The sequence below is a fragment of the Caloenas nicobarica genome, chromosome 22 (genome assembly GCF_036013445.1).
Source record: "Caloenas nicobarica isolate bCalNic1 chromosome 22, bCalNic1.hap1, whole genome shotgun sequence".
Lineage (NCBI taxonomy): Eukaryota > Metazoa > Chordata > Aves > Columbiformes > Columbidae > Caloenas > Caloenas nicobarica.
This window is the reverse complement of record NC_088266.1, coordinates 4,726,328-4,935,334: the sequence shown is the minus strand read 5'-3', so window position 1 is coordinate 4,935,334 and position 209,007 is coordinate 4,726,328. Positions and strand designations below refer to the sequence as shown.

The 209,007-nt window shown below is 43.4% G+C and overlaps 1 protein-coding gene across 4 annotated transcripts; it reads right to left on the bottom strand.

Annotated features, from left to right (window-relative positions):
* Positions 1–39,150: 39,150 nt before the first annotated feature.
* RERE (arginine-glutamic acid dipeptide repeats) lies at positions 39,151–208,511 on the bottom strand. Of its 4 annotated transcripts, none has more exons than XM_065649830.1 (22): positions 208,189–208,511; positions 156,410–156,880; positions 145,064–145,134; positions 123,992–124,097; positions 122,450–122,546; positions 120,019–120,123; positions 107,906–107,954; positions 105,283–105,407; positions 104,426–104,525; positions 98,347–98,445; positions 80,824–80,904; positions 53,255–53,417; positions 51,073–51,165; positions 50,401–50,600; positions 49,547–49,708; positions 48,268–48,381; positions 46,191–47,557; positions 45,574–45,796; positions 43,819–44,542; positions 41,584–41,730; positions 40,775–40,955; positions 39,151–40,028 (listed from the first exon to the last, which is right to left on the bottom strand). In XM_065649830.1, the coding sequence occupies exons 2-22, from the start codon at positions 156,732–156,734 to the stop codon at positions 39,995–39,997; spliced, it is 4,566 nt and encodes a 1,521-aa protein (XP_065505902.1). In that variant the 5' UTR covers positions 156,735–156,880; positions 208,189–208,511; the 3' UTR covers positions 39,151–39,994. The 4 variants fall into 4 exon arrangements, with proteins under 4 accessions (XP_065505902.1, XP_065505904.1, XP_065505903.1 ...); XM_065649832.1 differs by having other exon boundaries at positions 48,268–48,378; XM_065649831.1 differs by having other exon boundaries at positions 43,819–44,539; positions 208,189–208,510.
* Positions 208,512–209,007: the final 496 nt, after the last annotated feature.

Genomic DNA, 209,007 nt, shown 5'->3' with positions numbered 1-209,007 from the left:
CCGGTCGCCGGCGGAGCTGGAGCCCGGTCGGGTCGGACACAAGGCGCGCAGGAGAGGCTGCGCTTCAGCAGCGCTGCGAGGGGAACTGGGCTCTTCTCTCAGCAAAATCCCGCCAGACGACGGTGCTGTGCACCATGAGGATGCTGCTCTGGCCTTTTACAGGCCCTTGTAACAGACTGGGGTGGACAGGGCAGCTCTGAGCAGAGACACCTGCACTGCTCAGGTGCACGCACCCAAAATGAGACCAGGGCAACACGCCAGGCGCTGGAGAGTCCTACCTGTAGCACAGCCACGCTGAATGCAAGGCTGCCCAGGGAGGTTGTGGAGTCTCCTTCTCATCAGACATTCAAACCCGCCTGGACACCTTCCTGTGTAACCTCATCTGGGTGTTCCTGCTCCGGCGGGGGGGTTGGACTGGATGATCTCTCGAGGTCCCTTCCAATCCGTGACATTCTGGGATTCTGTGAATGTGCAGAGCCACTTCCACTTGTGCTTCCCTGCCACTGAAGAGCTTTTTGCTGAGTCCATTGCAGGTTTGGGTTTGCGGCGCTATGAGCAGTCCACAGTTCAAGTCACTGGAGTAAGAAAGAAACATCTGAGTCATGCATTTGGCTCCTGGAATGCACTTTGGGTTCCCTGTGGCACATGGAAAAGGCCAGAGCATTTTGGTACAGCAGCAAAACTGAACTAAGGTATCTGGAGCAAAACTTCTCCAAAGGGTGCCGACACTGATCGAGACACAGACTGCAAATAACTCAATATGGAAATATATTTAGGGAGCTGGAGCTTCCCCAATGGCTGCGTTCTCCTCCCTCCCGTTTTTTCTTTTTAGCAAGCCAGCACAGTCACCCGTTCGCAATAAGAGAATTGTGGAAGGTGTTAAGGGATATTAATTCCTCTCTGATATTTAAGGAGATAAGGTTGTTTTCGTGATATCTTTTTGGGTTTATTATTCCTCCAAAACTGTCTAAGATGTTTAACAATCTAGCTTGGAAATAATGAGGAAGAGGACTTGTACTGTGTTGGTAATGGTTAAAGAATTGTTAAGTGTCTCAAGGGAATTGTGTGTGCTCCACTAAGTTACATTTAAAGTGACAATTACTCTGTATTTTCAATACTGAAAATTGAGCTGGTAGTTTCAATGTTACCTGAAGACAGTACATGCAAAAGCAATCTGTGCTACGGCATGTGTGTGAGACTCCGCGACTTTGCATCCTGTAGCAAAATGTTGCTATTCTGCACTGTGAAACATTTATGTTCATCTTACCCTGCCCTTTCAACTCTCCAGGCCCTTTGGTACAGGCTGTTTTCACAAATTCATTCCCAGACATAACCAACCTCATTTGTTCTCAAACACTAGTGAACAGCATTGAGTTATGTGGAAGGTTATTTATCATATGAAATCTCTTGCCACCAGCACCTGACCTGAGCAATTATATTGTTAATAATAACTTACACTTAATAGCTCAATATGCAGAATTGAGCACTGATGTTTTTTCATCCCAACCTGCAAATTACTGTATTATGCCTCTTGCATGGCGGCTCTGCAATTTTTTATGATCAGACTTTTTCCCTTCTTTGCTACACGTTTGCTCTGCTGCCACTGATTTAGACAAGGATTCACGAGGTATGATTCTGATCCTTCAGCTTTTAAACATGCCATTGAACAAAAATATTTTTGATTGCGTATGAACAGAAACTCTCTGCTGCCTCCTTTTCAAATGCTGGCTACTGCTGGTAATAGCACAACAACACTCCAAGCTCAGTGATTACTTGAAAATTAGAGGTTTGGATGATAACTCCATTTCACTCAGGGATGTTATGTACTGTAATCATCTAAAAATAGATTACTTTTGTGAATGGATCAGTGTTCTTCATTTTTCTACTTACTTTGCATCTGCCTCTTTAAAAAAATTGGGGTTTGCAACATAAATGACACACAGAGATGTGACAGCATCCTCTGTCTAACACCAAGGATTCACCTTTGGGGGACCAGCACTGTTTAACTGACCACAGGAACAGTCCAGCACTGTTACAATTTACAAATGCATCTGTGGTAAGTGAAGACTAAATCAAACAGAAAGAGAGCATGAGGGAGAAAGAGAGAGAAAAAGGAAGAATGAAAGAAAAGGAAAAAAAACCCCAGACATTAACTTAGCTGTAAAGTTTGGTCCCCATCAAGCCAGCAGCTTTAGGAACACTTGACTTCCATCTGTGCCAGAAATGTGCTGCACCTTCCGCCTCACTGTTAGTATTTTTCATTCTAGAAAAATTAACAACAACAGCAAAACCCAAAAAAGCTGTCTCAGCTCAGCTTCAACGAATGGGATCCAGACAAACCGCTGGAGGGAAGGAAGGCTTTTGGATTCTGCATTTTATTTTATTAGGTGTGAGTGAGTTATTTTGATTATGTTGGCAAGAAGTGCAAAAAAAAAGCCTTATGGCAGCAGCTCTGTCCCCTCTCTACCCACTTCTCCTCGCACATGTGCACTCCCAGCACACACTGCCACATAGTTTGGCCAAGGGCTCACAGAGGCAAGCTTTTACATATATATGTGTGTATATATATATATTTTTTTTTTTTTTTTTTTAATCAGAGCATTAAGGTACGGAAAGGAAGGGGAGGAGCAACAAAATGTGCAAATCCCCCAGTTGTTGGGTTTTTTTTTCTCCCCAGCTTTGAGCTGCCTTGGAGCTCCATGTGCGTGGTGACAACATGGCTGTGCTGTAGTGACAATGATGGGCAGGAGCCGCCAGCTGCGGGGCCCCAGGGAAATCACTGCTCCTTCCTGACAGCTCCTACCTGCCACTGGGCAGGCAACGGGGAGCTGGGAATCCTGGGGTTTGTTCTTCCAGCTGTCATCTTTGTGTGAACCATGAGCCACTTCTCTGCTTATCAGTTTCCTGATGACTCTTCACCTACCAGAGAAAACAGCAAAATCTGAGATCTGCCATCCTTACACTGCCAGGAAGGACCCATACAACAGAGTTCCAAGTAATTTAAAGTCTAATTTTTGCAAAGATCGGCCTCATTGCTTGCATGGAAGGGTGATCTTGTATGTGAATGCTTGTATGCATGCACATATATATCTCAAAGAATCTGAATGGGAAGTTATTAAAATGAATGTAAAAGCCAAGATCAGAGGTAAATATCTGCGGATCCCTCCTTGCTAAGCTGAATGCCAGAAACGATATAAGATTTCTGAAAAATGGGGCGGGGGGGCGGGTAGGGAATCTCATGAAAGGGAACCCTCCCATGCTTGAAGAAGTGGGAAGCAGTAAGGGGGGGAAGTGTTGCCTTTCTGAGATGCAAGGGAGAGAGCAAGTGGTCTGCGAGTGAAGCGTGGATGTGAAAAATGGCCCTAAACCAGCTGTTTCGCACATTAGCCCGTTGGTGTGCAGGCTCTTGTCCAAGAGCTTTCAGTCAGAATCCCAGTCCAGAGAGAGCAGCGAGACAAATGCAGCAGGACGGGAGTCAGCCCTTGCACGCTGTAAACAGAGATGCTGCTGTCTTTACTGGGGCCAGCCTGGATGCGGTTGTGATGGAGAAAGGAAAGGCAGCAGGTTCTCAGCTCCCCTTGCTGGATGCTAGAAAGGGCTGCAAGAGGAAGAATAGTAATAGCTGGGATGCCTTAGGCTTCATCCAAGCCTGCCTGCCCATAAAAGGAGGTTTTACGCATTAAGATATTCTTGGCAGGTGGTCAGGCAGTACTTCTTTCTTTTCACTCAGCTCTCTTAATGGTGAAGAGGTTTCCAAGGATGATGGCAAGCGATGCTACAGAGGACACCTCCACTGACTGGCTCTGATATAACAGCATCTCCTCCATAACAGAGCAGATGGAGGGCATCAGCTTCGGTGAAGACAACCAACCCTTCCAACCCATTCCCACAAGACAAATACCCACTTAGCTCTATAAGCTCGTGTGCTGTTGTGCATGTACTGCAGGAGCAACCAGCCAGCAAAACTGTCCCTTGCTATTCAAAGGCCCTAGGATTGATTCTGCTCAAAATGCTGCTTGAGCTGAAACACTTTTGTCAATAAGGGTTGCAAATTCCAGGAAGAGACAAGCATTCAGCAACTCCTGACAAAACCAGCAGGCCCATCAGAGTACATGGCCCAAGGAAACAAACACCTTACAGCTAAAATGCAACGCTGGAGTGATACAGGGTCTAAACTTTCCCTGAGCTGAAAGAATGGAGTGATAAACCAGGCAGTTCGCATCTTCAATCCATTTACAAAATAAGCCTTTCTGCTTTCAGAGCTGAGATCAGGTCAAATTTGAAGAAAACAGCTAAACCTTTCCCCACAGTCCCTTTAGTCTCTGGCAAACAGAGCTCTGTAATCCAGGAAACACCCCGACTCCAAAGCCTGAAGCACAGATCTCAATGCTGGCAGCAGAAGCGCCTCAGAGTGATCTCATCTGCCCGGACAAGGATCAAAGTGCTCGCTTGCTGCGTGACCTATGGGAGCAAGTCACTTGACCTCCAGATGCAAGTCAGCCAACTTGAGCTTGAAAAGCACTTGGAAAAAACTTAACATTGCAGAGCCATTTGGAAAACCAGATGTTGAGTTGGAGCAGAGTTTTCCAAGGGACAGAAATTACCAGCAATGGCAGGGTGCAGTTACCTGACTGAAGAGCACAATAATGACATCAGCGCTCTGCGTGCCCGCTTGTCCCCATCCTCATTCCACACTGGAAAAATACTTTTTTTTTCCTAATAGGTTCAGTAAGAGTTCAGACATATGTGGCTGAAGCCACATTCAGCAGCCTTACAGTAGGCAAGGGTCAAAACTTACACCGGGCAAACCTGAGCCGGTACTGAACACAGCGCTCCTGCCTGCTGTCAGTGACAGATAATTCCTCTGCTGCAGACCAAGCCCAAGGGATTTATTTTCTTGAGGTTTCTCTGTATTATGGAAATTAGCTACCTACTCACTAGGTATTTTACTGGAACCACTTTAACCACCAGACATTTCTTTTCAAGAGCAAGCACTTCTGCGAATGAGATGTAGGAGATTACCAAGGGTTGCCTGCCCAGTAAGCATGTGCGTGGGAAGGGGAGCACCCCTTCAGCATGCTTTGTCTTTCAGATCCTCCTCACGGTGCATTGTATGTCAAAAACCAGACTCAACCGGGGAGAGGGAGTTTGAAAGGGCAAGGGAGGAGGCAGCGATGTGAAGGCTTTTCTCACCACTGTGGCAGGAAATGGAAACAGCACTTCGGTGGCAGGAAGAGTGAGAGTGATGGAGCTCCTGGCTGCACCCACCCTGCAGCAGCGGCAGAGTCAAGTGTGAAAAACCTCACACCACCTCCTTCGGAGTACTTGTGTTGCTACAGCAAGGACTGGTTTTGTGGCTCTGACATTTGGCCCGACTATAAATGAGTCCGCTAATTCTTTAATGCTGCTGCTGCAAGTGGTGCTAATTATACACCTCTACAGTAGGGTACAGTTTGGTCCCATACTATAATAACTGGTAGCAATTCCCTTTAGCAAACCATGTACGGGTGGCCTGGACCCACTTCAGTCTCCTCCAAAGCCACCACCATTCACACACAGAACAGGAAAAGGTCTACAAACTCAGATGATACTTTTCCAACTTACCTTCTAAACAATTCCTGAAGGGCAAGGCGCATTTCACCTCAGGTTCACTGGATTTCAGCTTGGTGTTTGTGCTGTGGGTCCGGCGAGTCTCGCTGTTTTGAAGAGCCATCCCAGTCTTCTGTCTCAACAGAAACAGAAATTGCGACAACATGCAAGGCTGCACAGTTGTACCTGTGGGCACAACAAGAACATCCATTTGCAGAGGAAATAAGGGCACAAGCCTAAAGCAGGAGAGAAATACTGTGTTTCGTCAGCATTGTCACATGAGGGAGAATCGTTGCAACAGCAAATGATCAGCTGGTTTGAATTATACTTGAGGCATCACCACAGGTGAGAAAAGCAGGGTAACAGCACAAAAATCAGAAGAACTAAGGCCTAACAGTGTTGTATTTGCATCTTCTCTTGCTAAAGGACATGTGAGAAAGTCTCTTCGCTTCATTCTACAAAGGCCACCTCCTTCCCTCCAAGACTGCTGCTAAGGAGATGGGTTAAGGTGCAGATATTTATGAGCAGCCCTTTGCTGGGATGTTTAATTTATGGGCAAGGCATATCTACAGGTGGACTCGTAAACCTGAAGGGATATAGAAATAAATAATAGATGCACACCGCCTTCCCAGTTCTATTTAAGTTGTGTCCGACCTGTTAATGAATAGACTGTCCAAGCATTTAATAAGCCTGTATTCCCACTGACATCACTGATGCTCAGAAAGTTGAAACATGACTGTACACCCTGAACTAGACAAAAGGATTGTATATCTCCTTTTTTTTTTTTTTTAATGTCCATACTCTCATCTTATTACTCACAGCCACGCTTGGGTACATTTTAATTAGCTTATTACTTTTTATCTCATAAGACATGACTGAAAGAGTAAAAATGTCTCAAAACATACACAAGCTCTTCAAAATCTCCAATGATTAAACTCCATGCTGCTCCAGCATCAGGAATTTTATCATGGTTATATTTCCTTTAGATTCACAGTTGCTTGCTGACCTGATTAATTCTCTATCCTTCTTCCTGTATATTCAGTGAACTGTTGCATGTCCAAGTGCTTTCAATTCTTCCAGACATACACTTGATTTATTTTGATCCTTGCAATTTATTACTTCAGAAACCAGAAAGAAAAAACTAAGAGAAGTGAGAGGGCTAGTCAGCTGTCTATATTGGTCTCCTTTCAAAATCAGGACTACAAGGGGGAAAAAAAAAAAAACCACAAGTGATGAAAAAATTAAAGTTGGGAAAAGGTATGAAAGAATGAGACCTGGAAACAAATTCTTAATGTCAAACTAATTCATTCTGAAACAGCCAGTACCAGCGGCCTCTCAATTCCTGCTCCTCTGTTGCATGTTTTCCTTGAGTGTGTACACATACTGTTAGGAATCTTCTCAAGGCAAGCTCAGTGGCTGGTCTTTCCCTTTGTAGCTCTTCACAATGTTCTCAAACAATGAAAGTTTATTTACTCCCCTGCAACCTGTACCACAGCGGACACACATCGCACCTCACACACACGCTTTTCTCTGAGACCTGGATGAAACCTGATTTGTGATCTAACATGAGAAAGAGTAGCAGAAAATGTCAGCGGCCACCAAATTACTGGTTTTTAATCTCTTCAAGTCTGCGCGATAATTTAGCCCAAAAGGCCATTTCGTGCCCAGGCTTTTTTTGTGTGAGCAGTTTGCCAGACACTGTCGAGGCAGATGAATCCAGCAGGCTCGGGATGCCGGGCAGATGGGTCTGGATGCTTCCCAGGCTGCGGCCTTTTTCCACTTCATCTGAGGGACCAATGGCTAATGTAGAGCAGGATATCTGAGGAATCAACAAGGCTTGAAATACGATCAGTGAGCCACTGGGATGTTGAGAAATCCACGTGGCACTGCAGTGGAGAACAGCCACTGCTTCCAGCTATGCAGTTCATACAATATGCGGCCTAGAAAATATAATGTTGAGATTTCCGCCCATCCTCTGTACTTGTGGCCTGAGAGGACAGCCTGATTTGTGAAACATGCACTCTAGCTTTCTCTTTACCAAAACAGAAGTCTCAGCAAGGGCTAAAACTTACAGACTTACTCATAGGGTGGCATCACTACAGCAAGAGAGCTTGTGCTGCAGGCACAGCAGAGATAGAGTAGCAGCTGTGCCAGAGGAGCAAGGCGGATGCTGGAAGACGTAAATACAGAGGCTGTGTTGCCAACAGAGGAGGGAGAAGCGTGGAGAGAGCAGGAGAGCCCGTCTCCCCGGGTACAGCGCACAGAGCAGGGTTGGAGGCCACGATGTGAACCTTGTCGCTGTTTGTACAAGTCGGGTGTCGGGCTGTGATCCACAGGGCTTGGCTGGGGTCCCACAGTGCCCATTATTCAAAACTTCCTCTGAAACTCAGATGAGCGTTAATGCTGGAGGGAGGTGAAAGAACATCGGAGGTAGGAGAGGGAGGGGCAGAGAGATACAGAGATATACCTGGAAAATACCCTTCCAGATGTGATCTCAAAACAGGCGCTCTCTATCCTTCAGCAAAGCCGTCCAAGTCAGACTGATTGTTTTTCCATCAGTCTTTCTTTAGGCCCCCAAGAAGGCCTAAAGACAGAAAACAAACCATGCAAAAACAAAATGAAAAGAAACAAAACAAGAAAGGCATCAGCAACAAGAAAAAAAAAAAGGAAAAGGAGGGTGGGAGAGTCTACGCGGCGTTGACAGCAGATATTCAGTGGCGTTTGAACTTCACTGGTGGTACGGTCTCGCATTTCTAAGGCTCTTGACATAGGCATTGGCTCCAGGGGTGAGACCATCTGCAGCTCTGTTTTGCTGGGATTGCTTCCACGCAGAGGGCCAGGAAAGGGAGACGGATTTCATCAGAACTGCCTTCTAGAATTCCCATCCTCCCTCCTGCCCCACTCCTTGCCAAGAGGGAAGGACAGGAGGCCTGATGTGATTTCTAATTCTAGCCTCTTTTTGGTGCACTCTAGTACCAGCCAGCAGATGTATCGCAGCAGCATTGAGACATAAACACCCTCCTCATTGAACAAGACACAGCACTTCATTTGGCAGCCAATGGTCACTGTACCTTTCAGGGACAGTGTAAAGGTGGGGAAATCTAGGATGAGGAATACTTAACCTAACAATACCAAACATTCAAATGAAGGAAAATCCAATTTATCCATTAATGACATGAAAGAACTCACTGAGGTAATGACTATGGAACAACTTGAAGTGAACACCATGTCACATCAATGCTTTTTGCTAACAATGGCCAGCAATGAGCCTAAACCATACAGTCTGGATGTGATACTCCCTAAGGATACGTATTTCTGAGGGATCAGAGACCAGGGACCACATTCTTCCTCAGTATCAACTCCACGAGTAGTTCATGGTGATTGGCACCATTTTAGAGATTAAGCAACACAAGTAGAATTAAGAGAAGCAAGAGAAAAAGTTTGCAATAGCAATGGGGTCCAAAGTCCTAGCAAATTGTGGCATTCGTTTCATAGCAATTGCCACCAAGAGAGGCAGATTTCTTGTCTGTAAAAGCAACATCTGCAGAGATCAGGAGCCTACTGTATTAAGTGTTGTACTATAATCCTAAAATGAGCAGTGCAGCACCCTGCTTGCTATGCAAGAGCGGTTGTCCACAGACACAGACACATTAAATCCATTGGATGTGTCTATCACTGGAGAGTTACCTGCTTGTAAAACTCAGAAATAACGTGGTCACCTGTGGAGCAGCACATTGTGAACTCCTCGTATTTAGTCATAGTTCAGTTCTGACCTGCCAGGGGAACAATGTATTTTGCATACAAGCTTGATACCCCAATCTACAGGAGTTGCCCTGGGAAGCTCAGTTTTGGGTTCTGTTACTATTTCCCCTCATGAACCCGTGTCATTTCTATTTCTCCATATCTCACTTTCCCTGGAAGACTTAATTTCCTTCACCTTTGAGGACTCTCTCTGCTCCAGTAACATTGCTTTTAGATCCTGATGGTGCTGCTGGGGTTTATTTCCTCCTGTGCTCCCTCCATTCACAGCTCTTGGCATTCCCCCCAGCTGCTCCACAGTGCAGAACTGGCGTGCAGCAGCAATAATTGAACATTCAGGGGATGGGAGCTGCCTGTGTATTGTTGGGGTGGCAACTGGAAAGGGAGGCAGAAGCTAACACAAGCATTTACTGGCAAAAATCTGCATTTTATTTTGTTGAAAAAAATATTCTTGCATGCCTAGAGCCAGAAGCTCTGCTCTATAGACATGCTAATTATCTGGGAGTCACTGGGGGGGGGGGGGGGGGGGGGGCGTTGCTAACACCCACCTCTCCTTTGGGGGAACAAACAGACGGCTTTTTATTTATGTGTCGGGTTTTTTTTCCTCTACCCTTCCCTTGTCATTCTGGCCGGTGAAGCAGATCTGCCCAAAGCTCCCTCTTGCCAGCAGAGCTGCAGCAGCCCCTGCCTGAAACACTCCGGGGGTGGCAAATGCAGAATTTCACTCTGCCCACGGGGCAAACCCCCCCACTCACAACCTGAAATCTGGAGCCACATCAGTCATGCCGACAGGACAGTGCTGCGGGCTCCCTGCATTGCTAATGCACTGCACAAACCAAACCCTCCAAGCACTAACCCATCCAAATCCCGCACACATCCCCTTTCCCTCTCCAATCCTCAATAAAACCTTCCTCCCCCATTGCACGTGCTCACTCCATCTCCATCTTCATCCTCAAGTCTGTGACTTTCCAAACACAGCTCCATTCACCTTTACGTCTTGCTTCTAGCGGATCCCACTCTGCAACCTCACCACCACAACTCTTTTCTTCACCTTGTACTTCCACATCCAAAACCCCACAAACCTCTTCTTTACACCTTTCCACACACAGTGCTTTTCATTCCACACATTTTTCAAGCACCCCTCTCCTCTTCAGGTTCCTATCAATCAATCCTGCCATACCTTATTTACAAGCCTCCCTACCTATGCTCACTCAGTTGCCCTAATTATCTATTCTCTCATACGTTTTTCCCCCACTAGCTGATTACCTTCCCGTGTGCTGACCGACACAGGGATGGAGGCCGACAGAAAACATTTCCCTTTGTCCTCCTTATTTGTAAGGATACTTTTTTCCCCTCTCCCAAACTACTCGTCAGCCCCTCTACTCACACACAGGTTAATACCCCAAGACCCTCCCAACACCTTTTAACTCTGGCTTAATTGTATCAAAACCAAACAAGCCTTTATTTTTATTATTTTGGGTTGTGGTTGGTTTTTTTTTTTCAAATTCACCAAAGCCTATCACTATCGCAGCAAGCTTCAGTCCAGATGTCTGAGGTCAGTGGGGGTGGGAAAAGGAAAGGGAGGGAAGGAAGGGAGAGCAATGTTGGAAAGACAGGAAAACAGAAAATTGTCTTGAGGCCCAAGTCCCAGACTGGAAATCAGACCCCCCCAAACTTCTTCCAGCACTGGCAGCAATTCACTGCAAGGCCTCAGACAATTCTCTTCACTTCTTTGTGCCCCACTTTCCGCATCTAAAATGACAATGATCATCACTCCTGCCTAAGGCAGAATGAAGGTTAATATTTGAAGAGTGCTCTAAGACATTTTTCAAAACATTATTAGCAGTTTCTGTCCCTGATGCCTTTTGGGAAAACTGTGACCAAGTGATATATGGAAACTCAACATTCTCCAGCAGTCTTAAGGCACACTTGACTTACATACTGTTCGCTAACAGTCCAAGAGTGTGTGCACACGCATGCCCAAAATAGCTGAGCCAATCCAGGTTTCTAATTGTCCATTGTGTCTTTCATGTTTGTCTTTTTGCTTGATCCCTTATGCCAAAAAATCACCTGCAACACATTGACAAGACTAAGCCAAACTCCAGGAACAGGAGGACGAGACCTTTGTCCCACACATGCCCACCCTGGCAGGCAGACTGACAGACACGGGGAAAGGGGCAGGAGGAAGAGAAGGGCCAGAAATTTCTGGGGAACTCAGAAAAGAAGCGGCAAGTGAGAGAGAAGAGAAAGCAGCACCTGACAGAGTCCAATAGCATGTGGCAGTGAAACAGAAAAAGAAAGGAGCTGAGCGAGATGTTTTGCAGGCTGCTGCTGATTCCGGGGAGTCCTGCCCTGTTTTATTTTCCACTCGCAGCCCCCAGCAATCTCAGTTTCAGTCACGGACTTTCCCCCTTTGCCCCAACGCACCCCCAGGGAGGGCTCTCAGCCATGGCTCGGGGGCACCCCAAACCTTCATGCAAACAGGAGGTCTCTGATAACTGCCTTTCTCTGTAGGAACAGGAGGTCTCTCTGATAACTGCCTTTCTCTGTAGTTTTCCTCTTTGACATGCATATTCCGTTCGGAGAAACCCCCTCTCCCCTCCCACGCTCTCACCCTCGCCATCTGGTTACGGTTTGCACCATGACGTGCTTCCTCTGTGGTTTATTTGCTTTTTTTAGCCAAACCCAAGAGAGGGAGAGAAATACCCTGTTTGCTTTGGGGATGAACTACCCACCCCCCACACACATTTACTTTATTTATTATAGAGGTTTTGTGTGGTTGGTTAGGGGAAGGTTGGGGTTTTGGTTTGGTTTTGGTTTTTTTCCCCCCATGAAGCTAATAAACAGGCTCCTCACAGCATCTGCTGTAGATTATGAAAAGCTTGATGAGGCTGTTGATTTTCAAAAACATTGTCAGGTGATAAGACAATGTGATTTGGCGGTTTGAGTGGGAGGGAGGCCATGGAAGGGCATACTCAGGGCACCTGGCATCCACAGTCACTCTTCCATGGTTTACCCTGTCTACACAGGGCCCTTATCACAGGAGAGACACTTCTCCCCTTTGGAGAAATTCTTACCTAGCACAGACGACTCCACCAGGAGCCATCTCCACTTTCAGTAAGTGGAAGCTGGTCCCACAGCCCAAAGAGATGCAGGATTCTTGCAGCCCTCCCGAGCCCACCTTGGGATTGGCTTCATCATTTCCAGTGAGCACGTCAAACTTTGCCTGGGTCACAGCCACTTTGCCAAACGCGTGCATGTGCGCACACAGCCCATTAATCCTCTTTGCTCCAGACTTGATTTAATTTAACATTAGGTCTGGATGAGTAATTTTATCCTGCAACACAATTCAAGGTGATAGATGAGACCACAAGCAGGTGATAGCTCAGGCTTGACTCTCCCCCTTGCTCTGCCTCCTGAGAAAGCGCAGTCGGCCAGGTTGTGTGAAGAGATTTACTGCTGCTCCGAAGCAGAGCTTCCATCGGGTAGAGCCAGGGAACAGAGACTGCATCGCTCAGGAAATGCTGGAAAGGTGGAAGGGGCAGTGGGGCAGACTGGAAGACTTGCTGAGCCAAAGCCCAAGCAGAATGGCCAGGACCCAGGGAAGAGCAGCTCAGAGCACCCCCTTTCTCTCCTCAGGTCTCCCCTCTTGCACAGATTAACTCTTTGGAGGCCAGTGTTGCAATACATGCCTCTTAGAAGCAAAGTCAGACACTCAAACCTCTACCCAAAAAATATGTGCACCTGTGCACACACCCCACCCTGGACTGTTTCATCAGCTCGGTCCTACAGTTACAAGGTTTCATCCTCTACGTAGGTGTCCAGCAGCACCCACACAACAATCTCCCTTAGCAGTCAAACTTTAAGACTCCACAGACATAGCTGGGAGCACCATTCCTGTTCCTACCACACTGTGTAAACTGTTAGTGCAGACAGCCCTTCAGTATTACTGGGGATTACTGCCACTTCGGGACCAGTGTGGTTGTCCCCATTCCTTACCCTGCAGTGCCCCTTATGGCCACCTTGGGAAGGAGTCACACAAGTCGTGGTTGCACGAGCAATCCTGGGCTAGTTTCTGTGTTTGAAGCACCTTCCAAAATGCGAATCCTTTCACCACAAATAAGAACTACAAGATCCATGTAATACAGAAGAATCTCTCTCCCTTTACATTTAAACAAAATCCCGGTATCAGCAGGTTTCCTGCCTCCCCTTTCCTGGGTGATGTGATTCCTTCTGCTTCAGTGAACATAGGACTGGCCTACACCATTACTCGGGAGTATTTCAGAGCTTATTCACTCATCGTTTACATGAAGATCAAATGGAAGATTTACCCAAAACCTACTGAGAGGCAGAGAAAAGCATTACCAAAAACCTGACAAGACCGCACAGCATGGCAGGCACTACTATGGAGCAGCCCTGAGAAAGAAGAGTTGGTGAGCAGTGGTGAGACACCAAACCTTGAAACCTCAAGAAGCCACTTTCAAAGTTTCACCTTGGCACACTTTGCAAGAGACAGGTAGGAAGATAAAACTCATCTTGTCAAAACACACAGCAAGATCTATTGGGCTAGTATACGGGTCTGCCAGCTCCTGGCTTCATTCCTACAACCATCTTTAAAGTTGGGTGTTGAGAAGTTATAGTAGGGAAGATTAATATTTTATGTTAGCAAGGGCAGAGGTGGCATAGACTTGGACATCATGGGGGAGAAAGGAAAGCCATAAAATAGTTAAAATGTAAAGAACAAAGTGGGGAAGACTAGAGGAGAGCCTGGAGAGAAGAGCAGGAAATCCACACTTTGGGGATTCCTGTTCAGAGAGGCAGAATGATTCTCTCAGCAGCCGTGCCAGCTGCAGGGCAGAGCTCTGCACAGTCTGCAGGACTCACACAGGAGAAGGGGTTAATGAGAAAGGACGAGACAACAGCACAGATAAAATCAGAAATGACATTCTGGCCAAGGGAGCATCTCCGGGCAGAGGAAAAACCCAGAGAACTCACTTGGTTCTATTTTCTGTCCTGCCCGAGGATGAGCTCTGGGCTGAAACTTCACCTTTCATCTCATCCCTGCATCTGAACAGAGCTGCGGTGCCACAGAGAGGGTTTATCTACAGGCCTCTGAATGAACCCACAGTTCTTGAGAGTTCATCATCCCACACTCCCCGCACCAACAACTTGCAGCCAGTCATCCTTGGGATACAGCTTTCAAGCCCATGCACCTCTCGGTAACTCTTCAAAAGAGAAAAAAAGGAAGCACTGTGGTTAAATCACTGATAGGAAATGCTGGCTTCAATCTCCAGCCTTTCCAGAGAACTCCTGGGTGACCTTGAGAGAGTCCCTAATTGCTGTCGCTCAGTTCTGCACCCATGACAAAGAGATCATTAAATAGCCATGAAATCACAGTGAAAGTTAATTAATTCAGCATTCATGAGGTCCTGATACATTAAGGGGATCGCAGAGAATATTTGAATAGAAATATCACAGCTTGTCCATCCACACATCACAAAGAGACCAGCTCTGTTCACAGAAGCAGCAGTCATGACTGTGGCCATCCGCCCAGGTTAATTAACCCTACTTCTTACATAATTAGGTAATTATCTTGGGTGGAGTATCTAACAGGCTCTCTCTCTTTCCCAGGTCACGATTAGCTCATTCAGAAGTAGGCAGAAGTTCTCTGCCTGGCAATGCAGACTAGACATACCCAGAGCACACCCAGACCTGGCTCCTTTGAAATAACCCCGCTGGAGTTGGCAAGAACATGCTTGGTTGCTCTTCACAAAGAGAAATCAGTCACCTGCTACAGAGAAGGGAATGAAGGAATAGGGGGAAAAAGAAAAAATCCCAAGCCATCCCATTAACTGAGCCACTTTGGACACTGCAAGAGGAGCTTCTGTGTATGGGATTCAAGGGAGGCAGAATGAAATCAGGACAGTTCAGAGAACAGGTACAAAATTTTCTCAGCACCCTTGAGAAAGACAATGGCCCCTTTAATATATGGCCATTTAGAATGTAATCTATGTCATAAGAGTTTCAAGTAGGAAATTAGAGTAGATGAAGTACAGTAGAAAACATAAGAGATACATTTCACAATAAAGACTCTCTTAAGCCAGAAGGAGACATAAGTAAGAAGCAGGAACAATGTATGCATGATTATAAGCACTCGGTGCCTTTAAAAGAAAGTAATCGGAAAGTCAATTGTGTTATCTTGTCCCTTCCTTTGAGGACAATGCAGAGATTCCTATTCTGTAAGCCCTTTTCATGGGAAATCAGAGTGTGGCCTCGGCAGACACCAAAATCTCCAAGGAGGAAGTTATGGAGGAGCAGAGGAACTCACGGGCAGTAAATCACCAGGGCCAGATGGTGTTCAACTGCAAGTTCAGAGAGGATTAAAGTCTCCAGCGACAGACCAGCCAACACGGCTTCACAGTAACTGCTTCTGAAGAGTATCAAGTCAGTAAGATGTTGCTGGTCTTTACAATCCCCCTGCATAGCCCCCAAATACCAGCCATTAAAGCTTCACAAGGTTGACTTTGGTCAACTTATTGAAAGTCTGCTTAAGGGTAAAACACCACAACAGTTGGATAATCCAGTGCTGCTAATTCAGCAAAACTGCTTTAAGGTAAAGAGTTCACTGTTAAACAACAAACTGTGTAAAATTCTATATAAACCATATAAGTGCAAGAAATTCACTTTGGCCCTTTACAAAACAGTGAATTCAACTCTTGCACACATAACCAAAATAAAAGCGAGGCGCCTAATTTGTGTTTTCAGTTCACTTACTGGTGGGAGTCAGGATGAATCCTTTATATACTTTCTCATTGTCTTTCAATGGACAGAATTGTCCAGATGGAAAGGAAAACAACGGTGTGAACTTCGCCTTCCCCAACAGCACTACCGGAGCCCCAGGGAAAATACACCTGAGCTGCTGACAACACTTGTGATTTAATCACAAGTGTCTTCTGATATTTAGTGGTTTTCCCAAAGTCAGGTGCTTATGTCTGAGACCCCTCTCCTTCTCACTTTAAAAGAGAATTCCTAGCCTTTGTGAGTTTCTTGAAAAATTTGGAAGTGTAACTGTTAGAATGTCAAAATAAAAAAAGTAAAACAACGGAACAAAATAAGCAAACTAAAAAGAAACAGTCCTCCTAATGCCTGTATTTAATTTTCCTGACCTTTGTGCCAATCTCCAGGTTTTGGGTGCCTGACTCCTGCAAACTGGAGCGCTTCCAGCTGACAGCACAACAGCCTGGCTGAGATGCCGCTAGAACCAAGGCCAGAAGCTGCCAAAAATGACAGTGAATATTCACACTCCCTTTCTTTGCTAAAGAGGAGAAGGAAAAGACAACAAAAAATGGGCTGCAGGAAATGCGTGGGTTGAACTGGGAACATTTTCTCCAGGTACAGGCTTCCAGCCTGCATGTTCCATAATTTAACTCTGAAAAGCAAAGCATATTGTAAAGTAACACTTTAGAGGCTGGGGGGGGGGCGGTGTTTGTTTTATGGTGGTGGGGGTTTTGTTTGGTTGGTTTTTGGTTGTGTTTTATTTTTTTTCCCCCCAGAAGGAAATATTGACACCACCTGTTGGCAACTTCCCAGCGGGGTGCAGTGTCAAAGCACATCAGCCTATCGCACATGAAAAAACAGATGCAAGGTCTGTGGCCTGAAAGCAGCAAAACTTCAACAGCAGCCTAAGGTTTATGCATGCTAATTCAGTTTAAAGGGACACTCCTGTGCTCTTTGCTTTTCAGCAAACAGCTGTGGTTTGGGTTTTTATCCTTTTAGCTCTTTGTAAGAACAATTTAGAAATAAACCCCTCCCCATGTACAGATTTTTGGGCCAGTTTTACAAAGTCATTTAGATGACAAAGGACTGAGCAACATGCTTTGCGGGATTTAGAACATCTAAATGAATGAAGTGGCTAACTCCTTTTGGCTTTATGGGATGGTCAGGCATACAGAAATATTTCCACATACCTGGCTCGTTTGTCAGACATTCTTTCTCCTTGCACGAAAAATACAATTTTTTAAGCCTACATTAAAAGAATGCAGTCTCCGTAGGTCATTTCCTTAGGCCTGCTCTTCCAGTATTGCTCTGAGAATGGACTAAATCTTTCCCTTTCATTGCAGGCCATCAGAGGGCACTGATTAGTACATTTTTTTTTCTGCCCAAGAACACAGGTCCGAGTGGACAGAATGCTGCCTTTATCTCGCGCTTACCTCTCAAACTGCACTGAAGGAGCCAAAAGGCGTAACAGGGAGCTCTAACTGTAAAACTTGATCTCTGCAATTCAAAAAGAGACAGAAGGAGCAAAAATCTCTTGGACACAGGGTGCTCTGGCTCTGCTGCTCGTGCAGAGGACTTGGAAAGCCTTTCGCAGAGCCTTGACCCAGCTGCAACACAGCAGTGACCTCCCCTTCCATCTGCTAGGAACTATAATTCCAACAGACAGGCCAAAAATACCAGCCGTTCCAGGAGCCTTTCCCCCATGACTGGATAATTCAATGCAATATGATATACTATGGTAATAAAAATCCCAAGAAAAGTCTCCCAAGTAGAGCTCTCTCCCATCTGAAGATGGCTTTCCCTACAAGTGCATGGACCTCGGCTCCCATCCCCAGCCTCAGATATTCCATATTCCAGCATTCCCATCCTCAGTATCTGGGCGTAGAAGACCCATTTCCCCATGACCCAGCAGCGACAAGGAAGGGGGGCAGAGGAACATTTTGCCGGGGCTCACTTTGTCCCCCTCTCTGCCTCCCTCCTCCTCCTGTCTGTCCTCCCAGTGATGGATGGCTATTGGTTCTGGCTTCATCCGACAGAGAAATCTGTCACCTCATGCCAGGGAGAGGTGACAGCAAATCCATCAGCATGGAGACAGCAGTCGCTTGCCGACTGCTTTCAAGGCCACTGGGGGCTGGATTCTTCTTTGTCTCCCACCTCTCCAATTTCTCTCTCCTCCTCTTTTACACAAGACTCAGTAAATCATCATTTGAACAAACCCATTTGGCCCCTATTGCATATCCAAATTCGAACAGCTTTGAATTTGTGCACTATTGTCCTGCTTAAAAAAAAAAAAGGTGGGGGGCGTTTTCCCCCAGGAGTAGCTCATTATTAGATATTCATATTTGGCCCTTTTGTTACTTCCAAAGCTTGGATTGAAATTCTACTTGTGTCCCCATGGGTTTACCAAGCATGATAGCATTGTTTGACCCGGAGGGGAACACTGGTCCAAATGGCACCTTCTAATCGGGCTAGTCTCAAGAATGGAAATGCAGAAGACGCAATAAGGCAGGACACTGGTAAATGAAACTACAGCCCATAGAAATAGAGCAGAATGTTTCTCCATTCCGTACTGACTCCACAGCAACCATCTTGCTCAGCCCTCTGAAATATTAGAGTCCTTCTAGGTGAAAGACGGCAGCACTCTAGAGGTGACATCTGGGCAGAGGATGCCAGAAATTCTGGATGCTGTCCCCAACTGTGCCAAGGCCTGGGCCTCTGCTAGGCCGTTCACTTGACCTCTTTCTGCCTCAGGCTTCCCTTCGGACAATAATATTTATCTTCCTGGAAGAGCAAAGTAAGGCTTTATCAATGGATATGTACAGAGCTGTTTTAGATCTTTGGGCAAAAGACACTGACAAAGAACCATGATTACAGATATTCATTTCCTTCTTTTCCCAACACTGTAAGGTATGATTACTGCCTATGTGACAGTATGACTTAGAGGCAGAGGCAGCCCCATCTTACAGGGCTTGCCTGGCTCTCCAAGCACCTCATACTTGGGGGAAAAGGTTGTTGAGCATTCCCCATCCCTGAGGGCAGCCAGGAGCATCAGCTGAATGAAGAACATTTCTACTTTTGCTCCGCCTGCTCACAAAGACTCAAGGGGACGTCCTGGTGATTTTGAATTGCTTCTGACATGTACGTTATACACAGAATGTGAAAACGGTGGCAGTTTGTTGCTGGCTATGACCGATTTCCCCTGAACCCCAACAACACGCCACTGCATCCGATTGCGTCAGAGAGGACAGGTTTGGGCAGTGGGGACAATCCACCCATTCTGTCACCATTCACCATAACGTGAGCAGAATTTGAGTATTCAAAGTGAGGGAGCACCAGTGCAATCTGCACAGCCCATCCACCACTGCAGAGCAGCAGAGGCAAGGCTTCCGAGCTGACTGCAAGTTTCCTGGCCATGGTTCCCACCGCCACGCGGGATGCGGCTGGGGAGAAACACCCAGACTGCAGCCAAAAGGACGCCTGGCTGGGACCCTCCGCCTGCAGAAAACACCCTGCAGGTTCCAGGTGAGGGCCGGGACACATGGAGACCCTGCTGGACTCCAGGCTGCTGAGTGCAGGATGATTTATGGATCTTTGCAGATGGCATGTTCCAGCCAGAGGGCTCCAGACCAGAAAACCTTCTGCTTCCTTAAAGGCGCAGCTCCACTTCAGCACTCCAAACTTACTGTAAAGTTAACTGCTTTGGCGTTCTCGTATTTTAAGTGCTGACCCTTCATTGATTCTGTTCAGCCTTTTAAATCTTTAATTTACTTACTTATTTGGGTTTTAAACCTTGCCTGCAATTGCAGGTAATTAAAAAGCTCATTAGTTGACATCCCGAGCTGATTCCCCAGGTTTATGTACTGTACAGTAGGCCTCCTGTGAGTTTAAACCATGGCTGGGATTGCTTGACTTGTTTCCTACCTCCCCAGCTTTATGAGGTGTTCCATATTTTGGAAGACTATTACCCCTTCCCCTGATTTTTTTTAACTACCACTTGCTGCAGTCTTCAGGAAACTTAGTAGCCGTTCTGGCCATATACAGTAGCTGTGTCATAAATTCATTTATAGCTGATCTTCCCCACCTTCAGAGCTAAGACGTCTCCATACTTGCAACTCCATTTTAAAAGGGGCATTACATGCAGACAACAAAAATCCAAACCAGACTAATCTCCAGCATCACACGCAAGGCTTGATTTGCCCACTCCACTCCATTTGTCCCTCCCCACTTCTTTCCGCAGCTCTGGGCCTCTGCAGCTTGCCACAGGCAGCCTCCATCAGGGCATTCTCATGGTAGCAGAGTCCCAAATGGAAACTGGAATATGGAGCCACTCACAAACTCTCTTTCTCCTCCTCTCCCCTTTTCTGTCACCATCTGGCTGCTCTGCCTTCCAACAAATCCAGCAGCGCTACTCACCGCCTGGGGAAGCTCCTGTTTTTAACTCCACCAAAACGTGGTTCCAGAGACTATTCCAATGTAGGTCTGCACAATAAAGTTACAAAGGAAGCTGTGATTACAGAGTGGAGGTTTAAGTTCCCCCTGTAGCTGGCTGGCTGCTGCAGGCAAGTGTTAAAGCCCATCTGGGAAGAACCCGGCCTCCCGCATCCTGCTGCCGCTGCCTGCCAGGACAGCCGGGGAGGGATGGCAGCGCCACGGACCAGAGCTGGGCTGGAGCACAGCCGGCTGTGGATTGGCTTTGGCAATAGCTCAGTCATCATGTTTTCATTTTACAAGGTCAAAACCAAAACCACCTCTGGTTTGGGTGTTGCATTCATGCCTACAGAAACACGAGAGGATTTCAGGGTTAGTAAACCCCCGTTTCCCTACACGCTCACCCCCTACATCCCCTGCCGTCCTAGCTTGCTGGCTTGGGACCAGCAACATCTAAAAAAAACATCTCCTCCTTCCCTAATTCCTGTCTTTATTCTTTTTACAGTCCTAGAAGCAAGTAAAAACAGATAGACCATTCTCAGTGCAGCCCAGCCACTGCTGGGTGCAGTCTGAGCGTAGTCTAGCCAAGGAATATTGCAATGAGAAAGGCAAACACTGTTCAGTCCAGCTCAACCCAGACAGACCAGAGCAACAGGGAGCAAATGTGCAGTTAAGACAACAGCCAGAAAACACAAAACTGCACTCCAAAGTATAGCAGAATGAAAGTGGTCAGGCAGCAAGCAAGAGTACCTGGATCACAATGGAAATATCAGGACATTTCAGAGCAGGGTTTGGTTCTAGAAAGGATCATGACCTGTGCAAGAACTCCTAAATCCTAGAACATTCCTCATCTTGCATGTCTTCCTTGCTAACCCTACGATCCCAAAAAAAACACATCCAGCGTCCTGCATCTTTCATCCTATACACACACAAACCCCTCTGTGTTGGGCAGCAGATTTTCAGCAGCTGTTTTTGAGGGGACATGACTCCGTACACATGCATCTCATCCTTGTGTGTTTTATTATTGTGTCAACTGTAGGTTACGCTTTGCTGCAGGCATCACTAAGCCTGCTTAAGGCCAAAAGGGCCTTGGGTCCCCTCCCCTTCTTCCCCACTGCTTTTCTTTTCTTTGCGGGAATAAGCTATTATTGTCCGTCTGGCCTGGTACCGTTCCTTTTGGCAGTCACAGGCCTTGGACCTCAGCCAAGGTCTATCCCAGGGGACGCTGGGAGCACTTTGAAAATTAAATCTCTGAAGAACTCACAAGGCTGCAAATGCCATGATGTTGCTTGACCTTGGGTTAAACTCAGCGGAAGAAGAGCAGAAGCGGTGGCGGCAGCAGCCGCTGCCACATTACTGGCCTCAGATAACTCCCAGGAAGAAGAGCCCTGCAGGGAGTCGGGGTAAGGGGAGGTTGGGGGAAAGAGGTGGCGCACAAGTGGGAAGCCAAGCAGGGGAACTGCCATTCTGCATTAGCCCCTAGAGGACTGATCAGTCCCTGCCACACATTCCTTTTTTGCTCCAGATCCTTTGATGCCTTGTGAGAGTTGCATGTATTATTCTTGCACAGGTTTTAAATGAACCATGCCTCTTAATATCAAGAAAACAGCATCACATGGGTAGATGCCAAAGTATCCCTCCCACTATTGTTCCCAGTGTACACGGCAATTAAATATGAGCTTGTGGGGAGCAATGGTCCACTTCACCAACACGGCATGGACTGGAACACAAAACTACACCTCCTCTCTTTGTTCCAACCCTTAGGGTATATCTCCCCAGTCTATTCTCAGCTGGCTTCTTCCCCTGTCCACATTTAACTCTTGATCCGGGTGAAATACCAGGAGGTCCAATCCTTTGCCACTCCAAATTCCTCTAGGACAAGAGGTCTTTTCTCTCAGGGATGGCAAGTTCTAAAACAAGCCTTATCATTTAACAATAATGCACTTGGGAGGCAGCTTCTTTCACATGCTTTCTTTTCTGAGCAGCGCCATTATAGTCCAGACAGCTCCAGTCACTGGGGAAGGCAAAGAGCACCTTTGTGTGTTCTGGGAGCTTCCCGTTCCGTCCCTTGGGGAGTCGGCTGGCTGGGGAGAGGCAGCCAGGGACGCCTCACTGCAGATGCCTTTGTGCACGGTCAGTGCTCTGTCATGGAGATTCAGCAGGTCTTGCAAAGTCTCCACTGGAGATGCTACAGCTAACGAAACCTCTTTAGCATCCCCCCTCACTGTAGGAAGTCGAGGGGGAGCTCAAGCGGGACTGATGGATGGACCCCTGGAGATACTTCGGGATCAAGTCCATCTGCCCTTTCCAACTCAGTGTGTGCAGGGTTGTGCTAGGCTGGGTGAGGTAGGAACATCTCATTATGTTCCACTGCAGAGCCTCCGCTCCAGCAAACCTCCCTGTGCCCCCTGGAGCTGGCTGATTATTTTTGGCTCAGGCAGGAGGGCCCGGACGTTTCTGAGTATCACGACATTTGTGTAGCATTTCTCCTACACTCCCTCCCCTTTCAGTCCCCCCCACTGCAGTCCCACAGAGACAATCCAGATGGAACTGCCCAGCTGCCCTCTGATCAAGCTGGGGAGATTTGTAATTAGGACTCGACAGCTATTATCCCATGACAGCTGAGTGTGGTATCCAGGCAGCCCCGAGGCCACAAAAGGAATGTGAGGGTTTTAAGGAAGGAAGAAAGATGCAAGCGCTTTTCAGCCATGCCATATTGCACCAACCCCAGTGACAACATCCCACCTGCCAGTCCCGATTCCAAGGGCAGCGTCAGTGCAAAAGGGCAAGGGCAATGGAAAAGGGGAGGAGGATGGGTGGCAGCTACAGGGGTGCAGGGGGTGGGGGAAGAGACCTCCATGACCAGCCCAGCGACTGTGCCTGGGGCGCAGCCAGCACAGTCTGCTGGAGCAAGGGAGCAGAGGGTCCGATTTCAGAGTTTGTCCCCAGAATGGGGCTGCAAAGGCGCCATCCAGGCTTCACATCCCGCAGTTCAGATTCCTCTGGGTGACACATGGCTCTGGAGCGCAGCCCAAGAGGGGAGCAGGTGTCACCGTCCTCCCCCACCCTCCCTTGGTTTTCTGCATATACAGCCAGGCTTCCTAAAACAGAGCTCTCCTGCTTTAAAAAGAGACAGTGCCTGGATCTAGGGGTCTTTCCAAATATTTGTTTTATTGCCAAGCCTTCCGAGAGGTCAAGGAGCAACATGCCCTCTCACTCCTAAGCTCCTTGCTTGCTTGCTCTGCTTGCTATTGCCAGAGCTGTGGCACCTCCGCCTGTCTTTTCTGCTCCAGTAATTACCAGCCTGCTGGCACACAGAGACAGAACGGCAGCAGCAGCAGAGGGCTGGCTGGGTCACAGACCAGCAAGCAGATCTGTAAGTGCAGGGTACAGGCAGCTTGCATCACACACAAACCAAACCCTGGGAATTTGGGATCTAGTGCATCAGGACAGAAAAAGAATCAGGTTTCCCTTTGTAGAAAGCCAGGACTCTTCAATGCCCTGACACGCTCCAGCCTTGCCATTCTAAACTTTACTGCTTCAAAGCACATCAGACTTTGAAACAAGCACTAAATCTGTTAGAAAGCAGCAAGAAAAACTAAAGCCCAACCCAAGCCATCTCCCAAATAGCATTTACCATCCGAGGACTGTGCATCGGTCCTAGAAGGCAACAGGAAATTACCAGGGGCCAAGAAGGGATGTGAACAAACAGTAAATAAAGCCCAGAAACAGGGATATATGATCAGCAGCCATCTCCCTACCAGCCCTTTAGCTCCACACAAACACCAGTACACATACTCCGGTTTTTCCAATGCAGTTCAGATTGTTGCTGGCTTGAATGCATTACAACATGCTGTTTACTTGGCTGGAGACCTTTGTGCAGCTTTCCCTCGTGGCCCCACATATCAAACATGGATGGACTCTGCCCTCAGAGTAGAACAAGCCAGATTCAGAAGGGGCAGGGGAAAGAAGAGGTCTAGGAGGCTTAATGCTCCAAAGCATCTAAGTCAGCCCTCCCGCGCAGAGCTGCTGCCAAGGCCGGGGAAGTGAGTCACTGCTGGGGCTGGAGGGGGCTCCGGAGCTCAGTCACCCCCTGGAAAGGGCTGGAGCGGCGGACAGGCTCTGCCCAGGGATCAGCCAGCATTCGATTCCTGTTTGTGTCCCGAATGAATCATTCCCAACAGCAGTTGCCGTGCCTGACCGTGCTCCTCATGTGCTTTCTATTAGCTGAGAAAACAAGCCAGGCTGCTCCTGAGCATCGGGAGTTTGCCTTGTAGCAGCGGGGAGGGGCGGAGAACCTGGGAAATCCAACTGTGCTTTAACCCTGCACACAAGGCACCAGTTTCTGAGAGGGAGTAGACACTACTCACAGGCTCTTTGGGATGTCCTTCACCACACCTCTGCACAACTTCTCCGCTCAGCTTTCTAAATGCAACGTCCGTGGATGTTCTGTAGTCAAATTGACTCCCGCATACATGCCACTATTCCTCAAAAGCTACAACCCTATGCTTGGCAGAGCCAGCTGTTTAAGAAGTATTTTAAGAGATCACTGAAGGGACAACCCAGAGAAACCTTCCCATTCGAAAACTGTGACAGCGTCCTGCAGGCATTACAGACAGCACCATGCAGCCTGGAGGAAATCACAGCACAACATTCAGAGCAGGGAGGAAGGATCTTAAAGAGCATGAGAAGAGCCTGAGGAAAAGAGCCTCAGAGTGGATGGAAAGTCACAGCCTCCCTGTGTGACTTCCAGTAAGTCCCTGTGCCCCAGTTTCACCCCTTCTGCTAAGCGGAGGTAAAGGTGACCAGAGTGGCCTGGGAGGACCTAATAGCTTCTAAAACTCTTTGGTGTACACAGAGGAAAGCAGCTATAGACATGCAAAAGCGTGGCTATTAGTTGAAAGAGCTAAGAGAACAAACAGCCCAGGCTTCACTCCCCTCTTGCTTGGGTCACTCCCCTATGGGAAAAATGCTAGGGCTGTGCTTTCCACCTCAGCCAAAAATAATCAGCAAGCTGCAGGGGGTAGAGGGCCTGGAGAGAGAGAAATTTCTCTTCTTGGGCCGCCAGAGCAGAGAGGCTGCAGCACATAATGAGAAATGCATTCCTTCCCTCCCCGTTCCCTCTCCTGCAGCCACCTCTTCACAGAAAAAGCGTATGGGCCTGCTCCAAAAGACACGGGGGTGTAAAGCGCAAGCCAGTGGTTCTCTGCTTCCCTTTGAGACAAAGAGTCTGCAAACTAAAATAGGATGTTTTTGCATTAATCCCATTGCTGCTCTCAGATGGCCTCCAGCGCCCAACAAGTAGAGCTTGGGGCAAATGGAAAATACAGAGTTATGCTGAGTGGACAAAAGGTATATAATGCCACACAAAAAGGCTGGGCGCCCATCCCCTCCTGATGCCTGAGCAGCACTGTTGGCTCCTCAGCCCAATTACTGCACTTGGGGTTTGCAAAAACTACTCCAGAGACTTTCCAGTTCACTCACCTAATAGACCTAAAGTAATAATTCAACAGAAGCAAAGCATTTGTGAGACTGAAATACCATTTCTCAGAGAAACATCGCACTTGAGGGGCTGAAGAGCACTGACTTTTGATGATTTTTAAGAAAAATCTTCCAAAAGTGGAATTTAGCCACCTGAAAAATCACTCCGTCTCATTTCTGCTCGTTCATTCACAATCAGGGTCGCACACAACTATCATGTATATAGGAGCTTCCTACCCTGCAGCTCTGAACAGTGGGAAAAAGAATAAAGGGAAAGGAAGTAGCAATCGCATAACTAAACCCAACGCAGACCTCCCTCTCAGGATGTCAGGGCACAAACAGAAAACTCCTCAGTGTTAATAAAAGTTCTTTCTCCAGTGTCAGGTAGGAAATCCTCACCTCACATGCCTCTGCCCACCATGCGGGCAACGGACTGTCATACTGTCTGGGTTGTATATAACCTTTGGGCATATGGAAAAGTTCATTCTCAATGCAGTCCCTGTGCTTTCACTGCTAAATAAAACAAGTTTGTGTCAAAAGACAGCTGATGTGTGTGGTGTTAAGCGCATTATTGCTTCCAGCTTTTGCAAAAGATGTTGCTGGGGCTGCTGCTGTGGCCTATATCCTGGAGAGACAGACTTGAGCAGACTATTGCAATTTGCTTTCTCCAGCATCCCATTGCTGACCCTTCTGTACAACTGTTGTGTTTCAAATCTCCACGCTTCCTCCCCTTAGTCAGAAACTTGGTTTCTCTCCAGAGGATGCTCAGGAGAGAAACATAGGTCAGAACAACCCTCCACCTTAAACTCCCCAGCATCTTTGCCTCAGCCGCCCCTTTTCCAAGTCATTAGCATCGGGGCTGTGGGATGCCAGGAAGAGGAAGGTTTGGTGGGAGCTCGGGGCTAATTGCCATCCATGCCTTTCAGGCAGCAGTGGTGCCAAGAATCCAACTACTGTCCCCAGGGAGTGGTGGCAGAGGCAGCAAAAACCCTCCTCGGTGGCAGACGAGTTTTTCTATTTCCTTGGTTTCAAATCTTGCTTCTGTTCTCCCCGGTCTCCGCTGCGGCTCCAGCCGTGAATTCTAGGGAAGCCCAGCTGCCTCAGCAGGTACGGTCTCATTAATGAGCAATTAGCTCCTAGCCTAATTGGGCAGCAGAATGGCTAATGAGCCTAGCTGTGGTTGTCTGTGCCCTCATTATCCTGTGCTCAGCCAGTGGTAATGCTGAACTTCTGTCCCATTTCCATCATGCCATGATCAGAGCACTGGCTGAAAGCTTAGATGTGCCAGTGCTTGCTGCCTTCTCGTGCTCTGAAGCTGATGGTTTCTCTTATCTGTTTCCCCAGGCAGGCCTGGAAAAGCTTCTCTCACCTCTGCACTACACAACCAGATCCTCACTCCCTTGTCCAAGTCCTACTTTTTCTCTCTTCTATATATTTATATTTGTGAACACTGATAAATACAAATATTTGAGTATTTGTCTATGCATACGTACATTTGTATATACATATATACACAATCCTTGACACAAGCTTCATAGCACTCCTATGTGTACAGAAGAGGAAGCTGGAGCACTAAGACTGAGCCAGCAATGGCAGATAAACCTTCTCATAAAAAACATGCTGTGCATTGAACAATTAACAACCTACACTAGTATCTTTAAAGGGCTAATTTAATGAATGGAACAAATGCTGAAACACAAGCCAGTTGGAGAAGCTTCTCACGTCTTTTCCCTAGCATGTGCTGAAATCCTTCCTTGCTTTCGGGAAAAGAGAAGCACGGTCATGTGCATGGGATTGATTTCCCAGAAGTCCAAGGCTGCATAATAGCAGGATTCCCCCCAGGGGCACGCAGCAAACAGAATATTGTATGCATTTCTGACAGTCTTTCCATTTACTGTGGGCTCCCCACAGTGTTTCTTTTTAAAAAAGCTCTTGCACAGCCCTGCTTATATCTCCTGGCTCACCCACCTCCTCTTGCTAATATTTTATTTATTGCATCCTGATCCTAACAAGTGAGCTTCTTCCCCAATCACTGCTAGTTAGACTGGGTGTCTCTCCAGAGCACACGGATCTAGACAAAGCAGAGGCTGTGCTTTGCAATTCACACAAGTATTCAGTGTCCATATAGATTGTCCAAAGACCACAGCACTCAGATATATTTTACTCACAAGTCCAGATATCAGCAAGCAGAATTAATATTGCATTTCACTGCAAGCAGAATATAACAAAAAATTGGCCAAGCCTATATATTGATGTGGCAAAAGCAATCCAAAGGAAGACCCCTAAGGGGAATTATTTCTCTTGCCCTCTCCCTGGTCTCTTTCAAAAAGCTGGTTATTGACTCAGGGTTGAACCCTGTTGATCTCAAAGTCATCTCTCTGCCTTTGATACTGTCAAGAAGTTTTCCCACCCAAAATTGCAGACTTTAAATTTCCTTTTCAGGGCAAATCCATGGTTGGTACTTTTTTTTTTTTTAAAAATCTTCAGGACAGAAGTGGAGAAGATGAGGTGAAGCTGTGAATGTAGAATGGGGGGGAACTTGCCAGGAGCTAGATAGTGGCTGGGGGCCTTGCAGTACAAGCAAAGTGAAATGGCACTTTGGGAAGCTAGAAAGATGCTGCTGCAGTCCAAGCAAGCGCCTCAAGAAAACACACAGTAAATCTTGCTCCCTGTATATAAGAAATCAATATTGGTATTGGACCAGGGACATCAGAAATGGCAGAAGGGACTTTCATACTGAAATAAGTATTTAAAATACAGCAGCTCTTAGGTGAATAGAGAGCTGTATTTCACCTAGTGAATTCAGTCACTAAACAGAACAGCAGCCATTTCTCATCCAGTGCCCAAGCACAGTCCCTGTGCACCAGTTTTGGACACAGTCCACAAGCCCTTTAGTGTTCTGGCACCAGTAGCTGGACACCCACTCTGGGACAGGGAAACTTTCAGGAAGCAAAACTCCTTGTAAAAACATCTTGAGATGGGTCCCCTCTAGATACACAGGTGTCATGTGCAGAGAAGAGATGACTAATCAATAAGGTCAGAAGCATTTTATGTAGGGCATCCCCTACCAATACAACAGAGACCAGTCCTTACCAGACCAATGCTGTTTGACAGCAGCCATTGATCACCACAGTACATCTGCTTGATAAATGACATTTATCTTCAGCAGTGCCTGACAGGCACTCTGGCATGCCCTCGAGACAAATGCTTGCTCTCAAGAGGCTGCGACAGTCAAACCAAGCAAACCAAAAAGTCTAGAATAAAACCTCTTGTGCCATCATCCAACTGCTGAATGGTGTGGAAGAAGAGGGCTGTTGTTAGCTAGGGTTGATATCTTAAATACTATCGCACAGCTTGTATATTTTTCAAGTTCAAAAGTAAGCCTGGAGTTGAGGCCATCTAAAAGAAACAAATATTCTCAGGGCAGCTGCCTTCTGTTTATATCCCTGCTTCCATACAAGGGCATCAAAAGCATTACATGCAGGGACAAAAACCAAGGCACCAGGACACAGTGCAACTCAGACAGGGCCACACAGCTGGTCAAGAGTCCAGACAAGAACTCTTAGGCTGCATTCCCCCAGGATATAAATGGGCACACACAGAGCAACTCACTTAAAGGGTCTGTACCTCCCAGCCCCTCATGTGGAACAAGCAAAGCAAAAGAGAATTGCAACCACTCTGCAGCGCCAGATAAAGCCAAAAGGCGCACAACGCACAGCCGTGAGGGTAAAAGAAGAGGAAGCAGCTGGGAAGTTTTGGCAACAGAAACTTGTTTGTGCAAAACAAATGAAACCCAAGGAAAGCCACAGACTTGCAGTGTTGTGTGGGAGCAGGTGGTCCCAGATCTCCCAGCCCTCTCCTCCCCTACTATGAGGAAGCCCACGATGCGATGTTCGTGGAACTCTTGCTTTTTGACCTTCAGTACAGTAATTACTGCGAGTTCCTCAAGTTTTCCAGGAAACAGATGCTCAAGGGTGAGGGTTGAATTCCTTTTTTTCCCGAGCATCTGCTGCCATCCGGTGGCAAATGCTGCAATGGCAGCCAGGGCCTCTCAGGCCACCCTTGGTAGGGGAACAGCCTGAGCCCTGGTGACAAGCTGCAGCCTGGCCAGAGTCACCAGGGAGCCCAGTCGATCCTGCAAGGAGAGAGGGAGCTGTCTCACACTTATCTGGACGGGGAAAGAACTGGGTGAATCACAGACAGAAATCAACTGCTGCAGGAAAATACCAAATCACACTGAGGGCTGAAGTTGGGACAATCGTTTAGTGCAAACCTACTCCCTCATACTCACTGGACATCGTCCCCTCTCAGGTCACTGTCCTTTCTATCCCACACCCCGCTCCAAGGTGGAAGAGGGAGTTTCCCTGCCGCAGGGCCAGCACTCCAGTAGCCAAGAGGCATCCTGACGGCGGCTTTGCCAAGTCCCCTGCAGTCCAGCTGGGCACAGGAACGCATGCCAGGGACATCAGCCAACTGTTCGTGTTTTCTTATTTGCAATCTTGTAAATAAAAATCAGTCAGACAAGAGCCCTGGGGGCTCAGCCAGAAACAGTCCAGTCCCCCACCATCTGAGAGCGTCTGCTCTACGTGACTCAGAACTCAGTCTGGCACATGCAAACACACACAGGGCATTGCAGCTTGCAGAACACTGGCAGTACGTTCAGCTGGTGATTAAAAAAGCAGCAGTCACATACCTAGACACTCCAAGGGGACAGAGCTGTCATGCCTGAAAGTTAGTATTCCTTGGCCAATAAGAAAAAGCCAGCCATCTTCTTAAGAGAGAGACCTTATCCATGAGAAAGGCTTGGACACAACCAGTAACAACATAAACCGCTAAGTTTTCTTCCATTTATATTGCACAAATACAAATAGTACAAATCTATCTGTTCAAAGCTCTATTGAAAGAACAAAACCAGAATTTAGAGCAAGTCGGTACCTTTACCTCTCTCTTATACACAGGGAAATGAAGGCACAGCATACCAGCAAAGGGACGTGTTGCAGAACCAAACAGCACCTGTATAGATTGGCAAAACCATCAGCCCAGGCCCTGTGGGATGGATGTATCTTCCAATGGGTCATTGAGTAATTTGTCCTGAATGCCAAAACGCCGTTTGAGAGAAATAAAAGCCTGGAGTTGCAGGGAGGATCACAGCAACTGAGATCCCTTGGTGGAGTAAGTTAAATCGCCATCAACACCTGCCTGTGCGTATTAGCCTCTCGCTGTCAGAACAGTACCGTGAGGTTACCTCAAACTGGAGCCAAAGTCTAAAGAAAATTAAATACCACACATACAAGGAACCAACTCATAGGTGGTGCTGGCAGGAGACACACATACAGAATTCACACTTTGGTGTGGAATATGAAATACATAAACAAAGAGTTACATTTTGCATCTTGTGGCATCTCTTTACCAGCTTTCCCTTTTAACCAGACAGGATGGGGAACGATAAAAAAATTTCAAGCTGACTTTGCCCAAGATGGTCATCTACGAACAGGTGTTACTTCACCAAAGTGACTCAGAGAATCTTTCCCTCTATCTTTGTCAGGGACTCTGTACTGAACTCCTTTAATCAACCCCCAACCCAAGTCAGAAGGGATTGTCCAAGTGCACAGAGCGGAGCCCCAGGGCAGTTCTGTCCCAGTTCCAGCCAGCACACACTGTCTTGTGTCCCACTATTAAGGCACTTTAGTTCTTTTCCACCCTTTACACTCAAGAGCCCAAGTTGTACCTCCACCAACCGCAACAAGCCTTACACAATTTCTTTTCCTTCTCCTTTATGCTCCCTGTTTCTCACATTCCATCTGAGGCACATCTGGTCTGATCACCCCAGAACAATACATTTCAAATAAGCATATAAAAGACCTTTTATTGACATGAATAAATTGATTGGGACCATTACTTTGTAGCTACTTCCCACAGAAAAAGTCTCTTGAAGACAGCCTGAGGCTGGGAAGCAACATTTACATTTAGATGAAGGTGTTTCTGTCATAGTACCTCGCAACAGTTTCTGGCCCCAGGTATTGTCTCCAGAAGAAATTAGTAAAATCAAGGAGCTTTCCTTTAAATAACACCGAAGGAAAAAGGGAAAAAAATACTTCTGTAGTCCCACTGCAAGATTATTGTGGTCTGGAATCACATAATCTGTAGCAAAGAAATGTCAACAGGTGAAAAGAGAGTAGTATCATCACATCGGGAAGAAATAGCAAAGAGCTTATGTCTGGAAGCTGATTTTTCCAGCACAAACTTTCTTAACATGCCCTGCTTTGCATATAGGGAACAGTTACAGAGGTTTCTATCACCAAGCTACGAAGAGTTCCCTTACACAGTGACAACAGACTAGATTCACTGCTGCTGTGAAACACTGTAGTACCACCACAAATTTACACTGCGTAGGCTTTACCTCCAGCCTTTACTCAGTTCATTACACTCTAAGTCTTCAAGACACCTGAGAAATGAAATGCATGGTACATTGCTTCAGTACTGATAGACTGCAAGTGCTTTGCAAAGGTACCTATTTTAATGTTTTTTTCCCCAGTGAGCACAGATCTGACAAGGATTTTCAGGGCCCTTGGCATCCGTGTCCCCAACCAGCACTGAAATGTCAGTGAACAATAACTGACCTGTGTTTCTTGCTGCCGTCGTTGAAAGACTTGTCTGTGCTAGAAATGTGTCCTGTTTCAGCACTACACAACAAGAGTAAAAGCAACAGATTCAAGTATAACAAATAAAATTATGTTTTACTGTCTTATCTTTTGTAAAAGAATAAATATCTTGCAATCAGTCAGCTGGGGAAGAAAAGTAAGTACTTCAACCTCCCTAATCAATACCACCTGCAATAGAACTCAGCACAGACCAGGCTCTAATGCAGCAGCTTCATGGATGAAGGACAGATTACAAACCCTCTAGGTCCAGCGCATTGCACCTGTTGAGCCAAAAAAGCAGATCAAAAGGTGTCAGGACACCAAAACCACCTCATTAATAGTTTCAAAGCAAAGAAAAGATGTGCCACAGATTCTGAGACAGGATATAGTCAGGGAATTATTTAAGTATTGTTGTCTGAATTAATTAGTACTTGCAGCTCGGTGCAGCCCTAGGGGCTGAAGTCTCTGCTCATATTCCAAGTCCAAGGTCAACTCGGAACAAGTTACAACCTACATAAACGCACACAGAGCCTCCCCATATGCTGAGGCAGCTGCAGAAAACATCCCGGCTGCTCTCCTGACAGTCTGCCTTCAGCTGGAGGGTCCCTGTATGTCAGCAGAGTGTGCACATGATGGAATGTTTCATTAAACACTGTTTCATTACAAGCAGTCAGACACTTCACAGTAGCCCTATGTCAACTCTAGCATTTTGCAAACCATTTCAGTTCTGCATCACAAGACACTTGTACACCGTGCAACTGTGGCAATGGTTGCAAACATGCATCTGTTCACTCTGCGGAATCAGCATCATACTTGTTTCTCTGTTCTTGAGAAGTAACATGGTGGTACCAGGAGTCCAGTGAAAAATGCACTGCCACAAGGGATTTGCATATATACAGAAGATAAACTCTTCAAAATTCCCAAAAATATAGCTCCAGAAACTGTTGAAAACACTTGACACTCTCCAGCCTTCCTTCTGACATGTTCCTCAAGCTCATCAACCTTCCTGCCACACCAGCTAGAAGTGCATTAATTCCCTATCTCCTGTTATAGATCTTTAGTGGCCAGGTATCTATTCAGTGTTAGTTAAGTCCCAACTATAATCCTCATTCACCTTCATGCTTCCCTGCCTCAAAAAATGGCTAGAGGAACATCTGCAACACAAAAAGGCCTCGCTGGCAGATACACCAGACATCATGCAATTTTGTCCACTAGAAGATTTAGGGTTGAGCGGACCCTTCCACTGAAAAAAGTAAGAGCATGCAGAGGATTAATATATTTCAAACTGGATGCTGAGTGTTGAATAATTCCCTGTTAATCCTCTCCCCCTACTTCCAGTAAATTGTCACAAACACTCAGTGACATAAAAAGATGCAATACAAACACCAGCAAGGCTTTCTCAAGCTTACCTGTCTCACAGGAGAGCAAGGGAGTAAAAACCTCTGGGCCTGTCACTGCAGGACATGGAAGAGCACCTGTGACAACAACACGGATTGCACTGAGCAAATGGAACAAAGCCCTGGGCTGTGAGGGTCTCAGCTGCCTCAGGAACTAAAGGATAATTGCCATGAGGAGCACAGAGAGACCTGGGGACAGTACTGGGGAGGCAGAGAGGGAGATGGCTCCCTTTGGGATCAAGGAACGCTGCCAGCAAGGGCAGGGGGAGAGAACACCCCACGGCCTGGGCTTCCAGCCCCAGGCACCGCTGTTCACCTGTCACCCTTTTCCCTGCCCCAGAATCCCAGAATGTCACGGATTGGAAGGGACCTCGAAAGCTCATCCAGTCCAGTCCCCCCGCCGGAGCAGGAACACCCACATCAGGTTACACAGAAGGTGTCCAGGCGGGTTGGAATGTCTGCAGAGGAGGAGACTCCACAAACCTCCCTGGGCAGCCTAGGCCAGGCTCTGGCACCCTCACTGGGAAGAAGCTTCTTCTCATCTTTAAGTGGAACCTCCTGTGTTCCAATTTGCACCCATTGCCCCTTATCCTATCATGGTTGTCACCCAGAAGAGCCTGGCTCCATCCTCCTGACACTCCCCCTTTCCATATTGATCCCCATGAACGAGTCAGCCCTCAGTCTCCTCTTCTCCAGCTCCAGAGCCCCAGCTCCTCAGCCTTTCCTCACACGGGAGATGCTCCACTCCCTTCAGCACCTTCGTGGCTGCGCTGGACTCTCTCCAGCAGTTCCCTGTCCTTCTGGACCTGAGGGGCCAGAACTGGACACAATATTCCAGATGCAGCCTCACCAGGGCAGAGTAGAGGGGCAGAAGAACCTCTCTGACCTACTGACCACCCCCCTTCTAATACACAGCAGGGGAAAGGCTCTTACCTGCACATCACCATGGCCCCCAGCCTGAGAGATGCGCTCACAGAACCTTCTGGAACCTTCGCGGCCTGTGAGGCACCGCCCCTAATGGGCGGGGCCAGTGCTCCCGCCCAGGCTCTGTAGCCCCGCCCATGGCCCCTCAGCCCCGCCCCCGGCAGCCATCACCTCAGCCCCTCCTCACCTCAGCCCCCTGTCACCTCAGCCCCTCGTCACCTCGGCCTCCCAAACCCCCTTGCCCCTGCACGGGAGCTTCCCACAACACAACTTCCACAACAAGCAACACAAGAGCTCCCTCTTTTTCATGGTCAAAGAACAGAAAAATCAAATTCCTGAAGAAAACACCAGGCGTCAGCTTTGCTCCTTGTACCTAAATGTACGTACGTTGTAAAAAACCTCCCCAGGATTGAAACCTGCCGCCTGTGTTACTTTGTACAGCTGACATGACATTAAAATGCAGTCTGGTAATGTCCATAAAACAACGCCATTTTCAGCCTTTACCCTCGCAACGGCAAAGCATCATTAACACAAGACCAGTACTGCAATAGGAACTATATTGTTCAATTCACGCAGTAATAAACATCCTCTTTGGCCTTGTCCCTGTAGGGTTCAGCATTTTAAGTGTGGAAATTTAGAACCTGTAGCAAGAAAGGGAGGGCAGCCCATTCAAGTTCTACGTTAAGTACAAGGAATTAAAAAGCCAAAAGAAGTGTCAGAATAAATACCACAGCACATGTTCAAGCCAGCCCCAGTAAAAAGCACTTTCAGAAGTTATTTCCAGTAGACAAGAACTGACCTTACGAAATGTCACAGGGTATAAATAGAGCAGCCTCTTCAAATATGCAGCTCCGAACTCCCGTGCAATTTGTCATCAATGCTTCTCTGTCTGCTTCGAGCACAAACAACAGAGCTCCCTTTTCTCACTGTACTCAGAGCACTAATTAGCTGGAACTGCAGTCAGAATTCCTCGCTATTTCTGAAAAATCATAGATGAAGAAACCAAAGCAGAACCGGACCAAGAATGCAGCCTTCCCATCTCCCTTTTGACCAAACATTTCTTCTGTAAAATACTCGCCACCTCTCGCTGTGACATCGCAGCATTTCCCTAAGTTTTGGAGAGGCTGATTATAACAAACTGCAAATATGGAACGCTCAAACCGCCAGCTCACACAAATACATTAGAATCCCTCATAGATGGAAGACAGGGAGCCACTACAAATGTACACAAACAGCAAATTTTAGCTTTTCGGCAGGCAATGAACAGACAATGAGTTATTTTGTGTTTTCCACTCTGCAATTACCACCCCTTTGGAATGCATCTCTTGCCAGCTCTGTATCAGTTGTGAGTAAGACGACTCTACTGGCACAAAAGTAACATCTTTTAGAAAATAAGATGCGTGAAACACTCAGCTGCTGGTGTATATATAACGTACTACATCTAATTTCAAGATTACACTTCGTGAGTCGTCATCTTTCTGCTCTTCTTTGGCTGATGCAAGGAGAGCATATGCATACACTTCATTTTAACTGCTGGTTTGTGCTCAGGCAGATCAGTGGCTACAATACAGTACCACTGTACACAGAAGTCCCCTGAAGTCAGGACGGCCAAAACATCCTTACACATTCATTCTTACCAATTTGATTGCTTAACTTACGGAAATACACGCCAAAGTTATACAGTATAGCCCTAGAGCATAAGTGTGCCTCCAGGACGCGGAATATACTCTGGAACTGCACGTGATGTTGGTGTTTTGTGTACTGTAAATTAAAAAAGAAATGACCTCAAAGAAGGAAAAAATAAAGACAGACAAGACAGCTTTGAGACAGACAAGATGGCCATGTCGGCATCCCATATTATCCCAGATAAAAAGAACTCTTTTCCCACTAACGACAATCAACAGACACATTTCGCTTGCAGGCAAGACCTGGCTGCTGTAGTGTAGCTTGGTTTTATTTATGTCCACAAATATTTCAAAAAAATTACAAAATACTCAAATGGAGAGAACACAGAAGTCACGATTTTCTGGGTTTCTACTCTGTTTACACTGTGTTATCCCATGGCAAACTACTCATATATACATTAAGCTTCAAGATATATATAAATGTAGCAGTCAGAATGTACACTCTGCTTTAACGGTGCAGTGAAACAAGCTCAACCATGACAACATAGAACAAGAGAGACGTTTCAAAAACACTAAAGTAAAATTTAAAAATAAACTTTTAAAACAGAGGAAAAATAAGAGAGATTTCTTAAAGAAAACCAACAGGTCTGGGTTGTTTTAACAGGGCATCAAACACTAAGATGGCTTCAAAAACCACTGCATGTAAAGTTGTAGTTAATCATTGCTCTAAAATGGAAGAAATTCAGTGCTTATTTGCTGAATAACGTGAACGAAAAACTCCCACAAATTATCAGAATGCTTTTCTAAAATCAAAAAAAAAGAAAGAAAAAGATAAATGAGCTGCTTTTGAACAGACCGCAAACTTCAGCTGAAAAAAAAAAAGAGGACCATCAGAGGCAATTAGCTCTTTTTTTGTTTTTTTTGTTTTTAATAAGAACTATAGCTAAAAATAACAGCAAAAGAGAAAGATCAGAAGAAATGGCTGAAGTGGCTGAACTCCCCCAAGCTCCCAAATTCCACATGGTAAAAACAAGGAGGGGAAGCTTAACTGAAATGTGCCTGATTAGACCTTTAAAGTACAGCGAGGCACTCTCTCTGCTGAGCAGACTGGTCTCACTACCTACCCCACCGTTAGCAAAAGTAAAAACCACTTATTACTCAGAACAAAACCATTTCACCTGATCACTGCAGACAGCAACGGAAGGCATTGACTGAAGACTTTACCATCCTCGATTCTAGATTGACCTCATGGTTTCCAAATCTCAGAAATACTCACTAGCTGCTCCTCCTAACACCTCCACAGAGTTCAAATAGAGCGGATGGAACTGATTAAACGCTACTGCAGATCTTTTGCACTGAGAAATCTGGAATGGAGGACAGAAAAAAAGGCAGATCAACATCAGGTGAAATAGGTCTCCTCTCTCTCCTACACACTCTTGCCTTAAGCAGAACTAGAGTACCCCGATGCATATTTTTAAATGGTAAATTCATGTTACTGACCGTCCGCCAGCGATCTTTGGGCACTGACAGTGGTTTGAGACCGTGAGGTGGATAAAGCGCTGTGCGTGCCCTGCCTTCCATCAGATTATGATTAACTACAAGCTTATCACACGTGGCTCGGTACAGTCCTATGACACAACCATCACACGGAACAGTCTACAACAGCAGAGAGAGCACTCGTGAGTTGAGAGAGAGAATGGGGGGTACTTATGCACCAGCAGAAAAAAAAAAAAAAACGGCCAACAGATCAGATGTCCATCGGTTGCATCGCCCGCTGCTCTGGCAAAGAAAACCCATGGCAAAACAGCGATAAAAAATTTAAAAGTCTGCCTAGACAGTAAGCGGAGTTGTCTCCAAAATAATGCTCACTGGCCTTCTGTGTATTCCTCTCCTTTTACCATCCACATGAGAATCAGCCAACAGGAGTCATTCCGCAAGGACCTGGTGTGTTGGGAGTCAGTAAATGTTACTGTCCATATATCTGGTTAATTCCAAAGCGTTAAGTTCCTGAGATACAGAACACTGGTGGCAGTTAAAAAGTTTTTGCTTACAAAACCAAAACTAAAACAGTCAAAGAGAAAATACAGACTGGTCTCTGCAAAAGAACTTCAAGAATACTCAGCTGCCTATCCACGTTTCTTAAGAACATATCAAACGTAAGAGGCCAGAAAGAGCACGTCCTCCAAAAATATCCACATGCATACAAAATTCTGGCTGTGCTAGTTTGAGCCATGGAAAATTTTAAAAAAGAGATTTTAGAACAAATTATTTCTTTGAACTTTTGCCTAAAGTCTAAAACCAATGTAGTTAGATTAAGTTTCAAAAGGTAATAGGAAAGAGGTGTATTATGGCCACATTGACAATGAACCCTTGACGTAGGCATCGAAAGGGGAAGCTGGTTCCAAGGGACACCTGGACTGCTGAGAAACCCAACTCCACAGAAATCATCTGCAGAACAGAGAGATGTAACACTAACGAAAAAACCCAACAAACCCAAACGAACCAAAAAAACAGGAACAGAAACAGTCATTTGCAACATTATCCCTGCAACTCCCTTTAATGCTTATTGTTGATAACAAACCAAATTTCAAGCTTTTATCCATTTGAAATTATTGATACCCATCGTCCCCTTTAATTAAAGGGATAATTATATATATATTTTTTATTAAAAAATCAACTCTGTATTCTGTCAATACCAGGTAGGAATTCACAATTTGTGATGTTACTGAAAATCAAGATAAACATCTCTGGAGTTTTGTTTTGTTTTGTTTCTCCCCTCTACCCAAAAAAGTTATTTACAGACTTAAAAAGCCATGCTGCAGAACTGAGCTCTCTTTAAAATTATGAAGATTTCCTACAATGTATTAAAATAAAAGTAGATTTTAATTATTATAGCACTTGCATTCAGAGCTTGTTATGTCACCTACTTGCAATCCTTGTTTTTTTTTTAATAGCTATAGATGCATTGAGTGTCTCTTTACGCACAGTGACTTGTGTTGTGAACCTGATTCTAGCACCTACTCAAAACAAACTAGTAAGAAAAAGAAAAAAAAAAAAAGGAAAACAAAAAAGAAAAAAAGAAAAAAAACCCAAGATTGCAGGAAGTTCTCTGAATATTCCACACAGTCCAGTATTTTCAATAGGCTTCTGAATACGTTGTCATGCAGGGAGACCCACACCAGTCTTGAGAAATCTTCTCTACAAATGAACACTATGCTGATAAGTCTCTACTTGTTGGGTGGTTGTTTTAAATATATAAAGAAATCTTTATAAGATATTCTTTTCCTTTTGTAGCTCTTCTTGTATGTAAAAATGTTCCGCTCTTTCCCAAGGACTGGGGTTTCCACAGCCAGCATTACAAATAAATAATTTATTACAACTGTTTGTCGCCTTCTTTCTTCAGTCGACTGAAAGAGAAAGAAAAACTCGTTTTAGCAAAGCGAAGGAGGCGTCGTGACGCTTCAGAGAGAACTCGCCTTCCTGCCAATCTCATGGGTGTTTAATGTGCTGCTTCCTAAATATCCTCGCTACCCGCAGACAGGCGGAAAGGCCCTTGCTGGGCGCTGGTGGCTTTTGGTTTTTCTTCTTAGTTGACATATTGCCAGTGGTCATTGCAAACAGGAGGTGAGGTGGTGGCCGAGCAGAGAACCACCCTACTATCCACACCATATACTGGGGAGAAAGAACTTGCATGATTCATCCAGGCATTCTCAGCTGGGAATGCAGGATCTGTATTATTCATACATTTCATCTTCCTACTGCCTTTAGTAATTTCTTAAGATTTAGTGAATTCTTCCCCTCTTCTCATTCATAAAGCTTTTATCCACCTTCCTCCACTGTTCTCAAGAGAGATGTGGAAGCAGCAATTGTAGTATCATACTAAAAACACCAACCAGAGGTAATTCTGCAATGTAAGACTCAACTAGTCTACATCCTGTGCCAGTAATTTGGATGTAGGTTCCAATCTGCCCTACCACCTATGCTCAAATTAGGTCTTAGTAGAGCTTCACCATCCTCCATAACTGCGTCAGGCCAGTAACCCAGCCCCCAGTAAGAAAGGCAGTAGTTCAGAAGAAAAAAGACAGAACGTGGAGAAAGACAAAGCAAGTTGTAGCACCCCCGAGCCTCCAAACGCCTTCACCGCGCCTCTCACCTGTAATAATCTTCCTGACTCGGTAGATGCCCGCCGTGCATGTGAGGATGGCCGTGCAACCACTGCTGCTCCATGGCCAGTCTCTGCAGCTCTGCTGACTGGGCGTGCATGGCCTGCAGCTGGTGGGCGGCTGACATGGGCGGTGGAATGGCACCGGGCAGGTCTCGCGGATAAGGAGTACCTAAGAGAGAGTTGCCCATTTTTAAACACTTATGAGGCCTGCAGAGAGTTCACAGAATCCCAGAATGTCACAGATTGGAAGGGACCTCGAAAGCTCATCCAGTCCAATCCCCCCGCCGGAGCAGGAACACCCAGATGAGGTTACACAGAAGGTGTCCAGGCGGGTTGGAATGTCTGCAGAGAAGGAGACTCCACAGCCTCCCTGGGCAGCCTGGGCTAGGCTCTGGCACTCTCACTGGCAAGAAGTTTCTTCTCATATTTAAGTGGAACCTCCTGAGTTCCAGTTTGTACCCATTGCCCCTTATCCTATCATTGGTTGTCACCGAGAAGAGCCTGGCTCCATCCTCCTGACAGTCACCATTTATATATTTGTAAACATTAATAAGGTCACTCCTCAGTCTCCTCTTCTCCAAACTAAAGAGACCCAGCTCCCTCAGCGTGTCCTCATAAGGGAGTTGTCCCATGAAGCTTTTTTTTTCCTAAACCAACCAACCTCTGGCTGTAACCTAAGGTACAGCTCAACTCCACCAACTCCTCTCCCAAGAAACGCTAAGACCCAGAAGAAAAGAGAAAAGACGACAGTTGAGATCAAGAGCCAACCTTCGTAAAGGACCATAAAATGCTCTCACCAAAGACTGGATGTCGGAGCATTTCATGCTCGTGAGGTGGCTGCCCTAGCAATGGGTTGGGGATGGTCCCAGGTGGGTAGGGAAAACGTGCCAAATGGGGTCCAGCTGCTAAAGGATCCACCAGCGGGTGAACAGGTCCTGCTGAACCTTTAAAAGAAGGAAAGAAAGCAAGCAATCAACTGCTTTGGGAAGCACCGCTCACTGTTCGGGAGATCAAAAGCCCTGTTAGTCTTGAGCTGGATCAGCATTGGCCTAACTGGTATGTAATTACCAGGAGCTTAGCTCCGCCCAATCTGAAACCCACTTTTCTGTCTTCAAGTGCCATCTGCTTACCAGTCTTAATTGTTAAAGCAACAATCCAGGGGCTTTCCATTTCTACAGAAAAAAGAAATTCACCAAGCAATATGGAAAAACAGCAAAGATGGTCAACATTTAGAAAAAGTTTGCCAAAACTCTCTCCTATTTCCCCTTCACACATATAAAATTGAAGGATCACTAGTGGCATTTAGTACGAAAGCATTTAAGCATCCTCTTGACTTTACTAATACTACTTGATGGCCAAAAGCTGGCAAACCCCTTTGTTTGCAAAAGATGACATTGCCACCACCCTGCAGACAGCCTCTCTGATGCCACTTTACCAATATGATGAAAAAAGACACAGGCAAATCTGAAAAATACTTATGTATCAGCTCCTCTGCAATCTCAGAATGATAAGCTGTTAGCAGACTGCAGAAGAACCACAAATGAGAGGGATACAGCACCGGCAACACAACTCTCCCTCAGCTGTTATCTGAGACGTGTGGTCACGTTACACGCTGTTCAGAACCACCTGAAACATTCAGGAGCCCCTCACTGTATCGTAACCTGGCAGCCAAGATTAAAGCCAAATTACTTTTCAAATACAGTTAAGAGCCTTGACAATGAATTGACTTGGCTTTGTCTCTTGCTAGACTGAGTGTGAGAATGTACTTGCCAGATTTTTGTCCAGAACGAATAATCGGGGAGTACCTGGACTTACCTGCACAGAGGTGCTGACTTACCTGACAACAGAGTCCTTGTATAGACATGATCTATGACAAATTTCTTCTGCTATCAATGGGGTATGCAAACCTGCCTCAAACTGTGATTTGTGCAGTCTCAGGTGGCAGGTTGAAGAATGCTGATGCTCAGCGCTATCATCTCCTCCCTGTAACCCCCACATAACAGTCTCACAAGACCCTGCTCGTTCCTTGCTATACCATCTGGCTTCTGCAGCAGCACTCAAATTCCTTCCAAACTCCAAAACGCGGACATCCCAGCTCCGTTCAATGCATACTGCTCCAAGGTGAAGTATGCTATATTTGCTCACACAAACACTACATTTGCAGCCAGCTGCACCAGAAGCTGCACTTCCAAGTACTTGGACTTTCTTTCCTTACTTAGCAGCTACTGCACCTGCTGCCTTGCTTGCTGTGCTCTCTCCAGTCTGCCACCAGAAAATCAGAACAATTCTGCTTAGTGCCTCATCTTCCAGATGAGTAACCACTTCCAGAAGAGTAACCATGTAGCTTGCTTTAGAAATGAGCAAGGCATCAAGTCATTTTTGAGACTATTAAATAGTTTGGGAGAAAGATTTCCACACGTAGAAATACACTGTAGCTAAAACGATGACAAACCCTAAATTTACATGGTTCTTGTGAGAATTCCGATAGAGAATTTCAGCTCAACTAAGGCCAGATGGTTGGCATGTCAAACGGCTAAAGAGATGAAGTCTTTCTCTCCTATTTTTTTCCAGCTCCTATATGGAAACACCAGTTTCAGCTCCTTTCCAGCTATAACTCATACTGTAAGAGCCATTAGCAGTGTTCGCAGTTCCGTGACATCTCTCCTGACAAATTCCCTTCACCCTTCGTCCGCCAGACACTGCTGTAAGCTGGTGCTCTTGGACACCAGTACTGAAAAAAAACCCAAACCACCAGAAAACAGCAAACCTCTTACGGTGACAGCGTGCAGTGTCCACGAAGATCGCTGTACTGTTACCATCATTTGTCACTGCTATTGGTCCACTCTCCCCCCAAAATAGTTTGCATTTCAGTTATCACAACCTTATACAGTACAGAAGTCACATCACATAAAAGGAAACAGGGATTTTGCTACTTGAATTCCAGAGTCACAGGCTGCCCGTTTTGGATAGATTTCTGCTAACAGCTCACGAGAGAGGACCCCTGGGATCCTGGCCCCTTTCCCTGGGCTCACCTTGATGTAAGGGATCCTGCTGGTGTAGGTGTAAATGCGAGTGTATGTGTGAGTGTTGGTGATGGTGAGGTGTCACGTTGAACATCTGGAGCCGCGCCAAGGGGTCGTTTGTCAGCGATGCCATCCGCTCGGCGTGTATTCTCTCTGCCGCCAGTCTGTCAGGGTAGCTCATTTCAGGCCGTAACTGGGGGCCTGCCAGTGCAAGTCTCTCTCTTTCCAGGGGGTTCAAACCCGGGTGGAAGGAAGCGAATGGGTGAGGTCCTGCTGTTGGGGGAATAGTCAGTGCACCGTGCCTGGCAAAATGCTCCATGGGGTTCGTAGCTGGGTGCAGTGCATCGAGCTCTGGGGGCTTCACCTCAAAGCCAGGTTTCATCCTCTCTCTCAACTCCCTTTCCCGGATTTCTCGCTCCCGGATTTCCCGTTCTCGCAGCTCTCGTTCCCGAATGGTGGGATCCACGTTGTAGAGGCCAGGCATGTGGTAGGCCAGAAGTGGATCGGTGGGGTTCAGGGGGACAAAGAAGGGATGATTGCGGTTTGTTGGTGACATGACATGAGGACGGGCGTATTCACTCAGTGTTCGTAAAGCGGGTGTATCCGGGCCGATGTAAGGTGGTACAGCAGCAATGGTCGTCGGGGGAGGTTCAAATGAAGGTCTCATATGCGCTGGCCCGCTGAGCTGGGACTCTCCGAGACGACCTTCATGGGAGGAGCTGGATACCTTCTGCTGCACAGAACGGGGGAAGAGAGGTTAGTTCAACTAGTCGGTACACGTCACAGCTACGGGCAGCAGCTGCCACATGTCACTGCGGGCTAACAGTCTTGTTTGCAGTGTGTTCTTCCTCTCTACACTCACTTGTATCCTAAAACTTACTAAGCCCAAGGAAACTCTCATCTCCATGACGTGCAACACAACAAATCCCACTCCTGTCACATCAGGACGTTGCATGCTGCTCTCCCCCTCTGTACTAGAGCAGCACAGCACTTCTGGGGAGGGCAACAAGCACAGCTCACCCAGGCAATTGCCCAAGGATCCCTGTCCCCAAAACAAAGTCAAGTTCCCACACATGACACATCTGTTAGTGGACAGATGCCATAACCTGATTTTTATAATCCCACAGAAACACGTAGCTATGATCCAGATCGCTGAAATGCACCCCACACTAGGAAGACTTCAGCACCTTCTTTTTCAGCATCAATAATGTTACTACCAACCTACCAATTCTGTGGGCCCAAGAGCAATCATTCCTTTCTGACAGGCCACAGAAAAAGGGATTAGTTGTACTGGCTCTTTATACCAAGACTGGAGTTTGGGTCTCCCCATAAAAATAAAGTTACGTGCCTTTAACTAAGTTTACTTTGAATTTACAAAGTCTTCAGATCCCCCTTTTCCAGCAGACAGCACGCTTGTGCCTGCACAGTAGTACAAGATACACAAGGGCATTAACTAAATCTGCACAGAGTGTTTTTCTACTGCAAGGAAACATAAATACTTGGCTTAGTTATCCCCAGCTGTGTTGGCTTCCCGCACATCAGAAACAAACCAGGAGTAGGAACTTTCCATTTCCTTCAGAGAGGAGAAAGTCACAGGCAGGCTGGTCGGCTTTGACTTCATACACAAGCTCCCAGACCCACCAATACTCATTGCACCTGCATTAAAGCGCTTCTGGGGATTTGCATTCCACCGTCACCACCCAGGTCAGATCCCACCATGACTTAAAACCCCCTTAAACAGCTCTTAGCTACAAATAAACATACCGCAGCTCTTTCTGCTTCTCTTTCACGCTCCCGCTCCCTCTCTCTTTCCTTCTCTTTTTCTTTTTCTCTTTCCCTCTCTTCTCTGGCTTTCTGCTCTGCTTCCCTTTTGGCCTTTTCAATGGCCTCTTCTCTCTTCTTGGCCAGTTTTGATCCTGCCAAAGGCATGAAGTATAAGTCTGCTCTTGAACATGAATTATAGCCACGGTCCAGGTGCTTATAGAACCTGAAAGAAACAAAACACAAAGAGCTTAGCCCCGGGAACGATGCAAGAATCTGGGATTCAAGAACCGTATGTCAAAAAAATAAAGTGTCACTCTACACTTACACAACAGCACCACCAGCTTCCCCGAAAGCCATGAGAAAATTAATTGTACTGTATTACTCCACAGACAAGCAGAGTATAAAACCCCTCTTAAAATCACAAACTGTAATGCCCTGGCTGAAACAGCCCCATTCCAGCAAAAAACAGAGCAAAATCATCCTAGAAAGAAAGGCTGCCACGATGCACATGTAAAATACACTCAGCTCGCACAGGAGCTCATTTCTCAGCCTTTGGGAACGTCCTGCTACACAGAAAAACTCAGCACATTAAAGAAGTTCTGCTGAGCACCTCGTACCTGGCTGACTGACTGGCATGACTCGGTGTATCCACCACGGTAGGTTCTGGTGAAGGACTTCTGGGCGGAGGGGGAGGGCTCTCTGGTTCCTCAGCTTCATCTGGGACTTCTTCTTTGATTTGAATAGGCGGTAGCGTGCAGGCCGTCACCACCGGCACGGTTCCACCAGAAGCCGCTGACGTGGAGACCGGAGTCTGCAGCGGGATGCCAGGCACGGCGGGCGGCGTGGACGTGGAGGGGCAGGACGGAGGGGTGATGGAAGGTGGCCCTCCTGGGACAAAGGGATGCTGAGAAAACGGGGGCTGGGAGGATACCTGATGGAGTCCAGACGGGGGGTGATTAGCGGGCGGGGGAAGGCTCTGACTCTGCGTCAGTACGGGAGGCTGGGCTGTCGAAGACTGCAGCGGTTGGCTTTGGGGCATCAGCTGCAGAGGAGGAGGGTGCGCAGATGGAGGGTGATGAGTCGAGAGGGAGCTCAGAGGTTTTAAAGCGGGTGGCGGAGGCAAGTTGGAGTTCATCGAGAACGGAGAAGGGCCGGAGAGATGAGGAGGGTGCTTGTGGGAGGGAGCAGTGGGGAGCTGCGGGATCGGGGTGGTAGGGGGAGGTTTGATATGCGGCATGGCCATGGGTGCGGGCGGCAGGGGCTGCTCCCGCGGCGGCTGCGCCTGCTGCAGGGAGGCGGCGGTCGGCAGGACGGGCTGCGCGACCTGGAGAGCCGAGTGAGGATGAGACGGGGCTTGTGTCTGAAGGGGAACCTGAGACTGAGATGACTGAGTGGGGAGGGAAAACGGCTGGGAAGGTACAGGATGAGGCAGGAGGGGCTGAGCCTGCAGGCCGTGAGGGGCCGGCTGGGCCTGGCCGTGCGAGTGCGGCTGCGAGGAGGCCGGGGCGGGCTGGCTCTGCGGGACACTCAGGGGCTGCAGCGGCGGGTGGGGCGAGGGGAGTCTCTGGGGGTGCAGGGCAGGGCCCTGCTGGATGTGGGAGTGCGGAGGCGGCGGCGCAGGGGCCTGGGGCTGCCCGGGGGGCTGGGATGCTGACGGCGAGACCTGCAGCGGGGCTGAAGTCGCGCTCGACGCCGCCGGCAGCGATGCTGGTAACTGGGCTGATACGGGTGGCGTGGGAGGGGGAGCCTGGCCAGAAGCGCTCTGTGCCTGGAGCACTTGGGGCTGTGCCTGCAGCACTTGCTGTTGAGCGGATGAATCCGAGTCGCTCTCATTGTCCTGGGGGCTGGGGATGCTGGGGGACGTGCTCCGGTTATCCTGGTCGATGTCCTTGGGATCGCTGCTCCCTTCGTCGTTGACACTGCGGCTGTCGGAGCTCTCGCCTTCGCCCTCGCCCTCCGAGGGAGAGTTTGGCCGGCTGATCTCCTGCAGGGAGAGGGGGAACAATAACCAGCATGCATGAGAAAACTGCACAGGGAACACCACAGCATGCCAAAGGATGGAATCTATCACACGTGCTGTGCACACACAAGAGCAACTATCACCTTTTGAACTTAAAACTGCACAGGCAACATCAATATCCAAAGGGAGGGAGCAAAGACAACGGGTGGCCCTGCCTGAGCAGGGGGGGTGGGCTAGATGACATCCATGTCCCTTCCAACCTCAACCATTCTGTGCTTCTGCCATACAGAAAGCTCAGTGCCAGAATTCCCAAACCCTGTGCACAGAGTGAACCTGGTCAGTCACACAGAGCTGAAAAGACATCCTAAAAGTACTTCACATGAGCTTTGGGATCACTACACTAAGACAACTCTAGTCGTGGTCTTCCAACTTGCCACAGAAGAAGGAAATTTCCATTAAAAAAAATAGGGAGGCAGCAGAAAAGAATCCAAATACACTCCTGTATAGTTGACATTGAAATTAAAACTAAAAGGACTTCTGGACTTATCCTGCATCATTCCACTGTTTTGCAACAGAAGGAACACATTATAATACGGGTCGCTTTCCAGCCACAGATTAAGTCACAATTTGCTGTGACTTAAATTGATTTCATGTTTTTGGTTTGTTAGCGGGTTTGCACCCCTCCCACTCTCAAACCAACCTCCTAAGTGAAAACATTCCTCTGTGGGACTCACTTGAGTTTTGGATTTTTTGGCATTGGCCCTGTCAGGCTCCTCGGTGTCAGACGCCGCCTTTTCCCGCTGCCTCTTGGAGTTCTTGAGAGGAGAAGAAACCTCTTCTTTTATCTTCTGCCACAAAGGAAGCAGAACGCAACAGTTACCAGCGATGTAAATGCAAAAGTAAATTGAGCACATGCCAGTGCCACCATATTTAATACAAATAAACACGAAGAGTTCCTATGGAGCGATTTGACTTCTGCGGACAGAAACCCAAGGGGCCGTTTGCACATCCATCCTGTACACATTTCTGACACAAGCTGGCAGGAAAAAGGGACATCGAGTGCAGCCTTCCTCGTCACGCAGATCTGGTCGTGAGGTTTGAGAGCAAAGGAATATTTTAAACAAAGCAGTTGTGTCCAGCTGTGCAGAATCAAGCCCACCAAGAACTCATCCCACATCGACTGGTCCAGTGGGCTCTTCTAACCGAGACCAACACCAGCTGGGAACAGCGGATAGAGCGAGAATTTCTCCTGGAACAGGATAAACCTCTTTCTACTACATGAAAGTCTTGCTTTACTCCTGATATTTTGAGGGGAATATTTTTATATACCTAACTTAGCTTCAAATTTTGCTAAGTTCTCAGTTTTATCATGTGAAAACTCACTCCATACTCCAGTTTTGGCTTTTTTTTTTTTTTTCTTCAAATATTTATTTTTAATTGGCTACTTTTCAATTTACAGTGCCTTCTGCTTCATCTGGCTTTGTTTCTTCAGTACGCCCTTGGAAAGGCACTTACTCATTTAAACAGACTAAACTGTCAGCTTGCTCTGAAAAATCAAACAAATATACATACAGAAAGCCAGTAAGAGAATAGGCTCAATTACTACATATTCATATTCCTTTGTAAACAAAGATTAAGTACTGCTTAACAAAAAAAAAAAAATCCCCTAAACTGTCTACTTGTCTGAAATACAGCATTTCTGAGCTGCATTACTTCCATGAGCCTAATGCTTGCGTTTGCATCCAAAAAAAAAAAAAAAAATCGAAGGATTACTGTATTGTGAGAGCAGTAAGGTTATGTGGGGATGCTTTAATGGTTTTTATCACTACGCATCCTTATGTACAGGAACGAAGCATCAGTCAGATCCACCATTAAATTTTTTTTTGCTTATCCACACAAGTAGGAATTTCGAGGTCACCGAGAGACTCCCTGACCTCCCAGAACCTCATTTGGGTGACTGAAGAAGCTTCAGGTGCCCAGTCCTAACACAAAAGAAGAATGGGACAATTTTACCTTGGTGGATTTCTTCACCGAATCCGCTTTACTGTCATTACTGGAGGTGCTGGCAGCGCTGGGAGAGTTGCGGCCGCTGGAACGGATATCTTCGTTAATAGGTGAGGTTCTACCATCAGGGCTGGCTGGCTGCTTTTTACGACCACTACGTAGTGTAGACATCTGTTTGTTCAACAGAAATAAAAGGGGATCAGTTTGGCCAGCCTCTTGATTTTTTCTGTCTTACAGCAGGGGCATGGATGGAGCACTCCCGCTGAAAGCTTGAAAAATGGAAAACCAAGAGCATTCAACATCGTTACAATTTTTCCTTGTCTACTCAAAAACATTAAGCGCCAACTATTTTATTTAGTAGTGTCTGCTAGAAATGACATTAAAAAGATGTTCCAAGGCTGCTGCTGTTTGCATGCTAAATTTTCTTCGTAAAACGCACGCATGCACGCTTGTAAGGAGATTTTAACTCCTGTAATATGAGGAGAGCACATGAATAGCATTTAATTTTTTAAAAGTCTTCCTTTAAAATAAGCCAAAGGGCTTGTCTCTGACAGGATCCACCTGGAACGATACATACTAGTACAAAACCTGGAACGACACACTGGTCAAGTGCCCCGTTACGATGACAGTCCACTGCCCGTCATCAAAAACATGGAAAGAAGTTTGACTTGCAGAAGAGACATTTCGGCTCCTTTTTCAGAAGCAAGCTCAACCTCTGCAAATCTCACGCGCACAAAAGCAGCAGCAGGCACATAGCACGGCAAACAAGCAAGATGGAGAAAGCGTCATTTTAGAATTTTGACTTTGTTTTTCCAGACAACACTTCTTTACAGAAGCAGCTGCATTGCAAGTGTTACACCTACCGAGCCTCGACTCCGCCTTGTCCTCATGCTATGCTTTCCACTGAGTCCATCATCTTCCTCTTTGACGGGCTTAAACATAAAGGGTGGAGGGTCTACAGGCTTCTCGATGGGTGGCAGCTCTCCGTACTTTTTGAAGTGAATGCGACAATCGGTGCACAACAAAATGTTTTCTCGCCCGCCGTGGTGCCAGTCCTTGGAGGCTTGGGGCAGAAAAAGCAACAGCTATTAATCTCCAGAGCTGTGGTTTCTTAAGTGAAGCGAGCTATAAACTTCTCATTTCCTTCCCTGTTTTTGGGCTCACACTTCCAGGCATTGCCCAACTCTCAGCCAACCTCCAGGAATGAGGCTGCTGCAGAAGAGATTTGGTGCAGTGTAAACGAGTTTTACGTGTGACAGTCACAGTCCAATACTGATTTGATATATCACAAATGGATTACATAGATTACGTAGACTTTTTTCCCCCGTATAAATGTCTAACCTCTCATGATTCTCCTTTGTCACTGCAACATTAATTTGCAATGGCAAAGCATGATGAACTCTGCTGGGAACGCTGCATTTTAGCTGATTCAACCCCACATATTTTTGAACGGCTGTGCGTGTACACGAACTGCTCTTGCTTGGACGAACCGGCATTAAACAGGAGAGAAATACAGGAATGGAAGGGGCACATACTGGTTGTGAAGCAGTGACGACAGGCGTAGCCCTTCAGCTCCTGTTCGCTGTCCTCGCTGTCAAAGTCATCTTCGCTGGCCGAGCTCAGGTCCACTGAACACGTAAAGAACAAGGGAACAAGACGAAAATGAGAAATAAAACGCAGCAGGATTTTCTCTTTCCTCTTACTTCGCTAAAATAATCATTAATAACAACAGTTCTTCCATAAATTTTGTGACTTCCTACAACCGCCTTCCCTTAGCTGGCCGTTATTTCCCATTCTGCAGACTAAGCGAGGCCAGGCCTGGTCCATCTTCTGACTAAAGGAGGATTCCAGGAATGCACTGATACAATTAGCAGAACTTCTCATTCACTACACGGTACTTTTCCAATTAAGTTGTCGTTCAAACACCGTCCATGCACAATTTTCAAGAGAAATGAGGTCTCTCTCTAGAACCTGGTGAAGCTTAAATACTTTACACCTAAATTCCACTTTACTGGATTCCACAGGCAGATACTGTGGTGGCTTTTCTGGTTTTTGTTTCTAGACTTCGGTCTCCTAAAGCAGATGGCGTCTGCTGCTATGCTCCGTTAGACAGTAGCTTTATTTAGCCCAGGAGCTCCATGCGTTCTGTGGGTGGAAGAAACGATGCTTGCACATAACATACGTCTTTGAAAAACATGTTGTGATTCTTTTGGATGAGAGACACTACAAGGATACTACCAGCTTTCCATTCCTTACTGCAAGCCTCTGTAAGAGTTTTAACCTGTGGCAAACTTACAATTCACGAATGTCGTGTTTCAAAGAAGCAGAGAATATGGAAAGGGTCACTTTTCCTTTGGGGCAAGCAGTATAGAGCAAATTCACCGATTACAAGGCTGTGAGCTAAAAAGCACCATCTGAACCACTGAAAATCTGCAGACATTGCAAAAACTGTGTCTTATCTCCTAAAAACCACTCAGGAGTAAATCCTTTCTTGTTGTGAGCACTGCATTCTTCCAGCACCACCACTATAAATTCACAACATAACAGGTCTATAAATTGCCACAAGCAGAAAGCTCTGTGGCTTCTTTTGTTCACATCTTCAATTAGAAAAGAAGTCCTTGATGCAAGAATACTGTTTTTTCTAAAGGTTCCAAGAGGCTATTTTGTAATACATGCAGGGTTTTAGAGAGGGAGGGACTCCACTGTACTTGCCATTAGTGTCTGTCATCAACTCATTACCCCTCAAATTAACACAGGCTCCCATTTAATAACAGTAGCTGCTAGCACTACCATAATTTCTACATTAATTCTTGCAGGTGTTTAAAACCTGACTGCAAAACTGACACCAGGCTAGAACTTGCTTTCTTTCACTAAGCTGATTTTTATTCTCATCCTGATGTCGGATCCAGACAGATGGGTCCTTCCAGCCACACGCTCTCTGAAGTGCTGAGTGTCTTGGATTGAGCTGAGCTCTGTACTTCTTGTGCACGCAGAAACCGGCAATAAATCCTACCAATTTCAGCAAGGAAAAGCTCATAGTCCTTTCTTACTACCTCACTAACACCCTCTCCAGAATTCTGTCCTGCCTGCCCACCACATTAATAAGATTCTGCCAGCGTCTGCCTTCCACACAGGCCCTTTGCTTCCGAAGGCAGGTGAAACGTGCTGGGTTTACTGTGTCCGTATGGACGCTACTGGTCATACCCATTGCACTGCAGCACATTTCACTGGTTTGGGTAATTATTCTTTGTTTAGATGCCTCTGCTTCAGTCAAGGCCAAAGTTCTTCCAAGCAGCATTAAGATCCGAGCGCTGGCCGCAGCTCAGCCTGAGATCAGGCAGAAGGTGCAGGTCACCAAGGATGGAAAGACCTTCCCCGCAGAGGGATGAGGGGCTTGTTCTTTTTCCATTTTCTAATTCCCATTACTGTAATAAGCCTGGCAAAAATACAACACAAACCCAAGAAAAGAGTAGGGAGATTCCGTGCCAGGGCCGTGTTTCCACCCTGACAGGACGCTTTTATGTTTAAGAACTGCAGAAAGCGCTTGGTGATCAAAGACGTCTACCACATTCCAGCATAACGGTGCAGGAACACGAGAGGGCAACGGCCTGAACTCCATTTCCTCGCTCCGTTCACGTGGAGGTCCAGCCGCCTTACGTTACTGTTGCTCCCTGCACCTAAACAAAGATAAACGCCTTGCGTTCAGCTCCCACTTACAGAATTCACTGGAGGGGGGCCTGGAGGGAGTGTTGACTGGAGTGGAAGCCGTTCGAGTTTTAATTCTCCGAAACACAGCCTGTCTTCGATGCCTACGGTGGGCTCGAGAACTTGCTGCTTCAGGGGTTTTCTTCCAATAGTAGTAGAAGGTGATTAGTTCTCCCTGCAAATACAGAAGGAGTATGTTAGAGGCTTGTGCAAATCTGACTCGTCAGCTTTTTTCCTCCCTTTCGCTCTCTGTCCATGCGCACATGTATTCTTGCAGGAAGCTTCATGATGTATTTCAGGCAGACAAAAGAATTCTTTAGATAAGGCAGGAAAAAAAAAAAAAACCCTCATTATTTTTTGTTTGCTTTTGCAGGGGAGGAACAGAAGTAAATAAATGCCTTGTCACTCCTCCCATGGAAAAGACCAGAGGTTGGGTAGGACTGCTAAGGATTCTCGGGTGTTTACAGAAAGAATAAGGATCAATTCAAACAGATACTGCCATTTCGACGACCTACATTCCACAGACATATTTTTTAGTACTCCTGTTTAAGCAGCCGAAAGTCAGAATAAAAACATGTTCAACAAGAAGTCTATAACCATAACTCAACCCTACTACGGCGAATTGTGCTTTAATTTGAATATATATGCCCACATCTAAATTAATTAAGCAGTTAAAAGAGTACACCTAGAGAAATGAGTGATAATTTCACAGCATAATGAATCTGGCTTACATTCAAAAACTGGAGCAGCTGCCATTGGAACTAGCGGATGTAACGCCGAACTGAAGAACAGCATGTGGTTTTAATCTCTTTTCTCTTACTTTGAAACCCCATCATTTCCTGGCGACTTGTCTGCCTCTAAGGTAAAAGGTGTTGTTGCTTTCAAGTCGCAGGAGAAAAAAATGGAGAAGTTCTAACCAGCCCCTTGAAAAAAATCAACATCAGAACAAACATACCTGAATTACCCACAAAAAGGCTTTCTTTGAACTGCATTTTATGTGATCAAACAGCACAACCTCAGCCCGCTCCCTCCGCGGGGAAATCCTGCAGCCTGTGCTCGGGGCACATCACTCAAGTCAAGTCTAATAAAGACACACCCTTAATCCAAACTCTCCCAAGGGCCTCGAACAAGCAATTACAGCCCTGACTAACATCTGTACCACTGCAACACTTGAAAGACAAAAGGAGGATGTTGTTCTAGACATTAACTGCTGACATTTAAGACATGAATTTTTACCAATGCCTGATTTAAAAATAGAAACACCAGAAAGAGAACATAACCGCAACTTTGATTCCTGGCGATAGGCAGAATAAATGCATTTTTAATCGGCGCTGCTATAGACTGGGTTTGATAGGAGTGATCTCCAGCACAGACCCGAACAACGTTCACACCAAACTGTATTGGGACTGATACTTGAGGAGGAGGAGGAGAAGTGGGCAAAATTAATCGTTACCTACAACTGTTGATTCTGAAGGACAAAAGCCCTACTAAAGGAAAAAAAAAGTATACCTATATCTATTAAAAACTCTTTCCTGAAGATAATCTAAAGCTAAAACGGGTGCAGGCTGGCGATGAGCATTCGAGCCATGTCAGATCTGGGAAGAACACCGAGTTCTGACACCCAGCACCCTGCTCCGCTACCGCCTGTTCCACCGGACGTGTTTGCTTTAGAAATAACATTTACTTGGAGTCCATTAAGTGGGTTCAAAGTCCATCCAGCGCAACTGTTTGTCAAACTGAGGATCCGGCCTGTGCCAAGAGGCACACAAAGCTCTGCGGAAAGCTTGGGCAAAGCTTTTCAGAGCTGCAAAGTGCCCTGCAAACGAAACTACCACCACGTTTTACTTATAAATTCACTTCTATCAAATCTGAGGCGTCAGTACCAAGGAGCAAGTCAATCCCACGTGTCTATGGCAGTGAATTGATGTGTCCTCTGACACATGGCAACGGCAGAGTGCAAACCCATCTGTTCTCCTCCCGGCATAAAACAGGAACCGGGAACATCTCTGAGCTCTATTTACACATCGCAAACCCATCAGGTCCCAAGGGAAGTTTAACAACTTATACGTGCACTACATCATAAGCCAAACTTTTAAAAAATAAATGGTGTATATTTATAAATAATAACCTCGTGATCATAATGCTTTTTTTTCCCCTGAGACCCTCCCGAAGCTGCAGTCTCAACTGCACACAGGTCAAGATGAAACAGAAGTTTAACAACTAGTCTTACCCCACCTATCAAATCTGGATATATTAAAGGATTAGAGAATATTCTGTGAAATACAGAAAATAAATTCATCGTCAGACTGCACAGGTTTGTGACTTGGTACATGACGTAACTTTCTGATAAAAATCGAGAAGTAAAACTCAGAGAGGAGCATCCAGAGAGAACGTTAATGTTTTGTACATGCACGCAGGTTAGACACGTACTACACTGAAAAAATTCCACGCCAGATCTTGTTAGCTGCCTGGCTATCTAATATTATATCGTCTACCTAAGGGATTAAATGCTGGAGTGGGGTGAGTGGAAGGATTAGAAGCAGCACGGTGGTGCCTGCACGGGGGGCAGGAGCTGGAGCACAAAGGAATAAGTCAGAAAAGCTTTGGTTCTACAAACAGGGAGGAAAACCAGCTTCCAGCCTCACTGCAAGCAAAGTCAAATGAACTTTAATCAAACATGCATAGTGTGCGCTGCCAAAACCCATCGCACATAAATTCAGGGAACAAAAGCCGCTGCAGAAATCAATAGCCTACTGAAACATTAACACAGGCACGCATTGATCAAAAGGCCCTTTTACAAAAGGCAGCCTTGCAAATTAGCCGCTGTTTCTGCTTGCAAGCAAACAGAAAAGCATGAACGCTGCTGACATGAATGGCCTGTAATGATCATTTTGTTCCTGGTGATCTCAGCTCACCGCAAGGTCTCTCAGTCAACGCATCCCACGTCTCTGCACCGTGACTGCGAGTCGGGTGCTGAGAGCAGCTGCTCTCAATCTGATTTTCTGGGCAGCAGGTCTGCACCCAGGGGAGCAGCCCTGACCTCACAACCTGAAATATATTGTGTCTCCGGTGAAGTTTTTGGTGCCAGAAACTGGGTATTGCTAGCGGCGTACGCACTAAAATCACACCAGATAAAGCAGACTGAACCATCCCTCATTGCATCATTATACTCACTCAACTTAAGAGTGACATCCCCCTCGTTTCCAGTCTTCAGAGATAAATCAAGGAAAGGGTGAGAGCGCTGGGGTACCCGCGGTGAGGGCTCTGGCTGATGGAAATGAAACTCAGGGCTCGCAAGCCGAGTTCAGGGAGGGCTGACCCTGCTGCTCGAACAGTGACCTTGTTGGTCCCTCTCTAACCCAGCGCCACCTTTCCTCGAGAACTTCTGCTCTACCATGGCTGAAGTTTTTGCGAGACGGAGGGGATACGTTCTTCGCTAAAAACCGTGGTTCAGCTTTCATCGATTCTACTATACATCCGGAGCTCACAACTCCTCAAATCTCTCGCCTTCTCCTGCCAAGGCCATTTCGCCCCGCGTCGTAGGTACACAGAAATGAGTCACGCTTCATCTCCTTTGAGCTCTGTTCCAGGGATTATTTGTACAGAGAAGGAAATGGTTCAGATCCCGTCCTGCAGGAGGACGCAGCCCTGAGACTTTCTCCGCAATTCAGTTCAGAGTCTCCAAGTGCCCACCAGCCCCATCCTCCCTTACCCAGCACAGCCACCTGCACTTATTAGATTATTTCCTCAGCATATGGCACCTTTCTCTTCTCTCTCCCACCATTTTCACCCACTGCTCTCACCCATATTTTTTCCCAGAACACCAGGACAAGCCTCACTAACTCCTCCATACCCTTAGCAAACTAACTCCAGCGGCAGCAAGTGCTGCGTGCCCTGGTTTCTCGCTTCTTATCAGCAGTTTTCAAATGTAAAATACACAATACAAGCTGTGCCCCATGTTTGTGCTTAGTCTTGCCTTAGGTAAACAAAGGATTAACGCTGCGTTTCTGGATTTGAGAGGTTCTGACAGCCCTGCCGCTCCTGTGGAAGCCAATCACACAAACACATCAACTCACCCTCAAGTATCTGTTATGGTATAACAGAGTGAGCAAACATAATAATTGCCGTTTAATTTCCCCAGAGCCTCGCTCTGCCAGGGAAAAAAAAAAAAAAAATCATGGGGGAGGAGGAATAGCTTTACAGTAATTAAACAGAAAAGGTAAATGACAACTCTCTTCAATGGCTATAAAGCAGCCGTGGCAGACTGGAGGAGAACAGATTGTCCAGCCGTGGTCTTAATGAATTCACAATCTCTCTGGAATGCATCAAGATTTTATTAAGTCAACCCAATTTAGCTGAAGTCCTGTGGTAAAAACACTGTGTCCAGCACCCCCCTCCCTCTCCGAGTCCTCTGGCTTCAACAGGCTTGGTTACACCACCTGCCCAAATGCCGAGGGGCTTATCAAGAAAATGGACTACGCAGGCAGTTTTGTTTAACAGGGGTTTACGGTACGCACCTCCAGTACAGACCAGCGGATCGCTGGCTGTCGCCGCCAGGTTGCCACCTCGAACGCTGCGGAACAACCCAGAACGTTGGCATACGCTGCTAAGACTGGGAGACAAAATGCAGGTTTTGGTCCTGCCCGTCACGAACACCTCCAAACCCAGGAGCTGCCAACACCAGAGGTGCAAATGTGTGCAAACCAGGCAGCAAACCCGCTGCCCTCCCGAATCGCACGGGGAGCGGCGAGCAATGCGTGGGTGTTGCTTATTATGAGCCTATATCCGGAGACAGAAAACGCAGAACTCTTGTCTTGGTCTAAACAAGGTAAAGCATTGAAAAAATGCAGCAGGGAAGAGAAAGAACAGCTGTGAGCAGCTCCGAAGAGTTGAGCTCAGGCATTTTTACAATTTTAAGCTTGGTCTACATGCCTCTGCCAACTCTGACAAATAGGTTTGCATATGCTCTAATTAAGCAATAAGTCTCAGCAGCTCGTTCAGTAGCTCTGATTAACGTCCACCTTGGGTGCGCGGGAGCACTGCATAACCTAAAACATTACTGAAATTTTAAGAGAGGCTTTTAAAAACCAAGCAATATTTTACTAACACTACAAAAACACCACATTAAAAACTGTGGGATGCTCTCTAAGGAACATCCTGCAGGTCTCTCAGCTCTCTAGCAGACTTTAAAAGTATCGGCATTTTATCTCGCAGTTCCTCTAGCCATTTATCACCGTTTGGATGGCAATACAGCCTTCTCTCCCTGATCTCTGCTAAGAACTCTACCTGCAATTTTAGGAGAAGATTGGCTGTCCTAATATTCCTTCCTTGTTCTGCAAACAGCACGGTCAAGTGGTCGGTATTTTATTTGAAACTCCTGGCAAAACAGGCTGGCCGAGTGGGGAGCAAAAGAGGAGACTGGTATATAAGAAACCCAGACTAACTCCTTGGGTTTTTATGCTGTCACTTCACCCCACACACAGGAACAGGCACCGAATTTCCTGGGAACCCAGCTGAGGCTCCATCTGTATCTTCTGCAGTTCATTTTGTTGCGGAAAAAACCTGCAATTGGCTACAACTTGATGTTTTCTGATTGTTTCTGCTAAACGAGCACTGCTGCCCTGCTCGGTCCCCTACAGACCAGGGGGAGACTCAGCTTCTACCTCCTACAAATTACGCTTTTGTTTAGACAGACGACACACGCCCACGATCCAACGGGTCAGCAGGGAATTCTGTCACCCCCACAGTGCTGAAGCAAGTCTGGAACCCAAAGATTTCACTGCAAAGTTCCTCAAGCTGTGAAGTGACTAAAATACTTTCATTTTTCATGTTACCCAAACACATAGATCACTTCTGTAAAGAAAGAAAGATACCAGACAGGATGTAAATAATCCCCCATTTGAAACAAACGTTTATCTGCAGGAACACGGTAACATTCAACCATCCTTCAGCATCTTCCATTTGATGACAAAAATCAATAAAGTATTTACCAATTAAGTCTCAGCACATCCTTTTAAAGTTTCATAGGTTGTAGAAACAAAGAGACAGAAGATTTATAAATCGGCCAAGATCGATCCTGTGCGAGAAGTACAATTGTACTGATTAACCTCAAACTATGTGAACAGTGACGGTTGGGCTCTAGAATCCCTTCATAATTCAAAGCCAGGCCTACGGGACAGGCTGATCCAGCCTTGTTAAGCACACGCTGGCTGGCTGTTCCTCAACGATTCCGCTTTTCTTCTGCCCTCGAGAAAAACCGCTTTTTCTTTCAGCTGGATATTCTTGTTTCACTCCTACCACTTGATTCTATGTTTTTAGCAAACCACAGGGAAATCTAAATGTTATTGTCCGTAGCCAGAAAACAACGCCAATAACATGTCTCTGTGTCACGTCTAACTCACTATTTTCATGTAGTTTGTTTGCTAACTTTTCCCAGTGCTTGTAATTAAGGCTGCATATACTGGTAGGAAATAAGATAAATATTCTAGAACTTACCCTTGCTATCTGCTCTATGAGAACAATTTTTTTTCCATTTTTAGGGATGCAAGCACCAGCTTTAACAGCTCTGCAAACCCAAACACACGGTAAGCCAGCGCATCGTTTTAAGCCTCAGCCACCACTAAAAGCTGCTGACCCTCTCTCCAGCTGCACATCATGCCAGAGTGAAAAGAAAACTTTTGTAATTAAGGCTTCCTCCTCCAGAGACTCCTCTTTGTTAATCAACAGAGTTCTTAATCCCCAGAGGAGCTCCCAGACTGCTGGCTGCATCCGTTATTAATTACGAGAGCCGATCTTTAATAGTGCCAGTTCCAGTTCCCCAGGACTGCGGAGCCACCCCCAGTGCCACCGGGTACAACCCACAGGGATTGATCCATTCACAGGTTATCAAAATAGCGGAAGAGTTAAGAACCTGCTTGCCTTAGATGCATTTGTCAAGCGTTTATTTTCCCCTTTGCGACTTACAACATCACCATTTCTGGGGTTAGAAATCCTCTCTCCCCGTTGAGGCCCCGGCACAGATGGCAGGTTCCATCCAACCCACTGCTCCACATCCATTTGTTCTCCCTGGCAAACGCAAATATTCCGCCTTTTCCCCTTTTCCCTTACACCTCGATGCCCACAGCGCTACCCCAACAAAACGCACGTGGGCCGGGCGAATTACACCCGGGGCAGTTCTGACGAGCAGAGATGAAATGCTTTTGTGCAGATGCAAGAAGTTCCCATTTTCTTGAGCCACTGACGCCTTCATTCCACTTTCCAACCCACATCAAAGTCCTCGGCTTCACAGCTGTTCCGTGCAACATCTTTCCCTGCCAGCCTCTTGGTAACGAGTTCTAATATTGGAGTTCATCCATCAGGACCAAAAGGAGAGGGGGATAAATACCCAGATAAATTAAATGCGTGGTATTCAGAAAAGCTTTCAGAGCAGACCCGCCGTGTCCTGCACTGGATCATGCCTTTTCCCCTTCACATACGCTTTTCCATCAATTCTGCTGACATCCAAAATCTAGCAGCACAATACAAGGAATAGGATTTTCTCAACGAAGGTGCCGAGCACTGATACATCACCCCTTTAACTGCACTTTCGTTTTGTACCAGCTCAATAATGACATTTCTCGGTGGCGTATTGCTGGAGTTCAGGTGTGGGACAAAACCCCATTTCACTGGCTACATCACAATATGATACATCACATTTTCACTATTTAAAGCAAAGGTATCGGTGGCGGTTCACGTGGGTGTGTATTTGAGCGAGGAGCCATAAAGCGGTTAAAACTACCACACTCCATCCCGTAAACATTTTTCTATTTATCTGCCCTTCATTACATGCACAATCTTATTATCTCTGCACGTCCTCAAAGCGACAGCCGTCAGGGTCACCCTATAAAATATACATCGGCAATGTTACATTTAATGACTGGAGCGAGAAGAAAAATGAAAGATGGGAGGAGTGGAATACCGCAGGATGTTTTAGAGGGATCATCAGTTATATCTGTGCATTTCCTGAGGTGATAATTGAATGACAGTGGCTGGGGGAAAATCCATTTTTGAGCTTGGAAAGGGACTGTTAAGAAAAAAATGTTTTTGTACTGGCAGCATGTAATGGCTGCCAGAAAATGAAAAAGGTTCTTTCAACCCCACCAGTTCCTCTATTTTATGGGTTTTATACAGGGGCTGAAAATTATATCGAGTACAATCAGCTATTCAAACCAAGCAAAAAAAAAAATTGACAGACTTTGGTAATTTCATCTCCAACTAAACTACTTTCTGTTGTGGTTTGCATGTCAACTTTAATTAATTATAATGAAAGGCTAATTTGTGTATGTGCATGTGTGCGTAGAAAGTGACATTCCAAACACAAGGACAGCAGCATTTTCTACTTCCATATTTTTCATTTAAGCCAAGTATTAAAAATTTAATTCTACTATTCAGCAGGAAACTTAATCCTGCATTCCAGTAAGGTATACATGTGCTAATTTGTCCAATTCTGCACAAGTGAAATTAGGCTTGCAATTATTAAAAATGTTGTACTCCCTTAGAAATATTTTTATCATTGCATAATGAAAATTTTACAAATATAATCAAACTGTAATTACCATTTCCCATGTTAGAATTGTGAGCTTTATTTGTTCTGTTAGCTGACTGGCTCCCGGCAATAATGCAGGCTGGTATTTAACACAAACACCTTCCGGTTCATTGTCACTTGGAATCGATCCCCTGCATCGCTGCACTGGAGTCACACCGACCCAGAACCGAAGGGATGATCCAAAATGCTGAATTTAAGCTCACCGTGAGCAGAAAGGTTTGTTCTCACTAGCATATTGTATGAAACTGTCTCGTGCTTTCCCTCGGTTAAGTTAGAATATATTACGTTTCCAGGTTCCAAACCAAATGTGATTCTTGCCATATTCTGTTATTGGCATCTGACATCATTCTCAGTAGGAGTTCGTTCCCATGATGTCAGGTAAGGTTTTTTCCTCCCTTATCCCTTTGGTGAGAGGGTTTTTGCCTCTAGATCACTCGCTCTGTGCTCTGCAATCCCAGCCCCGCTTCTGAGACACACCACAAAAACAAGGAAATAAACCACTCGAATAAATAAGTCAGTGGAAATTCTGAAAGTTTGATGAGATTTTCCTGTTTTAACAGCGAAAGAGCAGCTGAAAGCTAAGCAAGCCATTTGTTTCTCCAATGTCAGACCCCGCAACTTCTTTATTTAAATATAGAAATAAGAACTGAAGGTCCACTTAGTCCTGAGACAATCACAGCAACGCAGCCTCGGCGCTGGCAGCAGCGTCTGAGCTGTCTGCACGCTGACCTGCATTCCACACCGCAACCCAACAGATGTTTTCGGTTTTCCAAACACATCTGGGATGGATCACGCAAAGCCTGGCTTGTCAAATGTCTGTATTATCTTCCCTGACACGCAGCTTCCTCCCTCTGCAGCTCACGACCTATAGGGGAGCTGTCGAGTTTTAAGAGTTTATAATAAAAGTAATGTGAAAACCGGCAGCATTCAGAAAATATTAAAAACTGCACAAGGAGGCAAACTTCATAAAATAATTCTGCCTGCTAATGAGGGAAGATGCAATCACCTGGAAACAAAAACTTTCCATGCCTTCTTTTATTGCAGCTATTCTCAAAGTCCTCACAACCGATTATTATTTCATGATGAAAACTATCAAAGCCCTGGTTCCGTGCTGAAGACAGCTACGGTTTGACCTCTTAATAAAAATCTCTGATGTCCAATAGCTGAACAAGGCAGACGGAGGAAGAAAGCCATCCATTTTACACCTGGAAAGGATCAACTGAACCCACACAAACCACCAGGACTATCACGGAAAACTTTATTCGCAGGCTGCACAGACAGGGGTTCAGGGAGGACGGGCTCCCGCCCCGCTGTTCGCGCTGAGTTATGGACAAAGCAACCAACTCGCAAACACAAAAATCTCCGACATCCCCGTCGCTAAGCCTGGATTTTAAACACCCTTTCCTCTCAGATCTGATCCCCGAACAGCTGTTTTCCTTTTACTGCTCTCCAAGAACATTTCTCTAAACCAGTAGATTTTCTAGATGAAGTGTGGAGGGTTGAGGGGCACTGAAGTGTTTTCCTGTTTATCAGAGCAATACATGAAAGGGGAATATTGGAGCAGGACATCAAGCAACGTCCCCACCCCCTGAAACCACAAAGGAACTGCCACGTAAGCTGCTTATCCCTCAGTTATTGTTGCTTCCCTCCAGACTCAAATTCTTTCTGACAGGAAAAAATCCTGAGCAAGCAAAATTCAACTAAAAGACAATGGTAAGAGTTGTAAAGCAGTATTAGAAAGACCAATTCATTGTAGCTTACTATAATACCTACACAGTGAACTCAAAAATGGAAAAAAAAAAATTTGCTAATTCTTTACAGTTGTGTTTGCCCTGCTGCCTCCAGCAAGCACTAACGCCAGCTACTCCCCCTTGGGAAGTGAATTTGATCCCCACTTCGCAATCAGGGATAAGAAAATAAAAGGGCCAGTAATTTGGGGCACAACTTAGGGCTCTGACTCACGAGGACTTGCAAACGGTCCTGTGATGCTTTCGGAGATGAGACGCGCCTGCTGCCATCACTCCTGCCCCCGTGCAGGGCCAGGCGCTCGGCGGGGGGCGGGACGGGCGCCGCGGCCGCCGCAGCTCGTTCTGCCAAGCGCGCGAACTCGCAGCGGCACCGATTCCAGCGGACGCCGCCAACTGCGACGAACCAGCAGGCCCGTTTTTAACCTGCTGCCACATCCACTGCAGGGGTGATAATCTCTGATAGAAGAACCACGTAAGCAGGAGGGAAAAGAAGTAGGATGGAAGAAGGGAGTTAAGGCAACAGTATTTTTGTCAACCCAAGAATCAACTGCCAGTCGGAACCAGAGGTCTCGGAGAAAGGTATAAAATGTGAGAGCGTCAATTCCCACTACCACCCAAGAAAAGCTCGATTCCCTCATGGAAATGAAGTCAGGCTTGTCTCCCCTTCCATAGGTATTAGGCTTGTCTTGGCTTTACCTGCCTCAGTTCTTCTACAAGTGCAGATTGAGACACTGTCTGATAATGCCATTTTCACCTGGTCAGCAACCTTCTGAAGATTGACACCTGCTTCACTGTACTGCTTTATTAGATATGCAAAACTGTATAATTGACTCCTCCAAAGGATGCTTGACCGCTCCTGGCACACCACACTTGGCCCAGACTCACATTCTCACCCCCAACCCTCCATCGCACAGACCTGCTTCTCGTCACCAGCTTAGAAACGCTGAAGAGTCTCGTCCCAGTTGCATCAGTAAGAGCTCGGAAATCCTTTACTATTAATATTACAGTTTGACTACGCCAACAGGCCTTGGAATCACAAAGACGGACTGATCAAGTATTCCAAACGCACTGTTACACCTTTTATTCCCTCGCACCACGTCTAACAGTCCCAGCAGGTTGATGCTTACCACCAGGCAGCGTGAGTGATCATTTTAATTAGTGGTTTGTATTCAGCACAGCGCCAAAGTGTCAGAAACTAAAAGAGAACCACTTATAATCGAGAACTTCAAAACAACAAGAAAAAAGAGGTTATATCAATGCTCGTTGGCCTCCTTCGAGAGAAAGCGAAGCCTACTAGTGTACATTTAAACTTGCGTGCCTCTTAAAAGGATACTCCATTTTTAACTGATAAATTGCAGCCACAGTTTCTGAGATTTCTGGAATACGAATCTTGGCAAGTTTACCAGACAGTAACCTGCACACTGCGCTATTTGCAAATGAAACTACTCACAGCAGCGTCCTGCGGATTCCCCGCCGCATCCAAAGGTTTATCCACCCGTATCCCCAAGCCCTTCTCTGCAGGGCTGCTCTCCATCCATTTATCTCCCATTGTACCCATCTCTGGGACCGCCCCGACCCAGTGCAGGACCTTGTACTTGGCCTTGACCTTCATGATGTTACTTCCATGCCTTGTACGAGCAGCGACTTAGTCCAGTCAGGGTCAGGATGGATTTGATTCGGTCTCGTCCAACAGGCAAGAAAGAGAAGTTCCTTCTAAACCTACATGCTAGAAGAAGGTTCTTTGGGGTTGACATCTTTGCAGCCTCTCTAAACGCAGAATCCCTGTGTTTTCCATATGAAATATTCAATAACCTAAGAATGCTCTCAGCTTTATGTGCCGTTCTCCATCAATTAGGAGTAAAACACAGCGGTGACAGCCACCTCGGCTCTTACAGGCATCTGCTGCTTCAAACAATTCATCACCTCAAGTTATTCAACAGCAATGTTATTACCTCCCAGCCACCTTTCTGCTCTGCTTAACTCTTCCCTATCCGTTTGTCCCGTTTTGGAGCTGGCGTGTCCTGTTCCACCCACCCCAAACCCCGTATCCTGCAGGCTTAGGAAAATTCCAAGGACCAAAAAGCCACGGGCTCCTTTCTGGTTACAAATACGCTCAGTTACCCAACCAGCTGACACAACTAAGGCAGAAATCTTGCAATAACAGGGATCTGAGACATTACACAACTCTGGAAAAGAAACCCTGTGACATATGAAAGACAGACCACAAACACTCCCCTCCAGTAGCTTTAATTACCACCTGAAACAAAATGTTTATAAAGTGCATCAGCTAAGGAGGCCACTGTAGAAGGATGAGGTGGCAGAAATGAATTATGTCCAACATCTGCTGCCAGGCTGTGCTGGTGAAAATGGTTCCATCAACTCAGGCATCTTGTCTGGAAAATTATAAACCCTGGAGGGATGTTTGCTGTTAAAGCCTCAACCATCCACAAAGCAGCTTTCTGACTAATGCAAGTGACACAGAATAATGCTGCTGTTATGACTATAACGTAACATTTTAACAGTTGTTCTCAAGGATTTCTATTTCACAAGGACCCACACAACAATTTCCAACTGGCGTGGTACGAAAGTACGCATTATACAAGGTTCGATGCATTTTGAAGCACACACAATGTAAAATAAAAAAGCAACGTCAACCTGTGAATAAAAGAACTACGTAATTTCTCCGTGTCAAGTGGGGATCGCTTGGTAGGTCTCACTTTTTTGTTAAATACAGGATAATTACACAAAAAGAGCGCATGTATTTTTATGATACTAAGCGTTTCTCCTCTGGTTGGCACTGCTGGTTAAACACATCACCATCGTGCTCTACATTCCGAGGAAGCTTTCAAGATGTTGCCCCAGTCTGACCATGTCTGTCCACGCACACCATTAATCAATCCTTTTCCCCCCTCCTCATGAAAGGCTGGGTTTTTTTTTAATAGAACGCCAAGCTTATTTCACTAGGCAATATTTTTTCTTAAAGACATTGTTATCTTCAATAGCAACACCCCAAGTAAGTATCTGAAACAAGGTGGAATTGCTTAAAAGCAAAGGATGAGACAAACATGGCATAAGACTCATGGAACACGCCAGAGGAAAAAAAACCAACTGCCACGTAACCCTGGAATAATTGGCTCCATACTTTTAACATTAAAAACGGCCCCTTTCAAGATAAAAGGCACCAGGCTGCCCACGGTATGTTGCTGGATAGTCTCCAAAGGGCTGACGTGAACCGCACGGTTGAAAATGGACCTTCGGGAGCCGTCGCGCTGTCACGAGGCTGTTGCGCCCTTTGCGCCTGAAAACCCGAACGTGAGCCCGTGGTTTTAATCGATTTAGGGTTTGTGTGGGTGTTTGGCTGTTGTAGTTGGGTTTGGAGTTTTGTTTGTTTTGGTTTGGGGCTTTTCTTGGTTGTTTGTATTTTTTTTTTTAGTTAGTCTGGGTTTTTAAACAAAAACAAGACACCAAAACCAAACTACGCTCTCCTAGCGTTCTTGTTGCTTCCAATCACCACCCAAGGAAAGGGAACCAAAGAATGACAGGGAACAATAATATAATGGATCATGCCAAAGTATAGACATGTTACCCTAGAAATGGCTTCACCTTTTCCAATAAAATCGCACTGTTTCTGTACACACACGGTACTCAAGTTTTTGGGATGATGTTGATCAGTAACAAGTCTGTTACTCAGTCATTTGGTCTGCTGCACATGCTGCATTCCTTAGAATAAATTCAAATAAAAGTTTAACAAGCCCAGATAAGATTGCAAGTTAAAAATCATTGTGTTCAGTTTCCAACCCCATGATAATTCTCCATAGAGGAAGAGTTCAAAAGACAGTCAACCAGAAAGAATAATTAACCACAAACTGTAGTAAAGAAGGTAACAGGTCAGCGGAGCACAGTGTCACTTGCACGGCATGGAAAATCTATACGGTTTGACTCCCAAACTTCCTACTTTCCTACTAAATTGTCTTGTGAAGAAAAATCAAGCCAAGACGAATTGAGCTGTGCAGGGAATAACAAACAGGTTCTTCCCAAATGAGGATATTCTGCAGGTACTGCCATCATGGATGTGTCCAGATTTTAATTTACTCTGAAGGAAAGTATGTTTAACACCTCAAAGGATTACATCCAACTACGTAGGAAAACTTAAATTTCCTTTGCTGCTTTAGACAGAGGTACTAACTTCAGGAACAGAAGAGTTATTTACTGAACAGATATACAGACTTCTAAGAACATTTGAATTTTTGAGAAGGTTTAACATGTGGGACAAGGTGACAGCATCACGAGACACAGCCATTTACCTGTGTCCTTTGTTGGTCCCTATGCCAGAAATGTACCTGTTCTATACCCACTGCTCTGGCAATTCAAAACAAAAAAACCCAACAACAAAACCCTAACAAACCCGTCACGGATACAAACGATTTCCTTACAGTCAATCCCAGCAGACAATTACCTTGAGCAGAGCAACATCCAACAATGAGAGCTCAACTAGGCACAAATTCCATCTACTTATTTTTTATACTTAAACCCACAGAAACCTCCTTAATTTGCACTTCCCCGCTCAGAAGCTGTTGCCAACCCAAACAGCACCCACGCCTGGTCCCTGCAGAAAGCAGCAGGGCGGGTTTGCCGCTCCTCACGTCCCTCGCCCATCACACACACGCTACCGCGGAGCAGCCTCGTAATTGAAACCATTCTAATCGTCCACTACACGAACAAAGCCGCTTCTGTGGTTCACCAGCCACTTTTCGCTAAGCTTAGAGAAAAGCGTGACAACGTGACGCAGACACCCAGGAGGGCCCCGAGCAGGTGTAGGGCTGCAACCCCTAGTACTGATGGGCACAAAGCTCTTGGGGTTCAGATGGAAGTTTCACACAACTCCTCAGACATTTTTCAAAGCTAGCAGAGGAAGCACAAGCACTCCTCCAAACCAGCTTTTAACCTATTAAAGGATGTAATTAATGGGCATGCATTGTTTCTGTTCAGAAAAGATGCGGGTATCTGCAACTTTTTTCGGCGTCTGTATCCCAGGGCATGTCTCCCATGGCCAGCAGATCCCCGGGAGCAGGAAAGCGGAGCTGCCAGGCCCAGCGGCCCGCCAGCAAGCAACCGAAACTTTCATTATTACGGAGACAAGGCAAAATAACACAGAGGCAACAAAGGTTTGGCAGCATCCGACTTACTCTCCTGCTGCCCTGCAAGAACACTCGTAATGAAATAAAGTGGAAATCCCCACTATATACTGCAGATGAAGGTGACCTTGGGAAGTGGGGGAGAAGGGGAATAGAGCAGATGGATGACTTTAGGAAATTGGTGTGCATCCCGTGTCTGTCCCCTGTTTCTCAGCCTGCAGAGACTTCAACTCCAGGCATTAACCCCGCTAAAGAAACTCTCTCTTCTTATTAACCTTCCTTGTGCCAACAGAGAGTCTTATGGCTACAACGAAGCTGCAAAAGCTGGAGGCTGATGAATGGAGTATCTGGGAAGTAAGTTACACCATGGACTCTTCATCATCTAGAGAGATGATATATTCCTGGAGAGAGACTGAAGCAAGAATGTCTGAAGAACACAGTAGCCCAAAGAATCTTATTTCTAAGATAAAAAGTCCCTGCTAGTCTGGGGTTTTTTTTGGTTTTTGGGTTTTTTTCCTCATTTTAACATGACCTTTATGGAACGACACACCAAGGCTGAACAGTCACCAGAAAGGCTGTTTATCTGCAGCCTGAAGGATCCATCCACATTTTCAGCTCTGAGATGACAACTAAAACAATCAACCGCAATGTGAAACTCAGTTTTAAAAATTTCACGTATCTTTTCTACGTTAAGTCCACTTGAAAAGGCCAAAGCGAAACTTCAGCAATTCAAAAAAGATGGGGAGGACAGCTTTGTGCCCACAGCGAGCAGACAAATTCTTTTTAGAAACTCTTACGCTCACACCACAGAATGTTCTAAAGCTGGGCAACAACAACAAAAATCCATCACATCGAACGGCACAGAGTAAGAACAGGAGCTGGAATTGTTAAATCAATACACCTTTAACCCAGCACTGAAGGTGGAAGGCCCTTTGTCCACGCCACTTCATCGGAGCAAGGGGAAAGTCCAGTCATACAGCCCACAGAGGTATTCTAAATACCATTTAACGGTGGAAACGAGGATAAATGCATTTTTCCACGCGCAGAGTGCGCAAGGTTTGTGGCACGTGTTTTTAATCACACCTGAACCTGCAAGGTAGGGAATGCTGCAGAACAAAACCAGGCTCCACACCAAGAAATCACCTCTTCCTGTAAATCGTCGTCTTCCAGAATCGAAACCATTATACGCCGCAACTGTATTACCTGAATACAACGAAAGGAAACCTCTGCAGAGGGTGTAGTCTGTGCAACAACAGAATTGCAGAGGAGTCAGTCGAGCCTTAGGGAAGCACAACCACCAAATGAAGAACACGGCCCAGGCAAATAAAAATTTTTTTTAAAAAATTCCCGTACAAACTAGGAAATACACACTCTGTCTTACGTCACCCACCCGCTCCTACACAGACACGCAATAAACGTGTATTTTGGGCTCCTAGGAATAAGCAAGTGTTTAAAATGGCAAAATCCCTCTTATCTTGTGCTACTAACTAGAAAAGACAAATCCCAGTAACGCAGCTAGCGCTGCACACTTGTCTAAATTCACTCCCAAGCTTAAAATGAACTTCAGGGAGGGGCAAGTAATGGATGGACAGTAACAGCGGGAGGGCTGCAGGACCAGGGAAAGGAGGGAGGAAAGGGTTGTTTTTATAGTTTAATAGGGTTTCTTTTGTGTTTGTTTGCTGGGGAGATGGCATGATTTATTTCTCCAGTTCCCTCCCACTGCAATTCAGGTAATGAAAAGCTCGAGCTTTGGCAAAGATCCCGTCCCTAGGCATGGAAAAAAAAATAATAATAAAAAATTAGAAGAACCATAATTAAGCTTACCGGAAACAAATCTAATCAAATCTGAACAGGAACAAAGGGCAACAGAACGTGTTCACTGTATCACATCTTCCCTGCTGGCCAAGAGCCCAGAGTTTTCATTACGTTTTTCTCTCTTCCCCCCTCTATTTCACAACAGCGTTACCAAGGCCTGGTCCAGCATCCCCGACTTACAAACTCTATTTGTAGGAGGTCGGCTCTTCACGAGGCCCAAAATCCCGGCATGTGGAAAGTGTTAAGACTTTCATGTAGCAAAGGAGGTTCTTAAAACTACTACTGTTCGACTCCAAAAAATCTCGGAGCTTCGCGGATCATTAGAGGTTTGTGAACCGCAGAGAAGGGCAGAGTTAGCAAAATAAATCAAGAGTTCCTGGGGGATGTCCTGGTGCTTTACACAACGAGAGGCACCGGGCACAAAGCGGGCTCGCAATTAAACACCAGGGAGAGCTTCTCAAATTGCACGAGCAAAGAGCTGCTTTATAACCTGGAATGTACTCTCCTTCTTTAAAGCTTGGGGTCTGGAGGCATTGTACAAAATAATTCAGTTTGTGTCAGGGACGTTCGGAGGACGGGAAAAGGGAGCAGAGAAAACATGTTTGGGGGGGGGAATAAAAGTGTGTATCAGCACCTCTTTAATGCCAGATTTCTTAGTGCTCTACAGGAGTTTGGTAGCATAAAAAGAAACAACATTCCCTGCCAATTTTTTATATCCTGGATGACCAGAACCAATAAGGATTTCCCAACCATCAGTACTGTCAGCGTATTTGATTTTGTCATTAACCTCATAACACTTTGTCTATTTCCTAAAACTCCAGGTTCTTAAATACAGCGATTGCTCAGGAAAGCATCTCTTGCATTCGCAGCTCCCCAAAAAAGAAAGTTTCTAAGTTCACATTTACAAAGAAAAGGGGAATTGAAAACTTAAATCTTGAAAGACATAAATCAGAAGGAAACACACCCATCAACATTCGAAATTTTTTTAAAAAGAAGGGATGTAAAAAGCAAAAGGTTTTCCATGTAACTTGGCGCTCGATGGGACACCACCTCTGCCTTTTTAGCGGAACTGGAGGCAACAAGTGGAGCAGCACGTTCCGTTTCTTTACTGCAGAACGTGAGCTGCTGCGGCGTTAACGTGGTTTCCACCTGGACACCCCGCACAGCGGACCCTTCTCCTCCGAGCAAAATGCACAAACACGCACCCCAGCCTTGCAAGACACGATCACGGCAGGAATGGGAAACCACCCAAAGCCCAAGCATTTCACACAGCTTCACTACCTTTGTTTTCCACACACCAGATGGTATTAAGGTGCCTGAAAATGCATTCTGCTTCTTGGCAGGGAAAGGAATCCCCCACTATAAATTCACCATCATACACACGCACACAAAGGGCTACGGTTGGGATGTGCAGCCTTTCTGCTCCCAACCGCACACCCTGCAGAACCGGCCTCCTCTTCCCTTGGGTGCGGCTGCAATAAAAGCAGATATTTACCCAAAATAACACCATCACCGCCTGTAAGAAATCATGACCGTTTTTACCTCCTGAGAGTTTGCATTCTATCGTACTGCTCCTAAGCATTTTTCTTTCGGATACAGGACAGAACGGGGAAACTAAACAAAAGCAAACATGGCAGATTTCAGCTTGTGATGTTAAATGTTTCTTAGAGCCACAGCGCCTGCAACACCCACAAGCTGCCTCGATTTCCCCCATGGCACAGTCCCGTTAAACAAAAGCCACAACTCTTAACTCCCCATTCTCAGTTTATTCCACAATCTGTGTGATTCCCAGGAGTTTTCCTTGGCAGGAATAAATAACTAAATAAACCGAACCACACCAGTGATCAGGCACTGCTTCTTTTTTACAGCCGGTTCGAAACAAAAATGACAAAATGAGCGCATCTGTCTCCTGAAGTCGTTATTGTCTTGTTCTCGCAGTACAGTTATAGCAGCACATTACAGGATATTTAGGACTGAATAATGTATTTGGGGGCTGACTCTGTGCCAAAGGAAGGTGTAGATCCCGTCCTCGCGGTGCCATCTGGGGCGGGAAGCCGCCATTGAGGCCAACGATCTGTTGTATAAGAAGAAAGTTAATTTCATGCTCAGCGTGGCAAGGAAGATGCATTAAAAGTATAGTTACTCTGCCAATAGACAATTTATTTTTTTTTTTCCTGAGCTGCAATACCTTTTGCCCCTAAATTGTTTGCTCTATTAAACCTCACACAACCCAGACAACAATTTTATCAATGTCTGTGTTCAGGAACTGAAAAGCGTTTTGTGCTACTGAGCACCCCGGATCGCCCCGACCCTCCCGTAACGTGACCCTCACCGGGCCCAAGCTGTTCATATTTATTTCTTGAACTCAAAAACCCAAAGAAAACTGCTGCAACACCTTTTGAAACTGCAATCGCTCCCACACTGTAAATACACACATGAAACGGCACCACTTGGGACAACACTGAGATAACGTCCCCAATTATATTTGCTATAATCTAGCTGCCTCTCTTCTGTTTTTTTCCCCTTAATGGTACATTTGTAATTAATCTCCATTATCTCTAACTAGGATAAGAAAATGATGTGGGTGCTGAGGAGGAGAAAATAGTAGCAAGACAGAATACTTGTTACCCAAATGTCAGCAAGCCACCAGTCTGGCAAAAACTGTCTGTGAGCAGGAACACAGAGAGGATTACGTGCAGAATACGCCTCTATTAAGCCATTCCAAAAATCGGACACCAGGCAGGATTATACAGATTAATTTATTCAAGGAGTTACCCAAATTGTAGAACATTAGCACTGCTCTAGGACAGATGTGCCACAAACATCACTGTGGCTTATATGACTTTTATATTTTGCCTTTCTGAAAGCTGCCTTCAAGTTTCAAAGCATCTTCGGTCGGTAACTGGATGGGAAACAAACAAGACAACGGGTTTGGTGCACGGCAGTCATGGAAAAGCAGCCTCCCAGGATAAGAGACTCAACCATGGAAATCAACTGCACAAATTCTCAAATAGATACCTATTTTATGTATCTGAGATTCACAGGACCTTAGGATTGATGGCTGAGTATTCAATACAATCTGACAACTGCTACAAAAGAAGGGACAGTAATATCTTTTCTCATAGGGAAAGAAAAATAACAGAATAAAAAGTATATAGCTGTTGATGAACAAAAACATTTTAACTGGAGTCACACAAACCCTTTCAGAATTCACAATAAGAAAATAAACACAACAAGATGCCTTATGATGGCGAATTATAAAAAGAAGGTAAGGAAACGCCGTGGAACAGAACTATGAGGAGTCCCAGCATTGTTCTCTCTGGCTTTGAGGAAGACTCAGACAATACTGTGTCCATTTCCCAAATAATCTTGGCTTAGATCCTCAGCTGCGTACCTTCCACTACAAAGCAGAAATTGTCCTTTTTGGCTCCCTGACAGAAATCAAAGCAATTCCCTAATGGCCCTCTCTCGTTTGCAGCAATATTTTACCCCTACCTACCTCTAGACCTTAAAAAAAAACACCAAACAATTAGTTTCAATCTTGTAATGTAAAATAATCATTAAAAAACCCCACTAGAGCGCAGAGTTGATTTATTACCCATGCTAAACGCAATTCTAGAGTCCAGTTGGCACAGTGAATATACCTTCTGGTTTTATGCTCTTCATCTATGAAGGTTTCTTAGTAAGAAATTCAAATAAGCAGCCCAGTTTTTGAGCTGATGACATCGCAAATTACCTTTAGGAAACAGAAGGTAATACAACTGAAAATAATCTTATTCTCTTAAGAGAAAGCTTAAAGAGATGGAAAGTAAATAAAACCAAAGCACTTTAACTACCTTTTCTCTTTAGTTTTACTTGCATCAGCTGAAATGGAGATGTAGAGATACGTGAAAGGGTATTTTGGTCTTTGGAAGGTGTCACCATGGCCGTTAATCAGGCGACCCCACACTGGCGGCACCGGGGCCCGAAAGCAAATGGTCCACGTGAAAAGGCCGCTCCCCGAGCAAGGATCGAAGAGAAAAGCCGCGTGTAGCTTCGGGGTAAAGCGCAACAAAAGGACCACGCGTGGTACGTGAACCATGAAGCTGGACTGTGGGCCGAACTTGTCCAAAACCACGTCCAGTGAGCAGCTCTGCCCACCTGGGAGGGCTGAACCCAGCTTGAGAGACGAAGACAACACGGGGTCCACCGGAGTTCAACCTTGGGGTCTCTTTAAAGGCCTTTCCAAACCTCCTCTTCCGTTATTATGCAATACAGTGATGACATTTGCGATGGGTTTAACAGCGACCCTTGTTAAAAACAAGCCAAATCACAGTGAACACACATACCGAGCGCCCCTTACAGATGATCCGGTCTTTGTAAACAGCTTTCAGCTCAGGGCCACTTAAATTTAGGAATATCTCCATCTGAGCTCAGCTCCGATGAGCTCAGCATTTCATTAAATTCCTCGGCTTAGTTATTCTGCTCCCGGTGAGAAGCATGAACTGCATTACTGTATGCTTTAAATTAAAGCCAAACGTATTAATTTAGTGTTCTCCCTCAATCAGCTAAGACAGTCACACTCAAAAAAAAAAAAAAAATAGAAAAAAAGAAAAAAAAAAATAAGGCAACATGTTCCCTGCAGAAGTTTGTTATGCAAATGAATCGATGGTTTCATTTGCAGAGGAAAAGCAACCAACTGATGCCTCTGCCCATTTTTCAAAATAGACTGGAGCCCGGTAGGATATCTGCTGTCTCTTTTAACAAGAACAAAACCCTGCGACTGTAATATCCATGCAATGGAAGCACGAGCAGCGGCGAGCAGAGATGAAATGAAAAGCAGCAGTGGCTGTTTGTGTTGGCAGTCGCTTCAAACTCTAATGGAAAATTTCAGCTCTGGCTGCATCTAGGCTAGAACAAGTTATTAAGGAAAAAGGTTCAGCTTTCAAACAGAAAAGGCTTTACAGAGCTTGTCCCTCTCTGAACAGTCAGGAAATAATATGCCTTGAATATGTAACGTATTAATAGCTTATCATTAGGGGAATATACCATCAAATAAAATATATTTCCTTTGGGAAAAGGGAACGGCGATAATGCCCATGCCGCAAACTCAGCCATTGGTACAAACAAGTTATACCACTAAATGCAAATATTAAAAAGCCAGTGTAGGGCTAACTAATCACTTTATACTAACAGACCAAAATGTATTTGCCTAATTATCCCTCTCTTTTAATCAAAGGAAAACTGCTATTTGAACAATTATGTCGAGGGAGAATCTTTACCTTTCACATGCTCATGAGAATTTTGCACAAACATTCCTTAGGCTGTTTGTTGCCATGATCAGTCCACAGTCTGTCCTCACAGGGCACAAACACCTTGCCAGCCGCACATATGGGAACCGCAGTGACCTTTCAGCTACTACACATTTGCACTCTGCTTAAGAGCTACTCAGGAAGCCAATATTGTATATTATGTAACACAAGATTAAGCATTAATGAGGCAAGAATAAAATTGTTTATCTAAACCCCAATCTAAAATTAAACAGAAGTTTATGCTGAGAGCTCACACTGCACTCATTTTGTCTCCTAACATTAACAGAGCGCAGCTTATTTAGTCTCCGAGAGAAGTCCCAACGGCATTTAATTTGCAGAGAGAGATTTTACTATCAGAAGAAAGACTATTTTTCCTAAAGAAAGTGATGCATATTTAGCTCTCATGCGCATAAATACAGCACGTTGCAGGTATTTTGATCTAAGGAAAACAGCTGATATCCATTACTTCTATTTACACTGTGTTTTAAAGCTAAATACAGAAGCATCCACCCAGAGGCAAGACCTTTCGATTGCACTGACGTCTCTTGCTAAGCAGCCAAACCAAGAAAAATAATCACACACCCCAAAGATACCTGTGTGCTCAACAGGGAAATTCAAAACAAAATTAGACCGGAGTCTGCATTCCTCCACAAAGATTCACTGTCCTCTTTTTAGACTCGGCACCAAGTGAGCAGCTCTACAAAGCTCACTGAGGAGCTTCAGAAAAAGGACAAGCGGACAATAAGACCTCGGTCAGAACTGCTGTACCACAAACCTGCCCTGAAGAACACAGCAGGAGTCACTGGAGAACCTCGGAACATTCCCAGAGGTGTCACCCCAGGTTTAAGAACAGGTAGAAGAGGTCGAAAGTACTTGGGCCTGTTCCCACGAAAGGCGCGGTGTTTCCAAAACCTCAATTCAATGGCAGCCCATGCCATGGCTACCTAATGATACATCAGGATATTATTTTCTTAAACCCATGTACGGCTGCCAAAGGGACGATCACGCACGTTGTCCTCAACTCGAGTGGCGATGGTCTGAGTTCTGCTGGTCAGGTAACAGATCGGACAGAAAGCAGGTTGCAGGAGCTCCAGCTAGAGGAAAACAAATCCATTTCTTCTGGGACCACCGCCTGAAATAGTTCAGGCAAAAGGCACCTGCGCCCAAGCCAAGTTTGCACAAGAGCTGCTGAGCCACCAGCACGAGGACCCAGCTCTAAACCTGAGCAAACGGACAGCGCGACTCGGCCGCCTCCTGCTCTGCCTGGACACTATTGCTCTGCACAAGCTCATTCCACGTTTCTATTTACCTTCTGCACGTCACCAACGCAGAGTTAAGCTATTGAACAGAACACAGTAAGGCAATCCCCAGCCTCGGGGGCATTTTGGCACATTTATCCCAGGCCTGTTGCAGTGCTTTGAAAACTCTCAAATTCAAGTAGCTCAGTGTAATCACCTAAAGAATTCAGAGCAGGAGAACTTTAAAAACTTTGAAAATGCCGTGTTGTCACAAAGTTTTAGCGAACTAAACTGAAACAGGGGAAAAAAAAAAAAACACCACACATTTGATCACATTTAAAGCCAAACCAGATACTTAAGAAAACTTATTGCCAGCTGTGTTCCTTCACTACACACACGTTGATATGAAAGCTATTAATGAAAACTGTTCACATCATGTAGGTGCCTTCAAAATTTATTTCTCGGCTTACCATGGAGAAGAATCAAAAGTGCTGCTAAGCATGAACCGAATGGGAGCGAGAGAAATCACCGACTGTGCCGCCCAACGACAGCTCCAACTGACTACGGGAAAACTACTCCGGGGGAAGACTGAGGGAAAAAAGATACACGGGAACAGAGGAGATGATGTATTTAAGACGGAGTTCAACCAAAACCCAAGGAAAGTTTTATTTAAGCTCATCTCCACGGAGGTGCTTTTTCTCCAGAGTATCACAGGTGGACGCTCACTGATCCAGCCTTAGGACTATTGGCTCCTTGACCCCTCTCAGCGTTGTCGTTTCAGAGAACTCGCTCAGATAAGAGGTGATTTTAGTTCCTGTGTCACTTGCTTACAAAAGCTGGAAGCAAATGCTACAGCTATTGACACTCATGCCCACTGGGAAGACCTTTTGGACACTAACTTTGAAACAAACTGGAAGAGCGAAGACTTAAAACATACAGCTTTGATATACAGTAAACATTTTCTTTCATAAATATTTTTTCTTATTATTTTCTTGTTCGAAGAAACGAAACAAAATGTTGAAAAACTATGTTAAACTAGTTAAAACACACGAGGACAAATACAGGGTTTTCTGAAAAGATATGGTAAGTTAACTGTGGGGAGAAAAAAAAGCAACTCAAATAGGACATCCCTTAGAGTGCTTGTGCAAACTTGGTACAGAACGGCCTAATTCTCATCTCTCACCACGGCCAACAAACCTTCCAATATTATAAAAGAAACACAATGTCATATTCACCTCTGTGTTCTTACTGTACGGTAGCCTCAGCTTGATGTAATGTAAAACAGGCCCAGTCTCCGCAATAATTCTGTATTTCTGTTGTATTACTTATCTTCCACTATTGCAACACTCCAATCGCTTAAGGCGACATTAGGAAGAGTTTTCCCCCAGTGAAAGCTGCGTAAATATAAACATCTAGAAAAGGCACATATTATACAAGCAGCATTATAATAAGGAGATTTAACTTTAAGTGGGTTTTGCTCCCCTCCCCGCAGGCTTCAGGGACTGGCGAGGTAAACGCTAATAAATTAAAAACGCGCAGGATATATTGACCTGTAGCCTGGTTTCTATTCAGAGCAAGTCACTTTAAGAATGCCCCTGACTCCTTTTCAAGTAGTTTTTGCAGAATTCCTGCGTCGCTGCAGTGCATTTGCGCCCATATAATAATTTTTAAAGTTTCACCTCGTGTTAGTATTGTGGCTAAACAGGAAAATAAGGCCTTTTTCTAGCATTTCTGGAATTGCTGGAGGGCTACTTCACCCTGCAATACAAAAACGGCAGGCAAAGTATCCGAAATTATTCTGCTGATGAAAAAAATACAGACAAATTAATTCCACGGCCTTATAATTTACATTCATTATTCCACTTTAAGGAGGAAAAGCAAAACTGGATAGTCAAATATCATTTACTGCAACCTTTATTCTGCATGTCTCATACAGCAAAATTGCTGTAAATTTTGCCTGAAAAAGATGGGGACTGAAAAGAAAGCAGAAGTCAGACCTGCGGGCAAAAATAGGAAAGAGAGATTAAACAATCTGCTGTAGGTCAGAGGTTATTTGTAGCTAAACCCAAAGCTCCAAGGCATCAACACACCACAACCCGCTTGCTCAAACTTCCTATTTAGTCCTTTCTACACTATAAATCTAAAACTAATGAAATGAAAGTGTAACACTTGAAAGATGAGAGCTTATACAAAGTTTCACACCACTTGCAAAACTTTTACAAAAAGCCTTAGGCCTGATATCCAGGTTCAAATGGAGCAGTCAGGTCACGCAAACAGGGTCAGACAGCCGCCCCCAACCCCCGGTTCTTTAGTTTTTCTTTTCCTTTCTCCTGCAAACTACTTTTCTCTATAAAAGAGACACTTTATATTTAAAAGCGTATTTCATAGTTGCTGTAATTCAAACTTTAAATTAGTACTTTTGCCTCTCGGTAACTTTACTGCCAGCAGAAATAATTTCTACAGTAAATACCAATTTGCTCTAAATATATTGCTAGGAGATATTCTAAAGAAACGAGGAAAGGACTGCTTCAGCTGCCCGCGTGCTGGCTTTGTTAGATGTTGCATTCCTTCCAGGCTGTCATCTTTCCAGCACTGGGCCTTCACGTCTCAAAATCCAACAGAACGCTAAAGCAAAGTCTACCTGCACTTGATTGGTAATTAAGTTTTCCCATCATACTCCACAGAAGCGGTGAACACACACACTGAGGCACTCCAGGAATCATTTCATCCTCCCCTTTCTGTCTGACTTATGTAGCGTTACTATTCACCAACGAAACATTGCGATATCGCAGCATTATCTCACAAGAGCGTCTCAGAAGAAAATGGAAACATCCTACAGTAAAGTGACAGGTTTTAAAATGTTTTTACAGTAACGTTCTTCCCCACTCAATATCCAAATTCCACAGACACAAAAAGCTAAACCACCAGTGAGGCTTTAAATAAATATCTTCTGGATAACTACCACACTGCTAGAAAATAGTCTAACTCGATTTTCACTGAGTTACCTCTCTTCTAAATTCAGAACAAATATGAAAACCGCTTTCCAAAACCGCCCTCCCAGCAGTTAAATGACACCTGCAGAATAGGAACCGAAGCTTCTAGAGCAGCCTGGCAATTAGGACTAATGGCAAAGTAACTAGATTCCCAAGGCTTCCCAAAGCCTCCTTCCTTTGAAGAACTCAACCACTCCTCCCCATCCATCTTCCCTCTAAGCACTTGCCAGGATTTTCGATGGAATGACAGCTACGTCAGCTTTATGAAGTTCAGTAGAGTAATAAGCCACAAATCAATTCAGACGCTGAAGTTAGGCGTTTGCTGTCCATAGATCTCAGGAACGCAAAGAGTTAAATACAACAACCGAATTCTGCAGGTCGCAGAAGCAGCGGGCACATACCTCAGCCTTCCAGATTCTATTAGATTGTGTTTTGGTTTAGGCTTTCTTTAATCACCCACTGCCATTTGAGCCCAACTGGGTGACATAAATGTATTATCCCACCATAATGTCAGAATTTAAAATTAGATTCAGTCTCCATAAATACACTTCGTGCAACCTTAGTGACTCCGTCCAGCCATGACGACTATTTTATGTAACATCTTTCACACGGTGAGACCTAAAAACTGCACTAAAAAAATTACAGCTACCTTTTCTGGCTGTGGATTTCTCTTCCTGAAGAGAATTTAGTTCAGGGTGAAAGGGAAGTAGTTTCATAAGATCAAACACTGAAGCAGCACGAGAAAAAGCAAATTACATAAAGTCCAAATGTACTCACAGTCTCCTTATTCGGAAGTAACTCCTTTCGGATCCTGAAGAAGTTCTTGCCGTACTGCCTCAACCCCTTAATAAACCGTTTCTGCGATAAAAGATAACAAAAATAGCATGTCAGCAGAAGGAAAAAAAAATCTTGTTCAGCAGCACAACAGCCAAACAGTGTTCTCAGCTTCAGGACTGCCGATAGAAGAAAACGTATACCTACACAGCAACGGAAAACAGACAGGGAAAAAAGGCTTTGAAAAGATATCGAAAAATCCAAACCACATTCCCCTTCTATGTCAAACTTCCAACATTCGAAGCTTAAAAAAAAAAAAAAAAGAGTCAGTACCACCGTCAGCTCTTTTCCAAAACGACCCAAGTATTCTGCTGCACGTCTCTTCCCAAGTCTATTTTTCGACTAAGAAGCAGGAGAAGGAAAAAAAAAATAGGCAACGCTGATTTTCAGGGCAGAAAAGTGGCTCTCCGGAGAAGGCGCCGCAGGGGTTAACGAGTCCTCGCCGACGCAAACCCTCCGGATTCACCCTTCCTGATTTTCGGAGAAATCCCAGCGAACGGCTGCCCGAGCCGGCGCTCTCGGCCGGAGCCCCCGGAGCCGCCGACCCCTCGATCCCCGGCGGGACGCGACGGGAGGAGCGAGCGGGGCCGCCCGGCGGCGACGGCGGGGCCGGGGCTGCGGAGGAGCCGAGCGGAGCGGGCGGGAGGCGGCGGCCGCCCAGCATGTGATCGCGGCGGGGCTGGGCGGGCGGCACCCGCGGGGCGCGTCGCAAAAGGCGGCCTGGATCCGCGGCCGCCCCCCCCGCTCCCCTCCCCGCCCGGGGCCCCAGCGGCGGGGCCCTCGGCCCCGGGAAAGCCCCGCGGAAGCAGCCGCCGGATTAACGCCCGCCGGTCCCCGAGGGCTCTGCAACGGGGCGGCGACTTTTTCCATCTCCCCCCCCCGGCCCGGCAGTTGCTGTGGCTCATGTGCCGCACCCCGCACTGCCCTGCGGGGCTCGCCGGGCCCCCCGCAGCTGCCCCTTGCGCTCCTTTTCCCCTCGGTAACACCTCCCTCCTCTCGCTGCGGGGCCGGCGCCTTCGGCTGGTCAGTCTGAGCCTCCAGCCTCACCCGCACCCCAGCATTTCACCGCCACCAAGCAGTACAGAATCGGAACACTAAACACACCAAGTGCCTCTTTTTAGAAAGGCCAGTCCTCATTCTTCTCATGGAATAATCATGCAGGTATTAACACTAGCAAATACCAAATTCTGCCGGCAAAAAAACGAGGAGGGATGTAGAGCATATGGGCCCTAACATTTTGGGGGAGATGAGAATTAATAAAATAATTCCCTCAAAAGAAACCTACCTCGGGTTGGCTTAATGCATTTTGGACCACATCTTGCAAACATCTCCTTGAAAGAGGTGGGCTGGTGATTAAAGGCTTCCATATTGTTTAGTGGATAAGGAATCCCACAAAGGGTAATTTGCTACCGAAACAGTGCTCTGTGAGCCTCAAACTGCCACCACACTGCTGAATACGAGTGAGCAGTCTCTTTGGAACCTCATGCATGTTATTTTGCAGATACGCTCCCACAAGGATCTGTCCTTACCTAACCCTGACCCTCAAAACCAGCACGACTGCTCCGGTTCGCCAGGAACGCGCCTCGGGGCGCGGAGGCAAGAATTAACCACCAGTTGTATCTGCTTGGAGATTACAGTCCCTTCTAGTATATGATCCCACCTGCTCCTTTTAAACTGGCGGACAGAGCACTCGGGAGTTCGAGTTCTGTGACTCGGGTTCCTGAACACGATAAATGTTCCCACTAACCAGGTACCAGCCTCCCATCCACCGGCAGAAACCACAGACATCTACACAGCGAGATACATGGATGGGATCAGAGGTACGATGATGCTTGTGCAGCACCAGTTAACAGAGCATAGACAGGAAAATGCGACATAAAAAGCTGCAGGGGAATAAGAAGAAACCAGGGCTGGAACACTCCAACCATAGATGAAAAACACACAGGGAAATACAAGAGAGCAACCTGGTCCACTGCATAAAATGAAAAGCCCCGATTCCCTATTCCTCATTTTGCCAAAGACTTATGGTGTATCTCAATTCTCAGGGGACCGTTTTATTTATTTTTTTAAGATTCCTTTTAACCAACTATTTTACATTTGTTTTGTGTTGCGATCCAACTCTGTATTAAAAAATCCTATGATGAGCTGGTTTGCTTTGAACTCTGAGATGTCAGAAATCCCTGCTGGGAATGGAAGCCTAGCATGTAGCCCTGCTGAGGAACAGGAGCTTGAAATGCTGTTCCAAATTTCCAAATACGAATTAAATCAATCCTTCTGGCATTCTGAAATTTTGGCTAATTACGCTGTCACCTATATCGGTGTCATACAGAATTATCGCTAGGCCATTACGGCAGTGCAAGATACCAACCTATAAAATAGTTGTGTGGCTCTACTGAAAGGCAAGAGAAAAGCCGCTTAATGCACAAAGAACAAAGCAGCACACAAAAATCACCTTCAGAAACTCAGATGGAAATTCTAAAGCAAAACAACCAAGGTTTTTCAAAAAACATTTTCTTTTTCAGATTTTCCTTCTTATTCTAGTCTTCCATTAATTCATGTTGAGCTTGCCCTTAGCCTGCAGCAAGAACAGCTACTTCTTTGCTCCAAGTCAAGCACAAAAGAGACCTCTAAGTGTTTCTAAATATAAAAGAACTAAATATCTGCACACCAAATCAGAAGTGACCTGTTGCTCTCCGGCATCTCATACAACAGACTGTGTAACACCGTTTAAATTTTCTCTCCTCTGCACAAATGACATGCAACAGATTTTCTGTCTGCATTTGAATGGTGCCGGAGATGCTGCACTACTCACAGAAGGCATCTGAAAATGACAGCGGCTGAACTGAAATAGTCCGACAATACAGGGCTAGAAGAACCACGAGGATTAAACCTATGGATGCACAAGAAAGAAGTTTTGATAAAAAGTGGAAGCAGCTCTAGAGCACAACGGTTTAAAGATGCATTTTTCGATACTTTGAAAAATTAAGACAAACATTTCAATTTTACTACTTATGTTAACTTTAAAACATTATTTATGGCAGAATTCTGTCAGCATTGTTTGTACTGTTCACTGAAGACAAATTGTAACACAATTTAAAAAAATGTTACGGATAATTCTTGCTGTGAGGTCGCATTAGGAACTCCCACGGCTTGCAAGGTCAGTCAATGTTGTCAGACACGAGTTATATTTTATGAAGTGGTTACCATGGCTATTGACCAGCCACAACATAAGATCTCCTAATGCCATTTTATCATTTGGGCTTCCCCAATGAAATGGGTTCCATTCTGCAGCGTCCTCCCACACCGCGTAAACACGGAGCTATAAATAACCCAGGAAGAACACGGAACAAGCATGTTAATGTTTGCATATGTGTTACTTGCAGGTCCCATATTTTATCCCAAGAAACAAATACCGTGACAAGATACACAAAGCCATTATGTTCTAGCAGCGCTCAGATGGCGTGTTTACCAACGCGGTGATAACGCCGTCGCAAAGCCGTAGTTGAGGTTATACGTCAGGGTTTCTATTAGCAAGAGATTACAGCTTGGCAGGAAGAATTTGCTGCTGCGTGCTGAAATTCAGCACCCCAGGTTTTCACTGGGAACTCAGGCTCCCAGTTCTGTTTTCTTCCTCACTGCAGAAATCTAAAACAAATCCGTTTCTAAAAGCACGCAAGAATAACATCTAGGACAAATTAACCTGTTTGATCCATTTAAGAATGTCAAACTGAAACCACATAGGCTTCAGAAAGGCAGGACGACTCCAGTAACACTGTAAATTCATAACTGTGACTAATACGTCTTTTCTGAGGTGTTGCTTCAATCAGGTTTAGATCAAATGCATTTTCTCTAAGAAAATCCATGTGCTATTTCATTCCCTTCCCATGACTTCCACCTGGTTAATTAGTGAAGAGCATGTTGTAATGCAATATATTTACAAACACAGAGCCTTCTCTGTTCCTTCTTAATCCAGGAAATAAGGACTTTTTTCCCCTCAGTCTTGCTCGAAAGAAAAAAAATCCTCTTTAGACTATGTCCAAGAACAGCAAGTTCTTCTCTCAACCTTTTCCTCAATTATGAGCATATAAAAATGGAAGATTTTGCTGTCATTAAAGCAATAGGTTCCTTTAACACGTCCTGCTGCTGGGAGAACACAATATGCTTCAACCTCATCTGAACCTCATTTTATTGTTTCCTGTCACTACCGTAACTCTGCTCAACGTTTTTTAATTTAATTTTGAAGCAGCAAGCAATTTTACCCTTGGCATTAGACACTTGCGCTGTTGTGTGTTACATCGCCTAACAGCAAGCTTGCAAAAATCACCAAGCTGCAAACCTGTCTAATGGAAAGACACCACAAACCTGCCCCAAAAATCACTGCGTGTTGTTCCAAGGACCTTGGTGCTGTATCAGAGATGTGCGCAGATCTCTGGTGCGCAAGCAGAAGCAGCAGATCTCTGCAGAAATCTCTCTGTTCTGCCTTTAGCCTCAAACACCTCCGATGCTCCCAGGTTAAGTTTGCTGCTCTGTCCCATCTCTAACCACACACTTGTCTCCTCCTGCGCCCAGCCAGGCTGTCACCAGCTCGCAATTCAAGAGTCTCCTGAAGAGATTTAGTGGAATAACAGCAAGAAAAGATCCTTGGCTGTACTTGGAGCACTGTGGACCAGCTCGCTGCGACGGTGAAACACCAACAAGCGCCAGGCAGCCCCTGCAGGGCCAGCTCTGGCTGCTTCATTGCGAACTACGCAATTTGAAGGAACCGGTTTTGAGGCATTAGTTTCCTCTTTTTTTTTTTGTGCCACAGAAATGTTTCCGGATTTCCAGTCCAAGAGATGACACACATCACGCAGGCAGGTGACCATTTTGTAGAGCAAGACTGGAAGAGAATAACCATAGACATGTATGCACATAGATCCTTTTTTTGGTTGAAAGCATCCCTTAGCTCTGCAGGACACTCGCTCAATTTGCTTCTTCATTCAGCAAGACCGTGACTTTAGTTCAAAATACGTAACAAAATGGAAATTCAGCTTTCTTTGAAAAGATACTTGTATATTTTTCTCATCAATTCATTTTAATGAAATAATTCTATTGTGTCGAGACAAAACTGTCCTCTAATCTTTGCGGTATTTTGAAAATCCAATTCTTTTTCACCAAGTCCTCTCACTCAAAGATATTATGGAAAAACAAAAATATTTTGTTGGTATTCATTAGATACCAATCCATATTAAAGGGCATTAATGTTCTCATTGGCTATTCAAAGCACCTCTTCAGAGTGCATTGCTGGTCATCTACATGTGATTAAAATCCTGTATTCCTTGGGCCATACGCCTGTAGGATCAAGTATCCTCCATCAAACTACAAAATACATCAGCAGAAAGGCTTAAAGGTGCTGAACAATTACCCTTCCCTCCCAATTGCTTTGCCTTCCTGAAAAATTATAGTGAAAAATTAAAGCAACTGTAAGGGATTTGACACCAAAGCACCGCAGAGACGGAGGGACACGCCGTCCACCCGGCTCTGTGTTTGTCTGTCCGAACGCAGACAGAAAGTCATTAAGCAGCGTCCCCCAAGGGAATGCCAAAAGATCCTGAAATGATAATGATCTCCCTTCCATGGTGCTGCACCGTGAGCTTTTGTTTTCAACAATAGATCTCCCATGATACCTCTCACTTGCTGAAAATATTGGTATTAAGTGAGCATGAGCACAGCTGTGTGTAAATTACATATATAAACAGATTAGATTTGTATATTTATACTGGGTGCAAACACATTAATAGCACATTTGCATACACAGTTGGCTAAATGAGATTGCATGCAGAGCAGGATTACTAGTTACAAACACATTTATTTAGAATTTTCAGTAAATTATTTATGCTGCCACTGGAGAGGTCAAAGTGGATTCATCATCCTTTCTCCCCTCTTCGCCTTCTCAGACGGCAGCAAAAATGCTCTTGTCAACATGCTTTCCCCATATTGCCCGTACCCCATCGCAACTATTCTGGAAAAAGGACTCGCAAGCTAGCAGGAAAAACCGAACCGGGGTGATTACCCAAAGGTTATCCACATTTCCTCCAGTTTAGTTTATTGAGGGTGACATTTTAAGGGGAGGGTACGAATTCTACGTTTGACCACAGCATGAACTACCACCTAAATGCCAGTTTGTAAAACTCTTTATTCCCCTCTCTGTTTAACGCCAGGGATGAATGCAAAGTCCGTATGAAAGGCAACGTGATATCGAAGGTGACACAACAGCTCTCAGACACTTCCAAAGCTGGGGGAGAATTCAGCTATTCCTTCACCCCAGGCTGTGAGCTGTCAGGGTGCTGCTAACCTTCTGTGCTAACCTCAGCTTTATTTTGCCATCAGTATTTTAACAGAGCTATTTTTATAAAGAGACAGATTTCAGGTTCACCCAAAGCAGTTACGCGAAGCTTTGATTCCCTTTCTGCATTCTACCTGTTTCTGCACGAGAAGGAGAAAATAAAACAGAAAAAAAAAAAAAAATTAATCGATTATGTCGAAATAAGGAGCCTTGATTTTTGCTCTAATTGTGCCCCTCTGATTATTGGCTCTGAGTGCTTTCACTGCACATCCCCGGCTAAAGCTCCCAAAGCAGCCGGTCTCTCTCTCCTTCATGTTCCCCATCGGTTCCTGTCCAAAGGTCCAGTCCTGCCTGTTGGGTTCACCGCGCTCGCAGCCCCACCGATAAATCATCTCCCAACCTGCTCTTGGCAACGCGCTGGCCGCCGAGCGATGGCTCCATCCCGGGTTGCCAGGCAACCCGCGCGAGAGGGATGTCTGAGAACCGCTGACAAATGGCCAAGTGGCTGCAACAACAGACTCCTCTCTGTCAAAAACGTGTTGGGGAGAAGCGCCTCCCCCGCCTCCGCGCCGAACACTGCACGATTGTAAAATCAAAATCAAAAGGCTATTGTAATGAACACACACTTCCTGCTCAATTACTAATTGTTAAGAAGCTGCGGGGAGGCTGCGATCACACAGCGTATGGCAACAGAAATGTGATCCAGTAAACGAGATAAAGTCAACAGCACGCCAAGAAACTTGATCTAAGAACAGCCTGCAGTGGCACATCAGAAGCTGATGCACAGATCAAAAAAAACGCTGGATATTAAAGCAGCAGCAGGAAGAAAAAAGAAAACCTGACTCTGCTTTTCCTGAGCTCCAGAAGGGGTGTTTTGATAAACAACCTTGGTTCTTTGGAAAAACAATTCGTGGATTATTACAAATCCATTCTAACACTGCTGCAGCTGCCTGGCCCCACATTTCAACAGGAAGACAAACAGGCAGGGACAGACGAGCACTCCTGTTCGAGGACTGCTCAGTTTGGGCTTTACTTTAATAAAAGAAGGGTGGGAAGAGGAGACATTCGTTTTTCCAGAGCAGGCCTGGAGAAGGCAGCCCTGCTGGCCCCACAGCAGAGGGTCGAGGGGCAGGAAGACATTCCAAGCTCATGGAGACGCAGAACCCCCAGGGCTGCACACACCGCTCCTCAACAGCGTGCAGAAGGGCAGGGATATTAAACACACACAGGCAAGCAGCTCCTTATGCCACTAAACTTATATCACTTCCACCAGCAATAAAACTGGGGTGGCCAACTTGCCCAGATTTATATTTAAATGCCCACGACGGAGTTTCTGCCGCCAGCCAGGAGGGTTCACCCCTGCAGGACAGATCCGTGCAACGTTCCCGGTGCTCATGAAACCTCCACGAGACCTTTGCTTTTTCCTGATCTTCAGAAAACAATCACGTTGCACATGTCCACAAACCTTAAAAACCGAACTGGAGACTGTCTTCACTGGCAAAAAAAAGCTTTCTATTCATGAAACATTATCTGAAGGTGGTTGTCTCCAGTAATCAACAGTTACTCAGTGCTGCAAACCAGGCTAAAATGATTTGAGTGTCTTTTTACCTAAAATGCATCTTTAAAAAAAATCATTTAAGCATTAAAGGGAACAAAGGTCTGGCACATTTGTGACCCAGAGAGGCAAAACAATATGCTGTTGCCAAGAGACAACAGAAAGCTTTCGATTATGCTTCAGATTGCTTGTTTTCTGTACACGAAGAGATTCATTTCTGATTGTTACTTTAAACTGCTGTTAAAATGTTAATATACAAAAAGCTTTCTTATATACCAAAACTAAAGAGCAAGCAAAAAGAAAAAGTTGGACAATGTGTTCCTTTTCACAGACATACTTCCTTTCCCATATGACATCTGAAATATAAACCCTTTAATACAGGTAAGCAGCAGAAATTCAGCACTTAAACTGCAAACTTCAAACTAAGAAAAAGAAAGCTATTTGCTTTTCATTTCTCAAACTCATGCTCACCCAAGCTTGGTAAAAATGCATTTTCTAAAAAAACAGTGCCAAATCTGAAAAAGTGCCCCACAAATGAGAAAGGAAAGAAAAAAAGACCTGAAAATGAAGGACCAGAAATGCATCTAAAACAAAGGCAAAACACAACCGGTAGGTATTTGGGGGAGGGAGGCGAGGGGGAAGCGGGGCTGAGACTATGGAATTGCCTCCCCAGACGCGGAGAGCTGGACAATATCTTCCATATCAGATAAATGAAATATGTGCCCTAATAAAACAGAGGTGCCCTCTTTTGCCTTCCCCAATTTGTACCAAATTGAATGTTTGATTGGAGTGTTTGAAGCCACTCCAATGCGGTGGAGGGTAATACGCTGTGATGCTTATTTATTAGCTCCTCTGAACGCCTAAGCCCATGTCTGATCAGTCTCCCCATGTAGCCTAAAAGCTGTATAAATCTGAGCAGATACTGTGAAAGGGGGTGGGGAGGAAAGGAACAAAAGGGTAAGAAAAAACATGGTGGATGGTGCACAAGTGGATAAGGGAGCGAGCGAGAGATCAAGAGGCCAGTAAGGGCAAACCCACAAAGCCAGAAGCTCCGTGCACCTTGAGCCTTCACCGCAATATATTCAAAACCACAGACGCATCAAAGCACAAAAACACTGGCCAAGGAGCACTAAGTAGTAGGTTTTAAATGCACCCTCACGAGCGCTAATCAACACAACGCATCTTTTACACAACACTTAAAGAGGAAGGAAGAGAAAACCCAACCACGCGTTAGTTGTCGGAACCTCTGCACAAGCACCAGCTCCATTGGGCCTCATCTGCATCGGCTGCGTCAACTTTGAAAGAGGTTCCAAGTGAAGTTACTCAGCTCCTACGACGTGGAAAACGTTATTTTTCTAAGGTGGCACCCCCGCACTCCAATCTAAGTTTCCTTCCTGCCCATTTGAAGCCCCTCACATGCAGCCAGACTCAGAAATTAAAGCTTCTCGGCTCTTCCAGCCTCCAGCAGGTACTCACTGTCTCCCTGGATCAAGTCCTTATTTGCTGTCAAATTCTTTGTACGGCAGTATAATCATTAGCTTTACTGGCACTATTATCCTCGTAACTAATTAGGACTCTTGGATGGATGCAGCAAATGATTAATATTTAGTCACTATGCGTCGACTGCAGAAAAAGCCTATTATCAAACAAGTGACACCTCCACAAACTTAAATTAAATAATGGCTCCCAGAGAGGATTCGGAGCCACTGACAGAATGGCAAGTGATTTAAGTAACATAAAGCTGAGCAACTGGTGATGGATCACAGGTTTTTCACTTGCTCTGTTACAGCCTGGAATAGAACAAATGATCATTTTTCAGTCTAATTGAATATGGCCGCCCCGCTTATACACAAAAGGAGACAAAGCTATATGATTTGCTTCATCAAAATGCATTTTTATGTCATCTGAATGATTAATTAAAAAAAAGGTGCTGTTGATAGGGAAGATTATAAAAATAAAATTTATCATGCAAACAGAACTTGCAAGTGGGGTGTATTTTGGCATTCATGCCGCTTACGCTTGTGTAAGGCAGAGAAGTCCTGCGCACTAAAGCACACAGAGCATCCATATTGCGACAGTAATCAAAGTTTCTTAGATAAGAATTATGTCACTATACCGATTCGAAGAAGCATTTTGTCATTTTCTGCTGCAACAGCCACCGGGCAGCGCTAAATCATTCTCGGGTAAGCGGATCCCTGCGCTGCCCAGATGCTCGGACTGTTCTCACGTCATGACTCAGTTTCCTTTTGGAGAAGAACAGGACATCGCATGATGTTATATTTAAACCAGATTCCGGATCTCTTGGCAGATAAAATCTGAATAAAAGGTCAGGGTATTGAAGACAGTAACTGTGTTACTGACCAGAATATCCTCTGATGGGGAGAAGGGAGAAAACCAGGCGCGTCCGTGCGGCGGATTTGCACGCCTGGTTTATTTTCTTCCCTGCACGAGGGTGAACGGTCTTTGTTTCAGTTGCGATACTGCTGAGCTGCACAGCTCCTGCTTCTATACATAGAACTTGTAAGACACACACGAACATTAAAAGCGACTCCAGCTCTGTTGCTAAGAAACTAGGCAGGAGCGCTTTTTTGGCCCTCTTCATTTATAAAATAACCACTCTGCCCTATGGGAGAACGAAGGCAATCTCTCCAGTCCCTCAGTGCCTTGTTCTCATTTTCAAATGAACACAGAAAGATGATCGGGAACGCTAGGAAGTGTAAGCGATCTCCATTTTTAAGATGCCCTTGAAAACGAGATGAAAAACATGGTTTTAACAATCAGCTGCTGTCATATTTATTAATCTTTCAAGCAGCAGATTCTTTCCCTTGGCAACAGTGAACTACGTGTGTGCGCGTCTGTCTCGCTATTACAAACCTTCTTCTAGAAAACAAAACACAACACCAGCTTCTGAAAGCACCTACAAATTACTTACTTAGTTCATGCCAGAGTTAAACTTGGAGTTTCGAGTTCAGCTTCCGTCCCCACACAGAAACAGCCGCCCGAGCCGTGGCAACCGGCCAGTGTAAATACTTGTATTATTTTGGGGGATCAGCAACATGGTAAGTGCTTAACAGATAAAAATATTCCACACGAAGGCAGAAAGATGATGAATCAAGAAACATACGGCGGTTAAACAAAGCAAATTAAAAAAAAATTGATATTGTTAAGAAAAGACTAACTTATCTGGCAGCTGTGGAAGGATCAAGATTAGCGAAAGCAGTGAAATCACCCATTTTGAAGCCAAGGTCACTGACAGGATTTATAGATTTATCCCTCAAGGCAGCCTTTGCTGAACATGAAATGCCAAAATAATTTCTTTTTTTTTTTTTTTTTTAAATCTATTTCCCCCACCCCATTTGGGCTCATTTGCTGGAGGCTTTTAAAATTCATTCCTTTTTACAGCTGGTTAAACAATGGAATCTTTCTGCAAACTAAAAGGACAAAATTGATTGCCCTGCACAAACTTTTCTGCACGTATAATTGATTTTTAATTCATTGTCTTATTTCCGAAAGGACTTGACAATAAACTCTGTACTGTATGTGCAATATTGATCCCTTTAAACAAGAGCTTGGATCAAAGACTGATGCAAGTTAATCGCAACCAAAAAGATCATTATCTTTTGTCTGGAAACCTGCATTTAAACTAAATCCACATTTTCGAGCCATATTACACTTTATATGTTTCAGCCGTACTGCATCCTTTAATTTTGTAAAGCTGTCAAATGCTAAATAAGTGTAATTTTATGCAACCTCTAAATAATAACTTTTTTCCCCAAGCAGAATAATTTCATCCTGCATCAGCTACTTTTTACTGTGAGGAATGATGGTTCTAAGCTACAGACAACACTCTATATTCCCACTTTTCCTTAAACTAAAATCTTATTTATTCTTCTTCAAATAAAGGTCCTAGTAGACCACAGCAATTTGCGTTTGGTGGGGGTTTTTATCTTCATGGTCAGTTCATTTTCAAACTGTTACTGATGAACGCAAATGGCATCAAATGGCTTGATTCCTGAAGTCCACAAAACGTTCATTTAGTAGGAACTGACACTCTCCTATGAAGCTGTAATATTTACTTTTTGTGGATAAAAAATTAAAACTAAGCACCTTAACCTTCCAAGCCTGTTCAATGACCGGATCGCAGCCCTGCAGTTCCAGCCTCCCCTTCGATATCCCTTGATTTTTTTCCCCTGACTATTCCAGAGGGTCCACTTCAATTTTGCCACGAATTACATTTTCTACAGCTGCCATATAAACAGTAAATAAAATTCACAGTGTTTTTGCCCCAGTAAGCAGCTCTGTCTCCCAGCCTATCTGAAGCGCCTGGATTCAGAGAACCACGCAATGAAAACAATGTTTTCATGAGCAGATACTCCAAAGAGGGCAGACGAGAGACATTTGAAGATGATTCTGGGCAAAGAAGCCAAGCAAATAAGTCTGTGTGTTTTGCATAAGTAATTTCTTGACTGGCTACACTGGCTTACAAATACTTGCGAGCACGTTAGGAAATTGCTTTGCTGTATCTTGTCATTTTTGGCAGCAGGATCTCCATTTGTATTTTATGATAAATAAGCTTAAAGCTGAAGCCAGGTGTGGATATTTTAAAATTTATGAACATGTAACCCATGTACCTGGCCAATTAAGGTTTATCGCCAGCAAGGATTAACTATCCCTGCACATAAATTCGAGGGATTGTTGGAATCTAGGTTGTTTACCTCAACTACTCCACATCAAAAGCAATGTAAAATATTTCAAGGGCAGCATATTTCATGATAAAAGCTACTTATCAAGGTCGTCACGGCATGTCACCGACAGTTCTGCATGGAGATGTACAAGTGAAAAAAACAAACCCGCCTATTCCTAAGGAACATTTTGCATTTTCTTTATGAGAATTTAACATCTCTGAAAAGATGGGACCAAGCGTAGGAGAAAAAGGACGCGGTGTCCAAGAAATAATGCAAAACTACTGATTTGCCCAGATTCTCTTTAAGTTTGGAAGACCCAGCCCTGAATTTCAGAGGTGGTTTAATGAGCCTCGCCAGTGTTCTTCACAATCAACATCTGAATGCTAATTAGGAGCACAATTCCATGCAGCAAACGCATCCCTGTGCAATAAACTGCACCGCAGCAAACTCTGCCCTTAGCGAGCATGCATAAGTAAACAGAATTAATAACCACCCAAGTGTGGACGGGTGACTTAATCTGTTTCGATTAGATGCAGCTCAGCCTGAGGCCTTTGTGTTATTTAAAATGTGTTCATCATGTTTAATTAAAAACCTAATAAACTAGAGGTTCTTTTAGTTCTGATTTGTATTTCTCTCTTCTGTCCGCCGTATTGATTTTGGTAGTGCTTTTGAGAAAAAGGCAGGAAAATGCACATTTTGAATAAAGAGACAAAAGTGTAAGATCACATCATCGGGACTGTTCTGTGAGGAACAGTCAGAACTAGTCTAGTGCCTTCAACATCGCCAACACACGAGGAATACCAGAATTGAAAACCATCTCATTAAATTAACAAAACTTAAATGAACATTGTATCCTTTGTAAATGACAGCATTTGATAGGGTATTTATCTGAAACGGAAGAGGGTACAAGCAGCTCATTTTTGGATGCGGAACAAGCGTAGGGTCAGAATGTACTGAACATCACAAAGGAGAAAAGCCACTTTGCACAGAAGATTTTTGTCCCAGAATGGCTAGAAATTCTGTAAGGACAGTTTTTCTTGCGAAATATTTCCACTGAAACCATGCCAGGAAATATGGGTGTTCGATTTAACCTCAACTGAAAGCAGCTAAGGATCATAGTTCCAGATTTGGAATCTGTCAAAGGTAAAGCAGCGTTACCATCAGGGCAAGCATCAGGGTTCACGTACAGGGACTCGGTTGCAGGTTTGTTGTACTTACTCCCCACAGACAAACCCTCAGCCTGCGTGTTTCAAAATACAACTTCTATGTCAGTTTTGAAATATTTCAAACTGGAGAAGAATTGACCAGGGCCATTCCATTCTTTTTAAGGATTTCTGATTGCTTGCATCAAAAATGCCTGCACTCCGTCCAAGAATAAGAGACGTTTTTAGAGGTGACCATGAGATGCAGAATAGAGCTCACTGCTCTTTCCCTCCAACCGTCCCTTGCTGGGTTTGAGTGAAGCATCTTTGTTTTCTCAGTGCACTGAAATAAGGCAAATACAAACTAAAACTTGCCTGTACTACGACGTAATATTGCACACAGGGTGACAAAACCAGCATTCTAGAGCACACCAGGGCAGGAAAAGATGGCTCAAGAAAATGAAAGGAGAAAAGTGGTTACGCTGCAATCTCACGTTAGCAAAAGATATCACGTGAAACACACGCCCCACGGCTAAGTCAGTCCCCCCTTCCCAGGAACATGGACCTTGCTCAACAAATTCCTCCACAGAAGTGAATTTGTGAGCATCACAAGAGAAACCACCCCCCTCCTCACCAAATCTTCGCTGGAAACCGATGTTGTCAGGTGTAGCACGAGCCTCTATAAACAGGAAACAGCTGCTCACTGAGCTGCGGGCAGACGCACAGTAAAGAAGTTTCTTTAGTCACTTTTGTTAGGCAGTGTTTTCACAGTGCGCCTCTGAATTTACATACTGGAATAAAAAAAGGTTTAAAAATAGCCACAGGTTTAGAAACATGAGGGAGACGACAAACCTCTGTCTTCGTATTTACAGAGCCTTCCATTTAATGCAATCACTGGCAAATTTTATCCTCTGTTTAATTTGATCTAAACCTCTGTAACCATATCATCAGGAGTAAAAATAACGTAACTTCCATCCTTTATTTTAATCAGTTCTGATCACTGCAAAGCAGCTCTTACTTTCTCGGGTAAGGAGGTTAACGAACCAGAGCTTTGTACCTGGTATCTGCTTATTTACACGAGTTGTAAAAATTAAAGTAGATACTTGCTGGGATGCAAGAATAGACTAATTCTAAGTCCAGCACAAATAGGATGGTTTGGACCACATCACTAGAGGCTTCCTGCTGCTCGTCACTTGCCGTCATCAGATGGGGGGGGAAACTCAACGTTCTCACCAAAATTTAATTGTTTCGGCCAGACTTGGGGTTTGACAAATCAGTGTTTTCTGAAAGATATGTTGCTGTGGAGTCCTATGCGGCTCCAGTCCCCTATATATCATGCAGAAAGTTTTTCTCAGTTACACGGAGCCAATGCTTAAGGAAACTTCCCCAAGCAGAAATGCTCAGAAGTAGAGCTGCTTTAATCTGGAGTTTTCTCCAAACTGCCAGGGCCAAACACGCAATGAGGTTGTGCAGGTGGAGCTTAGCGGTCTATAAATAAGAGCAGAGTTTGATCTTTGGCTCTGCCGAGGCTGGAGGGCTGCCAAGTGTTTCTGGAAACTTGGATGGAACAGAACAAGAACAAATCTGATAAAATGAGCTGACACTGACAATGATTTATGAAGTCAGTGATCATTATTCTGTACTCACAGTCTGCACTTTTGGAGTCATGTTTCGCTTTTCAATAAACTTTAACATGAGCTCTTCAAAAACCCCGAGCTGCAGCAGCCATGGCATTCACAGCATAATGCTTCTGATGGAAAAAACAAGGAGACGGAAACAAAATCTACACCGAAAAAGAGGTGTTGGCGCTGTACGGTTCACCCATGAACGTGGGAAAGAGCATACGCAGACAAAACAGAGGTTAAAACAATACGATCACAAACTTACTGAACACTGGCACGGCACTTGAAGTATTTGTTCCGACAGTCTGTTCCCTAAACAAAACTCCCTTTTATGACAAGATAACTGTAAAACTTATCAGGAAACTGCGTTCTAAGGCTTTTTACTCATCCTCTCCTTCGCTGTCAGTGTTGGCGCATGATGCTGTTTCACTCCACGGCTTCAGGCAGCTCCTCAGCACAAAGGTTCTTTGTTGGGTTGCGGAATAAGCCTGTTTTAATCCAGGTTTAGATAGCCTGGCCCAGCCCGAGTCTAGCTCTTGTAAAAGGGTTTACATAAGAGAGGGTAAGCACACGGAATTCATGGGAATAACTCCCTGAAAGACTTTCAGAGAAACTAGAGTTTCAAAAAAAGTCTCTCCGGCCATTATCTAAAGAATTAAAAAATGCTAAAAGACCATGAAAGTTTCCCCCCATTATTAATTGGTTCTATTTTGTTGCACCAATGCCAACTGTATTAGTAGCTTAATAAAACCACAAAATGTTTATTTTTATTCACTTCCTTTCATACTTGATCAACTAACGAGCTTAAATTCATTTTAAAAAAAAAGATCTTTTCTGGTGTCATTTTTCCATGAGCAATGCTGTCTTGCACTGTAACAGATTCTCTTCATTTATATACCTGGTAAGCATACATGACAAGTTGAATTTCTATCTGCGTTTATTCCAATGCAATACGGTATGGAACAGAGAAGCTTTTCCAACAGCAAAAGGTAAAAACTATAAGGGAGTCTGAAGTTCTGGGATAAATATTTTATCATAACCAACTTCCAATCATCTGATTTTCTATTTTAGTGCACACTGCAGCCTAATTATTGAGCTAGGAAATATAATGTTTTTCCATTTTCACAAAACTACACATGCCTAGTTGGCTCGCTAAAGATGTACTGTCTTATAGGTTACATTTCACATAAACCTTTTCTGTTAAGCACAATACACATCAGTGCGTAATGTAACGTAATCCAAGTGAAAACGCACGAGTTTCACCTTTTTTTTTTTTTAATACAGTAGAGCACTTGTGTGTCCCCTGAAGCTGCAAGGGCTGACAAACCCCCAGCGACTGCGGGTCCGTAGCCGTGAGGACACAACGCTGCACTGAACGTCCACCGTGTCTCTCAAATTCATCATGTCCATACATCACTTTGGGAGCCACGGACAAGATGCACGCCCTGTTTGCAGCCCAGTTTTGGAGCCGGACAATTTCTACATACTTCAATGTAAATGTGGCCAGCATGGCTAAAACTGGCTTTCAGATAATTTATTTTTGGTCTGTTCTTTGTCAAAGATTCATCCATCAAGAAACTATGCCAGCAAACACTTCCTAATATTCCATATGAGGGGAAAAACGGACTTAATCTCAAGCTCTGTTTATGAGAAACGCTGATATCCAACCTTCCATCAGCCAACTTGAGCTGACACCATAAACCTCCTTCAATATCAGTAGGAAAAAAAACAGGGACAACAATTTGTTGCCTTTTACATCTTGTCCTACCGCAATTAATGACTGTGGCCAGCCTTCCTGGAGGTGAAAACAAAAGGGAAATTTGGAGTCCAGAAGTTTTGCATCCCTTTTTTTTGCAGCTAATTTACCCTACAGCATCCTCTCAAAACCAGTCACTTGATCTTCTCCTCGCTTATCCTGCTATTAGAAAGGTATTTTCCCCAGTCTAATCAAGTTCTGTATATCGAACAAGGGCCCGCTAACTCAGAATTCTGCAAACATTTATCCTGTGCAGCAAATTATTTGCCCCTCTCCCCCCACACAAAGATAACCTCTTCAGAAAAAAAAAAAAAAGAAAATAAAAAAGAGCAAGAGAAACAAGATGAACTATAAGGCTCAAGGGAATAATTCATTTCCTACCACTTCATCTTCAGTCCAACACTTCTCAATCAGCTTTGGCACAGGTTTCTTCACCAAGCGCTGCAGGGCTTTTCCAGCGTCATAGTTACTTTCATGTAGCTGAAAAACAAAGAAGACAAATAGATCATTCAATGGAATTAGCAGTGATCTGATATTGGAGAAAAACCACTAAAGGAAGCCACATGAGATGTTCTATGCCTAATTATTTCTACTGTTGATATATGAAGTGAAATTCAAACAACCTGAAGGGCAACTGGGGTTTTATTAGTAAAAAACAGCATTAAAACAAGCGTATTTTCTGCTGCCTTCCTGAGCTTCTCCCAGATAACGTGTCAGTCCATAAAGCACTGGAGATTTTTTGGTTAACTTTAAAAAAATACTTTTAACATTAGAAATTAAAAGGGAAATTTTAAAAAGCTCCAACAAAACATTTTTCAAAAGGAGTTGCATTTTATGCAGTGTATTTTGTTTAGATGAGTAACACTAATTAGAAAAACTAACATACAGGAGGGATTGCAAGCCATGGGATGCCAAGTTTACCCATCCAGAAAATTCTCTTTTTTTATTGCACTGCAAAGATCACCATGTTGTTGGAGAACAATTATGGAAAAGAAACAGAACCTCTCTCGATAGCTATGGGAGCACACAAAAGCAAGTGGGGATGTCGAAGGTGACGTGACTGTTTCAGCTGGTCATAGCCTACAGTGCACTTTATTTTTCACCAGAAATTCGGTACCTATATGATCAAAAGGTGTCTGAAATAGACAGCAGACATTTAAATCAGGGTGAGGCAGAAAAAACAACTACACCGAAAGAAAAACATTCACCGATGAACCCATGAGAACATCGAGCTCTTAACTCCGGACAGAAACCATTTAGCACACTGTAGATTCACAGCCTGTCCTGTCTTCAAAGTACAGTGGGATTTCAAGAACTGAAGGAGAGTCAGGAGCCTGCTCTATGTCTTCTGAAAATGATCTAAAAGAACAAAAAATATAGCCTGGATGACAAAAACCGAATTATCTTCCTACACTCCAAAGAGTGAACAATTTGCGTATGAACTTCTCTACACCAACTAGAGGCAATTTTTCTAAACAAGGTGCTAAGCAAACCAAAGCTTCCAAGCTATTGATTAACAGAAAAGAATTTTACGGACCCTCAAAAGTTTCTTTACGACAGGGACAACCCAAAAATGATTCTGTACATCGATTATCCCCTGCTTTTCCTTCCTACCTGGATTTTATCCCGAGCCATCCGCATCCCACCCTCCAGAAGCATCCGTGCTGCCAGACCTGTGTTAATCACCCTCAGAACACACTGCAACAAGTTCTATAATTCATGAACTTTTCCCAAGACTGATGAACCAAACAGGGATCAAGATACAACTACTGAACAGTGATGAGATATTAACTGCTTTGTTACTATTAATATAAAGTTTTTAGAACAAACAGTAACGTTCCCTTAATAGGTGGCCTGAACGCATTTGGTTTTTTTCTTACCAACAACTAAAATAACAATAGCATGCAGGGTGTTACTGCAGTAAAACAAGCACTTGGCTAATATAACGGGAACAAGAAAGAAAACTACACCAGAGTGGTTTTCTATTCTTTTTCAGCTTCCTGTACAGCACCTACAGGGAAGTGGCAGATGCAGCAGCGGTAGCTGCATGTACCACTGATCAAATCTGGGTGAGATTTCCTGACGTTCAACAGAACAACAGCCGGTGAATCCACCCGGGGATCAGGTCCCCGCCTGCACCTCCGTGCACGCGGACCAACGATCTCAGTCCATCTTACATGAGCCGCAGGTTAAACGATGGGAGCAGAAAGTTGAGCCTTGCCGGGCAGCGCTCAGAGCCAACGCTCAGACACCGCCGCCGACTCTAAACTTCTTCCTAACTCGTTCCTTTAAGACTCCCGTGGTATGCAACACCTACTTAAAGGCACGAAAATAAGATGTTGTCTTTTCTACCGAGTACACACCGATTTTTCTCCTTGTTTGCACTCCAGCACTGGGAACAGATCCATCTTAAAGAAAAAAAGATTGTTTGTTTTGCCAGCTCACCTTGCAAATGCTTTTTTCTGTGCGTGCCACTACCCGAAAGATTTTTCGCTTAGGAAATTCGACAGTGTTGAAGAGAATAGGGCCTCTGTTTCTTTTCCCTCTTTGCTCCCTCCCAAAACACGCGGCAATGCCAAAGCCTCTTTGTAACTTGGAGGGCATCTTTATTTTGCCTCAAGGACAACACGTGTTTTTCCCTGGCAGCCCCATTGCCCAAGCAGCTCAATCTGCAAAAACATCTGACGAGCCCAGAAAGAACAGACTGGGCTGACGGGCAGCTACGCTGGTTACTGAAAAATAGAAGAGTTCACAGGCCACAGTTGTCCCAAATTAATAACAGAAAATATGAGCATTAACTTTTGACAAAGTAATTATAACAATCACAAAACCCATAAGTACAGACATGAAAGAAGAGTCCTCACATAACAAAAAAAGACACAGATGTGAAAACAAGAGAAACTGAGAGAGGTTTAGAGTATCCTGAAAAATGTTACTTTTAGCAAGTAGAAAAAAAAAGCTTTTGTAAGTGCCAGGAATAGGATTATGGAGCAAAAAGACAGAAAAAAAAAAATTTAAGTGCCAGAGTTGAATTTACTTGTTTCACTCTGGCTCATTTCTTTCGGTCATTTAGTATATATAAGCGCTTTATTGGCATTGTCTGTGGTTTCATTAACTTCAGGTTGAAGTTTTCAAGGTATAAACACTAGATTACTACCCTGTCATCTCGAGAATCGCCATTTTTAGCCGTAACTGCGTCGTGTACATTTCGAACCCCTGTGACACGATGTACGTATGCAACTGCAACAAAAGGAATCGAGACAAATGTACTGACACTTCCAAACAGAAAATACAGCAACTCCTGCATCACTGGACGGGAGCTTAGATTAAAGAAAAATTCTGAACATGCACGTGCCCAAAAACCTCATTTATATTACAAGAGTCATTAAAGTAGGCTAGATCACAGGCAAAGCCTTATTACCATAAAGCCTGCACGTTACCACAAGGTTTCAAGTTTCTACTCCAGCTTCTCACAGCGCTGCCATTTTCTGTCTGCGTGATGCTGCAAATAAATCCTCCTTTTGGCACGGCTCAGCTGTCAGGCACCCCTGCTCTGTAATGGAGCCATGAATTACATCTCGCAGCTCTGACATCTCTGGTCTTCCTCATCAAAATATTGTTCTTCAATTGTAATTTATAACTTAATTTAAATGTCCCTTTTAGTGTGACCTTTTTAGATCAGGACGGCATCGCATCTGGCAGCTTCTACTTCGCCAAGGCATCCTTTTGCAATTACAGTCATTACGATCTCCGCTGAAAAGCCCGTCTGAGTTCGGCTGCATTCAGACTCCAATATTAAATAATTGCGGCCCATTAAGAACACTGTTAGATCCCAGACTCTCTTTCTCTATGGAAAAAATCACAACTATACAGCAATAAAGTAGCACTGAACTACTTTGAAAAGCCAGTAGGACACAAGGGGCTGTGGGGATGCAGGAGCGTCCTGGAATTCAGGAGTTCTCCAGGTTTCAGTGCTGGTTCTTCACTGGATGACCAGTGGTCATGGACAAGTCACATCCCCCGTCAGGGCACAAAGATCTAAAGCCTGACCTTGCCAAACACGAGGGAAATCCTACCAGTAGTGCAAGAGCATTTTAAGGCTCAAGTAATAGAGATAAGTCAAAAGAAATTTGTCACTGCTGCCCAGCAAGATACTTGGGTGGAACGGTAAAGGGAGACGGTATTTGCCTGGAACCGCACAACCGTATTCACATATCATCCCTATTTAAGCACCAGTTATTGTAATCTATGCAGGCTTAAGAAAACTGTAATTATTAATGAGGGATTTACTGCTCTCACCGAAGGAGACGATGCTCAAGATACCCAGTAGCTCTATAAAACCAGCATATTTGAGAAGGTAGAAAATAGAGAAGGAAAACGAAAAGCTGAACGGGACTTACTGCCGCATGGCTTGAGTAGCTAGGTCTTTTGGTATAATTACTCTAATCCAAGCACCTAATTTAATACAAAGAGTAATTCAGGTCACTCTTTTCAGTAGCGGCGCTGACAAATTTCAGTTTGATGCAGATACTCTATAGCTGCGGACATTTTCCCCTACCATCAAATGGAATATGCTCCATAGCAAATCTATTAACGGTGGGACTCGATCTTAAAGGTCTTTTCCAACCAAAATGATTCTGTGATTCTATCTCTCATTAGGTGAAACAGCAAAACCTCTTTTCAAATCTGCGGCATTCTTTAAAGCGCTTATCCTCCAAAATGGCAAGATTTGATTTTTATCAACCATGTCTGATACTCAACAAGACACCAGCCCCAAATGCTCTTTAATTCCAGGAATTTCCTTCCCCCTTCCTCTTTGAAATTCTACCTCCTCCCCACCTGCTGCAACACACTAAACAATCTGGATCAGAGGAAGAAAGAAAAGCGCTGCCCTCTCAGACATCAAAACTACTTTGTTGAGCTCCCTCTGGTGCCCAAGGACAACGGCACCTTGAACCGACCGAGAACCTGAACTCCCCAACAAAAAGACTCTGCACAACGAGCTTGTTTTGCCAACGTGTTGCCACAGTGAACCGAAGTTTTGATCTGGCTGACACAGCTCGGCCTCTAACGGAATTTCAGACTAACAAAAAAAGAAGGGGACAGAAATCAGTAAGGTATCTCAAAAGAAAATTACTACTGGTTGGGTTGTTTTTTTTTTTTAATGTCTGATTTGTGGTATCTGACAGCTTGAAAATAGAGAAATCAGTCCCCTCATACAAAAAAAAAAAGGGGGCAACTTCCATTTCTTCCCCCCCAGTTCTAATCTATTTTAAGCTTCTACATAACTCTAATTGCTACAAAGCAATGCAAGATGCTAATGATGGAGACGAAAAAGCCGGATGCTTGTGTTAGATCCCCTTTTCACGCACTGGCAGTGCGTTGGGCTCTGCCCAACAGATCAAAATCCAGCTGCAATATTCCCCAAAATTTATAAAAAGTAATCATGGCAGTCAATTTTGGCCCTTTTTATCTGCCCGTTGCAACAGTTTCTCTAGAAAAATTTCCTGACTCACCTTACAAACACAGTGGTAAAGTTTTTCCCCTAAGAGCAAGGATAAGGATGAATGAAAATTCAAAAATGGCAAAATTGTCTTACGCACTAGAAGTGGGTTCATTTCCAACATGCCCAGGCAGGGAGCGATGCCCCTGCAGTGCTGCCTCGTTTGAACCATGAGAGTAGCTGTTAATTAAGACTCATCCAAAACAAAAACTAGTCATAATAAGAAATGCTAACATATATTTAAATAATTCTTTACGCTTTCAACCTTGTCTGTAGTTAATGAACAGGAAAATCTGGTCTAAGGGCAAGTTAAAACAGAGAGTAATTTGTCTGGGTGACATCTTACTTAGAACTGAATTTCCTTAAACCGATATTACACTGTCATGTTTGTCACTCATAATGACATGTTCCCATGTGAGTGCGTTATGAGAAGTCAGAACAATGCTATTAGTAAAGAGAGATTTATACAATATTAGCATATGATTGTTTTGTCTTTCTGCCATGCAGTAGTCGGCAAGCTGAAGTGGTGAATGTGTTTTCTTACCATATGAGGACAGAGCTGCTGGCTCTGATTTCCCCAGCAAAAATACCAAAATATCAAAAAACTGAGACTCTCTCTTCGACGCTGAGCTTGCACACTGTCATTTCCAGTTTCCCTTCTAGGGTTTGCTGTTTGATAACTGACGCTCACACTTACTATTGAATCAGAACAACAGGTAAAGCAGAACACTGTCATCTTAAACCACACAGAAGTTTATCACTGACATTCCGTAGGTTGGGTTTTTGAAAACTAGTTGCTGTATGAAAGCAAGTTATGATATCCTAGGCTACTATCATACTCATATTGTGATCCCCAAATCGATTTTACCTGCCAAATATTTCATGCGCTATATGTTTTAAGTAGTTCAGAAATAAATGGAATAACTGTTCATCCATACAGTAGTTCTATATACTTACTGTATTGAGCGCGTTAAGCGTAGTGTCGTCACGGGAGGCTGCAACACAACCGTCTTCTGTGGACCCTCCATCACACATGCCTGCAAAAGCTGCCATGCTCCTTTATAGATTGAGGGGAGAGAAGTTGAAATTCTTCAGCTGCCGTTTGATGCGCACATCATGCAGTACACAAACAGTATATTTACACCTTAAATCACAAATTCCAGGGCCTTGCAATACTGTGGAAATGAGTAAAATGGGGCACCACAAACACTGCTCTGTGTTATGCAAACCTGAGTCATCACAGCATGTGCAGTAATTAATTCAAAATTAAAATCCAGTCTAAGTGGATTTCATCAACTAAAAATCTCCACTGCAATAGTACCAAAGCCTTGTCAAGATTATAGAAGATAGAACGTCCAGACACAAGGACAGAGTTTCAGAGACAGCAAACCTGTTGTTGTCATCTTAGATCCATTATGTTAGAAAACTGACTTAAATTGCAGATTCTCTACCCCTCTGAATCCTTGAAAAGCACAAGTCATTTACGCACACTCCGAATTACTGAGGCCCACCACTGCACCTGATTAACCTACCAGGTATACCAGAGATCTGCATGAAACTGAAAAGCAAACTAACGTACTGCTGGCTTTGCATTTTAAATCCAAAAGCCACGGCGAACGGCAAGATTGTGTGCTGGCCCAACACAAAATCAGAGCGTTCTAGTCTCGAACTAACCATTTCAGCTTATCTAGTTGACATCCACGCTACATCAAAACAGGACAGAAAGGAGCGACCGCAGGCAGCTCCGCGTACACGGCAGCCCACGTTTCCACTACAGCTTTCAGAGGCACGGGGAGTATCGGGGCTGGGATTACCTGGCTGCCCTAAGGTACATAAGTAAGTCACAGTCATTGACTCCTGGCATCCACACGAGTTCCTCATGCTGTGTCACCGTGTCACCGTCTGGGGAAGGAAATGGCTGCAGATCAGGGAGCTTAGCCTAGGGGGAAAAAAAAAAATATATATGTATATATATTTCAGACAGACATTACAGTTGCTAACAATATTAGGAGGATGCACAAGTGTTACTCATAGCAAATTTCATAAATTCTCTGGAATAATATGATCTCATAGCTGGAAGATACTTGGCCACCAGGTGGTAAAGCTATCTGATCCAAGTTTCACAAGTCTGACGAAACTGGGTCATCAAGCCCCAATCTATTCACTTTATCCAGCATTCCTTCTTTTAGAGGGGCCGTTCATTTTCTGGCAATTACGCGGGGTTAACGCCGCCTCTCAGTCCACCACCAGTGAAGCCCTTCTGTATAAAAACCAAGTGCAAAAAATGCCTGCAGAAACATCACAGCTCGAAAACAAGCCATCCTGTACTGCATATGTAGTCCTTGGTTACAGAGAAGTCAAACACTGTTGGACGATTTACCCTCAAAGGGACAGTTTTTGTTTGTCTAAAAGATGCTGCTCCAACTCGGGCTTGCCAGGCTAAAACACACCCATAGGAAAGGAAGCAAGAACGTGGCAACCGTACATGTACCACTTTAAATCAGCAAAAAAGCCGACACATTTGACAGTAAGTTTAAAATTAAGTTCTCGGCAAGCCATTAAAACTCTAAAGGGAAACAAAGAAATCTCCTGAAAGTGCGATAGCCCAGCAAAATGAACTCTGCCACTACATGAGTATCGCGCTGCATCCAGAGACCCAATTAGCATCTTTAGTCAGACTGCTATGGGATGAGATAGCTGAGAGCCTCTTCAGAACCAGCTTTTAAGCCCTATAATTACCTCCTATACTTACGCTAAACATATTTGAGAGGCAACATTTATACATAAGCAGTAATTACAAGTCACAGGTTCAGATGTCTTTCATGTTCTGCTCTTTAATCTGTACTTTATTTTACTTCTTCCCTGGGAAAATGGGTATGTCATTGAACTTCTCTTCTGGAAAAGGACAAGCAAGCATTGTGCCGAGATGAGATTTCGATGATTTCTGTGCATTCTGGCAACCACAGTGCTGTCACAAATTAATATTTGTCCTTATGTACCCTAGGAACGTGCTTAATTACTGGAGTTACTCCTAAGAGCAACTTCCTCTTGAACACATCTGGTCATTAATTTGTGAGACAAAAGTTTTCGTCAGAGAACATTTAGTAGAGACCTGCTCTCCTCTTCACCTGCATGGGAATTTTGAGAACAACTGCAATTCTACAAAACACTTCTCTTGTATTCCTACTTGCTGCTGTGATACAAGCAGCAGTTTGAGGTGCCTGTGCACTAAGTATAAAAACAAAAACCACAAACCAAACCAGCAGTCCTCTAGCATTGAGTTAAAGTCCAGTGTTTAGAGGAAATTGTTTTTATCCTTTCCACAAAATGAATTGGACTACAGAACTGAAAATGGCAAATATCGTCTATCTGAATTCCTACCACAGCCTACAATACACGTTCATACACCTTAAGATTACACCTTATCCTAATTAACAGGATGAGACTATATCCTCTCAGCAATGGCATCTGTCAGAAACACAGGTGTTCAGCAAATGAATGAAAGAACAATGGAAGTTTAAAATATTAAGCAAGCAAAAATTAACAGTATTTTAAATCAGTGGACCTTCTTCCTACTTTTTTTTTTTTCCATCCATAAATGCATCTGGAAATTATACCTTACAGCAGAGGTGACTAATACCAAGGTACTGATACATTAAATGACAATTTGAGATGAAAGTTGTTTTGAAGGGATCATTTACAGCGCTCTTATTATGACTAGTGAGAAGAATACTATGTGTTTAATTGCCAAGGACCTTTTTTTTTTCCCCTCTAAATGCAAAACATCCTTCAGAATGTTCCACAGGTTCCATAAACGTTTACTTTCACAACTTAGTAAATCAGAAACAGGAAAGAAACCTGTCTCAGGTTGAGAGTTTCCCCATCCTTCTGATTTTGTTATGTCGTTCTTGGAAAACTTCTTTTCAATCACTTCTAATAGAACCCCATTTTGCTCAAATACATAGATTGACAAAAAAGGACTTTATCTGTTATAGGCAACACACTAGCAACTTGACAACTTTACTATGCAAATTAAAATTAAAATATCTACCTTTGATAAAACTGGAAAACACCAGATTAATTTTTATGGTTTATTAAAGACACTGCTTGGTAAAAGCCAGCTGAGCATACACTCATTTGACCTCCAGAATGTGCCCAATGATAGCTGAGATTGTTTCCTTCATTTCCAGTAGTTACCCATATTCCTTCAACCTTATTCTGGCACTAACCCAATAGCAATTCTACCAGTAAAAATCATTCACATATCAACACTTGACACAGAAAAATCTCATTAACTGAGCTAAGGAATTCTAAAGAACTCACGATTAATCTAAAAAACTAATTGTACTTGAACTGTATTTTAAAATAAGTGTCTTCTGAACAGATCAGGTGGCAAAGGCACGTCCTGGGTATCAAAACAGGAACAAAATCCCTTACCTGATGGCTGGGTCCAACTCTGATTTCACCTTGGGTACTGTTTAGCCTCCTAATAGGGAAAAAAAAAAAGCCTCTTTGTGGTCATTTTCATTTTGAAAGAGAAAATATCTTAAATACAAATGTTTAGGGTATTAATCTTTGAAGAGCAGAGCGCTGCGCTGCCAGAACCGGCAAAACTAATTCCTCTTTTTCCAGCAGATTCCACGGGAAACCATTCAAGTCACTTTGGATCTCACATGCAAAATCATCTCGCTCCTCTTTTAAGAAGTTAAAATTATTATTGCTGCTGTTAATTCATTTGCTAAGATCACATCAGACAGCATGGCACAGATACATGGAAAACCTAAAAAGCAATAAAAACACGCCCTGTAATGTTTGTAGAAGTGAATGTCATTCAATTCTGGGCTTCCCTTCTGTGTAATGCACTTGGCCCTTATGTTTTTCCACTATTTTGAAAATGTATTTATACAAAAAGCTTCAAGTTCCAAATGAACTGTCCTCCACGTAGCGATCATTATACTCTGAAGGGCTCCGTGCTGCTCACACCATTGGCTGGAGTAACTGGAACATCACACTGTACAGCAAAAGGAAAAACTACTTTATCATGTTGCAGCAGAATTACCCTGGTGACAATGGAAGTGACAGGTACGCAAATATAAACCAGACCAGAGTAAATATAACTATCACTGAAGAGTGCCTTTTGACACTTTTCTTTACTAAGTGTATTACGACAAGAGGGCATACAGAACTAATTCCTGGAAATAGTAATTTCTCGCAGACTGCAGCTCTGCTCTAATCTCACACATCCAGCTCTTCCAGAGCCACATCACTGTAGCCTATAAAGGCATTTGTGCCTGAACGTCGGCATTTGGGATACTGAACACAGCTACAGCCTGAAAAATTAAATGACTCTCCAAGACCCCTGTAAAATAGCATTAAAGAACACGACCAAATCCAAGGAAATTCAGTTTCCTTAAGATCAACATTCTTCTTTTCCTAAAAATGGTGCTTATTTTAACAGGCACCTTTTATGGATATCCTGCATATTACATTAAAAGGCTGACAAAATTGAGAGCTGTTCTAAGACAAACTTTAGAATTTAACACTTCAGTAACTGCAAGATGTTGAAGTGAGTCTCAATACACTGGCAAGGAAGAGCACAGCCAGAAACCTAACAAATCACCACCTTTAATTTGGAAAGAGCAGATGAATTTATCTTGCAATTTGTGTTACAGGAATAATGACACCATTTCAGAAGGAAGCTGCTGCCCCGCAGGATTCCTTATTCACCCTGCTGTGTTCACGGGGATTATAAGCAATGACTAAGAAACAGTTTCCTTTAAACTTGAAAAATTAAACTCACAACCGTAAACTGCTGGCCCTGAGCTAAACTAACAATGGCTAGCCCAAACCATCAAATACCATTCAAAATCAAAAAGGTTACTGGATATACCATAAACAAAGCATTTAAGAATCAAGACTGACCACAGGATGCTGGAGCACCCTGGAACTGCAAGAATAAAAGCGAAGTTTTGGATGGGATTTGTGCTCCTCGCTATTCATGAGCTGGGGAAACTCAACGCGGTTACCCAACTGTGATTCCTCACCGGTAAATTAAGTGTTGAGAGAAATATTTGTGCTTTTCAGCACTTATTTACCATTTCTTGATTATACTCACAGCCCAAAGTGCTCCCTCCCCTGCCCCAAAAGGTAAGGGCTGGACTGAATTAAGCTGCTGTGCAGGCAGCTCTTTCATTTTGCACTACATCATGGCTTTCTTTTTTTTTTAAAGGGCACAAAGCTGATCACTCTGCAAGGGCATACAAGCTGTTAAATAATTTTTACTGTTTCCACATCGCCAGGAATGGGTTTGCAAATGGAAAGAAAATTCTTGCTATGGAAACTGAACTGCACTGTAGATTTTTAAGCTAAATTACATTGGTGGAGAGCAATTACAATAATAATGGAACGGCACTCTGTGTTTATTCTATGGGAAAGAGAAAAGAGGACCCAACACTGTATATGAAATCTGACACAAAAGAAACTGATGTAACAAAGCAGTATCCATAGCAACAACAACTTAATATTTCAGTCCTCTTCAGCTGCAGTGGATTAAATATAATGACAAGATGTTCCCTTTGAAAAGTAACCTGTTGCCATGACAACGTTGTGTTCTGCAAAGTAAACAGGGGCTGGTCAGAAAGGAGCTGGAAGCCTGCGACTGAATATCAAAAAGGCAAGAAGCTTCTGTAGCAGGGGAGGGCAAAACAAGAGGCCGCTAATCCGAGAGGGGCTTGTTCTGAACATCACAGCGAGGAGAGGGAGGATGTTCAGTTCAGCCCAGCTTTGTCCTTTCCATTCTAAAGCAACAGGGGAGCTTGGGGGTTCGAGGCCAAAAGCAGCACGGCTGGGAGAAACCAGTTCAGAGGTGAGGATGAGAAAGGAATCGCAGACAGCACAGGGTGGTGCTGAGCTTCAATTCATCAGCGTTAGAAAGAAGGGAAAAGAAGGACGAGAAGTGGCACCAACAGCTCCTGTACGATTTCCAATGCAGGAACAAGTTGAACCCTCTCTGTTTATCACGTACGTCCTTGTCTGTGCTGCATCCCAGACTCATATCATTTATGTAAAAGCCGGCCCAACCGGCAGCTTTGTCCATGGAAATAAGGCAGCATTGCCATGCCATCGAGGCCTGGAACATGGCAACAAGTGCCACAAGACAGAGTCTGCCCTGCAGTGAAGTCCCTCAGGTCACCGGGACGGTAACTCGGGATCAGGACATCAACACCAGCTGCTATTGTGGTGTGGCCGGAGCCAAACAGCAATCAAGGCTGGAAACTCGCAGCAAAACTCTCCAGAATTTGGAGGCAGCTGCAAAGGTGTTTGCAGGTTTCTGGGAGCACCGTCCTGTCTTTGTCCTGTCCTCGCCATCAACCCAGCTCAGGTCTTTCTTTCCCAGCACATCTCCGCTAGGAAGCCAGGCTTCTGAAACACACCGCACACGCTGGATACATCAGGTGGACCTTCAAGCTCAGGCATCGCAACGTGGAATCTCAAATTGAGATCCTGCTTCTTTTCGCGTTTTCCTTTTTACTACCAAAGCTCGGCAGGACACACGCTACGCAGGAAGTGCACATTTCGACACTGGCTGACACGCCTGAGACGGGCTGAGCGAGGTGGTACAACTGCGGTATCACACCGAACCAACTGCGTTCTTCATCAGTTCGTCCCACCCACCAGACATGGTTTAATTTGCTCCTGCTGTGGTCACCACACACTCAGTGCTCGGCACCACGTCCTGCACTTCCACTGCCTCATTAAACACCTGCTACTGGCCAGCAACGGCCCAGAAAATGGGAAAATAACTTCATGTGACCATTAAATTTAAAAACCAAATCCCCACAACTCAAACGTCACATGTAAGACGGTATTCTGTGCGACTTGTTTAGCCACTCTTGGCATAATCGTTCCTGATTCTGTATATTGAGGTGATCTGTAATCAAACGAGAGGGATGCTCCAACAGAAAAGGGTTTTTTTAAGCCAGCCAGATCACTCGGCAACAGACTACCTGTCAGGCTGATTCTCTCCAGATCTCTCCAAAAAGGGTTTTCAAAACCAATTTGCCAAAAACCGCTGCCTGCTGCAACGTATGAACAACACCAAGGCAAACTTCACAGTGCAAGAGAAGTTCCAACAACTAAACCAGAAGCGCAATGAGCCCAAGGAGCTCCCGCCGTCCCAGGACAGGGCTCTGGAGGCTGGACCCACAACGGTACCGGAATAGCAATTATTCTGCATTTACCATCCACGCGAGGACAGACTGCTGGCTAAGAAGCGCGCAAAAAGCACTAGAGGTCATCATTTTTATATGACGCAAGAGTAAAAACACAGCTTAAAGCTAGGACATGCAGGGGTTTGGTGGGGGTGATCTTTTAATATGCAATAACAAGCACTAAACAACTAATCTTACGAGATTTGGGGTTATTTACAAAGTCTGGTAAGAAAAACCGATGGCTTACTAAATAAAACCAAAGCCAGATTGGATGTACCTATATTATAGGCAGAACAGATTATAAATTGCAATCATACACTTTAACATTGATGTAGCCAAACAGTCACTATTATCGGCAAGATAATGACTTACATAAATTGAAAGCGTGACACAGTAAGGCAATTCCTAGATCTTTAGAATTTCTGCAGAGTTAATATAAATTTGAAGTAGTTCAGAAAGAAAGTTTTTTAAAAGAAATTGGTTTTGCAAATGGTCCAATAACCAAGACGAAAAAAGCTGCTCTTCAGAGGCAGTTCTGAAAACATCTGGCAAGGATCACTTTGTTCCACCTCCACAAGGATAAAACTGGAGAGAACAAAATTACTCCACTCCAACTTCAGCTGGTTAAAAAGTAGTTTATCAGGGCCTGAAAGGGTCTGGCATGACATTCAAGAGATTCATTTGCTAGGACATTCCATTTCCTTTTATTCCATGCGCCATAAAACAGAATTCAGAACCACCTCCCCCTTCTAAACAAACAGCAATTCTTGCTTGAAGACACTGAGTCACATCATTTCGTTTTCATTATATAGGGATCAATATCAATTTACAGATTAAACAATGGCTTCTTGGCTTTTTCCAACAATTATTTTCTACATTAAAAAAAATTTACTGCAAGTTACCCAATTTCATGTGTCCAGTTTGCACTTTTGCCTTCAATCTTTTTTTTTTAAAGCAAGATCTTGAAATCCCTTTTCTGGAAGTATCTTCACACTCAGAAAATATTCTTGCTAATGGCCAGCCTCCAGTAAGCTCAAGTTTTGTTTAAAAACTGTTGTAACAGTGTGTTATAATAAAAAAATATATATATATACAAACAATTCTGTGTTCTGAGCGGGGGGGGAAAAAAAAAAATCAAACCTGTATTTCAGGCAAATGGACTAATATGGGAACATTTTTAGTGATTGCCCAATCTAAAGCAGGAATGAATAAACATGTACAAACATTTGTGTGTTCAGTGCAAGCTCAGACCTGCTGTGATTGCGGGAAGCGCAGGATTCGGTGTTCTGGGCCCTTGTGCTGTTTGCAGAAGGAAGTTTGAGTCAGACAGGGAAAGCTTTTTCAACACGACGTTACTTTTTGTCATGTTTATATCTTAGAAAAAAAGACTATGCAGTCCTTAGAAGTATTGTCCCCTACTCAAAACGTAGGATCATAATACAGCCATTCTGAGACACAAGTTCTTGCAAAGGAGCATTCTTTCCACATAGGAATTACCTGCGTGTGTAATATTTTTCTTGTAGGTCTCACTGATCGCTTCTCTAATACTTGTTTTCCAATATTTGATTACCTTCACATAGGGGAGGCACCAGTATTTTGATCATAAGTTCAAAAAAAAAAAAAAAAGAATCAGTGGAAACCTTTGCGTGATATGAAGTTTTTTATCTGATCTACATGTGATTTTAATAAAAACAGAATGTTACTTATTTACAAGCAACATTTACACTGATAACAAAATGCATAAATGAATTCAACATGGAATTACGCTGCTTTAAGTGCTCATCCTGTAGAGTTTCTAAACTGGCCAGGCAGTACCTTTGCATTTCCCAGAGCAAAGATTCGCTATTTGCACCATTTCTTCCGCACAATCACAGCTGATCTGCAGGACAGTGGAATCAGGCAGCACCCCGGCAGTTCATTTTTTCCATAAAGCTCCATCAAGTTATCACTGGAAAGCAGCACAAAGCAGACGGCTTGGTGCCCTCCCTGCCCCTTAACGCATTCTCTTCTGCTCATAAGTCAACATTTACAACACATGTTAAGGACATGAGGTGCCACATCCCTGTATTCCTGCAGAGCAGTGTCACATTCCTGCACATATTCAAGTAGCTCCTTTATTAGGAATAAGAATGTTTCTAAAGCCCAGGCCTACGGACACAACTCTTTCAACTATGAAGTTGAAAGTCGGACTGAAGTTCGAGGGAATTGTGCCCTATAATCATTAGCATGATTTTGCTTCAGCCAACGGCAGAAGTGACCAGTGACCCACACTAAGTTGGTGTATTCTGTATCTTCTATATCTTCTCTGGAAATACTCAAAACCCGCCTGGACGCGATCCTGTGCCACCTGCTCTAGGTGAACCTGCTCTAGGCGGGGACTGGATTAGATGATCTCCACAGGTCCTTTCAACCCCAACCATTCTCTCATTTGTGACTTTCATGCTCTACAGGAAAGGGAAAAGGGAATTCAGATTGCATATAGATACAGACATGGCACTAACATGCACAAAATTATGCAGTCTTATTCACCATTCGTTCCTCAGGTTCTGCCAAGGCAGGCAGGCCCAGTAACACACGCTGCACAGGTGAATTACTGCGTGCGCAAGGCCAGAAGTCAGCCTTCTGCGAGGAAGTTTCAGAGATGTCACTGCGAGCAGCACAGACCAGCCTGTCACCTTCAAACTCACACTCCCGTAAGTCACAGGTTACGCTGACTGCGGGGTTTCCCCCCAGCGACAGACCCCGCGGTGCCGAGATGGGCTCCGCGGGCCGGGCGGAGGGCCGCGGCTAACAGCGCCCAGCCCTGCACAAGTCCAGACGCTGCCGTGAATGACGACAGGCTGCAGAATCAAGTTTTCTCCCATCCAACACACCCAAATCCTCTCAGACCCATCTATGTTCGGCAGTGACAAGTCGCTGATGGCCGTTCCACAAGGATGTCAGAGCCGATTGTAACCGCGCTATCACCAAGAGGAGCTCGAGTCTTCTATTTTATTCAGATCAGCCTAAAAATTTAAGGAAACGATGTGCATACTGCATACGCAGCTGTCGTGTGACGAGCTTCTAACGCACAAGGCAATATTGCTGCATTTCGGATGTGTGTTATTCACATGTGACTGACAAGCAAGCAGAACTATGCTGGCTACTTTTTTTTTTTTTTTTTTTTTTTTTTTCCCTTAATACTTGAGGAAGTATCAGCAGGATCACTGCCCCTCGATCAAAACAAAACCCACGCATCCTCGGAGCAACCAATGGCTGCTGCTCCACGACCCTCCCTGCGACATCACCCAAACAGTCGGTCACAGGCCCAAAACGTTTCCTGACAGCCCCTTCGGCAGCGCTGCCTCCTGCAGAATCGCCTCTGCAGCTCCCTACGGACCTGCCGTGAGGTTGGCATGCAGACGGCACAACTGAAATCAAAACTGCACCACGAGGAGGGGGGGGGGATAAATAAAAATATAAGCCCACGCAGCTTCAACGTTTCGCTACATGCACCCCGTAGGCAGCGGATTCCCCGCTCAGTGCCCTCATGCGCCATCCCAACAGCTGCACAGCAACGCTGAGGTGGTTACAAGGTTCTGAGGAACATGCAATAGTAATGAAATGATTTCATAAACATTTCAGAAGTCACAAATAACAGCAAAAAATCACCGTGGTTTAGGGGAGGCCGGAGTGATGTAGCCTACCTGCAGGGGCTGAATGGATCATCCATGACTATGACAGGCTCTTGTGGGTTTAGATGGATTCCTGAGCCCTCTACCTAACAGCTAAAACTCTGCCTTTTCCACTCCACCAACTCAAAATGGAGGCACATGCAGCCTGAGAGACCTCGGAGAGCTTCCACTGAGCTTGTGCTATGACCTAAGCCTGCACGCAGAACGCAGAAACTTCGCCCTCGGACGGGGAGGACTGAGCATGTGCTGTGACCCTCCCTCATCCGCACGCCGGCTCCCAGCGCCATCCATCGCCATCCATCTCATCTCGCCCCTTTCGGCTGTTTCCGTAAATAAAATGAAGCGGAGGAGCGGCCTGCGCAGCTCCGGCCCCCGCGGCCGGGGAAGCGGGGCCTTCGCTGGGGGATCCCGCACGGCCAACGCTCGGCGGCGCGGCCGCAAACGGCGCTTTTCATACCGCTGAAACACGCCGCGATTTGAGAAGAAAAAAAAATGCTTCTAAAAGCTTTTCTTCCTAGTTGGCAACCAGCTTTTAAAAAAGTGACATTAAAAGGGTTTTCGGGGACGCAAACAACAAAAGCTTCGCATTTCAACGTACGATTCGCTTCTTAGGGAATGCGGCAGCACGCTGACCCACAAAGTACTTTTATTCCACCTGTCAATAATGCGATATATCAGAACATTTACAGAACACAAGTTCTCAGCAATGCCACTGTCCTTTACAAGCACGTGTGGACACAAGACTTGGCTCTCTGTTTGAACTTCATCACCCTCGGTTACTGGCCTCCCTGTTCATTAACGCAATTCTCAAAAAAATTCTTAGCTACCCATTTATATGAAGGTAATCCCTTCCCCTACAGCACATAATGCTTTAATTAGCACTCCTGCCTCCATTTTCGAGCACCTGAGACGCCTGAATTTACTGTGAGCCCAGAGAAGGATAAAAAGTTTCTCCAATTTTGAATTTTAAAAGACAGAAACAAATTAAGCGAAACAGATTGGGCCACAGAACAATCCCAATTTTTCTCTCCTTTACAACAATCCACTCGAAGAATTGAAAAAATAAACACAACCAACTATGATATAAAATACTAAGCTACGTATTTAAAACTTCCAAACACAAAAAGAAGTTTTATAAAGTGCTAAAAAAAAAGTGGTGGGGGAGAGGCAAACCCACCATAACATTTTAACAGCTCACTTCTGTTCTAAAAATATTGCAGGAGGCAAATTCGGAACAAGACTGACCACATTTCTCCAGACTAGTCTAGAAAAAGATAATTACTCCAAATATGCTGCACAGTCTTTACCAGCCCATCGCTTTTAAGTAAGAACAATTTCAAAGCCAAATGTATCAAGTTTTCACGTCAACTACAGCCGAAATGGGTTTCTGGATTTTTTGTTGTCATTCTTCTGGGTTGTTATTTTTGCCCTTAAGTTCACAACATGAACTTGAGAAAAAGTTCTCAGCTTTTATGCTAACCTCCAGTTCAGAGATAAGACGAGATATGGACACGTAGAAATAATATATTTCCAAATCATATTAATAATATCAGCCAGAAAGAACAACCCAAGGAAGTTATACAGACACTTATCTAACTACAGTTTTTGAGAGGGTTTTTTTGTCTGTTTGTTTAAAAGGAATAAACTGCAAGGTGCTCCAACACATGACAGTTCCCACCGACACACAGTGAGGGTGCTCAGCATCTTCCATAATTCTTTCCCAGGAATATTAGACAAGAGTGACACAAACCAACTTTGCTGTAATTTAGTAAGACAGACAGAAGCCATCTGTTTCACATCACACGGGGGTACCACACAACCAGCCCCTGATCTCTCGCATCAGGAGGATTCCTGAATGCATTTTAAATTGCTAAATCCATTTGGAAAAAAAAAAAAACCCCACACAACACACACACACAACACACACCACCCCCCAACCAACCAAACCCAAAACTTAAAATTTACTGTAGGAATTGTCTTATTTAAACAAATTACACCATGAACTGTCAGTGTTCTACTAAGTGTAATAAGAACTCATTTTAAGGGTCTGATTCAAGACATAAGGATGAATACATTTAAAAACCTTTATGATCGTTTCATCCTCTATCCCTGCCCTAGGCATTATAATATGCACAGAATCAAAATGTTCCAACTGCTAAAAATTAGCCAAATAATGGATCAAAATAGTAAGACAGAGCTCTGCAGTCCTCTTTAGCCTCTGTTCACATTTTGGTTGTAGACATCAATTTATCATGCGACTACAGGGTTTTCTTTCTAAAGAAGGGCAATATTAAGAGGAAGATTTGAAAATCCTACTTTTGCGCAACTCCGCACTGGCTTTCGACTTTGTAAGAATATCCACTATGCTTATCTGTTTCTAGAACTGAAGCTTGTACTCCACCTGCTATGCTTTCCATTGAAAGGAGAAAAAAAAAAAAAAAAAAAAGGAAAAAAGAAAAAAAAAGAGGCTCCCAATTGAGACTTTCAACAGAAAATAAGAAGTCATGAAGGGCAAGAAAGAGCAAGTCACCTTTAATTTGATTTTTGGAACACTCCTCTGAGACACACCACCACTCATTTAGCTCAGGTCTTCAGAAGAAAAAGATTTAAAATAAAGGAAAAGCAAAGCAAACATTGTGGAATAAAAACACAGACAAGACACTGGTCTTCCCAAAACAACTATTCAGCTGAGTCACCCATGCCTTGAATGTTTGCTATTATTTTGTTCTACAACACAAAACAAGGTCGTGGAAGAGTAATTTTGATTCATGACCAAGAAAGCTGTTTGTAGAAAAACATCTGATTATTTCTAGTTCCAAGTAAAAAAATCAGTAGCATCTAAATCTGTGCATAGTTACAGATGGCAGCGTCAGGCAGAAGTTCCTACTCTGCACTACAACACCAGCCCAACACCAACAAGCTCCCAACGACCTATACCAGAAAAGCAAATCAAGTTCAACACAAAGTTTTGGTTTTACAGACAAACCACCGACAGGTCAGTCATCCTGGAACATAGGTTACAATACTTTTACTTCCAAAAGCAAAATAACCGTAGAATTAGGTATTTAAAGCAGCATGCAGGGTAAAGCAGTAGCAAACACACAGGTCAAAAATAATGAGGCAACCCAGACTTAAGCTCCTTGTTCTAAACCTCCCCTCATTCCAAGACAAAACACAGACTTGAAGAGTTGGATTAAAATTAAAAAAACCTGCAACCAAATGAAGAAAATCCTACCCTTTGAGAGCTGGCTAGTCTGAGTAATTAACTGATCACTAAGTGCTACGCTTTGTCATTTCATTGATCTTTTCAGGCTCAGTCATTTTCTAATGGCTGGAAGAATTAACAGCTACTTCTACACAGAAAGAGGGTATAAAACCACACTGACAACTCACATAAATGGCATTTCATAAGATAATCATTAAACACAGGACTTGAACACTAATACAAATAGTTCATTTAACATTCACGCCCTCAAAACTAAAATGCGCTGGGGAAGAAAAAAAACATGACAAAGTCAAATAGAGGGTCAGGCGCGGTGCTGAGAGCACAGAGCTGGACCATGACACTTTATGAACGCCTTGCCTCATCAGACTGCTCCAAAAACATACACAAGTGATGCTGCTAAAACATTTAACATATATTTTAAAATATCATAGCATTTCATGCCCTTTTGCAAGAGCTCAGCACCCATACACTAGCAAGACTGCCTTTAGGACTTACACTGGCAACACCTGCTACGAATGAAAACTGAATTAATTGAGTTTACCTCATCCAATACTCTAAGACATATAGACAGCTTAAGAGACTTCAGACTAAGGTACAGGAAGCCTCATAAATAGGCAATTACATTATAATATGCCCACACAGGTAGTTTCTTCCTAACTGCAAGCAGTTAGTGGTTGGCTATGCCCTGAAGCATAAAGATTCCTATCTCCATTAAAAACAGTAAATCTACAATGTAACAATTCAAATATTTATTATTTATATGCTTATCTAATTCCCACTTAAAATAACGCTTTTCTCAACAATATCTCTAGAAATCAAGGTCCCAAAGCTAATGATGTCTTCCTCATTGAAAGAAACAACACAACTCTCAGCCGGCACAGACCTTGCTGAGCCTTCCTACACACTATTCACCTTTTACTCAAGGGCTTGTAGAAATACTCCCCTAAACTACGAAACCTTTAAGGCTGGTATTTGTAAGGCATTGTCCATATTTACAAAACTACGTAAATAAAGAAAAAAATAAGAGTTAGGGTTTGGTCGTGAAAAATAACGATGGTACAATATTGCTTACTAGAAGATGTAAATGTACTTCTTAAAATGTTTTCAGGGGTGTGCATTTAGCCAATGAGACGGGTAAGAATTCCTGCTAATGTCTGCAACCTTTATAACATTTCACAGTTCTAAAAACCTGTTTTGAAGCAGTATATCACCTACCCAGAGATGCAACCGCATATGACTCACTGGACGATTTTGTTATGTTAATTTTTCTCCTGTACAAACACTCAGCAGGAGGCGGCGGCGTCTCCCTCACGTCCTCTTCCACCCCACCTTCCCATCAGCATCGTACTTGGCTTGAACTTTTCTTCCCTTGAGTAGTTTTCCTGCTCCTACAGGCTCAGGTCAGCGGTAAAGCTTCCCTTTAAAAGTCACTTCACTTACCTTGTCTCTGGATTATACCCCAGGATGTAGAAAAATGAATCCACTCGGGCTTTAAACTCTCTAGCAGCAAATATGTCAGAGAAATGGGAGATGTTACACTTCCCCCTGAAAGAAAGAGGGAAAACAGTATTAGAATTCTGTCCTGAATACCAGCTATTTTCATGAAGTGCCACTGCAATGTGTGTATAAGCCACAGACATCCTCATGTTCTCATAAACATCTAAAACTCCATAAATAAAAGCCTGTTGTAACAGAGTCACTCAGATTCTTTTCCATTGTGCAAAGAGAAGAAAATTCAGTTAAAGTCTCAGATGGTGTTCTGCAAACATTCATTCATTCTGTCCCGAGGAGGCCTAGAAATACAATCCCAAAAATGTCTTATTTTCGAAGTTTTTACAGCCCTATACCACTTACATCTCCAAGGAAGCTCCCAAGATTCTACTATTCAGCTTTTTATTTAGGAAGTAAATAAAACTTTGGTTTAATAGCACTTCCAATTAAAAAATAAAAGCTACACTGTTTTCAGCAACACTGCAATCCGAACAACACGAAGCCCAAACACACACAAGTTTCCTCCTCCTACTTTCATACATGAGAGTAAAACGGTGACATTAAAAAGAGGAAAAAAAAGAGAGGATTTATTAGCTTGTTCTACAACAGACTGTTAATAACTTTTAATATAATTTGTTGATGAAGTCATTATCCTTAAGGATGAGCACGAAGACTGGCTGTAAGAAGCTGCATCTCATTTCCTCAAGGGTTTGTTGGGCTGTTAATGTTCAGCATCTGCTCGTGTTCCCACCCAAGGCATCGCAGTTTGCTGCCGCCAACTAAATCACATCAGTAGCGGCCACACATCCAGAGAGCTGGTGCTTTTATTGTAAACCTGATCCAATGCAATAAACAAAGCATTAGATTTTGCTCTTTTTCAGCATGCCAAATGTTGTAGTATTAATATAGATAGCATCTCTTTTTGCTTGTATTTACTGAACAGTATTTGCTATTGTAAAAAAGCTGCTATGGGGCTTGTTTAACATTATAAAAAGGTTTGCCAGTCTTGGCTAAAATGGAATGAAAAGCGCTATTGCCACCAGTACACCAAGACGGATAATTATTTTGACCGTAAGAATACTGGATTTGTTGGCCCATTCTTCCCAGCAGAGCTTAAAAGCACCACATACTTGAAAAACTGCACGAGGAAGGTGAGATGTCAAGCTCGCCACCCCTCCTAATCTTTTCGTGGCAAAAGCACTTCAAAAAGGGCTTACAAATCAACAGCCACCGCGAACTTGGCCTTGGCAGCTGAGCTCTGTGATACACAACATCAACAGCTACAGGTGAGGAAGGGATGAAGGATGGAGAAAAGTGCCGACTGGTCTACAACAAAATCAATAGGGCTCTCCCATGAGCAAGGCTGGATAATTGTCCCATGATTGCCTAACTCTCACTCAATTGCCTTTCTGGTAAAGGACAAAGCACCACTGGATTTTCCACAGGTCATGCCAGGTTGTCCGGGAACCTAGGTCCCTAATTGAGATGTCACACAGAAAAACTGAAAGACAAACTTGTTCACTAATATTTATTTTATCCCCGGTGGCTGAAGCTACCACCGGAATTTTCCATGTTTGTAAAGTCTAATACGTGAATCAAAGACTTCTTCCCACCCTTGTAACAGATAGTTTGTCTTGAAGTAAGTGGCTTCAGCAAAGTGACTCGGAACAAAAAATGTCTCCAGATGGTTCTAGTGAAACACCATCTGAGCGTTATCATCAGGGAGATTATTCAATTTGCATTTTGACAATATCCATGCGTGTTTGGCACGTTGAAAATCTGCCGAAAAATAATGCCTCGCTGTTTCTATTTGAAAACATTGGTAAGGAATGGTGCATCCCCTCAGCCCAGTCCAAACTCAGCCGCTTAAGGTAAAAACTTAGTGGGTACGGAGAGCAGCAACCTCCAGGGAAGGGCAGACGGAACAGAGGGAAATACAGACGGGTCCATTACCTCCTGTCTGTACAGCCAGCTTTTAATGGAGCTCTTAGCTGAGCTGCAACAATGACAAGTGCCTCAGAGCAAAAAGCCTTTAACGCAATTTAATCAGGGCAGTGCACTAACCGCGGCTTTGCTGGGAGACGCTATTGTTAACAGTGAAATCAAACACGGAGGAGGGAAGCGTAGCATTTCTGGGGGAACCAGCAATAGCCTCAGTTGGAAAGGATGGGAAACAACACCGATTAACTGAGATTAAAACGATATTGTAGAATTACAGCTTCTTTTTGAATGAGAACAGGTAACACGAGGTAATTACTGCAGGAGATGAGGAGAAAGCCGAGCAGTATGCTAACGATGCCCATACAAAACCAGAAAAAGCACCAGAAAAAAGGTTTCTCTCATCTGCCTCCCAGAGCCAGCGCCACGTCCCCAAACTCACCTGAGGGCAGCGGCGTGGTAAGTGTCAACGTAATCGGAAATGAAGAGCTCGCGGTTCTTGATGACCGGGTCTGTAATAACCAGCTCTCGTCCAGAGTCTGCCAGGAAGCAAAACCACAAAAAGGCACCAAGGCGTTAGCTGTGGTCTGAAAGCATCTGCCATTGCCACGTGGCAGGGGGCTGTACAGGCCAAAGCTGAGGATTTTTCTTATATACACACTCAGCATCAAGACGACAAACATTCAGATGGTTTACATGGTCTGTAACGTACACGTGAATTCTCCCTCACCATATCTAAAGAACTGGTGAATGGAAACAAATTTTAGGGCTACTGGCCGACACGTCTTATCTACCAACCACCAGAAGTGGTCTCTTTTATGTGAAAGCAATGTTGCAAATTAATTTATCACTGACTTTTGACTTCCAGGCTAAAGTTTTGGTTGTTCTGCACATTTAATCTCAAATCTTCGGTAAAATCTTGACAGTACTAACTGCTTAGTGCTCTGGCTTTGAGATAAATATGGATATTCATGTTCAAATACAGAAAATTCTCAGTGTTAAGAGAAAAACTGGAAGACAACTTTTTCCATGACTTCTTTATAATACCTTTGAATGACGCACAAAAACATCTCTCCATATGCACAAGCGTGCAACGTAAAAAGCAGTGAGGTTATAAAAAATCTTCACTTCTTGGACACTTCCTATAATCCCATTATTAGAAGTTTCAAATAATGTTAGATTTGTGCAGCTTTTGCTAAAAGCACATGCAGAATGTCCGTAACGCCTGCAAAAAGGAGGATGTCTGCTCAACTTGGTACTGTCAGGCACCAAAAAGTTGCTGTGTTCCGTATTTCCAGTATTAACTTTTCTCATCACAATTCACCTTGGAGCATCTTCAGAATTTTAACAGTTGCCTCAAGGAAATTTCCTGGTTAGAATAGAAGCAAACGTTATGCCTCCCCTAGAGGTAAGAGATAAATGACACTGGAACACGTACTAAAGTTTCTTGTGCTTCTGTTAAACCCCAGATCGCACTTGGGTTTTGCGACGAGAAAAAGGGGGGACTCGGCTACGAGTCCTTCAGTTACATCACTTACTGCAGTGTTAATGACATTGAATATTCATGCACGCAAGGCAGTGTGAATGCAAAAATGTCGTTCTCGTGACACTATGGCAGAATCACAAAAAATAGAAGAGATTCACAATTTCTTCAGCCAGTTCGGTATTAGACTGTCCAGAAGGTCTACAAGGGATCCAATGTTATTTTTCTTTTCTAGTCTCTCTTAAGGCATGAGTATAATATAACACAGTATTTAAACCATACCTGAAACGCATCTGATTAGAGCTCTGGTTACGGGACATACACTCATTAGAACAAACAAGGCAGGTAAAACACACTATCCTCTGTCTAACATATTTTTTTTTTCAATCAACAGTCCTTTCTTCGTATCCCCATACAAAAGTGTTCTTGCTTTCTGGGCTGTTAAAACTTAAAATTCAGAGTACAAGTAAAGGCGGCCTTACTCTCCAGAGCCTGACTTACCGTTCTCGTTGTGTCTGTCCTGAACCAAATGCTGATAGACTGAATCTGGGACTTCAGACTGGCGATAGTACCATTTGACATTCATAAGGAGGTGGTCCCGTTTGCTCTGAAAAAGAAGGTCTAAAGGCATTACTAAAAAGGAAATCAGACCACATCTGACACAATCTTCTACAGTATAAAATTTGTTTGCACACTGAAGAAAACCTGCAGCAAAACCCAAAAGGGAGGAAGACATTTGCATGACAAAGAAACAAGGGCAACGTGCTAGTGATTGACTTTCAAACTAGACAAAAGCAACGAGAACCTACTGCATCATCATGCAGTTGTACCTCTGGTTATCTGAACAGAAAATACGATTCGCTTAGAAAAAACTAACCCAAGAAGAGACAGGGATCAGAAGAGGACTGCAATTTTTGGCCTCATGCAGCCCAATCTTAGCCTGCCAGTTGCTACAAAAAGTATTTATGGCCAAACATAGAAAAAAAGAATACCAATGGCAACATAATTCAATGCAACCATTCTTAGAGATAACAGATTTCCCCCCGCAAGGACAGATGGATTCATATATAATCATAGATGTTCTTTATGACACTGCTTTACACGAAAGCACAGGATGCTGCACTTCAATCCCAATAATTACAGGCTCTGACTGCTCACGTACCTCACAAAGCCAACAGAATTTACACAGAAGTACCTTCCTCAAGTGCTCCTTTTGCATTTGAGAATCCAGCTACCACTTTGTTCCTTCTTAGAAGGAAACAAGCATAAACACCACTTTAAAAGATCATTTTCAGATCAAGTTATTACAGACTGTCTGCTTAAGTTTATCTTTGAAACCCTTGGTAGTCGATTCCTCCAAATCCTACTTCAAAACACTTGAAGAAACAAGAGGAAAGCCTGAAGGGAAACCAACATTCTTTTGGAATGAGGCAACTGCAAGTGCCCTTTGTTTTTTCTGGACTACACTTCTCTAGACCCTTCTATGACTGCCCTTGAAACACTTAGGTTGAAAAGTTAAATCATAGGTTACCGGACCAGAACATTTTATTGTCTCTTGGGTTCACATCAGCTCTGTTGTTACAGCAATTTCCACCCTTTCTGCTTAATAAACAACAAAATATTTCCATTAAATTATTGAAGCTTTTGATTGAAAAACACATGTAATACCACAAAAAAGCTGCTAGTGGCAGCATTGTGCCAGAAAAGAGTTTGTGAACTAATCCACCCCACCACATGTCCTCAGTGTACGGAACACCCCAAAAAACATTCAGGAGCATCCCAAGAATACTTGTGAAACCTACTTTTTTTTTTTTAATAATACATTTGCAAAGACAACAAGCTTGTCTAATGCATTAAAAAAAAGAAAGGACAACGTCTAAGAGGCAACACTGATTTCTGCTTTTCCACCGCAAACGCCCCAGTTTCCTAACGTGCGTTAAAAAACCGGAACAATGGGGGTTGCAATCACCTCATCGCTCCAAAATCCCGTACTTTAGGAAAGCAGAACATCTACACGCAGTCCGGAGCTTTTTGCTGGTTCAAGCATGTCAATTTGATGGGAAAATTCTTATTTCCCATTTTGAAACTTTGTTCTCAGACTCCCGGGATGTCTCGGTTGTTCCCTTCACTGTGTTTTATTCCAGAGGTTCCCTGTGCACGGTGGAAGAACAACAACGTTTCCTGCCCCGAAATCAGGTTTGCAATAAGAACATGGGATGGGATTGGATTGCAGAGGTTGGCTGAACGCAGGGAGTTTTCAGAGCAATGATGAATCGGAGAAAAAGAAATTACAGGGCTTTTCATAACACAGGAAAGTGGCTTTTCTTTCATGAAACTTCAGAAACAAAAATAACGTATCTTTAAAAACTACAGAGAAAAAAAGATGAAGTTAGAATTAGAACTAAAACAGATGATAAAAACAACAATCAATCCAAATGGTGTGCATAAGCATAGATTTGAAGCCATGGTGTACACTTACTTTCTAAGCTTTCAACTTCTAAAAACTAAATTTTATGAAAGAGGCATTTTAAATGAATTATAAGTGACAGGAAAAGCCGAACATGGCCAAGGTACATATCTTTGATCTCCTTCCTAAACACCCCCCTTTTACCATGATTGCTGCTTTTTGTCCAATTCATTTAAAAGCTTCATCTTGAAAAAGCATTTTCTGTATCTGCTCTCCAACATGCGTAACTCTGTTGGGTTTAACCTGAAGTCTCCATCTCCCTAAAAATATAAAGCGTCTGTCACATTTATATCCTTCACTGCACAAAAATTCCTAGACATGCTATTTTGTCAGCCAACTTTGTAACTCTGTGTGTCATTTACATAGCAGAAAATACTCGCAGGCATCAAGGCGCCAACTTCTGTGGCAGACCACAGATTTTAGAATCATGTGCAGACAAAAGAAGTGTCCCCCTACTTCAGAAAGTGTTACTTTATATTTTTTTTTGCACCTTTACATATTAAAGCTGCAGACGGTCACGTGCCAAATTCAGGCTTGCAGAAATCATAGGAATTGCAAGTGCTTTAAAGTGTCTTTCTGTCAGCTCAAAAATATTCCCTGTGCTACAAAACTCCCGTTCTTCCCTTAAATGAAAATATCGTCTATTGCTGCAGTGCTCACAAAGTAATCATTTGGGGGTTCTGCTGTTGCTGCTGTTTGGATTTTTGTTGCTGTTTTTAAAAAACAAAACAAAACAAAAAAAAAAAAAAAAACCACCAAACACACACACCAAAACCACCAGATGATTCGGTTTTGGACATTCAACGAGAATTAGATAAAAACTGTAAATAGATTAAAGCATCTCAGTTCGCAAACATCTGGTCAACCTCTACTTAAAAATGAGCTTCTCCATTAAGAGGCGAAAAAAATGACCCTGCAGGTTCTCTTTAAAAGTTTGAACGTATTGATTTCCACGGCATTTGTGACAATTCCAAGGTGCCAATTTTATTCTAGAACACACTTGAAAACAGTTACTGCACATTACAATTCGCATCTTAAGAGATGCCACATTCTCTTCCCAGGGTTCTGACTAACCAAATGCTGCAAATGATCACAGATGTCCTGCAGATTCTCTCCGAGGGATTTAAGCCATATCCTTCATTACTTGCCCTATTTAGATACCACGCTAAATCACAACTAGCTTTGGAAACAATCTACCAAATGCTGGAGATGACAGATGGGCACACTGGAGCCGGCGAGTAGGAGCTATTTCAAAGAGACAAACAGCAAAAGACAACAAGGAAAATAACACCTTTCCTTTCAAACAATTTCGACAAGAAAATTTTTCTATTTAAAAAAAAAAAAGTCACGTGATTAAGTCTAAGCTACCAAATTCTTCGTGTTATTTTAATAACACATTAGATATTTTAAGTCACCGTGCCATTTAAAAGAAACATCTTGTGCGCTGCAGCACGGAAGCTCTGGCTCTACAAAGCCAGTTTGCAAGTGGACGTTATTTTTAACACCACAAATCAACCCACCCCTTGGGCTCATCCTTCGCCACCCAAAGATGATCTTGCTCCACACACTCCTGTTGTAATTCTGCCCCTGGCTCCAACGCCAGCCGTAGGTTGGACTTGTTCCACTCGCTGTGCCCTCCCTGCCGCCGCGAATCGCGGCCCGTATTTCCCCTCCTACTGCACAAGTATTTCTCCACTTACTCCAACCACGCCAAGGGGACACACACACGAACCCATCTGCAAATCAGGAGCTCAAGAGATACAACAAGGATCATTTTTCTTCCCACTCCGCAACAGCACATGTAATTTCAAGTTCTCGGGATGTCGTCTTTGTAGGCTGTTTTCTAATTAAATAAGAAACCTGACCGGCTGTTCGTAAGCCAAGAAAACCCAGCCTGGAAATACAGAGGTTATTACTACAAGTGAACGTTATTTTTGCAGCTTAATTATTTAATTCAGCTGCGTGTATGTTGACATATAATTACTTCTTGCCAACACAGTAGCATTGTCAAAAGTGGGAGCCATCAGTATTCAGCAAGAAAATAAGACAACTGAAGATGGTAACGTGCGGTTTAATCCTCAAACTCGACACCCCGGGAAGGCCGGGAGCCCTTTTGGTTCCTGCCCTCCTCACCCCAACCAACACAAAACCCGCAACCTTCCCACCTGTTAGCGTTATCTAACGACTCCTTCCATCGACAAGAGCTTTTCTGCCAGAAACTTGCCTCCATGGCTCATCTCCGCGCACAGGGCAGCCCACAAAGGCCGCCGGGCTGATGGAAGCAGGAAATGAGCAGGTTTGGTTAAGCCGCGGATAATCGATCGGTGTATTCAGCCAAGTGTGAGCTGAGCTGGGAATAAACTGCCTGCGGTATCAAATATTACTGTTGCCAAGGTAAAGTCTGTGTAGGAGAACACATAATTTATTGACAAAACAATACAGATTTTTTTTTTTTTTACAATGCCTCGCTCTTGACATTCTGCGACTGTTTGCAACGAGAATTTCTCTCGCGTCCCCTTTATTCACAAGTTTAACAAATGAAACTCCTTTTGGAATTCATGAAGTCGCCTCAGCATGCTGGAAATTAATTCAGTCCTATGTACAAATAACTCGAGAGATGTAAAACAAGCACCACACTCACCCTGCCCCGAATCTCACACTTTTTCATGCAGACGCACAGGACCACTCCAACGCCTTCAGGGACACATCTGGCCTGAAGACCAGACAAGAAAAGGTCCTTTTGCTCTGAGACTCTCTTTGCTGAGAGTATTTTTTCTTCCAAACCTCCACCACAGTTTCTACAAAGTTTGAGGCAAAACTGTTTGCAAACAACGGCAAACATCACACAGTATAAAACGCTTATTTGTAGACAGTTACTTAAAATCTCAGCCTACACATACACCAATATACACCTATGCAAGTATGAAACAATCTGCCTACACTTTTAAAGGATTGCAAAATATGGCCAAAATTAGTCTTAAATCAGGACTCATCTGCAAGGTTGTGTTTTGTGTGTCGTGGGGCGACGGCCAGATAGCCAAAACCTCCGAATCCAGCTATCGAGTCTCAAGCCTTTTTAAAAACACGAGGTGATATGCTACTTATCCGCATGTTAATTCACAGGAGCTGCCATATGTTGTCTTCTAGTGTGGGTGGTTTGGCATTATAGTTGCTAGACTGTCTTAAAATAAAAAAAAAAAAAATACAGTCTTCAGATCACCAGAAGAACCGTATGATCAAAACTTGCTACACTGCCATTTTATGAGCATCTTATGTTCTGGTGTGATAGCTATTATAGTCTACAGCATAGACTTTATACTCTACAGCATATACAACAGACAAAGAGTAATTACGGTAACTGAGAACTAGGCGAAGATTCATTAGAAACTGCAACAAATAGCACTAAAAGACGGCATGAACCTTAGTTAATTCAACAGTAAAGTCTGCCGCATAAGGATCCAGGTTGGCACTGGGAGCTTCTCAGACAAAGCTCCAACTCTGCTATCTGAAATGCATTTTTCTGTCTTCCCTCTGCTTCTCACAGCCCTGTATTCCCTCCCAACTTTTACAAAAATCAACTAATATGGAATAAATGTTACCTACCAGCTCTTAATTTTATCTAGTGTCACTCATAAACCCTCCCTTCCCCTCAAATTCTGCTTTCCAGATGCCCAAACCATCCTGAAATAATTAAGCCAAAAATCAGCCCCAGTCGCCCAAGAGCTGATACGCCAGAATTGAAGCAAAGATGGAACCAGTACCTAGACCCAGCTTAACCACTAGACCTTCCCAGTAAAACCAGTGTGCTGGAATAGTTCTCTTGCCTTTTGCAGACACCCCAGCTACTCACCCACCAAAGCAGGGAAGCGCTTGCAGATTTAGGGGTTAAACTCCACTCTGGTCTTTAGGCGGGAGGGGTCACCCACCAGCCAAACGTCACTCCGTAGAGATGGCATCAATAAGGAGGAGAGTTCTCCGCTCCTAAAAATCACACTTTAGAGATGAGATAATCCTCTCCAACATACCGATAACAGCTTCATCCTCAAAGAGCCCCTGGAATCAGATTTGGATGACAAGTTCTTTCGGACACTTTTAGGCCCTTCTCCTGCTGCGATTCTCTCACTGTTTTCAAAACAATGTCCTCTACTTATTTGCTTCCAAAGGAACCGCCAAGGGGTGCCTGTCAGCAGCTCCCCTTGACACAGAGAGGCTGGTGTGGATTATGCTGAACGCCGACAATAGGACATCAATGTGTGAAGGAGGCACCAGATGAAAGAAAAAGGAAACACGAGGAACGAATGAAAATGCCATTAGGCAAAGAGTCATTCCTTTCCAGGACCTGTGCCCATATGGAACAATGGCTTTAATCAGACACTTGTGAACAATCCAGAACTGCACACGGCCTCATTCGAGTTTTCAAGGAGAAAAAGAACATTCCTCATTTCAGGAAGTGACCGTAAAAGATTTCTGTATTTAAAACAAACTACAGTATTTATTCTATAAACTTTTCGGCTTTACTAGAAACAAGTTGCTTATAGTGCCAAGATCCAGCAAGTCACCTGTTTTCCTATCACTGAAATAACACTTAGGTACGACAATGCCCTTAAAATTTCAGTGCCGTTCTAAATGACGAAAGATAATTTCATCTTGTAAAAATAGCAGTTATGCTTAAAAACTGGCTGGCTTAAAATAAAACCATCATAAGATATTTCAGGAAGGTTATGGGTCATTGCTTACTACCTCGTTTAATCCCTTTGTGGTATCTTTCTGCTCCGTTTCCCTTTTAAGTTCTTTGAATCCCATCTGCGGTTCATGGTGTCAGTTATGCTGAGCAAAAGCAGAAAGTAACCACAGCGTCCAACTCCTCACGAACAAGCCTGTTTAATTACAGCTGTCAGGGTTAGAAGACAGCGTGTCCACCCATCTCATCCCCAGGAAAGCTGCTGTGGCACAAAAAGCTTTCCCCAAATCGCTGCTCCCTTCTTGGGGAAAACAAGCAGCTGTTTACGCAAGAGATCAGCTAAGTGTATATACCCGATATTCATATATCTGAGATGCATATAGATGAATATCAGATATATCTGAAGAAACCTGTGCAGACAACCTGTGTGCTGCCTTCAGCAAAGGCCCCAGAGGAAAGCAGAGAACAGCCGCCCATCGTACCCGGGGACAAGCACTTGGGTCCATCCAGACTTACTATTTTTGCTTTAGCAAGCCTCACATGTCCATGCAACACCCACGAAACACCGCATTGCCCTCGTGCTGAAGATTTGCCACAAAACACAGAAATGCCGCATTTCTAGATGTGCATATCTAGGGTATACCCAGCTCGATTGTACCAAAACAGATGAAGCAATGGAGACGTCACATCTCAGGTATTACGTCTGCAATTATCACAAAAGCCCTACACAAAAGACACGAACAGGGGTGAGAATTTATTAATAGGCTGTAATTAACGCCACTACTAGAGAAATCAATAAGCACTACTGTTGATCACAGCATCTCTGTTCATGTTTGGTGCTTCTACCTGCAACCTCCACCTGGATTACACATTATGACTTGCGCACAGAGGCAAATTTGGCCGTAAAGTGCAGACACAGTATTGCTAACGACCCTCCTTCCACATGGTTTATTATTATTATGAGCATTCCTGTTGCTGCACTGCATTTGATACACATTGTACAAATACACTCTCTGTCAAGCATAATAAGCAAACAGTTACCTAACAAGTAATGGTGTTACAAATGCATTTAACTAATCATTGAATATATGCTCTGGTAATTAAATTCCATTAAGGTTTTTAAGCATTATCCTAAAGAAACGCAACACTGAAATGAAGACACCATCCAGACTATGCCTGACATTTGCCATTAAATGTCATTGATGGTATATAGTTCAAACCTAATTGCTGAGCACCACCAGCTGCAGTATTTATCACTTCTATTAAAACAAGAGGCACACAGCAGTGGGACTATTTGAAGCCGTCATACACAGTTTAAATAGATTCCTCACCTTTTAAATATCAAGGGGCCACGTTTTCTTTGCCATCTCACCAAGGGCTTTACCTTTTAACAAAGAGATACCAAGAGCTGAAAGGATAAAACAATCAGGAGACAGTTTGCTCTGCAAACCCAGCACAGAGAACGGTCATATGGCTGTTAAAATACCGCCGGATAGCAACGGGAATTCTATGACAGGAAAAATTAAAGCACCTCTGCAAACTGCTCTGCTTTGCTAGTAAGCTGGGGTTTAAAATTATAAACAGAAAAGAAAGAAAAAATAAAAGACTGATCAGCCAGATCCTGTGACTTGGCTATTTCACTGCATAATCAAATGCTGTTCCTATGAGGAAATAAAGTGTTAGAGGTTATATAGTAAAACGAGGCTCTCTCCCCGTCTCTGATGCGCACATCCAAGAGAGACACCTACTTAAATCTACATTGAAGCCCATATTTGAGAAGCTTGTGCGGTTGTCTTCAGTTCTGGCCTCCTGTATTACATGGAACTGGAGGGGAAAAAAAGAAAAAACAAGAAAACCCAAACCCAAGAGTCCAAGCTCACTGGGAGCCTGATCCCAAAAGGTGTGGAGCTGAGTATTTATTACCTTAGAAAAGCGAAATAAAATATTTAGACACTGGCACAAGTGACACTGACAAATCAATTTTCACACACTTGAACTAACGTGAACTATAGCACTTGTCCTATAAAAAAAGGCGAAAAATTTATGATGATGTTTTACCACAATTCACGGAATTTTGCGCTTCAGAGTGTCAAGTTTTCAGCTTCAAGGCCCAAACTACTTGAAAACTCCAACAGCTGATGCTGAAAGAACATTCTGAGGGTTTATACAAGCACATAGAAACCGTGTCTGAAGTCAGTATACTATTTTCAGATATTTCCTTACAAATTTGCCTCGGCTCACGCGGGGAAGCCCTCAATCACAGCCCATCCGGGCAATAATAATATTCTGTGATCGTGAGCACAGCACAGGGAGTAAGAATTCCCGGGTTTATGAACAATTTCGCAATACAAATATGCAAAACGCTACACCACATCAGAAGCAGAGAACTAACACCAAATAACAGCTCCCTGTTTTGCAAACATATTTCTCAATCTTTTCAGCAACAGACACTCTGAAAAGCAGCCCAGGGAACACCTTTCTGCAGATTTCTTGACATAAATTGCGTGCATTGTGTGATATTATATATTACGTACCTTCTGCCTCGCTAGGTCCTAAGGTTCAGACACATCAAAGCACCCAATTGTCTGGTTTTTTGCCCTTCTTTTGAAACATGAAGCATATGAAAGCACATACTGAAGCTGGTCCTTGTTAGCAGGCCCATTTTCATCTCTTTAAACTCAAAGCGAGCAGTTCCCTTGAAAACTGTCACCGCATTTTCGCAATCCATGAAAAGGAGGTTCAAGAGCCCCGGGTCACTCCTCATAACCACAGTCGATACAGAGCATAAATTACATCTTTCTATTTCACAGAAGTGAATCATGTACGTTCTTTTATCTTAATCACTTGATTCTTTCTATAAATCAAATATTCCAGGCATGTTTGTGGCCAGTAGGGTGTAAACAGCTTGCAACTCCTTTTTCTAAAGTAATATTCCCAGAATTCATGTTCCATCTCCTTTTCTTTCTGCAAAGTTACGTTTATACCTCATCTTAACCATTCCCTCCCACTTTTTTTTTTCCTCTATACAAACATACAGATGCCACATTTATTCCTCTTTCTACTGCACAGATACTTGTAAACAAGTTGGTGAAGTTGTCAAGCGGCCTCAACTCTAAGAATCTTTTCCACACAGGAAAACACATGAAGTTGTGTAGATAAAGTTGTGTATATTTTACACTGCGGCTATTCCAGTATTTCTTAGATACTTAACGCAGTTCCTGAAGATGGATATTACACCGAGTCAGAAACTGGGATCACAGACTTCCCAGGATGTTTTACAAATAAAAGGGAAACAGAGTCTGTTGGTTTATACAGCATTCCTTACATGAGACATATTAACAGTACATAGAGGTGGATGGAACAAGAATTGCTTTACATAACAACACAGCTTGTGTATTTCCCAAAAGGAAAGAGTTCAAATGAAGTTTGCTTAGCACAGGTTTGTTTTAATAACTTTGCATTGCTTTTAATCTCAAAGTGTTCCAAGAAACAAGACACTGCAAGGAATAAGATTAAAAAAAGAAAAAAGGTAAGTGCTGCTTAGAAAGCAGAGCAGGATACTTATGCACTACTAATTTAATTAAAGAGTTATTTTCCTTTTAAATACCCTCTAATGGCCCAAAACGAACTCAAGCTGATTTAAAATCAATCACTTTAATCAAAATTACAAGTTCAAATTCTCTATGGATTAGTGTTCAGCGACTACAGAGTCAAAACTGCACATCCATCGCATCCCGACTTTTCACTCGCTCCAAGTCCCAAGCCGGGAAAAGACGCGGTTATCTCATTCCCACACCGGCCGGGAACCTCAGGCTCACGCAGACAGCCCCGAAACCCCATTTCTGCTCCCAAAACAGGCCCTCGGTGGCACCCAGACCTCCCGCCCGCCTTCTGTGGAGCAGCAAAAAGAATTGACAAAAGATCTGAAGCTCCATTAGACAGTCGAAAGGTGGAGCCGACTCGGAGCATTTTCTAAAGTGGCTCCATCGGTGTCTGATATATAAAAAGGGAGATGTTGCTTTTCCTGCCGCTCAAACAAACGCGTTCCAGGTATTCAAAGAGCACCTGTCCTGTTTTCCCCTCCCCGTGCCGGCGGTTCCGCACCTCTCCCCAGCAGCCCGCTAGAACAGCCGCCTTTCCTGGTGTGTTTTAATTCGTACAAAATCAACACATCCTCACCCAGTGCGGTGTTCTGGCCAAAGACACACCAAATCGTCACCTGCCTTGCAGAACGCACTTGCTCTACACGACGATCCCACAGCAAGACTGGGGTGGTGCATGGAAACAGCACCCCAGCAGTGACAAAAAATGACATTTCGGAACACGCACCAGCTGCCCAACATCTGTCACATTATCCAGTACTTCATTGTAAACAGGAACAATGGCTGACCTTTACGGATAAAAACAATTGCTACCTGCTTGAGCACGACAGAAAGGTAAGAAATAGTTGTAAGGGAAGCTTTTGTAACTGAAGATGAATGTGTCAATAACCTTAAACGTCCCCAAGTACTGAAATAGTATGGAAACAGGGAGAGAAGAGTCCAAGCAACTCAACGCAGGGCAGGGAAGGAGGAACAGCGGTTTCTGAACCCACTCCCATCTCTACACAGACGCGGGTGCAGAGATTCCTCCACCCGCGCTGCAGACATTTCCACCTCCAGCCACGCACCGCGATTGCACAGCGCTCGCGATGGAAACCGCGGCTGGGCACTCTCAGCAGTGTTCTCCCTCACTCAACTCCGCTAACAACCCAACTGCACTCCCTCCGACGCAGCTACAAAAATCAAAGGCGTCTATTTTACAGACGCATCATTCTTTTCTGCCCACGTTCTGTTTTTAAGCATCCAGACGGGACTTACACATTTGGCAAGATGCTCGTGCGGCTGAGCTCAGGCCCAGCACGGATGTCACGTTGTGCCAGGGGTGGGATGTTTATCGTGTCCCACACCTCCACATGCTACACCGAACATTTGATTTTCACAAGAGCTTTATCAGACCTCGAGGAGCCACATGAAGCCCATCGGTGAGGTTGCCCTTTCCCAGCAAGCCAATGGTGAGGGCTGGGACACGCTGAAATTCAGTGACCACAGTGACGTTTCACATTCCTTAAGGAAAATCATTTTGAAAGCAGGAAAACAAATTTCTTTAATGAATTATTTTCACCAGCTTACAAAGTATAACAACATATCTTTGGAGACTTGGCGCAGACACAAGGAATCTGACAGAGCTCAAGTACCCCCAAATGACCAGAGAGAAAATTTCAACTTCAATAATCCTAAAGGTCAGGAGCATTATTAAACATGACAGATGCCCTCACTATTCAACACTAGAGGACATGGCTAAATTTATTCTAACTCCATTTGCTCTTGCTACATTTAAAGCAGCTAATGTACCATCCAATACTTTTCCCCTCCCCTAAAAGCTAAAATAAAAACCTTTTTTCTCCATATTTTCAAATTGACAACTCCCAATTTATTTAGCAGCCAATTATCTCAACACCAGGTGTAGCTGGTTTGCTTTCCGTAAGTGGGAGGAAAAAAGACAGCAGAAAAAGGAAAAAATAGAGGCAAAAGGTGCTGAAGATTACACTATGAAGTGACTAAAAAACCCTAAAAATATGGGCAAGTCAAATATAGAGCAGGAAGCTAAACTCTGTGGTTCCTGTATCTAAAAATCAAGCCCTTGCTATTAAATGTGTTCTCATGCACAAATTACTACCCACATGTCCCTCTTGATAACACAGTATGGGAAGCGCGATCCCAATTATACTCCACAAGCATGAACGCTACATTCTTGTTTTTCCCTGTTTGCTCAGTATCTGTTTTCATCTTTGGCTCAAAGTCAGATGGGGAGTGATATTAACGGGATTCATATCAATTGCGCTTCCAGCTTTCCTTTTTATAAAATTAGAAAAAAAAAACCACACACAACACGATAGCACGGGATTTCACATTCAGTCCTATTTTTGCCACCCTGTGGCTCTTAGAATTCCCTTTCCCATTTCATACAGAAGCGGATTTCCAAAACAAAACAGCTTTACAACGAACGAGAGCAATTTTCTGATTTAAAGCAGCCTGACAAGCATCATCAGCTCCCATTAAGGCCCTGCCGGCCACGTTCTGGTTTGGAGCGCGTAGGGACCGCGGTCACGCACGCGGCCGAGCATCTCGCCAGCGCTTCCGAATGCCCGCTGGTGTCAAACCAAACAGGGCAATCACATGGAAAAAACCACTGCGAATTACGTGTGCTTTCCATTTTTATTTCCCCCGCCCCCCACCACGTTCTAAGGCCTGGATTTCAATTGTAAAGATCTAGGCCATAGGGAAGAAGAGCTGGAGTTGAGCCCCAAAATACAAATAGTCTCAACTTCCAGCTGTTTAATCCTTATTCTTAACAGTGCTACTACCTGTTTTAAACCCCCAAATATGAATGTTCTCTCCCCTTCCAAAAAACAATGATGTAATTGTGACAAAACGCTGTAGCTCTGTATGAATTGGTTTAGTTGCACTGGTGCATTACACTGTCAAAGCTACTCGGGAAAAAACAAAACCAGAAACAGCCATAAAAATGCTAAACACTCTTCACTTCCCTTCTCTGGCGCCATCAACCAGGTCTAAATATGTCTTCACACAACCCTGTGCTCTTTGGGAATACAAAATATGCTGGTTTAGCTACTCCAGAATGGATGGTTTCTGCTCCCGCGTTCAGAAGATATACAACAAAATAAAAAGAATGTTGCTATATTTTTCAACCGAGTTCAGTGAAATTCCAATACCCATAAATTGACGGCGGCAGCCTCCTACCTCTTCAGTTCTGAACACTCACCGTTGCAAACGCCTCGCTAATTTAACACACAAAGAAATCAACTCAGCACTTCAAGAACAGGCTGTTCCTACAAAAAGAGTGTATGTGACAAGACCTAACCCTATTCTGTACCAAAGCTTAATATTTGTGTGAAAATCCGAAGTATCATCTGGGCAAAAGAAAAAAAAAAAATCCATGGAGGAACACCGTAAAAAAAGAATGGAATTATCGAAATGGATTCATATGCATCTGGAGTGATTTTAATACAAAATGCCCAGCGTATCTCCCTGCACTGCTGACAAATCACCAGCTGAGGTAAATCCCAGATAATGAAACATTGTAAGAAAGGCTCTATTTAATAATTTAGCCCCTGTCAAGGAGTTTGTATTGATTCTTGTTTCCAGCACAGGGAGAGAATGTTATCTTCAGCCTTACGGCTCAATGACAGCACCGCTGAATTTAATCACTGTGCAGCTCCTGCCATGCAATCCCTAAACTGTCACCTCTGATTCTCCATCACTCCTCGCCGCTGCCGCCAAAGCCCCTGGATCCACATTTTCATCCTCATCTCCCGCCCCACACGTGCCCCATCGTCAGCACAGCAGCTTCGCAATCTGCTCCACATTAGACATCAAAGCCAACCTCATTTGCAGGCTAAATTTTTTATTTTAAATAATTCAGTGCTCCTTCAAATGTCTCATTCGTTTCTCTCTTATTGGCAAGTCTGTTCTTAACAGCAAACTGGACTGAGCCATGGTGGGACAGTTCTAGCAGAGGTTTTTAGTAGAAAGAAAACCTTCCGGCCCTTTATTGGCTGCAGAAAGGGAGATGAATCCGGAGAAGTAAGAATCTATATTAATCAGCATTTTTTCCACACCAAAAAGGAAAGGTCATGCTGCCTTCACGACTGGCCAGGAAAAATTATCCACAAATTAATTCAGCTGCAGTTCAGGAACAGAACAGCAATTCATCTGCAAACAGAAAGAGGCTTTTAAATACAGAAACGCTTGTGGCTACAGAAACCTCGCCTAGATATTTGCATTCAAAAACACCAGCTCCCATGAAAGTGCAGAGAATAACAGATATCATTTTAACATGTTTGCTAAAATGCAAGGCCATCCGCAGGAAGAACGTAGCAGAGAGGAAGCACATACTGCATAATTTAGAACAACGGATCCCTTTTCGTTTTTCCTCTTTACTCCAGGTGAGATGCGATATTTTCCCTTTCTTTTTTAATCTTTTGGATCAAAGCAAAACGATCCCCCAGGCCCACGCAGACAAGGTCACCGTACGCAGATTTTCTATTACAGGGCACTGGCGGCATTTCACAACTGTCTTTTTATGCGCTTCTGCCTCTCCATCCAGACTGTAAATTGTTACAAGGCCCTGGGGCAATCCAGCTGTGAGCTCCATTCCGCTCAGGCTTCAAGGAGAACGCGCCGATGCCGATGCCGCCAGCCCGTAAACACACAAAGGGCAACGGCGCGGCGATTATTCACGTTTGCTTTCGCACGGCAAATCCGCCGCTCTTCTGGTTGGAAGCCGGAATCTGAGCATCAAAGCGGAGCCTATTAGCATTTTAAACGCAACATCGAATTAAGGCAAAATAGGATCAATCAGTAAAGCAGAAATCTGTTTGCTGGTGGGTTCTGTCTCTGGAAAAAAGGAAAACCCTGAAAAGGAAATTTGGACTTATCAGACGCTGGAAATTCGGTTTAAATGACAGGATTAGAGGGCAGGTTTGCAGGATGTATTTGTATAAATTCACTTGTGCCACAGTCAGAGATATCCTGTTATTACCAGCAGCTCTGTGTTTCTTTTCCCTGGCAGTTATTGCCCTTTGGTTTTGCTGTTACTGTTCTTGTTTATTTAACCTATCACTTCACCTCTACTTGTTATTGCAGAGGAAAAACACCATAAACTTCTCAGCCAATAGTTCCACTTCCTCTTGCATTTTGGACGCCTCGTTATTCCCCTCTCGACCCAGAAGTTGGAATTGCCTTGGTTTCAGATGCATAGTAACCACATTTCGGCACATTAACTGGATTTTCCTCATACGAGTCAGTCACCTAAGTTTTAATTGTGTATTTTCATCATCTGGAAGTAATCATAATCAGCATTTTAATTAAGATAAAGGACCGAATTTTAGGACTTAACCATAAAGAAAGAAAAACTTCACTGTTTATAAGACACTGATTATAATGCAGAGAATCTGTCAAGCTTTAACCTACAATAAAAAACCCACAAAATACTATTATTTAATAAAAAGACTAGAGCTATGAAGCTATATCCTCAGCCTGATGAGAATCCAAATCTGTTCCTTCAAATGGTGGATCCAAAAAAGAAATCGAGTGAGAACTTGCATTTTCAAAACACAGCATTCTTCCATTAAAAAATGAGAGAAAAAGGACTTGTTTTGGTTTGGGGGGGGGATGGAGGGCTGGCTGGAATGAAACCTGAGCGGTTTCTCACAGGAAGAAATACTAGTCAGAAAAACTTATGTGGGAAAGATAAAAACACGCACCTAAGCATTAACTGCTTCCAGTTTATTGACTTGCCCACGTAATTTAAACCCCAAGCTGTAAGACTGTTCCGAAAGAAAAAATTAAACAGGAAATAAACCCGGAATTAAATGCTAATGGATCCCAGTTTTACTACTCTACCAAACACCATTTTCTCCCTTCTTAGAGTTCAGTCAAATTACGTCAATGAACTATTAAAGCCACATTATGATGCCCTTTTCTAAGTTTTATCCACATATTCCAGCTTCCCAATAGTATTTTGCTGTTTCTTATCAAAAAAAATATAAAGCAGCTGACATAATAAGGTGGATAACACAGGCTTAAAACAAATGGGTGAAGAAGTGTTTCCAAAGGAGCAAAACAAGGTCCAAAAAGTTGCTCCAAAGCTCATCATAACCTTGAATAATCCAGATTTCCCACTTAAACCCAACCACTTGTTCAGCTGCCCTGCTTGGAAGGAGGGAGAACATTTACCAGAGTAATTGGTATTTAGTACCCCAGGGAAAGAGAAAGAACCGATGACCAACAAAAACATGGAAAGCAATCAAGCAGGGACAGATTTCCGCGTTGCTTCACCACCGTTTGTTCCTAATCAAAGTCCTTAAGGATAATCTGGCCTTGAGTCCTGAAAGAGGATAGTATTAATCCAGAGCAAAATGAATTAGCACCGAAGAGAGGTTAAAAAGATGATCCGGGTCACAAACAGAACAAAATAACCCAATCAGAAGAGGGAAAAAAAAAAAAATTAGTAAATTTGTTTGAGTTTTTTGTTTCTTTTTCTTTAGTACAGACAACTATCTTACACTCCTCTGATAGGGTACAGCAAGTTCAGTTTTAACACGTATTAAGTTCGATAATTCAAAACCGGTGAAGCGAACGAGGAAAGCATTTCTGGCATATTCCATCCTTTTGCATGACCCACCACTCCCCCATTTTCAATAAGGGGAGGAAAAATAAGCACTGTAAGCACCACACATCTTCTTGCTTTGGGGAACACATCTGCCCCAGTGCCATGGCATTTGCATTTAAGCAACTTGGCTCTGTAGGCAGCTGGAAAAAAAAATCCTTTTCTAAGCAACATTCATAGGAAACATTTCCCATTCCTACCTTTCAGTTCTTCTGCACAAATTCCTGCCCCTTCTCTTCAACAACAATGGGTTAACTACCAGGTTATTATCTACTGTTGCAGAAATCAAGCTTTCTAGTAAAAAAAAAAGTAAACTCAGGTTTCTAAATCCAAATGCACACAGTCTTAGCACTTGAGAGTTCTGTTGTCATCAGTGGACAATATCTGCACTAAATGTATAGCTGAATATTTCCAGGGAGAAACTTAAATTACATTGCAATCTCTGCTATCTTAATAAAAGCTAAATTAACAACAAAAAAAATCTATTAGTAAAGACATCTGGTATAGTAAAAATGTTAGCATAATGACACTATTTAGAAACCTGTAATTTTTTTTTACCAGGCAGCTCTATTATTGTGCTGTATTAGATCTGGAATTTAATAGATCTCTATGGAATTTAATAGATCTGCACAGCGGAAGCTTTGCCAACTAGATCTGGTTCAGATCAAGCTACAGCGGGCTTGGCAGCATTTTCATTTTTGCCTTTAAAGAACCATCAACAAAATGACCTTTATGCTGAATCCTGCTGAATGCCTGAAGATTGATGGAGTTCCTACAGAACACCTGAAAAACGCGCACGGGTGAGATGTTTGTCAAAGGACCATCCAGCACCAGGAAAAAGATCCCTGTGCGTCTCTATCAAAGTGTCTGATAGATCCTGGTAATCAATTCTAGAGAATTTAAGAAACAGAAAGAACACAAAGAGAACGTTGGTCGAAATTAATGTCTTAACTAAAACTTACTGCCAATTTAACAAACCCTAGTTAGTGGCTACTACAGAAAGTGCAGCTAAATTCTTGACTTTTTTTAGTGGTGTAACAGAATCATAGAATCATTTCAGTTGGAAGAGACCCCAGGATCATGGAGTCCAACCATAACCTGACTCTAGCACTAAACCGTGTCCCTGAGAACCTTGTCTAAACTTGGCTCCTTTGGCTATTCTTCTAAACTGACCCCTCTGTAGAAGAAATAACTACTTTTAACACCATTGTTCAAGTTAGAAATACTTAACTCATCACTATTTCTCCAGAAAGCAGATTTGATTAATAGAATTCCTATATTCAGCCACGTAAACTGCAATATACCTGGAACGGTTCTCACACTGCTGCCTGGAACTACTGAGGAAGCATCTGATTCAACAGAGAAATTGGAACAATACTGCGCTTCTAATTTGTTGAAAAACTGAGAGAAAACTATCTGCGTGTTTTCCCTGTTAACCCTTCCCTCACCCATCTGAGATCTTACCAAGTCTGGAACCTCAGCAGCTCCCACGAGGGGCAGCTGCTTTGGAACCCAGCGCTCAGGTCTCGGCGTGCAGCCAAAATAACCGAGGGGACACAAGACACTGCGCATTAAAAATACTCAATGTCGCCTCACTCTCCATTGCCAGCCCTTTGCTTGGGTCCTAAACGAGCACTGAATTTCCTCGGATTCTAAAAATACTACTACAGCGGAAAAGAACTGCATCTGTTTGGAAGGTGTTTTTCCCATCCATCGTCATTTTGTGGTAAGGTAAAGTAAAAGCGTGGGTATTTGTACCTGCTGGGGCATCTTCCACTGAAAAAAATAAACACCAATTTAAATTTCCTTAAAGACACACAATAGCTTTTTCCCCCCCTGTGGTACCTTTCATACCACATATCATTCTGAACAACGAAAAAAAGTGAATGTGAGTAGTTTCTTTAAAATTCACCGTTAAAATTAGTCTCAGTCTCTGGTTCTACAACCAGAACATGCCATTGCAGCAAAACCTCAGGGAACTTCAGCTGCCACAAGCTACAGAAGCATCTTCCATTCCCATTCACCAGACCAGCACCAGGAAAAAACCCTCCTCCCATTTGCACTAACTCAAGTTTAAAGACGAGCAACTTTTACAGCTTTTAAAGAAGGAAAAAATTATCCCTGATTAATTTCTCACTACAAATATTCTATACATATATCATTAATGAGAAAAAGTGAAACGTTATCTCCCCAACAAATGGAAGTTACCACTTGTAATCACAGCTGGTTATGGGAGAAAGGAACGGTGAGAAACATTCATATTTAAAACTAACAGACAGCTTGTTTCATCATCTCCAAACTTTCCTGGGTGTCCTTGTGTATTGAAACTTTTAAAAAAAAATTTTAAAAAATAAAAACTTAAAAAAAAAAACCAAACACACACCAGCTAACAAATCTACAGACAGACATATGGGCTGGAGTGGGATCCTCAGCTCAGTTAGATTAACACAGCTCCCTCTAAGTATCACACAGAATTAGGCACAGCAAAGCCCGTGAAGTCTGCCCAGGAACCCAACGTGCGTTTTCCTTCTCCAAGTCCAAAGCGCTTTACACCAAGTCGATGCTCAATAGCAAGTCTGGTTTTCCACACCCAGGGCTGGCACTACAGAGCAGAAAAGGACAAGGAATCACGGAACAGGTGACGTCCCTCCTGCCAGCACCTTTATCCCCAGCGAGTTCCACGAGGCTCCTGCAGGTCTCAATTTGACGCTATTTCCAAGCGGTTTCTCAGCCGCAGGAATGGACAGTGTGATGCTCAACAACGGAGCAGGACTCCTGTCCCACCTCCGGTGCTGGTGTTATTTAATTCTCTCCCCAATAACACATCAGACTATCAACACGCTAGTGGAAATTATTTTCAAAGATGACATTAATCTTCCACTGAAACCCATGTTATGGATGTACTGAAGCCACAGCAGACCAGAAAGGACACGACAATTACTGATAGTGCCACTTCTTGCCGACAGTTTCTCTAAGACACAACATGGTTAATCGTACTTTGCTTCTCAATTCCACAAAGTTATTTACATGAACCCCAGAAAGCTTGAAGGAATCCAGTCCCACAGAAGCGGTAAAGACAAAGCAGGACAGTTTAGCAAACAGCTTTAATGTGTTGTACAAGACCAGTGCTGACAAGGGAAGCAATTAATGCAACGCAGCAGGAATTTATTGTCCAGAATGGCAACTATCCCATTGTAATTCCAGTCAGACACAAAAGCACCTGATAATGTGGCTTAACCCGTCACTAGAACCTGTTAACTACAAATCCAACAGCTCCTTAAAAAAAAAAATAAAAGGAAAGAAAGGAGGAAGAGAACACGTACAAGTGCCAAGCACCACCACAGACATCAACGGTGAAGAAAGTCCACACGTTCTCCTCCGCTGTGGTCTCTAAAACATCAGCTTGTAAGACGTAAAATGGAAGACTTGCGTAAGAAAGCTTAGAAAAGGAAGATACATTCTGATAGCAAAAGATGGTGGGTGATCTATGTCTGCAGACGATACCTTGATAAGTGGGACAGTTTTTTACATATTCAGAACTTCCATAAACCAACAAGAGCAAGATGATCAGCAGCGACAGTCACCTTTGCCAAACACCTGCTGACAGCACCCAAAGCACTGCAACGTTTAACCTTTTAACCTCAAAAATTCAGATACAAAGGGGCAAACCACAACTCCAACTAATTTGTTCTTGCCCAGGCCCCTAAAGTGTTCATTTTTAATGTTATTTTCTGGTTTTCCACGTCAGTATAGACTCGTCATAGGGTGTCTCTTTGCATCCTCAACTGTCAGTTCAACGATGAGCCGAGATAAGAGGCCACCACGAACCAGCCCCCGGGTTTCCATTTCCACAGCTGCGCCATAGAAAGCTACAAGGAAAGGCACAGCCAAATTGCGCTTCCCAGGAAAAACTTCACTTACTGAGCCACGATTTCCCAAAAACGCTCAACTCCACGTTAATATTTCTGTGGGTTACCAAACCATATAATGACACAGACCACAATTTGAACTCTACAGCCCAGCTAACTCAGTCTAAACCAAGGAGACAGCGCTGCCTCATAGCAAAACAGCTATTGCAGAAATTAAAGATTTAATCAGAAGGAGCTACGGGAAGAGATACAGACTCAGAAATGTTGTCACCTCTCTGGAGAACGGGGCAGGGAAAAGGAGGAGATGTGAAAGTTTTCCTTACCAGTTTGAAGTCTTGAATGCTGCAGATGAAATACGGGGTATTCGGCCGGCGACTTTCAATATATACGCAATCTTTAAAAAAAACAAGATTTTAAAATAATGGAAATTAACTTCTGTACCGCCAAGAAAGAACATAAAACCAGGATAAATTAAAAAAACAGCTTAAGCTTAGAAAGAGCCACCATTTCATTTGCATAACATGTAATTTATTCCGAGTCTTACCTAAAAATAGAAACTAGATGTTTTATGATAAATAAAGGAATTCACTGCATAAAAATTACCCGTGATTCAAATAGACATTTTGCTAGAAAAACAAAAGGAAGTCATAAGACCGTTCTGAATTCAGTTCATAAAAATGACCAGGTCACACTCTATGAACCAGATCAAAATCAAACAGGAAACTAATCAGATCTTTTGCTATTACGAACCTGCACTAACATATTTTCTCTTCTAATTGTGAAGAAAACCAAGGCAACCAATCATAGATGAAATGCAGCAAACTAAATCAGATTTACCTCGGGGAAGGACTGGGCTTTCTCCAATTACATTTGACATGACAGAACCGAGTCATTATTTTTGCTTGCCTTTGACAACTGGACTCTACAAGGTGGTTGATAAAGAAGATCCCTCGTTTTAAAAACAGTCTTGGCAATAACCACAACAAAAGCAGCACCTCAGAATACAGTTGCAGCGAGGCTGGGAAAGGAGTGCCTGATGAAGGATAATGACCTTCGAAATGAGAAAACTGGCACACAGTTTGCTCCAAGGTAACGATGCTACTCCCAAAGCCAAACAACTATTTAAAGGCCCTTGTGTTCTCCTTTTGTATTCAAGTCGGTAACTGCTATTTAAAAGACCGAAGACAAAGAACACCAGCTATTCTACTCCTCATTTTCCATGAACCTATTTATATTTCTAGAGAAAAATTCCAAAGTCTTAGAGTTTCCTAAGACATCTTTCAAAACACAACTAATACCCTGCTTCACATCTTGTAAAATCTGAAAGTTTTCCAAGACATTTTCTAGTTCTTTTGCTCCACAAAGAGCATAAAGAACATTCCTGAGGATGCATCGTCACTGTTCTTCGCCATAAAACACCTTCTTACTGAAAGAAAAAAGGAAACCCAACCTGTACGCAGGAATCCTCTCACCACTGAGAGGCAACTCAAAGATTAATTTAAAAGAAAAAGTTAACTCGCATGCTGGATTTATTATGAATCCTTCCCACCAAAGAGCATCAGAGCAGAGGAGGAGACACGGTCAGGAGGACAAACTTTCAAAAATTCTAGTGCTCGGCAAGTATTTACTAAGTGTAGTGATTTACCTTAATGATGATGGTATCACAGCAAACTCTGCTAAGTAGCCAGGCTACGTATGTTTCATGTACGTAACATGCACTAAAATCTTGGGGTTTTTTTTCTTTTTTTTAGTAAGAAAATAACGATCAACAGTTTTATAAAACAACCTCCAGTATCTCTGTGAAATCAAGAAGAATTACATCCGTTCACGTCAAGTACAACTTGCCTTTTCCAAAGAGCCAATTTCAATTGTGTATTTCCCAGCTAGGAGAGCAGCGGCTGCTGCGACAGCACGCACGTGTGCGTTGTAAAAACTTGAAATAGCGTGTATATCATCAACCATCAACACCAGAAGAACAGGAATCTATCTGACTTGTAACTCATGCTTATATAGCAATTTCATACAAAATGCTGAAAATCCCCCAGAAACGCTAAAGCCAGGGGGAAAGCATCTGACCCGCCTTGCGTCAAACGCATCCTCTCTGCCTCCCTGTACTGATGCAGTAGGATTTACTCCAGTTTATTCAGAACCTACAGCAATTTAAGCGTATCAAAGCATTGCTGCACCATTTTGTTTTCCCAGACTTCCTCGGCTAATCTCATTTTAAGAACCATCAACTCACTCAAACCAACTGCTCGGTATCATCCATTCACATGACGTTCCATCTCTCATTTGCAGGAAGTTTTTCAGGATTCACTGGGGAATTTGTATAAAAAGGCACCAGATTTCAGATACAGGCAACGCCACAACTTCCAAGATAATTTTTTTCTTAATATCTCAGTTTCACGAGCGTCATTTTCTGAATGCTACCAGACAGCACACAGAATAAACACCTCAGCATCCCTCTGAAATGGTTGACACAAAAGAATCTGGCATCCTTTTGGATACAGCAAACATGCTGCCTCCCCACTGTATTGCATTAAGTGAGGCCCCGCTGGCTGCCGGCCAAGACAAACCAACCATGACATCCAGTTAAGGTGTCTCCAAAGCAATAGAGGCCATACAGATAAAAAAAAAAAACCAAGTTAATTCAGGTGCAAAGCAAAGTCACAAATGCTAGAAGCAGGAAAAAAATGTCAAAAGGAGAACATTTACAGATGCATTCGCATCAGCCACTCAAAACTCACCATGAAGAACCGTTACTTTGATTTACCAGAAACACAAAACACAAATTATTTTGAAGAACAGCTTCGATGTGGATCCAAGCAAAGAGAAACCGTGTGCCATTTTTCCAATGCAACACACCTGCGTAGATAAAACTTATGCCCACAAAAAAAAAAAAAAAATAAAGAACGTTTTAAGTTCCCTGCACAGCTAGTGGGATTCACTGCCTGTTCTCAACCATGAGCACATTCGCTTGCTTTCCTATTTCGTGTAAAACGTCCCACTGGAGATGAAGTATTTCTACGACACATGGTACAGAGTCATTATGCCTTTGGGCTTGTGATATTCACCAGATGTGTCCTAGTTCTGAACGGTTACATTAATATTCGCACACTAAAAGCTGTTTTTAAAACTGGAGCTTCAATATATGGACTTACGGATCTTTTGGGGAAGAAAAAAAAAAAAAAAAACCAAAACACAACAACAACAAACCACCACACCAACCACTTCACTTCCCCGAACACACGAACCGTTCCCAGCCTGAATGCTGCATTTTGTGTAGTAACCGTCTTCACAATTAGAATCCTTTCATGTCTACGCTAATGAGTCCACACTTGCATCATCAAAGAACCGAAGCCTGAGGCTCAGCACAGCTCCACAGGAAAGATGGTCCTTGAAAGCCGTTGTCAAGGAATTGTCTCCATCCCGCTGCCGTCATATCTCACCAGTCACAAGCTCAGAGTCCGCAGGAGCTGTAACTAGAATCCCTGCAGACACACATTGCCCAGTTCTGACATCCCAGCGCCTTACTGGATTGTGCGTTCTTTCCCTCGTTTTGCTTTCCTTTAGATATTCTGTATTGGAGTTAGAGGTCCTTAAAAATTATATGCTAGATGTGCAAATTAAAAAAAAGCACTCTTAACAACTTCGGTACAACTTGGGGGAGCTCACCGGACCCCAAGTTTTAATAGCTCACGCATCAACCTTGTTACAACCAACCACACGAACCATCAGGCTCATGTAATCAGCAGTAACACCAGCTGTATATTCAACCATCCGTCTGCTAAAAGTCACACTCCAGATACACTTATTCCCACAGCAAATGTGGACATCCCTGTTCCACATCCACCGCTTCTAACCCAGAGACAACACTGATCCCAATACTCTCAGTCACACACAATAGAAATGTGTAGGGTGGATGCAAGAAACTGCAAAAAAAATTTAAAAACCAGCCCTGAAAACAAGTTGTGGGATAGGCAAATAAGGGATGTTTACATCCCAGAATTAAAGGATGTTTATATCCCAGAGCTAAAGGATATTTCCATTCCTCCGTTCTGGTGTCTTAAAATTCAAAAGCTTGGTTGTCCTGGTGGCCTCTGCCAAGCAGTGAAGAAGCATCATCAGGCAATTCGGAATTGTTTTCCAAAAATAACTCTGACGGAGCCAAACAAGTGGGACCAGCAGGGCTCTTCATTGCAGTGTCTCGGGTACTGAAATGCCACAATCCTTCACCACCACCATCCAGAACACACTTAAATACAATTAGGAACACGATATTAGCAGTTACACATCATTAATAACCAAATGGTACCTTTCAAAGAAAAATATCTGCAACATTCCATGAATTCTAAATGTTGAAATCTAAATTTGCCTGTATTACGAATACAAGAATATCCCCAGACCCTTGAAAACAAAGGTCAGTAATGGAAACAGCTCTAACTACAGCAACATTTGGCGTGACCATTTAGTAACAAACACAGAAGCGCAGGGAGGAACGCGCTGGGAATGACAACCACATGGTTTTAAGTGGAAGAAGATGACCAGTGACAGGTAGGGAGCTCCGCGGTCGCCTCTCCCCCCCGTACGGCTGACAACAAACAAATTGCTGGTCTGATCTTCCAGCCCCGCTCCCCGCTGAGCACATTTCCAGCCCCGCTGCTGGCGCCTTGTCAGAAAACATCGCCCTGTTCTGCAATAAATGGTTCGACCAATTTACTGCCTTCAGCGGAGACGCGCAGGAGTGTTCCTGCTGCCCGGACTACAGCTCTTCTTTGGCAAATGATTTTATTATAAACTGGTATCATAGCGAATCCATTTTCTTTAAGGGGTTTTGCTGCTGTTTAATGGACTGTCAGTGTAATTTAGATTTCATCTATTTAAACTCATTCGAGCCTGGGCTCCTGATTGTACAATAAATGGAACATATTTCTATTCAACAAAATTAATGGCAGCTAATTGTAGTCTGCAGTTCCCAATTTTATCAAAGCAACTGCTCTGCAGTTCGGGCACCCAGCGACATGATTTCCCACACCAATTATTTTTCTGCACTTTTCATGCATGTCCACAACACTATACGGTTGTTCTTTTCCAAGACGCATTCAGACATACTTTGTTAATGATTTTGATACAAGGCAAATATTTTCTTACAGAAAGCAGCATTACCCAAAAATGCCACAATGAACGCAAAGATACTGTAGATGCTCAGCCTCTAACTCGCACTAGGGTATCTTCCTGTCTGACAATTGTTTTTCTTTCTCAATTAAATACATGAAAAGGGAGGAAGGGCGGGAATAAGAGTGCAGGCCACTAAAAACTAATTAAGCAACCAGTTTATCTAAGAGCTCCCTCTTTAGCAAGAGATCAGCTTTACTGCACACATGCCATTTCAAACAGTCTTTTCTGACCCTTTAAGGTCACAAACTTCTGCTGGAGGTGCAATGTTTGCTCCCAGCTCTTCTCACAGATATTTTACATATGCCTACGTAGCCACCTGTCCCTCAAACCTCAACTGGATGCATTTCAATAGCTCTTTGTGGACACACATTTAGAAATGACACTAGAAGTTCAAACTATTTTAATTGGAGTAAATTGAGGACAGGCCATGAACAGTTACTGCAGCCACAAACTTCACTTCCCCTCCTTAAAAACCACTATTTCAAGCAATTCCTTCCCCTCAGTCCAGGTTTTCCACAGCTGCTTCCCACTCACTGTGTTTTTATTTGAAAATTTCCATTTGCCTAATTTCGTAATGGCACGCTACATTCCCCTTAAATATCACTTTTTGCTTCGGTCACAATCCTTCTACATTCATCCTCTGCAAAAACAACTCCCTAACACAGTCTGCAAAACTGCTCGTATCTGTGTTTCACAGTTAAAATTACAAGTTTTCACCTATAGCTGTTGTAGTCACACACACAAAAAATCACGTCAATAAAGGTTCATGTAACATCCACCCTGTAACAGCTCCAAAGCACCACAGCTTTACAAGGTATTTTTATTTTGCATTACAAGATGTTATAAAGTTCATTTAGTACACAGCATATGTTCACAAAGTTCACATAATCCATGTTCCTTTTCGGAACTCTTGATTATGGCAGCCGATGGTAGGATTAACACATCTCCTTTCGTTAGTGACTGTGTTTTGACGAGCACAGAGGGATGACTTGCAGACCAAGTATTAACAATAATCTTAGAAAGTCTTATCTAGAATTCTCCACTCACACAATTCATCTGCTATGAAAACACTATCGCAATTTCACATACTGACAAAGAGGACAAGAAAACCTCCCCATTAGAGCCCCCCGGGCTGAGGATGTCCCCAGCACCAGGTACCCCCCAGCCCTTGGGGACAGTCACCTCCCCATTGCTCTTCATGATTTATACACAAAAGCCAAACAAAGCCAGAGGATCCATTTGCCAGATCACCCTTGATCCGCACTTAAGGCTCCATCTGTCAAGCCCAGCAGCTGGTCACACACACTCAAGAGTAAATACCAACTCTGGAAATGCATCTTCCCCCCCAGTTTGGCTGATGTTTTCTGCTTATGCTAACAGCGCATATACAGAAAATTAGTAACATGCAGCGAAGCAGTCAATGTATGCTGCTATGTAACCTTATTTTTCTACACTTCGAATTGTTCACCTACTCACCTGATCTCTATAAACCACACTTTTTATAAAAATCTAAAACGCCGAGAATAAAAACTAATGACAACTGTTGTTATAAGCAATACTACAAAACAATAACACACGTTTCATCTGCACGTGGAAACAGTTCTCTACAGACTTCAAGCAACTTCAAAAAAATCCTTCTGCGATGCTTTTATGCGTTTTATTAACCCTCCTGACATGTTTGAAGACTGACCTACTAATCCAGGCTAGAAGAAATCTCAGTCCAACTACATCTTAGGTAAATATAACTCTGGTTCGGCTGTGACCGGAACTGCACTGGCCCCGTTCCGCGGGACAGACACCGAAGGTCAGGTCTGCAGGGTCACAGAAAACAGGACCCACCACCTCCTGTGATTTTCTCATTGCGATAGCGCAATATCCCAACACCTCAAGGCTTCAAATCTCAGCCACCGAAGGCTGCAAACTATTTCATAGCTTATGAAGTGCTCCCTTGGAGAAATGGCCACGTACACTATAATCACAGAATGTATCAAAGTGAAAAGCATGTAAGATCTCACTTTGGTACATTTGGTGACAACTGAGCAGCAATATTTCACAACAGAGCACCCAACCTGTAAATTCTGTCTCTCTCTCCTTCTCCGATGCCTGTCCAGATAATAGTTTATGGGGTTATGATGCCTCCTAAACTGCACTCAGGGACAGAAATCTAACAACACTTGGAAACGACATCAACCTACACATGCAGAAAAGTTAGCACTCAATTTATATTTTGCAGTAGAAATATCCCACTTCCATACTAGTGACCGTGATTTTCCATACCTTAAAAAAAAGCAACTAAACCAAAAAGTCCAATAGCTGTCCCAAACAGCGATTGCCCAAAAACATCTCAAAACGGCAAAGAGACACATTCCTCCTTTTTCTTACACTAGGCCAGAGGTTGCAAGATCCACACAGAGCTCATTCGGCCTCTTTCCCTGCACAATATCAAATTGCACTCTCCATATCTAACACTCTCCACCTCTTCTTCCAGCCTCGTACGCATCTGAAAACACGTCGGACAAAGAGGCTCTCGTGTCAGCTGCTCCAGAGCTGTTTGGGAAGCTGGGAAGGCCCAGAACACGCAGCTCTCCCCGCAGGAGCGTTTCACCTTGTGCCACCCTGTGCTGGTTCCACTTGCTGATGTGCTGTTTATAAAGCTACTGATGTCACTGTAGAAACAGATCCTCGTAAGTCCTTTTAATTCCTGCAGATCCATTTAAATGGTTCTACGTAGGCAAACAACGTTGTCCTCATCTTCAGGTGACATCGAGCCGTCTGTTTTCCTGAGGCTCCAAATCAACTTCGGCTTTCATCCAGAGTTTTTCCAGCCCAGCATTCAAGGTGCCATCACGATGCCATTACATCAGTCTGCTCAGTAGCAACAATATCCGCACTATTACGTTCTGGGCTCTAATACAGTAATATCCCTTCCTGACGTGTCCAACACACTGAGTTGAAATGGGACGGGGCCCGAACAGCTTCCCTCAGCAGGAAAGGTACGCACCAGTTCAGAGAACTAAAAGGAACACAGCAACACAAGTATCCACGTAACCAGCTACTATTTTGAGGTAGATATTCCCGCTACATACTTCTTCTGCAATCTTAACCCATCTACTTGAGAAAATAAATTTATTTGGATACTGAAAAGAGAATCTCCATGTTCAAGGACAAGCTGAAGAAATACAAGAAAAATACCTCCAGACATCAGGTCCCGGTAAGACTTGTAAACATGTTGTCGCCAGCGCAGGGAGGAGAAAAAGTTCCCTGGAATAACATCATCACTGCCTTTTTCGTGTTTCATTACATTGGCTAGAAATTTGAAGTTATGACAGCGCTACTTGTTTTCCACGACACAGCTCCCTCCTCCGGCCAGGCAAGTCATTCCCTGCACCAAATATCAAGAGCAGAGCCTATACAAAAGCTGCTGAATTCCCCGTGGTGTCTGGAGCAGTTGGAAAAAGCCCGGACAGCCGTTCCAAAAGCACCTTAGAGCCACCTGAGTCCAGTACGATACATTGACAACACTTCGATACCTTCTATACCGAAAATCGTACACAGGATCAACTGTCGAACCCAAACAACAGATGTAGTTCTAAAGTCTGGTTTGCGCAGCAGAGTATCGAAGTGTTCAAATTCACGTACAGTCTGACAATCAAAAAAGTAGAACTAAAAAAAAAAAAAGTGCTACAAAACAAGAGCACCAGCTTCAGAGTACACCCAATTAGGAGCCATGTGTTAACGACACCACATGTGCATACAAACCGTATGGGAAAAATCAAGCCTTGCAAACTGTGCTGTATTTTGGCAAAAGCCAGGAGGATAGAAGGGAATAAATCTGCACTGGAAATGGAAGGAAATTCAGCATTAAAAAAAAAAATATCTAACTGAATCTAAGAGGAGGAAAAAAAAAATTCTCAGTCTTGATGCAACTGTCTTACAACCATCATTTCCTTCTGCTGAGGAAGCCTATAAGCAAATCTCAATATACATTGCGTGAGAAACATAAATTGGTTACCATGATAGTCAGTTTGACAAAAGCAAGGTAAGAACCATGAGAAAAAGAAAGAAAAAAATATATTAGACTTGTAAGGAAACGGGAGGGAGGTTGTGGAAGCTGAGAGGACAGATGGGGAAATGGGCCAACGAGCTTTTAGGAAAGGCCTGTGTGAAGATTAGTCGCATAGCATTTCTAAGCTCTACTTAATAAATTTTAATACATAGTTTAAAGCTTCACATACATTTATTGTATCTATGCAGATTAATATGAACAGTATTTATACAGTAACAACTAGTGTAACCTTTCATTTGAAAATTCCAATTATCTTGATTATCTATTGATTTACAGTTTATTTGCTATTACCTAAATATAGCTGCTGAGCTCGGTAAAGAAAAAAGTAATAATAAGTGTTGGATTAAGTAGTTTACAGCAATGGTGTAAACACAGAACGAGATTTTAACCAAAGACGACTTAGTAAAAAAATGCAAACCTTGAACATTCACCCCATCTGATAAGAGCATTTAAGAGAAAGAATAAAACGAATGGAAAGGATTTCCTTTCCTTAAAGCCCCAGAGCTGTAAGCTGAAGGCAGCTCTCCGTTCTGCACACACCTTCCATTTCCATCTTTCTAATCCTTGCTGCGCAAGTCTCATTAAACTGTCTTAATCCCTCCTAAATTTCATGTCATTTGTACCCTCAGTTAAAAATACATCTCCTTATACATAACCCAGCCGTAAGACAGAAGCTAAAATGTTTTTCTGCGATAGATGCTAAAATTGCTTTAGAATGTATTAATGCACCAGAATGTGCATGCAAGACCTCACTCCTGTTAAGTAAGTATCTTTTAAATAAAATTTTAAAATTAGTATAAAAGCACTCCAGGCACTGCACCCACTGGATAAACAGTGCTAATACTTCTCCATCCTACTACATGGCAAAATTGAGATCACAAATCCATTTTCCACCTTAATTTTAAGCAAAGTCTTCTTGCAATAAAGCCAGCGTAGCACATTGTACTACTGGGCCCACACAACAGCTGTTCTTAACAGATTCTAAATTATTTTTCATCCTCTGACACCGAAAATAAGATTGCCACCAAAGCTGACGCTTTTCCAGGCTCCCTATTGCTACTGCTCAGGCAAAAAAATAAAATATGACTTGGCTACAAACCCTGGCCAAGAGAAAAACATCTCTGAACGGTTTGAAATGATAACTGAAGCATTTCAATAGATAAGCCATTGTGACAAATCCTGGTAGATTTAAGAGACGAGAGACTCTACAACATTCACACGGAAAAACACGTATGGAATTCAACACCTCCAAACCAGCAGCATTTCCACCCACCTGTATCTGCAGCTGATGCTGCTCACACATACAATTAGTATTTTTGAGTATTTACAGCAACTACAACTGGATGGAGCATTTAAAACATTCACATCTCTACTTACACAACAAGATCTTAGTAGTTGAGATATACAGCACCTCATGGAAAAACGCAACGAGGTTTTACCTCATTCATTTCCACGGTTTTTAGTTTGAATCCATCTCTATTTTGCTCCAGCAGTTATTACAGCATACTGATCATTTTACAGAGAATATAAAACTACCAGGGCCCTTAAGCCAGTGCTTTGAAGAGTAAAGTCAAACATAACCAATTCCTTGTGGTGGAACAAACAACTACAATCACCACTTTTAAAATGCTGTGTAGATAAACTCAGAAATTTTTACTCAAAAAATGACGACTCCAGCTAGCAGAATAACCTAATTTTCAAGTACAATTTCATTTAGAGGAAAAAGTTAGCTGGCAGCAACCACAGGTTAGATCTTGAAACCTGACATGAGACCATAAACGTGAATTAAGTGGCACATCCAAGACACCCAGAGCACCCTGCAAGTTTCTGCTTCTGTCCCCAAAACATCCCAGATATTTGCTGACACTGCTGTGCACGGGCATTAGCTGGGAACCAGGGGCTGGAATCAATGGCACCGTGGGTGCAAGACCCTAAGTCACCGGATTGATATTTCACAAACAGAAGCCGGGACAGGAGCTCAACAAAGAAACCACAGCTTGTCAGAAACCCTTGTCAGAGCTGATGCCTCTCCAGGCTGCCCAGCCCGACCGCTGGCTCAGACCAGGTCTCATTTCAACGTTGGAGCAAAGCGTTCAGTGCTTCATCCAATTTAATTTCGATATTCCCAGTGACAGAGATTCCATACAATACGCAGATAACTAATGCAGTAGTAAGAAAAAAAGGGTGGCTTTTTTTTTTTTTCCCCAAAGAGTAGCTAAGCACATTCCAACAAATCAGATATTACAAGATACAGTTAAAAACTTTTGCATGCGTATCCATGTTTGTCTCCAATGGAAATGTGGCAACCTGCCCCTAGGACAAACACAATTTAAATAACCAGACAGCACACTGTGCTGTCAGCTGCAGCCAACTAACTGGTAGCTCTGGTGCACAATTTCTTTCAAAGGAAACAAGAATTTCTTACCTCCAGGCCGGTATACAACATCATCCTCTGTGATAAAGGACGTTATTTCACCGTTGTCTGTTCTCTCATACCGGGACTTCTTCTTGGGTGGTTTCTTCTTGCTCTTCTTCGTGGACTCCTCCGTGGTGGCACTGTTGTTGTCATTGTCCTCGTCTTCGCTGTGGTCGCTTTCCGCGTAGTTCTTGGCGCCTCCTTCCAGCGTACAGCTCCGCCGAGGCCGCGAGTTCTCGCTCTCCCTCGCCTTGTCTCTCTTGTCTCGCTCCTTATCCCGGTCTCTGTCCCTGTCCTTCTCTTTGTCTTTGTCTTTTTCTTTGTCCGCTGTCATGATTCGCCACGTGCCTTCTTCTGTCCTCTCACGGCTGGGCCTCCGTGAAAGGTAGACAGTGAGCCTGGGCTTCAGTCTTCTGAATTTCTCACTCAAATCCAGGAAAAATTCAACCACTCCAACAACCCCAGCGTTTTAAAAGGGTTCTTGAAAGTGAAGAGGGGGAGAAAGAGGGGAAAAGCCCATGTTAATATTCAAAAGTCTTTCAATTTCTGAAAATAAAAATTAACAGAAAACCCCATGCCTTAAAGCAATTCAGTACAGAACACACAAGACAGGAAAATATCAGTCTTTTGAAGCATTTGTAGAAATGATAACTTACGAAGCACCTATAAAATGTCTGAAGTCATCTCCATCCTCAAAATGATCTCACAACTCCTTAAAAAAAAAAAATCTTTAACTTAGTACAGAAATATAATAACTTGTTGGATGGAAAACGCTCACTGAGAAGACACATCATCTCATACCTGAGGCTGAATAGGAAGTATGCAAGTAGTGGGGGGAAAAAAAAAAGGCAAGTGCAAGAAATGAAGAGTCCACAACTTCTTTTTCCTCAAAGCAAATGAAAAACTTTAGCAAGCGGCTATGAAATCAAACCACAGTAGTTACAAGCACACTAACAAATCCACTTTTCCATATATCAAAACCACGACCTTTCACGCTTGCTTTACCAGTAAGAGAACACAAGGAAATGGATTTTATAACTCGTCACCTTCACACACACAGATTACTGCTGGGGTGTAGAAAAGGAAGAGATAATCCCACATTTTTACTTCCCTGATCATTCAATCAAAACAGTTAACATCAACTCCATTAGTTTTTCCTCCAACACAAGTCTGGATTTAAAAAAACAATAGTGAGAAGAGTATTTGCAAGCCTGGACCTATGGGCCTGGATCCTCCGAGCACAATCGCGTGCACAGAAGAGCCGCCTGCTCTCCTGGCTCGGGAACAACTCCAAATGAGTCCACTGGGTACAACCCCATAGCATGAAAGTCAGGGACCTAATAAGGTTGAACGTTCATGCGTTAAGCATCTGAGAAGGAAAAAGACTATTTTGATTTTTAAGAAGCCAGGGATGCTGTGTATTTGAAATTTCTTTGCTTACATGAATTTCAAACTACCATATTCTCGTCCCTGCTGAGTGCTACTTCAGCAGTGGAAACAGCCAGAGAGACAAATTGCTTTTGCTGATCCAGCTCAGGCTGTGGCTCCAATCTCTCGGGTGCTTCCTGAATGAACCGATCATCCAGGTAGGAAATGATTCTATTTTCTTTCCTGCTTCTAGCAGCTGCCATCGCTCTGATAACACTCCAGGGGAATCCACGGGAACTCCAGTAGAGAAGACTACAATGAACCTGTCAATTGTCAGAGAACCTCAGATCATAGCAACCGTCTACAGGGACTCTCTAAGAAATGCTTTGAGTTTCTAAAGGCTGGGAAACACCCCAGTAGCAAGCTTGAGGGGTTTCTTCCTATTGTTGTTGATACAAAATTCACTTCAGAGACTAAATAATCTATTAGTTTTGAATTAAAGCTCTTTACTCTCCCAGGGCAATCTAAAAGTTACAAACAGTTGCATCTCAACCTATGCACAAGAGATCTTCATGTGTTCTTTCTCCTTGTTACTAACACCAGAAACCAAAAGCAAATAGTGATTTATAAATAAAAGTGTGCACCCCACGTTTGGAAAGATTTCTTCAACCACAAGAGCACAAAATATCTTGCAACTGAAATACTACGTCATCTATAAATTAAGCAACTGTATTTGATCTCACACGTTCTTACTTCAGCCACCAACCACGCCACCCGCTCCATGTTCAAAAGCTCCAATGTTCCCTAATCACTCTTGACCAAAATGTAAATATTTAAAAAATAACCTGCTGACTCAATGTTATTTATCGGTTACAGATGTTGGAGTGGGTTAAGCACTTTTCTCATTCTATATGGAATTATGTGTGAATATGGAACCCATCAAACTGACATCATCACAAAAATCACAAAAATATTTTGAACCTTCTTTTTTGTTCTCTAAAGTAAACTGGGATAACGATCAAGTATATTGCCAAACACAGTAATCACACAGATGTTTAAATCTGGATTAGGACAGTAGAAGCAAATACATTGAAAATCTTAAGTGGTTTTTGGCAAGCTCTGTCGCTTGGGTTTCCAGTAATTTTACTCACTGGCAGCTTCTCATTCTCATTCTAACAAACAACCACCAAAGCAGCTGCTTCTGTCATCATCCCATAGAAAAGAAATTCAGGTTACAGCACCACAGGTTGACGAGTATTAACTGCCTTTGATCCTGGTTTACTGCTCCTTCCACAGGGAATTTTTAGAGCTTAATCTTGGAAAGAAGTCGTTTAAGCTAAAAGGAGAACATTAACTTTACAACGGCTGAGACTCTACACAAAGGAGTGGAAGAATAGCCCCGTCCATTATTAGCTCAATGCAATTTGAAAATCCTGAGGGAAAATGTTAGCTTCAGTGCAATCACGCTCAAAGATCTTCTCTTTTGTTGTTATTTTTTAAGTAGAGCCGCAGGATACATCCATTTATCCAAGTAAGTTTCTTACATCCGGTATGGGATAACTTTATTTTCTCCACCCGGTATTCCAGCAGACATTACAGGTCCTTGTTACCCTCAACTGGTTACAAATCAAACATAAGCCAAAACACACGTTTGCAGAACTATTCGCTGAAATCCTCTGCTCTCTGCTTTCTAGCAGAAAACGCAGATACCTACGGCTTCAAATCAGCCAAGCAGACACAATTTAACTTTAAACTTCATTTAAACTGAAGAGCAGCGGTTCACAATCGTTCTTTTCAATTGATCCTTACCCCACATTCGCCTGGTTGAGGTTGGTTTTTTCCCCCCAGCATTTTAAATCTAGTTCAAACTAACACTCCATCTGAGTCAGGAAAGCAGGACCCTACTTCTACAAGCAATGAGTTCTAGTCAGATCTGGGCACTGAGAGTTATTTTAAGATGGCTAAACCCCAGTTACCCATTAGGCACAGCTCAGAAATTCAGCTATACACCTGGATATCATTATCAGAGCAAAAGGCACACATACCACCTTTCCACACATTAAGTACTTAAACCTCTTAACTAGTACAAAAGAGTCAGGTTTTAAAGAAATGTGAGACCGAGTCCAACCGAAACGGTACGAGAAACAGAAAGGCATGTAAGCACACAGGGTAACTAAAAATAAGGAGAAGAGCTGCTTTTTCTTATTTAAGCCAGACAGATAAATCTTCTAACAAGATTCATTTGATCATGTGTTACCACTCCTAATAAACACAACAGGACCATTCTTCTGTAAGCTTTAAGTCTCACATTGCAAGATAAAAGGGCAGAGTTTTCAGCAAATGTCAGATTACAGGAACTACGGGCCGCAACTGCTGGAGTTCCACTGAATTTTTCCTGGTTTGGATGTCAAGGAAGAATTTTAACTTGGTTTTAGTGCAAGGAATTTTTATTTTATATATATATATAAAGAAAACAGCCCACAACGATTCCCTTATATACTCATCATTTTCTTCCTCTGTTCTCGTGCACCATATACGAGTCTCCTCTGAGGACTGTGCTGGTCTGGTTGGTGTCTCAGCAGCTTTCCAGCTGTTGAATGGGTCCCGCTGCCTGTTCTTCAACAGGACCAGCCTGTGACCCCCCCGGAAGCAACTTTGCTGAAAAGCCTTTTAAAAAGCTCTTATGAGTCTCTCTGCAATGAATAATATGCCTCTTATCAGTTGTCTACCTTATCTCCTTCCCTGGCATTTTGAGTTTATAACACAAATATAGTACTGGAACACTTCAGCCAGGGATGGTCATTAGGAGTTACATATTTACAGCCCGTAGCTCTTGTAAGCCCTGGAAGTGCATGCAATTAAAAGCGTGTTCTGTTCACTTTGAACCGCTCTCTACTAATCATCCCCAAATGGCTGAAGCAGCCGGTGTGCAGAGAAACAACCAGGCGCCGACTCCAGCAGCATCTCTCACATTGGGAGGTGTTTCTCATGACAACCACCTTTTTTTCTCCCTGCTATTTACCCGACTTGACCCGAGAAAAGCAAAACAAGAGCTCTCCTGTTTCTGGGCCATGCTCCGCTCCCCGCTGTCAGTTTTTAAATCACAGCCTGTGTAACGCTGCGGATCAGTGATCTGCACGTTCCACCCTCACACCGACATGCTCCGACTTGGGATATCGGGGCATCGTTCCGAAATCGAGATCCAGGGGCGGTTTGACAGGTGAGCTATGCAGGATGACAGCTTGGTAAGATCATAATTCCCACTCTTCAACACAATGGCGATGCTAGAAAACTTAAAGGAACAGGAGAAAATAAGAGAGTCGAGGAGATTCCTCCCAAAAATCAAAGCAGAGTTTCACAAGGCAAAAAAAAAAAAATTAAAAAAAAAAATTCTGCATTTGTCAGCAGAAAACGACAGGCTATTCTGCGCATCTTCAGAGTTACACTTTCCAAGGAGAAACATTTCATTGCATTTTACTCAAGAATGTTTCAAGTATCTTTAAATCCTTCCCCAAAAAGCGGCCAGGTTTACCCAGCAATTGCGAGGACTTGTAAAGATCGGATCTAAGAGAGGAAAGTAACATTTCACTTCGTCATATTCTAACTGGCACAGGGCAGGTAGAACACCTATCTACCTGCAAGAGATCATAAATCCAGTAAGTACTAATAACAAAATTTTACAAGACCTTCAGCTTTGCCCACAGAATAGACTGAAAGACCAGGTGTAATATTTGGGGTGTTATCAGCTCCAACCTTCTCCAAAAACGGTCACACAATTTAGGTACCATATTCACAGGGATCTGAGAAAAGCTTTGAGAACAGCTGCTTTTAGACAATTTTACACATAGGCTTCCATAAAAGATATGTAATTCCAAAGAAGTCACAATTTCCCTCCACTTTAACTTAAGAGCAGCAACATAAAAATCAACAGAGTCTCAGGAAGTTTCTGCACTCCCAGTAGGATTTCCTAATCTTAACAGATAAATTAGCCAGACTTTCTGTTCTCTCTGTTCCTGTGTGGCGAGGGATGTAAAAAGCAGCAGGGCCCACGCCGGAGCCGTCTGCACACCCGCTTCGGTACGAGGCTGTTAGTTCAGTCACCAGCCCAAGACTCCAGCCCTCATTTATCACACCGCGACACACAAAACGCTGAAGAAAACCCCTCCAAACCCTCTGCCCTCTTCACCTCGCACACATTCCGAGCAGCTCAAGGGCCACTTCAAAACCAGAGAGCAGCCGAGATGCAGAACTAGGACTGCAGCGCAAAAACCCAGACCCCAGCCCACCGGATCGATCCGCTCGATTCAAACATGGCGCTCAGAACCGCTCGAGTCATTTTAAAAGGTGCTTTAACAGCCTCTACAGTCATAATATCTGGGAACGGCGATCCACAGACAGTAAATACGAAGCCACGTATTTATTTCTTTCTCTCTGAAGTCATTCGGCCTAATGTAAGTGATTACTGCAATATAGGTCTGGAGTAATGTAAAGCAGCCATCCCATAACACCATTAAAAAATAGGACTTTTTAAAATGTCCACGTAATGCAACACAGCTCCTTCAATTTAAAAGCCTGTTAGGGGAGAAAAGGCCCAAGGGACCTGTAAAGAGCTGCTATTGTAACAAGAACTATTATCTGGGGAATTTAATGTCATTTGGAGCCAAGAAAACATCTGTATTATAAGGTTGCTTAACAACATTTAAAACAGAAAAAAAAAAAGTTAAACAAAAAACTTGTCGTGATACACAGCAGATCATTCTGAACAGATTCTACTTTTATCTGGCAGATTTACTTCGCTTTCCTTCCAGCAACCGTATTAAACCAGATCCGGATTCCCAGGATAACTATTCGGCCAACAAAACACAGATTAGAGACAAAAAGTGAGATTAGGGTGGAGGAACCTAAAACAAAGGCAGCGGAAACCATTCCACCATGGACTAGCACCATGGGACCAGCCACACACCAAATAAACAACACTTTCTCTTGATAAATCATGATGTTTTGTAAAAAAACTTCATTTGCTGACAAAGGTTTCAGAAACAGACGGACTTTTAGAAGCAAAAAGGGTAAAACCTTGAAAGCATGCATATGGATTGCTGGACAGGCAAGTCTGTGGCAAAAAGAAACCACAAATCTGTAGTATGTTTATTAATTAGGTAAAATATAAACATTCCCAAACACTGTATATTCAGACCAGGGAAACACCAACAAAGAAACCAAAGCATAAAGAGAAATTCCTGGTACACAACAGCGACCAAGCCAACAGTTACATTAAAGAATACTTCCATAAAACAGAATCGTACGCCCATTTTACAACAGCTCTAGCTCTAAGGAACGCATGACCCACGTTACAGTACACCACACTCCTGTGCCTTCCCGGAAGTCACTTATCTTAAGACAGAAATGAGTTTTGCATAATATTGAGAACATTCGTGTGCGGTTATCAGAATGAGACCATTGCTGCTTTGCACGCAACTGCAAACACAACTACACCTACAACTCCACCCATTTGCAACTAATGGCCGTGGCCATTGCAGATTTTATTCCGGTACCTTCATCTCTGCAACACGTCCACAACTCCACCCAGCTGTCATTCCCTGGATGTATTTCGCTGTGCTCTCTCCACTGACGTTTCATTTTTAAACAGCTGGACACTCGGCTGCCCTCTTGCAATCCCTTCATCTTCTAGAAAGCCTCCAAAACATCAAAATCACCCAAACGAAAACTAGATCAGGTTATTTTTGGAAAACCCTTTTAAGGAGCGAAGGCAAAAAAACCTGGCCTTCAGCCACATGAACTGTTTTACTTAATTCCAAGCAAGTGCCTGCGCATTTGAAGTACTCGAAATGGCAGAATAACTGCAGGGTGGGCTCCTCGGATGAGCTGGCGGCCCAGACATTTCCACTGAAATGTGGCTGTAATTAAAGCAATTTCTCTCTAAAGAAAGCAGCATCCTCAGAGTTACAGAGACCATGGACAAGGCTGAGGAAAGCCGTGCCACTCAAGTGCTCCATAAAATTCCACAACAGCGGAAACAAAGAAATTCTGCTCTTTCAGTCCTGTGACAAAGGGGGGGGGGAAAACGGTACAACATCATCAGAACAAGCAACGGATATTAACGGGACATAATTTATGTTGTCCACCATTTTGACATAAGCATCAATACAAATGATATTTCTGCCTAGTGAAACAGTCTTTAATTTCAGACACTGGTCTCATTTTCTCTGAGGAGCAGCTTATTTTGGTTAATGACGGAGCCAACGTCAGAATCTCCCTGCAAAGCCTCTCCTCCCCGGACAGAAGCGCTGTTGTAATCAGGAGATTAAGGGGCTTATTCATGCATGAAATGCAGCTTGATCTCAGTCTCATATTATACACTGTCTGCAGCAAACCGTCAGCATATTCTTCATAATTTCACAACACTTAACAACTGAAATGTATTAAACTACATCTCGCTTCCTTTATTGCATCGGCAGAAAACAGTAACAAATACTTCAGCATTTAAAGTAGTAAAACCTGACCTAGTGGAAGTTCAACCTTTGATCTTCACTCCTCAGCTACACAAGCAGGTTTTCTATGAGGCAGCAGCAATATTATTCCAAAAGCAAATATACACAATACTCTGTACACAAATATGCACAAGCACAGGAAGTTGTGAGGCAGGTGCACTGTTTAAATAGAATTTTGTCTGCAGTGACCCTGCACAACAGTTCATTATCCTTCTATATTCTTGCTAAAGATTTCAAAACACATGTTAAAAGGTATGCAGCAAAAAGGGTCTGTGTTTCAAGAGATCACGTGAAATGGCAGTGAGCAGGTAATTAGGAAATATTCCCTCTCTTGATGTCACCGCTTTTTAAATCCAAGAGAGAAATCACACAAATCGCATAGATTTGTTTTTCTTGACAAATAGCAAGAACAATTAGAAGATACAGGTTATCTTAACACATAGGATCATGAAGTAGAACAGATGAATAAACAAAACAAATTGTCTATAGTCACTTTTGGATGAGTCAGGAAAGCAGTAACATTCGCTCCAGCACCAAATTACTTCTACCACAGCTCTCGTAGTGCAACTCAAGCAGTTACAGCCAGAGCACCGGACACCAGGTGCATCCACAGGAGTGAGAGAACAGGTCAGATTCACTACTGACACCACGACTAGCCTTGATTTTTGACTTCAAGACAGACCACAATAAGCTTATTTTCATCGTATCCATAAAACACCAACATTTACACAAGCAGGCTATTCTAAAGGTTGCCTGACTTCCAAACCTGCTTTTCCAGCGTTTCAAAGCCTTGAGGTTAGTCCCCTAAATTCAATGTACTGAGATGCAGTGCTCAGCAGGAACTACAGACTGCACTGAACAAACCCATCGCGGGCTTTAACTGAGAATTTTAAAGACTTCCAGATTCTTTATTATGTATTTTCCTGCCCGGCAGAAACTTTTATTTCTACAACGCAGCATCCATTCTCGTCTGCATTTATTTTAATAGAATAACTACCAGAGAGCGCGTTTCACCCGAGCAAACGACAGCAAGGACACAAGAGCCGTCGTGCGACTATTTGTGAAAAAAGGACCAGTTCACAGGTCTCGTGCATTAGGTGTTTCGACGCTATCCATTACATTTCTGCCTGTCTCTGCCACAAGAATGACCGGATCAGTAATCCGCTGGCCACTGCTAACGAACCCATTTGAAAGGGACTTCACGACTGGCTGCGCCTTTCATGAGAGGAGGAAGGAAACATTAAGAAATGCTCCAAGTGATTAGTCTGCTTCTAATCTAAACCAAGAAGTAGTATTTTAACACTGCATGAAATAACTTCTGACTCTGGTCACGCTTTAGACATTAATATAATTTCTACTTCCAACAGTCTCAGTAGAGACTCAAACTACTGTATGACTAAAGTAATGGAATCTTGTGTAACAGAATGAGGCAATATAGTTGAATTAATGTATTTAGGGCTGATCTTATAAGCTGAGAACAATGTTGCAAAATTAGACCATACGCCCTTACACGTGGAATAATCAATGCCAACAATTATTAAGCCACAAACGAAATCTGGTGGCCTCACTCATAACAGCACCACATCGCATCATTCGCCACCAGTAGTGACTGGGAACGGCAGAGGGCCACAAAAACCAAATTTGCCACAGTACTTGTGCCTTATCCTCCTTAAATCCAGGCCTGCTCATCCTTAGTGTACTGACATTCTCACAAAAGCAGGAGACCTGAAACATTCAACGAGAGGAATGAGCACAAGAAACAAAAAGAAAGTAAAATCTCCTTAGCTTTCATAATTACATGCTAATACTCCATGACATGCAAATTAAGACCACACAAGCCAAATACTATGCTGAAAATACCTTCAAAAAAGGAGGTTATTTTTCCTAAATGAAGCAGTATGAAATTCTAACTATTTTCAAGGGAAAATTTTCAGCTTAGACACCAGTAGCAGCCCTGAAACGACATTAAAAGATGAGTAAACCTGTCTGCAGTCTGTAGTGCACAAGACTCCAGGCTGAGCAGAGCACCGTTCATTGTTCAGATCAGTGTTTGAGACAGTCTTTATTCTTTAGAACGTAAACTAGGATTACCACATTTTGCTTGTTCTTTCAAGTAAAAACCCCAGGTGATCCTTTAGCAACCAAAGGCAGCAAAACCAATTAGACTATTTATTATAAATATGATGCAATAAAGTTTGACTTGTACAAACATACCTTTGAAGGTTCTTGTCTATCGAGTTTCCATCATTTGCTGCACACGAGCATTCAACAACAGAACATGCAGGAGTTCAGAAGGACATCAAGTCAAAGCTTTTTCCTGAAACACCAACCTAATCAGGAGCTGCTTTCAAAATAGTACAGCAGAAAATCCACCAAGTAACCCGAGCAACTGGGACCTCATTAAATCCATCCGACCCTTGAGGGATCAGCCTGTTTTCTCCTCCAGCCTCTCCCATGGGACAGACACAACCACTGGGAGATTTATGACTTGCTGACTGGTTCTACACGTACGCTGAATTATGACCTGGCCTGTGAATCAGAATGAACTCTGGTCTAAAACAATTATGTCACTTTTTTTTTTTAATCCAGAATACGAAATAAGTTTTTATGTACAGCATTTCAGTATTAAATGCCACAAGGCCAAAAAAGAGCAAGATAAACTCACCTAAAAGGTATTCGTCAAGCTCTCAGCCCAATAGCAAAGTGAAAACTTGCTCATGATTTTTCACTAGTGCTGCACTTATTATTTCTTTGTTCATTATTTCCTAGATGGCTATAACCCCACTCACACTGTTGAGAGCTTTAAAAACTCCCACAAATTAATAGTCTATTTGGAGAGGTGGAGGAAAAAAAAAAAAACACAACACACACCACACAAAACCACAACAAAAAAACCCACCACACAACTACTGTTTTCCTCACACCTGCGCTTCAAAACAAAAATAAACTGAAGAAGACACATGCGCAATTTACACTATAAGAGGCAGGAAAAGTTTCCTGAAGATAATCATGGGGCAAGTTTCTATGATTCATCATCTATCCCCATAATTATCTATAGGACTCAATCACTTGTTTATCTGCTTAAGAATAATTTATATTTACTCTAAAACTTCCATGAAAGCCAACTCTAAAGAAACTTAAGCTACTGGGACATTTCAAGTGTTCAAACTGCATTAAAAAGCCAATTTTGAAGAAAACACCCATGTTTCTGGCCCCAGAAAACACGCTGAGGAACCTCCTGCTTAGTTCAGTATTTTCAGTGGGTATTTCAGCGGCGTCAGCTGAATATAACAGAACAAGATAGTTATATTTACCTTTGGCATCAGAGATACCAAAGTGTATTCTCACAAGAAAAGCTCTCGGCTAAAAGCGTGGATTCAATAAAACTTTATGCCAAAATATCACTGTATACGGCAGCACTTGTGAAAAAAGTCAAACTCTGAAGTTCAGCATGTACACGTTTAGCTTCATTCTCATTTATATTACTGACTCCATGCTTTAAACCAACTACAGACCCAAGGTGAAACGATATTATCAAGAACTGAAAAACCTCACAGAAAACCTATAGAAACAGATGGCATAATTTGGGGTTTTTTTAAATGCTACTTAGCATTTACAGCTGGAAGTGGCAAATATCTAACGTGCTTCGAAAATGCAAATTAGAAGATCAACACAAAAGAGGACAATGCAATTCCTTTTAAAGGCAGGCAGTCATAATGTTGAAACAGACTGCAACCCATTTTCATACACTATTCATAATTACTTTATTACGCTGTGAAAGGGTAATCAGCTTCCAAATGATCTAATAACCTTGGGCTGCTCTTAACTCTCTATACCGGCCGTAACTATGAGCACAGGCCGGGTCTCCAACTTTAAGCCAATTACAATAGTCTAATATTAAACACGCAGGTTAGATGTGTCCTTCCTCGCGTACTCTCCCACAAACCAACATAAAAGATCACCTAAGAGCATTAAATTATTAAGCAGGAACTGCTATATATAACAAATATCCATTCCCAGCTCTAATCTCATAGGAATAGCTTTATTATGAGGAAAGGGAAAAGTGATTTTTGGCTCCTTTGTTAGGTTTCAGTAGGAAATGGAGCAAATACAGTATGTTTTGACTGCTTGGAAGAGTAAGTTCTACAGGGATCTGTTCCTACATCAAACTTTAAAAAAAAAAAAAAATCAAGTCCCCAACCTTAAGTGCTTGAAGTGTATTGACTCTTATATTATGGCTCAGTCATTTTCACCTTGTCTTGTAATTTAACTACCTGCTGAGGCAACTTCTAGTCACTGACTAAATCCAAGAAGCTTCACAACATGAAAAAATACAAATAACTAAGTTCCCAGGTCCAACCCGTGCTTGGGTTAAAATACCTATTAATATTACTCTCTGCTGGGTTTCTGTGGTTTTCCAAGCAACATACGGGGAGGGGAAGCAGAAAGGCTGTGAACTTCCCAGGCAGAGGAAGTAATGTATTGATCCTGGTGTAGGTAAGTAAGCTAATTTTGCAGACTGATTACATTAACGGGCTGACAGCTCCCCAGTAAAGAACAAACCTAAAGCAACATCACTGTTGAGTTTCAGAAAGCTGGTAGAACCTCCCCTCTTGCACTGGAGCCGCATCTGCTGCCCCTCGGACAGACCTATTTCTAACACGATGCTGAGTGCTCTTCACACAAAGATGAAAAACTTTGTTTAAAAATTCGTGCAATTGACTATCAATACTAGAGATTCACATCAGAGCATCAGGTAGCTTTCTATTCCAGGACTACACTGATTGAGATACCATTTATCTTATTTACCCTTGAAATGCAAAAGAGAGCTACTCAGTGTAAGTCATTTACTGATCTGAGTCTCAGCTTTAAAAACAAAGGTTCAAAAGAAAAAAAAAAACCACCACCACACTTTTAAGGCAAGAAGCAGACATCTTGGCAAAGACATCACAGCTCACAACAATTATTAAAACTACTACACAAGCTTGTTGACCGACCTGATCCCATCTGAGAGCCACCACTGTACTGAGGCAGTCAAAGCTGCTCTGTACCCTTTACAGAGATCAAAGCGCTGAGCGTTTGCATCAAACACCACAGGCTACATGGAATTTCTGCTTCCTAATGCCTACAAAATGCTGCTGCTTCTATCCAATTTTCTGAATCTCTTGTCTGTGGAGCCAAGTGCCCAACAATTATCACACCCCTGAGAACGAACTCTCAGGTGCACTTGCAGCTTCGCTCCTGAACTGCTTTTTGTTTTCTGCCCAGTGCATTCAGCTGAAGTAGAATTACAAATTGTTTAACTACATGGGTCTGGCTGAGAATGTTGGCAGTTCGAAACCGAGTTTCACTCATGGTTTCGATCCCCCTGCTTTGGGGACCAGGGCGACAACGGCCACCTGGGGCACAAGGCCAACAGCTGGGACCTGTAACAACTCCAGTCAGCACCTTTTAATCCATCCATCTGTCAGAGCCCAGCCTAATGCTGCAGTGAAATAGCCTTCATTTGAAAATCACTTGGCCAAAGCAGCGTTTCATTATAATCTCAACATGTATCTATTTCTACACTCTGCCTTGATAATTATGGTGTTTGTTTTTACCAGTAACTGGATCGCAGGTGAATTACCATCAGTATATGTCACCAAATTACAGAAATACTGACTCTCAGTGTTTTACAAACTGCTTTTACCCTTAATTCAGCATACACAAAAAATCACGACGCTCTCTCTATCACTTGAAAAATTCCCAGAACAAGGCAAGAACAACATAAGTACACTGACCTAACACTCAGAGCTGGCTCCACAAAGCTGTACATCCACTAAAGAACACAGCGCAATCTTCCTAAAAATCTGCGACTCCCCATTATCAAGGCGAAACAGAAAAATCTTGGAAGGGTGGCTGCTTCTGCCTACAAACCTCAACCCTATTATCAAACGCTACCAAGTAGTTAATTTAGGTCCTCAGTATTGGGGTTTTGGACTATGGGTTGGATATCAAGCTGTACTTGCAGTTGATTCTGAAGTAACTCGGCGGAGTTTGTGAAGATCTGATTGGTTTTGACCTGCTGGAATTGAGACAAATCGAAATTTCAACAGCATGAAGACTACCTCAGGTGCCCAAAAGGAATGGCGTTGTTTCTATGCTTTCAAAGTGGTGGGTTTTTTCCAGACAGACACCTTTTTAAGTACTTTATCTACACGTAGCTCAATCACCACAGCAGGAAGGCATCCACAGTACAGCAGAAAATACATTAAAAAAAAAACCCCACACATCACTGACCCTGTACAATTCAGAAGTTAGAGGTTCCTTCTGGCTACTCTTAAGCAAAATGTGTAGCATAACCCCGCTCAACCCCCAAAAAACAAGGAGGTTTGGGATTGGACTAATAATGAATAGCTTACTCACTTCCCCACGTACAAAAATCAAAACAAAAGCGCTCTCACAGATGAGCTATTAACCACTCACATCAGAAAACAAAAGCCCCATCTTGTCACCTTTACATAAATAAAAGCAAAAGAGGGGTTGAGAGACACATCAAGAGATTCTCTACAACCTGTAGTAAAATTGCAAAGACAGTCGATGCGTTCTGACAGAACAGCTGTACACATCATTATGTTAATTAAAATTAAAGTCTCATCTACTTAGCATACAAGCAATTCACTGAACCTTAGTGACAAAAGGAAGGAACCATTTCCTCAGAGGCACCATCACATCCAACTTAACAAGTTGTCCGCTTATGCCGAAGGCCACAACATAAAGGAGATGGAAAAGTATTTAAGCAGCAGCTCTGGCTATTTTAAGTAAAACAAAGCACTATCAACTCTAAAGCACACACAAAGGAAGTGGTAGGATGGATTACGTCAGCCCTCGCCTCAATTCATAAATCCGAACCACAAAACAAGACAAATTCTTAACTGCCTTTCTCTGGAAACAGGGTTACACTGAACACATGCACTTTATGTCTTAAAACCCATTACCGACCGACACTCGCTGACGCATCACTTTGAAACAGCCGGGGAGGGGAAAAGTGCTGTAATCCCGGCAGTTCCCAGTGCCAGATCAAATACCAGGGCAAGAGCCGCTGCCAAGCGCCAGCCAGAGCACAATGAGCACCCGAGCACTCTGGCCTCAAAACCACCTTCCACTGCTCCCAGAGATCTTTATAAAATACTTTAAACACTACGAAATTACAGGCTTGGAAAAAACAAACAGCAGCTTTTAAATGCTGCTCCCACACAGTTCTCGACTTGCTGTCAGGCAGCTAAAACGTCTGTCTTGTGATAGTCACTAGGCATAGGCATTCAGAAATGCGATTGCCTGTAAGAACAAAAACTGACAAAAATGCAGAGTTGGTTGCACGTCTGGAACTAATTGCCTGCAGATTAACGGCTTTACATTGGAACAGTGCTCGCCTGTAGGGTTTCAAATCCAGTTTACTTTAAACTGAGTTCCCAGAAGAAACATATTGGTGGAGCATCTGAAAGAACACTCCGCTAGATTTCTATTCTCCACTTTCCTCCACTTCGTGCCTAACGTTTAAGGAAAAAAAATAAAGTCACCTTGTCAACTGCTATTTCCAATCCCATGCAATTAGAGCAGCCCCATCTGGCTGCGAGGCCATCCAGGCACACAATGCCCCACGCAGGCAGAGCCACATGGACTCAAGAGCAGCTTAAAACCAACTGCAAAACAAAGCAGAGCTGGTTTCTTCCTCAGGAAACAAAGTGGCCAAGCAGGTCTCCTATCGCTATCTTGAAACACCATTAAACAGCGCTAAAAAAGTTACACCACACATCGTACCAATTAGTACTTCAAAGGCATTCCATTTTATCAAGTGCAGCAAAAAAGTACTTTCTTTCAGGATGAGGAAAATGCACCTCCTTATCTCATCTGCCTAAAAAAATAATTGAACACAGCACTCTGTTTAGCTCAACTGTTTATATTTAGAACACCGAGGTAAAAACATTTGTTATGGAAACAAACTCCTGCAGTCTGAAAGCATTCTGAACTTCTCAGGCCAATAAAAACTACAGCCTCACCTACCGAGTCCATCCAACTTTTTCGGAAAAAAATGGGGTAGCCAAAAGGGGAGAAGAGAATTAAGTCAGGCGTTTTCTCCATCCAGGTGTTTTCTGTGTTATCATTGGCTAAGTAACAATTAGCCAACTTTAAGACCAACCTTAATTTTCCTCTTGGAAATAAAACGTGTAAACAAAAGGCACCAAAGTCACCCGATCAACCTGGTCTGGAGCTCCACAGCACTGACCCTCAGCTGCAATTTCACAAGCAGACCCCAGGTCCCGCTCCAAGGGAAGGTCCCGCCGCTCTCACCCCCGGGGGGGACACTCACCCGGGTTTGGGGGGACACTCACCCGCCAGCCCGGGGCTCGGGCTCTGCAGCTCTCGGAGCGAACACAACTCGCCCACAATCCCGGCGGCTGCTCCCGCCTGACCCCGGTGAACCCCGTTTCTCCCCCGGAGCCCGCGGGGTGTCGGGGGCGGCCGCGGGGGGTGGAGCGGGGACCGAGAGGAACCGGGGCCCAGGACAAACCGGGGCCGACGAGAAGGCGCAATTGGCGAACAAAAGGAGGCCCCTCCGCCTCGCAGCTGGGCCGGGGTGCGGAACGAGCCGCCTCGCCCGGGCCCGCCGGGGTTTCCGCCGCTCCCCCCACCCCCGGTCGGCAGCGCGGCCGCCGCTCCCCGCCCGGCACCGGGAGGCGGCGGAAAACCCGGCGCGGAACCCGCCCGCTCCCCCGTTCCCCGGCGCCCCGCCCGGCTCTGCTCTCACGCACCGGCCCGGCCCGGCGCCGCTTCCCCGGTGCAGGCGGCGGGGACGCACCGGAGAGCCCCGCTCCTTCCCCCGGCCGCCGCCTCTGCCTCCGCCCCGCTCGGCCCCGCCGGAACCGGGAGCCCCGTGATTGATGGCAGCTCTTTAATAGCGTGGTCAGCTAGAAAATGCATCTGCAAGCAAGATACTGAGGAGGCGAAGCATCGCCGGGAGTGATCAGCGGCTCAACATCCCGGAGCTGCAGCCAGGAATATTAATGCGAGCAGCGATCCTCGCCGCTCCAAACGCTGATCAAAACACACAGGGGGTGGGGAAAATGCAGATAAAACAGAGGGGTGGAGGGAACACATCCACACACGGCGTTCATCCCTAAGATGGATAAGAAGGAGATGCCTGTCCGGTGTCATATTAAAAGACACTTCTACACAAAGATTTTGCTGGCAATGAATTCAATTAGTAAGCCATTTTGTTTAAAATCCTTTCTACATCATCTTCCCTGCCCCCACATTAGAAACAGAAATTCAATTGCTCAGCAAAATATGTTCCTTGTAATTGCATTTAATTGGCAATTTTAAAAAACAATATTTATCTTTTACTATGTGTCTTCATGCAAACCTGCAACTCGTCTGAATCTCAGAATGTCTTGCACCGTTCTTTAAAACCACAACCATGACCTTTCATCTGCGAGGACCAACTTAATTTTAGAGCTAAGCTTTGCTATTTCCCTTGCAGAATAAAATGCAAAACAAGTCATCTATGTAATCCATTACCTGAGGGCAGCATATACTCTCCCCTGCCAAGCCAATCTAGCTCCTAGCCATGCAGTAGTATTTTACCTAGAAAATAAGGGTGTATGTGCGCCTTCTCAGAGCTGGTTTTACAAAGTTAAAAGAAAAATAATTTTTAAAAAATAATAATTATCAAGGTTCACCGACCCAGTTAATTAGAGCAACATCCTCAAGTACTGTCTGCCAGCTTATTCCTTCCAGATGCTGTTAATTATTTGTAGCTGTATATTTGCCCTCTGTTTACCCACAGATATTCCTACCGTGTTTTGTACCACAGCAGAGGAGTCCTTCAGGAGACAAAGGTCCAACTTCAAACATTTATTCTGTATTTTCTAGAAAGAGCTGCCTCAAACCACTACCAGAGCTGAAGCGGCTGATTAATTCTAACGCCCTTGCCACATCGCAAGGCTGCGATGATCGATACACATTGAAGAGGGTGCCCAGCACAAGCTTCGCTCCTGCAATATTCATCGTACAACAGCTCCTGACCTGGAGCCCGTCTGCCAAAGAACTGGTTCGAAATAAGCTTTGTAATCAAGTAGCCGTGTGATAGCTCCAAACCTGCCAGAGCTGAAATTCAATGCCCAAGTCAGTTCAAAGCAACCACATTGCACTTATCCTCACTTCAATTTCTAATCAAATGTGACCTATACCTGGCAAATCATACAAGGAACTTAATGCTCCAGTGTGTATTTAAATGAGTGTTTACTTCTAACGACTTCCAAACGAGCTTTCCAGCAGTACATTCATTCAGGCCAAGTTCCATTTATTGGAAAAATAGTATCGGATGGTATTTGTTTAAAACCACCCTATCCCTTTAGGACAGATGACCCAGCCCGCTTGGACCACAAACCTTGAAAGTGGAAAAATGCACTTAATTTTTTTTTTTTAAGTGCATCTGTAGAATTTTTTCTATTTCACTAGGACGAAAGTTGTTCAAACAGTGCAGAGCAGCATCCAGCAGTTTGAACACGCAACAGAACTGGAGAGTATTCTTGAGTCTCAGACACTGTCTTACAAATCCAGCTTCAGAATTTGGCAGTGAAATCATCCAAAGTCCCATCTGTTTTTCTACAGCATGTTGGAGACTCTTGAATGAAGAGAACGGCTACAGCATTCAATCACTGACATCAGAAACAACTCAGCTTTCACTAATTGGCTTTCCTATGAGATATGGAGATCTGCCCCCATTTCATAGACTAAAATAAAACACATGCACAGGGTACAGCCTCAAGCTCCATTTTGCAATAGGCACTTATCTTGTCTTTTGGAAATAGATAATAAAATATGAAAATCTTTTCCTGATCATGCAATGCACCTTTACTAGTCACAGCATTATAAACTTACAGTAGCATTTCTTTTAACACCATCGCTAAAAGCACACGTCTGAAAAAGGGGAAAAAAACTGAGTAACACATACAGAAAGCACACCCAGACCACTTCAGCAAAAGCTGCCTCCACAAGGGTTAGGCAAATATACAGGAGAGAATGAGACCTAGGACAGGCTTGAGCAGAGATTCCCTGAATTACAACAGCTTTGGAACAATTGCTACAGACCTCGCACAACACGTCGTCGTGTTTGGTCCAGTGTGCGTTAGTTATCTGGTGTTGCACAAGGAAATAAAGCTCAAATCCAGTGCAGCAAAATCCAGCCCAGCTTTCCTGGCAGCCTTCATTTATCAAAACAAGCCTGTCATGTTGAGTACCATTAACAGATAATGAACACAGACAAGGGATGCGGTTACAAGCAAAGCACTCCGCATGCTACAGGCCTAAGCACGCAGCCAAGGGAGCTGATATTTATTATAAACATTCTAATTAAATAGAACACCTAGTTGAAGAAACGTTAAGGTCGTGACAATAAACAACAGAAGCTGGAAATCTGAAAAAAAAATAAGGCTTTGACTTGCTGTCAGTAATTCCTGATATTGCTTAAAGGCGTGTACATGTACACATAAACCGTCTCTCCTTCCAGCTCAGGACTGGAAAGCACCCGTTAATTTGCACTTTTCATTTTGAGCGCTTTCCGTGAATACTGTAACACTTTGTACACGGTACCTACGCACTGCAGCTCATCAAAAATTGAGCACCGAGAAGTGACAGACAGCATGTCTTCAAAGGGCTGGAAAATGTGCTGCTTTCTAGACATACTACTCATAACAAACAGGAATAATTCATAACTTTGCACAAGTCCTACCATATTTGAAGAATATTAAATACAAATTCAAAGAATATTAAATACAGACATACTCCCTCCAAGCCACAAGACCTATCGATCAGCAGCATTCTCTGCTTCTTCCAACAGAATTAGCCACCAAGTACAGATAAACATTGCACCCACTAAAAAAAACTGCTCCAAAGTACCAATTTCAGGTCTCCCAGATATGCACACACTTGAAACACAAACTAACCATAAACAGGCTTAATGAGATTATACAGATTCAATCAGTAAATTAAGTTTGGGTTGCCTTTTTTTTTTTTTAAGAGACATCCAAGACAAAGAGGTCCCACAAACACTTAAAAGCAGCTCACTCTGAAGTTGTGCACCCCATCAACTTTTTTTTTTTTTAAAGCAGGTTCAAGTACACTGTGTGGCTTGCACTAATCATACAAAAATAAGCCTTCGACTTTTAAGAACACAGGGAGATGTGTTCTTAACAACAACAACAAAAAGCTAGCAGAACACTACTGCCCAGCTTAGGCAAGCAACAAGTGCCACATTAAACCCCTGCTAAGCTGAACCTATTTTTAAAAGGGGACTTAACAATGTCTTCAGAGCTCCACATAAATCAGGCTCTCCCTTTGGATTTGGCGGTGGGTAGAGCAGGTTCAAGGAGAACAAGCCACCAGCTTCATATTATTGCCATATTTCTGGTTTAACATCACACGGAATTATTTTGGTTACGAAGAGACCCTCAGGATCATTGAGCCCAACCACAACCTAGCTCTAGCACTAAACCACGTCCCTAAATGGTTGGAGGCAGCCAGGTTTTTTATGGCTTTAACCTTGACCCCAGTGAGAATCAGGTCTGCATATTGAACCTCCTGTTCCCTTTAGAAAGGACTCTCTTGCAATTCCTTCTTTGGTTGGTTGGTTGTTTTCTTGCTTTGCAGGAGCTGTTTTTGATGGAGGATGGAGAGCGATTTTGTCACTTTGCTCACTGTTATAGTTCGGTTCCTCCTCCTCCTCTATGAGGGGCAGCAACACGCTGCCATTGCCCCCTGTATTCATCAATAAGTCACAGGTCACCGCAGCTGGGGCTCGAACCCACAATCCCTGATTTAAGAGCCCAGTTAGGCCACTGGGGCTCCATTGGGAAGGCCACTGATGTGTCACTGCATCCCAGTCCTCATCACAAGTTTCCCATGCATTCCCAGCTAAAATAACAAGGGTGCCTGCAGTAAAACAAAAAGCCTGCAGCAGAGACAATTTAAGCTGGAAGTTTGCTACAGAATTCCTGAGGCCAGCGGTCAAATGGAGCTTCCTTAGCAGAGGAAAAGCAGGCTGGGCTACCAGGAGGAAAGGTCGGTCACCTCTGCACTGCTCCCAACACCAGCACTGAGTATTTGGTACCCGTCTGTTTGTTTTCAACGCAATACCAAGTCTAGGCTCTATCCTAAACACAAAATATTTGGTCAGGTTAGAGGTAATGTTTTCCTCCTTTGCAAATAATGCACCGTTTTATTAGTATAAACACAGCTGAGAATAAACGATATGAACTTCTACAAAACAGTATTGTCTACACACAAATGTCTTCAAACCTGCTTGAAGCAGGACAAGTCTTGTCTACACTTGTAGAGACTACACAACAGGAAACACATGGAGTTTTAAACAGCTTCTTGCCACAGCACTAATTCAGCTGCAGCTTGCTCCACAGCTATATAGGGCACTTTTCCACACCACTAAAACGTAATCTCCAAGAGGAAGTTCAGTGCAATGTTATTATTGCTTCAACATAATCAAAAGGCCATTTCATTCTGTAATCCAAGCCTGCCTAAGGAGACTGTAAACTCTGCACACAGTTAAACACAATCAGTCTTGTCCGCTTCCGCTCCACCACGGCTACATACACAGCAGTTCGTAAAAATCAGCACACGAAGAGCGATTTTAATTTAGTGTGTAACTGCTGCAATTTGGATCGACCATTTCCTTCCTCTCGCAAATCCCCAAACAGAACCTGTACCCTCTACAGACCACCAACCTTCAGAGGTGTGGCTTTTTTTGTTGGGTTGGATTTTGTCTCTTTGGCTTGGGCGTTTTGTTTTGCTTTCTTTACGTTTGGGTTGATGGGGTTTTTTCCCCCCCAAGCCTCTAGGTGTGCAGCATCTAACCTAGAACCTGCTAAAGCAAACTACTAACACTATCACACATTTTATGACGCAAGAGCTTCGACTCCTTTTCTGTACTTACGCGGTGTCCAGGCTTGTATTTCAGAAGCTGTAAATCCTTACAGGTCACTGTTAAAATCCCTGGGAAAGGAGGATCTGACCAAATACAGAAAAGTCTCAAACTTTGACCTCATTTTAACCACTCTCAGGCCCAAGAGCCCCAACCACCGCCCTCGCTGTAACTGCCACCAACAACCGCCACCGGCTCCTTTGCCACCCCTGTAAGGTCACACCTCTGCACCAAACTCCACCTGACAAGAGAGGCACGAGTCTCACAAGCACGAACAAAGGAAAAAAACTTAAATTCCAAGACATGTGCACTGGAGGTACCTAGTGCTTGTTAATACAATTGCTTGTTATTAGGTAAAAAAAACCACAAGTTGCCTCAAATGATTTCTGAGCCCATCCAGACTCAGCCAAAAAATTCCTGTAGCTACAGTCAGCGCATCACTCGGCTGAGGAATGGGGGAGAGACTCGAAGGACATAAAAGTCCTGCATGACTGCACTCCACGGGTCTTCAGCATAAATCTGGTAGGTTATTGTTATAGAGCACCTTGGACACACACATTTCTGTTACAGTAAGAAAGAAAAAACAAAAGTCGCTCCCCAAGGCAGCCATGAAGACTGAGGCAATTCACACGCCAGTGCGTGAAATCTCCGGGTTTTACAGGAAAGCTTCGCTTACCAAGTGTTGGGGAGGGGAACAAACCAACCGAAAGAGGCCCAAAAACCAAACGGACGTGGCCAAGTCCATGAGGAGTTTGATCCCAAGTTCCCACACAATTAGGTGAATGTTCACGGTGGGGTTCGCTCCCTCCCTTATCCCTGGTTCCCCTCTCCAAATGCTGAGGACCCAGTTCTGCCACCTACATAAACCCTTCAAACCAGACTCAGTGAACACAACAAAAAGCATTGTCTATTTACAGTTAAAACTTATTTCAAGGACAATGCTCTAAAGTAGCTGCACCTCAAAAAGGATAAAATTCCCCCACGACAATAGGCGTTATTTGGGAAGGGAAATGAAGATAAGACAAAAAAAGATGAATGAGGTGAGGAATGCAGAAACTTGGCAAGATGTTTAAATAAAAGCGTTTATGTGCATAGATAAGTATGTAAGTACAAAGCGTAATGAACTTGGTTGGGATATTGTGACCAAGCTACGAGGGAACAAGCAGAGAGAAGTAACTTGAAACCCAGCTCGAGCTTTCAGACCCAGAAAGCAAAACAACCCAGGCAAGATAGATTTAAGCAAAAAAGTTAATGACTGCTAATCACAGACCTCACTTTTTTCAATATTTCTCCTCTGGTTTGTTTCCTCTTCTCTGTAGGGACCAATACTTAAATTCAAAAATGGGGTTTTTTGTAGAAAATCACTGCCCTGGGAAACTCCAAATTACAGAATGGTGCATTGTAAGCCAAGAATATTAAACCAAAATCCAGTTGTGTCTGCCAGATTTTGTGGTACTTACAGCAAGACATGAACCTGTTCAGTAGCTTATTGAATTTAATGACAAAGTGACACACACAATTTATTATAGAAGGTATTCTCCTAAAGAAAACAAGAAAAAAAATCCACGTCTGTCAAGGAAAAAAGTAATATTTAAAAGGAGAAATTTAATAAGTGATTTGAAAAAAACCACAAAACACAAGAAATCATTTGTTCTCAGCTGTACATAAAAAAAGCAAACAAAATAAAACTCTCACCAGTTAAATGTGGGGGGGGAGAATGGGAGGGCAAAGCTAAAAAAAAGGAGGGAAGGAAGGAATAAGCAAATGCATCTTTTTCAACTCTATCAAAGCAATTGTAAAACATCGGAAATTTGCCCTGTTCTTCCCTCCAGCTTCAACTAAAAGTAACATCAGGAATGGAAAATCTGATACCTCTATCAACAGCCTGTGGTGTGTTTAAACTATTAGAATATAAAGTGTGAGCTGAAGGAAACTACTGCCAAACGCTTCCTTTACAATCCGCCTTCCAGAATAAGACAGATCTTTACCAAGAGATTTTCTCAACACACCAAGTATAGCAGAAATTGAACTAACAGATATGTAAAATTTGCAGTGGATTTATGGTCTTTTCTTGAAATCACAGTAGAGATAGGAAATGTGACTACAGCTCAGTTTTTTAGTATAGTAATCACTTTCACATTCAAAGGCTTAGAAAATTCAATAGACTTTTTTTTTTTTTTAAAGTGACAATAACCACAGGATGTGACCATACCCATAATCATCGTTCCCTCCAGACAGGGAGATACGCTCTCAAAACAGGAAGTTTCTACAATAATCTTGAAAAAACATTTAAGAGTCTGAAGCCACATGAGCCCAGTTCAGTTCCGTGGCTCAGAAACCCTTGATTTCCCAAAACAAGGGCAGAAGATACCCAGGGCACGAAACTAATTCACTACACCCCTCCAGAATTCCCAAGCCATGGAATAATGTAGAGGTTCTGAATTTATTCCTCTTCTCCTTTTCCCTCCACAAATTCCTAAGAGCAAGTTAACAAGACGGTTTCCAACTCAGAGGAAGGAACAGCGGTTTACATCTAAAATTGATCCTTTTCCACATGCATCCATCTCTTAAGAGCCTTAAAAATACATATATACCAGGGTTAAGAACTGCAATCAAGTGTGAGGCACGTACATGCCTTGGCCATGCTACAGCCTGATATATTCACGAAACCAGACCTTTTATCCTTTTGAAAAAGGTGTCTCTACACTTGGGAAGACTTGATAAAAAGATAAATTCAAAACTGTGCTGCTCAAAGTGCAACATGACTTTCCTAAAATAACGCAAATTTTGCAAGCAGTTTGCTGGGCTCAACTGATTTTGATTTGTTTTCCAAACAAATAAGGATTTACTGATGTAGGAACATCTTTCACAGAGTCTTCGACCACCTACACAGAAGCTTTAAGTGAACTGAAAGGAAGTAGCAGATTTTTGATGGCTCGTATCAACTAATTAACAGTCAAAAAGGCCTTTCCAAGTCCATTTCACAATATTTCTCTCACTGCAGATGAAGAGGTGGCAATAGTTACGCGTGGTTTACTCTGGCTTATCAAACACTCACCAAAAAATAGATCCTGCTGTATATTTTAACATAAATCAGTTCTGTGCTACTTGTCAAAACAATGCACGTTTTTCTATCAGCATTTAACATAAAAATCACGCTGAGGGCTTAAAAAATCCCATTCACGCGACTGTATTCTGACTTTGAACTTCCTTCAAAATTCTCAAGTAAAAATACACTAGTCTCAACTATGTTCACCTTGGTTTGATATGTAATGCAGCTACTATAGAGACACACAAATTAAGCTGGTATTTTTAGGAAGGCTAAACTGGCCACATACTGGTTTTCCCTGATGCTGTTCCTTCAATGGCCTATCAGAAAGAGAATTTAATGTAAAAGGCATTCCAGGTCTCCTGTTTAGTTGTCTCGCGACATGGAGCAAAAACACAGCAACACACCGAAAAACTGAAAATATATAATCCCCAACAGAATGGGGCAAGCAAACAATTTGGAGGCAACATACTAATAAGGATATGTGAGAGCAATCTGTATAATTTCTCCAAAGTACTTGCAGAAAATTGTAACCCAGAGTACCATTCCCTCCCGTTGTAAATTGTGCTCCAGATATTCCATCTTTGCAATCGACTGCAAACCAAGGCCTGAAACACGCGCGCAAAGGGACAACTCCAGAAAACAAACATTCCTTTGAGAAAAATATTGACATGTTCCACATTACATTTACACGAAAAGCAAACATTCCTGGATAACAGGAACACAGTTTCAGACTATGTGAAGCAAGTTTCCAGTGTAACGCTAAACAAACAGCTTTAAAGCCACTGCAGAGAAACATCAGAAACCTCTTTCAACACAAAGGGCTCAAGAAGAATCGGTGACCATTTTTCAATCCGGTGACGTGGTCAAGCCGCAGAATGCCACCTAGTGTCAGTGTCCTCCAGGAAACCCGATAAACCCACCAAAACGCTGCAAATGCAAATAAACCACAAAGACCAGGTAGAGACTTGACTTTGCCATTGCAAATTATAAGTTATTTTTCCCCTCAAGTGCTGACAACAGCCCAACTGAAAGCATTAAAGAGGAAAAAAACCCCATAATGCTCAAAGTTCAGCAACATCACGGGAAGTTCTTTAATATGTTTGATTCCCACTCCAGCTAATAATTTGATTCACCACTCAAGATGTGAACTAAAAAACAACAAAACCGGTGTGTAAAGTGCTCGAAAATCCCGAGGAGCACAGGCAGATCTTCTGATGTGCAACACATAGAACCTTGTTTTGCTCATTAGTTTCAGAGCTTGGGTGGGGGCGTTTGGTTGCTTTGTGGGTTTGGCTTTTTTAAATAACCTTTAAAATGGTTCTCTGTTGATTAATCCATTTTCATCCTTCACTGAGTTTGATTCCTATTAGTTCAGACTGCAGAGAAGAGATTGATTTTTACTATAGTCAGGATCAACAGAAGTAACAGCTTTTCCAATTAAACAACTGCTCACCACGTTAAGTAGAAAAATATGTCCACAGCAATAATGTGCAAGTGTCCAAAGCGCTCTTCAATGCCAAGAAAAGCGAACAGACATGCTTGTAATAACTTTAACCTTTACCTTGAGAAAGGAGGAAAACTCCGGGTAATACAGACAGTTCAGCTCCTGTTAACTCCACTGATAAGCTGTAACACCGAGAAAGGCTCAAAATTACAGATAACTCATCTTCCAGCTCAGAATTACCGTCATTATACCACACAAATCACCACATTGAGCTTCAGCCTGCTAAAATAAAAATCACAACCAGAAATGGTCTAGCAGGCTGCTGCTGCTTCTCCTCTTAAATGAAGCTTTTATACCAAACAAATCTATACACTTCCTGCATTATAGCCGTTCACAGAGCTGTACTGTAAATCACATATTTTATTCCACAGCTTGCAGCTATTCCCACATTTAATAACTGACATGTGAGACAAGTTTTAATCTCCATCAGGCTGAAACAATTACTATCCTCATATTCACTCAAGTCAGAGGTAAAAATTATGAGTTTCGTATTACCTGATTGTATATTCAGGGGGCAAAAGTTATTCCTTCCCTCAGGAAAAAGGCAAAGCATATTCAGTATAAAAGACGGGAGCCCGAACAATCACACTCACGCACCCCGACCACTTAAGAGAACAACTGAAAGGAATTTGATAAGGACTCTACCGCCCGATGCTACAGCTCAACACCAAACAACGAGGAACCATTCACGATCTGAAGGTTTACAGTCTCTGACCAGAAAGGAATATTAAAAAAATCACAGCAGGTCAAGACACTGCTTCTTTCTCTTCGAATATATTGAGGCAAAAACACAACATATTACCTCTTGTCCAAGAAAGGAAGAAAATGCCATCATTTTATCCTTTTATTTATGCTCTCTAAAGGCCTGAAAAGATACTTCAAACATCCAAATTATTGAAGTCAGCATGAAAATGACAGGTAGGACGTTAGAGCTCGTGGTGTGAGAGAACCCCCCTCCAGAGCTAAATAATTAAGACGCATCTTCCAGATTAACTCTCCAGGCCAAACCAATATTCGTGCTTCCAATATACTGAGAGGCCGTCTGGTCGGTGGGAAAGCCAGAAGAAACATAGAGCGACTTTTATTGCTTTTCTTCAGCGAAACGTCATCTTTGGCTGTTGAAGCAGGGGAAGGAGAACGCAGCGCTGGCGCCGAGTGCCCTCTGGAGTCGGCTCCTCAGTAGTGACAGCGAACACCAATAATTCCGTCACTTAAAGAATTCACGCCACTATCCACAGGATCCTAAAAACAGGTAGTATTTTACACACGAGCTGACAGCAGACCCATTATATATCACTAAACACAACAGCATTTCTCAGATATCGGGGATAAGTGTATTCTTTTCTAATTTACTTACAGCATGTGTGTATGTATATAAAGTTTGCGCGATTTAAGGAAAGTCATGCTGCACTCTGAGCTGTGCAGTTTTGAATTTCTCTCTTTATCGAGTCTTCCAACTTTTTGCTTAAAGCAGGAACACACAAAAGACAACATCAAAAAACCCACAAAAGGACAGACTGCAGGATTTAATGTCTTTTTGTTTTAATCCTTCAAATTAATCAGACTCACAACGATGACTGAGAATAGCGAACGAGTTGCACAAGGCAACCAAAGCTCCCGAGCAAGAGGAAGGTGTTTCCCTCACCCCACCTTCATTCTCCAGTCCCAGGGCCACATTTTCTATCACAGAAAAGCAACTAAACATTCAAGGTCATGCTCTTGAGCTTCGCTCACACGTCTCATACTGGAGAACTATCTTTTGGTTCAGAAAATCTATGATTATCCTTCTAATCTTTCTTGAAGAGGATCTTCATCCTTCATCTATGGGGATTCACAAAGATCTTCTGAGGACCCTGCTTTTGGGCACAGGCTGTCACTGTAAAAACTCTAAAGGAAGTCTTGAAGATAACCCAGAATTCTTACGGAACGGAATCTTTAGCAATATCCTGATGGAAGTAAGTGCCAATCTATCTAAACATTGCTGGATCAATAGTATCATTTGCAAGACTGGGTTTTGAGCCCAAAAGCTGTCAAATCGCAGCTTTTAAGGTCTAAATTAGAGTCATGTACAGCTGACATACCTACTAGGCTGCCTGTTCACAGCTCTGCACTTTGACACATACAAAGTTTGCAGTTTTGTAACAGTTGTCAGTTCGAGAAGCAATTTGGAGTTTTAAAAATGTGACTTTGTATATGTCTATTTACCTTTTAACATGGGCCGGGGGGGAAACAATCAACAAAAAATTGAGAACAGTGGCTAAAAAGAGCATCTATTTATATACCAGTCTAGAGCCTTTTACAGTTACTACATCTCTCAATCCAGGTTCCTTTTGCCAAAGGATCAATAGTCTGGCTGCTGTTTTAGCATAACCTATTCTTTCTGTAGAACCACAACTATTCCCATTCTGAAAATGAACAAACTGCTGTGCATATATAAACACATGACCTGCAATTCAACCGATAGATAAGTAATCTCCATAGCTTTCCTGTCTTTTGCTAAAGAGCATTTCCTCAGACCTCATTTCCCTTTCAATTGCCCAAAATAGCAAGATTAAGGTAAACCATTTACAGCTAGGAAAACTAACACTTATCACATGCTATTTTTAACTAGCTACCCTGAATTTAAAAACACATTCAGAAATTATGCCATGGATTTCAGCAGCAGCATTTCTGCCTCCCACAGCTGAAGTGTGGGCATTTTCTCCCTCCCTTATATTAACGTGTTTATCCAACCATAATTCCATTAGTATTATGTAACACAGACAATCTTCTTAGGCATTTTATTATTATCTCACACCAAAACTAACCTGCAGCACCTACACTTTGGCTGTAAAACTGGCGGCTTTCTGAGCTTTGCTGACATAAAACCAACTGTCTGCTGTAGAGCTAAAGTGACCCCGACTGAGCAGATCCGCCTGCATCCTCAGCCCTTCCCAAAACAGAACATCACCACCGCCCAGCGCCGCCTTTCCATCACACACATTCGTGACGTACTTACATGAAATTCTTTTAACAGTTGTGATTCTTTCCTTAAGAAGAAAAAAGAACCTTAAAAGTACATGTAGTGTTTGTCAGCAGTCTGCCTCTCCTGCATGCCAAACACCATAAATACTATTTGCAGTTACGGCTGTAATTTGACATTAATTCCTTAATCTTCTCTAAGTCAGGGCAGGCTTGTGGATCATTACAAGGTTATTTAGAAGAGCAGGTCTGAAGCATTACATGAAGTGTACATTTTATAAAGAAAATAAGTTAACTCGAGTTTTGTATTTCATCATTCATACACCTGAAAATAAATCAACCGCCTTTGGAGAGCAATAAAAAAAGATACACTATGAACTATTATTGCTACGTAATCCTCTTTCATGTGGTACAGTATCTGCTAACAAGATTGTGGAGCTTTCACATTGGATCAGCAAGACTGTGACCTTTCCTGACAGTTATTCCAACCCATATTAATGCTGGAGAGATGGCCAGAGCAACAATCTGCCGCATTTCTGGTCTCCCGTACAGATCCCGCACACAGCAGCTTCTCCTGCTTCTCGTTGCTTGTTTCTTGCTGGCTTCAAAACGCATGTGGATCAGGCCCAGCATTATCGATACTGTCTGTGCAATAGCAGCAAACGGTACAAAAAGCAGGATTCACCAGGGATACTTACACAAACTCCCTTCCCTAAAACAATCACTATTATTGTTGAAGTAGTAAATTACTCTGGCCAACACTTCACCCACAAGAATTCTGCTTTAAGTGATGAGCAGGAATCCTAGCTGAGAAAGTAATCCTAGTTTTAGGATTTAGTTTTGGGAACTACTTTGAATGCATTTCAGCTCTATGTGCCAATTTTGGTGAAGAACTCAGTAACTTTGGTCTTCAGTTGATTAGCATCCAGCCGAGGTGGATTTGCTGCAATTTACATTTCTCAGAATATCCTAATAAGATCAAGTGTGATCAATACTACTGACTATGAGATTTTTTTTTCCACCAGACACCGCAAAAGAAATTTGAGTTATTACTTAAGGCAGCAAACGAGTTATCATGCCTTCAACTGTGGTTACAGCTGACAAACTGCTGGTCCTCACTTAGCGTGTACATCTCTGCCTTTTCATATTTTCAGGTTCGTCTCACAGCTTATTAAGTTTTGCAAACAAAAGCAGTTGTGCTCTTGCCAACAGACTATCATGTTTTATTGTCACGGATAATTGTAAAACATTAATGTACCTACATAAATAAGAGACTTGAACTCCAAGTGGCTTCTCTCAATTGCAGGAGAAATGTTCTTTGTATCAGCCGCAGACAGACAGGAGCGTTTTGCACAGAATTGCGGGATAGCGTTTTCATCTACCCTGACAGCTGAGGTTGTGTAGATACCAAATACCCTGTAAATGCAGCAAGCGTTTCTTTTAATAAACTGCCACAGAAAAAGTATGGAAAAAAATGATTCAAGCTGAGGATGTATTGATGGGTACAAAATCCTCGAGGCATTATGCGGCTCACACAAGCTCATGGATCAGTATTATTGCAGCAACCAGTAGCCATCAAAGCCAATTCCCCCCGGGAGTGCCCTGTGCTGGGTTCTCCAGACGCCTCCTGGATCCGTCAGCGGCTGCAGAGAGGAGGGGGAGCTGAGAATCTGTCACAGCCAATTACTGCCAATGGTTTATTTATGTCAGGATACACCTGATCAGCAAACAATAAAGCCATTTTATAAGAGATGATTACAAAACCAGAGCACAAAATGGCAACAACTGGTAGAAAAATTTCATTTATAGATAAACACGGCACGTACGCTTTCCACATAGGAACATGTAAAATAAATTCTCAGTGCTGAAGCAGTGACACACACAGGTTTTAAAGCCTTGGACTCCAGATGTAAACTGCATTTTTCAAACGCCCTGACAAAAGGCTGATCTGTATATAACTCATTTTAGAGACAGGAAGATGCAAGTCAATCTCCTACAACGGATTCGAGGAACAACAGTTCAACCCAGGACCTTAAAATAACTTTGGCCCACACATGTACATAATTAAAGGAAATTCAAGAGACTTTTATCAAACAAAAGGCTCCCATCTCAAACAACACAGAAAAACAAACCTGCTCATCGCCAGGATCCAATGATACTTACTCCCTATAACCAGACAGAACCTGAACTTCTCTAACTTGGGTAGTGTCACAATACTGCCAATATTATGCAAATATCATTTTCAACTTAGTTTACAAGGAAGAGTTTACCAAAAAGCTGAGTAACCTGAATGTCCCTCTGAATCGAAAGACGCAGAACGCTGAGGGGTGTGAAAACCCCACAAACAATAGACTATAAATCAAGGCTTCCCGGCGGTTTGCAGACTTGGAACACAGCTCAGGAACCACAGCGGCCACCTCGACCTGTTGCAAGAGCCATTCGGAAGGCACAGGAAGCCCAGAGATACAGCAACCAAAAAAAGCAAGATTACATACTCCACCTTAAAAAGAATCAACCCAGACAATACACAAGAGTGTTTGGGTACGGCCTTCCCTGGGAATAGATTATAAAGAGTGCAAATAATGGGCATTTCAGAGCTGCAATAAAAGCATGAAAGGAATGGTTGTTTGGTGCCAAGCTGAGTATTGGATACTTGGGTTCCCCCCTCCCTTTCACATATGGTATACGAAATATTCTTCAAATGGTCGTTTAGTTCACAAGTCAGACACTGTGCAAGCACAGCTGCAGAACCAGAAAGCATTTTAACACAAAAATACACCCTCTATGGAGAGCTCTGTGCACACACTGGTATATTTTTAAAAATAATCTGCCCTGTAGCTATTAGAAAGAGATACATAGCTTCACTGTTTTAATAGAGCTAAATCAAAGAGGATCAATATTATTTTAATTTTTAAAGGTCTGTTTATGAAATGCAATCATCCTTCATTAAAAATGCAAGCTGTGCTTCACAAGAGCTTCGTGTAAATGATTCATCGGTGGATCTCTCTCCAGGATAATCATCCTCTCTCAGGAGGGCCCATCGGATGCTTCGTCACACCACTCAAGCTGCTATTATTAAAAAATACTTGCCCATGACAAAAAACCATTTTTAATTTTTTTTATTTTTAAATCCTGTCCCACACATTCTTCATCTCAGACACCCATAGATCTCCTGCATGCCTGTTATCAGATGTTGCCTATTTGGTTGGATTATCTGTGGCTAAAATGGATCAATCCAGCCACAGTTTTCCTTGTACTGTCTTTGAAAAAACCCAAACAGACAAAAACACACCACCATAAAAAAGCCCCTACACACACAGTGCATTTGAGAAATGTCTTTTACTTAGAGAAAACAAAACAAACACCAAACTACCATCACACATTCAACTGGGGGGAATCTCAAATGATTCAAATCCATTTGCCTAGCCTGAGATTTCAGTATGATTACTGCCTTTCATTAGAATAAAGAGAAAATCTACCTTCAACATTGGACTTCAATAGGTTCTAAAGATGGAAATCTTCAGAGTCAAGCCCATACAGCATGAAATGCAAGAGCCTTCTATTTAAAAACACTAATTGCAGCTAACCATTTCAAAATAGCAGCATCTGGCTAATTATAACATGAAGCTTTAACTAATAAATTCTTAATTATTAAACTCCAGTGTTCAATTTCCTTCACACAAGTGAAACAACATTATAGCAATTACAAACACTGTGAATACACCAGTTATAAAAAAAAACCTCCTATAGCAGAAATCCCTTTTTAAAAAGCTCACCAGCTGCTACATTAAAGCACAGAATACAATGCTGACGTTATAACAATGTCTATAGAAGTGTCCTTATGAGCTATTGTACACAGCCGTAAACAGCCTTTATCTGGCTCTCAGATAATTCACCTTGCTCTCCACGCCTGCAGAACACAGCGGGTCTCTTCGTGCCCATTACACGACTATCTGCCAATAATTTTCATCTTTATTCTCTCCTCTCCAAACGCATGCCTTCGAATTTAACTGTGCCAGCATCACCCAGCGTATTTATGTATGTGATGCTGAAAATACATTTCATCAAGGCAATATTACATGCTGTAGTGTCTGAGCTCCTGGGAGTTCCCCAGGGAATACATTTGGTTTGGGCTTTAATACCTGACAGGGATACCCCTCCCCTAAATAAATAAATAAATTAAATAAAATCAGAAATATAGCAGATCTGACAGAATATTTACAATGGAGTTGCACAGTATATGCATTCAATCGCTCCATTTCCCAGAAGATTCATTACAGTTACATTAGAAAGTCAAATCAGGCAATTCTGCAGTCTGGTGAAAGCTAGCATATGAAAGCAGGTTAATACAAAAGATTTTCATTTTAAATAGAGGACATTTAGGACTTTTAAAAGCAACATTACGATAAAAATTTCAGGGTGTTTGTTCTGGCTTCTGAGCATGCTTTTCAAGTCTTGTTTCAATGATGTAGCTGATTTTGTAAGGAGAGAGGGAGGGGATGTTAGATCTCCAAGGTTTGCCATCTTAATTACCCGACTGCTCCCGCACGGTGCTCACAATCCCATGGCAGATACACGTCCCTGCTCCACGGCCAGCGGAGACTCGGTATCAACTCTTAGCAGGAAAAATTCCAAATGCATTAGTTGGCATTTACCCAGGCTGTGTGTTACACGCTAACAAGTCACTGGGGGTTGCATTGTAGACAAAGGTATCATTAAGTACAGGATACAACCCATTTGAAGTTTTCTGCTTACCTTACAGCAGAAGTATTATATATAATTATTAGCTTTTATAATCTTGCCTCCATTTCAGCAAGTAAAATTCAGATAGGGAATGTAATTACTTATTAAATTAATAATGTAAGAATTGATTGACAGGATAGAAGAAAAGCATTTGTTCAATGCAGTATTAACTTAAGAGTATAGGCTTATCTGAATGAAGCCAACTAATTTCAGAATAATTCCTTAGTATAAGCAAGACACCTACAAACACATAAGTGATATACACACAATTACAAGCAACACACACAAAAAATGAACACACCACACACAGAACGCACAAAGTAGTTGTCAACAGCACCAGTTCTGCAGCATTAAAGATTAACTTCATGCACCCCTGCCTATGTCTAATTTAATACAAAACTAACTGCAGTCAAAACATCTGGTGCATTATTGATGGTTATCACAATAAACGAAATTTGACATTTCACAGGCACTCATTAGATATTCTACCTATACTCAGAAACTGGAAGTCCTGCATTTGTTTCTGATTTTACATCTTTTTGGAAAACAAGCGTTTTGTGGATAACAGACTTCACGAAAAGGCAGATGCCTGTATTAGGAACTCTCATTCCTAATTGTTTTTTTCATTCAAGAATACTATTTACCATTACTGCTAGATAAATTTCTCAGTCAGGCATATAATGCAGTTTCTAACAATGCAGTGGGTTTTTTAATTTTTGCATGAATATTCACTGTGTATTTGCATGCATTTGATTAGGTCCATTACATTTACTATCTCTTAAATTATTTTGAGACAAACTAGAGTCCCAGGAGCACTCAGAGCCCAGCAGGTTTACCTGTTATTGTCTTGGGCTGAAGGGAGGGTGGGAAATCAAGACTCACAAGTTTTCATATCAATCTCTGCTTGATCTTAATAGAAGCAAAATCCGATCAACTACTACACTGGACTACCAGAAGAAACTGAGCTGATGCTTCTGGCCCCCATACTGCAAACAAATCCACTTGCACAGTTAATTACTAATATTGAGCTGCTGCTCCAAGCTAGGAAAATTAAAGGGAAAGTATTTTATATCAGCCACGATACTTCACAGTGTGAAGCAAGTATACCAAAACTGGCAAAGAAATATTAACTCAGCCACGAAAAAGTCTGAAAAACCAAGGGTTATCCTCTTTCCCAACCTCTGATGGAAGGGATAAGAATTTAAGCACCACAGACCACATTGATTTTCACCCTCTACTAAACCCAATGCTACTGAAATTCAAGATGATTTTATAGAATTGTGCCCCATTTGAAGGGCAGAGATCACAAGTACGGGCAATACGGATACGGTGGCATGTGACTGCTAAGCAGAGATTAAAAAATGAACTCACCCCATTACGGCACGACTACAGCGAGCCACACAAGGAGGCTTCGCGCAGCCTTCTTCCATATCTGTATGAGATAATGCTGTACATCAGGTATAAATACACCGCAGTCCAACTAGGAACTGTGTTTCCCTTTAATTTCTCACATCTTGACTCGAGAGCTGTACAAAAAGTTATTAAAATTAATGCAAACTATCATAACTCTGTCTTTTTTATTGCTGGTAATATTCCTTCTAAAATATTAGTCTCCTTGGCTGAACCAGCGTGTCTTTTTGAAAGTTGCCTTTGAAGATCAGAAACTCTTTAGCATAAGAAGTGAAACACGCAATCATGTTAATTTGACAAGGTAAAAGGAAAAAAAAACCTTCAGCTTCATACTTCTGAAACTCCAGCTATTCTTTTTTTTTTAAAGGCATTTTTCTTTCCTCGTTTGCACTACAGGAATTGCAGTGAGGATGCAACAGAGGCTTTTGGTACTCCAAGCATTTTAAAAACAGAACTAGAAAGTATCAAACTTGGCAAGTGACCTAGGTAAACACTTCCAGTCTTAAACCAAATTAGTAGGTTAGAATAAATTGCCAAAGCACAAGCATCCCTTGCAATCCAGTGAGTACTCATTTTTCCTTGTTTGCATAATAAATACTGCAGCTATATATATACACACACATATGCATATATATACATATATGAAGGAAGCAAGAGCACACGTGTTTTATAAACAAGAAATTCAAGCTGAAATTTCTCACTCTTCCTTCCGAAATTGAAGCGAGCCAAGCCCAGCCAAAACACTGTTATTACCCAGAACTATTTTGTCAAAAGCAAAAACAGAGCATCCACACATGGCAAGTTTTTGCACAAAAGCTGGGGGGGGGGGCAAAAAAACCAATCAAGAGCTTCAGGAGTTGCCAGAAGTATCAGTTTTCCAATATTCAAGTACGGTTTATGTTAACACTTCATCCATGTGAATGTTATACTCTTCAATCATTTGTTACTCTTTCATCTGCTTTGCACCAGGAAAAACATGTCCTGCACTTGAAAGACTTGGAACAGCCCATTTCTCGCTGCTCCCATGTACCATTGTGTTCTTCCCAAGTAATCCCTGTTACCAGCACTGTTCCCAAATATTTATGAATCCCTTTGCAGCCAATAAGAGGCTGTAGACTGCATGGTTCTAATACAGTACGTCTGCAGTGTTGATCAGCACTTCAAGAACTGCATCCTTCTCAGAGTCATCCTGTGGGACAACCTCGATGCCAACATTCAAGAATGGAAAAGCTGCTGGTATATAACAATTGTGTGAAGTTATACTTTGCAGAGGTATTCCCTTTGAAACCAGAAGCTCTACCTCTATCCATGTGTCAAGCTTTCTTCAGGACAGACATCCACATTTTACAGACATGCGAAGCAACACGCGCCAAGTCTGAAGTCACCAAATAAACACATAACCGGGAGTTGTGTTAGGGCCACAAAGATGATTAAGGGAGTGGAGCATCTCCCTTATGAGGAAAGGCTGAGGGAGCTGGGTCTCTTTAGCTTGGAGAAGAGGAGACTGAGGGGTGACCTCATTAATGTTTATAAATATATAAAGGGTGGGTGTCACGAGGATGGAGCCAGGCTCTTCTCGGTGACAACCAACAGTAAGACAAGGGGTAATGGGTCCAAGCTGGAACACAAGAGGTTCCACTTAAATGTGAGAAGAAACTTCTTCTCAGTGAGGGTGACAGAACACTGGAACAGGCTGCCCAGGGGGGTTGTGGATTCTCCTTCTCTGGAGACATTCAAAACCCGCCTGGACGCCTTCCTTTGTAACCTCACCTAAGTTTTCCTGCTCTGGCAGGGGGATTGGACTAGATGATCTTTTGAGGTCCCTTCCAATCCCTAACATTCTGTGATTCTGTGATTGTGCGATGCTGTGACTGCTGACTCCTCCATGCTTGTTCAAATACTGAATACTCCACGCTGACAAAAGGAATCATTTACAGAAGTGGTGAGTAACCTTTTCATAATTGCTCACTCAGTTTTTTCAAAAGCATCTTCCTCTCCCTTACACTTATAGAATTATTTAAAAAGCATGAACCCATTAAACATTTGCCTCAGTCTGCCCTCAACAATAGCCTCAAGAGATAAAAATTCTCATTCGTTTCAACAGAGGCCCTATTGATTCCGCTGTCACGGAATATAACTATTTTCTGCTCGTGCTGCTGCAGAACAGAGCATTCTGTCACAGAGCTATACGTTTATTTTCTTTCCTGTTTCTTTACAGCAGCTTTGTAACCGCGGTTTCTCACACCCCACCGTGGAGCTTTCAACAGCCAAGGTGCAGATAAATCCACTCCACGCACTCCTACACAAGAGGGTTAATGCAAAAAAGCAACAAAGGGTGGGCTCCAGCCTGCAGGCATTCACACCTGAATGGGGGGAACGCCCAGACTCTTCACTACCCAGTAAGAACACCCCAAAATGTAGGAGCCAGCTGGAGCTGAACTACCTGACTATATAGAAACCACCCACCACATCACCCAAATGCTTCTGGTTCTTCAGAAAAACAAAGTCAGAAGACTTACTACTGGCGAGTCTGTAAACGTGAAAGTCTCCAGGTGTGGAGCTTGGCTGTCGCCATAAAGAAGTAGCTCACTAAGAAGAGATTGTGAAGTGTCGTGAAATTTCAGCTGCTTTAGTAGTAAGGAAAGAGTATTTTTGAAATGGATTCACTAAGTGCAAGTTCGCTTCTAAATGCGACATATTTAGGGACAGGCTAAGCTAATTTCAAGAGCTACGTGAAGCTGCTTAGTCTCAGAAGACAACAGTGACAAAATAAGAATTCTTCATCTCCTCGCTACTACCTGTACACTGTACGCTGCCATCCGCCAACTGATTTTCTGTAGTAGGCAGCTCCTTGTCCTGCTGAATTCAAATGTTTCCAGTCCTAGCAGAATATTCTGACAGCCTTATAAATCTCCTCTTAACCTCCCTACTTGCCTGATCCTCAGCGGTATAAGGACTCTTTTTCCAGTATCCTGAACAGTTTCAGTGGTAACTCGTGCTTGAGCACTTACATCTGGTTCAAACAAGCACCACACTGTTGCGTGGTTTTCATACCAGCCCTTGCAGCCTCTGGGTTCCTCACATCTGTCTTGCATTTGTAATATTATTACAGCTTTACTTTCCATTTTACTAGTTTAATTTCATATACTGTTTACTTGATCTCGGGTATGATTTTGCTGCAAAGGACATCACCCTCCTCCTTATCCGTATGAGTGTGCTTCATTTGAGCTTACAGAGTCCTGCAGTTTTCTCGTTCACAGATTCACCCATATATAGGAGAAAATTGCTTATACAGGTTTTTTTTCCCCCTAAATTGCAAAGGTCAACTCTTAATACTTCATAAAAACATAGAGGAAAAAAAATACAGAAGCTTGAGCAGTTCTCCTATAAAAACTTTAAAACAACGGCAAAAGCTTTAAGAGTGCACTGGAAGGTGAGCAGGGAGAACAAGGTATCAATATTTAATCTACTGCTAAAAATGGAGCATCAAAGCTGCATCAGGGTGGCATAACATTGCAGCTGGTTCCATTTTCATGTTCTTACATTAAGAAACCAGATTTTCCTTTTGCATTATGTATTAAATAGTACATATTTCAGAATCTCAGAAAATAATCTCTAAGCCTTGCTAAGCCTTTATAATTGAAAAAATTGCATTTAGCCTTTTACAGGCTACACATACATGAAATATTAAATTCAAAGGCAGAGCTAACACTAATTTCTTGATAGCCCCTTCTGATATATACCCCTTCTCAAACTCACTACTTCTGGAAAATAGAGGGATCAATGTAACTAATATGGGTAACCTACATTCTTCATGTCTGAGCAAAGACAGTTCTGACTTTCTAGCCAGACAAATTCCTTTACTGAGAAAATTGCCACCATGTGACAACGAGCTGTTGTGTACATATTGCCTATCTGTAAGAACATAAAAAAACCCCCACGTAGTTATGTCTCAAAACATAGTGATGCATTCATCAGAAGTTCTGCAATGAAAATCTGGTTTTGCAGGTTGCTACAGACAGAAATGGCGTTTTCCCAGTTCAAAGCAGAACACTAGGGAACGGTCACTGCTTTCTAAGTTTTCAAATTAAGCTCACACACACCTCATTACATGACCTCTAAATACAGTCACGTAACACAAAAAGTATTCCTGTAAATTAATTAAGCCAGGCGCATGTTTAGACTGACAACATAATGCAGCCATCATTATGGGGCAGAAGGAAAGCTGGATGAAGATGAATTGGACATATTGTTAACAGAATACACTTTTGGCAGCCGAAGAGCAATTAAGATTAGAATTCTTAATCATCTCAACCATCTCCAAATTTGAGATAAGTGTATTAGCATGGGGAAGAATTAGTGGTAATGTCAAGTTTTGCAGCCATCATCAGTTTGAAACAGCAGGCTTAGCATTAGTATTGCACAACGTTGGCGTGAGTCTGCTCCCATGTACTGACTCAGATCCATCCGTGTACACAGAGATCTCCTCTTCCTCCAGCCCACACAAATTCTAAGAACTGCAAGGGAAGTTCTTGTTAAAAATGGGAGGGGAAAATATTTTTTAGAAGACATCCAGAGCAGAATACTGCCATACATTGCTGTAGCGTCACAGAACGCTCTGCAAACTGGTTTTACCTTATCCATTAATAAGTTACTCTACGCACTAAAATTAATCCCACAAATTACCTTTCGAAATAGCAGGTCACATCTCTACAGTATATCCGCGCATAATCAGAAAATGTAAAAGTTTGCCATACATCTCCTGTATTTGTTACAACTTCTCGTAGCTAAAATACAGGCAACTGTAGCTAGAAGTTCTACAACCTGCCTGGTGTCCATGATTAAAAGCTAAACGGGTGCTTACTCAAACTGTAACATCGCTGTTTGTAAAGCGCACAGGAGCTGTTTCCGTGCACAGAACGGATGCTGGTTCCGTACTCTGCTCCGGGATGGGGCAGAAAGCTCCATGAATGGCACTCAAGCACAGCAGAACTTGCTGATGGATTCTGGTAACAGCACAGCCCCCCGTGATTCCTCATTACTGCTGCAACGTATTTCACAGTGAACTCCACACAGATCTGGATGGATACAATCCCACCAAGCACCGTATTTCAACCCATTATTTATCTAAGCACAGGATTCCTTCAACGCCTTTCCTATATTGATTAACTGACCAATTCTGCGAGGATTTACAAGTCCATTATCATGGATGCTATTTTCTCCAGAACCTGCTCATTGGTTCTTCATACTCATTTGTGCCCTCCATGCTTTAAGTGTGTTTCCATTCTTTAATAAAATATGTTTCAGGTCACACCGTTAAGAGTTATCATCACAAAGTAACAGTACAGGAACACTGAAAAAAAACGCACCACGAACCTATTCTTCCACTCAATATTTCTGAGCAACTAAACATCACATTAAAAAAATGATAATAAAAGAGACCCTAATTCCAAAATACATCTTGGTTTTGTCAGCTAGTGTAGATTTTAAAATTCAGATGCTTGCATTTTAGTTGTCTACCATTACTAGCAAATTAAAGCTATGAACAAATGCTGCGTAGGCAACAAATAATTCTACTAACATGCCAACAATCACTTTAATCTCTTCCACTTAACAACTCATGAACCTTTTATGAACATAATCTTCTAGAAGGTAACCGGTAATACAAGATAATCCCAGTACAAGTTTAATTAAAAATACAAACTACATATAGCTCCATGCCTACCAACTCTTTCATGCTGAAAAATCAAGAGTGGCTGTTATTAATAGGTCTGTTAATGTGGCAAACTGAAGTGCACAGAAACAAGCTAAAGCAGCATTCAACAAACCATTTCACACTGGAAAAAAACAGTTTCCACAAATTATAACTTGCCTTAGCATAAGCATTAACAACCCTATTTTAAATAGCTGAATTGAAGTACACTTGCACAGTTATGGATCCTACTCTTTTAAAGAAAATCCAATACAAGATTATTTGTTGTTACAGGCTACAATGGAATCAATCTAATTTTTTTTTTTAAAAAGGCAATTTTCCTTCAAGAAACATAGAATTTGAGCCACTTGGCTGTCAGATGCAAGTCAACACACATTTCATTTGAGTTTTGAATGCCAAGAACCTTATTTGACTGGACATAAAATACATTCGTTATTTTTAAACATACCTCATGTCATCATTTAGCCAGAGCCCTGTAATCCTAACTGGGGAGCTCTTTTCACCTCAAAAAGCTGATCAGAAGACAGGTCTTTACGGTTTTGTTTAAGTGTTGGCTTGCTTCCACAAACACATTTTGCACTCCCCAGCTCCCCTAGCAATCATCTCCACAGCTCTTTCCCCTTTCAAACCCAGTCAGAAATATTTCAAACTCCCTGAAAGCTTTTTCTTTTTTTGCTCACCTGCACCACTTGCCTGGGACAAGCACTAACTAGTCCTGTGGGGCCAGCACTGACCACCCAATGGACACCCCGTGGCCACATACGCATCCAGCTCCTCGCTCCTCTGACCAAGAATAAAGTCCAAATTTTTATGCTACCATTTTACATGGTGATAACCATCAAACCTGTCACCAATACCCAAGTGGCACCTGTTTCCCAAACCTGCATCAATTTCTCACCTCAAAGACTTCGGCTGTGTAATTCTGAGCTTTGTAGTTATTCAAAGTCACAAAAGGAATTCTCTTTAACGTTTAAAAGTAAATATATCTATAACGAACTATCTTGACACATGTAGAATAAAGTGATGTGTAGGTGAGCTGTGACTTTCTTTTTGTTGAGAAGCACATTCCTCAAGCCTGTAGGGTTTTGATATAATCTCCTTTTGGATTAGATTATGCCATGATGAAAGGCAGGTATGGGCTCTTTTCACAGCGAGAAAACAGCAAGGAATCCCACGCTGGAGAAAAAAAAAAATAAATACGTGCACACCAAGCAAAATTAAACCTTGTAATCTAATGCAGATTTCTTTAAACACGTGTCAGCTATGACACTTCACTGAGAACTAAATGCGTAGCAAATATTTTTGCCTCCTACAAGACAGCATCAAATATTAGACACAGCTAAATTAGTTACCACTCCAGAGGAACACGGGTTTCCTCAAGATCGACAAAAAAGCAAGACTATACAAAGCCTTTCTTTTCAGGAATATACTCAATCATAACGGACAAATGTAATTCAGGTGGATATCCAGCTTCTCCTGGGATTGGGGAAGGGTGCTATTGCTCCTAGGAAGTTCTTCCACATTTTGAAACCAACTCCTTTAGATGTTGTACTGTCCCAGCATCCATCAGCTCCCCTCTCTTCAATGGTTTGATGCATTTCATTACCCAGTGCTACCCCCAAACGTCAGACATTCTGCACACCCTTTAAGCAGCTTCTCACTAATGTGAACATTTCCAATACAAGCTTCTGCAGCGTTCAGTCCCCATAGTAGTAGAGGCTTGTTTTGATACCAGTGGTTTAAAAAAAATTAAAAGAAAAAACAAAATCATACTGTGCTATAGAGACAACACTTACAGCCCACCCTGACAGCCAATTTATCTACAGCCCAAATTCATAGCTAATCAAGTCACTAGAGCAAGCGTATCAGCCACGTACCACGCTCTGCTGGTTCCTTCTGACAAACACTTAACGTCTGCAGTCTTCTGAAACACAAGGCATTTTTCCACAGCTACAAAAGTCAGATTGTGCTATGGATGACTAGCCCCTAAAGTCCTATTTCTGCAAGTAGGAACTGATGACCTGAGAACTGTTAACATCAAGGAACTAAGCAGGCAACAACCTCAAAGGGATGTTTAAGTGATGCTACCCAAATAGGTTCTTCCCACATAAAAATCCACTGCTTTCAAAATTGGAAATACTTTTTAATCACTATTTGTCTGAACTTAAATATTGAAGACATTGAAGACAAGGGCTCTGCTGCTACAGTGAAGTGGTGCTTTTAAGGTACCTTTTAAGAAGAAGAAACCCTCTTTCCCCCAGATATGCTCCTGAAAATTGTTTGTACGATGTCAAGTTTTACTTTAAAGTCTAAAGAATATTTTGGCTTTCCTTGTGACACCAGCTGCCTACAGCCACCACCTTTTCTCCTAATCACAGCCCAGACAAAAAGGCAATACAAGTTCAAACCCACATCCAGCCACGCAGAGAACAGACCTGGTTGGAATTCAAACCGGAACTTCAGATCCCAGAAGGCTCCGGCTGTTTTCTGCACTGCAAGTATTAATCTCTTCTGCCTGATCTTCTTCTCTGGAGCCCGTCCCTCCTCTCACCTGGGGGCAGGGGGGAGAGCAACCCAGACAGAATACTAATTTTATTCTTCTTTATACACCCACTGAACCACAGACTGATTTTAAAGAACCATATTTAAATGAGCTTCAAATTGTGCTCCTACTGAACTAGATTCTAAAGAACATAGTTTTACTAAAAGTAAACCCATACATAGGAAATCACCTTCTGGCTTTCCTGAGCTTACTGATGGGTGATGCCACCTCTTTCCATCTTGGAAGGCTCATTCAACATTTATAGCTTTGCCTTTGTACACCTGAAAGCAAAATCCCAATTTCATTCACTTTGAGGTAGAGGGAATGTTTTTCCAAATGTATTTCCAGTATTGATTCAGAACTGCTCTCTGAATGAGCAAATAGTCAATTAGTAACGAGAGGGAGACTGAGTACAGGAGCTCTCCATTAGTAATACCTGGAGACATCCTGCTATTACAAAGCATAAAGACATATTTTCTGCTAAAAGCACAAATAAGTAAACCAGGGAGTAAGAAATTACAGCTACGAAGCTTCTTTTAAAGGCAAACTTGATTCAGGATAAGAATTCTAGCATACAACAGTACTGAGAACCATGGAAAATAGCAAGCTAGAAATTTATGCTAAAACTTAAGAAAATTTAACAGAATTCAAATTTTGCAGCTAATAGAACAGGCATTTGAAAAAAATAATAATTTCCATTCAGTACTGAAGAACTAGATATTTTTCTACAGCTGCTGTTACCAGAAGATCCTTAACTACTTTGATACGGAGAAGTAATACCAAATAGATACTGATGATACATCAAGACAGAAAGCAACAACTGCAAAGATATAACAGAAAGTTGCCAGAGTTAGACTTGGAAGTAAAAGAGCAACCAGGTTCCTGAGACTTTATCTATTGTTCCTGTAACCCACTGTTGACCATAAACTGCCATTCATTAAAAAAATCCTCACCTATTTCATCATTATTTTATAGCTTGCTGGTCCTCTATACCAAACAACACCATTCTACAGAAAGCAAGCCAAGGGTTTGCCACAGCACAGATTTTCATGGTTCTGAGCTATCAAGTTCTCTCTGTATTTGGGGGTGGCCAAGCTCCCACGTTTGGGAGGATATTTTTGCTTTTCAAGCATTAACTAGCTATTTCATGATCGTGGCAAAGAGGAAACATGAAGTGTATGACTAAGATAACACGCATTTTCAGATTAGCAAACAGATATGAAAAGTTAGCATTTTCATCTTGCTTAACATCTATAAAACTTCCTGATCGCAATGACAAAGTGTCATCACACCTATTCCATAAGCAGAACACCACAACTGCAATGAGCAGTTCAGCTCGAGGTCACACAACAAGTTGTGGGGTTTTTTTAAAGTGCCTGGAACACAATCCAAATATTGTGATACCAATGACATCTGAATTCTTGTTCTGAATTACCAACATGCAATCTTTCCAGCCTCTCTTGTTGTCTGCTTGTAGCACAACTCTTTATCATCTTCAGGAATTAAATATATGACCTAATTAAAATATCTTTGGGATTTAATACATGAAACATGTTTAATTTCAAATGGAATGTTATAAACGGGAGGCCTCGTACATTAATAATCCCTCCCAGCCTTTGTTTCTATTCAAGAAGATCTAACATGTGCATTTGGGCCTCAGAAAAGTCCCAGCAAGGAAAAATGTGAATATAACTTATCAGGACTCGGAAGACTTCACTAAACATACGCTGAAGTAATTACTTTCCACATCGTACTAAACTTGTACTTTGGGACAAAAGCTATGGAAGGAGTTGTTTGATGAATAATTAGTGCGGAGAAGAGAATGGGGCTCTCGTTAATTGAAGCAAGCCTGCACGGAGGGAAGTGACAGACAATGAGAATCCAAGTGGAGCCAGCTACATTTTTCATGTATTACAGACATGGAAAGAGAAGGATGCAGTCAGAGAATAAAATTCAACAATAAAAGGCCAAGCCTATTCAACATGAAGAGAAGCAGGAAATGCAAATGAATGACTTTTTCCAACCAGAAGAATATTTACAAATAAAATGCATTAGGAATTGAACAGACAGCTGAAACCAGTTGACGGCTCTTACTGGCCAGGCATTTGCCTCACAGAAATCCATAAATATACAGATACCTTTAAGTTCATTCTATCATTGGTAAAGTCTCTCAGCTTAAGGGTTCACGTTAGAAGGCAAGTAGCATAATTCAGTGGTCTAAGGAGCAGTCGGAGGCAGGTCTATTAAGTTTCACAAAAATGAATGACCTTGGAGACACAAATTAGATTTCCTGCATCTCACTCCCAGTTTGTAAAAACGAGGATTAAGTGTCTAAGTGTCCCACGCTGACCTCATTAGAAGATCTCTACTGGAGACATCACAATCCTTTCTATACAAGATGTACCATCCTGGCACAGAGATATCAGGTACCAGAAGAACACAGAACTATTGTTAAATTGTGCGTTTTGTTCACTTAAAAAAACCTGTGGTCTTTCCCATTTTTAAATTTACTAAGAACAAGGAGCAAGCCCAAGCGTTCTTTGCAGAATCCTGTCAGATACTGGGCCTTTACCAGGTACATTTTAAGCAACTTCACCATGTACGTTCATACTTCTACTTCCATACTTAGAAGTTTCTTTCAAACTCTTAAGTTCAGACTTCAGTTCTAGATCCCCCTCCCTCCCAAATTCCCTTATCCTCTCATTTCATGCCAGTAACTGCTGGTGCACAATAATTTCAAACAAACCTGCCACACCAGTCATCTCAGCAATAACCAACATTCCTGAAAGTTTTGTGCAAACTAGCAGACGGACAGGAAAAAACTTCCTAATTAATTACATCCCCACTGGGGTACGGCCGGACAGGAACCAGCATTTTATGTTTTGCTGGCAGCCAGCTCGGCCGTAGGCACATCCAAGTGTTACGAAGGACAAGGGAAAATGTAGCTGGCAACAGGGATGGAGGGGACAAACGTCAGGATTTTATAAGCTCTTGTCTCCTCAGAAGAACTTGTAGAACATAAGCTCCATTAGTACTGCTGGTCATGGAAATAAGTTCACCCTACAGAAAAGATCACGTAACATCCATCACTCCAAAGCAGAAATCCTGTTACATGTTTGAAACATGCCAACATTGACTCTCAGTATCAGAGACTGATAATAGCATGATAACATTTTAATATAGACAAGTAGATTAAATACACAGATTAACTAAGACCTCAAAGTGAAGGAGCACTCATTTTCTTCCACTTATCTCGAATCTTAGAACACTGAACTAGCCTCTCGCTCCTGTTCTGCAGGAAGAACAAAAGACAACCTACGTGTTCAAAGAAATACCCACTTTTTGATAAATCATAAAAATTTACTTTTTAATCTATCAAATTTATGCAATACCCACACTGATCTACCTTTTCAGAGACACACTTTTAATAGAATTAAGATGCCAAATAAAAACACAATCCTCTACGCCTAGAACTCCGAATAACACCATCAGCTCTGACACAGTGCATTTCCTGCACACATTTCTAAGAATTTCACAAAAAAAAAAAAAAAGGTGAACATGCTGCCCATTAGGCATAGAGGGAAAACTGATGTCTGTATCCAAGCCAGTTTCACTTTTCTCTAGGTCAATGTACTATTCTGGATGCTCAGTTAACTAAACAGACATTTGGATTTTAAAAAACCCACACTAAAAAAAACCCAAACAAACACCACCTATTGAGACAGGAATAGTCAGCTAATATTTCGATCTGTTTTGGTTTTTTGTTCAGCCACTAACAGCGATTCCTTGCCCCAGCAGACTTCTAAATCAAAAGCAGGCAGCGTGGTATTCATATCTTGTTTGCTCCTTTGTTCATACATCAGCCTCTCTGAAAAGAGCAGTTGGGCACAGCTACCAACACCATAAAAGCTCGTGTGAAATGCCGCTGGTAAACCGAACCAAGAGCACAAAACTGTGCTGTAGATCCTGCTCCCTCACACCTCCTATCACTCCATAAAGTGCCTGGATTTTCCTCCTAACAACTTGCTGGAGAAGCCATTTCCAAACTGCGTCTAATCACACTCGCCGGCCCCCGATGGCTCCCACCCCAGCAGTGCCAACCCCACACACCTCCCCATTGCCCTCTTGCAATAAAACAAGCTTCACTTCAAGCAGCTTTAAAAAAAGCACACTAAATAAACAGGTCTCCAACCAATAGGGGGTTTGTTCTGTCCTGGTTCCAAGACGGGTCTTTTTTTTTTTTAAAAAAAAAAAAAAGCCATATTTTAAGCCTACTGATTTAAACCGAAACTCTGAGCTAAAATCGGATACTATGCATCCCTTTAAGTCAAGCAGGATGATTTGTTTAGATTTCACACAAATGAAACAACTGCAATATGTTTCCATAGCAAAACCAGAGTGAAAAATAGCCGAACCTTAAAAATAGGTAGTCTAACCAGGATCCCATCCTGGGAAAAAAATATAACCTGTACATATTAGAAAGTTTCAGAGGTTTGGGGTTTTTTTGAACCATTAACTCCAACCCCGACCATCCCTTTTAAATGTACGTAGTTGCTCACTCATCTCATTCCAGGCCTACATAATAACTAATTGTTTGCCAATTGTCACTATTTTTTAAACTAGAAATTAACTATAATTCAGGCACTGTATTCATATGCCAACACGTTACTGAAGCTTAGTGTCCTTAAATATGGCACATAATGAAATCAAAGCTACCCTCAGGCAACCTTAATGTACAAACAGCTCTGCTGAGATGATCACACAGGTTCTGCTGAGCCATTACACAGCCCCTAACACGCACTTGCAAAAGTCTATATGCTCATCGCACACTTTTTTTCCCCCACTCCCAAAAGTGAAATAACTTCTTTATGGGCAAAACAACTACCCAGTACGGATAGAACAGAAAGATGCATTTTGTAGCGATGAAAGTAAATTTACAAACACCGTGTTATTTAAAAAAAAAAAAGTCAATTATTAAACTGCAACATCAGAATGTCATTTTTCTCACCCAAGCTGTAATCAGCATTGAGAATTACACACACTGTATCTCTTCACACTCATGAATGTTGGTGATTATTGGCCTTTTGCTGCAGCGGAGCTGAATCTATACCCACAACTCCACAGGATGGACTTCTGCACGCATACAAAACCCCCACTAATGCAAAACCAACGCCTGCATGCAAATAAATCACTATTTGTTAACCCAGCTATGTAATTACAGTTGAAGACAGGTCTGTCTCTCCCAGCTCTTTCTGCCTGAGAAATGCTTCCCATTTTGCACAGGGATAGCGAGAGCTTTGTGCAGATGGAGAGTCACCCCACAGTACAAATTCACATGCCAAAGGAATCACAAAGCCACAGAGAGGCAGCAGAAGTGTTGCTCTGTACCGCTCGGTGAACTCAATCGCAGCATTCATGCAGACAATAGCCTACAAGAATGTTAAAATTACCACTAGCCACACCAAAGCTATATGAGTGGCAGAAAAATATTTTAAAAGTGTTCTCAATCCAGAGGCAATCGCCACGTTTTATGCAGGTAAGGGAACTGAAGCAATTTACCCCGTTATACACTGAAATCAGCTAAAGACTCCAAAACAAAACTAAGAGGCCGCACGATTCAACTGTGACAGTCCCTGCTGCCTCTTTCCCAAAGGATCTGGCACACCGGCATCTTTTCCTCAACACCCACGTGTTATTTGTACTCCCTCCCGCATACCCCAGGATCACCAGCTTTGGAGTTATCAGCGAGCTGAGATGTTCCCATAGCCCAGGAACCCAAACTAGAGCAGCTCAAGCCCTTGCACAGTTTCAGCGCAGGCTACAGCAGGTCCTTATGGGTCCCTTCCAACTCGAGATATGCTAAGATTCCACAACTGGGGGTGGGGGGGGTTTGTTTGCTTGTTCGTTTTTACAGATGCTGCTGTAAAAACCAGAAACATTAAACAATCTTCAAGAAAGGAAGCCACATACACCAAAATCAACTTCAAACCTCCGCACGCTTCCTTTTACTTTTGTCACCCAACGCATTTATCTGAAGAATTCTCCCCTGCCGGCAGTTTTCCCTGCACACCCTCCAGACCAAACACCCCAAAGCTAAGACACAAATCTGAAGTGAGGTAATTCTGATTTCAAGCCAGCCGGGGTTTTCATCAAGGGGGAGAAGGTAGAACATGAAGCAAAGTTGTGAGGGGTTCACCAGAGTGAACTTCCCTGGCTCACCTCGTGTGCTCCCTCTCTCTTTACATCTTCACTCCCAGCCAGACAGAGCAGCACCGGGAGGGGAGGAGGAAAGAACACGCACAATGTTTTGGCGCCCTTTAGCTTCCGATTCACTGTTTTGCTTTTTTTTTTGCAAGGTTACCGAAAGGCCATTCTGGGGAAGGAGGAAAGAGGCAGAAAATGCTTCCCGTTCTCTACCCTTTCACTTCTGGAAAGAAACAGATGCGGTGTTTGAGAGCACGGTCCCAAACGCAGCGGAGTGTACGGCCAAGAACAATGAGCTCCCAGCCTGGGCATTGTGTGCATCCACCTCCGCTTCCCTCCAGACCTCAGCAACCAACACAACAAACCTCCAAAATGGCCCTTCATCCAAAACAGGTCACTGAAATCAACCCCCGTTCATAGTTCATGGTGGAAACTCAAGGAGGAAAAAACAAGATAAAATGTATTTACTAGAAGTGCCTTTATTATTATAGAAACGCTCCCACCCCTCTTAACCACCTTGGATTTCCCAGTTCTAAGGCAGCAGTGTACAAAAAAAAAGCCCAAAATGTTTGGCTCGTAATACTAGAATTACAACAAAAATATTATACATTGCACATCAATCGGAAATTTGGCATGTGCCTTTTACAACCAACAACTATTTACTTTGACACAGTGTGCATTTTTATCTGGTTAAAATCCATATTTAAGGACAGGCATACTCTTTGAATTATGTCACTTCAGATTCGTTCCAAGCAAACATTTTTACTAAATACTAACAGTAAGAACTAGTGTCTGAGGCTCCTCATTTCATTTACATTGATGCAGAGGCAAAACAATATCTTTGATTTCAATAACTGTTCAATGTAACTCAGGAGTAAACAGACATCAGGCTGCTGACTGCATAAAAACGTTCTGAGCTTCTAATCTCCACCAACATTACTGCTTCGAGGAAAAACTCAGCATAAGAAGTCAGTAAATCAAAATAACTGCAACCAGTGTGTAAAAATAAATCCAAGGGAAGAGACTCTTCAACAATGAATCACATTGTTTTCTTCCCAGCAATTTCTTGAACAGCCAGTTTCAGCAATAAAGCCTCTAACGTCGTCTGCCTCCTACTACTTTTCTGATGCTGGTCATCTTCACGGTTTAGAAAGAGAAATGGGAGGGGGGAAAAAAGGAAAAAAAAAACCGAAACAACAAACCTCCTATGCTACTGAAAATGTTGTGATTCAACTCATTTGCACAAAATCTTCATTTCACAATTGAAACATAACGACAATAAGCGTTTCTTTCAAACGCCTAAAGCCGATTTCCTCCGTGGGTCCATTTAAGCTAAATATTTCCCCATTTCACGTTTATTTAAAAGGTCAACAAGTTTAAAAAAACCTCTCCCCGAGAACCCCCTCCTCTGTTGAGCGTTAAACAGACACGACACTCTCCAGGAAAATAAATAAATAAATGAATAAAATTTTTTTTTTTTTTTTTTTAAAAAAAGGCAAACAAATAGACACAGAGACAAAAAGCAGCCGCAGCCCCCCCGCGCCCCCTCCCGCCGCAGCAACACGACCAAGTCCGGAGCCACTTTCCCCGGCCCCGCCCGCAGCCCCGGCCCCCCCGCCCCAGCCCGGCCATTCTTCCCGGGGCTCCCCCCCACCCCTTGTCTCCCGCACTAATTAACACCGACAAACAAATCAATAAATCCACCCACACAAGGAGGGAAGGGCCTCACCCCCCACACACACACACACACACCCCCTCCCCACAACAAAACCCCCGGCAAGTTTCCCCCCGCTCCGCGCCCACCTACCTCCGCCGTTCGCTACACCATCCACGGCGGCTCCGTCGCGCTGCCGGGACAAAGCGGCGGCGGGAGCGGGGCGGGGGGGGCGGGAAGAGGCGGCGGAGCGGGAGCGCTTCCCCCCTCTTGGCCGGGCGGCGGCGGCGAGCGGCGGGGTCCCCGCGCGGTACCTCAGCAGCGGCAGCCCAGGGGCATCTTAACGGGGAGACAACGAGCGGGGCGGCGACCGGGGCGGGGGACCGCGGGGAGGGGGAAGGAGGAGGAGGAGGAGGAAGAGGAGGGGCGGCGGCGGGCTGGGGGTCCAGGCAGCGAGCGCTGCCTCCGCCTGCCTGCCTTCCCTCACGCACGCACGCACCGAACGGGCACCCAGCAACGCAGCCAGGCCGGAGCCACATGCCAGTATCCGGCTTCCCTATTGGAAGAGGGAGGGCACCCCGTGACCCGGCAGGAGGCCGGAACCAATCGGCGAAGTGGATGGAAGTGATTTAAAAGAATAGGGGGAAGGCGGAGGGGGGGCCCGGGCCGCTGCCGGGGAAGGGGCGCTGGGCCCGGGGGCACAAAGGCGGCCGGTTCCCGCTGCGGGTGTCCCACAGCCAGCCGGCGTGCGTGGGGCGAGGCCCCGGACACACAGACACCTGCGCCCCGGGCTGGTTTAACGATTGAATGTCAAAAGCAGCGGGGGGCGTTGGGTTTACGGTGCCTTCACCGCCTGCTGCGACAGAAAATAGCGGGGGGCGGGAGCCCCGTGGGGAGAGGAAACGGCCTCGAGTTGCACTGGGGAGGTTGAGGTTGGGTCTGGGGGACAATTTCTTCCCCAAAGGGCTGTGG

Coding starts and splice junctions, on each gene's coding strand:
- RERE (XM_065649830.1), bottom strand. CDS start 156,734: ATGACAGCGGACAAAGAAAAAGACAAAGACAAAGAGAAGGACAGGGAC. Junction 50,601..51,072: donor TCGTCACTGCTTCACAACCA/GTATGTGCCCCT, acceptor TTCTGCCCCAAG/CCTCCAAGGACTGGCACCAC. Junction 48,382..49,546: donor CGGTGAAGAAATCCACCAAG/GTAAAATTGTCC, acceptor CCTTTGTGGCAG/AAGATAAAAGAAGAGGTTTC.